At 47.5% G+C, this 243793-nt stretch overlaps 5 protein-coding genes across 6 annotated transcripts; 1 reads left to right on the top strand and 4 right to left on the bottom strand.

Moving 5' to 3' along the window:
* Nucleotides 1–4593: 4593 nt before the first annotated feature.
* Nucleotides 4594–8419, bottom strand: NAIF1 (nuclear apoptosis inducing factor 1). The gene is made up of 2 exons (XM_065648589.1): nucleotides 7635–8419; nucleotides 4594–6969 (listed from the first exon to the last, which is right to left on the bottom strand). Exons 1-2 carry the CDS (start codon nucleotides 8137–8139, stop codon nucleotides 6506–6508), a joined length of 969 nt encoding a protein of 322 aa, XP_065504661.1. The 5' UTR covers nucleotides 8140–8419; the 3' UTR covers nucleotides 4594–6505.
* A 679-nt stretch (nucleotides 8420–9098) lies between these two features.
* SLC25A25 (solute carrier family 25 member 25) lies at nucleotides 9099–35786 on the top strand. 2 transcript variants are annotated; one of them, XM_065648345.1, is made up of 10 exons: nucleotides 9099–9406; nucleotides 28650–28776; nucleotides 28865–28952; nucleotides 29740–29851; nucleotides 30540–30698; nucleotides 31439–31591; nucleotides 31699–31806; nucleotides 32054–32221; nucleotides 32632–32782; nucleotides 33228–35786. In XM_065648345.1, exons 1-10 carry the CDS (start codon nucleotides 9122–9124, stop codon nucleotides 33410–33412), a joined length of 1536 nt encoding a protein of 511 aa, XP_065504417.1. In that variant the 5' UTR covers nucleotides 9099–9121; the 3' UTR covers nucleotides 33413–35786. The 2 variants fall into 2 exon arrangements, with proteins under 2 accessions (XP_065504417.1, XP_065504415.1); XM_065648343.1 differs by lacking the exon at nucleotides 9099–9406 and adding an exon at nucleotides 25962–26140.
* A 1450-nt stretch (nucleotides 35787–37236) lies between these two features.
* LOC135996667 (alpha-1-acid glycoprotein 8-like) lies at nucleotides 37237–42201 on the bottom strand. The gene is made up of 6 exons (XM_065648837.1): nucleotides 42103–42201; nucleotides 41402–41544; nucleotides 40617–40690; nucleotides 39812–39922; nucleotides 38964–39067; nucleotides 37237–37507 (listed from the first exon to the last, which is right to left on the bottom strand). Exons 1-6 carry the CDS (start codon nucleotides 42199–42201, stop codon nucleotides 37391–37393), a joined length of 648 nt encoding a protein of 215 aa, XP_065504909.1. The 3' UTR covers nucleotides 37237–37390.
* A 1119-nt stretch (nucleotides 42202–43320) lies between these two features.
* Nucleotides 43321–45672, bottom strand: ORM2 (orosomucoid 2). The gene is made up of 6 exons (XM_065648738.1): nucleotides 45559–45672; nucleotides 44767–44909; nucleotides 44469–44539; nucleotides 44066–44167; nucleotides 43753–43853; nucleotides 43321–43569 (listed from the first exon to the last, which is right to left on the bottom strand). Exons 1-6 carry the CDS (start codon nucleotides 45667–45669, stop codon nucleotides 43507–43509), a joined length of 591 nt encoding a protein of 196 aa, XP_065504810.1. The 5' UTR covers nucleotides 45670–45672; the 3' UTR covers nucleotides 43321–43506.
* Nucleotides 45673–49363: 3691 nt separating this feature from the next.
* COL27A1 (collagen type XXVII alpha 1 chain) lies at nucleotides 49364–196666 on the bottom strand. Its single transcript, XM_065648239.1, has 62 exons — nucleotides 196523–196666; nucleotides 189555–189625; nucleotides 183358–184799; nucleotides 173707–173760; nucleotides 165418–165471; nucleotides 160709–160762; nucleotides 158650–158703; nucleotides 153479–153523; nucleotides 152578–152631; nucleotides 150265–150309; nucleotides 147837–147890; nucleotides 146574–146618; nucleotides 137146–137199; nucleotides 132776–132820; nucleotides 130332–130385; nucleotides 129887–129931; nucleotides 123875–123928; nucleotides 123090–123143; nucleotides 122881–122934; nucleotides 120858–120911; nucleotides 120489–120542; nucleotides 118497–118541; nucleotides 117177–117230; nucleotides 115725–115769; nucleotides 108355–108408; nucleotides 105432–105485; nucleotides 104561–104614; nucleotides 101038–101091; nucleotides 92544–92597; nucleotides 92047–92091; nucleotides 91833–91877; nucleotides 91556–91609; nucleotides 90722–90775; nucleotides 89037–89090; nucleotides 87380–87433; nucleotides 86321–86374; nucleotides 84719–84826; nucleotides 71112–71165; nucleotides 70883–70990; nucleotides 69361–69414; nucleotides 68996–69049; nucleotides 64344–64400; nucleotides 64132–64185; nucleotides 63400–63453; nucleotides 62211–62264; nucleotides 60609–60662; nucleotides 60426–60533; nucleotides 59929–60036; nucleotides 58369–58476; nucleotides 56316–56369; nucleotides 55667–55729; nucleotides 55136–55189; nucleotides 54380–54415; nucleotides 53410–53427; nucleotides 52982–53017; nucleotides 52625–52651; nucleotides 52317–52382; nucleotides 51787–51955; nucleotides 51521–51630; nucleotides 50525–50743; nucleotides 49752–49874; nucleotides 49364–49664 (listed from the first exon to the last, which is right to left on the bottom strand). Exons 1-62 carry the CDS (start codon nucleotides 196579–196581, stop codon nucleotides 49533–49535), a joined length of 5355 nt encoding a protein of 1784 aa, XP_065504311.1. The 5' UTR covers nucleotides 196582–196666; the 3' UTR covers nucleotides 49364–49532.
* Nucleotides 196667–243793: the final 47127 nt, after the last annotated feature.

Genomic DNA, 243793 nt, shown 5'->3' with positions numbered 1-243793 from the left:
AAAAGAAAAATCTGCCAGGAACATACATGGCAATACACTTGGATAAAAGTTAAAAAATGGATCAAGCCAATGCATTGTGGTTCTTGCTTACCAGATTAAACAGATACACAGACTTCGGCCTCGGAAAACATTTCATATTGGTGCAGGGGATACCAGTCTTCCCATACAGCAGGGTTTGTGGAGGCTGCTTGTAAAGGTAGACTTGAATCGTTCCATCAATGGATATCTGGTGTTTTCACGGCCTCAAGACATTGCTAGAGATGGGCTGGGCTTTTTGCTTTCTGTTTCTCAGTTTATTGGAAAAGAGCTCAGCCTGCTAAATGTTTAATATTTGCCAAACTGAGATGCTTGAATGCTGGAAGCATCTGAAGAATTCAGGCCAGTCCCTCACACTTCTCATTCCCTGAGTGTACTGCTGACAGACGTGTCGATCTGTCGCTTCCATCCCTAGGTGGGGGACACGCGATCTCTCTGTTTGTGGTGTGGGAGGAGGCCGTGTGTTATCTGGTATGATTCACTCTGATAAATAACCTCCTCGGAGGACTTCTCGTGTTTGTAGCAATAGCCCCAAATGCTAAGGTTGACAGAGATTGTAATCCTTGCTGTTCTCACGCATGTTTACTCTGCAGTTTTATCAGAAATATCTCTTGAAAACCTCAGTGTTTTTATAATTAATTCAGTAATGTGACTGATGTTAAAAATAAATGGATTTGGAAAAATGCCCAGTGAGCTGCTGAACAGTGTGTAATATAGCAACCGTAGCTGGATTCTCAGGGGTACGTGTATTTTCCTAACAAACGCAGTCTCATGACTTAGAGATTAAATCTTTATTAGTTCGAAATTCACTCTGTTGATTTTTCTGTGTTTATGCTGAATAATTGTTTCTGGCCAACTTCACATTTTTTAAAGGGACAGTGCTTCTCCAAACATGCACCTCTGCGCGTCTCAGAGGGGATGTGTTAGTCCAAGCCCCACGGAGGCACCACAGAGGGGCTGTGGCCGTAGGGCCTCTCTGTCCATCTACCTCCCCACTGACTTTATAGTATTTTCTGATCTAGATCCAATCCATTCACTAAGGGGCCATGTGTGTGTGATCAGGGCGCTCTGATAGATCTGAATTCTCCTTACCCCAGACTCAAATGCTGTTATTTCTCCTATAGGACCAAGTCCGCTCTGCTCCGTGAACCTCAGCCACGTCCCTGACCTGTGTTCTCCCTGACCGGAGCCTTTCCTGATGTGCCACCGCCACTTCCTCAACTTTTGCTGGCTCAGGGCATTGTATTATCAGTCCAGGATAATTTTATCAGTTTGGACTCTGCAGTTAAGTCTGGGCCTCACCTCTGCTGTCATCAGAGATGTGTCTCGCTGGCCGAGGCTGGGATCACTCTGCTCTGCTCACCTTGGGACTGTGGGGAAGCAGGAACAGAGGTGGCTTTTCTTGCCTCCTCCTTCCCCACTTCGAGGACTGAGATAAAGGGAAAAAACATGGCAAGAGAAATTCAGACAAAGCTCAGCGAGGTGAAGCGAAATGGATCCTGTAATGTGTTTGATGAGATATCAAATCCTATCTGTTATCCCAGGGGAATCCCAGATACATCAAGCCCTGTAAACTACATCATCAGCATCTTCCTCTGGAAAACATCATCACGCTAATGCATTTGTCCTAGCAGCCAAATGATTAAAGTTTGAAAACTGAATTATACACGTTGCTGCAACAGTGTAAACACAGTAATGGCTCTCCTCTGATACACCTGTAACTGCTGTTACAATCACTTTAATGAGCTTTCAGCCTCGTCATCCAGAGAGAAAAGATCATCACACGACGCTTTCTGCTGTAAAGGTGTTCGTGGTGCTGCTGCTGGCCCAGCACCTGCTCTGAGGAGCTGCATGGGAGGTACGGGCTGGGCACCCGCTGTGGGGGGACCTTCCCCAGAGCTGGGGGGGCAAACCCAGGCTGGGGAGTTCCCAAAATGGGGCAGAGAGTGCAGCCCCCCGGGGCAGGACACAGCAGCGGTGTGAGCCCCGCCTGTAGCGTGTAGGCTGCTGGAAACCCCCTGAGGTGAGCGGGGATCTATCCCCATTACACGGGACTATCCCATGGGGTGGAGTTAATTCCAAGCTTGTATCTTCTCAGCTTAATTTAATAACAGGCTGCGAGCTGTACTTTGATCTGCTTGTGTTTTTTGCTAGTTCTGTATTTAACTGATCATCATAAAGGCCAGAACTGTTTCACTTTCTGTGCCAGGCTGGGTCTCCTTTTGGAGATGCAAAGGACACACCTGCACGGTGGGTTTCTGGCCTGCCAGGATGGAGGATCCTGTTATCCAGGGATGAAGGGAGCACAGGAATCTGGAGTCGGTGGATTCCTTTCCCCAAATATTTGGTCAGACCTGAAAATCCAGCTGCCTGGCTTTTTTTGTTTACCGGTTTCTGTATCTGCTCTAGTGTGTCCTGGGAATGTGCGGCAGGACTCTCTGTTTCTTTCTGGGAGGTGTATCAGTGGAATGGGAGCTGGTTTGCCCCTTCCAAAATCTGCAGACTGGAATGCACTTTCCCTCAAGGCTCATTGTGTTTATTAAGCGTTATCCCTTGTCTGTATCCCAGGTGTTACCTCCAGCACTCTCCCACACAAGAGACTTGCTGGCCGTGGGCTCACCCACTGGTTCTGTGCTTCTGGCTGCTACCCCGAACGCAGCAGAAACAACTGTTATGTCTGTGGTTCCCACTTGACAACCTCTAATTTGGGATCCCAGGCAGCAGAGTTAACAGAAACTGTCCCTGCTGGGGCTGAGCTTCTGCCTTGGGTTAATCACCTTGTGGGGCTGGGACCCAGGGGCTGGTGAGCCCAGTTTGCAGGTGATGTGGGCAAAACACAGCCTGGAAGCTGTGCTGATCATTTGTGTGAGATTTCTTGTCAAGAAAGACAAAGAATCTTAAATGCTTCAATTTTCATACTTACCAGGCCGCAATTGTGCTGACAGTTCCTGCTGGCAATAACCTCTCAGATGGCAACAGGAAAAAACCCCACAAAAATCCCCAGAAGAATGTTTTGCAGAAACAGGCTTGACAGACTTTAAAAGGACGCTGGAGATTTGGGTGAGTATGCAGGTGATCTCATTCTGTCCCTCTGTGGGGATCCGCTCCCAGAACCGTGATGTAGCTATGGTAGCGCATTGTACTCGTGGGATACTGACTATTTATGTGTCTTCTACAAATCTTAAAACCTGTCCTTACAGAATTTGTGGGGTTTTTTATTTTATTTTATTTTTGTATTTTGTGCCTGTGTGTTCGGTTCTGCAGTGAACTCATCCCAAAGAGAGCTGTGAGCTCCCGGCATCTGTGTGTCCTCTGCCCGTGTTTATGGGAAGCAGAAGGACCCAGTTTGTGTTCCCAGGCATCCAGACTTTTCTAGGGCTGCAAGGCACTCCTCATCCCTGAGCTCTGCCTACTGATTTTCTTCCTCTCCAGGCTCTCAGTCCTGAAAAGATTCATCAGTGAGAGGAGCCAGCAGGATCACAAAAGGTCTGGACAACAAGGGCCATGTCTGGGACTTTGCTACAGCTCAGGATGCTGTGCCTTGCCCCGCTGTGCAGTGCCATCTCCTGGAAAGCTGTGCCAGAGCGGCACACATCACAACCAGAGTTCTGCTCCTGAGGCCACTGCCTCTCACTACTGCAAAGTTCATCTCCTGATCCACCAAGAGTCCCCCGCCAAACTGCTCTTCCTCCAGCAGGTATGAAGGACACTGCTTGCCCTCACTTCCGAGGTACCTTGCGGTAGAATGTTCCTGTACGGCTCTTTCCCTGGTCTGGATGCTGAATACACATCTCTAGGTACAAAAAGAACAGCAGAGAAGCACAAATGAACATCTGTAGATGTTATTCCTCAGCTTTTGTTCTGTTTGGGCACCAGTTCCCTGTTCAGCCGAATGTCTGCATATACATTCACCCTCTAAATGTCCTGTTAACCTGTTTTTCCTGATTTTGACTTTAAGGGGCACGTTTCTCTCTCCCTCTGCAAGTTTGATGATCTCGTCATGAGCAACAACCAAGCCCCTCGTCACAGTGCTCACCCTCTATTTAAAATATTGCTACATCTTTTTAATGAGACAAAAATGTGTACGCGGAACTTGCACCTGAATGCTGCTGGCTTGACTAAGCTCTATATTTATCCTGAAAAGACAAGAAAAATGGGTGGTTCCAAGGGCAACATGTTTACTCCTATGAAACAGTAACACAGCTTAAGTGCTTAGTCACTGAAAAAATGCACACTGCAATTTAAAGCCAAAGGCTAGTATTTCATCCATCATTTAGGCTATTGTGGCACCTTCTGAGCAGCTGAGAGATGATGATACTTTGGTAATCTGTCACACACGATGAAATAAGTAGTGCTCCAAGGTAAGGCTGTAAAAGCTGTGATTTGAAAAAGACCATAATTATGTAAATACAAGGCCACAATGTTCACAAACGAGAAAAAGCCACCCTGACACATGGCTCTTCACAGCTCCATTTGGCCATTTCTCAGTGAGGATTTTGTGTTGCAAACTTCTCATGAACTCACCCAGGAGCACACCAACAAACTGAAACAGCTTGGTTACCAAAAACGTATTTTTTATTAAAATTCATATTTGTAAAGGAGAAATCATTACACAAATGAGGTAAACCAACACATGTGACATAGTTTTCTCTTTAAAAATAAATTTCAGTTGAGCAATTGATTTGATTCTACGAAGTCTGCGAGGAAGAGTCAGGGGAGTGTTACTCACGTGGTGAGATTCCGGACACGGCAGGAAGATGCAGCTGATGCTGCCCTGACTCAGATGTCAGTGCCAAAGGCTCAGGAGGCTTCAGGTGCCAAACCTGTCTCACCCTGCTGTTCTTTTCCTCCTGAGAAGTCTTGCAGATGAGAGGAGATGAGTAAAGGCCAGAGATGGGCAGTGGTGGCCTCTTCACCTGCTGCTCTAACCACCACATCAGCATACCCCCTGCAAAAGGGCTATGTAAAGGTTTCATCTGATTGTGCAAATTCAGTCCCTCATCAGTTGTTGCTCACCATGTCTCAGCCCTAAAGGAGACTGACAACAAGCAAATACCACCTCTGAAAAAGTTCCATTTCAAAAGTAATATCTGGTAAGCAAAAAGCCTGTTAAATGTGACACACCGCACAAGGTACAGGGAGAAGAGTTACGCTTCCTTCTTTTGCCTTTTTTCTCCATGCATGTACAAGTGGAGCTTTTCATCGAAAAGCTTATGAAGCTACTGCACATCTGTTAAGAATCACATTCAGCATCGGTGAAATTAAGCTTTCTCATTGACAACCAAGCCTCACAGCCTGAACAACTCAAAGAAAAACGGCTGCAAATGTCGTTCTACCCTGTATAATGGTAACGAAATAGCGAGGTGAACCTCAGAGCTGTTTCTCAGAAAGCCACTGGAAGCCAGCTGGCAGACTGACAAAGAATGGCTGTACTCGCCTCCAGCCCCTAACAAGTACAGAACAAATACCACCAGCAGAACCAAATTGTGCTCCAAAATTCACTCTATTAAGCCCGTGGCTGACAAACTCCTAAAAGCAGACCGTTGGGAATTACTCTGCAGCTGAAGCTCCATAGTCCAGGTCCAATTTGACGGATGAAGGCGTTAGGAGGTGACAAACTACACAGATGAGACAGAGATGGAGTTTCACCTGTTACACCTGAGTGAAACTCATCCAGGCCTTCGTGTATTAACTACACTGAGACAGGTAATACGTCACTGCCGATATGTATCCCAGGACAGAATCTGGTCACCAAGGCATGAAATTTTAATCACATCTGCCAAGTTTCTAGTGAAATCTCATGACCGCACGCAGATAAGAGCATGAGGTGAATGCGCTATTTTAATCCCATTTATATCCTCAGGGGCCGCGGGTGGGATTTAAACTGCATGTAGGCTCGGTGCTGGTCTGGACGGGCAGGATGTCGCGCTGCAAAAGCAGAATCTGGAACTCTCAGTGCAGAGACGTTGTACCACGTCTGGTACCACGTTTCCAGTAGATGCTTTCGACAAGAGACAGAAATGCGTTCAACCGTGCGCTGCAGTTTCTGGTAACTGTGCCTTGGCAGCTGCAGTACTGTGATATCACAACAAGACTCTCCAGGTTAGAAGTCAGTTAAAGGCTATAAATCTTGAGAGAGAGAGAGGTGTCATACTTAGGAGAGGTTTTTTCCAAACAGAAATAAAAGAAACCCTGTCTTTTTCTTTTTTTTTTATAATAAATCTATTGTTTGAGGAACTAAAGCAACCAATGTTAAGTTCCTGGTTTATTACACATCCTGCTACGGCTCTGTATGAGGAGTCTGAAAAGGCAGATTAGCATAAGATTAGCAGAGAAAGAAAAGTGTTCAGGCTCAGCAAGTCTCCAAGGCGAGCCATTTCACATCGGCAAGAGCTGGCACCCCTCGCTCTGTGTCCACCGGCAGCGCGGGCAGGTTTTTTCCAAGAAAGACGTCCCACCACCGCTTCTTTCACTGGATCATGCCATCTTGCTGCCCCGTCTGGCTGGGGTCAGCAGTGACTGAGGGACTGGGCGTATTGCTCTGCAAAAATCGACGGAAATCCTTAATCATGGGGCGGAGGACCTGGATGAGGGCGCTCAGCGCCGCCTGCGTTCCTTCCATGGCTTGTGCCTGTCGCTCCTGGGCGCAGGCCTGCACCTCCTGAGAGCGACGGATCATCTGCAGCAAGTCGTTCTGCTGCTCCAGGTGCTGGGCGATCTCCTTCACGTGCAAGTTGGTCACTCGCTGCTCCTGCAAGAGCTTGGCTGAGTTGAGGGCAATTCGGCTTTTCAGCTCCTGGGGTTTTGCAGGCACTTCGTGCTGATGCGCCATCATCTCCAAGGGTGCTTCGGCGGTGACTGTGGTGGGGGCTTCTGTTGTGCAGTACTCCACGACTCCGTCCTCCAGACTGTGGTAGGTTGTCTCTGCAGGAACTGAGAACAAAGGACAGAAAGGGGGTAAGAAGTAGCTGCGATATGGGCATTTTTATCTACAGAGCTATTCAATGAATATCGCAGGAATAGTGCCTGTTCAGTGAGATAACATACAATGGACAGCAATGCACAAAATGACCTATTTAAGTCTACTCCACCCTCATTTGAGTTTCTGTCTGGGCTGTGCAGTCCAAAGGATAGGGCTGGCTTTATCTGTCTATAGACAAAATCATTTCTCAACCTCCAGTTCAGAACAATCTTTCCAAGCGACATTAATTCTCAGCAAAGACAAGGCCCAGGTTGGCACTTGTCAAAAAGACGGCTGCTCTTTGGGGCAGGCTGGGAAATCAGCCTGGGAGATGTTTCTCCCTCTGCTTTTGTCCCCAGAGAAGGGACTGAACAATCTGGAAGATGCAAAAGATATTTTCTTTCCTTGTTCTTAAGGCCAAGCTCAGCTACCAGAGCTGACTTTCGGTACGTGCGTATCTTGCAGCCACTCCCCTGCAGCACGAACACATACTGGGAATGGCATTTTTGTTACAGGGACATGGGGGTTTCTTTTTCCTGGGGCTTTCCCTGCGTGGAGCTCAGGGTTCATTGTGGGGCGGGTGTCTGGGCCCCCCGTGTGACCTTCCAATTCAGCACGGAGCATCCTCAGCACTCACTCTGGGTCAGGGTGACCGTGGTGGCTGACGCGGTGATGGGTATCTCGGTCCCGTCACCCGCGCCGCAGTCCCCGCTTGGCAAACTGATGATGGTGGCTTCTCCCAGCAGGTTGCAGATGCGCTGCTGCATGGGGGTGAGGATAACCGGGGCGGCAGCAGCGCCTGTCGGGTCTTCGCCCTCCGGCCCGTTGCCATTGCCGTTCTGGCTCTCGCCTCCCCCTTCCATGGCGGCCCGGACTTGGGCCACTTTGCGCCGCACCTCGGTCTTGAGGTCGGACCATTTCTTCTTGACCTCAGGCAGCTCGCGGTGGCAGGTGGCGACGGCATTGACGCGGCGCAGGATGTCGTGCCAGGCGGCGGCCTTGGCGGCCAGGGGCACGCCGGCGTTGAAGTGGTTGATGAGGAGGTGCTTGCCTCGCTCCAGCTCCTCCACGATGATCTCCACCTCCCGCTCCGAGAAATTCATCTTCCGCTTCTTTGCCGGAGGCGCTGGGGGTGATGCCATGGCCGGGAGGGGGGCACTGAGGAGGGGGCACTGGGGGACACCCGCGGGCCAGGGGGGTCTGACCGGGCCTAGGGGGCCCTCGGGGAGGCTGGGAAGGGCCGAGGGGTGGCAGGGCCCCCCCCCGGCCTGCTCACCCCCGGGGCCGGGGACAACAGGGGGGCCCCGAGGCCCCTCAGGGCCCGGAGGTGTCCGTCCCCCCCCCCCGCTCCCCCCTTGGCACCGCTAACGATACGCAAATTGCGTACCGCAGCCACCCCGTAAACCCCGCTCAACGGCCTCCACCCTGCGACACTGGCGTAATGGCTTCCAGAATCAGCCCCCCTTTCCTGCCTCGTCTGATTGGGCGGCTCGCGTGCCTGTCAGGCGGAGATCTCGCCTCCCGCCCGCAGCGCCGCGCTGTCATTGGCCAGCTGCGCTGCCCATCGGGGAGCTAAGAGACGGCCCCGCCTCGCCGCTGGTCTCAGGCCATTGGACCTGCGTGAGGCCTGTGAGGGGCTGGGCCCGCCCGTGAGTTTCCCCGCTCTAATTCCATTTGGTGCTTCTCCCGTCCATCAACACAGAGCGCCTCCTGCTTTGGAAGCTACCGGATACGTGCCACATCCGTCAAGCTCAAACTGACGCCCGGTTCCCGATCTGATTGGAGATGTTGTAGCTTTATTCCCGCCTCCCCCCAGAGGCTTAACCAATGCGAATTTGGCCCAGGCGTTTGTACCGCCCCCTTCCGCCGCGGGCGGTGTTTCCTTTCCATTGGTGCAGGGAAGGGCGTCCCTCTGACGTCAGCGCCCGCCCACCCCGCAGGAGCGCGCGGGGGTGTGGGCGGGGGCGTGTCACCCGACGCCGGCTCGCGGGCCGCTGCCATTGGCCGCCGCGGCGCGTCACGTGGCGGCCGCGGCGTGTGGCGCGAAGGCGGAAGCGCCCCGTGTCGGTGCCTCGCGGCGGAAGCGCCGCCATTTGCCGGCGTGTGTGAGGAGCGGGCGGGACGATGCCGGGGGCGCGGCGGTCACTGGCCTCCCCGGTGGTCAGCGGCGTCCTCTGCCCCTGCGGCTCCCTGCGGGCCGCCGGCGCGGCGCCCGGCCCGGGGACGGAGAGCGGCGGCGGGAGCGCGGGCCCCTGCGGGCGGGCTCTGTGCGAGGCCTCCGAACAGGACCGGCGGCTCCGCGCCCTCTTCCAGAAGCTCGACGTGAACCGCGACGGCGCGCTCTGCATCCACGACCTGGCCGTGGGCCTGGGCCGCCTCGGGCTGCACCGCACCGAGCTGGACCTGCTGGTGAGAGCGGGGGCGGCCCGGGGGGGTCGGGCCGGCGGGGCTGGGCCGGGCTGGGCTGGGCTCCGGCCGCGCGTTCCTGGGGGACGTGGGGCTGAAGAGCCTTAAACTGCCCGGGCCCGAGGAGGGGACCCGCCTCGGTGGCAGCGGGCGCCTGCTTGTTGCACCCCAGTGCTCGCATCCAGGTACTTTCCTGCTCTCCTGTTTAGCCAGGAGGACCACGAGTGAGAACAGGTGGGAGACAGCGCTGCTCTGCCTGTTCGGGCATTTCTAGGTACAACCCTGCTGATGAGAACACTAAACCCTGAGGAATCAAACTTGCCTATTGTACTGGAGAAACTTAAGGTTGAAAACTTGTTTCTCAGATGGAAAGAACCGTAAAAGAAAATCTGCTTTCTGAAGGCTAGGAAGCTTGCCTACTTACTTATATTTGTAAGATTTATTGGAAGGGATGAGGCAGTCAGGTTATTGTTCAGTTTTAATTGCGTCATTGCATTTCCTCACATTAGTCTCTTTGGCACCATGTTGCTACTTGAGTTTCTTGGCCAAGGTGGCTGATACACGACAAATTAACTTGTCTATTTTAAGGGGTTTGAAATATCTTAAAATGTAGGAAGGCTGCTGTATTTGCAGAATTTGCACATGGAGTTCACAAAATGTGCAGCGCAGTGACTTTCTGCTTCAGTCTTGGGCGCTGAGCCCCTTCGTGGTCACACAGCTCTTTGTGTGACGATGTGAGGCTCCAAAGTTCAACATGATGTTGCTCTATTTAACTGTAATTAGTGTAATTTACATCGGTATAAATCAGAGTAATGGACTTGTCCTCAGTGCACAGTTTGACCCTGCCTAGTCTCTTGTATTTTACATGCAGGACCATAAAAAAGGCAGAGTATCTCCGGAGGAGAGCAGATAAACACGTAGGCGCAGTCAGGATGTGCCATCTCAGAGTTCCTCAATCCCGCAGGAAGGAAGAGGAGTCGAAGGATAAAGTCTGAGTCACTGAAAAGACATCCAAGCCAAGTGACAGTTCTGCCTCTCTCCCTTTTCTGGGAGTGGTGCCCCCATTAGTTCGAGTGCTTTAATTGCCTGCGTCCATCCCTTCCAGAGTTGCTAATTCCTTTTTTAACTTTTTACGCCCCAGCACCTTAACTTCTAGCATTTATTTTTAGTTGGCATCTTGCTTGCTGCTGTAAAATATGAGAATTCTTTGGCAGTGTGAGGATCTTGTGAGGGGTTTGGTTGTGCTGTTTCTAAAAATAACGTTAGCGCCGTGGTGATTTTCTGCAGTGCGCGTTTCGGTAATGAAATGTGATTATACCACATAAATCACCTGTGCGTGCCCCGTGAAATGCTGACCTGCCGCCACCCGTGGGTGCCGGATCCTTTACCTCTGGCAAAAGTCTCTCAGCTACCAGAACGTTCTGTGCTTCGCCTGCACGCCTGCCTGGGTTTGCATTCCCTTTTTTTCCTGGGCGTGTTATTCGATCCAGCCTGACGCTCTCCAGGCTAAGAGGATGCACCATGAAACAAAATGCGTTTTTACTTCTCGGCAGATAGTTTCTTTGCTGTTCTGCTGGGACAGGAACCGTTCTGTCAGAGGGCAGTGCTGTCTGGATGCTGCTTAACAATCCTGTCCGTCTGCTGAAGCCCTTGTCCGTCACAATTGTTCCTTCTCTTCCTCTGCCTTCTCTTCGCCTGTGCAGGAAGCAGCTGGTTGGATGAACAGAGTTTACGAAGCATTGTTGCTATTGCAGAGCATCTCCTAAAAGTGTCTGTTAAGAATGAGGATGCAGAGTTCAAAACTCTGACGTTCCGTTTAAACACGTGGTAACAGTCCTCGGAGAGCTGGCTAGAAAACTTCCGCGTTGTGTCATTTTTAGGAAAATCAAATAAACTTCCTGTTTCCCAGGCCATTCTATTAATAAGTCATTCTTTTTTTTGCCCCATCCTTTGCTAATAATGGCTCCTTGATGCTTGAGATAACTAATGTGAAGTCAAACTCAAGAAAAGTGCTTAAGCGTCAAGATGAAAACCTTTTTGATGTATCGCACGTGGTGGTTGGAGACTGATTTAGGCATAAATCACATAGATTGCTTGTGATTAGTAAATTACTTTGTGGCTCTGGTGCATTATATTTTTCCTTCCATGCAATGGTACATTTGATACGGGTGTTACCTCCTAATGTTTGAGAGACAGATGGAAAAAATATTAGACCCGTAATGTGAGGTTATCAGCAATCTGAGCTGCGAGTTGCCAGTCTCTTTGCGTCAGTAGGCTAAAAGTCCTTGTGGTAACAAGAATAGTTTTGGGCTGCAACTTGAAATGAAAAAGAGCAATATTTTGACTGCTTCAAGGCTTGAGAGTTTTTACTGAGATAAAACCCTTTGTAGCATTCTTGGAAAATTGCTGCCTTCAGTTTTTGAGGTGGCCTTCTGTGGTGGGGGAGAGAAGGGATTGTACTCAGATATCTTTTGAGGTGGAATTTGCTTGTGGAAACAATGCATTTTTTTTTAACCCATGCTGTTATCTTTAAGCCATTTGACCAGTACAGTGTGCCAGATCAGGGAGGCTTTTAAAGAATTGCTTGTTCGTGCTGCTCAGCACGAAGCAGTTCACAAACTGCACTTTGCTGGAGTGCTAAAGTGATAGATACCTGTATGAAGGATTTTTTGGAAGGCTTTCATATTGTCCTGTGTAAAGGGATGGTCTTTTACTGCTAAATTACATCTACCTCTGGAATAGTCAATCTCTTTCTGACTTCTCTCATGAAAATATTTATATAGACTTATGGAACTGGAAATCTACACTCAATGGAAATATGGGTCGTTGAACCAGAACTATGTTTTCTACTTTGTATCTGGAGATGCTGGATTGTTGAAAGGATGTATAATGGTGGCATTTGTGTATTTGCTAATATAACTGTTTTCCTACTGATCCCGATTAACTGCAGGGCTGGAGGCTATTCTAAACCCTCACCTCTACTGCTGAAGTTCCAGACAGTTTGAACTGGTGGAATTCACCCCAACTGCCTAGAGAGAGACCGAAGTGGTGAACTTTGTCTGCAGCTGCCTCTTCTGGACTAGTTCTCTCAGCTTTAAGAAACAGAGCAAACATAACCCTTGTCTGTTTTCAGTTACAACTGTCCAGGTGCCTCAGCTGTAAGGACAGTGTCCTCCTTGGCATGGTGATGTTTTCTTCCGCCAAGTTTATATATGTGACCGCCTATTGCTGCCTCGCTATCAGCTTCCCCATGTGATACTACATCAGCTCCCATTCTGCTGGAATCTCCACCTTTGCTTCCGTCACCTCTTTCTTAAGTCTCTTTGGTCTCCACGTTCGGGCTCTCCAAACTCCCACACCAGTTCTGTTATTCACTTTTCACATGCACTGAAGCAGCGTGACTGCTCTGCTGCAGCCGAACGCTGCAGTGTTCTGTCTGCTTCAGAACTCTCCTCTGAATGCCTTTGCTTTTAAGGAGTCTCTCTGGACTCTTCCAGCTGTCAGAGAACGCTGTATCCGTGTTGTTCGGGGATAGCTCATCAATTAGCTCTTTCGCAAATGGCTCCATGGATGGACTGAGAAACTCTTTCTATTGTGGCAGTTGCAATCGTGAGACAGTTTGATCTTGTTTCTGATCAATACTTTATCTTCTGTCACAACATCATTTAATTCTTCCTTTCAGACTCTTTATTTCTGTAACTATTTTACTCTCCGAGACTTTTGAATACTCTGTATTATACTGTCCATAATGTACTGAAATTCTCAGCAACTGTTAAGGGGCAGAGGAAGCAGGGAATCTTTTCTCTGTGATGCTTTCACCTGTTTTCCATTCACAGTCATCTGGCAAAGGAGGACCTGAGTGTTTATTGCATTACAGAAGTCTGTTTACGATAAAAAGAGCAAAATCCAATATTGTTCTGTAATCTAGACTGAATTCTCTCTCCCAACCTGTACGCATTCGGATACATCTTTATGGTTTGTGTGTCTTGAATCCTGCCAGGGCAGTTGTGGAGCTTTTAGCCAGGCCTTTGTAATTCATCATGAAGGGCTGAGCAACACAAGGTCATATCAAACAAATGAAGCAGCGTTACAGTTGGAAATTCCAGTTGATGCTCTTCCTTCTGTTGAAAGGTATTTGCCAACAGCTTCCCAACCACCCGTCTCCTGACTAATCCCAAAGGACAAATGTGGATACTCTGAACGGTTCAACACAATTTGAAACTGCTTTCAGTAACATCTTAAATAACTCCACATGTTTATGTAAAATGTGCATTAGAACAGCAAGCAAAAAAGGTCATATTTGCTGGGTCTGTAGGGGTGAAGGCCTGTTCTTGAGCTCTGTAGATGATGAGCTGTGTGGTTTGCTAAAGACCTGTTCTCATGCACTCGGGAAACCTGATGCAAGAGCAGAACCGTAGGTCAGTGATGTAGTTGTAGATAAAGCCTCGGAATCTGCAGTAAGTGGAGGAGTTGGTGTGAATTCTGGGTTCTGTTCCCTTCTCTGACTTGGGCATGCTAAAAACTCAAATGAACTCTTTGTAATCAATCAAATGAGTTCTTGACAGCTGCCACAAAGACTTTGAGAAGAAATACAAGGATTGGCTTTGGCACAAGCAAACTTCTCAGCGCCGTGTCGGTTATTAATAGACTTGGCTGGTGGCCTCCTGAAGCGAGAGCTTTGCTGGGCTGTGACAAAGAACGTCAGGGCAGACGGGCTGGCACGCTGGTGATTGTCACCCCGCCTGCTCCCGGAGGTCCTGTGGGGAGGGATGCTGGAGACCAGCGGCTCTCGCACTGAAATGGTGAAAGTCTTTACTCAAACTTGGTCTCGGGTCACCAGCCACACCTCAGTGTGATTAATGTGTTAAACTGGCAGTGCGTGTCCACACCGTGTTCAAAGGGATGGATTGGAAGCAAGTTTTTAGGTGCAAATATATATGAGAAACTCACTCTTGTGTAAGTTGGCCTTGCATATAAACAAAGAACGGTGGATTAGGCAAGTGTTGCTCTATGTTTGTGTATATACAAGACCGGGTATATAATTTTTGAGAGATACAATCTTGGAATGTTCTTCCAGGATCATTTTTTTGTCCTACCTTGCAGCAAACTGGAGAAGCCTGGTGCTTCTCAGGTTTGTTTAGCTGAGACCTTTTTCCTACTTGCAGAGCGATCATGAGCGAAGGTAGCGGCTGACCTTTGGGAGACGGAGACGCAACATCGACTTGAGCATATTAGTTTTAAATGTTGACGTTTTGTGTGAGTCTCTCTTGCAGAAATGCGTCCTGTGTGTCGCTGGCGTGGCCTCGCAGCGTTGTGTTTCCTGATGGATGGTGTGTATTCTGAACGCTGTCATGAAGTGAATTCTGTAGGATCCCTGAGTCAAATGAAACAACAAAACTGATCCAAAGCAACTGATTGTGCCTGTGTAGAATATGGAGCAGGATTTTGGTCTCTCAACACATCTTCTGTGGGGTTTTATTTAGTGACAAGGGCTGGATGCCTCAGAAAGTAGTGGAAAATATCTCGTTCTTATCTGAGGCATTGGATTATTAGTCAGCTCAAGGAGGGGAAAAAATGAAATTACTGAGATAAGGGCAGATAAAAAAACCCCAGGACTTCAGTATACTTATTGTTTCTTTTTATTTGTTTATAAAGAAGCAAAACCAGCCATGGGTCTAGCTGACTAGAGAGCAGAATCCTTAAATGGTTGACCTGTTAACAAGATGGCATCAAACCCATAAAAAAGACATGGTTTCCTGTTTGAGAGCCCTACAAAATGGTGATGCTGCAGTTCTGTGCTCTCTGTTGCATATATTATAACACGAAATGGTGTTGGGAGGAGGGGAAGGGGGAGGGATTTTTTCTTTTTTTCTTTCAGACCTACTTGTAGCAAATGGTAAATGAGCCTTTGTTCTTGTTCATGTCCTATCGCTATATTTGTCCCTTTGAATGTGGGACATGAGCTCACTTCAGTGATGCCCCAGACTTTGTCTCGGGTGGAGAAGCAGAGCTGAGGTAACTAATGTCGATGTAGAAATGCAACGGAGATGTCTTAGTTTTTTCCAAGTTATGTGCAGCGAGCCGCAGGGAAGTTTCTGGCAGTTAAAAGTGGCTTATGGTGGAGAATTCCGCTGTAAGAGAAATTGTTGAAATTTTTCGATCATGAGTTCCTTGGAAAGGCAAAGCTGTTTGGTATGTGGATCCACCTCGTTTAGCTGAAGCAGAGCAGGGGCTGTGTGAGCATGAGCCTGGGCCGGGCTGCCTGAGGCCATCGTTTCTCACCAGCTATTTTCCTGGTTCACTTTCTAGTGCAGCGAGAAGCTGACTTTCTAATTTCCGAGTGCTAAGGATGCCCTTTCCCTTGGTCAATCCCCAGTTCTTCATGTGATACTGTATGACCTCGGTGGAACTCGCTGTTCTGGGCGATGGCTGCGTGTTTCCCCCTTCTGAGCCAGCTCTCTCTGTATCTGTATTTGGCCCTGGCCCCTGGTTGCCTTAATATGTCAACTAGAATAGCTAATCACTTGTGTCAGGGTTCCTATAGCGAGGTGACCTGGGTTTCTTTGTAGTGTTCGCTGAATTATGCTTTGTCACCTTTATATATTAATGTAGTTGAATGTTTAAACATCAGTGGCCAGGATGTTTAGATTTTTATGGCGTGGTGCAAGAAGCACTGTGCAGGGTTAACTTTGGCTTTTTGAAAAGTGGGAAGTACTAATGTTTTCCTCTTTCAGAAATTGCATTTGAAAGGATAAGGGGTGGTTGAAAGAGCGGCGGTGTCCTGTCTGGGCAGCACACACGTGGGCACCGCTCCTCTCCTGGGGTGCATCCAGGAGAGCTCCCAAAGGGAACGGGTGAGTCATGGCCAGCTCTCCCGGGGTCACCTAAGGGCCTAGAGACATCGACCGCAGTGGCAGCTCTGGAGGAGGAGGAGAAGGGTCATTGCTCCAAGCACAGCTCCCTTCCTTCTGCCCCCCTTTCTTTTCACCCTCCCTCCTGCATTTTTTACATGTTAGCTAGTTGTCTGGTGACGAGGCTCAGATTCTTGCTGGAAAACGCTGTGCGTTTACTCGAAAGTCTGCAAAAAGGCACCTGAAAGCAAATGGTCTGAGCCTGAATTTCCGCCCAGTACTGCCAGGCTGGAAAGGGCAAGTGCCTGTTCGAAAACTGGGATTTCAAACTGAGCAGGTACCAAGATGCAGCCTGCATGATACGGCTGAAGAGAACATGAGATGCCCTGGGTTTGTGGCTTAAAACAGAACCTCCCTCTGACAGCTTGCAGTACTGAGGAAAATATTGTTTTAATTAAGCAAAACACATCACTCTCTGGCTCTTTCTTTTCTTCTTTGTCTCCGTTTGGATAGATTACACGACTTTATTGTTGGCTTTTCCTCCGGCTATCTAATGACCACCCATTTTGGTGGTGTTGGACACTGGGGCTAGCTGCCACAGGCGCCCTCTGTCCCCAGTGACTGGTGTGGTGGCTGAGAGCCAGCGTCAGGTCAGTCCTGGGGCTTTTCTGCCTGGAAAAGTCTGGGCTTGTTTCGTGGAAACAGCTGGAACTGGAGGATTGACTGTCAGCTAATGAAGTCAAGGCTGAGAAAGCTCTTGCTGTCCAGCCTAGGTGTTTGTTCATGATTTCTAGAAAAAGTAAATTTTTGTTCCTCGCCTGTTCCTTTGTGTCACTGTTCAGGCTGGACTCACAGTGTTTATTGCATTTTTTTCTTATGTGTGAATGATTGGCTTTGTGGTGGTGTTGGTAGGGTAATACTTCCCCAGAAATTCCCTGTAGGAGAGCAGTTGTCTTGCCTCTAGCTATAATCATCTTGCTGTTACTAGGTTTATTATTCTGACCTAATAAAATTCCCCACTTGGTAAAAGAAATGCCTTTTTTTTTTTCTAAATATGATTAGAAAAGTCTGTCTGTTCTCAAGGAGCTGTGTGGATTAGTCCGGTGGCAGAATTCCTCTGAGGTTTCCTTCAGTGTGGACAAAGGCCAAGGAAGCATTGCTGAGTTTCTGCTTTAATTGCACCCAAGGCATGTAATTTCTTGCACAAATTATTATTTTACTATGCAATCTCTGCCTGAACAAAGGAAGATGGGGTCCCCGCTGCGCATACACCACTAAAGCTAAGACTATGCTGAGAAACTAAGAAATAGTGTCAAGTAACATCAGCTGTTTTAATGGGTCCTTGTGAGTGGCAGCCCAGCATTAAGTGACCACTGGGGACAAATCCAAAGTGCCACTCAGGTGCTTTGCCGTCTGTATCGTAGCCCGTAGCTCTGTGGGCAGCAGGGCCTGTCTGCCCACGCCACAGGCAGCTCTGCTGCCCTTTCCACAGGCACTCGGGCATTTTTGGACCTCGTCCATGAATATCCTCAACTGGTTAGCCCAGCAGAAAGCTCTGTAATTTTTGGCTGGGTTAACGAGGCTGTTGGAGGAGCATGGTAAGGATGGAGCTGATGTGTAGGACGACCTCTTAGCGGCAGTAATCTCCGGATCAGTGCACTGCTTCTTGTGAAACCACAGCCTCAGGCTAAGAGAAGCTGTTTTGGAAGAACGGTGCCCAGTTCAGAAAATCTGCTTTGTTACTTCTCTGGCTTGAGAGCGTTAGAACCTTTCAAATGTCAGCTTAAAGGATCTGAATCACTCTGTCTGAGAAAGTAGTTTAACTTTTGTGCTTGTCGTTGTGGTGATGACTGGCAACAGCTCAAGGTAATCGAGAGATGACAAATACTCCTCACTCTCTTCTGCCTGAGCTTCTACTCCATCCCAACGAGAACTGGACTGTGCCGTTCCGCAGAGAGGGCCAGGGCTTTCCCCGTGCCCTCGCCCCAGCGTCGCTGCCCCTGAATTTTATAGATTTCTCTGTTTTGTCATGGGTTTGTGTGTATCGACTTTTAAGGTAAAAAACTTTGTTGCATACTGTATGTAGACCTTATGATTAAACAGCATTTTTTTCCTCTTAAGTAAGTCTGAAGAGTATTTGCAGAAGAATTCTTTAATGTGATGTCTTCTATGTGCTTGTCTCTCACTTTTTCCATTACTCAGGTTGGTTAGAGGAATTCAACATTAACAAGTTCCCAAAAGTGTGATGTTTTGTGTTCTTCCTCTAAAATGTATTTGCAAATTGGCTACTGAAAGCTTGCGGTTCTTACAGGTTTTGGATTGTGTTATTCTATCTAATATCTGTGAAACAAAAGTTTCCTACAGTCTGTCGCTCTGAAGAGTTAAAAAGCAGAAAACTTAGGTCCTCTGCTCGCTGTGCACCTCGCTGTGCTACTGTGGGTAGGGAGCCTTGGGTGATGGAAGCTGTGACCTGTACTTATTTATTCTGTGTGTTAAAAAAACCAAACTCTTCTCTTACAGAAAAGTCATAATCCTTTGGAAAGTGAGGCACGCAGTGCCCTCTGTCTGTAGATGCAAAAGGCAAGAATCTAGGACTACAAAGTAAGTTGTTGATACTTGAAAGTGGAAAATGAGCCCTTTTTGTCTCCAGGCTGCTGGTGTGCTTGCCAGGTGTGGGCTGCTCCCTTCACCAAGGTGGGGTGACTTTTCGGGGGGCGCCCTGGCCAGGAGGCCGACAACCCCAGCTTTAGAGCCAGGGCTATGAGTAATTGCTGCTGTGGCAGCAGAGGCAAACATTGGCATTTCTTGTAAAAATTCAAGGAATGTCATGTGTTTTGTGTTTATATATGGATACATATGTGTAGTCCTGCTCTGGCTCAACCTGCAGCTTGGCTAATTCTGCACTTGCATGTGCACTTAAAGGCTCCTTCAGTACAAGGACTCACCCGCAATGGTGTAACTGTAGCGTATTAGGTCTTGCATAGCTGAACAGCCATAAATGCTGTGCAAGTGTGTCGCTGTGTTGTGCTGAAAGCCAAACGGCAGAAGCACAATGCAGCACCAAAGAGCTGTTTGTAATGACGGATGAGACTATAATAGACCAGGGAGAGAGGGTGCAGTGAGAGGTTAATTCAGCTGTGGCTGGGAAAAGCCGGAGAACCATCTGCCGCTCAAACAAAGAGCTGCGCCCGAAGCCGCCGAGCCTCAGAAGTGGGTCTGTACGCTCCTCGGACGATCCTGTGCTGCCGAATTGCTATGGTTCTGCTCTCCGGAGAGCTGCCCTCCCTGCCTGTACCTGCCCGCGGAGCCGGCAGCGCGCTCGTGTGCCGTGTCCCGCGCGCTCCCGCCGGCTGCGCGCGCTGCCGGCCCCGGAGCACCGCGGCGCTGGGAGCGAGGATTGGCTGGGCGCTGCTGCAGTGGGGATGCAGCCTGGGTGTGCAGCCTCGGCTGCTCCTGCGATGTGCTGGGAGGATGAGCTGGGACACGCGGGTTAATTGGCAGCTCTGAGAAGCTTCTCTCGGAGAAGGTTCATTTTTAGCTTTCCTCTTAAGCGTGGCGTCTCGGCTTCTCTGTCCAAGCAGTCTCCAAAGCTCAGCGTCTCGGCTTCGCCGTGCCAGGGGGCTTGTGCTTTTGTCTATTGCCATCAGATTTCTGAGGCTCTGGTACAATGAGCTGCTTGTCAGGCCAGGCACGACTGCAGTAGCAGCAATTTCAAAAGGCAGGAAGCATCCGCAGGAGCGGTCTGTAAAGAATCCGAGCCCGTGGAGTCGCTGGGTTGAACCTCTCGCTGCCTGCCGTGCCGATTCCCGTTTTTTGGGGGTGCTTGGTAGTGCAGTCACATCATCCTTGGCAGCGGGCAGCTCCGAGCGCGCAGGGTTTCCCTGCTTGGGACGCTCGCTGGAGCAGCGATGCTGCAGACCCTTTGGCATTTTCTGTCTAGCTTCCTTCCCAGGGCCATATGCCAAGGTCCTGCAGATGAAAAAGAGGATGAGCCCAGAAACACCAGCCCACTTCCAGGCCCTGGGGAGAAAGGGCCAAAGATGTTGGGGAAGCCACAGGACAGAGGGACTGATCCCACTGAAAGGAGACCAACTATCCTACTGGTGGTTGGACCCGCAGAGCATTTTCCAAAGGTAACGGGATATCCAGGGGCCTCAGGAGGGGTTGGCGCACATGGCAGCGGAGTGTGGGGTCTGTGGGAGTCAGTCGGAGTGTGTGAGTAGATGGAGGGGTGTGTGCGTGTATTTGGGGAGGGGGGAGAGGAGCAGGAGGAGGGAGCAGGGTCCAATGCGTGTTCTTGCTGAAGACACCCAGGGGATGAATGTGAAGAGCTGATCTAACCTTTCAGACATGATGTTCTAAGGGGGGAAAAGACGCTGTATAGGGGCAAAGGGGAGCACAGGGGTCTCGAAGGTTCCTGGGCAACTTGTGAGAAGCATGACTGAGGGGGCAGGGAATGATAATGCAGATTCATAGTGAGCCCTACCCCTGCACTTGAGACCGGCAAAGGGTCAAATAGATCCTAAAGCATTCCGGAGTAAGTCTCTGGTAATTTGGCAAGCCTCTGGAAATGCTAGCCTTTTTTGAGCAAATGAGTAACTGGCTGTATTATTTGAATGGCACAGCCCAGAGGAGAGGAAAGCCTGTCCCTGGGGAGCGGGTGGCACAAGGGAGAGACTAAAACCTGCGTGAGGGTGGGAACTTCCCTGGGGGTGGGAGAGCGGGGAGGTGGTGGGTATGCACAATTGGCGGAGAATAAATGGTGAAGCTTTGTCTGGGGGGAAGCGAACAAAAGCTGCTTAGTTTAGCGCCTGGGCTTCTAGCACAGTGCTGGCTGACTGCAATTCTGGTTCATTTTTGATGGGGAGGGAATGCTGTCTGTCTCTCCTGAGTTTGGTGCAGTTAAAACCAAGGGTGTGACCTGGGATTAGGGGAGAAGGAGTCGGGAACAAACCCTGCGAGTGGTGGGAGTTTGGGCTAATGCTGAAGGGCTGCAGCAGGGGCAGGGCTGCCTGACTTGCAGGGTATGGGGAATCAGGCATGGTTGTTGCTGTCAGCTTTCTCGCTAAAATGGGGAATGGACAGGTTCAATTTGTAAAGGGGATGAATATCTTTGCTGCTGCCGTTTTGAATGGAAACGAGCAAAGTGGCATTTTGCATCCTGGGGAGCAGAAGCCACTCCCTGCTTGAACCAGGCTGAAAAATCGGCAGGGACTTTTGCCTTCATCCATATTGTTAGCAGTTAGCACTGTGCATCCTCTTCAAAGAGAGGAGTGTGTGCATTTTGAGAAGAGGAGGACTTCTGTGCACAGAGGTTGAAGAAGGACAGAGGCTCAGAACTGAAGGAGGTTGTGATGAAAACCTTGAAAAGCGTAGGACTGAAAATCTCTGGTGTCTTCCAGGGAACAATGGTCCCTCAGTCAGGATGAGTCCATCTGTTCACACCTGCAAATGAAGCTTTCTCTGAGAGCTGATACCAATCTCCTCTTTCCTGTGTGACTCTGGGAAGTTTTGCTACGTGGAAACCCTAAAATTGGCTAATGGAGAAATACCTAGAGGATAAAGGTGTGGTAAAATTGAGTTACTGCAGCTTAGGATGTAACTGCCCATCTGCTAGGAGGTTGTGACTGTGTAATTTTAGCCTGCCCTGATTGTAAAGTAAAACGCAGCATAAAGCTCCTCAGTTGAGGATTATGCAGATATGTTTTACCTTGCAGTCCAGGCCAGCTAATACTGCATCCAGCTGCCGTGGCTTGGCTGGTGGACAGTAACTTGTTAAGCTGCAATGACTTGTTTGTGCTTGATCAGATATCTGTGTTCTAATTACCTGTCTGAAGGAGAAGTGTTGCAAAAAGTCTCCTACAGCCTTAGGGATAGGTTATAAACCCCTGTGAGCAACTGGTATTATTTGGTGTTCAAAGAAAACGTGGGGGGGACACGGCTTTTGTTCTCTGCCACCGAATGTCTGTGACCTTGGGAGAAGTCTCTTGACTGGTATGGCACTTTGTGTTGTAAAAAAGTGTGTAACTACATATCTGCTGAAAACACACACAATATCATGCGCAGTATTTAGGTTACTGTAAGGAATTTGCATGTGTCGATAAATTGGACGTGAGTTACTTCCTAGACCAGGCTCTTCAATCTTCACATTGCAGTTGGTGTGTTTCTGCTTAAACCCTGGCTTGAAGGTAATGATTTCAACCAGAAGCTTTCTGCAAATATGGGAGAAAATACTGCTTGCAAATGTGATGTGTTGGCCCCTGGGTGTGTTTACACAGGAAAGAGGTATGATCTGCCCCTGATGTCACCATCTGGACTTGTAACTTTGGATCTGTGTGTCGTCAGTGGGAAAGGTCACCTTTCCTGGTTACCTTTGTGACAAATATCATGTAGTGATGTCTCCCTTCCCTGGTCTCTGTCCTTCCCTTTGCACAGCCTTGGCTGGCTGCAGCTTTCCTCTGCTGGGGTCTCTTAAATGATTAACTCCCCTCCTTCATACAGTTTACACTCTGTGCTTTGTGAGGACTTTCTGTACTGTACAATTAATTATAAGCTCATTTCTAGAAATTAAAAAATACCAAGTCAGCAGGACCTAGTGAAAACTTTGAGCAATAGGGGTTCTTTCTCCAGCCCATGGGGTACTTGCCTAGAAAGCTGTTTTGCCTGTGAAGGAAGATGTTAGTTATGTGGCTGTGGCACTCACTGGCACTTGATATTTTTAGAGACTTTTTTTTTAGCAGAATAAATTCAAAATTAAACAGCATACTTTCCTGCTCCTTGTATGGCTGCATCCTCCCATCCTTTGGGAGGTACCTTCTGGAGCTGATGTAGTAAACCGGTGATGAAACAGATTCTTAGGGGAGTACAAATGACTTGGAAAGGTTAGCGTTGGAATAGCGGGGTGTTGAAACTGGTAACTCGTGCAGCATTTGAATAAGAACCAAATCCTATGAATAAAACGGACAATGAGTTTGCAGCTTTCTTGATGGCAAGAAAACCTTCTGTAGGAGGAAGATGGGCCCATCTGGTGCTTCTTTCAGCCGAGGAGGGTGTTAGCTGGGCTGGCTGCATGTCGACCCAAAATGCGTAGGTCCAGCTCTGGCTTTGTCGGCAGAATTGGTGGATGGAAGAACCATCAGGGAGGAGTGACTTGAACGGACTGACTTGATTTGGGGCTCCGTGCCCTGTCCTCGGTGTGATCATCAACAACCAGTGCTAATGAGGGCTGGAGTGTCCGAAGCCCTGGGGGGGTACAGCCCCCTGCTCCGGACCAGCTGCGTGTGCCCAGACTTGGCTGGTGACCCCATACTGGTTGTGTTCCAGCAGCTCTAGAGAGCTGTCTGGCTTTTGAGTACTTCCAGGATTACCCAGGGTTCTTTTAGGTGAAATCTAAATACTTGTTAATGCCCCTTTAAGTTCTCTTTGTTGTTATAACCAGAATTGCTGGTATAAACTTCATTCATAATCTGTCTCTCCTTCTTAGCTTGCTGTCCTGTAATTAACACCCTGCTTAAAATCAGCTTTCTTAACCTCATTACCTTTCTCCTTTCCTCTGACGTAGGTCGTAGGGCTTTTTTCCTAAAATGTGCTGATTTTGCCTTGTGTCTTTAGCTGCCAACTCTACAGAGTTTATTAGGAAAATCTGCATCATGTTGGCATAGCAACCGAGCTGCCAAGCGGCTAGAACAGTGATGCTTGGCAACTCGTGGGAAGGACTACGGGGGATCTTAAGGGCTCGGTGGGGCAAATCTGAGTTAAATTTGTTCCCTTGCTACCTGGAGCTGGGAGAGCTGCTTGCGGTGGCCGGGCTGCTGAAGGCGTTTGCTTTTGGCCAGTGGTGGGACGCCCTGGGCTGCTGTTTGCATCTCGGTGGGAAGGCTGGCCCATGCTGTTGGTGTGCATGTGGTGAGCTGCTGCAGCTGATCTTTAAGAGGATCTGGAGCCCCTGAGAAGATCCAGTTTTCATGCGGAGAGACGTCAGCGGGGAGTAGGTTAAGCCTGGTTAGGTAACATGGCAGCAGTGTCATGGTAGGTGATGTGATGGGGAGGGTGTAGGGAGCCACTGTAGGTCACGATTCTCAACGGTACCGAGTTGCTGCGAGTCGTGATCTATTAAGCTCTTTTTTTTTTAAAAAAAATCCTCAAAATAAAGCCTCAGATTAAATATTCCCAAGTTGTGTGAATGACGTGCAGCTCCACAAACAGCTTATTACAGACCTTGGCTTTTCTTTAAATCTAAAGAACGAAATACCACGGGAAGGATGTAAAGGCCCCTTGTGCATTAGGATGTGAGGAGAGGAGCGCTTATTGGACTTTGCACTGGCTGGGCAGTCTGTTTAAACAGAGCAAACACAAGAAAATGTTGCTGTGTCCAGCAGTGGGGAAAGCTGTTAGCTGGGCTGGCTTAAACCAGTTGAGCAAACACTCTGTGTTACTTCAAGTGCAGACAGGATTACAGTGTTTTGGTTATTGACTGTGGGTTTGTGCATCATCCTTATGCGATAGCTTCTCTCTGACAAACACCGAGACCATAACATTATTTTAAAATTTATGTTAGCAGTCAGTAATTCTGTGCCAAGCAGTGTTGTTACCTGCTACAGTTCTGTGGCACTCTCGCTGTAGATCTTGGTGTCATCCCATACATCAAACTGCACTAAATGCTCAGAAGCCTGTAATTATTTCTGCATTAAATGATGCATGTGCCACACTCCCTCTTCAGCTTGGCTTGCTCTTGATGAAAGCTCAGGAACTCGCTTACAAAGCGGTTAAATTGTAAATGGTAGAAACTGGAAAATGGTGTTCTGCCTTGGCCACTTCTCATTATAGCACATATCCGACTGCGATGTTTAGTTGTAGTTGGGAGAGGAGGAAGAACTAGTAAGTGGTTGTAATTGCTGTGTGGATGCTTAGCTAGGAGGCTTTGAAGCAGCTGGGTCTGTTTTGAAGCCTGCCCTTGATTTTTGTGGTTTTCTGGGTATCCAGCACAATGGCAAATATTCTCCACAGGCTTTATTGCTGCCTATATTGGTAACTCTGAGTGTTGCAGAGCTCTTGGTACGCAGGGGCTGCCTGCTCCGGCTGGCACAAGTGTTTTGGGGAGAACTTGCAACCAAAGCCAATCAACTCAACCTTGTAAAAGTGGAATTTTGAGGCTTTTGCTAAAGCTGGGTATCCCAAACATGTATAAAAGCAGTAAGTGGCAGGCATCTTGCTCTTACTGTGTTCTAGAGGAATAATTTTGGGAAGAGGAAGACATGGAAAGTCCTCCTGTGTTGTACAGTGGGAGAGGGTATGATCAAGAGTGGTCCTTCCTGTGCTGCCTGTGTTAATCCCTGGAGGGGCGAGCGCAGGACCAGAAAGGACCGATCGGATGTAAGGATCAGCAAGTGAGTGTCTCGGATGTTGGCCAAAACCTCTTGGGGTTAGCAGAGGCATCCGGTAAGAGTTAAATTGTGATGAGTGTGATGTAAGGTGGGAGAGCGCTGGCATTGAGCAATGGGAGGCAGCTCAGCCTCCTCCCCAGCATGGGAGGGACTGTTCAGCCACTGCTTGCCTTTTTAGCAGAAGGGCAGGGCTTGCACAGCCAATCCCACCCGAGCTGGCTGCGCTCATCCGCATGTGTCATGAGACTTGCTGGCATTTCCTTTCCACTACGCACTGAAATTAGCTGGCAGGAATCATTCAGTCTTGCTTCGCTTCCCGCTCTGAGCAGGGCAGGCTCAGAAAGATGCTCTGCCTCTGTCTGTATGTGCCAGTGCTCGGGGAGTCGCAGACCGAGTTTGAATACTTTGAGTCAAAGGGGCTGCCGGCTGAACTCAAATCTATCTTCCGACTCAGCCTCTTCATTCCTTCCCAGGAGTTTTCCACCTACCGCCAGTGGAAGCAGGTACGGTCCCGAGCGGGGGATGAAGGGAGTGAGGTGTTTGAGGGGGGGTCTCAACACCCTGAGGGGCTGGTTGGAGGGAGAGAAGTTCATGACGGTTCCGTTGTCGTAGCTGGGTACAGCATGGACATGTTTCTCTTGCCCCTTGGCAGGGATTGCTGAAGCAGTGTGGAGTGGAATTTTTCCTTTTTGATTCTTCTGGGTTGAATTGGACAAGATCTCGGTGCCTCTAAGATTGTTGATTTGATTCAAGTTAAATAGAAAAAGGGGTTTTCCCAACTGTAAATTCCTCCGCTTTAATTGGTCTGCTCAAATCCAGCGTTTCACATCCTCTTCCTTTTCCTCCTCCTTACACCTTTCTGCCTGCCCCGCTCCCGCCGGGAGGTGTGTAAGGTACCGCCAGCCCCAGCTGATGCTGCTCGGGCCCCGGTGAATGTGCCAGGGATGTGCCGTGAGCTGGGGAGCGGCTCAGCGGCCACGGAGCTTGTGCAAGAGCGTTTCCCTTCGCTGCAGCCAGGAGATGCACTGAATCCACGGAGCGCTCCGTTCGACCCGATCACAGACCTTGCTTTCGGCTCGCTGCTGCTGGAGTGGTTTCATGACCAGGCTGTGAAGAACCCAGACAGCTGATTATTAAACAGGAAAGCTGGAAGGGCTTTTTATACCTTTGTGCAGACACATGAACGAGGGATGTAGCAGGCTTTACGACGTGTAGGTCCCTAAACGTGCTGCAGGACAGCGAGTTATACAGGTGACCATAGAAACACCTGCAGCCAGCATAGCTGTTAATAAGCAGTTCTGTCTGCAGAGATTTCACATTTGCTGTTGAAGGCAGAGACCTGCAGGCAGATATTTGTTCGTATCTCTGGAGAAGCTGCTGGCAGCTTGGCTTTCTCAGCCTCCACACGTGCGTTGTGGGTGGTTGACAGGCTTGCAGCGTTTTTGCTGCGTGATGGTGGAGGCAGAAGGCTGGCAGAGCGAGGCGGCTTCCATAACCTGCTGTCTCTGATCACTCAGTGCAATTTCCGCGGTTGTTAGGGGTGAGAACAGGAGCAGTTGCCTCTGAATTCCTGGTGCCTGTCATCTGCCCGGGGGTTGCCAGCCCAGGGAAGCCCTGATTCAGCTGTTCAAGGCCAATCTGCTGACAGGCGGGGGGATGTTGGTCTATCTATAGCTTACAGGTTGAGTGCGGGGTCATATCTGAACTTTACAACAGTCATATGACAAATTGCAGGTTAAGAATACCGGGCACACCTCAAAGGTCAGGGGACCTGGGACAGCACTTTCTTATTTAAGGCTCATCAAACGATTAGGAATAATCCTTATGGCATTAGGGCTAAAGTGACAGGGCTTGAAGAAGTGAGAGCAAAAATTTTAATAGTGAAGTATTTAATATTGAAGTCACTTGGAATGGTTTTGAAACAAAGACTTGAGGCTTATGAAGGGGACTGGTGCTCATAGGCTGAGGAAATCTCACAATAAGCTTGGGGTTGCCTGTTACCTTTGAAACCTAAATATTGAGCAAAATATTGGTGAGGAGGGTTAGCCTGGTGTTTGATCTCAGCTCTGAGCTTCCTTAACAACCCACCTGCTGTTCACATAAATGTTACAAGGATCAAAACAAAAATATAGGTGATGCAGTAGAGTGAATCACACCTCATTTAGTGGCGCTCACTTATTCACGTTGAAAAAGACTTGTAGGCTGTCGAAGGCAAGTGACTGGGTGAGAAGGGGAATGGGAACTCCCTGAGCCACATTCTTGCAGTCTGGAGATCATCTCTCCTGTCAACAAGTAGCCACGTGCCCTTAGATAGGACAGTCCATCTGCTGTTGCCTCATGTTGGAGTGAGTTAATTAGTCATTCACCTTGTCCTAGATGTCTGGCACAGAGTCTGATCTTGATTTTTTAGCTTTGTCCTGCTAAGAACCTTTTCTTGTTCTATATGCATCTCATGGAAACTTGGGTAATTAAAGCACATAGCTCCAGGGTGCCTAAACCAGTTCATAGGGGTTTTTATTTTTGGCTGTGTCCATTAGAGCTGGACAGGCTTTTTCTGGTTGGAGTTGGTTATTGCCAGAGGGAGTTTACTTCTCTAAGGATCATAGTAAGCATGAAATTCCTTTTCCTGTTCAGGTTTTTTTATTACCTGAAGTTCTGTAATTCACTTTTTATGCAAATCTGTTGCCTCATACTTAGTTCAAGAACCTCAACAAGGGCTGTGTAAGGTGTTAATCAAGGTACAGGACTGAGATTAGACATGATACTAGCAGAATATCCCTGATAAAAGCATGAGGCATTTCATCTGCATAAGTAACTTCAGGACACAGTTGCCTGGAATCAAGTGACTCTACACTAGTGCTTTACTCAAATTTCTTTGAGGAATTATCATATTTCTGTTGGCTGCTTTCTGGAGGAAAAGTCATGTAGGAAATGATGTTTAAATATGGCAGAAGGGATGGATCTGTCTGAATGAACAAAAGAACTCACAGTTTTTCTTTGTTTTCTGAACAGAAAATTGTGAAGGCTGGAGATAAGGACCTGGATGGACAGCTGGATTTTGAGGAATTCGTTCACTATCTCCAAGATCATGAAAAGAAGCTGAGACTGGTCTTCAAGAGTTTGGATAAGAAGAATGATGGTAAACACCTTTCTTATGCTCATGAATAGACTACCGCACGCATCAGCTTGTAGTACGTGTACTTGAGCTCCCTGGCTTGTCTTTGCAGGCCGTATTGATGCCCAGGAGATTGTACAGTCTCTTCGGGACCTGGGAGTCAAGATCTCTGAAGAGCAGGCTGAGAAAATACTGAAGAGGTGAGGATTCAGCTGCTTCTTCCATTTTGCTGTTGAGGGCCTTAGAAGGAAGTGTAGGGACACAGAACCCATCTCCTTTCTACCCTGTTTACACTTTCCAGACATTTCAGCTCCTCCCTTTTTGCCTGTCACTCTTCATTTTGCTTTTGTTTTTTTCCCATGGACTGACACTTATGTCGTGATACATTATGGAGAGTTACTGTCAGAATCTGTTATCTTGCTGACCTGTTGTGGGGAATTGCTTGTCCCTGAGCTTGTTTGCATCCCTGTCTGATTGTCCTGCTTCCCTGAGCTTGCTGCTTTGGAGAGAGACTGTGCCATTGCTCTTGGGAAATGCAGAGTGCTTTATGCGTGTGGCACTAACATGTGAACAACCACTTATTTGTGCTGTTTTTTCCTCTTTCTTTCCTCTGCTACCTTCCCTCTGTCTGTTTGCCTGTGTGTCAGAATAAGGACGGGACACTTCTGGGGTCCTGTCACCTAGTAAGTATTATTTTCCCTTCAGTGTCAGTGATGTTGGCCAAAGTTTGGTAGGAGGGGGTGCAAGAACTCCTGTGTCTTAATTAAAGGGGAGAGAGAGTTGCGGGGGGAAAAAGGGAGCCCACTTCTACCTCTCTGCAGTCTTTGAATGGATTTCCTAGCTTTGTCTTGTGTCTCTTTAGAAGTCTTTTAGTAGTTGCTTTGCAAAGCTTTTTTTGGTGTAGGCCTTGAATAATCAAAAGGAAGGGGAGGAGGAATTTGTCATCCGGTGGGAGTCTGTACTCATCTAATGATAAATCTTTTTTAGCATGGATAAAAATGGGACGATGACAATTGATTGGAATGAGTGGCGAGACTATCACCTGCTGCACCCAGTGGAGAACATTCCTGAAATCATCCTGTACTGGAAGCACTCTACGGTAAGAAATGATTCCTCTGCAACAGGTCTTCATCTTTCTGCAGCTTCTCAGTCAGAGTCCTGACCCCCAGGAGCTGCTATCGGCAGTCACCATCTTTCTCTTCATGGTTCAATAGCTGCCTCGTAGCCCTAGAAGCCCAATCGCTTCCTGTCCTTTTATCTTTTATCACTGGCACAGCTTCTGAAGCCTCTGGCACAGGTGATAACAACTGCACATTCTGCAAGAAGATGAGGGCGTTTGCCTGGCTTACACCTCTGAGAGCTCATACCAGTGGCCAGTCCCTACTGGTTCAGAACCTGTTAAGACTAGAAACCGATTTGACAGGAAGACCTCCTTCCTGGAGATATTGCCGTGTGTGTAAATAGCATGTAACGAGATTAAACTGGCTGCCAGCTTGGAAGGTTCCAGAGAGGTCCAGCTTTTTCACCATACAGCTGCTTGCAGTTGGTCATTTTGTTCCTTACTACGATCCTCAGTATTTTAATGCAGAGAAATGTTCAGCAGTCGCCAGCTTCTTGGACAGAAATCTCTGAATGTGAAGGTCCCCCTGTGATGTGCTATAGCAGTTAAATGCTGACCTGGAATAAGCATATCCCGTACTTCAACACTTAGAACTGATAAAGAGCAATAAAACTTTGGCAAGATCACCAGCTGATGAAACATTTCCTGACACCTTATGCTTTTGCAGATCTTTGATGTAGGAGAGAATTTGACCGTCCCTGATGAGTTCACAGTGGAAGAGAGGCAGACAGGGATGTGGTGGAGACATCTGGTTGCAGGTGGAGGTGCAGGTGCTGTGTCCAGAACCTGTACAGCTCCTTTGGACCGCTTGAAAGTGCTTATGCAGGTATGATGGAGCAGTTCTCGTTTGTCTGAATTCCCGGGCAGATTCCTTTTGTACTCTTGGGTGCTTAGGAGGTAATAATGTTCATCAACACAGTACAGTACTCTGGCCAGGATTAATTTCCTTGCTCTTATATTGCTAATTTTGAAAGCTTTTTGGATTATTTGAATGATCAAAGTCATGTTAAAAAAGTTATTCTTCATTGACTAGAAAAAATACAGAGAATCTTTTGGGAGGTAGACACGTGAAAACTGTAAATAGAGAGCTTTGAGCACTGGAAAACTTGGGGTTTGGTGAAACAGGTTCAAGTCTTGTGTTCCCATGAGAGACCCTGAGGCCATGAGAGTTGAAGTGGTTGTGATGGTCAGCTGGCAGAGCTTGTTCTCCGTATAAGTACCTTCAGTGTTAGAAAAACTTGATTTTAGCCTGCTTTGTGACCGTACCTGCTTGAGCCAGCTGGAGAGGTTATCCTGGGTAGCCGATCCTACACTGGGTATGGGAGCTGCCTGTTTAACCTTTCCTCCCATTCCAGAGGGAGATATTGATTAGATTCATTAGTTAACACTAGACTGTGCAAAAAAAAAAAAAATTGCCTTCCTATTGTAGAAGTTATCTGCAAGGGATTAAAGCCTTGGCAAATCTCTGGGTAAACAGAAAAGTGCCCTTTTGTCCCTGGATTACAGAAAAACGTAGCACTGTCGTAATCAGGACTGGAACTAATCCAGGCTCGCTCGCTCTCCCAGGTTCATGCCTCCCGCAGTAACAACATGTGCATCATTGGCGGTTTTACTCAAATGATCCGAGAAGGTGGACCAAGGTCACTGTGGCGAGGGAATGGCATCAATGTGTTGAAGATTGCACCGGAATCTGCCATTAAGTTCATGGCCTATGAGCAGGTGGGTAGAAAGGCACAGACAAATCCAGCTGCAGAAGGACAAGCTGAAAAAAGGAAGGCGGCTGAGATAAGTCAGCGAACCTCAATGTCTTGTTTTGACTTTTACAGATCAAGCGGTTCATTGGTACTGACCAGGAAATGCTGAGGATCCACGAGCGGCTGGTGGCTGGTTCTCTGGCCGGGGCCATTGCACAGAGCAGCATCTACCCAATGGAGGTGAGGCGGGTGGCTGACACTGGGCCAAGAGGGGTCATGGCGAGGTGCTGAGTTGGGAAAACATGTGTGGAACACGAGATCTATGATAGCTTAATTAATGAGTTCTCAGAGATTATATCGGGTAATATAGCTTGCGTGACACTTGCCGTAGTCCTGACCATCATGCTGATAAGAGTGACGTTGTCTGTGTGTTTTTCTCATATTGATTCTTCTGGGGACCTTAATGGTATTTATTCTTGTTTTCTAGGTTCTGAAAACACGGATGGCTCTAAGGAAGACAGGGCAATATTCGGGCATGTTGGATTGTGCCAAAAACATCCTTTCGAAGGAAGGAATGGCTGCGTTCTACAAAGGCTACATCCCCAACATGCTGGGCATCATTCCGTATGCTGGTATTGACCTGGCAGTCTATGAGGTATGAAGCCTTTTAACCTTGTGTAGGGCTGTGCTGCTTGTGTAGCTTTGTCACTGCCAGGCATATCAGTTACTACAGGAGTTTGAACAACTTTTCAAAGCTGTCCCCGTCAGCCTTAAAGGCCACAGATAGACTTTTAGCCAAAGTGGCCTAAAAGATAGTCCAGTAGTGATTCTCCTTTCCTAGTCAACATCACGCATGGTCCTTTGTTTCTTTTTTTAATGAGAAAATTGCAGCAGAAAATTAAGGAAGGGTTTTCGCCCTGGCACTACAGTATCTCAAAAGATATGAGAGGCCTGGTGCTCCTGACTGAAATTGTACATAGCTTTCTGGGCCTCTAGGTCATTTTATGTAATGTGATATTATTTTGATTGCCTCTTCACTGCTGACATCTGCCTTGTTCCTTCCAGACACTAAAAAATACCTGGTTGCAACGCTATGCTGTCAACAGCGCTGACCCTGGAGTCTTTGTCCTGCTGGCTTGTGGCACCATCTCCAGTACCTGTGGACAACTCGCCAGTTACCCCCTGGCTCTTGTGAGGACACGCATGCAGGCGCAAGGTGAGAGCTGCTGGGGATGGTGGGAACTCCTGTCACGGTCTCTGAGTGGGGTGAAGGTCCTCTGGTGTAAACATTGCGACAACAGCCTCAACTGGCCCGTGCAGCTGGGCAGCAGGTGACTTGCCATGCTGGAAGCAGACAGTGGACTTTGTGCTGCCCTTTGCATCTGGGGCCAAACACCTCCAGGACATGGGTTCTGTTTTGCTCACATCAGGAGTTTTGGGCTAAGGGCGTCTGTCTGCAGAGCAGTTTGAAAAAATGGCTGCGATGTGCAGCACAGCTGTGGCTTACTGAGAAGTTAGATGGTGTCCCCTGTGAAGGACCTTTTGCTCTGTGAACATCCACGGGAAGCACATGAATCAGAACTGCTCTTTGAGACAGGTGTTACCCTGAAGTATTTTCACTACATAGGCTGTGTTATTTATTGTGGCTTTCTCTATCGCAGCTTCAGTGGAAGGTGCTCCCGAAGTGACGATGAGGGGACTGTTTAAACACATTCTGAAGACAGAGGGAGCGTTTGGTCTTTACCGAGGTCTGGCGCCGAACTTCATGAAGGTGATCCCAGCTGTGAGCATCAGCTACGTGGTTTATGAAAACCTGAAGATGACTCTGGGTGTGCAGTCACGGTGACCAGGAGATGCCGAGGACTTTGAACTCTAAAATCTTGGGGTGCGATCCCAAGACGTATAGCCATCTCTCATTCTGTGAATGTGTTGACACTAAGCTGACTAAGCAAAGCTGTGAAATCTCAGATAGTTTATGAGTCAGTAAGGGGGAGGGGAGGATCTGGCATCCTTTGCCATCTTGCTACTCAGAGGTCCACGTAAACCATCATGTGGTCCTTTTCATTGGGCCTTTTGGGCGACCAGGAGGTGAACTCCTGGGAGAATCTTAAGGTGCGAGTTGCTGAGGTCAGTTCCCAGCAGTACGACAGAGTAGCAAAGATTTGGGTAACAGGTCTGCTTTCAGCATATTGTGCGTACAGAGCTGTTTGCCCGCAGATGAGCACCTTCTGACTTGCTGAAAGAGCTTCTTTTCCATTCAGAGAGCTTCTTTTTCCATTCAGTTGTTCAACTTCCTACCTGTTGTTTAAATTTGTACAAACCTTGTGTAGGAGCTGCTGCCACACTGGGCTTGTCATGATGTTTACATATATTCCTTTGGGTAGGAGACATTCATGTTCTGCTTCCAAGACTTGACATGAAGTGTAACTTTGAACTATACTGGTTTTGAGGGCTGGTGGACAGTGGTTTATCCAGTCAGGCTGAAGGTTACTTAGGCCAGCCTGATGAAGAATTAGGATTATTTATTTTTTTTATAGGTTTAAGTGTGTCTCATAAATCCACTAACAAGATGCACTTACTAACAGAAGCAGCAGCCGCGAGCCTGCATGCCTGTATCCTTTGCATGCTGGGTTTGGCTTGTCTTACGCTCAGCAGGGGCTTGGAAAGGGGAAGGCAGGAGTGCCCTGGGTGGACCGGCACCTCGATGCATGGCTTTAGTGAACAAAAGACAATATTTCACAGCTCCTGTGCAGTTGTGCTCCCAGCACGACACGAGAGCCCCTGTGCAGCGTTGCATGGAACCTCTGAATTCCATTCTGCCTGGTGCCATGGACAGCTGGTGGCCCTTTTCCAAACCCCGTGCCTACGCTGCTATCTATCTCTTTAGACCTCTTTGTAGATTGACGTTCGGGTTTGCATTCGCGGGATGGAGTCCCCAAGCCAGGAGTACGTCTGCTGTGGGGAGGGGTGTTAGGGAGAGAAGCTGGTTGTCACTGGGAGAGATGAGCTTTCAATCCTGAAGACGTGCTTGCTTTTCTTTCCAAGGGTGCTTTCCATAAGGCTAAGGGAAAGAGATGGCTTTAAAATTTCTCTGACTGCGTTATGGGCTACTTTAGTTGATAGGATCTGGCTTCTGAGGCCTGGGAGATCCTCACCGAACTTTTCATTTTGGGCAAAATGGACCAGCGTTGCATTCCACTGTTTTACTGCTTAAAGCATATTTATTTTGTATTTATTTGAACAGAGTTATGTCAGACTATTTTTATAGACTTGTTTAAATATTGTTACTGTGCTTGTATTTCTCCTGTTCTAAAAAGTTCTCTATTTGTTCTCTTACATCACACAGCTGAGTCGTGGGGAGGGATGCTAAAGCCGCTTGCCTACCTTTCCTTTGGGGCTTGAGCTCCCTTTCCCACATCTGGGGTTGTTGCTGGAAAACCTCAGCCCGGAGAAATTCTGTAGCAGGAAGCCATAGGAGAGAAGGGAGCTGGTGAGGAAGCAGTACCTTGGGAGGAGGGGAGAGGGTGCGCTGTGAGGCTCGCCTTATTTTGGAATTGCCTCTGTGCGTGGTGAAAGGGTTTCAGGTGGATGGCTGAAGTTGGGAAGTAGAAGGTCTGTGTATGTTGGATGTCACAGCGGCTAACTGAGGGAGATCTTGGGGAATTTGTAAGGTAAGGGGGGAGGGGAGAAATCTCAGGGACTAAAGAAAACACAAGTTTCCAGAGAGATGGAAGGAAACTTGCACTCGGACACAAGCTGCTGCAGTTGCGCTTCGAGGCTGAAGCAGCAGCCGCTGCTGCTGAGCCAGTTGCTCTTCACAGGCAAGTGACACTGTGGAGAAGTGTGAGAAATCAGAAAAGGATTTGCCTGCTCTCAGCAGCTGCTTTTTTCTGACAGAATTTGGTGGTTCATGGAGAGTCTTCCAGGTGAGGCTCTGCCTTGACTACCCAGTGCTGTCAGTATTCACCCACGTGGAAGTCTCACCCATCTGGATTAGCGATATGATTTTTTCCACCCCCTCTTCTTGAGACCTGTTGTAAATTCTGCAGTGGCTCCTTCCTACCAGTGTGGCCTAGTGGGAATACGAATATCAGAATGCAAAAATCAATGCAAAATGACAACCATCTTTGTAGCTGTAACCACAAATTGTTATAATGGAAATCTAACTTGGATTCTTCATGTAGGGAACAGTCTGCTAATAAAGGTCTGTCAAAGAGAAACCACGTGTCCACATCTGCTTCTCGATAAGGTTTATTGATGCTGTTGGTGGCCAGGCTCTTCCTGGGATGATTCTCACCAAGGACGCTGACACTGGGAAGGATTCCCCCTATGAGGAGCTGGGAGAACAGAATTCTTCTTAAGGGCAAAACCAGCAAACTGGAGCTCAAGGCTGATGATGGTGGCAATGGGTTGGGGTGTCCAGGCACTGCTGACCCGTCTCTGAGTGCTACTGGACTTCGCTCGTCTCTGTAGTACCCGTAACTGTGCAGAGAAGTGAGTTTCCCAGAAGAGCTGGAAACTCTGCAGTCCAATTATGCCCTCGAAGCAACCTGGCTTATAGGGTTTTCCAAAGAAAGGCTTTTGTATGATTCTTTCTTAAATAAAACCCCAACCAGGAACTATCTTTGAAAGTCATTCAGGAACCATCGCTGGTAGGGCAAGAGGCCTCTGATTTGGGTAACAAAACCTGCTGCAGGGGCCAGCCTGGGTTTGTTGGTTCCTTATGTCTCTGACTGTAATTCAAGGCTTTTATTCAGCTATAAATCTACTCATAAAGTCTCGGTCCCTGTAATCTGAGCTGCTGCTTTCCAGCAGTGTCAGCTGAGACGCTTATTGAGGCTCAAGGCTGCTGGTGGTGTCCAGCAGCTGGTGGTGTCCTGCCCTTTAACCATCTCGCTCCTTGAGGTGGGGGTTATGTTTCCTCTCACAAGCTGATAAGAGATGTGTCTGAAGCAAGGGCTGGCCAGGTACCCTGAGACCAGGAGGGAATCGGCTTTCCTTGACCTTGTAAAATTCATGTTCGCTGCAGGAAAAATGCAACGCTGCCCAGTAAACGGTGCCGTACAGGGACAGAGCACCCAGGCGCTGAAGGGGAGGAGCAGGGCTCTTCCTCGCCCTGCTCCCTCCAGCTTTTTTCCTTTTCTTCCTCTTTAAGGAAGAGAGATATTTTCAGCACTTAATTACTAGGTTAGAGCTGAGACTGAATTACTCTCCAGACATGCAGCAAAAGCTGTCTTTCTTTAAACTCCCCCCACTTTCACAAAGCTGGAGCAACAGGTCTTCCCTCCCTTGGGGCTGGGGGTGCGATAAGGGGTGTGCAAGGTGCAAACCTGGCTGTGGGTGAACATTATTGCCTGGCCCCAAGGGTTTGGGCTGGAACATCTACCACTGCTGGCAGCCAAGCTGCTGTCACGATAACTGGGTGGTTGCTTCTATCTCAGAACCCTTGTCCTCTCAGACTGAACAGGTAAAAAAAGAAGTTTCTGGCCCTCCATATAATCCGGTTACTCATCAAACGTTTGGCACGCTCATTTAAAACAGTTAACGATTGCCCTCTTCTGGTTAGCCTCTATTACTGCTTTATTTAAGTCTTGCTTTTTCAGTCGAGCTCTCCTGCGAGCTCGGCGTGAAGCGGAGCGGACCGAGTCAGCGCTGAGAAACCTTCCACGTTGTCACCTCGTCCTGACAATTCCCAGCCCCCTGCTGAACCACACACAGGTGAACTGGGGGCTCTGCTGCTGGTCTCTTTGGAACCCCTGCTCTCCAGTGTCTCAGCAACAAAATGCATCGAGTTTGAGCAAAATGTTTATTGCCAAACGTGGCCTCAGTTGCCCGTGCTCCTGGGATGGAGGGTTCCCGGAGCAGGTGATGCTGTGACCGCAGCCACCGGCTCTATGTCTGGGCTGTTTCCTTGTTCCATTTCTTCCACTTGACACAGCTCCTTCCAAAACAACAAGAAGGGGTTAAGTGGAACTGCCAGTGCACCAGCAGGAGAGAATTTGCTGAACAAAGGAGTATTTTTCTTTTCCTTTTTATCTCATGATAAGCCTCAGAGGGTCTGGAGAAGCTCCGGGCTCCCCCTCTCTGCCCTGGTCGCAGATGCTGCTGGTGCCATTTTCCACACCTGAGCTGTGAAGGGGAAACCTGGAGCAAAGCTGTGCTATGCTGGGGGGTCAGGAGATGCGCTCTGAAGGAAAGGTGGATTAAACTTTTTGAGAAATAAGTAAAAAGCTCATGCTACCCAGGCACCCAGCCCTAGTGTGGTTTAGGTTCTCAGGCTGACGCAGGGTATGTGAGTCTCAGCTCTGGTGCTTTGTTCACATCCATCTCATTCAGCCTGATGACAAAGGTCACCAAAATCTATTCTGTTTGTTTAATCGGTTTCATTTTCTCCTCAGAGTCCTTGTCCTGCCTTTCGGCCGGGCACAAACCCCTCCTCTGCCAACAGCAACTGCACCAGAGCCTGTAAGAGCAAACAGGTCTGGCTCACTCCACTCACCTTTCTCTAAACTTCGTTCGTTTTACCCAAATTTAAACGTGATCCAGAGGCCTCTGCACCCGCCTCGGTCAGCACCTGCCTGCTGTGAATTTGGGGCAGCTGGGCTGTGCCTCCAGGTGCTGCCCATTGCCTAACGGGGAGAGGAGACCTGTCCCCGTCCCACTGCAAGGGGTTCAGTCCCTGCCCGTGTCCCTCTGGGGACACTTCTGAAAGCAGCATGTTGGGGCTGGGGGGTGTCAGGGATGTTATGGGTCCAGTCCAGCAGCTTGGAGTGGGGTTTTGGGCACCTCTGGAAGCTCAGAGCCTCCTGATGCGGATGAGCAGATGGACGGGACACCAAAAGGTAAGATATTTTTCACCTTCACTTTGCAAAAGGGAGCCCAGTCAAACTGGTGTGGGGACGGGGCCGTTTGCAGGATAAAATATCCTAAATCAGTTGGCAGAGGGCAGGGCTGGGTTTGGTTACTGTTTATATGGAAAACCTCAAAGAAGCAGTCTCTGTTTTCGTGGATGTGTCGCCTCTTTCCTGATGTTCCATGGAAGTGGGAGCTCAGGGCTGGACCCCAGCCCAGAAGGAGCCCCTGTGCTGGGCTGGGAGGGGAACTGGCTTGTGTGACCCTCCTGAACCCCACTGATGGCCGGAAAAGCAAATCCCAATCCCAAAACAGCCCGAGCTTTTTAGGGGTTTAAATGCTTGCACTGTCAACTGAAGTGGGGCTCTGCAGTGCCCTTGCTGCATCTCCTGGGGGCGGCTGGCCTCTGCTGGGGGGGCAAAACGAGGAATTGCAGTGCAAAATGAGGAAAATCTCTCTCTGAGCCCCCAGTTTGGTGGCAGGAGCTACAGCTCGGGGTCTCCGCGCCCCTGCCGACCCTCGCCCAGCCAGGAGCACCCACGTACCGTTTTCCATGGCGCGTACACGATCCGTTCCTCGCTCAGCCCCAGGCGCTCGGCCTGATGCTCGAACTGCTCCCGGAGCTCTGCGCTCACGTTCAGGTTTCGGGCTGCAAAAGGTGAAGCGTTCGCTGGGCGTTAAATATGAACCGGTGGCCTCGGCACGGACCTTCGTGTCACATCCCGGCCCTCGGTGCCTCCCTTCCCCGCGCTCCCACCAACGCTTGCTGGGGTTCTCACCCCTGTAGTGAATAAACCTGAATAAAACCAACTTTTTTTAACCCGCTCCCCAGTTAGCTCTGGTCCTGTCTGCTTTAAGGGGTTGCACAATAGTCTGATGCTCCTGGGGCATCAGGAGGGACTGAGTCTGCGTATGGAGACGGTTTTCTACATGTGTCTTTGAGCTCTCTTAAGCAACTGCTTTGCAGCTTGGCAGGGCAATGGCAAACCTTATCAAGTTCTAAAATGTTGCTTAATGGGGCTGTGGGCAGATCTGATCAGCTTTGCCTGTGCGGGTACTGCAAAGCAACGTGCTCTGCCCTGGCAACTGAGTACTGAAAAATCATGGTTGGCTTGAAAATATTGAGATTTTACGATGGTACTGGTGCTTCCTGTTCTTGGAATATTTATGGCGTAAGTGGGTTTTGTCTTTAGCTCAATCTTTCTGCTCTGCCAAGAGATTTGGGTTTTAATGTGATTTGTAAATAATCCTGTAACCCCTGCAGCAGTGGTCTCAGGAAAATCGCTGGCTGTTGGCAAAACCAAGTTGCTGTGTGGTTGTAGCTGGTAATTTTATGTGTGTGTTTTGGTGTCTCACGATAGCTTTAAGTTACTTTAGCATGGAGTTCGCATACCATAGAGATACAGTCCCAAATACGTCCTTTCCATCTGCAGTTGGTACTGGATGAGTAAAAGGTCTTCAGAGCTGAGGTTCATCAGTGACCCCACGGTTTGATGGGTCTTGGCTTTGAGAGAACAGAGATGGGGTTGAGAACAGCCACGATATTCAGGTTCTCAGCAATAAACCGCAGCCCTGGTACGAGCAATGCCCATAGCCCCTGGGATCTGAATTGGGGCGACTTCTTTGGCTTTGGGTGTATTTGAGTTGAGTTGGGTCTGGGGTGTGAAGGAGCTGACACCACCCATCTGTCCCACCGTTGTGATGTGCTGGATGTTGTGTCGCGCTGGTGCTTGGGGTACGAGCAGTTCTGCCCAACCTCACAGCTTGAGGGGCTGTGAAAATGGGGAGAAACTGTCCCCTGCTTGCAGCGATGCTGACTCGGCCGGGTCAGTGCAAATTGTGGCTCTGGGGTTTGCAATTCCCACCCCAGATGTCTCACCCCCATTCCTCAGCGAGGAGGAAACAATTTCAAAGCTGAAACCTTCCATAATGCTTCCCTCCTGTCCTTGAGGGACTGTGAAATGACTTTACAAACGAGGAGGTCTCGCAATGGGAGCAGGTTTGCTCCCGGCACAGTGTTGCATCTCGGGGTGTCTCCAGCCCTGGGGAGCTGTTGGGATCCACCGAGGCTTCAAACGGACAGAGCAACCCAGGAATAAGATGTGTCAGATGATGTAAAACGTTAACACGGGTGTTTTGCATGTCTCATCCAAAAACCAGCCTGGGTGGTAACCCCGAAGGCTGTGCCAGCTGCTCACCGTGCTTCACCAGCGTGGTGTCACCAGCAGTGACTTCGAAGTAGGTGGAGTTGTTGGTGAGACACTGGTCCCCCCTGGAGAGACAGAGGGAGAGGGGTGATGCGGAAAGCACAGTGGGGACCCCCCATCGCGGGAAAGGACCAGCAAAGCCCCAGACCCGGAGCTTCATGGGGCAGGAGCTCCTAGCGTGAGATGGGAACTGGCTGTGCCGGCTCCTCTGCAGGGCTAACTGCTCTCACTGGTCAAATCAGCCTTTTCTCCCCTGTATTTCTCTGACCTCCACCTGCAGCTCTTCCTCTCATCCCTCCTTGGCTGAGGGGCTCCTTGGTGCTAAGGTGTTTTCCACCCCAAAATAACTGAAATTGCAAAGAGCTCCCTGCGTTGGCCCAGAAAAATTCATCCCCTTAAAGTCTGACCCTTGGGAGAAGGAAACAGCTTTTGGTGCCTGGCAGGGTTAGCACAGGGACCTCTGGAAATGTCGTCTCCTCTGGAGAGGTCTTCTCCTTGCCCATGTCCTGCATCCTCTACATGTGCAGGAGTTGGTGTCTGCGAGACCCCTGCACCCTGCAAAATGTGCCTAAACCTGGGGGCTTGTTGGACTAAATGAATAAGAGAAGGGGGTGAAGAATAGAGGGGACAGGAAAACCTTTATGGAGAAACCAGGAGAGACTCTTCCCTTGAGAAAACCCGTCTCAAACGGCTCCTGTGTTGTGTTGAAATGGCTGGGGAGGTTCCAGCATGTGGGAGATGGATTGGGGCAGAGGGACCCAAGGGTCACGTCTTACACAGCGACGTGCTGGGTGACGAGCAGCTCCCGCTCGCCGGCGCGGAGCTCCACGCGGAGGTGGCCGTGGTCGATGAGCAGCATCTCCAGCAGGTGCTGGGGGAACTGGGCGGCCCCAGCCACGTACAGCCACGTCCCCAGGAGCTGCAGGGAGAGACGGGCAGGGGGTGAGAGCTCTGGGGTGTGCAAGAGGAGCTTTGGGGAAGACGTTTCCACCCTCCCAGGGGCAAAATTGCTTGTTTTGACCTTTGTTCTCTGCTGGTTCTCCCTCTCGCACTGCGCTGCCAGCAACGAAACACGACCTGTGCAAATGCACAGATGGGGAAAAAATTAAGAAATAGCTGAACGCGAGGATTGGGAAATGGTGCTGGTGGTGGCTGTGGTGCCTGTGTGGCAGGGTCGGGACAGCCCTGGCTGCTGTGGGGGATTTGCACCAAAAATTACCCAGCCAGCCCCCCTTGTTTTGATGCTGCGTTGGGGTCTTGTTGGAGGAAGCACGAGAAAACTTGGTAATTCGTGGTGTTTTGGAAAGCAAACGTTTCCTGTTTGTTGCAGATGTTTTGCTGAGGGTGCCTTGGCAGACGAGCGGGGGGGACAAGGGACGGGTTTTCCCCGTTCCCCAGGGGACAGGGAGGTTTAGCAGAGCACCCACAAAATTGTTGCAGGAGTGGGGCATCCCCCCCAGGGCTTGGGGTCTCCTACCTTCGATGCCGTGGTGTTGTTGGGGTGCGGGGCTCCGTGTGGGAAGGCGACCGTGGGCAGCAGGGCCGTGAGGATGAGGTTGGTGACAACCGCGGCCATGGTCACCTGAACGCGAGGAGCGGGTGAACCTCTGGACAGACGGACGCGCTCGCTCGGCCGTTTGCTTTTGCAGCCCTGTGGGTGGGGGACGGGACGTGCCCGGGGCTGCTGGGCGGTGACGCAACCAGCGCTTTTTGGGGCCGTTGCCCAGAGAGGAGCCACGTGTCCGGCGCTGAGCTTGGCGCTTGCTCCGGCTCTCAGTGACGAATGTTGGTGGCCATGGGCTGTCGGCATGGCTGGAGGAGATGGGGGTGATGTTTAAACACACTTGGTGTGTTTAAAACTAAAATCTGCCCTAAATTTGCCTGTTTTGTTCCCCATGAGCAGCCACCGTAGTTCCCTCTTGTTCTTCACCTTGGGTGAAGCCCATGGGGCTTCAAGTAGCCACATTCTTCCTGGGCAGGAAAGGATTTTTCCCCTTTCTAGCCAAAACAAGCTACAAAAATGGGGCTGAATGGCCCCCAGGAGGTCACCCCCCATTCTACTGGATGTGTCCCCTGCAGTGGTTCCCCTGACCCCGTCATCCTGCTCCTGTCCCCGTGCGGCTGGGCAGGACCTGTTTTGCTGGTTTATTTTGGTTTGCCTTTTCCTCTCTGGTGACAGAGCCTCCCTGAGTCCCTTGGTCCGGCCCTGCGTGATGGTTGTTCCCGTCCTCTCCCCTTTCCCCCGCTCAGAGACACCCAGGGAAGCCGCAATGTCACCCCGTGTCACCCACCCTGCTGTGGCCCTTGCACAAGCCCCCGGCACAGGCTCGTGGGATTTCCGTTGAAAACTTGAGGGCGGGATGTCTGGGTGCTAAAAGCACCTTGGCTGGTTTGGGTCGTGGTGGAGGAGACCCGAGGGGGCCGGCAGGTTTGTGCATCTCCCCGTGGGGTCGGGGCCGACGCGTGGTGCTCGTGTCCCAACACCCCGTGGCAGGAGGGGACCGGGTGGGGTGTCTGGCGTGTCCCGTGCCACCGTGGAGCTGGCAGGAGAGGTCAGCATCTCCATGCCCGCTGCCACGGGTTTTGTCCACGGCTTTTCATGCCTCTCAGCAGGTTCAGAGATGCGGCATCGCGGTCAGGGCAGGCGGGGGGGTCCTGCTCGCGTTCCCGGTGGAGATGCAGCAGGAGATGGTGACACAAGCTTTATTTTGTGTCCAGGCAACCACAGAGAGACTGTGTGTTTCGTCCAGGAGGAAAAAGTGAAACCTGGATAGAAAGTCCCGAGGCTGAGCCGAGCCCGGTCGGGGCCAGCACACGGGGATGTCCCTGTGCAGGGGCTGGAGGAGGATGAGGATGGAGCGGCTGATCCAGCCCACGGCGGTCACTCCAGGTGTGGCTCTGTGTCACCTTCACCCGTCTTCTCCCCCGGCAGGGGACAGGCGTCCTGCGGGAGCGGGGACAGCGGCCATCAGAGCCCCATTGCCCCCAAACCGCCCCAAGAACTGGGAACGACTGGGGAGGAGAGGGGCTGCAGGGGGGGAACTGCTCTGACATCCCCCCAGGACCCCTGTCCCCACCAAGAGCTGGCCTGGGCTGGGGCTCGCCCACCCTGGGGAGGAGTTCGGACCTTTTCGGACGTGAAGAACGTCTCGTCATCGGTGAAGCCCAGGCAGTGCAGCTGGGCTCTGAACTCCTCCAGGTGCTCCTTGCTCACGTTGGGCGTCCGCGCTGCCGGAGAACCGGGTGGTAAAAGGAGAAGGGGGGAAAAAAAGGGAGTTTCAGGGGGTGCTTTGCTCCTTGGTGGTGTGAATGGGGAGCTCGGTGCCTGCTCCCCTCTCTATGGCTTTTTGCCCCACCTCTGAGTGCTGGGGTTGCCCGTGCCCGTTGATGTGTCCCCGGGCCGGGACATGTCCCACAGACTGGGGACAGCATCCACTCACCAGAGAGGCTCAGACCCGGGAAGTCATTGTTGAGGTGGTTCAGGATCAGCAGGTCCTTGTCCGTTCGAATCAGTTGGGCCACAGAAATCACGTTGCCTTCGACTGAAAGCACAGGGTCCCCCGTTGGTGGCTGTCACCCCATGCTGGGGCTCAGCCCTGGCAGAGCCGGCAGCGCAGGGATCGCTCCCCACTTCATACTGGGGGACTCATCCCAGCGGGGACCAGCCTGGTCCCACAGCACTGCCGTACCCCTTGCATAGGCTGGGAGAAATTTGCCCCCCCGCCCATCTCCAGACATGTTTTTAGGTGTAAAATAGCCTTGTGGTGGGGGCTCTGGGTGCCAAATACCAGGGGGCAGAGGCAGGAAGGTGCCCCCCATCCCAGCCCTGTGCCGGCGCTTTACCGTGTGCCAGAGTGGAGTTTTCCCAGAAAACGTGGATCTTGCTGGTGTTCCTCACCACGCACGTCTCGTTCCTGCGGGGCAGGGAGGTCAGATGGGGCAAACACCACCCCCCCAAACTGCCCCAACCAGACCCAAGGGATTCAGAACTCGAGCTGGGCTGCAGAACTTCAATAAATTGGGCATAGATGCTCTCCAGCCCAAATTTGTGGAGGTGTCTCAGCCCAGAGAATGGTACCAGTGGGTGGAAATGCCCCCAGGGATGGGGGAGCTGGGCGAGGGGGTGACTCCCCATCCTTACATTCTCATGATTTCAGTGACATTGAGCTCGTCCTTGTGGCTGCCAGGAGAGAAGGAAAAAAATGCATGTTTCACCGCCTTCAGCTCTGCCAGGTGAGGCGGGTACTTGGAGGAACCCACGATGTAGACCCAATGTCCCAGGAGCTGCGGAGAGGAGGAGAGCAGGGAAGGGCTGGGGGGCTGTGCTGGCTTCACCTGCGGGGACCGCGCGAGGAAAACCAAAAACTTTGCCCTGCTGTCCCATGGCCACAAGCACCCCCGGGAGGTGACAGATCCGAGCTGGGTAGGGGGCTCTTGGTTTTGTTCCCTCCCCACTAAAGTGATGCTCCAGCTCCTGGGATGGGCAGCGTGTTTCTGCGGTCGCGTCCCTCCTGCCGTGTGCCCGGCTCTCATCGCTTTCCTCCCATTAAGCATCCCCAAGGGACTAAATCCTGTTTATGCAGTGAGGGGTTTTGTGGATGGAGACTTGTTACCCGAGTCCCCGTCACTTGAAGGACTTAAAACAGAGCAGCCAAGCGTCGGGAATGGTTCTTCTCAGCCTGTTTTGCATGGGGAGGTGGAAGCAGGAGCCCCCAAAAAGCACCTGCTCATGATTTTATGGGTGCAGAGCCGCAAAGCTTCACTCTGTCCCTATGCTCGTGTGCAACAGCCTTGATTTTTTTTAGGAAAACAAGCACGGGCAGGCAGTGAGATAAACGTTGAGCTGCTGTTTGGGTTCATAACCCCTTCCTGGACCCGTAACTGCCAGCGATGGCTGATAGGGAAGGAGAGGACGGGTGAGGACAGGGCTTACCCCAGGGATGGTGGTGTTGTCGAAGGTGACCGGGACGAGCGGGGCGCAGGTGGGGGGCTCGGCGGCGAGGGCGAGCGGCAGCGCCAGGAGGAGGGTGAGGGAGGGCAGCATCGCTCGGGCAGCACAGGGAAGGCTCCTGCTCCGGAGCTCATCTCAGTCCCTTATATACGGCCGCCTGCCGAGCCGGACGTCCCCAGCCCCCCATGTGCTCTTTTGGCCGTTGGGCTGTTTGCTCAGGCATGAGGCAATAGCAGGTGGAGGAAATTAAACTTGCAAAAGCTTGGATTTCTCCAGCAGAAAAGAGCAGGAAAAGAAAAAATAAAAAACCAAACCACCACCACCAAAAAAAAAACCAAACCAACAACCAAACCAGCCCCCCAAAACCCCCAAACAACCCCCATGTTTCACCACTGCAGGCTTTTGTTCTCGGAGACTGCAATTAATTCTGCGGGTGCCTGGCGAAGTGCTCAGCCGGCTCCAGGTGTGTTTGTGACCGGGGCCTCGCGGGCACCGAACGGCACCGAACGGCACCTGGCGGTGGCTCCGCTCCACAGGGCAAACCAACCCCGGGGTGACGGCTGGGTGGGGGCGGCTCACCTACGGGCCTTCGGGTCTGAGCCGGCGTCGCTCTTCGACAGGGCTTGGGGCTGACGTTGGGGTTTGCGTGTGGTTTTTGGGGGGCGATTTGGGGCCTGTTGCGATAGGACAAGGGGCGATGGTTTTAAATGCAAAGAGGGGAGGCTCGGACTAGATATAAGGAAGGAATTGTTGGCCCTGAGGGCGGTGAGAGCCTGGCCCGGGTTGGCCAGGGAGGTGGTGGCTGAACCATCCCTGGAGACATCCCAGGCCAGGCTGGACGGGGCTCTGAGCAACCTGAGCTGGTGCAGATGTCCCTGCTCATGGCAGGGGGGGCACTGGGGGAGCTGGGAAGGGCCCTTCAACCTGAACTATTCTATGTTTCCACGATAAGCCGCACCATTTAAAACCAAACCACCCAAATCTCCTTCCCCTTCCCAGCGGTGCCACTTTCCTGCGCCAGCCCTGTCCCAGCAGCTCGGTGGGATCCCTTAAGCCGTGAAATCTGATTTTATTTTTTGCTCTTTCCAGCTGAACTCCCTGTTGAGTGCTTGTGGCCTCATGGCACTTGCTGCTTGCGGTTTGTCTCGGCCCAGCCTTGCAGCCACAGAGCGGCATTTGGGCTGCGCACGCTGGTAACATAACCCATTACTTTCAGTAAGTAACCTAAAATAACCGGTAGAGACAGGGACTTGTTTCTGGCTGTGGGGGGACCAGGGTGGTACAAGGCAGGAGAACAACCTTAATGTAATAAATAAATTACAACGTCTTTACATGCAGAATCTCTCTGTTTAACAGTGTCTTGCAACTCCTCCAACTTTGGCCTTTTAATCAACCAATCAATGCACTTAATTACATATATTTGCTTTTCCCCTGGCCGCCAGCGGTGTGTTTCAGGAACGGCTGGCTCACGTGGGAGCTGGTCAGCCCCGGCCCACGGGTTTTTACCCACTGCCAAGGCTTTCCCGGGTCGCGGCCGCGCCGGCTGCCGGGAAGGGCAGAGCGTGGGGTGAGCAAACACCGCGTGGGGCAATAAGCCGGGTTTCAAAGTCAGCTTGGAGCTATCGAGATGTGACTTGGGCATCAGCAATGAAAGAGATCAACTCAGCTATGTTTTTATTGTTTCTTTCCTCTTTGTTTCCTCTTTGTTTCCTCTTTGTTTCCTCTTTGTTTCCTCTTTCTTTCTCTGTTTCTTTCTTTCTCTGTTTCTTTCCTTTTAAATTTTTTTTATTTTTCTTTTTATTTTCTTTATTTTTTCCTTTATTTTTTCTTTTTAAAATGTTTTAAATTTTATTTTTATTTTCTTTTCCTTCTTTTCCCTCTTAATTTTATTATTTTCTTTATTTTATCCTTTTCCTCTTGCTCCCTGACGCTGTGTCAGGATGGGGACATGGATGAGGAGCATGGGGTGACAGCGCTGGGGATCCCTCGGGCTCCCAGCCTTCCTGTGCATTTGCCAACCTGCTGCGGGCTGGGCAGGTGGTGACGCTGCGGCTGGGCCCAGAGGAAGAGTTTTGGGTGCGGGTTGTGCTCCCCTGGGGGCTCTCGCACCGGCGTTGGCACCTGTGGGCTATTTCTGCACCTCTCACCTACTTAGTTTTCCATGAAGAAGCAAAAAAAAAAAAAAAAAAAGCCATACCAGTCCCATTTCATTGCTTCAGTTTTAAATATTTATTTAAATTCCGGAAAAAAAAAAAAAGAAAATAAAAGGAAAAGAGCTTTAACGAGAACAAACTGTAACTCCAGCTTCAAGAAAACACACAAAACTGATGGTGAGAGGATGAGAGAGGGAGGAACCCGGAGTGTGTGTGCAGGGGAGGCAGCAAGCGGGTGATGAGCGATGGGGATTGATTTGGGGCCAGGGGGTGAGGTATTTCTGAGCAGAGCAGGGCTGCGTGGAGGGTGAGGTATTTGGGACAGACCTTGTTAACCTTTTCTGATGGTTGTTGGAAACCAACCAGCAGGCAGTAGTTAAAAAAAAAAAAAAAAGGAATACACAAAGAGAGACTCACATATATTTTTTTTTTCCTCAAAAAAATAAAATCCATAGTCCATATGAGACATGAAAACTCCAAACAGGCACTGAAGCGTTTCTGATACAGTACAGCTCCGATTACATCAATATTATTCCTTATATAGAATTAAAGATTATCATAATTATCCTCTTTAAAAAAAAAAAAAAATCCTCCAAATTTACATATAGAGACTAAATTTCTACAAAACTTAACAAAACAAAACCCCTCCAAGCCCGGCTGGGTTCTGAAACAAGGTACCATCATGTCAGTCTTGACAGAGGAGCCAGACAGAAGGGTTTGCAGAGCTGGGTTTAAATAGGAGCTTAGCCCGGGGAATCACTGCGCACAAGCCGTCATGGACGCGACTACAACAAAACGAGTTACGTGACAACCGACTTGAAATCAGCTCTGTCTGAGGCTCAGTGCTTCCAGACGAGCTGTATCCCTCACTCCCCTCCCAAAGCAGTGAAGTGCTGACTAAGAAAATAAAAGCAGATTTGCTTTTAAAAACATATCCTGTAAATTACTTCAGACGCGGTTTGAGCTGTCACGCGTGATTGACATCCGCGGCGATTAAAGGATCCCTTTCAAGGTGACTGTTTCTCTGATTTAGCTGTTGATTAAAACCGCCTCTCTTCCCAGAGAGATGGTCCGAGGGGCTTATTTTTTTTGTTTTTTGGGTCTGTGGCAAGACACTGTAGCACCTTCACAACCTTAAATAAAGTCAAATATATATAAAATAACACACTTTTTTTAAGAGCACCAGAGATTTCACAGTGAGAGGTAGAAACAAATCAGACAAGCCCATCCTCTCTCTCTAATTTAGCACCAATCTCTTCTCCTTCCATTCCCCCTCTTGGCTTCGGGACTCTCCCCAACCCCAACACCACGCAGGAGAAGGGACGTGGATCGAATTCACCCACGGAAGGAGGAACTTAGTTGTTTGGTCTTTTTTTTTTTTTTTTTTTTTTTTTAGCTTTTTGCTTTAAATAATATAATATATATATTTTGTTTCTTCTAGTATTGCACATCAAAATGCTTCCTGTACACAGAGCGGCCAGATTCAACTTGCGGCTCCGCCTGGGAGACCTGATGCAGCACGTGGCCATCCAGAAGGCGACAAGCTCTGCGAGGGAAGCTCTTTTAATTACTTTTCAATGGAAAGAACATTTGGTAACTCAGGAACCAGGTAAGACAAAATTGGGGGTGGGGGGGTTGGGAGGAGGGGAAAAACCCACATGCTGCAAGTTGCTTGAGGTTTCTCTCAATATTTTCTTTGGTCATGGGAAAAGCTTTGTGTGTGGAACCGCTTGCAACATCTAAGTCCCCGATCCCTTTTCACTCTTCACGTCCTGACCCATACCCACTTCCCCTACGTCCTCATTATTCCTCCTTCCAAGAATCTGCTGAGTTGAGTAGAACGTGGGTTCTTTGAGACCTTGAGCCAAAGGCCAGTGCAAGAGTTGACCCAAAAGCTACAGCCCAGCTGTCCTTGCTGCAGAGAGGTGGGAGAGCCTGTGTGAAGACAGAGGCCAAACGTGGGGTCACAGCCTTGGAGCCCGGTTTCGGTGGCTTCGTTCAAAGGAAGCAGACGGGGCCGACCTCGAGGTGATATTGCTTTCCTGGCTCGGACGGGGGAAGGTTGTAGATGTTGACAATCGGCAGCTGCTGAGGGTCCTGCGTCCGAAACGAAAATAGAGTCCGATGCCAGCGTCCATCCTTGATCTGCGCAGGGAGGAGGGAGAGAGAAAAAGCTGTTTAACTGGGGGATGAATCCTGCTGGATAGGAAGGCGTTTCACAAAAGGTGTAAGCTTGAGAAACTCCGAGTGAGACCAGGGGCTGCCCTGTGGGCTGAGCAGCTCTGGGCTGCGGCTTAGGAAGTGTTTTGGGGAACCCTTTATCCAGGCTGAGTTGATGGAAACCCAGCTTGAAAGGGCATCACCAAACACAAATCCTGATGCAGTGACCCCAAATTGCAAACAGGAGGCTCATGGTTCAGTGTGGCAAGAGCCGAGGCCACTGGCTTCAGGTGGCAATTCCCCCTTTGGCCATTAACCGCTGCTACACGTGACATAACACTAGAATTTTTTTTTTTTTTTGCCTCTGTTTGAAGGCTATCTACTTAACAGAAGCTGCTATAGCACCCTGGATTGGAAAATTAAAGTGGTGACCTGGTAAACTAGAATTCTGAGTTGTCCTATGCAGGGACAGGACTCGATGATCCTTGGGTGTCCCTTCCAACTCAGGACATTCTATGATTCTTCTCTCCTGTTTTTTTGTAGAATAAGGACAGGTATAACTTGAGCCTTGTGTGCTCTGAGTGAGTCCAGCCTGGCATTTCTCTCCACCTCTCCCATCTTTTGCAGCACCGTACCTTGCAATCATCAGCTGCCACTTCTGGCCTGAGCTGCCCGTCTGCCTCAAACATCTGCCCGTTCCAGGCCCTGAAGCGCACGGCGTTTTCCGAAGGTTTCTCGGAGGAGCCTTCCCGCCAGACGGAGGCGTTCAGGCAGTGGATGGTGATGTGCTGCACCACCTCCGAGCTCAGGAGGCGGAGGAAGTTCATCTGGACTCTACCGATGTCAAAATCCAGCTGTGGAGGTGACAGATGTTAGGATGTACCCCTGGAGCGGGGCTAGTGGGGGGGTGAGGGATGGGACAGCAAAGGTGGGCCCTGTGCTCTGCTTCGGTCTGGAGGTGGCCGTGCACAGATGTCCAGAGCTGGCCCTGGTGTGAGTGTGGCCGTAAGCTCCAGATGCCAAGTCAATTTAGGAAGTTTTCATGGGGACACAGCAGGTCCTTTATTTTTCAGAACAAACTGGCAGGTCCTTAAGTAGGGGGAAAAATAACATGCACTTTGAATTAAACACACGCTTCTGCAAAGTGGTAGGTTCTAGTTCATCCGCAGATGAACCCAGACATTGTTATTGATACTTTTGGTACAGTTGCTTCCTCATTAAAAATCTCGTAGCATTAACTTCACTGGAAATTGTATATTTAAGCTGACCTCACTTTTTCAGGTGGCAGAAAACAAAATGCGAGAGTGACCTGAACATAAGTTAATTCAACAAAGCAGTTGGGAGCAGCGTGTTTGCAAAATTACTGGCCTCTGTTAAGGTTATGGGTTAATTAAACAGTGCTGGAAAAGCACTGCTTTGTCTTGACGAGAGTCAACAACAGTCTTAGGTGTATATTTTAAATGCACGAGAGCAGTTCTGAATGTTACAGCTGCACTGACTCTGCCTCGAGGAGAAACCAGTGTGCTGTGTCACAGTGGTCACCAGCCGGTGTCCCGGAACAACACACCCCTGGGTAAATATTTCCTAATAGCCGTGTGGGAAATGCCGCGCTGGGGTTGCACAGTGTGTACCTTGGAGACGGTGATGGGGCTGAGACATGTCTGCCCACCGTTGGTGAAGTTACAGGTGACCTGGATGGTGTCTGAGGAGCAGCCAAGATTCGGGTCAATCCAGTAGGTACCTGAAGAAATGGAAGATTTGGGGATTAACAAGGACACTTTAAACTTTTATCTGAACTAGAAAAGTTTTGATTTCTGCGTTACTGGTCGCAGGGGAGAAGACCAGTTTGGGCCACATGAAACAGCCCTATGAAGGATGCACACTCAGGGCTTCCTACCATCATTCATCTTCTGTTCACAGTTCATGAGGTCTCGACAGATGCGTGCAGGGTTCTCCTTGGTTCCCAGGGGTCTTTTGATGCTCTGAATGAGGTTGCTGAGGTAGTGTAGAGTCTTAAAGATCTCCCCTCCATGGTCTAGCATGAGAAGGTCTGGATGTTGGTAACCCTGGAGAGGAAAGGAGGGAAAGTGAGGTGTGCTGTGGGGGGCACCGGGTGCTGCAGCCACAAGGGTTTTGGGTTTATCTGTGGGAAAAGTCTGGGGACCAAAGACAGGCTGTACTGGCTGGGACCCAGTGAGCACCAGCCCTGAAGCCCTGGCAAAGTCGTAGTGGCAAAGTCTGAAGCTTCACAAACAAGTAACACAACAGAACCACATCCTTTAACTGGATCTTTGCATGCATAAACCCCAGTGATTCCATGAGAACAGTTTTGTGTGTATGAACTTTAAGCACACAGAAAGAACAAGTGATGCTGTGACCATTCCCAGCCTCCAGCAAAGATCAGCGAGTTCAAAAGTATCCTCGTACCTCTGTCTTGAGTGCGATGTTTGAGTCAATTAGTGTCCGGAAAGCTGCCCCAAAGCCATCTTGTTGCTAGTGTGGGGTGAAAAAGATGGTAACTGAGATGGTTAGAAGCTGAACATGCCCTGATGCAAACAAATGCTTCTCAGTCGAGGGCTGCAATTCAAGCATTGCTTTGCTAACGCAGCATCTCTTGCTGGACCTGAGTGTGTGTCTCCAGGGTTCCAGCAGGTCTTTCTGGATGTCCCATCAGCACCTTGGCTCTGCAGCACTTATTAGCATCATTAACAAACGTACAGAAAACAGCAACTTACAAATGAGGCTGGAATTCCTGGCGGTCCCTAAAAAGCAAAGGAACAAAAAGGGGCATCAGGTAGAAAGATGGGCAGTCACTATTGCAAAGATATTAATTCATGTCCTTTTGAAATCCTCTTTCCCCTGGAGTCCCTCAATGCAGATGAGTGAGAGAGGCAACAATACTGTCTCTGTAAAATACTTGGTTTGGACTGAAGCACAAGAAACACTAGTCCATTCACACACACATTTTTGCATACGAGGGAATGGGGCTAAGCTATAAATTCCAGTGAGTGAACAGTCCCTCTGGAGGCTGTTACAGCAATAATTTTAGCTTGTTTCAATATCGTCTTTGAACTCTTTGCACATATACGTACCGGAGGGCCAGGGTGTCCTCGTGGGCCTGGAGGACCCTAAAGACAGAGTGGCACCAGTTAGTGAAACATCTCCTGTTTGTATTTCAATTTCTCATGGTTGCCATCAGCATTAATCTGTCCTGTGCTGAAATCCTCCAGATTTTTGACATTTAACGGCATCTTTTCCCTCAAACCCTTCTGGAGACAGGAGGTGGCCTCATTTTATCTATCTCATGACTTTGAGTGCATCTGTCTGCACCTGGTCCATTCCTGCTGCATCCCTTGTTTCCAGCCTTTAGCTCCTTAACTATCATTAGTGCCACATCCCCAGGTACTGATCACATTCCTTGTACTCACAATTACCCACCCCACAGCTTTACATTTGCTAAAAGCCACTGTTCTATTTAAATGTAAGATACTAGTCAGAAAAAGTGATGTCAAATACTTACCCTTGGACCTTGCAGACCCTGCAGGAAAGGGAAAAAAAAAAAGAAGCAGCTGTCAGAAGATGCTCATTAATGAACTAAAATCTCCCTGTACAGCCATGTGCTGTTCCCAAGGCACTTGCGGAAGGGCTGGGTGTTGCATGGGAAGGATGGTGACAACAGGGGCCCAACAGCATCTGGTAATGGCAGGGAGGTTATTGCAGCAGGGGGTGCTGATGGTCCCAACACCAGCAAATCCTCGCTCTGGGGCTGGGGTCCATGGCAGTGGAAAATGGTGAGCAAAAAAAAAAAAGAGAGGCAGCAGCCTGGCTTGTTAGAAATGTGCACTGGGTTTTTTTGGTACCTGTAGGGCATTTGCTTACAGGAGGTCTCATTAGAAGAAGGCATGAAGGAGCCTCTTCATGAGCCCCACAGCCGTGGGGCGTCTGGACCAAGCCCCTGCATGCAGGAACAACCACTGGGCACTAAGAGAAGCAACTGGGAGAGCAGTGGGACCTGTGTTCTGGGTAACGAAGAGGATTAACAACATCCAGTACCCCTCACACATCCCCTATGTGGTGAGAGCACCAAGGAGCTACGAGAAGATGTAAAAGTCCATCAGAGCCCCCACAAGAAGGGGACCAAAGGAAAAGCAGCAGGTGCCCCTGACAGGGACAGCCTGTGTCTTTCTGAGCTGCCAGTCACCGCCGTGTGTTCCCAGAGGTGTCTGTGAAGTGTTAGCTTTTGCCGTGCAATCGGGTTAAATAAACGGAAATTGTAACAGCAGTGGGAGTCTATGTGCACATGTGGATGTGTGTGCGCATACATGTGTGCCCACACGTATAGATGTGTATGTCTTGTCCTTGTGGGAGCCTGATGCCACCATACTGAGCCAGAGCCCAGGCGGGTGCAACAGAGCCCAGCACGACTCTCGGATTCCCAGAGGGACCCCCTGAGCAGCAGAATGCACCCGGGGCTGTGGACCAGCACTCACCATTTCTCCGCGGCTGCCTTTGTCTCCCTTGGGCCCCTGTTAAAGCACAGAAGCGGCCGTTAGTGTTAGCAACCTGCCCTGCAGCTACGTGCTGCCACCCACAAGCTTCTTGCAAGGACCTACGTGCATCTCTAAACAAATCAGCTCAGGTTGCCATGCTGGCCCAGCCATCCCCAAGGAAGAAAGTAGCCATTACTGGATGTTTTGGCAATGTCTGAGTTAATCTTGCTGGTTTTCATCTCTGCCAGTAGCAGCCTCTGTACCGAACTCTGAGTAGCTTCACGCTCATGTTTTTACTAAGCACTGACCTGAACTTTAGTCTGTGTTCAGCACCTTTGGCATTTTGGGGCAGGCGAGGATTTTCGACACTTCCCAGAATCAAGCTGTTCGCAGTTTAATATATTTATCAGTTGGTTCCGCTACTTCAACCCTTCTCAGGCCAAATTGTTTGGAAAATCTGGCAGCTTGCTTTCGAAAAACTGCAATAACTTTCTTGTCTTCTAGTCTGAGCCAATCTATCAAGAAACTTTCACTTAGGAAGAGTTGCTCCTCACTTCTTTGCTAATAATCTCCCTGTAACTATATATGCAGCCAGAGACTAAACCTGCACTTATCTCAAGCTGCTCATCTCAAAGACAATTGTTTTCCTCATTACAGCAGGACTTGGGATTTACTTATGCTCACCTCAAGCATCTTGGATCTCAAACATTCTGCTCTTCAAAAAAAATACAGGCAGAAAAAAGCACAGATACTTACTGGGCTTCCCATGGGACCCTGAATGCCAAGAGGACCAATAATTCCTTCTTTTCCCTAGAAAAGAAAAAAATGTGCATGAACCATCACATGGGAACTGAGGGTCACTTTTACCATGGCAGACTCAGTCAAGACACTTGAATCTCTTTGCTGCTTTTCAGCAACGTGATCGTGGTATTTGCTGTAGCTAAAATAAAACTCTTTCAAAATTCAGGTCCAAAGACACAAGCCCTCACAGTGTGGTTGTTATGACCCATGTAAAACCTCAGAAATTCCAGAAATAGAAAGATTTCAGTGTAGCTGGAGGGGTCTGTGCAGTGGTCACAGCAGCGTGAGTGTCTCCAAGGCAGAAGAGACCCGGACACACGTGGCTGCCCACAGGAGTGCTCGGGTGGCTCAGAGGTGGCACCACGGCCGTGGTTTGTGCCAGGCACACGGTGAAGGGCGCACTGTGCTCCTTATAGCACTGTACAGCCTCACAGAAAAGAAGAAAAACCCTCCCAAACCAAACAAACTCAAAAAAACCCCACTCACCATGAGACCAGGTGGCCCACGTGGTCCCTGAATGCCTTTGAAACCAAGGTCTCCTGGGGGGCCCTGCAAGGAAAAGCGAGATGCCAAGTCCCCTAAATAACCATATCCCACTTTTATGCTCTCGCTTACAGCTCTGTGGCAAGGACAGAGGTGCTGCCTCTTGTGAATGGGACTGGGAAGGTCCAATTGTTTAAAAATTCTTTTCCCACTCCTGTTTTACAAGCCCTTTGCTTTCTACAGAAAACAAACTGGTCTCCGTTCAACAGGAAGATTATACGCTGATAAAATAAGCATAGGAATAACAAGCATTAGGAATGCATATCGGTGTCTCAGGTACAGATGGCTGACGCTGGAAATATGAGTGTCTGAAAGATGTTTAGGTGGGGGAAACAGCTCCAGGGTGTACAGGACAGCGCTTTTCCCTCTATCTTCTACCCATTTTAACACGAATAAGTTCCAACAAAGCATACATATAATAAATGCACACTCACTTAACAAATGAAGATGCATAACTAAAGAAAGCCAGAATCACAGTGCGATTTCAATATTTTCTGCAGAGCTGCTAATAAAGTCCTTACAACAAGTATCGCATTGTCTGTGCCCAGTAAAGAGAGACGAGAAAGCAAACTGGTCACAGGGAACCTCTTACCTTCGGCCCAAACATGCCCGCAATCCCTGGAAATCCCGCCTCGCCAAAGTCTCCCTGCAAATAACAGCCAAGACAAACACAAGGACAAGGAACAACGGTAAGTTCACATCAAACAGTTGGTCACTCGAAGACACTCCAAGAGTTCAGCAGCTTCAGAGCAAGAGGAATCCATCAGGATTCTTCAGGCTGGACTGATGAGAAATAAGTATGAAGAAAACTGAAGGAAGAATTTCACAAATATTGGGCTAGAAGTAACACCAGAAGATCTCATAGATTACTTAGATCTCACAGACTAAGCCTTTTTGCCCCCTAAATGGGAGGCGTACCCACACCATATCTACCAGATGCTCGTCTAGCTTGGGCCACCATCAGCAGAAGCAGGATGGAGAACATCTAACTCTGAGAGTGATCCTGGAAGTTCACGCTGCAAAAACCAGTCTCAAAGCTCGTAAAAGCAAGCTCTTCTTTTATTTTTAATACCAACTGGACTGACCTGCTAAAGGATAATTTCAAACTACGCTCATTCAAGCTGTCGAAAAAGTGCATGTTCCTGCAACATAACCTCCCACTCAAACCCAGAAAAACTGCATGTCCCCTAATTCTTTTCCTTTTGAACCCTGCAGGGATTTTTTCTCAATTTCTCAAGAAAAATAATAATAAAATATTTGGAAGGCCATCAAACTTGGATTAGCACATAGCATGCACCCTGAGAATTAAAAAAAAAAAACCACCACCACATTGGGTAGTGTCCTTACATAAACGCCCTCATTTCACCACGTTTGAGATGTAGGTCCTTTGATACTTCTGGGCTTCTCAGATGTCAAAATGCAAAATGATTCAACATTAAAAAAAAAAAAGGGTCAGAAACATACACCAGATGATTCATCTACAGCCTTAGGAACATCAGAGATGGAAAAGGCTTGTTTGGACTCTCGGCAGGACTATGTGACCCATGCTGGATTGTACTTCACGGGATGTTTTACAATATCTTGTTCAGCCCAGTTGCACACGACTCAAGCGATGGGGTTTCCACCACCTCTATTCCAAGGCTATTCCAGAGTCAGTCTGGAAATCTCACTGTTGGGAAGTTTTTCCTGCCACAACAGTGAGAAATTTATTGGCAAGGAAGGGCTTGGTTGGACTCGATGGAGCGTAAGAAACTTTCCAAGGATAAAAATTAATTTAACTGCCCATTTATGGATCCTGGAAAGGAAAACTGCTACTAAGGGAGGACTAAGGTCTTCCCTGTGTTAGGAGAACCAATCAATCCCTCTTTCAAGGGGAATTTTGGGCAAAAGTGAATGTGAAGTCAGAAGGGTTTAAATGCCACGGAGTCACCTCAGGTCAGGGGACCTGATCACCAGTTACAGCAAAGTGGGCAATGGCAAAACTGGGCAAGTGAACCTGCCACATGTGGAAACATGAGGCAAAATGGTATTATTATTGTGTTGTTGGCTACTATCTTTCAGCTTGAATTCCACCATCAGAGGGTTTTTTAATAGAATTTACAAACAAGTGTATTTTAATCAAGGTAGTTGGGGTTTATCTTGTCCCTCATTTTGTATTAGTCCTAATCTCTCTTTTCCTTGTGTTAGTTTTACATCTGTGGCCTAAGCAGACCCTCTGATGCTAATCCCAATCTAAATATAATAGTTTAAGTATTGTTGGGTATTGGAACAAGCTGCCCAGGGCAGTGGTGGAGTCACCATCCCTGAAGGTGTTTAAAAGATGCACAGATGAGATTCTTAGGGACGTGAGTTAGTGGTGGACTTGGCAGTGCTGGGATAACGGTTGGACTCAGTGATCTTAAAGGTCTTTTCCAACCAAAGTTATTCTATGATTCTACTCTCAATACATCCTCAGGCTGATAAAGTGTAACACATGAGTGCTAAACTGGGTAATCCCAACAGTACAATAAATAAAAGCAGTAGGGATTAGGGGCCTGCCCTGGAGACAGGTGTGGGAATTTAACTTTTGCTTTGACCATGGGCTTTTGGTGTTTCTCCCACCGTGCGCTTGGGCTCAGGTCTGATCAGCTCTGTTCATCACTCACCGGCTGTCCCTTGGGTCCTGGATCGCCAGGGCTGCCGGGAAGGCCCGTTCCTCCTGGCGTTCCTCGCTTCCCTGTTTGGCCAGTCTGTCCAGGCAATCCTCTTTCACCCTAAAAATAACAGAATTCAAGCAATTCCGAAGGACAAGAGCTAAATATAACAACACTCAGCCGAAATAGCCATAGATGGAAAGCTGGAAAAGAGTGGCTCCTTGGGATAAGGACTGTGGTTTCATCAGGAGATGCCTCAGGTCTGCTGGGGCGGGTTGTCACAGCGTGACACCAGCAATAGGCACGGCTGGGTCCCATCCTGCAAAGCGGGAGCTTCAGCAGGGCTGTCCTGCCTGCATCAGGGGATAAGGACAGCAAGGGGGTAAAAGATCTTGTTTGCACTTCCACACGTTGTCTGTCCTGCCCTGCAGTTTCTCACAATCTCTTCCCCCCAGCAGGCTAGCAATTGATGATTAATCCACTTAAAATGTGGAAGATGTGCCAAGACTTCAGCTAGAGGACTTCAATCCCGAGGCTACAAAGCCAACATTTTCCTCAGCACCAACTCCACAACTCAAGGACAAGAAAGGGGCTTCTGAGACCCTGCACCACACTTTGCTCCTCACCTTCTCCCCTTGCCAGGAACAGCAAAAGCCCCAGTTACTTGAACTGGGATGAACTGGGAGAGAGGAGCAAAAGCAGCAAGAGCCTGGGATGGTCAAACGAATGGAAAAAGGGCAACAAATTTCCCCAGAGCCACGGTGTGAATCTGTCACAGCGACACAAGGGTCTTCCAGTCTCTTCTGGTAGCAGCCTGTCATTCTACCCAAGGCAGCTGGAGGGCAGCAAGTGACAGTTTAAGAGTGATGTGTTATGGGAGGCATAATTTAAATCAGACCTGATAACCTCTCCAAACCCAGCTGGAGTCTTCCCATTTACAGAGTCTCTCTACAAATGGCTGAATAGCTCTTGGTCCAGTTTAGATCCTGTAGCCGACCTGGACCAGGGCAAGGACAGCAAGAAACCTCAAGGTCACTAAAGCAGCCTGTTCCTGCTTCCACCCAGAGCAATGCCCAAGCCCATACCAGTTCCACTGTTCTAGTCCAGTAAATATATGCTAGAAAACAAGCAGCACAGATTTCCCTTCAGCAGTTCAGGCCTTGCAAGGCAGCAGCTGGAGGACACTCGAGTTTCCTATTGAGTTGTCCATCCTGGACATCCTACAGGTAGGCTGTAGTAGTTTCTTTGCAACTTCTCGAAAACCATGTTTTTTTTAGCCAGGTTTCTAAGGAAAGAAGGCTAAAGTGTTTGTGGTGTCGGTGTGTGTATCTGTAGGCTCCTGAGCTCAGTGAACTTTGACAAAGGAGGAAAGGTCTCTGGTACATTCAGTCACTGTGAACATCATGAATATGCATGGATGGATGAGGACAAATATCTACTGAGCCTCCAGCTAAGTCAAAGATGGCAGCAGGAGCTGAGACTTTATCAGACCTTGGAGAATCCAAGCTCTAGAGACAACAGGCTCACAGACTGGGTTGCTCATAGCAGTATCCTGGGGAGTCAGAAACTCACCTTGAATCCTGGTGGTCCCTGTGCCCCAGGGAGTCCCGGTATGCCAGGGTTCCCTCTTTTGCCCGACATCCCTGTCACACCTTCTTCCCCATCATCACCCTGCTCTCCCTAGAAAAGAAACACAGAAGAGGTTATGAAATAAGACGCTCTTTCAACTTCTGCACCACTTCTGGGCGGACAGGGTAGTGATGCGATCCTGCCCTCCACAAGCACCATGGTGCATGGGTGGATTTGCAGAGATGTATAGAGAAGTCTGTGCATGCAAGTATCTGTCAGGCTAGAAATGCTGGTTTATTTACAGGCTTGGCCATGCAAAGGCAGCTGCTGCCTCTACGTGCACGTGAGATATGAAGGGGAGCACACGATCCGCTCTGGGGACATGTAAACTAGAAGATCTATAGCTGGACTACATCCATTTCTCCTGTGCTACCTTTTAGTTTTCCAGCTCCTAAGTTGCATTTGCTATTGATGCTCTAAGGTTACAGCTGCAAACTCACCAGCATCCCGGGCACGCCGTCCTTCCCTGGCACTCCGTCCACTCCAGGGGCACCTTCTTGGCCCTGCCTTCCCACCACTCCTCGAGGACCTGGTAGCCCAAGGATGCCCTAAAATCACGAGAGTGTTAGTGATGGAGCTCCTGGACAGCATTTGCTGGAGCAGATAATTGAATTTTTACCTACCGGTGAGCCTCTGCTCCCTGCACTGCCCCGTGCTCCTTGCTTCCCTTTTTGACCCTGCAAGTAAAAAAACAAAGACGTCTAAAATTGCAGCAGTTCTAGCACAGCTCCACTCAGGAGCCTGACTTCAGGGTGTGCTTTTGGATAATGGTTGGAAAGAGTTTTATAAAAAGGAGATTTATAAAGTCAGTTGCTCCAACGATGGGGAATGAACTGCTATTTGGTTTTATGACCCATGATTCTTTGTGTGTCTTCCGCGTTCTAGGGCAGAAACGAATAGCTAGAAGGCAAGGACCTACATTTTTCCTAATACAGAGCAGATGAGGACAAATAAAACAGGATGAACTCGAGGGAGGACTCAGTGCACTGGCAAACATTAGAACAAGATGCTTGAAACCTGCGTCCTCTGTCAGTTCACTGACAGCACAGTGCTGAACCAAGGACCCAGCAAGTCTTCTGCAGGGTGTTCAGTAAGGGTTTTTCTCTGCGAAGTAGGTCCCTCTATTTTGGAAACTTAATGGAAATGAAAAGGGTATCTCGTGTCTAAAATTTTCAATACTGCTTTGTGAATAAAGACATAAATGAAATACTCCTGAGGTTTATTAGCTGTAAAAAGGATTAATTTCTGCAGAATGAATGGAAAACTCAGCCTCATCACCTTCACTAGGGCACTCTTAGTGAGGTCATGTACTAAAGCACTTTTAAATTGAAGCATTGCATTTTCTGTGCATTGTTTCTCCATCTGCAGAGGACCAGGCAAGCCAGCTACATGAAAGAAATACTTCTGGGAGTGCTTCCTCTGCTATTCATTAGACCCAAAGGCAGTTCCAGATTGTCCATCGATGGGTACAGTTTATTTATCTCATCGCCTGGTACGCTTTTTGCCAAGAACACCTACTGTAAGGTTAAACTATCTTCTGGCATTACCCCAGCAGGGTCAGATTAAAAATCCTGACATCTGCCAAAAGGGAGCAGGAATTTGCTGAGTACTGAGGTCACATACTTACATTTTAGTAAATAAAGTCCCCAATCTGTGAGAAGAATTAGCAAGCTGTCAAGATGTGGAGGTAGGAGTAGGTATGAGGTGCCTCAGTGAACCCTGAAGGACCCATGTGTACTGTATTTTCTTGCTCAATAAGGGCAAGAAGTTAGAGGGACTCTTCCAAGAAACATAAGAACTGCATGGATAAATGGACTCCAAATTTGGAAGGTTTCAAGCCAGAAAAGTTTACAGTTCAAGTGAAAGAGACACTGGCCTGCCTCAGACCTCCTCAGGGACAGAGGAACCAGCTGTAGCTGGAGGCATGACAGACGGATATGGGAAAGAGACACAACCCATGGCACTGACTGAGGACCTGCCCAAGATTCACCCATCACGCTGGAGCTGGGATGGTCTTGATCTTCTCCAGCTTCACAAAGCCAACAGGCTATTGAGCCTGGGCACTCAAATACATGTTTACAGCCCTCCCACTAGGTTCTCCACAGTCTTTCAAGCTGTAGACCATAGGCCAAATCACACATGCTGGGGAATAAACATGAGAGTCCTCTTAATTAGACGTTTTCTTTAAACTTGGGACACTCTAAATCCACCCTGCTGAAACCTACCACATCACCTTTGGATCCCTTTGCTCCTGGCTGGCCTGGTGGTCCAGGATTCCCCTACAAAACATAAGCAAGAAAAATCTGCTTGAAATTCTCTTCTGGCAGTATCTTGCACGCAGTACAAAGAACAGCTTTTTTTTTTGTGCCTTAACAACGCTGATCGTATGGAAACAATTCAGGGGAACAGCCTGCGCTCAGACAAACCTCCTGGGGAAAAAGGAGCAAGGAACTGTCTCCAGAGAGCCTTCGCCAGGGGGTGAACTGCAGCAGAAGCAATGCTACCCCCTCGCTTGGGTGGCGTTTGTATTCGTGGAAATCATTCACTAAATTCCAAATGGCGCCCGGAAAACTGTGCTGAGATGTGGGCAGGAAAGAACCTGTTTTGTGAAAGGTGCTGCAGAAACTCCGTGCAGAAAGAGCCATTTATACAGCAACTGCATCTTTAGTGCTGGTTCTACCTCCCTTTGGGACGCTGCAGCCCTTTCCTTGGTTTCACCTGGATGACAGGTATTAAAGAGCTGCCTATGGAAGAGTAAAGCACAGAGGATGTTTCACTGCTCTCTTACTGGTCTCTTCCCCATCACACACGTCTCCATCCTTTCTTCTGGCCATCCAGGTTTCTATTTTGTTTTTGTGTGTGTGTGTGTATTTGTGTCAAGGGCAATTTCTGGACGAAAAGAAAAGCTAAGGATGGACACACCTGCAGAGCTCTCCTTCACCTTGATCCTGAGCCATGTGTTTCTAATGGCTCTTTACTAAAGACAATCCAAAGCTCCTGCTATCATCTGAAACACATCTGAGGGGCTACCAGCCCTCCAAATACACTACACCCACTGGGGAATGCAGCAGCTCTACCCATTTCTAGGCCATGTAACAGAGCGCTAAGATTTTACCCCAAAATAGAATTTTTTGTTCTTCCCAGCAGCCCTACAAAGAATGGGAATTGATTCAGCTTCATTTCTCAATACAAACTACAATAATGTGCTGCTACCCTCACAGTTGCAATTGTCACATATACAAACTCATCTCAAAATGCCCATTCTATAGGCCCGGCTTATGGAAACGCACACTTTGCATTTCACAGCTCACCAAATATTCCTTCCTGCAGCCCTTCTTCCCCTTCTCCTCTTTTGCATCTGTTTTTCACATACATGTGACATTGGATAGCTTACAAAAAAGCAGTGTCTCTTACTGGTAAGCCTTGCTGTCCAGGTTTTCCTCTTTCTCCATCAAGCCCTTCTTGACCCTGAAATAAAAAGCAGAGAAGGAAACGCGTTTGTTCTTGGGTACTTTTGCGGCAATAGGAAACAAAAGTGGATGGAGCAGGAGAAGATACACATATGCATACCCACAGCATTCACCTAAGTGAACAGTTGGAGACTGCTGTCCTACAAAATAAGGCAGCAGCACTGCTACCCTGGTGAATTTAAACATTAATAATTCATAACCCTGGTCTTGCTTTTGAGAGAAATCCCAATAAGGTTTTGGAAGCTTCCAAACCTCCAAGTTAACAGAGATCTTCACATGAAAGAGTCTACAGCCATGGGCACATCAGTCTTGAATTTTGTCCAGCATTGACATGACTTCTTTAATACACATCTTCCCCAGGCTATTTCCCTGATAATCACAAATACCTCCCACAAAATGGTCGTGCTTATTCTTTCAGTCTAATGTGCACAGCGTTGTGAGATACTGACCTGCACGACCTACATTTGCCTTCAGCAAAATTTTTACCGCTTTAGGTAAAGATACCTGAATTGCTCCTTGTTTGAATCACAGCCGCGTGCAGCAGTTGACAAGGGACAACAGTAGATTACAAGTTGTGATTACTGGGCAAAGAGTAGATCTCCTGTGGGCTGATGCCAACTGGAAGCATTTCCCCAAGGCAAACATTTCTGAATCATGTATTTAAAATAAGACTTACAGGATAACCAGGGTCTCCAGGCTCCCCTCGATCACCTCTGTCACCAACAGGGCCCTACAACAACGCAATAAAGACTTAAGGTGGATGTGAACAATCTGTCATCTGCAATATCTCAATGGCTTGTGCATGTTTGACAAGTAAGGAAACAACCCAACTAATCCACCTGCAAAAATCAGGTCAGGATTGATTAGAGAACGGATTTAACATCTTACTCTGTCTCCAGGTGGTCCTTGTGGGCCTTCTACCTTCCCGTCATCACCTTGTTCTCCCTGCGAATAAAAACACTGGTATTAATATCGGTGGCAGCTTGTATGGCAGATACTTCTGTACAGACCTGATCCAGCCCTCTCACATCAAAGCTTCTGTTGAATTTACTAACTTCTAAACTGAAGAAAGTCTAAATGATGTTTGCCCCCCCACAACCTGCAGTACACTAGACTCTTCACATTGCTTTCCTGGTTACTTTGGTGGTTGTTTTTGCCTGGTCCAACTGTCCTCCCTAAGGACCCAGGTGCAAGGAGTTATTTTCAATAATTCCTAAAACTAAGCAAGAAGTGTGTAATTAGGACAATATGGGATACAGTTCTCTGCCTCTGAATTTTATTGCCTACAGTCAAGCTAAACTCTTTAATGAAGCATTTCTCCACCCTCATTGAGTGCTGCCTGGGCTGTCAGGGGACCAAGGGTGGTCTGGATGTGCTCCCTGGCTGGGTGCCACCACCATGGGCTTGTGTGACAATGGACCAGGTGAGAGGGTCGGACACACACCCGCTGCCTGAGCAGCTCCGCTCCTCCATGGGAGGCTCCACAGCAAGAGCTCAGGGCTCATGGTTCGGCTGGTAGATAACATCACCCAGGGTATTTATAACTGAGGTCACTCCAAAACATCCACAGAGAGATCCCTCAAAACTTAATGCAGACACAGTGTTTTTTAATTCTGTGGTATAAGTCACTTGGGGCCCTGGTGTCCTATTTTCTCTGGAGCCTTGCTCAGAGATGGCTGCTTCTTTGCTCCCCACAGAAGACAGCAACATTCCACCTCCTCTAGGTTTTGGCTACTTCATATCACTGAGATTCTGGCACTCTGGCTCCTTGGGATGAATATGTCTCAGAGCTTCTTTGATGTTGTAGCTACTGGAGAGAGGAGGTCTGGGGGCTTCTGGCACAGTGGAGTTGCTGCCTTTGGACTGCTTGGGGTGCTCCTAGAGCTCTGAACATCCAAATCTCCATACCTATGCAGTGTCAAGTTTTTCACAGGCTTCTGCAATTCTCAGTGGTTGCACCAGCCCTTTTTGGTGTATTTCTGATCATCTTGGACTTTTTGTCTGGGCTACTCTCGTCTTCTGTTTGAGTTGCAGCTGCTGATAGTAAAGGTGCTTGGGCAATTTCTCAGTGATCCTGCCCCTGGGAAAAGGCACTTGGGGTGCTTTGCTCATACATGACGTTTGGTCACAGCACATCTGGAGCAGTGAATAACTCAGAGAAAGAACTCGGATAGTGGAGCCAACAGCTTCTTTTCTGTAGGAACTGGGTCACGGCTTGGAATCAGGGCTGTGCCTTTGCTGAGAGACACGCAAACCCAGGCTGACTTCTCACGGGCTGTATTGACATTTACAGTTTGGCAGAACAAGGCTCAAGATTTGGCAAAATCTCTTGCAGTTAACCTCAGCAGGTATCAAAGAGCTTCGAGCAGATCTCCCCATTACATGCTTGATGACAGTGGCATTTTCTTTGTCTGCTGCTGCGACATTTGTTGGACTAACATTGCCGGGATTTCATATATGCACACAGATCGCAGTTAGATTGTCCTTAAGACGTTGTCTGCTGGGTGATGAACTCCAGCAATACTTGTCTGGGGTTTTGGGGAGGAACCCTAGTAGAAGAAATATAGAGGGAGAAACTGCCAGGATGGCTTGAGAATACAGTACTGAGCAATATGGGTGGAGAAGTTTGGGTGGCAGAGTAGAGAGAAAGTAATGCCTAACAGGCTCTGCCAACAGTTTCCAGCGCTACTGAACTTGCTGGTTGAAGTCAGCAGCAGAATACCTGGCAACTGCTTTGCTTTATAGCCACTATCAAAGGAATGTAGGATAGAAGGGAAACAAAGCCACCATTTTTAAGTCTCAGGGAAAAAAAAATAATCCCAGTGTACGTATTAATATGCAGAAGACTTGGCACTGGTTTCTTCTGCTCAAATAAGATGGAAAGACCTTGCCATTTGGGAGCTGAGATGAGCACGATGAACTCAAAGAAAGCTTCTAATTCTGAGGACCCTTGAAGAGCATCAAGACTCTCAGACTTCCTCCCCAAAGATGAGTTGTAGCTTTGTGTCCCCTTTGAGTCTAATTCCGACCTTGTCCTTTGTCTTCTGAGAAAATCCTGCAGGACCAGTCAGCTCTAGAACTGCAAGAATGAGCTTCTCCAGGACTTCCTGATGCCTCAGCTGCTCAAGGGGGAGATGAAAGGCCTGCGCTAATTCTTTGGAAAGTTGCAGTGAAAAAAAAAAGTTAGAGTAAAGGGCAGCAAAGTAAACATGTTGGGATACAAATGGAAAATGCACGGAGAAGAAGGGAAGGCTTGTTGTTGTTGGCTCCAGTCCCAAAGTGAGATACACCAGTTTGTAATTTTTAAAAGGATCCCATCTGGACTGCTTTAAGCAGCTGCCAAGTGCGGGCGTCTGCGCTGAGCAAGGCCTCTTTGAGGAACTGTAAATGTATTAAATGTGGCAGGGTAGCTGGTTGGTATGGCACAAGGAGCTGGATTCCACAAGAATGCCTCTCACCAAGCTGTCTTCTCTGGAAAAGGGAAGACCTTCCCCACCATTATATGTCCTCCCTCTTCAGCACAGAGCTAAATTTACCACTTTGTTTAAAGCTTACAGAACAATCATGGTCCCATTTTTGCTTCCTCTTCATTTCTCAGATTCAAGCTTCCATTTTCATGTTTGCACGCATGCACAAGGTTACAGATGTCCAGCGAGCAGGACTCTGTCTGTCTGTAGTCTGAGATGCTGGCAATTCTTGGGAAATAAGAAGGAAGGATATATAAGAACACTTAGATGCAAGAGGTTTTGTGGAGCACCTGGGTGTTGCAGAAGATGGTGCTGGAGGCTCAGCACACAATGTGATCTCCTTCAGCTGGAGCTGCTTTCCAGCAACGTGCCAGCAGACCTGCTGACTTTCCAAGGAAGACGTGAGATCCAGTGGTCAATGGTCATTAACAGATTCTCAGCAGGATGCATTGGATGCTTTGGTGTCTTTGTCAGGCTTTGCTTTGGATACTTGCATGTAGAATTCACTTCATCATCAGTGCCGCTGTGTTCTGATAACACAAGATCTTGTTACCTCTGAGGAAGAGCTCTTCTAGTGTCCATTTGCAGAATATTTTGCTGGTGAAGGGCAGAGTGCTTCATGGAACACTTCAGATTATTAATTTGGGGACTGGTTGTGCTTGGTTCACACTTGCCACTTCCCACATGGCACTCAGAATATACCTGCTGAAGTCTGGAAGAGCAAAAGGTGCAGCTTGGGAAGTGGATGGGGCAGTGTTGGAAACGCTGAGGGTAGAGAGGGAATTCAGCAAGGCAGTGACAGAGATGCAGAGCAGCAGGAACATCCTCATCTGTTCCTGTGCCATGGGTATATTTCAACAGCAGAAAATGAGAGAAAAAAAGCAGCATGACCATTGTTCATCCCTGAAGCAAAATTTCTGAGGCATGCGAATGTCTTGGTGGAACACAACCCTGCCCCACTGTGAATCTCCAGGCACAGATTACAACGTGGACAGGGCGTCCTGACACCCTGAGCCTGACCCAAAAGGACATATTCAAAGCCCCAGCACAGACTTGCCCTTGGGACCTCTGTCTCACAAACTTCTTTCATAAGCAACGAAGCTCCTGCTTGCACACGTACAGCTGCAATCACACCCTTGTGAGGAGGGAAAACCGAAAGCTCTCTTGGGGATGGGGAGGTAGAAAACAAGCAAAAAAAGAGCTCACGCATCATTCCTCTTCATGGGGACTGACCAGTCCCAGTTAATGACCAGTCCCAATTACTGACCAGTCCCAATTACAATCTCTTCCTTTCCCACACGGGGCAGGGAGCATTGCCGCCGCTACTGGAGGCACATGAGGGGCTCCGGCGCACGGCGAGCGCAGCCAACGCCAGCTGGGCCGGCCGCGGCGCGGAGCAGCCAGCTCCGCCGACAGGAAACCATTAAGGCGTGAGTCACTTCTCCAGCCTGAACTGGTTACGGCCGTGCTGACTCAGCAATAAGGGGAAAAAAAACACAAGGGAGAAGCCGCCGTGGAAAGAGGGCTCTGAGTCAGGCCAGCCACGGCAAGGGGGCTCGTCGAGGGATGGGGGGGTGAGCGAGGTGAGGGGGTGGCAGGCGGTGAGGAAAATGGAGCAAGGGCAATGGGGAGGAGAACAGTTCTGCCTCACAACGTGCTATTTAAGCACAGTCAGGCAGCTCGCTGAAGATCAGCTAGTTCGTGCAGGGTGTTATTCTGACTTCGGCCCAGAAAGCTACTGGTCTGATTTCTTTTGGCTTGGGGATTGAGCAGAATTTATGCAGATGCGGGAAAAACATGTCCCCAGAACGCATGCTGCTCAGCCACCGGTGCAAGGGCGCGTGGTGTGTGGAAAGCATCTGCTGGTGGCACAGCTGTCCCGGTGCTGATTTACTAAAGTAAAACTGCCACAGGAGTTATGTAGGTGTCTTTAGAGGAGGCACCTGTGCCCCTGCTGCAGGCAGAGGAGGAGAGCGCGGACGCACGGGTGTTATGGTAACAGGACAATCATCCACACGTCAGCTCAGCTTCCATGCTCATGGAAGACAAGACAGCTGAACTCTGCGAACTTACCTTTTCCCCCTTTGGTCCTGGTGGTCCAATTGGCCCTGGTGGTCCCGTGTGTCCCTGTGGAGAGCAGACAGCATGTGAGTTGACTGGGAAGAGCTGTTTGATGGAAGGTCCTTCCTGGTTTCCTGACAGATCTCATGTGCTCTGTGTTGTGCATCCCAGCTTTGGAAGGACACATGGATCATGGCAGAGATGAACCAAATGGATCTAAAGAAGTCATCATGGTGCAAACAGAGACTAGAGAAAGAACTAAACTGAACTCAAGGTCAGAAATAAGTCATAGTTTAACAACAATTTAGCATCCTGCAGTGGCAGTTTTGTTGTATTTGAGAACAGACAGAAGCTGGAGGATGAAAATAAAACCTTACCTGGTAACCCTTTAAGCCAGGCTCCCCTTGAGCACCCATCCTTCCTGGAGCACCCTGGAGAGGCAAGCACAGAAAGCACCATGAGAGCAGCCCGTGGGTATTACCCCACACCAAGAGGGTGCACTGGGCTGTGCAAAGCAACGCTCAGCCCCACATGAGAACACAGCCGCCTGTTCTCCTGTCCACCAGTGAGCTTTGCTGCAGCCACCTGAAATGCTCTTGCTTGGCTTTAATCTCTTACTCATGTGGAGTGATGCTGGGAGTTCAGTCTACGTCTTTGTGAGAATCGTAGCAGTTTCCCACGTCATTCAGATTTGTCACTAGAAATGGCTGCATAGTGCGTGTTCTACATCTGCCCTTCTGGACATCTTTATGTTCACGTTAGCGTTGTGCTAGGAAATCCAACAGCGAGACTGTTCTCACGCATGACCTAATCCTAAACTGTCAGGAGGAAACCTTTTGGCATGGCCAGGAAAGGAGTTTTCTGGGTTGTGATGAGGGGACTGCAAGAGCTATTTATTGCATCTTTAGCAGACTGAACAAAGCGGTTTAAATCAGATCATCAGATTAAAGGGAATTGCAAATTTTCCATATAATCCCATTTAGCGTGGAAGAAAGCCCTTTCCATGAATACAGGCGTGGAGATGTGTTCAGTCCAATACACTGCTGCTCAGATATTGCCTTGCTTCCTTGTGAAATAACCCATAGAGGTTTTGCCAAATAATATGAAGAGACGATATATGGGGAGGCCATAATTTTTAGTGTGGGAAAACACTATCAGCGGAACTGTTACTCCATCACCCATTTGCTACTGTTCTGAAACACCACAGTGATTTCTGGTTCATAAATAACTCCTACTTCTTCAGTTCTACCAAATATAGTGCAAAAAGTTTCCTTACCAGCCTGCAATGGTGAGGAGGCACTTATTACTTACTGCTGCTGTCCCAATGCATTTATCTCATGTGCCTAAAGCAAATTAACGTTCTTCCCTCTCCACCATACTATTGCTGCTCTCTCTGAAATCCTCACCTTCAGTCCCCAACTCAAACCCTTTCCCAGGCTATATTTCTTCTTGTTGCAAGTGTTTTAGATAACTAGATCAAGAGTGGGTGTAGAAACAGGGCAGAAGTCCAAGGCCGAGTTCCTTACAACAACACAGTTTGACTTGGAAGCAGCTCTTGCCATGAGTGTGCAGTCTCAAAGGGAAAGATCTCAGCAAAAAATAGCTTATCAGCTCACTCCCTTCTCAAGAAAAATCCCCAATATTTCAGCCCATCTGAGGACCTGTGAAGAACCACCACGATGCAACGTGAGCTGGATTCACAGGACACCAACACAACCACTGCTCTGCAGTCTCTCCTGTGCTGCTCAGAGCAAGTGATAAGGTGTTTTGGACAATTAAATCCATCTAACGTCACTTTCTGTGCCCTGAAGCCTCTGCTGAGCTCTCTGCTTCTTTCAGGCCTGTGCCCACCACATGTTTCTGCATGTTGTGTTCAACCATTTGCAGAGATCTTCTCACCATCGGTCCCAGGGTACCTCGGGATCCTTTAGGGCCTCGGTTCCCCTTCGGCCCCTCCTTCCCTGGAGATCCCGTCTCCCCGAGCTGCCCCTGGTAGCCCTTGCTGCCCTGCAGAACAAAAGCACCAACATTAATGCAGGATGAAGTTGCTTCTACAGATGAATATGAAAGATGAGCAAAGGAAGAGAGATCCAGAGGAGGAGACGTTATCAATGGGAGATGTTCCTACCTTCTGGCCAGGCTTGCCCTTTTCCCCTTGTTTTCCTGGTTTCCCTTCTGGTCCCTAGGAGAGCAAAAAAAGTTGTTGGAATGCAAAAGTAAAGAAGTCCCATCCCAACCAACCACCTCCAGGCCACTTCCCTGGTACACTCCACCCTGACGGTGTCCTCACCCATCCTATCCTATTCCCACGGGAGACGACAAGGAGGCTCAGAAGTGATGCAGGCAAAGATTGTGATCCACAGGTACCACAGCCAGAGCCTGGCTGAGTTTGTTCTTGAGCTGCTCCAACACACAGAGAAGGAAACCTCATTGCTTAGAGGTGGGAAGGTCTCTGTGCCCAGGTGACTACAGAGCAACGTGGCTGAAAGGTGAAGTTTTTCATCTTCAGGTCACGTCAAAGACAGGCGGGTGATGGCAAACCACCATCACATGTGTCCGTCTGTCCTCGAGGATGCAAAAGAGGAATCTCAGCAGTGCTGCTTGTAGACAGCACCCACCAAACAGAAAAACAGTACCTACCCAGCCACTGCTACAGAAAGGGCTGAAATGTGGAAAACACACATTTACCCTGGCCCACCCCAAAATGTTTCCTCTGGTCTGCAGGCAGAGCTGCCATCTGTGCACCGCTGCTCTGCAGACAGTTGCATCTTTCACCATCAGCTGAGGCACTGAACAGGATACCAATGCATTTCATATGGTGTTAAGATCATGGCAATGGAACCACTGCTTCAGTGGCAATTCTCTGTATTTTCACATCATAAAAACAGGCAGTGGTTTCATTTTCTACCTACCTGCCATGCACAGCATTCTGCTCATGGTGCAAAACCCCTCCCTCTCTTTGCATTATTATTACTGCAACACACAGCACATAGAAACCACAATATACTGATCAGGCACCTAGAAATGGAGTGGGATGCAAAACTTCAGGCGGGAGCCACAGCAACGGGGACAGAAACGCTGGTTTGCTTTGTGCACTGTGGGTGTCTCGGAGGCAGCAGAACCTGCCGCCCCTCCTTGCACGCACACCCCAGCAATTAGCCGTGATGAGCAACTAAGTATAGCAGATCCTCCTCGGGGAGCCCAGGGAGGTCATTTTGTTCAGTGTTTGACCCCGTTGGCTGCAAGGCAGGCAACATATTTTGGATTTGACAGAAAGAAGCAAAAGCATCACTGAAGAAAATAACTCATGCTTTTTGGCAATGGTGACAAACTTGTCAACAGCATCTACGCACCAGCACGGCATCTCTGCTCTCCTGCCTCCCGGTTAGGAAGGTGTGATTTTCACAGTCTGAACTGAACAAAAGCAACTTCTAAAAGCAGTTGTATCTGAGGGTTTTCACTCTGATCTGAAACACAGGCCTCGTAAGTGCCTGCTCTGAACACAAAGGAGCAATTCAGACTTCTTACAGCCCTAAAGAATTGTGCCAGCTTTTCACCTCCCCAAAGGGAATAGCTCCATTTTACTCGAGTCACACATTTCAAGAGCCCACCTTGCCAAGACTATTAGAGCTTCACAAAGGACAGGTCCCTGCCATGGAGCACGAGTCCTGCTCTGTTGTCTCTTCAACACTGCTCAGGGGGTTTTGTTTGCTATTTTTTGCTGCCACTTTCCAAGAGATCACTCTTGGAATTATTTTCCCACAGATGCTGAGCAGCCGCAATATGTGACGAACTGTGGGTGCCAAGCTTCCAGTGTCACCCACGTGATTTACACTTTTGAGAGGAGTACAGAGAAATCCTCGCCAAAGAAAGGATTGGGCTGGGCAATGTCCATCCCCATCCCTCTGCGGCTGGCTCACCCCTGGACCTGCTACCAGGCCCCTCAACTTCCCAGCGGATGGGTCACGATGAGAGTGGCAAAGCAGCAATGACGCTCGCAGACCCTGTTCTGCAGCAATACCGTGATGCTTAGTGGCTTGAAAATTTGGAGAGCGAAGAGTGGAAGCGCTCAGAAAAGTTTACTGTCAAAAGAAGACAAGAACAAATAAACATACAACTGGGATTTCTAATTAGTTGCACAGTGTTTTTCCATCATTCTCCCTGGACTATGCACTAAGGTCTTTTGGAATCATGGGCAATAGATATTTCTTGCAAATGGGAGAAAGCCCATTTTAAGCTAAATCTTTTCCTGGCCCTAGTGATGGCCAAGCCGTTGACCTTCTCCAGAAGAGTCACTTTGCACACTCAGATGTGCTCTCGAACTGCTGTGCTGTAACAGCTCTTGAAACAAGTAAATCCATGCTTCGGTTCTGTTCCCAGGATGAGGATGTGTTATGCTGCCTGTGAAAGATGCAGACGCCAGTGCATTGGTGAGATGTTCCCTTTATCACTGTGCAGGGCAGACGGACCCGTTCACATGGGAGGTCATGAGGACCTCACAGTTACTTCTGAAGAGTTTGAAGTACAGTCTGGTTTCCCTCACCTGGATACCTCTCCCACGGAAGCAACGACTGAAACTTGCTTCTACCCTGCACTGGGAAATTGATTTGCTTTTTGAGAAGATAGGTTCAGGCCTTAACTCTTCCCTTCTGAGAAGCAAAATTTCCACACTGCTCCTACAATCTGCCAGCATTCAGGTTGATGCTTGTACCCACAATCGCGAAGTACAGATATAGGGCTAGAGTCATCTGGGGGAGGGGGAAAATACAAAACAAACCCCCAACTTCGACAGTCCAAGCCCTGCTCACAAAAATAAACTCAATGCACAGAAAACTGTGCCATGTTCTAACAGGGTCTCCACTTTCTCTGGGCTCCTTCAGCTCATCTTTCCCTGTTGGTGGAGTCTGAATGCAGATATGGGCTTCGATAACCTGCCTGTATTGGCTTTTCCCCTTAAGACACATTGGCCTCATTGAACAGGGACGTTCATCTCCTCCAGAAGTCTCCTGGGTTCTCCTCCAGCTGGGGTGCGGCTGCTTCTCCATTGCTGGAGAAAAAGAATTTGGCAGCATCTCCAACTCTTGTCAGTGATAGTGAGACCAGCTGTCACTTGCAGTAAACCACGCAGATCTTCCTTGGAGCTTCCCTCGCTGTTGTTAGCTCTTGTCTGATGGTTGAAAGCTTTGCTGGTATAAACAAACGGGTCAAATCGTGCCGGCAACACCATCAGCAGAGACGTGGCTTGGATCTTGCACCTCCTTGAACAGAGCAAGCTCTATCAGCGAAGGATCTTTCTGTGCTCCACCACCAAGCTTTCTAGGACTTTGGCCAGCAGAGCTCGGCTGGTGAGCGGGAAGCCGACCATATGGCTGGTGTTCCTGGATGTGCTTTCTCCAACTGCGCAGGGATTTTGTCCAGATGCATTTAGAGGCAGCTCAACATTTGTCTGGGGTTTCCAGATATGCGATATCTCTACTGGTGATGTTCCAGATGCAGTTGCTGTTTGTTGCAACCTTGGATGTTCAGAGGGCACATATGCAGCGGTTCCCAGAAATCACCAGGCAGCCACATGTTATACAGGCAATACCAAGCCCAGCAACAACCTTGGTAGCCTTCAAAAAAGGTCAGATTCTTTTTCTCTCCATTCTTCTGACTCATCTGTCCAGGGATGGAAAAATCAGGGTCAGAAAAAAAAGAAAAAGGATAAAAATAAAATTGAGTGAGATTGTAACTTCATCCATGCTCTCCAAAGTACATCAGGAATCCAGCATCTTTTGGTATCCCTTTCATGATTCCTAGGGTTCCTGCTCTCTTTAGCAGGGACAGCAATGAGCGGCAGAAAATGTACAAAAGCCTATACACAAGAGTAATTAATTCCAAGTTCTTTTTGCTGGATTCAGATCAGTTGGGTTAGTGTGCCAAGGCACTAAACACTTGATGCTTTTATTCTTGGGGTTTGTACACATTTTGTTGTATGCTTTGGGTTACTGGTTTGTTGAGAAAACAAATCTTTTTTCCAAGTTTCTTCCATGTGCAGGATTGTTTTTAAATAGTGATTTCTCTTTATATACTTCACTCTTCACTAGAGAAGCGTATTCAGTGCCTCAGGAAGATGATGGTATTTGTGACCAGGGACAGCGGAAAGCAGTGGTTTTACAAAGTCACATGCCTTCAGGTATGGCAAAATATCCAAGGAAAGCAAAGAAAAGATAATCTTAGGTGTAGCGTGTTTAAAATTTCATTGCCAGCTTCAGCAAGGACCCAATTTTATAAGTTTTTTTAGTATGGCCTTAGATATTCCCCTAAGGGAAAAGCTGGATGGTTTATTTTCCAATGCAAAATTGATTAATTTGTAAGGAATAAAGAGGCTTTCAGCTGCTGATGGCCTTGGCAGCCAAGTCAGGTCTCTTGCACAGCACAGCAGTAACGTTATTGGGAGCAAATAGACTGAGCAGCACAGCTTTAAATTCTCGAGACATCAAGAGTTGAAATCTATATTTATGACAACAACATCCAGAAAAACAAAATAAGGAAGTTGAATGAACTGCAGAGAGATATGCCCCAAATGGAGCCAAACAACAACCAGTGTTACAATCCAGACCCCAGACTCCCCCGCACTCAGCGATGCTCTGCTCCATGCACTAGATCTGTGGAAGCGGTTACCGAGATGTGACTCACCGTCCTGGTTTGACTTGAGGGGAACTGTGGCTCTCGGCACTTCAGAGAATGTGTTTCTGCTTTGCTTGCAGACTTACGGCTCAGCACAGGAGGGAAGGTCTACAAGGGCACAGCACTAATGAGACGGCTTCCCAAAGCCTATCTCAGGCAGGCTCAGGACCACTCAGGACTGTTGTGGAGCAGGAACATATTTTCCGATTTTTTTTGGGTGCCATTGAGTGAAGGTCTGTTACTCCTCCCAACTGAAAATGAGGCAGGAAGGAATGGAAGAATCGGAATGCAGCTACTGTGTAACGAAAAGAAAGTGCCAATGGTGACGGAAGAAAATTGGTGATAATTTGAGGCACTGGACATAGAAAGGGCAGAAAAGATAAAGTGACAATAAAGGTAGGAAGCATGAAACGTAGGATGACCGTGCCCATATTGTTCAGCCAGCAAGCTCATTTAAAGGGAAATGAAAAAGCCCCATATCATTTCCTACTGCTCAGCAATGTCTCCATATGAGAACATCTACGTAATAAACTTTGATCGGGAGAAGCCTCCCCTCGTGGAGGACAGTTCACGAGCACTCAGGAAATTAGTGGGATTATTTGGGCTGGGCATTTGAAGACATAAATGTTTCAGATTTATAAGAAACACATTTCCTAATCACTCTGCCTAGCAGTAGTTTGGAAGAGGAGGAGACAGGGCAGCAGCTCCTGGATGAGTATGGAGAAAGAATAAAGACTCAACTATTCTCGAGAAGAAAGACCTGACGGTACTGGGAGGTTCAGAGGGCTTCACTGGGATCACTGGGATGTAATGGGCTCTTGGCTGGTGGAAACCCAAAGGGTAAGTGCAGGTAAAGCTGGCTGGCTGAATTCAAGGTAAAAGCAAGAAATCCCACAAAAAGATCTCAGATGGAAAGACTACAGTTAGAATCACTATGACTTGCCTTTAAGCCAAGTTCCTCAGCTTAAAATACGGAATCCAAACAAAAATCTTGTATCCCAGACTCTCTGCTCTAGTGCAAGTTCTTATCTGCATGCAGACATTGCTCTGAGATTTGCAGCTTTTGCTTTTGTGGTCTATTTAACTTGGTTTTCCAAGCAGTCACTGTGTAAGGCAGCAGAGAGAATTACGTGTGAAGCAGTGCTGTGTGCTCGAGCTGGTCTGGATTGATCTGACAGCCTGAACAGTTTGTTGGGAAAACCCCTTTTCCCCCTCCTCTTTGCCTGTATTTCTTCATCTATAAGGAAACGTGGGAGACAAAGGTGCCAGCAAAAGGCTTGATTGGTGGATGAGAAGCGCAAGCCCTCATGCCCATGGAGCTGTGAAGCTTTCATACATGACGACACCAATATGCTCCAAAGAATCAGCCAGTGTTAGGAACTGACAACCGGGAAGAGAGGAATAGACAGAACACTTGGGCAGGATAATTCCCATTTACACTAACAGGCACTACTTATGTTTTTGGGTTTTTTTTTCTCCCCCAAACACTAGGGGTTAATATCTTCCTTTTGAAGGACACAGATACCCTGGGGTTGTGGAAGAGGAGGGGAATGAATTCCTCTCTCCCAATAAGGAGGGGAATCTTGGAGTAACTGCACAAAAAGTGCGTCTCCTTCGTCTGAGTCAGGAAAGAAACCGTGCCAAGTCCATGGGATTTATTTCAAATTCTGGCTCGTTTTGACTCCTATTAACTCTAAACGAAGACCAGCTGGGATCAGCCGCAGAGACCAGGCAGAGCTGCCTGACTTGCTGCAAGGGCGAACGGCCCCTCGGCTGCAGGGGAACAACCTCGGTCCCTGCGAGAAGCAATTCCTTGGGGACTGGGAGAGCTCTGCAAAGGCGGGGAAAAACCTACACAATAGAATCTCCCAAACAGCAAAATCCAGCATGTACCTCTCCATAAACTGGGATGTTTAGAGGCTGAACCTGAGGCCATCAGTGATGCACTGATTATTAAGGCAAAAGAAGCTGATTGCAGTGAAGGGCAGAGTTGCCCAGGGATGAGAACATCACTTTGAGAAGGGGAAGGGGAGACCTGTGGGCTGCAGCTCGCCCTGACCCGTGCTCCGGCCTTGTTCAAAGCAAAGAGCTGAAGCACGTTTGACCGCATTCCCGAGCAACTTAATTACCCTTTGATTTGTGATGCAAGGCAAATACCTGCTTATGGCTTTGCTGGATATTTGTCCACATGAGTGATGATCTTCCAAGGCTGTTAGACAATGAACATCATGACCAGGTGCAGGCACCTCCAGCTATAGAAACTGGACTCCAGTACAGGGACTGGCGCTGCTGATGTAGCAGCTACTGGAAAGGACAGGCTGTAGGGAGGAAAAGCGTGTCCTGTTGTGTTCCCTCCTGCGCAGAAGCTGTGGCTGGGGATGCAGATCATGCACAAACCCAGGAGATGTTCAGCTCTGCAGCAAAGGGCCTGTGCCCTTGGACCAGCACAACTGGCTCACAGAAACATCTGTTGAGATGTGTCCGGCCCGTGGGCCAATACAGCCCATACGGAGCCACAGTGCACAGGAACGGGGCTGGGAACTCCCAGTTCTCTCCTGCCTCTGCCACCGACCCACCCCACGCGTTACACCGGGCAAGTCAGTTTACTACAGGGTGTTTCAAGAAGATGGACCCAATTTGTTATTATACTGCTTGGAAATTGTGTCCATCTTTTTGAAACACCCTGCACTTTGTGCCTCTGCTGCTAACACATTCTTCAAGCACAAGATTAGGAGCAACAATACTCATTTCCCAGATTAAGGGTGTGAGGAGCTCGCTGTTACCACCGTCACACTGCTGGGGCTGGCACACCGAGCCCAGTATTCTCCAGTCCCTCCATTGCTCGGTCGAGGGTAACCTGACGCCCTCCAGTTGAGGGAATTTAAGAAACTTCTTTCAAGTAAGAGCTCCACAGACAGCTCACAGACCAGTGTATGAAAAACAGCCTTTCCAGGAAAAACCAGCTCAGCACATTATCAAAAAAACCCATAGATTCCTGCATGGACAGCAGAGATTAAAACCAGAAGTGATTCCAGGATTGTCCGCAGTGTTTTTGGGGGGCTGGATGCCATGGAAGTGATGTGGCGTTGCCAGCTGCTGCCGAGCTCATGTGTTCAGAGTGAATGGCTGGATTCAGTGACAGCAGAGCGAGGCGCTTTGTAGCAGAAAAATCTTTGAATCTAGTTTTCAATGGTAGGAAATAGAAAAGAACAAAGAGTAAAAAAAAAAAAAACCACGCTGGGACAAATTCTGCTGTAAGTGATGTTTGGACAACTTTATAACAGAGCAGCGTGTCGGATGAGGATGAGCTCCTGCCCTGACATTACAGAGCCCAGAAACCAGCCCCACCTCAGCTGTGACCACAACGGGCCATTTCTGGAGAGACTCTGCTCGGAGCAGAAGGTCCATCCCGGCCAGCAAGTTCTCCTTCCACTTCAGGACTGTAGCCTGGAGACGATGGAGAAAGAAGAAGGGGAAGGACGCTGTCCTCAGGACACCATCCAACGCTGCGTGTGGAGTTGCTGCCACTCTGAGGAGCAACGTGGCTGAGACCACAGCACCGGAGCCAAAACCTGTGAGTTCACCCAGCGCTCTGTGCTGGGCTGGATCGTGGCTTTATCCTTGTCAAAGCACTGTGAGTTCCCTCAAAAAAACCTTCTCAGATATCCACCCCAGTCCATTTCTGTCACAACACACTCTTGGAGAGCAAACAAAGGGACTTTGGACCTTGTTGCATGAGAGCAAAAGGGTTTACCAGCCCTGAGAGCAATTTTGGTTTGCTGGCACACATCTGCACCCCACAGCAGGGCTGGCACATGCAGCCAGATCTTCTCTGATGTAATTTTTTATGGCCATTTATGCCATTGCAGCGTCTGGCTCAAAGCTTTCCGAGTCCTGACGTGGCTTGAATGACACTGCAGATAGGATTTCAGGTTAAAAAGGAAGTGGAAAAAAGAACTCGGCTCCCAGTTTTGCTGATCAATGAGGGATTTTCTTGTTTCAGAGCATGTTGTATTTCATTACCTACAGGCTCTCCAACTGCTTTCCTGGAACTGTAAAAACCTCGCTATCAGATGTCTGCCTGGTATGACAACCAGCACATTACGAAAACCACAGTGCAGAGCTACAGAGAGCAGCTGGAAACCCACCACCTCCTCCTGCCAACTGGCCTGGGCCTTTTGCACAGCCACGGCGGATCGGTTGTGCTCTGACGGAAGGGTTGAAATGCTGCATTTTCTGTAAGTGGAGACGAGAAGCAGCGGAGAGGAGCACTTTTGGGGGTTTTACTCTCAGGGATCACTTGCCCGTGTCCAGGTTGATGGTTGCATACCAGTGACTTCAACTCATCCTCTGCTGCGAAGAGCAGAATCAACTGGAAGCTGGATCCTTTATAAATGCACATTACTCTCCAACAACATTGTCTGGATATTTCAGGTTCCGTGGCACTATCCCCTTGTACAAGGACAGGCTGGCAAATAAATTAGCTTTTACTTTGGCAAACTACACTGTGACACTTGTATTGCTGATGGATGCCTTGCCAGGGTTTGACAGGCCATTGTATCTTCCAGTCTCCCCACAAACTGCCTTGCTGGTATGGGAAGCCTGGATCTCCAGTGGACAACTCCTGCTCCCATTCCCTGCACCGCTGACCCCAGGATCCGCGTCTCCAGCCAGTGTCTTGAATGGAGATGCCCAAACAGTCCCTGGTGCCCTGCCAGGGTGATTATCCACTGCTCAGCACTCAGGCGAGCCAATCAAGTCCAGTCAAGTCCAAAAGAGAGTCAAGATCAAGCGAAGGCAAGAAGTTTGTATTGGAGGAAGATGGACACCAGTAGGAGGAGGTAATATGGGAGATGGCATATGAGGAAATGTTCACATCTCTGATGCGATTTTTGAAATCTCCAGTGGATCTTGCACTCAGCTGTGTGCTCACGTTGCAGATGCTCTGATTTCTCTCTTAGGACCAGAGGGACAATTGGCCCATCCCTCTGCTGAGCAGGAACTGGAATTGAACGGAGCAGTGTGAACTTGGACAAAGTGACCAAAAGATAGAAGATACTCGTGTATCTCAGCTCCAGCTGCCTCGAGTCCTGCCAGCCACAGCTGTGAGACTCATGGACCATCTCAGCTGCCAGGTTTGTTTGCTGAAATCCACTGGCTTTGAAACATGTACAAACTACCCCTGGAGACTCGGCTGGGGCCTCCCTGCTGCTTTTGTTTCAGATTTAGAACCACAGTGGAAACCGGTTTGCAGATATGTTAATACTGGAAACGAACAATCTTTGAAAAGCATTTCTTGAGCACTGAGGGAAGTTTGGTTGTGTGCAGTCGGCAGTGTTGTATCAGCATTGGGGTGGCTTTCTGGGAAATAAAATCTTGATCAGTAAAGCCAGACATGTCCCTGCTGTAGGAATCGATCGCTGGGTGAACATCTCTCTCCTGCATGACCCAGAAGGGCAGCACAGACCCTTTACGCTTCCTCCAGCTCTAGTACCTGTGAAGCTGCTCCAGCACATCCCTTTACCTGCTGCCTCCCTGGGAGCCCTACGACTGCGCAAAGAGCTGCAAACCTCTTTCCATCCCTTGTGCTGGCCCATCGCCATGTGCTGTGCGAGCTTGTACGTGCCCTGCCAAGTTCTCCAGCTTCTACCTGCTCTGCGCTGCCAGCACCAGGCCCTTGCCCCAGGCCAGTGTGTGCAAAACGGGCTGAAAATGTACCAGCAACAAAGGCAGATCATTTCAGAGCAATCAGGCACCTCGTTTCCTACATTTGTCAAGAGGACACTTGATACTCAAGTGTCACATTCTTTTAGACATAAGCAAAATAAAGATTAAGACTAAACATGTCCTTGGTGTTAAGGAAAAATCTTCAAGAAGTCGTGTGGCTGCAGGGATTTGCGATGAAAAGGGTTTTTCCAGAGGCTGTCGCTGTTCATGGAGGGATGTCTCTGCGGGTCCCCTCTGGTGCCAAGGCAGAGGGCAACACAGGGCCAAGGTGTAGGAGAAACTTGTCTCTGTGTCCATGACTGCAGATGGGCATCATCTTCCTCAAGCTGATATGAATCTCTTCCAGAAGCAGAAGATGGAGGATATCCCAAATATATTAGAGTAGAAGCAAACATCTCTAGCCCAGGGAAAAGCCAGCGGATCTAGCCAGGAATGCAGCAAAGCACAGATGTAAGGTCAGGAGAGACCAAATGAAGATGGAATAGCTAAAGTTGAAGTTCTCTTTAAAATAACCTAAACTGAGTATTGTACAGCCTATCACATCAGATGTATTAAAACCGTATGCAACATGCATGATGTATAAACAATGTGCCTCCTCCCTGCCATGCTTGTGCCTCCACATCTTCCCCAGGCTATTTCCATGCTACCCTACAGATCCTGGACAGGAGTTTGCCACGGGGCAACCTTCGCATTTGACTTGATATTCCAGCTTCCAACCTTCTGTTGAAAAGGAGGGGGTTGCAGTTATCTCTAGCGTTTTGCATGTCTGAGCTGTAAACTTTATCTTGGCAGAAATCTAAGGGAGCTCCCACAAATATCTGTACATTTTCTCCATGGGAAGGTAGGAGAAAACTCTCAAAAAATGAGAAGAGAAAAATTACTTGTATTTCTGTAAGATGACTTATATATTTAAATTACCTCAATGAGTACAGGAACACCAGCCTATATATTAGGTAACAGCCAGGCATTTGGCAGGGGAGGCAGTGCTATCTGGACCTATGTGGGTCTCAGTCTGCTTGAGTTTAGACATAAGGATATACAAAGCAGTGTATTAAAATAGTAGATGGAAATATAGCGCACTGCAGTAAAAAAAAAAAAAAAACCAACAAAAGGGAGCGATTATGAGCAGGAATCTTGGCTCTATTGACTCTTTTTAAAAAAAATAAAACAGAAAACAGCATCATGTTCCCAGGGACATGCTGGCAAACAGCAGGGACAGAGTCTGAGAGAATCTATATTTTATACTCTATAACTTAATATGGCTTTTGCATGATTTTAGTATTTTTACTAGTTCTTAAAACACGCACAATATAAATACGTGAAGCCAGCCAGAAGTACAGCACATGGAGAGCCAGGGGCTGAGAGCGGCGTCCAGCCCTGCCAGCCTGCAACTGGGAGGGAGCTGGGATACTGGGGACCAGTCCTGGCCTGTGGTATAGTCCCAGGCCTGCAAAGAGCTCCCTGTGAGTACAGGAGCCTGTGGCCAAGGATGGCCTGATTTGGGGCAGGACCACAACCTTATTCTGCACATTAATGGTGCTGCACCACAGTATTAAGCCAATGTTTCCACTTTCTAGTCAGTTGGTGCTCAAATCCCAACCTCAGCCCAAAAATAACATATATCCAGCTCCTTTGCTGCTTCCATCCCCTCACACCCTTCTCCCTGCCCTCCTTTTAGCCAGCCACAACGTCACCAAAGGGAAAAACGAACATGATTCAACATCGAGCATCCTCCCAGTGCTCAGTGGTACCTGCCTGCCCTGCTGCCTCCCACCCGCCCTGGGCAGGGACTTCAGAGCTGCCACCAAACTTGGTCAAACTTGGGCTACTTGTTCCTCCTGACATGCCAGGGCTGCTTGTATCCCTGCTGGAGACACAGGGGGTGGGAAATGGCTTTTTCTCTGGTTGCTTGAGGAACAAGACTTGTGCCACAGGTGAGCACGGCCGCTCCGGTCGGGCTCCTGCGTCTGGCTCAGCCGGGCTATCGCTTTGCAGAAAGAGCCTCGTGACACCATGCTCCTAAAAACTTTGACCCACAGTAATAATTGCAATGAATAAATCATGTCATCAAGCTGATAAACGCCATGTTTCCAGCAGAAGGGCTTGACTTGGCTTGCAGAGCAGCCCACTGGGGCACTGGGCAGAGCTATTCTCCATCTGGCACCACCGAACGAGCCTCAGGCCAGACCCTGCCCCGCTCCTCTGGCCCTGTAGCTCTCATCTCAGAGCCAAAATTGCTTTTTTTTCCTTTCTGCAGAACTGAGATCAGACCTCCAAGCGAACCAGACATGCCAAAGATATTCACTGAGGGTTCACAAATAATTTCCTGCTAATTTCTTCTATTTGTTTCCTATATTCAAGAGGGAAACCTTAGCAGGGAAAACCAGAAGGAAATAACCATCAAACAGAGAAGGCAAAAGCTGGCCATTTGCAAACCCCAGGCCAAGGCCAGCTGTGGCAACCAGGGGAAACTCAGCTCCTCGCAGCCGTCTGTCCATCCCTCTCTCACACCCTGTGAGGTGGCCCATTCCAGCAGAGCGGCACCGCATCACAAAACCTACGTCAGACCAGAGAACTGATCCACATCTCAGGTGTGCAACCCGATTGAAAGATGAAACCATCTCCCAGATGCGTTTTTTTTTTCAAAAATAATGTACATTACGGCAACATTTGCAATAAGTCACATCTCAGGTGAGCTCCTGCTCTAAGCAGTGTCCTGGTGCACTACCTGCATTTCCCTCTCAATCCGCCCTGGGCTGTTTTGCTGCAACATGGCAGTTACAGGAGTATTAACTACTGTTACAGTAGTATTAATGTCTACAGTAATTACTGCCCCTGTCAAAAATAAAAAAAAAAGAAACTAAAAAAGAAAAATAAAAAGCCTATTTATTTATTACTGGGGTTTAAATGTAACCCATCCTCCCAGACACAAGACTTCAGATTTTCTTTTGTCCTCTTGTTGCAAAAGGATCTTGTCTCTTCATACGAGCTGGTTTGCCTCCTGCAATCCAGAGCTCGGTGTGTGCCAGCTCTGCCCTGATGCCTGAGCTGGGGAACACGTCCTGCACCTCCAGGCTCCTGCTGCAGCCATCGAGTCCTCCTGCATGCAGGGATGTAGACAAGAGCATGCAGCACTCTGCTGAGCCTTTTGGGGCTAGATGCAACCGCTAATTTGGAAACCAGAGTGCAGGTGGCTCTATGGTGAGTGCAGGAGCTGTGTTGGGCCGATACCTGCACCCTGGTGATCCGAGATACACCTGGGGCTGCCCGTGCAGCTTGGTGAGAACACGAGTCCCTACAGCAAACCCCCGGACCAGTGGGCTGGTTCTGCAGACTCACTCGGACACCTGTGATGCCGGGATATCCAGGAGGCCCTTCTTTTCCCTTCAGCCCTTCGTTGCCTTTTTCTCCTTTCTCTCCTTCCAGGCCTTGCTCTCCTTTATCTCCCTGTGGAAGAGAGAAGAGTGGGAGCATTTCAGACCCACACAACACACAGGTCACTGTACAGGGCTCTTGCAAGGAAAAAACCCACGACATAATTAATATTTCAGGAGTCTGAGAGGAAGAGAGCCTACAAGCAAAAGGATGAATGAGGATGAGTCATAATACACTTGACATTTAACAAAATGAGCAAAACCAGGTTTCTTTTTTTTAAAAGTCTCTTGGCTGGAGGAGAAGGAACTCCCCCATTACTCAGGGTAATCTGAACCCATTTGCTTCTCCTGCAAAAAGGTCTGAACCTCCCACGTGAATAAGACAGACAGACAAGATCTGAAAGTCTCCCTTGCCTCACCCAGAAGCCCTGAGCTTGGGATGCTGAAAGATTTTTAATAGGATGGGTTTGTCTGGAGTGGCCGCTTGGCTCTTGCTGCCAAATGGGAACCAGCCCAGGGCTCAAATAAACACTCTGCAAAACAGTGTCAGCTTGGCCCTGTGAAGGATTTGTGGTCCGAGCAGTAGGTATCATGTCAAATCACCATCGACGGCACAAAATCTTATGGAGACAATCAAAAAGGCCAAGTCGGTACGGACAGCAGCACCTACATTTGTGCAACCACCCAACCTCGACAGAGTCATTTTCCACTTGTGCCTGTGTTAGTGAGAGCACAGTGACATCTCTTCTGGTTAAACAAATGCCCCTGCAGTGAGCAGAGACTCTTCTACTGTCCAGAGACACACTCAGGTTGAAAAGAGCTGGTTTGGATCAAATGCTCTTGGGGACAGTTAGAGGTGGCAAGAGAATACAGAAGTCTTGACTGTCTTTAAGGAAGAGAATTCTGGTCCAACGTTTAGAGATAAGCAGAAGCAGAGACACATGGCAAATAGTTTAACTAGTACGAAGCAATAAACCACATTGTTGTGGGATCGGCTGCTTTTTCTTTCCATGGAACAAAACTGTTGGCCTGTTTGGAAAGGCTGGCTGTGCAAGGACAGAAATCAAGAGTCCTGTTCCAAAGGCAAGGTAGCAAACTGACAGCAGCTACAGAGCACAGTGCAAGCCCTGAGCAAGCACCTGGGGCTTTGCCAAGAGGAAGGGGATCTGGTTTCTTGACTTGCAAACAGTGTTCTGGTCAGTGGTGCATGGAAGAGTGATGGACAATTCTTGATTTCCCCTGCCAGGCCCAGAAATTCCTGATTAGCTGGAAATTTAATCTGTTAAGACCCAAATAAAACAGACAAATTTGTTGGAAACTAGATTTTTAAGAACTTGACCTTTCTTGAGATCTGATCAGATACCAAAAGTGTGGGTAGAGGACTAAAACAGGAGGAGTCCATTATCTGTGCTTGCAGAGAAAAAAATCCTTAGAGGGAGCCAGGCAGAGGCTTATTGCACAGAGGACCCAATAACCCCCTTGCTTTCTACTTGGCCCCAGGACACACGGGGGCCTGAGAGCACCAAGATGCGTGTGAGCTGAAAGATGCCACGAGAGTGAGGTTTACCTTGACCCCGTCCGGCCCGGGTGGCCCGCTGTCCCCTTCCAGCCCCGATTCTCCCTGCAAGACAGAAGAAACACCCTAAGGCTGAGCCTAAACACGCTTTTTACCCCACGCTTTCTGCTGCTGCCTCATAGCAGCAAGACAGGCTGCAGTGAAAGGAGCCCAGCCCTGTATTTTGACACATTTTCCGTCTCATACGCTAATGCTCAACAAGCTCTTCCTGAAGCAAGAGCAGGAGTTCAGCCTCTTGCTTTATTCTGAGCCATAGTGTCTTCTCCGTGGACTGCAGGAAGACCTCCTTCCCAAAGCTGAAAAGGGGGCTCAGTCTGTATTCATTTAACCTGGGCCTTCCCCATCCCGCTCCAACAACCGACCTTAGTCCTGAGAAGAGACAAGAGCCACCGCCAGCTTCAATCCATCAATTCACCGCGTCCCTGGCTCCCTCCCACTCCTGCACAGTGTAGCCACTGTTTCCCTGCTTAATGCCGCCTTCTGCTCCAGCGTCTCCCCGCCCCATGCAGAACAGGACGGGTCTGTTCCCACTTCGCCCTTTCGTAAGTGAGGTTGTCACAGCACTTTGCAAAGTGGCATTGGAGCGTTGAAGAAGCTCCTGTAGGCTGGTGAGATCACAGGCTCTGCGAGGAAGGTGGTTCCACCACCGCTCCCAAATAACAAGCGATTGGACAAGAGGAAATGGCCTCAGGTTGCACCAGGGGAGGTTTAGGTTGGATCTTGGGAACTTGGGATCTTCCTGGAAAGGGCTGTCGGGCATTGGAACAGGCTGCCCAGGGCAGTGGTGGAGTCACCATCCTTAGGGGTGTTTAAAAGATGTGGAGATGAGGTTCTTAGGGACACAGTTTAGTGCCAGTGTTGGGTTAATGGTTGGCCTCAATGACCTTGAGGGTTTCCTCCAACCAAAACTATTCTATTACTCTAAAGGCCATAAGGGTTACAGGATGCCCAAAGCAGGGTCTGTCTGCCCAGGCTGTGGGTGAACAGGGACCAAAGCCCCTGGGGAGCAGATAAGGCACAGAAGCCCTGTCCGAAGGTGACCATACTCACCCTTTGGCCAATGAGGCCTTGCTCTCCAGGGACTCCCAGCTGGCCAGGATCACCCTAAAAGAAGGAACCACAGACATGGAGACAGGCTGTTTACAGACGGTGGGTGAGCATGAAGCACTTCCAATCACACCCCTCATTTTGACATTTTTCCTTCCTTCTCCCACACAAACATGTTCAGTTTGCAAGGAGGTCCAAAGGAGAGGTTGGCATCACCAGCACCTCTGCTCACAGAGGGCTGGCACACACCTTGCAAGCTCTGTTGAAATCATGCTTAACAGGACAAGGATCAAGGGGTGTTTTGTGCTGCCTGCAGCTGCGGAGCCAGAAGATATGTCCTTAGCACAGCCCTGTGGCAGAAAATCAACAATGCTGGGACAAGAGGTAATGGTTTTAAACTAAAGGAGGAGAGATTCAGATCAGACATGACGAAGAAATTTTTGCCACTGAGGGTGGTGAGAGCCTGGCCCAGGTTGGCCAGAGAGGTGGTGGATGAACCATCCCTGGAGACATCCCAGGCCAGGCTGGACGGGGCTCTGAGCAACCTGAGCTGGTGCAGATGTCCCTGCTCATGGCAGGGGGGCACTGGGGGAGCTGGGAAGGGCCCTTCCAACCCAAACTATTCTGTGATTCTATGATCCTACATCTCCTCCTGCAGCAACCTGGTCTGCAAGTGATGACTGCCCAGAGCAACCCCAGTCTGTCCCAGCACCTCCCAGCTTTGGAGAAGGAGCAGCATGGGACTCTCACTGTCTGACTCCCCAGCAAGGACGTGTTGCACTGACAGTGCGTAAAGGGGTGTTTGTGCAAATCATCGTGTCCTGTTCCTGAGGAGGGCAGCCAGGAGCACGGGAGCTGGAACGCTCGTGCAGTATCAGGATGCCAAAGACACGGTAGCTCCAGTGAAGTGTCAGAAGATTTGCCAAGGAAAACATGGCAAAGGACGGGGCTGGGGGCGGGGAGTGAAGAACAGCAAAGAGGAAATTGCATTTAATCCCCACATAGAGTCTGTTCAAAAGCTCTGCACACAGGAGCGAACCTTCAAACCAAGTGGAAAGGGGGTTAGGATAAAATAAAAACCCCTCTGAGCTGCTCAGCACAGGGACCTTATTCAAACAAAGAGATGGTTTTTATAGGCCTGTCCACGTGGACAAGAAGGTGCATTCATGGCTTTGGAGCAGGGCACCCTCCCCCCATAACCATCCAAAGAGTTCATTCCCCACAGAGCTGAGGCTTGGAAACTGTGGCAGGACGTTGTCTGAGGGTATTTTTAAGTTTGGGACCTTCCTAAAGACTCTTGTTTCAAATTAGAAGCTGCCTGGATCCCTGGGTCTCAAGGACTCCCCTCTCCACTCAGATGTTGTATCTGCAGAAGAGTTGAGCTTCATTTTCAAGGCCTTTCATGGCTCGAGGCACAAGATCCCTGGGACGGTGCTTCTGCCCAGCACCGACAGCCTCTCCTTTGGGACAGGGCTCAGGAATCTGTAACCAAGGGTTTAAACTTAACCCAATTTTCCTTTTTAAACTTTATCTTTGTTGAATATGCTGTCTGCTTTGCCTGCTGAAGGGTGAACCTGCAATGTTATCCAGTCCTGCAGGAACAGAAGTTGCTATTATCTCCCTGGTCTGACAGAGAAATTGCGCTAAGTGTTTTTCTTACCTTCATGCCAGGTTCACCTGCAAGGCCAGGTTGTCCCATTGAGCCAGGCGGTCCCTGGAAAAAAAAAAAAAAAGATAATGAAAAAACCCCATTGTAACCAAGTAGAAAGCAAGATCAAAGACATAATTCCTTTAGCAGAGCCCTCCTGAGACGGTGGAGCCCTGGTTGCCATGTAATTACCTCCCTGGATCTGGCTCAGGGTACACAGCATCAAAGAGGCCCCGTACCCCTCGTGCCCCATTCCTGGGGGGGTTCTGCCCCTCTCTCACGCCCCTCCTCTCCCCAGCCTCCTCTGACAAGAACCTCTCTCTTTCTCCTTCCAACCCCTCCGCTTTGTCAGGTTAGTAACCATGCCAGGGAACAGCACTGGGACTGGCTGGGAAAGAAGGCAAAAGGTCCAGAATTACAGGGTGTTTCAAAAACCCAACTTGAAATCACTATATCTCTGCAGTTGGGTCCATCTTTTTGAAACACCCTGTAGACTTGAAAGCCCTTCACAAGGGTGCAGCGGGTTGGCTGATACAGTGGATAACAAGTGGATTTGAGTAGTTTATTTACTTATGATATTTGCATTCCGTACAACAATCTCCCCTCTCTTTGCAGTTAGGAATAAAGGAAAAAAGAGCACATAGTCTAGGGAGAACTCTGCTGCCCAGGGAATAAAGCCAGTTCCTGGCTTGCTGAAATGAATTCAAGCAGAGGAGGGAGCAGCGCACAAGCCGGGTTTACAAACAAATGGTCAAGTCACGCAACGAGAAAATTCAAGCTCCAATGAAAGCAGTTTCTCTAGAGGTGCCAGTGCAGAAAAAAGGCTCCTGGAAGCATCACAGATTTGAATAAAGCTCTGTACTTTTCTTGGTTGGCAACATCCAGAGTGGCTCGGTAGCAGCTTTCCAGCTCCCCGATGTGGTTTACCACGCTGAGAGCTCGCTCCATCCAGTTGAGCAGCCATGAGAATGGAAACTTTCATGACTCACGCACTGTGCAGCAGACTGCATTAAAAGGCACCTTCGCTGCTGTTTTCACAACTAAGTGAAACATCATCTCTATATTACAGCTCAGGACCTATGGAAAGGAGCTACCCAAGGGGAACTGGCACATCTGGTATAACCAGCCAAGGCTGTAATATTCAAGGGGAGGGAAACCAAGCCAGGACTGCAGATGAGTTGTGGGGAAACCATGGAGGCATCTACTGCGCTCCATCGGGGCACTGTCTGGCAGCTGCTGCTGCGTTGGTTATGGTGTGTTTGTGCCATCGCTTCACGGCAACGGCAACCCCAAAGCACAGTCAGCAGCAAAGGCGTTTCTCTGAGCTTCCTCCACTGGCAGCTTGTGATGGGGTTGCCACAGCAATTCAGGCTGGCGGACAAAACTGTGTCTTGTCAGCAACAGCACCAGGGAGGGGGAAAGAAAAGACCACTTTTCAGTTTGAGAAATGTTTCTCTTGTTGTGAAGATGGGTCTGCACATCTACCAACGGGGTGTCTATGGCCTGTGATGAAAGTGATGCTCCAATTTCTGATCTTTTCTCTGTTTGCCTCAGAAGCTGATTTTCAGACTTGAGGGAAATCCTTCCTGCTCGTGTCCCCAGGTCGGGGAGGATGCACCTCTGCATATTTACTCCTCTCTCAGTCCTGCCGCTCTTGATGCAAGGGGAAAACAAATAGGAGCAAAGATCAGACCTACCTTATGTCCAATTTCTCCCAAAGGCCCAGGTGGCCCCTGTGGTCCTTGTGGACCCTGAAAAACATAAGACACAAGGCTCTTTCCATGCAACTGTTTCCATTTCTGAAGGGTCATGACTTTCCTGGCCTGTAAGACAAAACACCAGCTCCCTCCCACATCACAGTGGAGCTACACAGTGTGCAAGAGATGGCCAGTGAGATGGAGAAGCCAGCAATGAGTGTGCTGAGGCACCTTACCAGGCAAACGGCCCAGAAAGCCCTACATCTTTCTGGCTCCTGCCTAAAACAACTGCAGCTGGCGACCTGAAAATGCCGCGTTCACCCTCTTTCTTCACAGTCCAGGTCAGTCCCCACGGACACAGAGAGCAGATGACCCCTGGTCCTGTTGGCCTCCTTGAGGTCTGTGTCTCTACCTGTCATCTCCCAGTGCCTCCCCCAAAGCTATGGGCTCAGTTCTGCCACCATCAGCCTCCCTTCTGATCCCTCTTCTGCTCTGCCTACAAGCCCAGCTCCTCCTGTTACATCTGACCCTGTCCCAGACCCAGGCTTGCTCTTCTTTTCTCCATTCCTTTCCAAAATCCATCCCAGGATGTATCCTACACTCTTCCTGGTGGATTCATTCACTTTTTGCTTTCCAGAGGTCTGACCTGGTCTTTCCTTGTGTCTCCCAGGACTCTAGCCAAGTCTTTCACATCTCTGAGCATGCTGGAGATGGCAAGGACAGAGAAGCTGAGAATGGGAATAAGTAGTGGGGAAGAGACAGACAGAGAAAGAAATGAAGTGTGTGTGTGTGTGCAATCAAAGACAGATGAAGAAACACCAATAAGACACTTGCCGGGTCGCCTGGAGCCCCTTTTGCTCCTGGAGGTCCAGAAGGTCCTTGGATACCCTAGAAAAATTAAAACCAACAAGGTCAGCTCCAGCCCACAGCAATCCTTCACGCCTCTCGGCAATAACATGCATCTTAGAAACGCTCCAGTGAAAGGAGTGGCGACATGGCCCTATAAGTGTGAGACACTGTCCAAATTCTTCCTCCTGGACCGGGACTCAAAACTTATGGACTTGAGTGAAAATAAGGTTATGAAAGGAAGGCACAAGGGATGGACGCTTACCGGGAAGCCACGTACTCCTGTCTCCCCAGTCTCACCCATCTTTCCCTGTGAACACACAGTTATAGCAATGAGCAGCTGGGAATGTGCTGAGACACCCGTGGTGCTTTGGCCAGGAGAAGACGCAGTTCCCTGGGCTCTGTGTAGGTGTGGAGACCCCCATGGGGACTGTTACCAGGCCAGGTTTGGCACACACTGGCTTTCACAGAGGACATACCTGCAGCCCATCTGGCCCCAGCTTGCCTGGCTCCCCTGGCCGGCCCTGCAAAGCAAAAAAGACAAAGAGTCATTAGCAGGAACACAAACTGTTGGCAATGCTCTCATGTCCGAGCCCATAAGCTCTTGCATTTTTGTGCACCAAATATCCCTTCCAGTTCTCTGCAGCTTTTGAGAGGCCAAAAGCTCAGCATCCCATCCTGAGGAACACCCCACCAGCAAGTGTGGGCTATGGGCTGCATGACCTGAGGATTTTTGAGCAAACACTGCACTGGAGGAAGCTGTGATTCCCTGGGATGCCCTGGCAGGGCATGAAATAAGGGAGATTCCCCATCCCAGTTGCATTCACAGGGCCATGTGCATGAAAGACTCATTCCTGCTGGTTGATGCTCATGCATGGATTGAACATCCCCCATTCCTGGAGGAGGATGTGACCTTGATCCTGCCCAGAGCAGTTAAGAGCAGCCTTGGCCAACCTGGCCACCCGCTGGCATTCACCTTGACACCTCGTGACCCCGGCTCGCCTACTGGTCCGTCAGGCCCTCTGGCACCCTGGAAAAAGGCAAAAGAGAGGCAAAAATAAGAACACAGAGTGTATGTCTCACTGGAAAATACAGCAGTCACCCCAGCTTTGGCCACCAGGAAAGTCCATGAGATCAGCCTTGGCTAAGTCAACCTATACCTGGTTGGACTGAGCACAGCAGCTTGGAGGCCAGGACTCAACAGATCCTTTCTGTGTTCTGTTGCTTCATTTCTCACCATTACCAGTATGCTGCATCAAAATATCTTTTATATCTGTTAAATCAACTACCAACCACAAACCAAAGCCAGAGGAGAAAGGCAGGCCAGGAACAGCCATATTTTCAGACAAGGGTTATATGACAACAGTTTTGCAATGCACAGACTTGCACTTCTACCCTTATGGATAGCAAACCTCTTCCTTCCTAGAAACCCTGCTTTTCCAGCCGCCCCTGTCCTTAACCCTCGGCACACCACATTGTCTTATGGGCACGGTCAGGGCAACAAAGCTACAAAATATAGAGAGAGGCACACAAGCCCCCACCATGCAGTACCTTCCCAGCTGTCCTGGGCCCCAACCTGCTCCCAAATCAGGGTATATTTGCTGGCAGCTGAACTCCAAGCCTTCAGCTGCAGTTACCTGCTATTTAAAGAATTGGCTGCTGTTAAGGATCAGGCAGGTGCTCATGCATATGCATGTGGGGAGGAGCACAGTGGCTGTGCTGGCTTTGGCACGTCTGGTCCTACACCCAGCATCTGCTCCTGGGTGTACGTGTGTGTGCACGGGGACCTCAGGAGGCGTGCGGGACACACACGCTCTTGCAAATGTTCATGGCACATAGAAGAGTCCAGACAGCAAGTGATCCTGGACGTGATCAGCTAAAATGGAGCAGCTCGGGCATCCTCAAGGAAGGGGTGTCCTTGTTCTTGCAGAGGGTTCTAAGCGAGGAGAGCCCCGGGAAGAGGGGGTAGCTGTGGTTCTAGCTTTCAAGCTGATTTCAGAAGAGCTGAAGACACAGCCCTCTGCACCATTTGAACCCCAGAAACCAGCGTGTCACACTGACAAGACAATAAACAGAGCCATAGTCAGGGAAAATAAAACAGTAAAAAAAGGGCATATCAAGAGACTCCATTAATGCACGTCATGTTCTTAATCAGGCCATGAGCTCAGTTGGGACTCTTAGGCACTACTGCAATATAAATAATAAATAAAAACACAGAGCGGTGCTAGAATGTAGTGGTAAGAGGAATCCTGAGAGCGGGCCAAGGCGGAAATAGAGAAAACGGGAGCCAATGTGCTTAATCGGGATGCAAACAGCGTGCCAAAAGTAATAATAGGGCTAGGGAGCCAATGCGTTAGAAAAGCAACTCCAGTGTGACAGGCAAAGAGGGAGAGACTCACAAAGAAAGGCAGTGTAACAGCAGAAGATGTATAGGAAATGCAGCCAAATTATTACAGCAGACAACATTGTCAATAGAAAATAATGCAAAAACTTCTACTGTGCTTAGCAAAACCCTGCGCTGCTGAGCGTACCAGACATGAAATAACAAAAACCTTGTATTGCACACCAATAAGACACAGCTCTAAAGAGTGCTCAGCTTGGTCTCCAGGACAGAAGGACAGCGAAGGACTGTGCCCCAGATGGGATGGGAACACCACAACCCAACAGCGTGTCGCGCAGGTCAGCGCTTTGCTGCACTAATGCAACGGCAGCTCCCGCCAGCCCCAGACCTCAAGCGGCCACAAGATCAGAGAGCAGTAGAGACCAAAAGTTGTATTAACCCATGTCCCTACAAACCTCAGAGCACAATGACATAAACCAGAAGGTCATTCAAAAGCAGAGCTACTGACAGCTCAACCCAGACGGCACTGCGAACTGGACCAGTGGGAGAATGGGGCTTGGAGGCATCTGGGGAGCTGCCTGGGGTGACAGGGACATCCAGCAAAATACACAGACCTGCCCTGGGCTGTCCAAAGAGAAGGCAGGTGTCAGCACGGGTATTGCACTGGCGCCCTGGGAAAGCACCCTGCCACCCAACTTCTCATCCTCCCCGGAAAACCAATTTTCCCCCTCCTCTTTGAGCAGCCATTCAGGTATTTTGTGCAATTACATCTTAGGTGATGAGGGGATCTGCTTCTGAGGAAGCGGAAGGATGTGCAGACAGGCAGGATTCTGTAGCTCAGCCCTGGTTTACAGAAGGAGAGAGCAGGGATCAGAGGTGAGTGGCACGTGGAAATGACAGTGAACACCCAGGTTAGAGGTTTACATTCCAGGATAGATGCTGCTGGGGAATGAAACTGGGATGCATCTGGCCCCTCCAGATCCATCTTCTGTAGCCTGTCCTGCCCTGTCCAGCTCCTTCACCAGTGCTGGGCTGCTCTGGGCTGGGTGCAGGCTGGTGGGTGCCCTCAGCCCTCACTCGGCACTGCAGACGGGCAGTGATGGTTCGCAGTGGTCCAGCTTGGTTGGGGAAGTGTTTACAGTATCCTGGTTTCTTCCAGCAGAGCCCTGTCACCAGCATTGCAGGATCTGCCAGGGCAATCTCACTTCACAGCAGTCACCTACCTAATCCCATCACAACACATCTCGTCAGCATCTGACCTAAAGAAGGAGAAAGTGACCCTGTATTCAAAAATGCATGTAGCAAGCTTCATCTTCTCCAGCCTCCTGGGCCGAAACCCAGGATAAAGGCTTTCCCTAATCTGATCTGACAGGAAAGGCTACATTTAGTCAATTAGTTAAATCTTTAAAACTCTCTTTCACTGACAACCTTGGTTAGAGATGAGTGAGTGAGGTCCTGGCAGCTCTCCAGGGAGCATCCCATGCCAAACGCCGCATGGCACATCACAGCGCCTTCCCCTGTAGAGCCGGTGCCTTGGCCTTGCAGGCAGGGCTGAGCTCCCCTTGGATCCTCGGAGCTCCAAAATTAACTGATCAGCCAGGCATCCCCCCGTACTGGGCACTGGTGAGGCCACATCTTGAATCCTGGGGTCAGTTTTGGGCCCCTCATGACAAGAAGGACCTTGAGGTGCTGGAGCGAGTTGAGAGAAGGGAACGGAGCTGGTGAGGGGCTGGAGCACAAGTGTGATGGGAGCGGCTGAGGGAGCTGGGGGTTCAGCTGGAGAACAGGAGCTGAGGGGAGACCTTCTGATCTCTGAACTGCCTGGAAGGAGCTTGGACCCGGCGGGGGTTGGTCTTTTCTCCCACGTAACAAGTGATAGGACAAGAGGAAACAGCCTCAAGTTGTGCCAGGGGAGGTTTAGATTGGATATTAGGAAAAAATTCTTCCCGGAGAGGGTTATCAGGCATTGGAACAGGCTGCCCAGGGCAGTGGTGGAGTCACCATCCCTGGAGGGGTTTAAAAGATGCATGGATGAGGGTCTCAGGGACATGGGTTAGTGCCAAGGGTAGGTTAACGGTTGGAGTCGATGATCTTGAGGGTCTTTTCCAACCAAAACAATTGTATGGTTCTATGCCTACCCTGAGCACAGCAGAGCAGAGGGGCCAGGACAAACATGTAGAGAGGAGTCTTGGGGAATGGCATCCCCAAGGCATGTGCAGCATGGACCCATCCAGAGAATGGGGTAAGGTGCAGTTAAAGGCATGGCTTTATCTCCGGTGTCGGCATCTCTGTGAGCCCACGAAACAGAGAAGAAAGCTTTTCTTTAGTCTGTGTCAGTATTTATATGGCAGTACACAGCTCAGGAGACATCCCACTCAGCCAGGGCTGTACAAACAGTGCAAGATCCAAGTAGCTTTACAATGTAAACAGGAAAAAAAGGAGAGTTAAATCAAGATCCATCTGCTCCTTTGCACGTGGGCAGCCAAGGCACAGAGAAATACAGGTTCATGGCTGATGGAGCTTTTGAGGACCTGCTCAACTGCTTCACCAAAGCCAGTTGGACATGAATATGCAGCTCAAAGGCATTGCCGTGTCCATCTCAAAGCAGCTTACCTGAGGTCACAGCGCAGGGATGTGCCTGGGGAACCCCCCTGCAGCACAAGAGCCACGAGACCGAGTGTTATCACTCATTGCTGCCTACTTTCCCCTTTTGGTTGTGTTGTAAGACAAGAGGAGCCAAACTGATATTGTGCAGGGAATCACAGCCCTGTGACCCCCACAGCCGAATGCTGAAGCTCCAGCTGTAGTAAGTGACCCTTGTGCTCGGGTCCTGGATCTCAGCAGGCAGTGAGATTTTTAAATTCTAGTTTCAATGTCCTATGCGGGCGCATTTCTCACTGTAATCCCTGTGCAGATCGCTACAGAGCTACGTTGTAGAAACATAGCGTTAACTCCTTGCAAACCCCACCTGCAGTCGCATTCTGCCTCCTGTAATCATGAGTTATTTTTAATTCAGGCTCCAGCAATGGTGGCAAAGCAGGTGGCAGTGCTACACCATCAGGTACATGAGCCAAGACAAAGATGTGCAATGCTCAGCAGCACTATCAGCAATCCCAGACTAAACAAAGTGTTAGGATGTTGGCTAGACACGAACAGCGGTGCCTCAGAAATACAGGGGAATTCAGCTCCAGGCCTTGCAAATCAGGTTTATCACTAGTCCACGTAAGGCAATAGAGGTACATCCTGCTGCTAGAGTACACAACACTCCCGCAGAACAGGGATAAATAGTCAACAAAGTGTTTCTACAAAGCAGAGATGCATTTCCTCCGGTTTAAACAGATACTCAGTGCTCAAAGAGAGACAGGAACAAGCCTCTGAATAGCAAAACTAACTGTCAGCAGCTCCTCTGCAAAAATCCAAAGCTCCTTCCTTACCCCTTTATCCAAATATTGATATTTCGCTATCAGCCTGGCCAAATGAAAAGCAAGCAGATGCCTTGACTGAAGATGATGGGAGATGTCATTGGCCATAGATCTGCAGCTAACTTTTCCTCAAACGCTTCTGATGCTTTTTCAGCCAACTAGAAAGATCCCTGGGAGCAAAACCATACACCTCTGCTTTTTCTCCATGACCAACTTCTCAGCTGGGCCTGGAAAAAGCAAGCATTTTCAAGTTTGGTTAGATAACACTGCTTCACAAATCCCTGGCATTTACCCATCCCAGCAGGCAGCGATGTGGCAAAGCATCGGGTCGGGGTGGCAGAGATATTGGTCCCCGAGGAGGGCAGGTCCGCACGCCTTATCTCAGCTTTGCAGGCTTCACCTGGGCAAGAGTCAATGCAGGAGCCTGGACAGATGAATGGCACGGTGGAAAAGAGAAATATACTTGGGGATTTGAAAAGCTCCTCTGAGTCGCCTGAGCCAGCACCTGGCATCCCCTCCAGTGAGAGGATAAAATGCCAGAAATACCAACAGACTCCTCAGCCAGAAGAATGGGGCAAGGTTAAGTCACTTCACAGCAGGATTTCAGGTGCAGCTTCGTGATCTGAGTTGCCAAGTCACGGCTCCAGTTGATATTTAACCTTTTGCAGAGATTCTCAGTCAATACCTGGGCTTTTGATATTGCTGTCCTCGACAGAGGATGCTGGGGACCACGTGTTTTCCTGCTGTGAGGAGCTGATTAACAGAAACGTGCTTTAGAATTTAAGTAGGATAGGGTAAGGGACTTGCTGAATCAGCCGACTCCAAATTTAAGCCTTGATTTGGTTGAATAATTAGGTTTAAACACATGCATAACTGTCACTAGCTGAATGTTAAGCACACATCTAAGCGCTGAAGGAAAATAAGCCTGGGCTTACATGTACAAGTTTCTTGTCCTCAGGGAAGAGGAGAGGGGAAATCATGTCCGTGGAAGATTGCTCAGTATCAGTTTGATGGGATAAACAAAGACTTAGTAAGGAACAATAGCCTTGTCATGACTAAAAAGAAGGTTACAATTTTTAAATAATTTTCTTAAAATTTGTACTTATATCTTGACAATACAAAAGCTATCACAACATAAATACAGACCCCAAAAAGCCTCCATTGTTCTTTCCAATGGAAACCATATTTGCTATTTACGTTTCCTTCAAAAGCAAAATTACTTTAATGAAGTATCCACAAACAGAGCTCATGGAATCCACAAACATCTGGCGGAGGCTGCATTCATGTTTCCACTCTGAATTGAATTACGTCCCTTTTGTAAGCTAGGACAGACAGAGGGTAATGTCTGAAATTACAATTGGGGGATCATTTCCCATCCTGAGAAAACCAAGAGCCAGAATAGCAGGACAAACTGAGCAAACAAAGAATACTATGTGCCTGGAATATCTTCTGAGAGTATGAAAAGAAGGAAAACGTGAGAGAGAGAGATACACAAACCAGAAGTCCTCCAGGCAGGAGATCTGCTGCTCCTTGCAATACTGGCTTTCCCACATCATACTCACTGAAATCTGTGGGATTTCAGAGCAAAGCCCAAATTCCTCCTCTCTGCTGGGGATCTTAGAAAGGATGTCTGTCTGTCTCGCAAATTCTGTACAGATTATATCACTGCGATATTCAGCTTTGTTCTTGGTTCTACCTTGTGTGATAATAAATATCCCCTTTGTCACTCCTGACAGTACGAGTGGAGCTGAAAACAGCCTGGTCAGCTGGGCTCTCCTTGTGGGTTGAGGTCCTGAGGCCATCGCAGATGGAAGAAGCTGAAGAAGGTTTATGTGCGTGAATCTCGCACAACCCAAGAGCCAAACGCCGTGGTTGCACGTGGCTGTTTGCCGTGAGGGGAGGCTCAGTGCAGGGGATGCTATTTCTCTGTCCCTGCATTCATTAAAGGCGCTGGCAGAATCATCTGATCCCCTTGGATGACCCACCTCGCCAAGGGCCCGCGCGGCTGGCAGCCTGGATTCATCCAGAAAGTGTTTCCCCTTCAGCTCTGCGCTGCGGTTTTACCTTGAGATATTTCCTACCATCCCTTCAAAGCCTCCTGTGAAAGCGCCTCCAGTTTCTCACCCATCGTGATCATGGAGCTCAGTTAATTGTTTGTACGTAGCACAGAGAAACCTCAGTCCCCAGGGGACCCTCTGAGAGCAAAGCTGGGGAACAACATCCGCGGGCCTTCCCACCACAGAGAACAGCAGCAAGGAAGCTGTTTTTCCCGTTTTTCCTGTTTTTTTCCCTGCCACAAGTTAAAAGCTGAACCCTGATAAGCATCTGCTGGGCTTAGGTGTTACTGGTGTCCTAGGTGTTCTTTTAAAACTTAAAGTAGTTCCAGGGTACATAACTCTGGGGTTATAAAGCTTTCTAGTTGGTTATTCCATTTCCTTTTGGCAGTCCCAGCTACTCAAGGAAAGTATCAGCTCTGGTATAGGGAAATATATGCAACCCTTGGCCGTTCTGAATTCCCCAAGCAGGAGTTGCAGTAGAAGCAGAGACTGGGGATGGGTAAAATGTGTAGTTTACTCCAGCCTATGTCTTTGTAAACGAAACATGGAAACAGATATCATAAGATCCTTGGAGGGAGAAATGCAAAATGTGTTGTTGTTGGGGCCTTCAGCAGAACCCATGTGCGCTCACTATTAATACATTGTAAAGCAGCTGGACAAGGAAAAACAACCCAAAGCAGGGATGTTCCTGTAACAAATGTCCCGCTGAAGAAGAAGAAAGATCGAGGAGCTCAGTGGGACATGGGTTGGATGTCACAGGCAGGAAAACAAGCAGCTTTGGTGGGTCTAGAGGTCACTCTGTTGTCGGCTGTCACCCAAACCGAGCAGGAAGAACCACACATGAGCTGACATGAGTCCCTGTGAAACATTTATCCCGTGTAACACGTACTTGTAGCACTGTCACAGATGCTATTACAGCATCACCCAGTACCGAGCTGGGGTCTGCTCTTTGCAGGCAGAGTGAGGATTCGCACACGCTTTACGGTGTGGTACTGTTTAGATACGAATGGAGAATATCAAGGCCTTGCATTATGGGCTGGAAAAATCCACAGAAAGACACAGGACATGCTTATAATTTGATCTACTGACAACACAAACCACACCTTTCTCACAGCCCCGCGGAACACTGCCAGAAGATATCAGTCCTGCGAGACTGAAAGGCGAGACACAGGAAGAGCAGGTTGTTCAGCTCCTTGTCAGCTCCATTTCTGCCTGCCTCGTCTCTTAATTCTGTTTCATGGCACGACGCTTCCTGCTGTCTCTGCCTCTGGCTACATCACGACACTTCACATCTCAGCTGCTTTCTGTCCCTTGGCAGCAAAGGCACCTGCATCCTTTTCCCAGATACACCATCCTCACCAGAAATGTCCATAAACCATGTTTTGACATTGCAGGTGGTTGGAAAACACAAGCCGGAACACTTCTACAGTAAACTCTACACTGGGACAGCCCTCTGCCCATACACATCACTTGCATTCACATCCCTGGTAAGACTGGGTTCACTGACTGGAGTCTTTGCACACAACAGACGCATGGTTGGGGAGATGCTGCCCCAGCTGCAGCTCATCTTCACACCCCAAGCTAACCCACCAGATCGCTTTTCCAACAGCTGAAAGAGGAGAGGGATAAAAGCTTGTGGAAAGTGCTTACCCTGCGGCCTTTCATCCCTCTTATCCCTGGTGCACCACGGACTCCTGCCGGACCCTAGACGGGGAAAAAGGAAACAAAATGAAGATATAGGATGGGGAAAGCAGCAGCTGTTGGTAAGACCCCACATCTGTACGTGATCTGCAGGACCCTCAGACACAGACCCTTGACCAGCAGGTTGGTTCATTAAACTCTTGCCAAAGACATGACCATATTTACTTGTCTATAAATGGTCTTTTTTTAAAAAACCTCCCTGATTGTCTTTGGATTATGAACATTTAGGCCAAGGATCCTGGCTGAGGTTTATATGCTTAAGTATCTGCAGCCTGTTGTCTGTGTAAGCGTTGTGATGTGAAGAGAAGCTGAATATCTAGAATTCCCTCCGAAGCTATTAAAAGCAGCTGTTGCACAGTATCTCTACAAAAATAATAATAACCAGGATCTGTTTTTCAGTTGTCCAAATATAAAATCAGACACCTCATCTTAGGTATCCAAGTCTGACCTTTTCAGCCAAATACTGATTTTATCTTCAAGTATCTGTTGCCCTGTTAGTGCAGTATAAATATTCATACTGGCAAATAGATGCTAATTTCATTTGGACCGTTGGTGTTGCAGATGATCCTGTTGTTCTTACACTTACAGAAAGGTTTCAGGTTTTCTTTTGACCTGGATTTGTACGCACTTGATTCATTAATGTGCACACACGAAATGCAGAAGAAAGAAACAACTTTTCTTCTCTTACAATGTTTATCAATTTCAAAAATTAAAGGATGTGTTCAATTAACAGGATTTATTTCTGCATTATAACTTTAAAACCCCATACTTGAAGTTAGTGCCTTTTTGCTGTCAGAAAACCTCAAAATGACACATTCCATTCCCGCTCTCTCAAACATTCCACGTCAAGTTTTGCCATTTATATATTAATAGCTTTTACCAACTGTCAACGCCACAAAGTCCACCAAAGATCAGAACAAAATTGGACTGTGCTCTTCCTACTGCTTGTACCACTGCCACTAAGAAAGATTTTGCTTCTGGAAAAGAGGTATCTTTCTGCATGGCATGTAAATCCAGAATACAAATGCTTAGCTGTTCTCCTTCAAGATGGAAAAGTTAGTTGACTGTAACTATATTTGTAAGAACAGTAAATCTCAGTTTTGCTAGTGAGGTCAGTAGCGACTGGCACAGACAAGCAGTAGATGTGTCAGATGCCTGTTTTATAGAGATATTTATGATAAACACACACTGAAATGACATTCTTTGTTGGTATTTGGAATATCCTCCTGGAAGTCTCAGCCTATCCCAAATAGCTTATGAAAATACAAGCACAGAAACGTTTGTCGTGATGGCAAAAAGTTCAGGGAGCAACTAGATACCATGCTGGCAATTTCAAGGAACTGTTCAAGAGAAGATGAGTGACCTTTAAAATACCTATTCGTACACATCATTTTCAAAAACAAACACAAAAGACATATCATGATAGTGAGCAGAAAGAAGGAAAAGGAATTCACAAGCCTCAGTGAGCTGAAATTAAGGGCAGAGTTTCCTACAACTGGCTATGCTGTTGCTCCCCGTTCCCAATCACCCTCTATCCAATTAATCAGCCATCAGAGCTGCTAAGGCTCACTGGACAGATTAATTGAAAAGATTTTAACAGTTTAGGACAAACAACAACAGCATGCCTCAGGTCTGGCTTGAAAAGCAGATAATGAATATTTGGTGGAGAAACAGGCAGAAACAGCTGGAGTTAATGAGTGGGGATTTGATATTAGAGGATTATTTGATTTACCGGCTTTGTGGCGAAGTTCGACTTATTGAATTATGACTTTTTAAAATGCAGTCTTGTAGGAAACATTTTGCTTGGATGAACTTGTTAGTTATTTGCCTGCAGGACAACAGGGAACTGAGGGAAACGGAGGGACCTGGGGACGGTCACGGCTCCCAGGGCTCTGCAGAGACATTTTGTCATCTCCAGTCAGAGCAGATGCCTTAACTCATACAGTTGTCATCATGCCCCAGCGACGTAAGACAAAACTCAGCCTTAACTAAAGGTATAATACTAGTTAGTGGTGCACTAGATAGTGCTGCTCTCCTCCCCAGAGCCCACAGCATGGGGTGAGCAGGGGGACTGCCTGGTGCTCCAGCCATCCCCAAGTCATGCAGCAGACAATGTCCTGCGAAAGTTGCTAGAAAAGGGACATCTAGAGACATCCAGCTGTCTCGTAGACTTGTGTTAACAGCAAGTGCGGCCCTGAGGGACCACAGAGCAGCTCACTGCTGGGGCTGCATCATGTTCCTTGTATTGTGAGGGCCTGGCCAGGGTCACGTTGCTGCTTTTCATAGAATGGTTTGGGCTGGAAGGGACCTTCAAAATTCATCTGTTCCAACCCCCTGCAATGAGCAGGGACATCTGCACCAGCTCAGGTTGCTCAGAGCCTCGTCAAGCCTGGCCTGGGATGTCTCCAGGGATGGTTCATCCACCACCTCCCTGGGCAACCTGGGCCAGGCTCTCACCACCCTCAGTGTCAAAAATTTCCTCCTCATGTCTAGCCTGAATCTCCCCTCCTTTAATTTAAAACCATCACCCCTTGTCCTATCATAGGGGCATCCTATCTTATTCAGGTAGGGACAGGTCACCCTGAGGTGCCACTTGATCTCAGACCTTTCCTTTCCCTCACCTCTACTGACTTGCAAATGTGAAATCTGTCCCCAGGCAGCAGCTGGGGGCTCAGAGCATCCCCAGGCTCCCTGCAAAGGGCAGAACTGCCACTGATCTGGAGGCCAAACCTTTGGCACTTCTTGGGCATTTCACTACTGTGATCTTTCTCCCAATTAGCAACGCTGTGGGAATTCACACACCGAGCAAAATCCATTCTCTGCACCCGCTCAGAGCTGCCTTTCTGTTGGTTCCAGCACACAACACGCAGCGGCATTCATGCTACTGGGAGAGCTGGAGCTCTGTCTAAACAACAGCTGTGGGAAACTGGAGCCACACTAAAATCTACCTCCACACCAATTGCACGCTCCAGCCACAGCTGCACATGTACCAGATGAGCACATCCAGATGGGGGGCACATCTGGGGCAGCTGCTCTGCTCACTCCAGCGAGGGGCTCTGGAAGTGCACCATGTAGTCACTAAGTGATGTAGTCAGCAGAAGATGCAGTCACTGTATTGCGTGATGCGATCACCATACTGCCAATAATTCCTAGCAGAAATAGAGGGCCTTGCAATAACACCTTGAGCTACTGAGCTTGGTCCTGCTAAAAGATTGAGGCTGGACTGTGAGTTTTGGATCCCCCCCCGGGGGAATGGGCTACAAAAGTTTGAATTAAGCACCTTTTTTTTTTTGGCATCTCTTTCCATGCTGTTCTCACCCATACCCCATCCCTTTCCCCATCTCTCTTGTTTGTATCAAACTTAAATTAACTGGGACACAGTTGCTTGACTCGGCCCATGAATGCCCAGGATACAGGATGATGATTTTTGGTGTGCAGTATTAATTACAAGGTGATGATAGCCTTTACTTACTGTTGGTCCAGGGATCCCAGGAAAACCCACTCCTCCTGGTGTCCCGGGGTGCCCCTAAAAGAAAAGGAAGAAGAACACAACTGGTGTGAATTCCCATAATCTGCTCTTACCTTCTTCCCCCATGTGGGAAGACAGGAAAAAAAGGCATCATTTGTTGCTGGTAAGGTCAGGCAGGTATTTTTTACGTGTTATTTGTCGGGGCAAAATTGCTCAGGGGCGGATGGAGAAGGCCAGGCTGCTAAAAGCCCAGCTCCAACCCTGCTAGCAATATAAGCAGTTGTATTTGCTGAACAGCCCAGAAGAAAATGAGCTGAATTACTTTAAAAATCTGTCTTTGGGTCTTGCGTCATGGTACACAGGACACGAGTGTCAGAGCAAGACAAGATCTTGCTGAGGTCCTCTCTGCTAAACGAGGATCCCCAAATGGCAGGGCGCATAGCACAGCAAAACACCATAAGCGTGCTGCCCAAGCAGCCCCACGTCTCCAGCTTGGTGGGACGTGAACACCAGCAGTTTAGAAATCCCTGCTCCCAGATCCCGTCCATTCAGTAGCCAGGATGTTGGGAGCCAGACAGTCCTGCCGGTGCTGTAGCTTGTAGCTCGTGGTTATCTCTGCTTGACACAACAGGTCCTCAGCTGATGCAGCTGCAGAACACGTGTCGAAACCCTCTGAATGGGCAATTGCTGAACATGAGTGCTGGGGAGAAGTTATACTTCAATATCTAGTCACTTAAACTCTCTTCCCCACAGAGCCAGGAAGAATTTGTAGCTATTCTCATATAATCAAAAGACCAGGAGAAGCTGCACCCTTTGCTGGGACACAGAGAGAGAGGCAGCAGCAAGAGCGAGAGAATGCAGACTTACTCCTTACCATCGACCCCTTGACTCCTGGAGGGCCTGGGGGTCCCACTGAGCCACGGTCACCCTAGGAGAGACACAGGTACATGGGGAAGAGTGAGGACTTTTGCTAACAAGCACTCTGAGCTGGCAGCAATGGGGATCTAGAGCAACAGAACAACTAAAGGATCCATGAATAGCAGTCTTCGCCATCAGATCTCTACCAGAAAGGCTTGAATACAGAATACTCATCACCCTCTTTCAAGTATCCATCTCATCAGAGGAGTTAAAGGACTACAGGAAGAATTAGCTACTCCTCCATATCCCAGAGAAGGGACTTTACTATTGACATCAAACCACTGAGGAACAAGAAACAAGCAATGCACTCCAGACCACCTCCAACTCCAGATCGTGCTAGAACTGAATCCCAGGAGATCTCTAACTCTTCTCACCCAGGGCATGACATCCCTCTCTGTCCTGCAGTACCACAATCCCTACATGTTCTGGTGTTTCTAGATGCATGGATTTGAAAGTTGGGGTGATGAGGCCCTGCTGAGAGCAGGGAACCAAGTTGGACGAAACCAGAGATGCTGCCTGGAACAGGCGGCTGGTGCTTTCAGGAGACGGTAGGTGTTTTGGGAGGACTCCCTATCCCATAGCTCATACTGAGACCACAGTGCAAGTGACAACAACCTGGAGACCTACATTTGTGAGGGGTTCAGAGCCAGATTCCTCCACAGCCCACCCTAAAGATATCAGCCCTTTCAAAACCGGCCACCATTTGTCATTAAAAAAATTAATGTACCGAAAAATCACTTACTAATTCCCAAAGTCTTACTTATCCCCATATGCAGAACATCTCAGTTCCCCTGAGTACACCTGTGGCCCTACAGCTCAGCCAAGAACGGGAGAGGAGGTGTGAACCTCCACGAGCATCACCACAACCCTTGACACAAGGATGAGTCCAAGACATGGCTCTAGTGATGGGATGCTGGCTGCTTCTTTTTGGAGATGATGGCAATTCCCACCCCGACCGCCTGTACTCTCCCTCGCAGCCCCTAGAATGCACCAGGAATTAGGTGTGTTGTGTTTGCGTGCTTGGGGGGATGAGGAAGGAGGAGGCAGCAAATGCTGCCAAGTAGTTTACGCCCAAAATCTGACCTACCTTCCAACAGCTAAAGTGTAAGGGGAAATATTTTTTTCAGCTCTAAGCAGCTTATTAAAAACAAACCCCAGAGTTTGTGTCGTCACCAGTTGGCCCTTGTAAACCAACGTAAGGATTTTTTTTCCCCCTGAACGCATGGATTTTATTAAGTACGTATTAACTGTATTGTTCTCTTTGATAATCTTTGGATTTACTGGCTTCAATCTTAAGTTTTGCAGCTCTCAGGATGGAGATTGCTGACTCAGCTATGTCTAATGAAAGCATGTTTCCCACTTCATTTAGCTCACAAGAGCACAGTAAGCTATAGGATGCTATGACAACTGGAGGCCTGGTTGAGGTTTTGATTTGATGGTAGTTACTTCTGTCATCTGTGAGTTTGTGCTGGTAGAGAAGAAGCCTGATAGAAACCACAGCTGTGCTGAGGATCTCCTAGGGCAGGTTTACAAAGGACAGCCCAGGTTTGCCTGGACACCAACGTAACGTCATCAAGTTACAGAACTGATCTGCAAGACAAGGACAGCTCATGGGGTCAAGGCACTGGCACAGAAGTTGTAGAGCCAGATGTGAATTTACTGGAGTGGGAAAATGATCTTCCCATATCTCCTGCATGGAAAACCCCTTATTGCTCATTTAATTCAGAGCTGCAGCTGCTGTTCAGGCAGCTCACTCAGGCACCAATTTTCTGTTTAACCACCTCGGACACATCACAGACTCCTTATTCCTCTGTTTTCCTTCTGTAAAACGCAGCCCACATCACATCCTTCCTTTTTACCTCTTTTTTGCCTTGACAGTTTGGACTGAGCGTGCTTCTGCTACCGCCCCACCAGAGACCATCTAATGCAATGGGCTTTCCAAAGGCGGCAGATAAGCAATAAAACGCATTTGCAGCGAACACAGTGTAACTGTCACAGAGTCTTGACATCATTACCCAGAGGACAGGGCTTGAAGTAATAAAAGTGAGAGAGAGCACTGATGTGCGGAACGCATCATTTTATGTTCTTTACTATCTTTATGGCTGTACTGTGAGTAATTAAACCATCAAAGAAAACCAGTAGTCTGTAACTGAGATACAGTGAATGACATATGTAGATGATTTGTCTTTGGAAGCTACCCCTGAATGAAATTTTACACTCTGATAGAAAACAAATTAATGTCCGTTTACATTTTTATGAAAAATAAAACCATTTTTCTTCCTGAAAGCAGCATGTATCTGTACTGTACACAAGAGGGCACCAGCCCTTAGTAGCGTGCCCAATGCAACCACAGGGGCAGTTGGACTAGATGGTCCTAATCAAATAAAAAGGGAGGTATTTGGACCAGCCTTTGCTGGGATAGGCGGCTGCGCTCTCACATACCTTCTCTTGCACCCGAGAATTTGCTGGGCCCCCCTGTTCAGTGCAGGATCAGCTCTGGTCAGCATGGGTTTGTGAGTGCATCTCTGCACAAATCTGTCTGTAACCTGAGCTCCTTGGACTCCTCCCTTGACCAGGAACACAGGACTGATGGGTCCCTCATTCCCAGAAAAAACAGAACTGACTGTTAAATACAAGCTTTCTGGCAGATTGCGAATGAATAAACCTTAAATTTTCAGAGGATATTTGACAGCATCTCCTTGGAGGGCAAGCGCGTGTTAACTCTTAAACGTGAAAAGGATGATTTTCGCCTGGCCCAAGACAAGCTCCGACACCCTGGATGTGCTGCATTCCCAGCTGGGTGTTGCACTGACACAACAACTTGAATCTCCACAATATACAAAAGTTAAAAACAACCAATTTGTTGCAAGCAACCTTACCTTTTCTCCCACTATTCCAGGCTCCCCCACTGGACCAATGAAACCCATCAGACCCTGAGGAAAGAAAAACGCACAATTAATTTTCAGTTTTATTTGCTGGGAAAGTAAATAATTTCTTTGGTCCACCTTACTGGTTGGAATAGTACAGCATCCTTCGTATCCCGCTCAGTAATTCCTACTGGCTACCAGAGCGGACAGAGTTACTCCCGGCCATGGGAATGTCTAACTCCACAGCTGGTTCTGCTTTAGGCGCCAGCTGGAACGGCAGCACGAGGATCCACAAGAGCCACAACATGCAGTATCGGAGATGAGTTAAGCATGTTTCGTAGCAAGGCCGAGTCCACAGTGTGGCTTTTGTTTTGCAAGCGTTTCCCAAAACGTCAGTGCGGCTTCACCAAGAGCATCGACAGTGGGAGCTCCTGGGTTGCACAGCCTGGGAGTTGCCATCGTTTTAACTGCTGCACTGGGTAGACTTCCCCTGGGCTAATCTCAGCTGCCTCAAATCCTTGTGCAAACTAATTTTGCCCTGGATTTATGCTGTTGGGATGTCGGTAGGAAAGACAGGTCTGAGGACAGAGGCAGAGGGGCCAGCAGGGCAGCAGATCTACCACACTACTCAGAAACTATCTATCTTAGGAAAAAAAAAAAAAAAGAACCGTCTAAGCTCAGGATTTGTCAAGATTTAACAACGTTTGGGATAACGAAGAAACAAATAGAACTGCTTTTAATTAAGAAGATGGAAACAAATGCAATCTCAAGCTAAGACTCCCAAGAATTAAAACACAGCAGCCTCCCTACCAACTTCAGATGCAAGGGACCGTCCCCTCTGCCGCGGCAGGCGCTCGCTCTCTCACTGCGCGGTTCTCATGGCCTTGTCCCTAGTCCCAGCAAGGGTCATCGGGAGACAGATATCTATATTTAGCTCCTCCAATGAGTCTGTAACTAAAGCGATTCATCTCCCGTCGAAACACTTCACAACCTGCCCGTGGTTGGCACGGATCGTGTCAAATGGAGCCATGCCCCAGCTTGTTTGATTTTCGGCAACTGTCTGACTGCCGAGCAAGTCAGAGACAGGAGGTGGATCCTCCAGTGATATTACCTTTCTCTTCCTCTTTTTTAGAATAATTTGAAATCCTCATAATAAATTGTGTAGTCCCTCTACGCAAATACATCTCACCTTTTCACTTCAACATCAAGGAGGTTTTCAAATTGCACACTCAAGAAAACATTGAGCATGAACAAACACAGTGGGGAAAAAAGCTACTCTAGAGCAAGGCAACTTCTGGAGTGTGGTCTCAGAAAAGGGTGAGCTTTTCAACCTGAAATCTCCTTTCTTGGGAAACAGTGGGAAAAGAAGCAAAAGTTTCCTCTCTGTACTCCTGCTTCTTTGCTTTCTTGGCTCTCAGCTGGCCTGACACATATGCAGTTCTTCGAGGTGCATTCTGCAGCGTGAGCATCGCTGTGGTTCTGTTCACGTCTGTGCACTGACAGTGGAAATGATACCAGATACAGAGGGGCATCCAGCACCCAGAGAGCAGCTGCTCACAGGTTGTACAATTTCTCCTGCCACCAAAAGCTTCCTTCCATGAAGTCACACTCACAATGTAAAGCTCTAGCACAAAATAACCAGTCGTACTGCTATTCCTGTGTGTGAGGCTCAACAGATCCATTCAGAGACATAAAACACAATGTGGGTCACTCTCCAATGACTTTTAGAGGGAATAGTTTCTGACAATTACTCCAAGCATGAAGAGACTTCAAGCATTAATGTTCTGACGTGGTGCAACCAAATGCCATCCTTTGAACATCACTGGAGACAGGAGCTCCTCACCGAGGAATGCTGAAGGGCTCAACAGAAGCACCTCTCACTCGGATGCTCAGCTGGATTCGCCTCTTGCATAGAGCAGCCACACTGTCTGTTCAGGAGTCATAGAGCCCTTGTCACACTCTGACACGGGAGCAGCATCCAGGTAAAAAGTGTTTGGGAAAAACTCAGGAGAGAAAGCTAAGAGCTCAGTGGGTATGTCGGAGCCTGGAGTTAGATGCTCACATTAGAAATTCCTCCAGAGATGAGGCCCCGGGAGACCAGCAGGTCACTGTGCCACAGTGGAAATACTGATTAACCACAAGACCACAGCTACTACCAGGAAAGCTCTACTATTCCACCAGGTGCTCACTGTCACCAGTCCTTCTGACATCAGCACTGAAACAGTCTTTGCTGTGCCCGAAGCTGATGCATTTCCAGTGCACAAACGTGCCCTTGGGGCTGGGCTGAGTGGACAAGACACACGGGAGCAAAGTGCTGGACTCGGAGCAGGTTGTCCAAAGCAGGAACCAAAGGGAGAGCAGGCAAATTTGCAGTATTTGCATATGCAAGGTTGCCACTGGGTGGCATCGCTGAAAACCACTGAATCAATTATCCTTTCAATCAGACACAAGTGCAGATGCATAGCTGATAACTGTATCCAGTTACTGAAGTTTTCCAGTAGCCCAAGGCCACGAAAAAGGCAAATCTTAAGGCAGAAGAGAGAATAGCAAAGCAATGAGATAAAACCAGGAAATGCTTTGCTAGGCAAAAATAAGATAATAAAGCAAGAAAGAATAAATCTGTTCTTTCGCTTCCAATTTCTCAGAAGAACCGCAGAACTCTCTCTCCCTGGGAAGATGCTCTCCTGAAGATGTTTCTGGGTTACTTAGGTCAGTCCCTGCAGAAGAAGAGAGATCCCTGCTCTTGCAGCAGATGTTGTTACCATTCAGAATAAGACTGTTTCAAAAAGACTTCTGAGGGGTATTGCATGTGCAAACCCAGGCTTGAATGTTAATCTTCTGATACAGTGTCCACAGCAGCATCCGGTCCCAATCAGGGGTTTAAAAGATACACAGATGAGGTTCTTAGGGACGCGGGTTAGAGGCAGACTTGACAGTGTTAGGTTAAGGGTTGGACTCGATGACCTTAAAGGTCTTTTCCAACCAGAATGATTCCATGATTCTAAAAAGTCTCTAAGGAATCTGGGTCATGAAGCAAGGTAGACAGGTTGTGCTTCCCAGCCAACCTGGTGTTGCTCTACGGATGGTTTGCAGAGCATGGATCGCAACTTGCCAAGCAGCCCCCAAAACCCAACGCCCCCCTGAGACCCCTTTTCGTTGTCACACGTGTCATTTGTTGTCACAGCTTGTGCAGAAACCTGCTGGCACTGCCAGTGCAAGCAGGGTAGAGGCAAACAACCCAAACCAGGGGAAATTCTGTCTGCCCTGGTACATCGTTTTACTGCTCAAGGGAAGATGTCACTGCTCCCCATGTCCTCAGCAAGAGGAGCATCTCGTGGTGTGACCATGGTAGAACAGAGACCAAAGCGAGATGCAGAGCAGGGACCCTGCCATGTGCCCGACTTCCAGCACAGGAGCTCTGGAGCATTTGCAGCCAACACCGTCTGCTCTGGGCTAAATGAACTAACGTTGCTGTGTCTGCAAACAGACACAAATGGAGATAACTATGTCTAGGCAAAATAAATCTCAGTAAATTATTGGGAGTATATGAAACAACTAGGGGAGATTGGGTAACAGTATTCTTCACCAGCCAAAATGGGACAGACGCTAAAGGGAACACAAGCAGCAAAAAATGTAGGTTTTAAGCAGCAGAAAAGCCACCAGTGGCAAATATTAAATCAAAGCGGAATGGATTGTGGCCATTACACTAAAATGGCTGCGGTGTAACATATTTTCCCATGTTCTCAGGGTTGACAAGAAGCCCCGCATCAAACATGACTCCAGGCAGTGTGTGTAATGATGCACGTGAAGTCCCAGCAGCGGTCGCTGCCTGGATAAAGGGCCACAGTATACAGGAAAGAATGTAAAACATTTATATTAGACAGGGAGTTCAGCATGTCGCTCATGATTCAGTCTGCTCTGCTCTCCAGCCAAGGGCATGGCGGAAAAAGGATGGAGATTGTTAAAAAGTTGCTGGGGGCTTGAGGGGAAGGAAAAGGGGGGGACTGGTGGGTTGTAATTCCTAACTCCTGTCTGGCTTTCCCCATTTATTGTCCGGCCCTGTCATAATTAAGCCCCCCCCTCTTGGCTGCATCAACAGAGAGCAAGTCAGCAATGAAGCCTTGCATAAATCATAGCCCATTTGAGAGAAACAACCGAAAGGCGAGCCCAGCATGAGCAGGGTCTCCCAGGGACGGGACCGCCAGTCGCTCCCAGCAGGAACCGATCATGGCCTTTCTGTGTTACTGGTTCGCTAGCACTCAAAACAAAACAAACCAGGGACAAAGGATGGGGAGGGAGTAAATGCACAATCCTCCCATTCAGATGAAAGAAAGGGAAAGTAAAACAGTAAATATCACAGTTTAAAGGGAGGACGCTCTGACCCGCAAAGAAAAACCATGGGGTTTAACCCCCTGTGCACCGGAGCCTGTGGCTGTGTTGGGTTCCCACTGCTCTTGGGGGAGCAAGGGATGGAAAGTAAAGCCCTGAACGAGAGATCTGGAGCTCAGAAAGATGCTCTGGAGGGGAAGGTAAATGCATTGGGAAAGGTGCTGCTGCTGTAAGACATGGGAAATGCCGGTGCAATTCCCTGCTCAGTTATTGGTGACACATCTGACCACAATTGAGTCAATCCGCGTCTCCAGGTTTCAGACTCCACCTGCAAAACTGACACCACAGCACATCCCTCCTTTGTGAGAACACCACAAGGAAAATATAGTAGGGAGATAACCGGTGGCATTGGTTTCCTTTGGCAAATTATTTTAGAATAGTGTCTGATATTGGGACAACATGCTTCTCCCTTGAGGGAAGAGATGCCCTCAAAGGGCTGTGGAGCGACTGCCCACCCCAGCACGGTGCGATGGGTGCGTGGCTGACCCCGTCATCACCCTGCGAGTGAACAGGCCTGTCACTTCTGGGACAGCAAGAGGGATTCAAAAAGCTGTTCCTGCCATGACAGGACCTCCTCATTCCTATTAAGGACGTAGATCAGCCTTAGCCTCTTCTAGCACTGATATTTTCAGTTTCTAGAACAGAGCCAGGGGGTCCATGGGCTTGCCATTCCACAGTTTGCTATCCTGTCTGCTGCAGGGTGCTACTGCTCCCGCAGAGCTGTCTGAACTTCAACATGGACATTTTGGTGACATCCTCCTGCTCTGCATTCCCAGCTCTGGAATAGGAAGACTGGTGGCCTGGGCCAGAGGCCCCATGTTCTTCTTCATATTCTTCTGCCTCCATCTACTGGCAAGGAAGGGTTAAATCACACATTTCCAGGGTACGGGGGAGCCCAGCAGCTGGAGTCCTTCCAGCACATGAAGACAACAAGCATCTTATGAATGAACTTCCCGAGTCAGTGTCCTTGCAATGGAAAAACAACACATCAGGGACTGCCTTGTGGCTTAAAACCTTATTTTTCCAATGAGAGCTCAAGTGTCACTGGAAGTCTTACAGAAACTCCCATGTTTGCCTAAACAGATGTCCCTAAGAAAGGGAAGAGGGCTCCAATGAGATGGATGGCTCATCTTTTCTCATGCTGTTATACTGAGGTTTCCACTCAGAGGGAACCCATATGGAGACAAGCTGGAGAAGTTTCACGACTCCTCTTGTGCCTATGTAACAGAAAACATCGAGGCCTCCACGATAGAACACAGGGGTGAGGTGAAGGTGTCTTTTAGTGCCTTGGTAGCCCAAACTCTCAGAGCTCTGCAAAAAAACCAACCCAGCCCCAACACCAAGTGCTGAAGCTGAGGTGGAGGGAGGAATGAAAAGCCAACACTCCAGCGTTGTTCAGCCAAGGTGTGATGGGAAAGGAGGTTATTTCTCACTAATCTGGTGCGACATTTTTGTTCTAATGACTTGACTGGTACGGAAATGGAAATTCTTTCTGGGTGATATTTCTGGACAGAGACTAATTGACTAAGAATAATACAGGCAGCTTTCATACCACTGCGCTGGGTTCCGTGTCAGCGGAGGCCAGCTGTGTTTTCTTTTTGGTGAACAGTGCCTACAGTTTTCATCCAAGGTCAGTCCTGAGGGACGTTAAAGAATAATAATCCTAATGATGTTTTGTCCTTCAAGGGCAACATCTTGTTACAGATCACAAAGCACTTCTAAATATTCATTTTAACTGTAATACAACAGTCTCCATAGGTGTCACCTGAGAACAGGAGGCATTGCGCTAAGCACTGTTCAGAGCTGTTTTACACCTTCCACAGAAGGGAAACTGAGGCATGGAGCACTGGAAAGCACTGCCTGAGATTGTGCAGAATCTGATAGAGCTGCAGTTAGAACTCAGATGTGTGGAACAAGTTTGCTTCTTCAGTTGTTGCCCTTCATGGAGTAAATTGTTAACCACAATATAGAAGTGGCTCTAATTTCCAAATACAAAATAAATATCCTTGATGAATACTGAGACTCATCAGATTGCTGGTGCTGAAGAGGATCCACCTTGTTTTTTTGGACCTGTTTGGTCAGAAAAATCACGGAAGAAGCGACATCCACCTGTTGCACACAGAGGAAAGAAGAGCCAGAGAGGCTGGTGAGCTAAACCAAACCAAACCAAACTAAACCAAACCAAACTTGCTGACCATTCAGCAAGGAAAGTGCTGGGGAGGAAAGCTATGCTGAGAAGCAACACCCTCTTTGCCAGGGCCAGCTGCTGCTGCCAGCTTGGTGTGGTCACATAGGAACACACAGAGCATGTTGGAGGCTCCGCGGCTGCAATTTCAGGGCTGGTGGTGGAGAAGTTGGTTGGTTTCAATCACAGAGACATGGGAACAATTGTTTCTTTTTTCTTGATGCCTGTGGTTCCCCTGAAGCCTTCAGGGATGATGCATGTCCCCTGTTACCTCAGCAGAACATTCTCTCTTGCAGTACGACACAATACAGCTCAGTGCCTCTCTTCCACAGGGTCCAGTTTCTTCAGTTCCTGTCTCCTTTGCTCCACACAAATCCAGTGGGAGTCAAAGCAGCATAGTGCCCAAAGCGGAGGATCCTACCCTTAAAACCTACGTAGGCAAAGCCTGAAAATTGCCCTTTTAGGGATGAGAGCAATACACAGAAATGTGTAATCTCTTTGCCAACCAAGCTGGCCATAAGTGCTGCACTGCTGCCAGCACTGCCAGCACATCACCTGAACTGTGACTGCCTCGGAGCACTCTGCCTATGGAAAAACCTCCAGTTTAAAACAGATACCATGGTCACTGCCTGTGATGGTCCCCAAGAGCTTCAGCCAGACTAAGAGCATCCCAGCTGGAGCACCAGGACAATGGACAGGCTTGAAGTGGCCACGAGCCCTGGCCACTATCCTCTGCCTGCCCTCTGGTCACCTAGGAGGCATTTTACAGAGGAGATCGTCAAACAGACACAGAAAACAAAGAGTTTACCTGCTCACCAACTTTCCCTGGTCGGCCGTGGTTTCCAGGCTCACCCTGCAGGACAGGAGACAAGGCACACAGGTTACTTGGTGCTCCCAGTCAGACCCTCAGCACAACACAATTCTTTGTACACCCATGATCTGGGCTGCTGTGTGTAAATTGTGGAAAAACTGTAAGAAACATCATCTTACAAAACACACTGTGACTTAAAAGGTAATCCAAAGCAAGCAACACAGCTGACATGAACATGGAGCAAACACTTGTTCTAGAGTGAAATGCCCCAAAAGCAGCTGGTCCTGCTGCAGCAAAATAACCTTCACAAAACCAAATTTGGACATTGAAACATAAGCTGTCAACTTTGTGGTGGCATTATCCCTTTGTTTAATAAGGCACGAGCTCTCATCAGGGATGCTCCTGAGGTTGGGGTGTTTCTAACCCACAATATTTTAATCTGAAAGACAGAGTAAGACAGACAGATGAAGACAGAAACACGTCATCAGCAGGGAAAGAGTAGGAATGGACATTGATTAACCAAAGGATTTGGAGAGCACCAAAGGAAAGCAAGAGTGCAGACACCAAGGGGAGGTGTAGTTCCTGAATGACAGAGGAGAAGGGACCCAAGACAATTCACCTGCTAGTGGAAGTGTCACAAGAATAAAAGACAACCCAAATATTCCCAGGCAATGATGCAGCCTGATTCTGCTCTCGCAAAATCTCAAACATCGGCATGTTACTGTCACACGTAACGTCCACATGAGAACCACAGAAAGAACCCACACGAGCTAAATCACAGTGCAGGGTGAGGGAAATTCAGAGAATGAGAAAAATGAGGGGTGAAGAGAAAAGCAGGAGGAAGGGGAGAATTTCAGGCTCACTGGGGATAAGGGCAGCTGTGGACAGGCCATCCCGAGGGCAGGCTCACCGCTAACTGGTATTGCCTCCGGGTGACGGCAGCTGTATTTGCTCAGTAGGCAGATACTCCAGATGTGCTGCCAGACCACATTTTTGCTATTTACTGTTTGAAGAGGTTGCTTTTATTGGGTTTTCTCTTTCCTTTTGAGGGTGGGTTTGTGGAGCGGACTGCCCTTGGATGGCTCCTGCTGCTAATTAGGCAGCAGAGATAGGAACGATGTGCATTGTTTTAGAACAAAATCGTGGAGAAGCAATGGAAAATAAGATGAGATGATGGGAGGGGGTTGGTTAATATGAAAGGAGGACCACACTTGTTTATAACAAAGCACATGGCTTAAAAAATGCACCATCGTTCTTTTTGCTGAAGAAACCAAGCAGAAGCAGAGACTCTACAATTCAGAGAAAATAAGAAATCCTCAGTTCCACTTGTCCTCTCTGGAACGAACACCCTAGGCTGGGAGCATGGTAAAGCTGAGAAAAGATACTTCCCTCTTCCTTTCCTCCCTTTCATCCACTGCTTCTCTGATCATGAACAAACTCTTTCCTCACCTTGGGACCATCAGGACCAGGTCTTCCTGGAAATCCCTTCCGGCCAGATCGACCCTGAAATACATGTAAGAATAATAAACAGCGTGTCTGTGAACCTGTGTGGTGCAGCTTACAAGCAACAGTCCCCACGAATTCCGGGTGCTAGAGGTGGCGCAGTCCTTACAGAGGCCCAGGCAGCACAAGAGGAAAGCTCCGTGCCTCGAGTGACACCACGTTTGATGTGCCCAGATAGCTACTCCAAGGTTCAGCCCATTTCTGACCCTCCAGCTCAATTCCATTGCTAAAACATCACATCAGAAACATTATGCATGGACTATAAGAGCTTTGTTGCTGCCCTTTAGTTGATCATGTGCTGCATTCAGCTGGATTTATTCTGCTTCCAGCAGTTTTCTTCTAGCAATGCCAGCAAGGACACCAGCAGCCTGAGCATTCAAAGATGGTGCTTCCCTAGTGTTGGCCATATAAGCTTCTTATGGGCTCCATCCCTGGCATCCAGAGAGAATTTGGGAGCAGGACTGGCCTTACAGGCTGACATTCACAGCTACAGCCCAGAAAAGCAGAAATAAACCTGCAGACCAAGATGGTTTTTGTTAAGCCTTCCCTTCAAATAGAAGAACACTTCTGGTGCTGTCTTTGGCACTGGAGTAGCTGGATTTATTATGTTGCTCCAGAAAGGAATAAAAGTGGCTACCAGAATAGTAGAGGAAATGCAAGATAAAACATTTATTTTCTGACCCACCTAGAAGCTCCAGCACAGTTACCAATTTTCAAGATATTTTACTATTCTGCAATGATAATTATATACAGAACCATTACAAAACCCTGAACTGGCAAGCTCACAGATATAATATTCTTTTTGCTTCTTCTAACCGTGTTTCAGTGATATATCACTGTGTTCAGGGTGATGTAGAGGTCAAAAAGGACTCTGACTGTCTGGTCTTTTATCTTGCTTTTGTCTCTACTCATTGAAAAATATTATAAATCATGGAAGAAACATCAGGACTGGTTACAGAGATGGTTTCCAGTCAATGTGGTTTATCTTGAGGATGAACTATTTAAATGTTAGAGGGTTTTTCAAGGTCTGAGACTTTAAGCAAGTTATAAAATTAGAGCCCCACTCAACACCCTGTGCAAGACACTTCCTTGACTTTCAGCCATCCTGGCTCAAGCAGTTGGACCAAGCCCTGGACAACACAATATTTCTTAGAAGGGCAGATGACTTTCAAAACCAGGAGGTTTGAAGCTTTATGTTAATTTAACTACAATTGCATTGCAAGGTCAACAGAGCTGACAGTAACTGAGTAAATGACTGACACCTACCTCTGGACCAGGGACTCCTGGTGGTCCTATGGGTCCTTCATCTCCCTGAGGTGAAAAGAAATTAAAATAAAGTGCAAAGTAGTGACAAACTTTGGACTCACCATGTAGCAAGAATGAAAGGCCTGCAGTATGAGCAGCAGTTAAACACAGGCTGTGTGCTCAACTGCCACATTTTAACAACCGAGTCCTTCTGAATCTTAGAGCAGGCAGCTCAGCATCTCTGAGGTTTCTCACCTCCCTTTCCCATCTCAGGAAAAAAAAAAAAATCTAAAGTCAAGTCCTGCCAGTAAAGGCCATCCAAACGTTGACCAAGGTCAACACCAGTTGAGTGTGCCTATCATGGGTTGGATTTGGCCCACGGGGTACCCTGGACATGCTCACAGGACTCTGCCTCATTCGATTTGGCAGAGATACAAATGCTGTAGAGCTCTCTACTCTCTTTCTTTTTTTCTTTCTTCTTTCTTTTTTTCCGCGCCCCCCCCCCCCAAAATGGATGTTGCAAAATTTCCCACAGAACCATTTGGCGACCGTATGAAGGTTTCCCTTTTGCTTTGCAATGGGACTACACGTGCTGCAGGATGGAGCTATCTCAAAACCTCACACAGCAATTGGACTCAGTCCTCTCCCTTGGCTCTACACCAATTTCTAATGTGATAGGATCAGATCTACGGTTTCTAGGAGACCTTCAATTAAGCCTCACAAAAATTATCTCAAGTGTCTAAAACCAACTGCCAAGAGAGAAATTAAAAGCTCCCTTGGCAGCCACAGCTCTGGTTGTTCTCATGTAGGTGGTCAGCCATGGTAATGAAGTGACACGAGCTGGAGATGGGGCTGGAAGTCAGGAACCCAGCAAAATGGGCTCAGACAAACCACCCACGATATGCCACGTTTCTAAAAAAGATGTAATTCACAGCCGTGACCTACCGCCTTGGGTAAAAGCAACGGTAAAGTCACCGTGGTGTGGGCTCGTGCACATTCAAAGTCCTTCAGCACAGCTGACGTCCAACTCCATGTCCGTGTCTTCAGTCTTACTTTTACACTCACTAACTAGAGTAAATTGAAGGCAGCTTGGTCATGCCTGCCTGAACCTGGAATGCAGGGCTTCAATTCCATTTGTAAATTGCCTAGAATACTTTTTTTTCCTATTTCAGTGCAAATAAATGAGTTAATTTGCATTAATCCCATTCAGAGAGCAAGCAAAAGAGTTCCCAGAAAAAGTTAAGAATTATTAGTGCTATTAGACCGATCTGCCCATGCGTGCGTGAGGTATTATTTGCACAATGTCTCATGACTCTGGGCAAACAGCTCACGCTGGCCTATATGAGAAGAAACTCCACTGAAGTCACTGGAGTTACAAGAGGATGAACAGGGCACTCAGGCCTTCTGCTGCTGCTCCTTTGCAGCTCCGGGACAAGTAAATCAATGACAATTGTCCCTTTTCAGTGACTCCGAGTGGGATGAAGCTTCAAGTTTTCCGTGACGTGATAAGTGAAAGCTGTGAGCTCTGGGATGCTGGGGCGAACGATTATTTGCAGGAGAGCAATTTAAATTTATCTGCTCTTTTTACAAAAGGGTACTGCTCTGTGTGAGAAAGTGGAGCCTGCAGGTCTCGCAGCTGAAAGAAAACACACTTAAAGGAGGCAAAAAGCAAAAGCCAGGTCAGGGCATGCCTGGGCAAGGGGGTGTGCGGGGAAAAGGGCACTAACACCTGTTCTAGATGCGTGTGGGGGAACAGACTTTAAAACAAAAGCCAATGCAGAGTTTAGGGTCAGCAGATGCCAGCAGCGACTGGAAGCAAAGACAACAGGACTGCAACTTTGTGGAAACTCCTCTTCTGCGGGTCTCTGATCACTGAATACAAATAAGCATCTGCTTCCAGATTCAGAGGGACAGGAGGACTTCAAGTTGCAGGCACCATTTCAGCATGCATTAATCTTCAAAATTCAATGTTATTCTTTAAACCTAATCTGCTTTTGGTTTGAGGACACTCACCTCTTGTCCAGGCAGTCCTCTTGGCCCAGGTATACCTCGTGCTCCTGGCTTTCCCTGAGAAAGTGCCAAAGGAAAAGATACTCAGAAAATAGAAACATAAGCTCAGAAGGGCAATTAAAATAAGAAAGTCTCTTTCACAGCCACGGGACATCATCCAATGTCAATTTTGTTACAGAAAAAAAAAAAAGAAAAAAGAAAAAAAGAAAACCCTGCACTTGGAGGGACCTCAAGCCAAACAGACCGAGCTGAAAGGCTGGCCAGGACAATCTTTAGGAATCTCCAGGCCTTTCTCTCTCCCCCCTTCCCACTACTTTGCTTTCCCTGGCTGCTTCCCACCCCACACAGAGCTTCGGTCTCTGCTCCACTCACCTTCAGGCCTTCAGGACCATTTTCTCCTGGAGGGCCAATGTCACCTGGGAAGCCCTAAAGAAAATGAGAAATAGTCAGGGGGGGACAGCTGGACTTTTGCACCCAGCTTCAGAGGAGATTTTTAATTAAAGGCAAAGGGCCGAGACATTTGTCAAGTCACCATCCCTGTAGGCATTTAAACAAAGCGTAGATGAGGTTTTTCGGGACATGCTTTAGAGGTGGACTTGGCAGTGTTGGGTTAACGGTTGGACTTGATAATCTTAAAAGGTCCTTTCCAAGCAAAACGATTCTGTGGTTCTATGGTGTGTGGGTGACCATGTGGCTTCTACGGGGAATGAAGCAAGACACCATGAGCAGCGCTATCAGTTCAATTCAAGAGCAGCCTTTCCCAGCAGTTCCCTTTAGGTCCATCTTCTTAAAAAACTTATTGCTGTGAGGGCCTCCCTGTCATCGCACAGCTAAAAATGGCAATTTGGGGTTTTAATTAATCTTTATGAGTCAAGGCGTAATCTCACTGCTCCGAGAAACGATCTGCACGGCTCAGCGACACAGGGAAGCAGGCGAGGAATTAAGAAAGGTGCTGACATGCTCATTAGCTGCTGCCTTCAGCCAGGCAGCGACTCCTTTCCACCCACCAGCCCTTCGCTGAGGAAACAAAGAAATCTGTGGTTATTTCCAACAGCAACAAAGAGGAAGGATTACTAAGTGGCAGCACTCGACCGAGAGCCCTTCCAGATCCAGCAAAATACCAGAACTCTGATGAAGGGAAAACAGAGCATCAGTTGTGCTGGAAGTGGCTCTCTAGCATCTTACAGATGTTGTCTGGTTGCTTATGAAGGAGAAAAATGACAATGAGCTGGGGGAAGCTGATCCTGCATTTAAGGTATCACTGTGAGAATTCTTTTGGTAAGGGCAGTAAGGGTCTTTTTCTACTTGAAATGGTGCTTTGTGGGGGAAAAACAGAAAAAACTCTCCATAATATCTATGACGAAAAGTGGAAGGAAAAACTAGGTAACCACGAGACGCAGAACAGATCAGGAACCCATCCTGGTCCTCCCTACCTCATCACCACTCATGTGCCGTCATACACAAGAAGAGAATGAAGCCCCACACTGAGAAGAGGAGGGTAGGCGGAAAGATGCAAGAATCAAGAAATGAGCGTTCCGCCCCACAAAAGCAGCTGGAGAACAACTTCAAGGGCCAGAGAACAACATGGCGAGTAGCAAGACCAGTGTCCACAGAGTATGGCTGGTGGCTGGGAGACAGTCTGGGGCTCTTGCCAGGTTAGAGACAATCTTTGGGGACTGACTTTTCTCAATGAGAACAGAACAAGATGTTACATTTAGGGCTTGCACGGGAAGAAAAAGGCTTGGAATGGTAGTTGGAGATCAGGAAATCTGAGTGCAGGGTGGTCAGAGGGTACAAGATGGACAGTTCGCCCCATCTCCCACTTTGAACAAAAGTGGATCTCAATTCATTAAATAACAGTAAATCCTACAACACAGCAAAGCTCTTTCTAGAGCCCTGATGCACTGCTGTCCTAAAGCTATTCATCTGCCCATCATTAGCGAAGGCTCTGACCACAGAACACACTGGTTTTGGGCTGGTACCTGTGTCAGAGCTCAGGTCTCATGGTGAGCGGTGGCAATGGCAGCTGTGCCCCCTCTCTGTGGGGCTGGGTGCCCACATGGGAGGCAGCGTTTGGCTCTTGCTTTGGCTATGAATTAGCAACAGCTATATGCATATATGCCTCCTAATCAAAACCCTGTGTGGGCCTGTCTGTACGTGGCTCGAGAGCTAAAAACCTCCAACGGAGAAATGCGATAGACATCTCTAAATGCCACAGGGGTGTTTATCAGAGAGCTGGTTCCCAGAGGGGCCGCAACCTGCAGACATCGAATAACTACTGCTGCAGAGGCACAACGAGATGGGAAAGATGTTATCGTGTGGGTTTGCTGAAGAAAGGATGCTGCAGACATTACTGAAGAAAGGAAAGACGCGAGAAGGAGGTGGTGGGACATACCTCAGGGCCGGGTGGTCCTGGAAACCCAACTGGACCTTTGTCACCGACTTTTCCCTGCAGAAAGCAGAAAAAAAATGCAGAAAAGTGAGTTGACTCCTGGCTATCAGCTTTCCTGTTTAGAATAGCACAGCTCCACTGAGTTGTCTTTCCAGCTGGGCACTGAACCTTCAGACAGGACATGAGGAAGCAGAGGACATTTGGTTACTTACCAGGGGACCTGCTTTTCCTCGTGACCCAGGGACCCCGGGCAAACCCTGGCTGCCCTGCGAGAGAGACACACACACTTTTATCAGAAAACACAATGAAGTATCAAAAAATACCAATTCCCCAGGCTCCAGATCCAGTTTCTGCAGCAGAGAAGCACTTTCTAAGGGTTAAACTCAGCCTGCAAGGAGCTGGGACAGTTGCACTAATGTCAGTGAGATGTTTCTGCTAAAGCCAGGCTGAATTTAGCCCTGAAGAACACACTGGCTGTTGCAGTTAGTCGTGGCTCAGAGCCACATATGCCCCAGCGCAGTCCTAAGAACGGAATTAGCCAGCTGAAGTGAGTATCATGTTGTAGTCACAGGGGAAAAGTCATTTGCTTAGAAGTTATTTACAGTGTTAAGTGCTTCACTGGGTCGGGGTTTGAGTTGCTGCACTGGGCAGGCAAAATCTCTGAGTCTGCAGCTGCCGGACCACACACATTCACACCCATCCCCACCAATGCCACCCATCGCTTCCAACTTCTGCATGAAGATACAGCTCCTTTTACAGAAAGACCCCAGTAGAACTGCTTTTATTATGAGTAACAACGAAATCCATATATTGACATGAACTTTAGAAAGGCACAGTGTGCCCCAATGAGAATTATCTGAGCAGGGGAACCTGACAGCGGGATGCAGCTACTTCCAGCTCACCATGGCTTAAGATGAGCTGAGAAAGCTGGTGGCCACACATACTGCTATGTAAGGGGAAAAAAAAAAAAAAAGATGGAGAAAAGAAAAACAATTACCTTGTCTCCTTGGAAGCCGATATCTCCTGGAACACCTGCTGCTCCCTGATCACCCTGGATACACATCACCAGAGAGTTAAAATAGGCACCAGCAACAGCCAAAACGACCAGGTAGACGCTACCAGCGCATCGTACAGCAAAAGCCTCATCACTAGCTCCATTCAAAACTGAACTGCTGGCAAAGCGCAGATCATATTAACTGTAACGACAATCCTGAAAAAGGTATGTATTTCCCAATGTTGATTCTAAAGGGAGAAATGAAACTGCAGGAGAGAGAAAAATATGAATTCCCAAGCATTGTGCTTCTATAGAAGCTGCAGGGAGAGAGACTTCATTCCTCTGGGTAACAGCAACCGTGAAGGTGGTGAAGTGTTAAAATTCAGCTGAACAGAAGAGCTAGTTCAGTTTTCAATGAATGGACCTTTTCTCTCAGAAGGCTCTATAGAAAAGAAAACAATACTCGGGGCTCCTGTGAGTGCATCCTAGTGCTGGCATCAAAGATCTATCTTCTTCTATAAGAAAACAAAAGTAACTTCTAGTTATTCTTCAGTATCATCTCATTGCCAACATCTAGGCTGAGATTCTCAGGGAGGGGTAGGTTGGTGTTCATTGCGATGGGGATCCCATCGTTGAGCACACCATCACTGACAATATTTCCTAGCCAAATTATTTTTCTCCCCCTTTTTGGATCATCCTAACAGATTCTGACACTCTGGTTAGAAATAAGCATCCCTGAAGGTTTTCTTAGGAGTACTGGGTTATCTTGTATTGCCTCTCAGCCCTGCTGTCAGGACCAGCTGACCTCCTGATGTCCCTTCCAACCTCATTTATTTAGTGATTTACTTAAACAAAGGATGAGTCAATGACGGGGCAGAGAAAGGAAAATTCTACTTGGAAGGCCAAAGGAGGAACGGCTATAAAAACTTGGTACACTGACGAGACCCAACAGAAATAACTGTGAGAGGAACTCTGTCCCGTGCACAGCACATCCCTCTAAACTTGGCTGCCTAGGAAGGAAACAAACCATTTGAGAGCAGAGAATTACATGTTTAAACATAGTCCACATGGAGCACATATGGACTCCTGCAACAGAGCCAAAGTCTACAAAGAGATGACAGAGGACATCTTCTACTCAAACAAAACCCACCCACTTGTTATCAGGGAGCTGAAATAATTCTAACTACTTCAGAAACGTGCAGGGGATAATGTAATTGTGAATGGTTAAGGCTTGAGTTGGGAAAGACTTTTTGGAGACAGCTTTTTCAGAAGACAGACAATGAAGAACTATGCAGATTCAATGATGGAAACATTTCATGGATTCATGCTAAATTTGCTTAAATATTTTGGTAAATGTTCCCAGAACATTTCGCTGAACCATCTTCAAAACAAGTCTTTTATATAGCGAAATTGGAATGTTGCTCTTAAAAAAAGCTAAATGAATTTTATTAATTTGGTTTTTAACCTAAAATATTTTAATTGGAGTCAAATAACCAACTTTAACTTTTTGCTGCATCTAAACTATTTTCCACCTTTTTTTTTTTCTTTTTTTCTTTTTTGGGCAATGCAAGCAAATGAAAAAAAAAATAGGGTATTTACACATTTTCAGTTCAGATGAACCCCAAGTATTAGATACAATAGAGACCCAGCTCATTTCCAGCCATTGTCAGATTTCTCTCATCTTCTCTGAATTTTCTACTTGTTTTATCTAGTCCAAGGCTTAAAACACTGAAATCGGCAGGCTTTAGCACCTTTGCTGAGGGTCAAAAAAAAAAAAAAATTAGCAGTTTTCTACCCAGACAATTTAAGTGGCCACTGAATTAGTGTTTTGGAAGAAATACTTGGACATTAAGAAACGCCTACTGAGAAACGGGGATTAGAGAGGGTAAGAAGGAAGCGGGAAAGACAAAACACATCTCTTATCTTTAGCTGGGGTCCATGCAACATGTTCACATGCTATGGCAATAGCACAGCAAAATGTCATGTCATGAATGATCCATCTGCAATGGTCATTAATTAATATCTTAACCCCAAAAATGAGGACCAGGGCATCCCCTTTCACCTGCCTTGAGCGCAGTCAATCTGGAACTGTGACTCAGGGTGAGTGTCCTTAACGTGAGGGAAAAAATGAGGAGGAAAGAGGCCAGGAATGTTTATTATTAAAAAAAAAGAAGTGATGCCAAGATGATGAAAAGGGGCTGTAAGGACTTTGCTCATGAGGAGGGGGAGGGAAGTAAAATCTGAAATTACAAACAGAATCTGCCCACGGGATATTGCCTACGTTTCGTGTTTCACCTATAAAAACAAATGCAGCTTCAGGGACCCGATACTGTATGGAAAGGGGATTACGAGGGAAGTGACAGCTTTGCAGGAGCAAGGCGGGTTTGCTGTCTGTAGGACGCAGAGGAGACCTCTGTGCAAAAAACCTAATTTTGCTCGAGTGGACATATCTTTTTGCAAGACTTTCTGCTTGGCAATATAAGGGGAGCTAGCGCTGCAAAACTCCTAGAGGTATTTAACTGAGCCGTGTCCTTCACAAGGTACAGATGTCCTGATTCACACAACTCCTTACGTGAACAACCAGCTGGGATTTCCACCTCCTCCAACTTTCCTCTGTACTCCTCACACCACGTGGTCTTCGAGACCACTCTTCATTTCGGGGTTATACAGTAATTCCACTTCTCTGTATAAAAGCAGGTACGACCCTCCCTGCCCCCACGCAAGCATACAAATGAATGCTTAGACAGTTGGCAGAGGGCAGCTCAATCCCTATGGAAAACCATGTGTTTTCAATAGATTTCTGAGCCCTGTTTGTGAGCTGGAGTGTAAACAGGACTCCCGGACTCCAACACAGTTTTCTGCTGTATGGGTTGAGCATTGGCTCTGCAGGAAAGCAGCACCAGCTTGGAAATCTGAAATAATTTGCTCTTCAGAGGAGCTCAGGGACCTTGTATGCTGACAAAGTGGTACAGTGGGATGGGGGTACCTGAGCCACAGCAACGTGCAGGCTGCTGCACAGTGGCTGGACTGGCATTTTCAACTAGTCAGCTACATTCTCCCTGTAACTGCATCTTCAACAGCCAGCAGAGATGGGAACTCTGTCACTTGGGAGGTGACCAAGCCATGAATAAGGATCTCTGGAGAGGCAGACTGCACACAACTGTGGTCTGGAAACGTTTCAAGAATGGCAAGAGGCAAACTTTCAGACCGACAGATATCGAGAATAAATACAAGATTCAGAAAGGTTGCTCATGTTTCTGGTCGTAGCAGTGAAACAGTTTTGTCTGAAGAAGACGATGAAGGGTTATAATGAAGTCAGAATCTAATGGACAGAAAGAATAGTAGGTAACCAGAGAAAGCCTTTAAATAAGATATCACAGCCTGAAAATAGCAATAGTAGCAGAAACTAACAGTGACACGACTGGTGGGAGATTACAGAAGGGATCCTGCGACACAAGTCAATCCCTCAGCTCCAGGCAGGGACCTACCCATGACCCAAGCCCAACCAGAGATCTTGCCTCTACATTTGTACATGTGGGATTTCCTTAAGTCAGATCTTCCTAAGATGAGCTTCTATTAAAAAGCATGTGACAAAACCAAGAGTGGCACAGAAAGATTTATGATGCAGCTTCTTAATAAAGGCTGCAATGGAAAACTTTTTCATTGAAACGAGGCAGGTGGCCAGAGAAAAGCTGATCCCAGCAAGGACAGGGTCCAAAAGGCCAGGGTGCAATTCCCACCTCCAGCAACCTCCTCCTCGGTCACTTCTGCCACTCAGAGCTCACACATAACGTGAACGGCATAAAAGTCCCCTCCTTCTACTCCATGTGTGTTTAGACCACGAGCTCTTTGAAGGTAGATTTTTTTTCCCTTGCTGCAAAATGAGCAAAACCAGCAAGACCAGATATAATTTATATTTCTCAGTCCTACCAGAGCATAAACAATTAAACCACAAATGTAAACAAGCTGTAAGAAGGGATGAGTGTTTTTGCTCATGTTGCCCGAATCAGAGTGAGAGAAAATAAGTAGGCTTAAAGGTGCCATTCACTAAAGAAACATGGGAGTCAATAAATGCAACAGCCTTTTGATCAGGTGGAGAAGGGATGTATTATAAACTGGGCCAACTAGCTGAACAGCGAGACCGACAAATCAGAAAACCAAATAACTGAAAAAACCACAAAGCTGTTTCAGGCCAAATCTTCTCCCAAGTGTAAGGAGAGCTTGATGAACTTCATCTCTACTCATGCAAACAGCTACAGCAAACTCGGATGCTTCGGCTAAAAACCACAATACCAGAGTTGCGTGACTTCACCTGGGTAGATGAGAATTGTGGTCATCAACGCTTAAGTAGGTTTGATTTTCCTTTTGCCTTGTATTTCCCAGCCATTTGGCTGTGGGATGGCTGGAAAGAACATGCACAATCTGTTTGGAAGCTCCCTCTGACTCTGAAATCATCGTTGGTCTGATCTGAGTGTTTGATAGCACCCATGATGTTCACACTAAAGCCAACTCATTAGGGACAGAGGAGGCTTGAGCAGGAGGGATGGTTTGTCAGTCTTAGGTTAGGAAAGGGCTGTAATGAAAGCCAGGAGGGAAATCTGTCCTGTCCAAGGAAAATGCAGTGGGAGAGGTAGTGAGGGAGGGAGACAAAAGGTTTCCTGCACGTCAGGAGAGAGGCTGCAAGGCTGAGCATGGGATTATTGGGGGAAGATGGATAATTCTGCACTTGGAAGTATTGTAAGGATAACTCTAGGGAGAGCTGCAAACCATTTGGTTACTGTGAAAGCAGTGGCTGGAGAAATACTGGGGATAAACAGAGCAGTCTGTGTAAAGTGACAGAGACTATTATAGAATGTCCAGGAAGGTTAATTTTGCTAAATAATGGTTTAAATGTTGGTGATTCTGAAGACACTCCACCATTTCTTCTAAGGAGCAGACAGAAGAGTCTGTGGGCTCTGGGAATTGGTGTTGAGTCAAGAAACCAGCTACAATTTCTTAAGCTTGTCCTAAAGAAAAAGTCCTCTTGCCCTGTCCTATCTCCTTGCAAAAGTGAAAAGGCAGTGCAAGACTGGAATGGAAACTGCAGACACAGGAGCCCTGGCAAAGAGCTGCTATAATATAAGGAGAGTGGAATCAACTGGCTTGACGCTACTTCCCCCAAGTGCAGTTTTGGGCTGCTAAATCATTCTCTAAAAGCAAACATCTAACAAGAGAATAAAACATCAGACAAGAGGAGGACAATACATTTAATGGTCATTTTCCATTGCCCTCCTGAGCAATCAGAGCCAACAGTAAATGACTGCACCTCCCACTCTTTCAGACTAAATAAGCCCTATAGTCCAATATCTGTAGGAGGATGGTTCTCACGACAGTGAGACATTTACACACACAGCTTCATGCTGATGTAGCTCAAGCTGCGTGTTTTTGTGCCAGCAGCACTAAATCATTGCAATCAATGCCCAGCTCCGTTTTCCTTTTTCTAAAGTGATTTATATCAGTTTGGCATATGGCAATTTCCCCTCTCTGAACAGGAGCAGAGGTACCGAACACAGAGCAGTTTTTCCTGGGAATCCAGCTGGTTTTCTTGATCCAGTGAGTTGTGCTGCTTTGTTATATCATGTGTTTCCCCCAAATGCATTAATGCAAACCCACTGTCAGTGTTGTTAGGTTTTCATCCCCCTCCTCAACCCATCATGTAATCAATACAAAACCATAAAAGCCCGGCGAAACACCAGATAATCTGACAGGTAACATCATCATCAGTGGGAAACAGAAGATCCAAAGAGGAGCTGAGCATAACTGATCTGCACTAGAGCTCTGTGGAAAAGGAGATGGGGCAGGTATCATAAAAGAAAGAAAAATCAAAACTGGAGTGTCAAGAAAGGAGGGAGGATGGGAGCAAAGAGACATCCAGAGTGGAACCAGTACCATGGTGCTGAGTAAGGAAGAGAAGCTGGAAAGGGGTTTTCACATGCAAAATTAAAACACAGTGCAATAAGGGAGTATTCAGATCACCTTATCACCTTTCAGTCCATGTTCTCCAGGGTTTCCCATCAGCCCCTGAAACAAAAGAAAGTCCAGAGTGAGACTGAGCCACCATGAAGACTTGCTCAGGTCTATGACATTGATGTCCCTGATGGGGCTGGTGGGTCCGACCCACAGCACCGGTCAGTCACAGCCCCGAGTTCAAATGACAACCTGCTCCCAAAGCGTGCTCCTTCACACATTCTTTAAATATCCTTTGTGGGCTGGAGGCACTCGGATTCCCTGGTGACTTATACCTACTGTAGACCACCGGTGAGATGTTGTGCTCGACAGTCCTGTGGCTGGCTCGATGGACAAGCATCCCACCACCCCTCCTTTCTCTCAGAACCATCACTGTCACCCACAGGAGGAACAGAATAATCCTCAGCCCTGCCATGGAAGCACAAGAGCTCATGCAGCTCAGTTGTTCTCTCACCTTTAAGCCTTTTGGTCCTGGATAGCCTATCGGTCCAACAGAGCCCATGTCACCCTAGTAAGAGAAAGAAAATTACTCAGGTCATGAGGTACAAAACCAACAGAGAGCTGTATGGGGTGTGAAATCCCTCTCCTATCTGGTCCCTCAGTATCCCTCAATTTATAGGAACTGCACCACTGATTTCAGCAGAAGCAGCATCCTGGCATGAGCCAAGAGACTTTTAATGTATAGACAGTCTGTACATAAAATCAGCGCAGGTGTTTGCCTCGCAGGCACGGGAGGGAAGAAGAGCAGCTCCTATTGGCATCCTGCTGTCTCCACAAAGAAAAGAGCCCAAAGCAGCTTGACAGTAACCACCAGAGATGTGATCTGTCCCCCACGATCAGCTCACCCGGCCCCACCGTGCTGCTGTCCCTGTGCATGGCCATGGGACAGAGCGTGCTGGATGTCGGGAGAACGTGGGAGCATCCTGTGCCACAGGAGGTATGGGGGTCAGGGAGTGTGGTCAGACTCCTGGATTCACTTAAAAATCAGATAAGGAACTCAGGCTAATAAATTAAGGGCGAAATAATGGAAAATTCGTTAAGAAACAACTGTGAAGTCTGCAACTGTGGAGCTGAGAACATTTTTTCGTACATTCCTCCTAACTTTTGAATGGATTCATCGCCGTTTTCTACTATTTATGACACTAAAATATCGAGCTGGTTTAAGACAATCCCGGAGCATGTTTATTCTTGGTGAAGTTACTAATGTTCTTGGAAAGAATCTACCACAGTATTCCTAAGTTCTCTGGAGGGAGTCTGAGCGTGCACTAAAAAGGACAGACAGCAAACAGCAAAAGAGGCAAGAGTCAAGAAATTTCGATTGTTACTGAGCTCTGACATCTAGAAGAGATATGGGGAGGAAAGAGGAGGAACAGGAAGGAGGTGAGGACAGAGGTGTCTTATCAGCGTGGCTATCCTGCTGCAGCAAGAAGTCAGCGCAGCATCATGGATTGGGGTTTGGAGGAGAAGCTGCAGCCTGGGAGGACACTGGAGCTCAGGGCCGCTGTGTGCGTACGTATAAAAGAGCCTTCAGAGCCCAGCATTCAACCAGGCTTTGGCTGCTTTCTGCCCATGAAGGGAGGCAGTGATACAGCGCACCGGCCTTGCCTGCCATGCGTAAATAAACAGGGACGGCTCTGCTGAAGGAGCGCGTCTCTGGTTGGCAGCCACGGGCCTGCAGCCACACTGGGAGCACTGGGAGCACTGGGCCGCAGCCGCCGAACAGATCCCCTTTTCATACTTCCCAGCATAAAGGCTTCTTGTAGAAACACGTTGACTTAAAGCTTTGCCCATATAGTTAATTAGGAGAGCAAGAGGCTTTAGTTACATCTAATTCTGCTCTTCAGCCTCTCTTAAACAGCAAACCCAAACACTTGCAGGGTACGGGGAGGCAGCGGAGCCCGGCCGGTCCCCAGGGGTGGCTGCACTGGGAAGGAAACGACTGAACAGGGACCAGCCCGGAGCAAACACCCAGCACCTGCTGCACCCGGAATTTGCCCCAGTCCCCCATCTGCAACATGGGTACGCTTGTTCCACCATATCCTCTGTTTTTCCCCACGGAGTCTGTGATTTCTGGGTTTGGTGCTCTCTGTTTGTGCAACACCTATATGGCAATCGAGGCCTTGATCTCAGCTGACATACTCGCTCCTTTAATTTAAGCTATGGAAGGGCAAAATAGGAAGGTTTTTAAGCGTTCATTGCAAGCGAAGTTTTCATGGATTATCATAGCCAAGGAGGAATCATTTTAAAAGAATGCGTACCACTTTTTGTGCATGGAGCAAAATAACTTAAAACAATTACTGAGACTGAAAAATAACCCATATTATGTTCAGCTGGGCATCCACTAACCCCCAGCACAGCCGCCAGGGGATGAGTTGCCAGCCATCCTTACAGCCATTTATGTCCTGCTGGGGAAAAGAGTTATAAACGGTGGAATTTGGCTGTGTACATAATTACCTGGATTAGCAATGGGACGGTGAGAGAGCACGTACAATTCCTGTATATTCAGAGGACAAGCAGATCCTGCCCACAACCTCTCCAGTGAACAAGAACTGTGTATCCTTAGGTTACGGCTTACAAGGACTTGCTTTTTAAAAGACAACAGATCCTGGTGTGAAGTGAATATTGCATCTTTAAAGAAATACCCTGATAAATGTTGTCAAAAGGGTGACTTATCTAGGAAACAAACCTTTAATCTGTTTCCTTTTGCTTAGAAAGGGTTTGCCGTCCTCCACCTCCCACTCTACCAGGCAACCTCCTCTCTCCTCAGACATCACGCCTCCCCCATGCAAACAGTCGTCCCGTTCACTGCCACAGGAAGACGAAAATCTGCGTGTAGTTATGCAGGCTGAAAGGGTTAAAGCCCCGAGAAGCCAGATCTCCATTTGTTTTTATACTTACAATGAGTCCAAGGACTCCAGGAGGACCTGGGGCTCCCAATTCTCCCTAAAAGGAAAGACAAACCGATGTGGTTACGGACACTTTGTAGACAAACAGAGGCTGAAAGGCAGCTCAGTGTTTCAGGAACTTGAGGGAAGGGAAAAGGCCGTCCCTCTCCCTTCCGTCCCCCCCACAGCCCCTTCCCCAGCCAAACTGATCGAGAGCTTCCATCTTCGCCAGCGCAGCCTCTCCAGACACAGGGCTGCTTGTTGTTCTGCAGTTGTTTGCTGACTTCCCCTCCCAGGAGCAGCCTGGAGAAAAGAAGCATTTAACTGTGCGGGCAGGGGGGCGGGTGGGAGCCTGCCCAGGTGAGATGGAGGCAGGGACAGCGACAGGGACAAGGGCAGGGACCAGGGACAGCAAAGCTAAGGTGGGAAGGAGAGGCAAGCTGTTGCTCTTCATCGGAAAACATGATTTTTTTTAATTTTTTTTTTTTTTTTTTTGAGTGGTTAAGAAATGATAAAACTCATGAGAAAAGGAGTATTTGGATGGAAATTAAACTAGGTAATTTAGGGAAAGGGTATGGCAGCTTCTGGTGCTGGCTGATGGGCCCTGGGAGCGTGTTTGGCAGCTCTGAGGCTGCTCCTCCTGTGTCTAAGAGCTGGTTTAAGGTGGAGAATCAGCAGCGTCCTCTGCACTCTGCCTCATCCATCCAGGCTCCAACCCAGACCATCAAATAGCCTTTAGTTTTTAGGAAAAGCTCCTAGACTTCAGGCTGCAGCTTGCGCGCAGGGAGGTGTCTCAGCACCGCTGCCTCCAGAGCAGGGAACCCAGCACTCGCTCGGAGGAAGAGCCACTTTGAATCACACCTATCTAGGTCCCTAAGTACAAGGTGTTTCAAAAAGGTGGACTCAACACGTTACAATTACACAAAAATTTGCAAACGAGTTATCAAGTTTTAGTAATACCTTTCTGTAGACGCTCTGTGTTCCCTCCACCTGCTGTACAGACTGTGAAGAGTTTTACTCATGGGCGGTTCGTGGTTGCAGAGATTTCAAATTTCATCCATCTTTTTGAAACACCCTGTACTTCACCAATCCCTCTGTGATGCTCAGCCCGTCCCATGTCTCCCTTGGTGGATCACATTGACAGCAGGTTGCCTGTCGGGACAAGGACTGGCTCTTACACAGCCCCGTCTCCAATGGGGCCTCTCAAAACAAGTGCATTGGAAATACTAAACTTCCCGTTGGCTCAAACAGCCCCCTCTGCTCCAGATCACACTGGCTACTTTCTTTGACAGCCCAGCTCAGTTTATGGTGCACATCTGGTGGAGTCCCCTTCAGTACAATAAAGCTCCCCTTTTATGGAAAGATTTGCCTGGTGAAAGAATGAAAGAGAAGGGGACGCAACGTGACTGAACGTGCTCGGCCTCCTTGGGTAAAGGGTTACGTGTGTTTATTTTATAGGAAGTGGAGTAAAGGACTATTGGGCAAGCACACACAAAAAAGCGTTTCATAATCTCAACCAGCCTAAAAATTGCTTTTTTATGGCCGGTTCCTTTCCTGCATACTTGGGACATCTGTGGAGCAATTGTTCCTCACGGGTGGGATTTCTGCATCCCCAGAGCTGCTGTAATAAGGTCGGCTTCAAGCTTTTAGCCGAGTCCTGGCGTTACCAGGCTCTGTAAGAAGAGGGAGTACAAGCAGGGATGCTGAGCACAGGAGCTGCATGGTGGCATCGCGGGGTTTCCCAGGGAGCTCTGCAGGCTCCGAGGGTGGCTGGGATGAAGATTGGGTGGATGGTTGGCTCTTGGTCCCACCAGCTGCAGGAGGAACTGCCTAGATCTGAGTTATGTCATGTGGGTATTCCTCAAGAGGAAGGGTAAACGTGGAAACCCATGGACTCATGTCTAACGCAAGAGGATTTCCTCTTGGAAGAGGAGGGGGTGGATTCCCCTGGGAGAGGTGGGCAGGACTAGTTGTTAATTTGAGCCATTCCCTGGCCTGGGAAATGGAGGATTTACAGGTGCTCTTTCCTGGCTATCAGTAATGACAGGCTGGTCCCTGACCTGCAAGGAAAATCAGGCTCTATTCTCCTTTTTTCAGTGCATGAACTGGGCACTGGGACAAGAGACACGGAGATGAATCAACAGCCCTCTCCTACACCTAATTCCTGTGATTAAGAGACTAATTGGAGTGGCTAAAGCACTCCGGGAGGAGGGGATCTGGAATGTGGTGGCTCAACAGTTCTCAGCAAGTTGGTAGGAGGGAAAAAAAACTCCTCTGTGGTTGGAAAAGCCCTTGCTCTGTCTGGAGGGGATGGAAAGAAGATCAGAGACTGTCGGTTTCAGCCATCCCCGAGCGACGGCAGCAGCGTAAGTGCTCGGTGGATCAAACGGGATGGGGCAGCTCGGGACCCGCAGCAGCTGCCCGCCTGCCTACGATTGAACTGCGTCCTCCACCTAGCGAACTCGGCATATTTGCGTGTTCCACAAACAGACTTTCCGGCATTTTTCTGCGTCTGTGACTCCACTCGTGACCCTGTGAACCTCCCTTTAAGTCAGCCGAAACAGTCTGTTTTCATTCTGCAATCTCCAAGGCACATTAATATTTAAAAGCCGTTGATAAGATGAAAGAAGAGCGATCGTTCTGGATGAATTAACGGAAGGGACCTTTGCTTGTCTGTGATGCTCTGGGAACTGGCATTCAGCTAACGTTGAGCACATCTTCTGAATGGGGCTTAGACAACTCACAAATTTAAAAGAAAACAAAACAAGTTATTTGGAAAAAAAAGTCTTTCTGACCTCCAGGATTCCTGTTCTTCCTGGTGGGCTGACTGGAAATAGCAATACAATCTAGAAGGTCTTCTACTTTGGGACTACTGATTCCACTGTGACCCACGGCTTAAGTTGACTGAAGGATGGGAAAAGTCCTGCAGAAGTATTCCTTGGGAATCTAATTCTTTCAGTTCACTGCATTTGTGACTCTTGTGTTGAATTCCCACAAAGGCTGGAGTGTGGCTGAGCTTGGCCTGCTCGTTAGAGTCGCTTGTGAAAATAACTTTTATGCTGCAAATATGACGAATGGGAACTTGAAGACTCATGCAGAGTGGGTTACTTCACACAAATCATTCCATCAAACGCCAAGAGCAGCACTGTGATTATGTGCGAATAACCAAGACAGCAAGAATTTCAGAGATGAATCAGTACTGCTCACATGCTAATTGAGGGAGAATCAACAAAGTCACACAGAAAATAATTTAGAATAATTAATACATCTGAGAACTTTTTCAATCCACGAGGGCATGTTTTACGAGTAGCGGAAAACACAGCACATACCCAACTGTTTGGTATTAAGTGCTACAAGAGCAGAGCAAAATAAACCTTATCAGCATCCAGCTGCTTAAATAGTCTCTGGAACCATCCTGACCCAATTCCCAGGAGACACATCCCATTCTTGGAAAGCCAGCAGGAGTCAGATGAAGACCGGAGAGAGGCCAAGAACTCGGGAGCCTCAGGACTTCTCTCCCTGCAGTGCTGGGGCCGGCTGGGGCAGCAGAAACCTGAGCTGTGGTGTCTGTCTGTCTGTCCCTCAGTGCGCCCAGACACCAGAGTGGAGAGTCTGGCACTTTTTGCAACAGTATTAATGTTCACTTCAGAAAAGGAAAGGTACTGAGCTTGGAGTACTTTAGAAGCTTACTTCTACAGGCTAGGGAGATGCAAACCAGGTGGTATCAGTTTGCTAACCTGCATCAGAGAATGAAATGTGGTGAAAAGGAGGGGACCAGCCTCTTTATGTATCTCAGAGCTCTATGCAACTGAGCACACGGCCTGCTCCTCTGAGGGTTTATGTGCACTCAAGTCTGCGGTGCCTCGTGGTGATACGTTCCTCTGTCTGTGGGCCCATGTCTCCCTGCTATGTTCATACAAAGCTCCATCCAGAGCACACTAGTCGCCAAGGTGATTCCTGCGGCTGCCACAGGCTTTACATCAGGCCCTGTGGTATGGACAACGTGCTCCAAACACCGCCTGCTCATCAGCAGCAACAGCCCTACCTTTTCTCTCTTGATTTTTCTTCTAGTCATATCCTAGAAAGCATTTATCAAGACCAAGGTGCAAGAAAAGCAACAGGTGGAGACAGAAAGCAAATGGCAACATGGTGACCTGGCAGTTACAGGGTGTTGAGTCAAGCACGGGAATTTGCAGCACGCTTGAGCAGGGCAGGGATGTACATTTGTTCTTCAGGAAGGACAAAACCAAAATGCTAGAAGCTGCCATCAAACTTAAAAGCTTCTTTCATCTCTAACTAGTATGATGCTCTAACTATTATGATGCAGTACAGGGTCCCGTCTACGGCAAGAGAAAGAGAGAAGGAGAGAAGCTCTCAACTTACTGGGTTCCCATCGATGCCTGGAGGTCCTCGTTCCCCAAAATCACCAGGAAAACCCTGAGGAGAGGAGGCAAACACAAGTATTCGTTATTGATGCACCCCGGTGTAAAGGTAACCAGCTTAAAAACCGCTTCCCCTGCACCCAGCGCAGCGTTTTGGTAGGCAGCAGCTCACAGAGAAACGCGGACCATCCATCTTCATCCAAACCATCCCTGCTCCACCAGCACAGCTGCCCAGCGAGCAGCTCCGCGAGGCCAAAAGCTGATTCACCGCTCTCTCCTGGGGCCAGTGAAGGGCAACCACAAGTACCGTTTAACTTATTAACTAACGGGAGCCTTGAGAGGAAGAATGAGTCAGGAGACAGGAAGGGCCACGCTGTGAAAAGCCCCATTGCTGAGGCTGCTGGACCTGGCATGTTCTTGTCTCACAGGCTACCTCCAGCCTTAATCAGCATTTTCTTAGCACCAGCTGTCAGCCCTGGGCATGCTTCATATGGCAGGTGAGGCTTCTGCAGCATCACGTAGAAAGACAACGTGAGTGAGCAGAGCAGAGAGAAGCGGTGGAAATAGGTGCTTCTGTCTTCGTTTTGGTTCACTCAAGTACTCCAATATGTCCAACAAGGAATACGCAGCCCTGAAGATTATGTCATGTAGTTTACACCTGAAATTATAATCCCGCATTTGGAAGATCAGATTCTGTATTGGAAGATAGAGTGCTTTCTATCCTCTTTCAGGAAGAAATATCCACCAGGCATGAGATACAACACAATCACGTTCTGGGCTAAGAGATCCCATCAGAAGGATGCTCCCGCTCCCTCCCTGCTCCCCTGTATACTACAAATACTGGTTACCTTGGAAAAGCAAACCTGAAGGAAGCAATACATGACAGCCAACAGCAACGCACCATCTGGAAACCCATCAGCACCACTGAAATTTGAAAGGATCCCAGCAGAGAGAACAGGAAAACTATACTGGGACTGCAGTCAAAGATGTCAACCAAGACCTCCCTTCACCTTTGAGGGTTTACAGCTCCTGGTCAACACAACCAGGTAAACAGATACTTAGTCAAACCTACAGTGAGAGATAGGAGACCTGTTTAAGACAACCAACATTTTGCCACCAAGGTCAGAGCCAGCATTTCACCTCTTTTGTACCAATTCCCTACAGCATTCAGTACACACTTCTGAATGGACAAAAGCTACCACTTGCTTGGACTCAATACTTCAATTTTATGGGCATCACTGTGCATGGGAAAGTTGTCTGACTCCTTCCAGCTGGGCACTACGTCCCTCAAGCCCGTGCACATGCCATGAAGCTGTGGTAAGCAACCACTGGAAACAGCCTCTTGCCCTCTAGAGACAAAGACGTCAAATATAAAAAGAAGGCGGGGATGAGTACGATTTTCTCTAATGAAAAAAAGGGGAAAAATAACTCTGCTACATGCTGAATCAATAAGATTGGAACAGGGATGTATAGGGAAAACTCATTGCTCAGGCAAGAAAAAAAAATAAAAGACTGTCTTGGAATATTCTGCTGTTTACAGTCGTACAACTTGCCAAGGAAAATATGAGTGTGCACAGACTGATACTGTACTTCTGCTGTTACAGATTTCAGTCACGGCCTTCAGCACCCCCACAGCTGCATCTTCCCTTTCTCAGAGGACAGAGCTGGGCACAGCGACCCATGGATGTCACTGAGCCGCCTGGCCCTGTGGCTGCTCGACTGCCTTCTGTCAAGCTAAGGTCTTGCCAATGTGGGAAGGTTTTACTACTCTGAATAGTACAATTAAATCGATATTGCTACGGCAGCATAATATCATCTAAAGGAATGCTTGCTCCAGATTAAGGGCATTTTCTGAATTCGGTTTAAATATCTTCCAACGTGATATAAACAATGCACTCCTCTGCCAAAGTGTCCAGATAAGGAACTACTCAAATTCATACTTCCCACTAATATCTTTTTGTGCCTCAGTTTCTAGTACTAACCTCACTGCTTGAAGATAAAGACATGGGAGATCTGAGGCACTTGGTAACAGAGTTAATAAAAATCTAGCTTTCACACAGCCTTTCCAACAGCAGATCTCCAAGTATTTAAAAAAGCAGATTATTCCCATTTTGAAGGCAGAGAGCCGAGTACCTGAGGTCACTTGGCCAATGCTGCCCAGTAAGAGATTTGACAATAAAAGCTGTTCACAGCACAACGTGGCTCCCCCCAGAGCAAGGATTTCTGTCCATCCTCAAGATGGGATGGAAAAGGGGCAAAGCGGCAGGAAACAGAGAAGAAAAAGCCCAGAATAGCGAGGGCTGGCATCAGCACTCAGCAGCAAAGCCTTGTCCTTGCCAACATCTGATTGTCCTTTAGATGCCACCTGCTCTGCTGGCACGAGCCCCCTCCCAGGTCCAGATCGCTGGGTGATGGGTGCTCCCCTGGTACTTTTTGGCCTGAGCTGCAAAACAAACCCAGAGGAGGAGACAAATGGAAAGAGCAGCTTCAATTCAACTAACCCCAGGCAGCCTAGCTCAATATTTGAGCTTGGCAACACAAGTTTGAACAGTCTTTCGCACATTACATGAGACCAAGGCTGGTGGCTGATGGCGTGAAGGAGGATATTTCAGCATCTGTACAGTCTCCAAAGACCCAAACCAGGTTGGGAAAGCTGTCCCACCAGCCCGGTGCACAGTAGGAAACAATCAATCTTTTAAGCCCCTAATGAAAAAGCAAGCGCTTTCTTTCCATGGGGTAAGCAAGAGCAATTTAAACCACAATAACAGTTCCAGTGACCACAGTGTCCTAATTCATGGGATCTCACATGTCTGTAAAAGCTACTTTTTTCAGTGCCCCCCCACCTCCTGCCTGAGCCTGAAGGACAGAGATGTTCCTCAGGAACAAAACCGGTGCTATTCAACAAAAACAAGCAGCCTAGGAATTACGAGCAGACTTTGTTACCCCGTTTGTTTCATCCCTGTAAGCAGCAGTTCCTCTCCTCTCCCGTGCGCTGCTCCAGCAGCCTGAGGAGCCCAAACCGAGGGAGAACACACGGGGCAGGAAGATCATTTTATGGCGCTGGCCGACAGGCAGGTTGCAACTGGCAGCCCATTGCAGGAGACTTGTGAAAAGGATTAACGAGCCCAGCACATTCAGAGTCTCTTGACCTTTCCAAAGTGAGTGCAGAGGGTGTTTTTGGTACAGAAAATTCACCATTTTTCAGAGTGCGGCTGTTTTTCCAGAAAGTCTAGTCCCTGGAAATTATGTTCAAGAATTGGGACAGTAAAGAAAACACTCCAGTGAAAAATATGGAGCCCATGCATCCTGCCTGCTCTGTGGGAGGGAGGGGACATGCAGAGAAGGACCAGGGACTGGGAAGGGATGGCAAACGGCAGCAGAGCTGGGAGGAAAATGCTCAAATAACAAGTTCTGTTGGCCGAGAGCCAGTGGGGTGCTCCTCCTCAGTGGCTGGAGTCAGGTATGACGAAACTTCTGGCTCTCTCTCACAGCTGGGAAATACAGAGACGAGGTGAAGAAAGAATGAAGAAAAAAAAAAAAAGTCCAGCTGAATGGATTTCACATTGTGTGAAGCAGAAGTTTAATGAAAGACGCAAGATGAAGCTTGAAGAGATGTTGGAGAAAAAGCATCCTAGCAGATAGTTTGCACTAAGCAGGATCCAGGTGCTTCTGTGCTCTCCTATCCTCACCCCAAGCAGAGCTTTATGGCGGTTGCAAAATTTGTCCTCACTGCACTTGGTGGAGCTGAGGAACCACTATTAGAGGGGAAACTGAGGCAGAGAGAGATGCGAACTGATTTATCCCAGGTAACACTGAGAAGTCTGAAGCTGACCCAGTGACCCAATCTCTAAGATCCTACAACAAAGCCTTAATTCCTGCTCATCCACCCTCCCTGCAAAGGGCGTCCTTTCATATGCCAAGAGACTCCTGCTGAGAACAACCAGTCCCAGACAGACACTGGAACCAGCTCCTCCTGCATCAGGGGTTTGCATCCCCCTCCACCTCCCCATCTTTTCTTCCTCTGCACAAACCAGAGCGGCCAAAGGGCTGCTCCCGGGCCGAGCAGATGCCACCTCTTCTTGTCCCCTGTCCCTGGAAGCAGCTGTCCCCAGGGATGCAGAGACGGGTGAGATGCGCCGGGTCCTTCGCTTCCCCAGGGCCTGTTCAGGTGTGCACATGTGGGTGGGTGTGTTGTATGTACACAACATCTGATTCCATTTAAAACGCTTTTCCTGACGGAGTAAGGGAGGCAAGTCTGGCAGCCGCTGCTCCGAGGAATCCTGGCAGGTCTTCACGCCAACAGAATCCTTCTCCAAAAATAGGATTTTGTTTTCCTGTTGGCTGGAGGTGAAACTGCTCAAAACCAACCAGCCCTCCTGTCTTGTCTGCGAAAGACTCTATTTGCCAGTTGGCTTCAACCAGGTGAATCTCTGCCCAGGAGCCTCCCCAGGGATGGAAATTGCAAGTAAAACAATTTAAATAAACAACAAAAAAAAGGTAGTGGTGGGGAAGCAGGGCTGAGAGAGAGAGAAGGCACTCACTGGAAAAAAAAAAAAGGAGAATAAAATAAACAAGTGTAGCTTATGTTGGCAGCTTACGGCTCTGAGAACGTTCTTGATGGGGAGAGCAGACGTGAGTCCCTCGCAGGTGGGTGTGGGGGGTGGCTGAGCCAGACCCAGCGTTGGTTCCCAGGGTGGCGAGAGGCACCCCAATCTATTCTAAAAATGTAGGTTAATAAAGAAAAATTATAGCAAAGAATTGACTTAGCTAACAGGAAAAACCCCTACTTCTTCAGCAATTTTTCAATTTGAATTCCAATATTTCTTTAAAATGTTTCTCGGTGTTTAGAGAGAAGTACAGCTCCATTCTTCCTCCTTTTTTTTGGTAGGTAGCAAGGCCTCAGTGACAAAAGAGACATGGCTGGAGCTTTAGCAGCCCATGTGAGCCATGATATTCAGGGCTGTAGGTGAGATGGGTGGATGCCTAAGTCATGTTTCTTATGAGAAAAGCCATATGGGCCACCTCTTTGCATCCACAGGGAGCCCATTCAATTTTTGCTCATTATTTGTTAAAGAAGAGGTACTTTGAAATGGTGTTACCAGTTTCCCAAATCTCAACTCGTGTGGTGCAGGAGACTCTTGCCTTGTTCACTCCAAGCGCAACGAAGGACCTCAGCTGCATCCAAAGCAGAGAAAGGACTGGAGCAATAAGAGAGGAGATGTTTATCATCTTAGTCCCTACAGAGAGGGGCAAAATTTATTTTTCTCAGTAATTTGCAGTTATGCCAGCCTTTCCAGACGCATGGCAAAACATGTTCCCTCATTGTTTGCACGGACAACAGCTGAGACTGTGTAACTTGGCAAAGCCCCACGCACTTACTTTCACCACTAAGTTATCTCGGCCATATATCAAAAGGTTGGGGGAAGCTGTAAAATGAAATCTCCCTAAGCCAAAGGTAGCCCTGCTTTTGCTATCTTGTGTCTCTCACAAGGTAATATCTTTTCATATGAGGCAACAGCCTTCCCAATCTGGAGGGGAGTGCAAAGTTATCACATGCATCTCTAACAACTTATCAGATGCAGCAAAAAATAATATATTGAGGCTTGGTGTTCACTGGAGGCAGGAGTTAAGACATTAACTTTATAAGTTAACATGGAAGAAGACAGCAGGCGTGAAAAATAGCCTGGCAAGAAGGCGCCGGTGCGTTACAAGCCGAGAGGTGGCAAGGGGGACCCCGACCGTGGTCATCTCGTAGAAAACGCATGCCAGATTCGGCAGCTTGCCACCGCGATGATGCTCACAACAAGTCCTGAGGCCACGTTCGGGCGGCTGCCAGATCACAGCTGGCTCTCACAACCTCCACGTTGTGGCTGATAGGCAAAGGGACGGGAGACTTCTGGACTATGCACTCATCCTTAATACTTAAAATCCACATACCACTTTATGGCAGCTCTTCCTTGACATCTAAGTGGTAATCTTTGGCTTTTACAGGCTAAGTTTCAGCTACTGAGCTCAAAAGAGAATCGAGTATATTACCCCTGTCTTGCACACAGCACAGAACAGCCACACGACCTGTCTGAAGCTGCAGACCATGGGGAGAAAGCAGGTCCCGAATCCTCCTCCTCCTCCTGTGCAGGCACCGAGCACCGCAGCATCTCCCCACCTTGCCTTGGCAAACTCCAACCGTTCTCACAGACAGAGGTGTCAGCATTCCTGGCCACACATCCTGGGTACAATCCAACCGATGGACCCTTGGGGCCAGGGCTTTTCTTTCACGAGGTGTTTGCATGGTACCTGACACAGTGATGCTCCAAGCGTTCAACTGAGGTCCGGGTATGGGACCAGCAGTCCTCAGACAAACCCAAGAATTAATAACTATGTCTTGGAACTAAGCCTTGCTCCTTCCTTTCTATCCCTTTTAAAATAATTCTACTAATAAAACGTTGTAAGCAAAAGCCAGGCATAAGATAGCACAGCTGGTGCAGTACTGATACTCTACATGAAAAAAGATATATAAGCACCTATCAGTAATGAAGACGAACAAAACAAAGAGCTCAAAGCTCTTTGGATACATCTCCTGAAAGTTTCCTTTTAAGTCTATTTCTCTAACAGTGCTTGAGAACTTCTGAAAATATGACACTCTATTTGAAGTTTAATATAACCTGCAGTGCAGGCATCTCTGATCGTAGCTACACATCTCCCACAGCGGAAGAAAAGCGCACATCCCTACTTGTACCTCCTCTTCCTGCAGGTCACCTCCTTCAGTGACAGCACATCTCCTTTCTAAAGATGAACTAGGGCTGATATATCACCTATCTGTGCCAAGACAGAAGGTAACAACAGCTTCTCTCATTCCTTCCCCCCGCACGGTGCGGACCACAGTCCTCACAGCAATGGGGCCTTTTTTATCCTCTTTTTTTTTTTTCTTTTGCCAGCTGCTCAACCGAATGCCATGAAAATTCACAACATCACAATAAAAAGCCATTCCTTTCAGCCACTGCATTGGCAAGACTGAAGTTTAAGCAACCAGCTGCTTCAGCTCCCGGCCTCCAGCATAACCCCTAAACCAGGCAGCAGATCCGAGACGCACAGACTCCTGTTATTTCAGCCTCCCTAGTGCATTGTACTTTAATCCCAATTCTCTCCCTAGCCCACTCCCACCTTTCTCCTTGCCCAAGAGCTCACCATGGCCCATACGTTACAAATGCATTCGCCTCCTATGTTGCGGATGCGCTGCAGGGAGAGCGGAGCGGGAGGTGGAGCCGGCTGTTTCCACGACAGATTCACCATGTCCCTCACAGCTCTGCAAAACTTAACTTCCCTGGAAGGGTTTCAAGATCTGACTCATATCCAGTTCTTCTATTTTAATCATTCCCTCTTACATCACCCTCAGAGGCCCACGGTGTCACATGCAAACTTCTCCTGCCCCCGGCTCAGCATTTAACCTGCAGCCGTCTCTCATCCCTAACAAAACTAGGTAGACAAATAGATTTGATACCAACTCCTTCCCTACTTCCCAGAGCATTTACCACCTTTGGAAACCCTATTAGCCACAATCCAAGAGCTCTCCATTGCAGTGACAACACTGAATGAGAACAGTAGCAGTAGCCACGCTAGCAAACCTAAAGCTGCGTGGGGATGTGAGCAACGAGAAAAATCCCTTGCAAACACTGCAAACCAGTTGGGAGACAGCCCAGGCCAGGAGATAAGTGTCAGTTGGTTCCTATTTTCCGTTCTCCCAGTCACTTCCCGAATAACGCTGGATGTCACTTAATCTTTTTGTTCACGCTCCGTATTACGAATCATCAGCATCAGTTCATTCAAGATTTCTTATTAAACTTGATATCATGTAATGGGAACGGAGCCAAAACTCTCTGAAAGAGCCGAGTAGAACAAAGGTGCTCAGGCACAGCTGTTTAATCCCTTCTCTAGACCCCAGCCTAAATGCCTCCACGGTTGAGAGATTCCCCGCTGATCTCTGGGGAGCCCCATGTTTGTAACAGTGACCGCCAGACACAAGCCCTTGCCTGGAAGATGCCAAACTCGAGCCAAACAAGAGCTGGAACGCCTGGAGCCTCCAGCGTGCTCCGTGCAGGGACAGAGAGCAGAATCTCTGCACCTAACGACTGTTGCTTTGTTTGTTTTGCTCTGGTCAATGAGTCACTGTTACATATACTGCTCTCTGCAATTATTCATCGCAGAGGTTTCTGGTGTAACCAGCAGTTTACAAAACTGAAAAATCTGGTACAGATTTCCACTGCCTCCAAGCCCAAAATTTGTTTGAGCTTCCCCCACCCCAGAGAGAGGGGAACAGCCAGCCAGGGTGAATGTGGCACTGTTGGGATGTTTGTGAGGCTTTCACTGGGAGAACAGCAGCAAGCTGGAGGCGTGGGACTCCTGGAAAGCACGCGTTTGCGTGCAAGGGTGACAAGGGGAAAACACTGGATTTTTCCGTGTGTGGGCGAGTGGACATTTATAAGGAGCCTGTGAGCACAATGATGTCAAGAGAGTGAGAGAAATTCAGGCTAACACGAAGAACAAGGTGTAAAGGCAATGAGACACACCAGAGCATGAACATGCCTGATCTCTCTGCTAACTCCCGGAGCAAAAAAACTTGACAGATTTTGGCAAAGGAAGCAGGCAGAATTGCTTGGAAGCAGGCTGATGTGGAAAAGGCTTTCCTTTCTGTCCTTTCCCTGTTTCTTCTGCGCATTTCGGTACTTTTCTCACCTGCTTTTATTTTGCTTTTTGCTACAGTCACCATAAATCCTTTCTTCTATGCAGCTCTCAGAGTTTCCACCTTGTATTCAGCCCTACCTGCAAACACCTCTTCCAAGCCTCAAATCTACCTGGTCTCCTCACTCCTCAAACGTCTCTTCATCTGATCTGCTTTAACTCTCTACCACCACCAAAGACAAAAATGTTTCTATACAAAAGTACACGTTTGTTAATGCAAATCAGGATGGTACAAGGGTTGGAGAGAATTGCAGTAAAAAGAGTCAAATGCAATGGGACTAGGGGGAGCACAGAGCAGTAAATGCAACAGAGTGCGCACAGACACCTGGGATGCTGCAATCACAGTGGGAATTACAAAAAGCATTCAGGGAAGAGGCTGGACAGAGGGCAAGATGTTGCAGAAGAGAATCTGAGAAGTGTAGGATCCAAGGGAGCATGGAGACAGTGCAAAAAAAAAAAAAAAAAAAAAAGAACAAAAATGCCTGTGAAGTGGGCAGGGCATGAAAGAAAGGAAAGGAACAATATTTTTATGTTCAGTTTTCTTCCTGCTTGAGAAAAGAGACATGGAAAGGTTTGTTTGATCTCCCCATTTAGTTCCCATCAGAAGATATGTAGGGACCCAGCCAAAAGCCAGATGTTTTGGTTCCAGTTTCATTCAACAAGGTCTGCATAATAGACGAGGAAAAACTTTACCGGCCTACCCATCTTGCCCCTCTTCCCGGGAACTCCAGGGATCCCCTGCAAGGAAAACACACAGAGAAAAAAAAAGAAAATAATAGGTCTGGTTGAGAAAGCAAACAGCCAACCAACAATACAAAACAACACTAGGAGAGAAAGGGGAACGCAAAACAGGCTAATGACTGCGGCATTGTTCAGGAATCAAAATGTCAGCTACTTGCGAGAGCAGAAGACAATTAATTAACCTTCACCCGCTAACTACGGCCCTCCCCGAGGACACACGCAGGCAGCATCCACACCCAGGGCAACTGGCTGGGGCTGTGCTTAGCAGGAGCAGTCATTAAGCTACTGGTCTGGAACCGAACGAAGGCCACCGCCAAGGCACTCGCTGGAGAACTTGTGTTTATGTTTCTTATTTAGTTATACGAGCATTAAATCAGCGACTCTAGAGCGCAGGGTTGTCCCCTCCCGGGCAGGCACACACACACACGCTCACTCCCACACGCTCCCGGGGCCTCTCTTGTTTCTGGAGTTTGGGTTTGAGGGAGGAAAAGTTGGAATAAAACAGTCTTCATCTTACAATGACCTTCCTTAGGAGCTCTTGCAGTAGGAAGAGGGGGTCCTTGAGTGGGTACAGATCAGGAAGGTGGGGGGACATGGGGGAGAAGAGCGAAAAAGCAAGGGAGGTCCTGCAAAGCTCTGAATGTGTGGGTTTGGAGAAGGCACGATGAAAAGGATGGGGGAAGGGGGGACACATGGGAACAGCAGCCACAGCTGCCCGTCCACAGGCCCCAGTCTTGACTGCCCAACTCGATGCAACTGGAAGGAAAGACATCATCGGAAAGTCCCCGGCACTGTCACTTCCAACAGCCAGGCTCCTTCCAGACACTTCCAGTTGGACACCCAAAATGCTGGGACACTGTTGATGGGATGTCACTCCTGTGGGAATGGGGAAATTCCATGTACGTTCTCCCCCCCGCCCCATCCCACTAAGACGAACTAGTGAGGTGGGGAGGAAGGCAGGTTTTTAAGTGAAGGAAAATATAGAAAAACTCCTCTCTATGCAACAGTGAGGTCTGATGACTCTGCCTGAAGCCTGGGCTTTCCTGAGCTGAATGACAACATCATACAGGGACACAGGTCTTCACGCAAGGGTAGAAACAGGCTAAAGAAAGCTTGGCTAAACATCAGGCATGCTTGCCTCTTGAGAAGGTTACAACAGGCTCTGAAGAACTGCATTCAAGTGACACACCGAGGTTTTTGTCACAAAATACTCACTCGTTCTCCATCAGCCCCCGGTAGCCCAAATAATCCTGGGAGACCAATATATCCCTGAAGAAAAGAGGAAACAAGTAGTAAAGATACATTTCTCCATTAGCAACCAGTCAGTCTGTGTTTCCTGAACAGCAGAGCATCCTCCAGCGTTGGTCAATGGCAGCCGTGAAGAAATAAACCTTGAGGCAAGTGTATATGCCCATGGACTGCATGGTGCTGGCTTCCACGATGTAGTCCAAGGGCACATACCCTCACACCAGGGATCATGAGGACTCCAGGCAGCAAGAAGCCAGCAAGAAGAAACCTTACCTGGGCTGGCTCTGAGTGTACCTGGGGGAAATGGAGCTTGGTTCAAGGTTAGCAAGAGTGATGGCAAAAGGAATCCACATGCCTGCACCTCCTTTCGTCTCTCCAAAGGCTCTTTCCCTGCCTCTGGCGCTCATTCCCAACCGTGTTGTGAAAACATCCTGTTGTACCAAGCCCTTTCTGCTTGTCTTATGTCACATGGGGGTCACACGCTGCAGCCCCTTCTCACGCAAACACCTTCTCCTGGCACGTGGGGCTGCCGACCACGCCGCTGCCGAGAGAGGAGCAGATCAGTCACGGTTCTGCCTAAACCCTTTCCCTGCAAACTCAGTTGTATCACCAAGAAGACCTTTTGCAAACACTTTGTCAGTCCAAGCAGCGGGGGTGGGCTGAGTGTGACATTTTCAGGCTCTTAGGGTTGGTGCACAAGGCTCAACTTTACATAGATACAGATCCTCTGACATCCAACTGTAAATAAACCTCCTTTGAACCAAGATGTTTCTCATAAAATCTGCTCCTTTCAAACAAAATCTGCTCCTTTCACACTCATCGGCAGGCGTCGCATTTTCAAGTAGGCGACGTTTCTCTGCAGCCTTGGGATCCTGCTAAGACAGGACACAAACGCCGCGTTTCCCTTCCCTTGCAACAATTGAAGCCTTGTGTTTAATCCTCTTTGCTCAGCAGTTAGCACAAAGTCACCTTGTGTGCTGGTCCTTTGCAAAGGACTAATTTGTGCCAAACATGCAGAATCAAGAGGAAGTGAATTTCAGCAGGGAGCCCCCTCAGTGGCACCTCGCTGTTACCAGAGCCAAGTGTTAACACTGATTTTCTATCATCTTTCTTTCTCCATCATCGCTAAGTCCCTTACTGTTGACCCCAACAAATATTTTCACCAGTCCACTGCTCCCTTTAGGTTGTCTTTCCGTTAGGGATGACACCTAGGCCGGGAAATACAGCCATGTTAAAATGATGATGTCTGTGCCTCCTGAACGCCAAGACAAACCATGTAACTCCTGAACCACTTCCTGCAGAAGGACAAAAAAACATAGAGGTGGGGGATGGAGAAGAGCCCACAGTTGGCTCCCTCAATCCACAAAATGCAGGTATCTCACCTTGAAATCCAATTCTGACTGAGAAATGGCTTTCTTGGGTAGCTACAAATATTTCAGTCCTGAGCGCTCAGGGGTGCAAAGTGAAAAATCATTTTCTAGTTTTACATTCTGCCCATCTCCTGCATGATAATTACATGAGGTCCTGGTTAGGCCAGTGAAACAGATGCACCAGAGGAAACTTTATCACTCGCAGAAGTGAGGTGAGCAAGCTGCACTATCTCAGATCTTCCTTCAGGACATGGAACATGCCATTTCCTTCCCAGCTCCGGAATACAGCTGGCTACAGGGTCAGCATTTGTTTATTCCTTGCAGTTTTCCTAGTGATGAAAGCCAGCTGGTTGAATTTACTGCATATAGAAAACGTATCACATGTCAGAGAAAGGGGGATTTTATTGGCTCAGAATCTCATTGTGAGTTTATAATTGCAGGAAAAGAACAAAATGTGATTAATGAGAGTCTTAATTGGTTAAAAAAAAATCCTTTGCAGGGAGAATGAATCCCCAGCAATTAAATTTGGTGAGCAAAACCAGGCAGAACAGAGATATTAATGTTTGTATTTGCACGTGGCTTCAAGATGCTGGCTTGCTATTCTGCATAGTGATATAAATCACTCCCAACCTCAGCACTATACCCAAAAGAGCCCATATTCAGCATGGTCAAAGACCACTGAACCACACTTATTGAAACTAAAGAGGCCTTTGGGAGATGAGGCTTGCAGAAACTTCAGAATTTGGTCTTTGGTAGGAATTTGTATGCCATTCTTTCCTGCAATGTGAGCTTTGAAGGAGTTGATGTATCACGAGCACTATTGGTGAACTTTGATCTTGGTACGTTATGTGTTTAATTTAAAAAAATTTAGCAGTGCTTCAATAAACAAGCGATGAGCAGTTTAAATCCCCTGAATCCAATGAATAAAAACAATCAGTCTCAGACTGGCAAAATTAAGCATAAAGTTTCTTGAGAAGCCTTTGGCAAAAACAAACAAGAGCAAAGACAAACGAGAGGCTGCTTACCCGACTGCCTTTTGGACCAGCTTCCCCTATGGGGCCAGGTAAACCCTAGAACAGAAGGGAAAAAACAAAGACAAATGTGGACAGGCTTTAATTTAACCTAACGAGCAGTGCCAAACCCCCAGCACCGTCCCCGCGTGGTTCTGCTTTCAGCACCGACTCCAAAGCGTATCTACAAAGGAGAAAAAAGGGCAAAATGATACAAATAACAAATCTCCCATTGTTGGGGAGCTGGGACTCTGCAGAACCTGAGACTGCTGCACACAGTGAGCTTTCCCCAGGGCTGAAGGAGAGATTTCTGATCATGAAGACCAAAAAGACGAAGGCAGCGGGGAGCACAGAGGGCACGTTACACTTGGGATGTGATGGACAGTGATGCTCTGTACCCGACAGCCCTTGATTTGTTTTCCTGTCTTGCTCAAGACATGCACCGCAAATAACAAATGTATTTCAATACCTGTTTAGGGAACACAGGCAGTGAGAAATCCTTTCTAATTTCTACAGCCTAGAAAGTCACTTAGTGCAGGTTCTGCAACATCTCTAACCCTTTGCAGCATCAACAGCTATAGAAAGAACTGAAAACGCATTCCCAATTCTACTTCTATGCTTATTGCTACTCACTTGAAGTACTGTGAAACAGAACCCTCTAAAAATGCGTAATGAATTCTTAAATTTATTGTCTTCTAGCAAGTTTCCAGGTCAATTGTTTTTCTGGTTCCAAGTGTTGTTAGGCTTTTTTGGAAGAGAGGGAGAAAAAACCCGAATGCTAAGTCCATATTTTCTTTAGCTGGCGGCGCACACTCAGCCTGGGATCTGAAAGTCAGGTTGTGCTCTTTCCTGCCTCACGCATCATTGCCAAAGGTTTCAGCCATGGGGTGAAGGTAACAATTCTGCCTGTGATGCGCAAATCAAACCAGAGCCACGCACTGTCTCCCACAGTACTGCGGAGCCAGCGCAGCTGACAGGAGTAACAAGCAGTAAAATCTCAGTAAAGCAAACAGTTCTGATGCTGGATACACACAGCGTTCAGATATGCTGAAAAAAGCTGCCTTTTAAAAAAAAAAAAAAAAAAAAAAATCACTTTCCTTACCCAAACTACATTTTAAGAAACCACTTTTGTTCTTCGTATGTCAAGCGCAAAGATTTCACTCTGCTTATCTGATGGGCAGTGCACTGCTGTGAATTGGGAACCAGCATTCATTAACCTTGTATGAGCAATACAGCTCGGACTGCTTGGTATTAATCACCTAACACACATTCCCACCTAGGAGATGCTTTGGCATGCAAGTCTCTAAGAGCCTTTCAGAGTATAAATGGGACATTTAGTCAGGTGCATAAAACTCTCAGCCAGTCCCACCACCTGCACTCTCCAGCCTGCATCTGTATATTCCACCCCAAATTTGCTAAGTGAGGTACCAATTTCATTTCAAATTTGAAAGAGTCAGAGGCAGGGGGAATGCAGAGTTGTTCTGTGTATCTAGCTCACATTTAGTCTAAAAACGTACATATCTTGGTAAAAACTCACATATGAACTCATGATAAGTCTGAAATGCTCATGGCAAATATTTGGGTGTTAGCTGTATACTAAAATATAAATGTGGGGGAATCCAACATTAATGTGTTCGTTTAAGAAAACCACGACAAAATCATTTCCCTGTAAAAGGTTACAGGGCCAGGACTTCTGCCCTCCACAGATTCCAATTGTTCAGCATCTTACATAAGTAAGACAATAAAGTGTCCAATTTTGATCCATTTTCCTTTGCACGCTACTCAATTCCTAAAGCTTTGTGCAATTTTTTCAGAATGAAAACAGACTATGGTCCATGTATAATTTTATATGTACGTACACAATTACACTAGTGAATAATACTAATGAGAGTTCATCTAAATATTTTATTTTGATAACATGCCTTCTTCTGCCTCCAATTTCTAACGTGTTCAACATTAAATGGAAAACGTGCCTAAAAGTGAAGGGTTAGCAGCTTGCAGGTATGTTCCTTTGCTATTTTGGGTGGTGTGTTTTTACTTCCCTCCCCCCCTTGTTATACTGAAGCAAAAATATGTCAGATTTTTCTATAGAAATTCAGGTTTTATCGATCATAGGCATAAAATACTTTCTGACAACCTTAGTGTCCTCCAGAGTTGAAAGGCTGTCTCATTAATACAATATCTTGGAGAGGGAAGAAGGAAAATATTCAGACGTATTCTAGAGGTCTACGCTGCCTTTACAGGGGCACATATTTAGCAGGGCACATATTCAGCTACCTGCACACCCAAATCCCTAGTCTGTGCACAGCACGATGAGATTTACTGCACCTGCCTGCCAGGATAACCTTTGGCACCTGGACTCCCGGCTGGTCCTCGTTCGCCCTTTGGAAAGAAAAAAGAAAAGCACAGAAGTTAAGGTCATCACACTTGGGAAGCATTTTTAGCTGCTTCATTCTTTGAGCTGGGGGCAAAATGAGGGTGGAACGGATTAACCTGATGCAAATTTAGAAAATATTGAGGGTAGACAGTGGAATAAGCTAATGAGAGGTGAAAACACACCAAGTCAATAGGATCCATGCATTAAGCAAGTGTTGCTATTTCCCCTTCCATCTGCAGCGAAAGAGCAGATAGTTTGAAACAAGAAGGCTAAGAGAAGGTGTAAGGCTGCATCTATATCTGGCATATGGAACCGTTTTACTGGTGCGGAAGCACTGCCAAAATTCTTCCAAACTAAATGGATTCATGTATAATATCCTTTAACATCATTGCTAACAGGGCCTGCTATTCATTGCCTTTTTTTTTTTCTGAATTGCAAACATCAGACTTAACCAAATAAAGAGAAGGGGAGAAAAGGGGAAGAGGAGGAATGGGCTTTGGGAGAGGAACTACATGTTAGTACTTAATATGATGTGGTTTGTAAACTCCAGGTGAAATTAATGTAAAGGAAAAAAATAAAAGGAGAGTAGGGTAAGCTGGTATTTCTCGAACCACATAAACTTAACATGGCTGAGCAATAAAAATTAAAAATTAAATTTAGAAAGTTCAGGGCAGTCTCCTTGCAGGAACGTGCTGGTGCTCGGTTGGTACGTGCAGAGCTGCCGGTGGGATGGGAGGTCACTGTGCATCCCCCGTGTGCACCGAGCAGCCTGTACAGCATCCAAACAGGCATCAGGGTCAGCAAATCCATCCTTCTTCTAAAGGTGAAGTGTTGGAAACTAGGAAAACTCACCTGGTCTCCGGGGTGACCTGGTGGTCCAGGGTAGCCTTTATATCCCTGTTGAAATAGGATGCAATAAATGAGTAAGAAGGAAAAAACAAACAAACAAACAAACAAATAATCTGGTTTTGGTTTGAATTGCTCTTTGTAGGTGGGAGTAAAGTTCTGAAGAGAAGCAGGTCTTTAGATATGGGATAGCACTACACAATCACGCAAACTTTTAACATGGTGCTTTGTGCTTGCATCACCCAAAGCTGCACATGCCGGGGTCTGGCCCGGTGGTTACTCAGGAAGGATTTGCTCCATGAACAGACTTAGAGTTGTACCTACACCTTTAGCAAAGCTGTCCCTAATCCTTAGGAAACCACAGGCTTGTAGGGTGAAATGTTGGCTTTGGGCAAGTTGGGGAACTATGCAATGTGAGTCACTCGCATTTCAGAGCACTCACTTTCGCTTTAGAACTTGAAATGCCGTAGGAAACACCAAAATAACAATTTACTGTCAAGGGAAACTTCAGTTTTGTTTCTATCTTGAATTTGTCTATCTTCCAGCTTTTCTAATCTAATTATTACCAGGTATGACAAGATCCAGAGTCCTTCATCATGAAGCTACCTAAAGCAGTGAGTGAGCTGTCTCTTAACCTGCTCTCTGCTGAATTAATTAGAATGAGTTTCTTAATCCAACTTGCTAGCTGGCAAGTGTTGAAGGCTTCAAATCATTCTCACAGGTCTTTCATAAACCTGTTTCAGTTTTTCAGTATTTATTTTGAGATGCAGACACTGGAGCAGGACAAAGCTAGCCTGTTCACCTGCAGACTGATCAGTATGTATTTTAAGAGAGTTTGCTTTCTCCAGGATTTACACAGAGCTCTCTTCAAACACTGAGTAAATTCTGCAAGTGACAGGCAGTTCGGATTTTTTTTTTCCCCTGTCTCCTTTATTATCTTGCTTCAGCTATTTAAAACAAACTCTTTTCCATCATGTGGAGTCAGAGCAGATTAGAATATTAAATTCAGTTACAGAGATGACTGTTTAGCTGTGCTACTAGAAAGATTAAAAAAAAAAGACAGAAAATTTAAGTTGAAACAAATGGAGAGAGAAAACAAACAAGAAACCATCCTTGCACAAATACTACAGAAGTTACAAAATTCTTTCAGGGTGGCTTACAACTGCCAAGTGTAGCTCAGTCCCTGTCCCCAGCCAGAGCTCCTGGCACATGTCACCCATCTGCAAACCCACTGGGGAGCATCCCCCCTGCTCTGGAAGCCACAGCCAGACCCCGGTTTGGCTGAGAACTTGGCCTTTTACTTCATTCACCAGATGAGCCCAGGCCTGTTTCTGGCTTTCAGGTCCACACCTCTGCTTAATGGATTTTTTATTCTTCCCACGGGCTATTCTAGACCTGCAGCCTAAGTCTTTGCTGGCGGAGGTATGCAATGCGCTCAGCCATGCTGGCTACTACCCGCTCCCCTTTGCATTCCTTCTTGCTTATTATTTCAGATATTTTGGCCTGGAAGAAAATGTTGATTCCCTCTTCGCAGATTCTCTTTTGCTTGACCTTGTTGATGTACCATGGCCCACGCTCGTTTGACTACGCTGCACCCCCTGAGAAGGTGATGCCTGACCTCAAAGACCATTTTGCTACCAGCTAACCCTTACTTGAACCATCTAGAAGGTCCTTTTCCAAAGTCTGTCCATGCATTTCAGCCAGCGGTTCCTCACTGGAAGTGCCTCAGCAGCTCTTGGAGAAGGACCGCAGACAGGGCTCCCTGCCCCTCTCCAGGAATCTGCCCCATGAGATCCTCTCTTCTTCTCTCCCTGGCTCCAAGACAGATGCTCAGCATCAGCAGAAAGGAGGGAGGATGCTCCACCCTGGTCAGGCGTCTGGCCTGAAGGTGAAGATGCTTTGCAAAGGTCCAGACCCACCCCGGTGTGGACGGCTCTGTATTGGTACCACCCGTCCCTGGAACATGGATGTGCAGGGCATTGTGCAGATGGAGAGCATCTGCTCCGAGAGCTGCCAACAGAAACAGCCCTGGGTTCAGCATCTCCAGATGTGCCCTGGGATTTAGCTTGGACTCCACAAGTTTCCCTCTGGGGCTTCTGCCCAGCTCCTCCAGCCACAGCCTGGAGCGGGAGATACCTTTGTCTCCAGACAGCTGGAGCACCTACTTCCATGGATACAAACACTTAGAGATGTTTTGCTCCCTTCAGTGATAAAAAAAGAGATGCCCAGCTTGGCTGCTCCAAACCATTCTGCTCAGACCGGGGTCCTGCAGGACACATGTCTCAAGCCTGTGCTGTCCATCCAGTGCAGGTGGTGAGACGACAATCCCTTGAGATGCTCAAAGCACATCCTGAGCTAACGTCTGCACCATGCATTGCATTGCGGTCTCTATAATGGTAAGTGAATGGCACGTAAGTTAAATATATAGACATTCTACTACTGTTGCATCCTGTTAAATATCCTCCTCACTATATATAATGAGCTCTGGGAAGCTTTGAACATGTGTTTCTTTATAGTATACTGCAGTTATTTCTGTCTCGGGTTAATTATAACGAGGCGAAAACAGAAAAGCTTGTGTACGCTAAAGCTGGCTGCAATGTAAAACTATTTACCTGCTAAAATCCTCTTCAAATAGCACTAAAATGACAGGGCAGAGGGTATGAAAACAACTGCATTTGCTCTTTTATCCAAACTCTTCCTGATGATTACAGGGTGCTCAACACAAAGGGCTGTGATTTAGAAAGGAAATTGCACTCCAGTGAAGGATTTACTCATCTGTGATGATATTTATAATCCACACTCTCTTCACTAAAAAGGATCATCCTGCACTTTGACAAGAAATGTGAAGAGCCCAGCAAATGGGATCTGTAGGACAGGGTGTGTTTTGAAGCTCTGACCAATTCCTAGCTCTGCCTTTGCTTGAGTAACTTCAGTGAAGCTTTTTCCTCTCTCACCGCTGTCTTCTACAATCTCGTACTTTGCTACAACCATTTTCTCCTCCACAGTGGGTGATGCTGGGAGCAATGGTGCAGAGCTCTGCTGAGACGTGTCTGCAGGGCAACTGTACCTGCAGTCCCCAACACAGAGCCAAAGCCACCTCGTAGGCACTCGAGGGAAGGGCAGAGGGGACAGCCAAGTCCTGCCACCATTCCCCAGAACTGCTGGTCAGCAAGAGCAACATTTGCTCTGCGTGGAGAGGATGAGATTATATCTGCCACTTGAAAGGCACTTTCATATACTCGTAGATGGGTGCAAGCAAAATCATAGAATCGCGGAATAGTTTGGGTTGGAAGGCACCCTCAAAGCTCCCCCAGTGCCCCCCCTGCCATGAGCAGGGACATCTGCACCAGCTCAGGTTGCTCAGAGCCCCGTCCAGCCTGGCCTGGGATGTCTCCAGGGATGGTTCAGCCACCACCTCTCTGGCCAACCTGGGCCAGGCTCTCACCAACTGTGGTGGGAGCCGCGCTACCCAAACCCACGTGCTGCTTGGTTGTAGCTTGAGCTCATGCTGCTGAGCCAGTTGTTTCATTTAGTGGGAAAAGTATTTTTGTTTCTCCTGGTGAAATATTTTGCCTATTTGAAAGTTTCTACATGGTGTTTTCAGATCAAAGCCCTCAGAACTCTTTTCACAGTCTCTCCATGGAGTGAGCAGGAGGAACATCCATTTCCAAGGCGTTGCTGTTTTCTGGTAGCCAGGATGTGTTGCCCACCTTCAGCCAAACACCAGCATATTTTCACTGGGAGAATGCCAGCAGGGAATCCAGATAAAAAAAGATTTTTTTTCCAAACATTTCTCCAGCAGCTGTAAATTTTTTCTTAATGCAGGATGCTAATAAAAGCCAGGTTACACCAAAACCACTGCCAGACTACTGCTACTGGGAGGTGGTTTTTTTAAGCTGCACCAAAGGAAAAAATGTCAGCATCCAAGTCGCTCCTTACTTGAAGAAACAGAAGCATATTCCTGCCATTGCCTTGTCCTGGGGGAGCTGAAATCAGATGTGAAGGCCAGGTACTGGACGCAGGAATGTTTGTTCAATCTCCTATTTCTTCTCCACTTTTTCCACTATGAGTCCTCGCACTCCCGACATTGCATTTTGCTGATCATAACCACAAGGTTTTGTTTTATGAGCTGTTATACCAAGAAAATGGTATTCTTTGCACCCTATTTGTTAGAGCTTGTTTGTGACAGCAGAAGATCAGTCACTAATCACTCTGCTGCTCCTACCTCCGCACAGCACCCCAAGCGTGACCAGCCTTGGAAGCAGAAAAACGAACCCAGCCCCTGCTCTTGGCAATTTGATTCTAATATAAAGCGTACAACAAACAGTCATGGAGATGGAGGGTTTCCTTCAGCCTCCTCCCCACCTTCTTTCTCTCCCTAGAGCCCTACAGCATACCTGAGTGGGTGTTTGTGTGCAGTTAATTGGCCTGAGGAACAGTAGATCTTCAATGGCCCATTGACTGGTGAAGTGATTGAAACATGGTGCTAATCTTAACTGTTCAGCTTTTATGTCGGTATTGGCTTGCTGGGAAGGGGAGTCATGTCCACTGAGCTCAGCTATCAAACAGCACTTGGCCTTGTTGAACACCATGAGGTTCGCACAGGCCCACCTCTCAAGCCTGTCAGGGTCTCTCTGGATGGATCCCTTTTCTCCAGTGTGTCGACCACACCACACAGCTTGGTGTCGTCAGCAAACTTGCTGAGGGTGCACTCGATCCCACTGTCCGTGTTGCCGACAAAGACGTTAAACAGCACCGGTCCCAACATCAACCCTTGAGGACACCACGCATCACTGGTCTCCGCCTGGACATTGAGCCATTGACCACAACACTTCAAGTGCGACAACCCAGCCAATTCTTTGTCCCCCAAGTGGTCCATCCATCAAATCCACGTCTCTCCAATTTCAAGACAAGGGTGCCATCCAGGACAGTGTCAAATGCTTTGCACAAGTCCAGGTAGATGACTTCAGTTGCCCTTCCCTTATCCACCAGTGCTGTAACTCCACTGTAGGAGGCCACCCAGTTTGTCAGGCATGACTTGCCTTTAGTGAAGCCATGTTGGCTGTCACCAATCACCTCCTTATGTTCCAGGAGGATCTGCTCCATGATCTTGCTGGGCACAGCCATTTAAAAATAAAACCAGCAATCTAGTCCACTAGAAAAGAACATACTCCTACCTTTCTCCCAGGTGGTCCAGGGAACCCAGTCAAACCAGGTAAGCCCACGTCTCCCTGTAGGAAGCAAACAAGTTGCATTAGTTTTCAGCAATGTTTTCCCTATACCTAGCATACTGTTACTGAAATTATTAGCACCCAGCTATCGATATTTCTGATTCTAATTGCAACTCTTCAAAAACTGACCAGATAATAAGTGTAGACTTAGACATCATCTCTGTTAACTAGCTAATATAAATAATAAACCCAGCTAATTAATGGCAGCTGCTGCTAGTCCAGCTTTTTGCCAGCAGAATGAATGCTTTATTTTTTTTCAATGATCTCATTCAGTCACATGCTTCCATCTCCTTTTGATAGGCATTTAAATCACCAAAGCAAGGAAATTTTAGCTTTTAAATGCAACACGAACAACAGGTACCTCCTGCCAAATCCTGTGATAGTGCTCAGACTCCGCTACTGCACTGGCTCAGCCCACGGCTGCAGTTCAGATGGTGCTGATGGTGTAATTATTTAACCCACCTGGGATAATTATTTAACCTGCCTATATGACATGGATTGAACCTTTGCAGGCAGTTGGTGGGAGGTTTTTTCCATGGCCTGTACTTCTGAAAAGTGACTGCATGACATCCCAGCTGGCAGACCCAAGCCATTATAGGAATGCAGAAGCGCTTTGCTGTGAGACCTCTCTAACACCCAATCCATCTGTACAAGCCCGTTTTGGCCTCTTCTGACCAGGTTCACAAAGCCCTTTAGAGCCTCTAACACTGCGCTGTGCCTGCTTACTGAAAATATGTTTGGACTATCTAGCTTGAAAATTAGGCATCGCTCCAAACTCCTGCTGGAAACTTCTTGTTTCTATTACTGCTAACAGGAATAAAGCCTTGTTAACATGAGCTAAAAGTGATCTGGATCTCTCCCTTTCTTGCACTGAGCATGCTTGCAAGAAAACAGTTCCAGACTCCGCGGGCGGATGATTTCCATGTAATGCCATTAGGATGCAGCGCACCAGAAATTTCAAAAGGCATCTCATGCTGTTAAGTTAAAAGCATCGTTTCAGACTCAGCCTTCTCAATGTTTTCTAGCGTCACCCTTCATCTTGCACTGGTGTGGCTCTCTGTGCTTCATGGAGGCATCTGGTTTCAAATGAAGGGCCTAAGTTCTCAATGGCTGATGCTTTCTATTAGCTGTGCAGTTATAGCAAGGCTTATGAAGAAAGGAAGAGAACCAGGCTTCTTGCCCTGGGCACGAGTTATGAAACATCGTGCAGGCACCACTGAAAGAACTAATTGAGGCAGATGTTGTGGAGCCCCGGTTGCTCTCCTACTCATTTCTAGACTTCTGTGAAGCCTCGTTGCCTCAGTAAAAATCGCTCAGCTGTGAAACAGCAAAAAAGGGAGTTGTAATTTATTGACAAGAATTAGCAGAACTCCGATCCTTAACAGTTGCTATATCCAGAAACCAGCCACACTTCCCAGCTGTGTTGATTTGAGCAGAGGGTGGTGGAAAGGCCTGTGGTTATCACACAGCAGGGTCCATGCCTTGCGCGGGCTGTGGTCTCAGAAGTGTCCCTTTCTCCATCAGCAGGACAGGGAGATCTGCTGCGGGAAGCCTATGTGACATGAGGCAAAGCACCGTTTCACCGCTCCTCGGCAAGAACATCCTTGCCTTTGCCTTCAAAAAGCTTATTCCATATCCTGGGACTGCCTCTTTCCACAGCTGCCTGCCCAGGGCTGGCGAGATGCGGCTCTATCTCGTATGCGCTGGTTTAAATACCCAGCTTAAGTAGCCACGTGCTTGCAGCAGCAGGGACATAAGTTTGGGCTGCATATTGTGCATAAAATGGATAAACATTTGGACAACAAAAAGCTGTGGCAGCAGGCACTTCAGTGCACTCTGGGCAATACCTGAGCTAACTCTTTTTAGTCCAGAATCTGGGGTCTAAGTCTTAATTTTTGGTCCTAAGTCTACTGGAGCAGCAGTGGTATGAACTCACTCCACATGTATGCACAAGGCTTTAATCGCGCTGCGGTTTGATGTCTGTGCACCCTGGGCAGCATCTCACCTTCTGTCCATTGCGAGCTTTTCCAGGTGACAACCCGGGGTCGCCTTTCTGACCCTGAAATGAAAAACTTCAGTGAATGACACAGTCCAAGAACCCAGGCTACAGATGTAGCTGTGCTTCCACCTGGCCTCCAAATTGAAAAAACCTTTTGTTTTATCTCTGTCTCGCCCTGACATCCCACATATATTAAAGTCCCTGGGTATGGCTGTTTTGCTGGAGCTGGTTTTGGTGAGTGATTGCTGCTGCTAAAGCATCGAGTTTTAAATAGTATTTGACAGTATTAAATTGACTAAAGAAAGGATGACTGGAAGAAGGCAATGTCAGGACTTTCGATACTTATTAGACTAGACAGCTGTGATTTCTTCCTTGTCTACAACTATCATCACAAAAATAATTACCAAGCCTATTACTGTGCCTAAACCATCCAACTTGGGAAATGCTGTTGCTTTTTTAACTGTGTGGAACAGATGAAACTGCAGAGAAAGTTAAGCTAATTAGACACTACCAACAGCCAGAGCAATTGTGAGGCTTTCAGGTGGTAGAAAAAATAGGCACACTTTCTCTTATGTGGCATCATTCCTTATTTTCCTTTTTAACAACCACGATGAGAGAAGTTACAATTTGAGACTGTGATCTTCCGATGAACACAGGCTGGAATTTCAGCAGCATTTGAACAACTAATTCTAGTATTCCTTTGAAAATCCCAGCTCAAATTCTGAAAAGGTGGAAAGGTGATGTGTGCACCTAATGGGGTGAGAGATAGAAGTAAGAAAAACTAGCAGGTTCTTGTGGCAGGGTAAGGCTTAGCACACAAAGCAGCTTAGGTCTGTTAGCGTCTCAGCTGGGACACAGGTGTCCCAGTGTCAGGCACTGGCCATGTAACACCCCTGCGATCATCAACAAGTCCAAACCTCTGTGTGCCACATCAGCAGCATGGGATTCAGAACCAACCAGCAAGCACACGACAGTTGTGAGGGTTAATTAATGCTCGTAAAGTGAAGGGCTTGGAAGGAAGGTGAGTCTCTACAAAGGAATAATAGCATTTATTAACTGGCTTCTCTCATTAGCAGCACAAAGGCCCAGCTATGGCTGAGCAGCTTTCCCATGCAGCGTCCCTCGGCTACGTTCCACACGTCCTTCCCACCTTGCACAGGGTGCAAATCTCCCCTTCTCCTCCTCCACCATCCACCACGAGCTGCGAGGTTCAGGGACTGAGACTACTTGGCTACGGACTGTAGGGAGCACTGCTGATTCAAGGCAGATGCATCTGTGCAAATTCTGAATGAGGGCTGCCCGCTTTCCAAGTAGTAAATGTGAGTCAATGAAGTCAGGCGGATCATCTCGCTGTGTGCGCAGCTGTTATCAGGGCAATTCTCCCACTCTTTGAGCTTCAGAGCGGTCAGTGGGTGCTACAACTGCTTGGAGTAGATTAGAGCAGTCTGCAGGATCACAGGGTATTCATTTCTACCCTGCAAAATTAATTTACTGCAGCAGGTAGACACCCACCACTCTCCCTAAATCTTGCCATGTGCTCAATGCAATGACTTTGAGCCACGTAAATGAATACAAGCCTCTCACATGTTTCCCTGGGGGGCTCCAGATCACATTAGCAAAGCCTGTGCTTTACATCACGGTTCTGTGTTCGACGCTGCTGAAACCATCACACAGGTGGAGAACTCGGCCGCAAGCAGGATCACGCTTCCTGAGATTAATCAGCACGGTGGCAGCAGGGCTGAAATTGGGGACGAATTGCCCAACTCTTCTCACGCAGCAACCACAACATCTGAATTAGCCTTGGCCTTGTCCATCGCTACCTGGGAGAAGTCTAGAGCTGTGCAATTTAAACACCTCAGCTCTGCAATCCTACTAATAGCATTTTAAACATCAGTGAGTCAAACTGATGAGCTATCTTGGAGCCAAACCATTCACTAAAAGGAAAATGCAATTTTTTGCTAGCACTATAACAAGAGACATTTATCCAGAAGATCTGTCTAAGCAAATCATACTAATGCCTGATGCCGAAAGCCTCCAGATGAGAGATGCAAACCCAAGCCTTGTAATGGCTTTCGAAAACACATCCTGTTTGACAGCTAATCCTCCTCCCAATCCTAAACTCTATTAGGGCATCCTCAGAGCTGCATCTAGTCGTTTGCAAAATGCCCCTCCTGGTCCCAGCGGCAGCTCACAGGTCACACAGCCAGCCACAACTTATGCCCTACAGCCATTTAAGAGGTTATCTACTATAATCAGCCTTTGCTAACTAGATGCAATTGCGATTTTGCAGCTGCCAAGGACAACAAACAGAATGCGAAAAGTGGCAAGAAGCCCCTTTAAGCAGTTGGACGTTATAAATTGCTGAGAAAAGCACAACGGGTGAAATTCTCAGGTGGCACGAGTGGGTGTAACGTCACTGAAGTCGATGGAACTGTGCCCAAGCAGATCAGCGGGAATTTGGCTCAACAGCTCCATGGAGCTCTGTGCAAAACATCAGCTTCCTAAATCCGAGGGATTACAAGAGCTCAGCTCCAGTGATGAGAACAAGGTGGACTCTGCACAGGACAGACCCCGAAGTGCAGCAGTCCCAGCACACGCGCTGGTGCTCACCAGTGCAATGCACAAACGCCACATCTCTGCCAGCTGCAAAGCCACATCACCGCCCTGGTATGCACCCGATTGCCCAGCCTTACAAGTGCTCTGTTAATCCAGCTGATAAAAATTATGCTCGTGGGTTACTTCTTAAGTGACAATGAGTTGGTGTTAGTCATGGCTGTCAAGCCTGGTGAAGGATAGACGCATTTAAAATGTAAGGGGGTGAAATATCTCTTTTTTTTTTTTTTTGCAAAATCCATCTTCTGGGACTGTCATAATGCCACAGAAATGAAAGGAAGGAGGGAAGTCAAAACTCTGGGATCTGATACACACCTTGCAAAAAGTGCTTCACATGCAAAGATCTGGCAATCATGGCTTAGCAGGGTCCCCCTGCGAGGGGTGAAATGATGCCCAGGCCTGGGCTGAGCTACAGATCTCACATCCCATTGCAAACTTAACACTTCTTTTGATGAAGCACCATGTAAAACAGCCTAATCCTGCAAATGGTGGCTGGACAAAACTAAAATACACTGCACAGACCAACATCAATGTATCTCTGCCGCAGACTACTACAGCTATCCATCCGCTGAGGGCTTCCTGCTGCCAGACTGTGCAGCAAAATATAGGAAAAATGCTTGCAGGAAGTTTTTGTTTCTAGTAGGACACCAACTGAATACAGCTTTACAGGCAAATTATGATTTCTGACAAGGTATCAGACTAAAAGTGTTTTGTTTTGGTTTTTCTTTTTTTTTTTTTAATCCGATAGCATAGAATCGTAGTTTGACTTTACAGATTGGACCAGGCTGAATTTGCAGGGCTGGAAATTAGATAAAAGAACTTTGATTTCACTTATAAAACTCAACAAGTATGATCTGGAAGTCATCGATGGACAATAAACGCAGAACACTAAGATGTAGAACTTTTACAGCCTCACTTTTCAGGCCATATAACTACACTTTAGAATTTAAACCAGCTGCTGTTCACCAGCAGGTCTCCAGTGCCTAATTTTTAATCACATAGAGGCAGCATGCCAAGTTTCCAGAATCTTTTTCCCAGAGCATCAATAGTGTTCATAACATCTCTGCCTACTGATGAGATCATGAAAAGAAAGGACTCTTGCTTGTACCTTTCTCTGCATTTGGCTGAGACACCCCACAGCTTCCTTGGTAGGGAAAACCTCTATTAAGCACTGCCTTTCAAAACTCAACTATTCTGCAGTCCCAGATAGGTGTTATAAATCTATTTCTTTGTAAACTATGACACCAAAACAATCCAAACTAATTTCCCAGGAACTTCGCAGTGTTAAGGTAGCACAAAGCCTTATCCACAGGAAGGAGCTGGCAATGAAAACGTCTCTCTGAAGGGTTTTGCGGGGCACTGGGTGAGCTGGAGCTGTGGCTGTGCTGAAATCCCATGCAAAGGGAGGGGGTCCGGCTGGGGGGGGTCACCCCCACCTTGCAGAGCTCCAGCTCCCACCCGGCTGCAGCACCCTGGGGAGAACGGGTGTGCAGGAGAAAAGGACAAAACATGGGGATCCGGGCACTGCAGGAGGTCTGGGAGACCGCAGGGGAGAGAGGAGGATGTCTGGAAGGAAGCAAGGGGATCGGTTTGGGAGCACTAATGGGGTTCAGGGTTCCCTGAAACTCTGGAGAGGAGCAGAAGAGACGAGGGAGTTTCAGGAGGAAGAGGATGGTGGAGGAAGATGCCGGGTGCTGCCGGTCCTCCCCACCCCATCCAGACCCAAAGGTGGAGGAACGGGCTGCGAAATCCAGAGAAGAGCAATGAGAAAGCAAAGGAATCCAGACCTGGCGAGGCTCTGGAGTGTGAGGATTCCACTACCCTCCTCTCAACACTGCGGTTTGCTCCCTGGCATGGGCACAGCTTAAGCAGGATCCTAATTAGGCAGCCTTTGAAAGGAGGGAGCACCAAGAACTGAGGCACACAGCAGGGTCTCTCAGTAGTACAGCAAAGGGCTGCGGCTGCGTGTGAGCAGAGGAGAGGGGAGAAACAGCTTCAGCCTCTCGTCATTTTGTGTGGAACAGGATAAAAAAGCTGAACACCCCTCCGGGACGTCCTCTGAAATGGGGACAGAAAAGCTCCTTGCGCCAAGTAATACTTACTTTTGGGCCTGGGGGGCCAGGTGAGCCAGGGTTTCCGTGGGGACCTGGGGGACCCTAAAAAACACAACGAACACAAAATAGAGTCAAAAAGAGTCAATAGGCACCTGCATCAGTCCTGGGAGCTGCGGAAGGTCACAGGTTGTGGACAGACCCAGGAGCACAGCAGCAACAGGACCCTCATCACCCCGTCACTGCTGCAACTTGGCTCCTGGTTCCCACCCACCTTTACAGGTGACGTGTCTGTCACAAGATGTGTCGTGACAACAGGGCGATTTGGGTACACTGAATATTCCACAACCAGGAACAGAAACTCCCTTGGGGTCAGGGGAGACAAAGCTCTTACAAGGAGCCCCAGCAGAAAGAGATGGATGTGATGCAGAGGGGAGTGGAACTATGTGGGGTGTTAACAGTTTATTTAGCAAAAATGGAAGAGGACAGAAGCAATTACTAAAGGGAAATTGTTCGGCTATTTGGAATGAACTCATTTACCCTAAAAGGCAGTCAGATTTTCAACTTTAGAGGTTAGAAAGAGACTGGATGCATAGACAGTAAAATGAGGGGAGCAGAGGTAAGTCCCTGTTTAAACCATTTAAATCTATATTTTTGCACAGGTCTCACAAGCCAGTGGCACTGTCAGAGTATCTACCTCAGATCACATACAGCTGAACCTCCTTTTACATCGTGTTTTAAAAGCACTCTGCATATTTTCCGAAGACTATTTAAGGAGTTATCTGGAATAAGCAGCTAGGAATAGTTTATCCCAGGATTGTATACAGCACAGAAGATCTGTTAACCTTTCAGGCAGAAGTAATAACAATTCTAAGTCCTCTTGAACACGTTCCTGGGAGATGAAACAACCTGAAGGTTCATTTCCAAGGGCTCCTGTTCTGCCAAGACCGTGTCTGAGATTTACACCACCACAAGGAGCACTTTAACATGCCCTCTAGTGAGAAGGAGCAGAGCCTGGGGGATAAAAAGCCACTCGCACACTTTCTGAGTGAGCTCTAGTATTTCTGATGAGCAATTCAGCAGATGTGGGGCCGCAATCTGCAGGGTCTGATTTCCAAGGAAAAATCACTGCAGTTCAACACGCGACTGCCATCCAAGTTCAGGGCCCTCGCCCTCTTCTGAGAGGACATCGGCGCGCTGATGTCTATTCAGTTTTATTTTTACTACACTGTAATAGAAAATAATGGGGTTTTTTATTTAGCTATTGTATCTTGTGGCATAGACAGTTGTTGAGTGCTCAGTGCCATTTCACAACACATGCTGCTCTGCTGTAAGAGGTTGTTCAATTAAAAGGCTGAAGACGAGCTTTTCAAATGGCTTTTTTTACCCAAATAGATTAAATGTCTCATTCTTAAACTCCTTCCAAATTTTCAGCCTGAAACCAAATCCATTTATTGTTCCATTCTTAATTTCCTTCCAAATTCTCAGCCTGAAATTCTCTGAGAGTTTAGCCTGGCTGTGACTTTCCAATGAAATTGAAAAAACTTTAATTACAATTAAGGTATTTGAGTATCGACTTGTCATTTGAAAACCCATATAACTGCTATAACCGGAGTAATTGAGCATTGCATTGTCTCAAATTAATCTTCCCAGCAAACTATGGCATCATCTGTTACCTCACTGGGCAGGACACTGAAACAGAGACTTAATGTGCTGCTAAAGGTAATTCAACAACCCTGTGGTAGCAAAAGCGCTTCAAGCCAAGTCTCAGATATGCATGAAAATTAATATTAAGTGACAGAAATCAGAACAGTAAAGTCTCTATAAAAGATGAGTTCCTAAAAAGCTCTTACGTGTAAGCAATAATCTAGGTAGCTCTGAAAAGGGCTCATAAATCCAGACTGCTGCTAGATTTGAGGAGGGAATTCAGCTGATATTCGACTTCGGAGTCAGGCAGCTTGGCCCAAAGCCCATTTCAGCGCAGTGAGTTGAGACCCGTGCTCCACCATAGCCTGGGGCAGACTGAAAACAGCGTCAGACCGGAGGGAACCGCATGGTTTGGTGTGACCTGCCTGAAAACGAGAATTTCCAGGAGGAAACCTGGACCACAAGAAGCTCAGCTGCTAATCAAGAGCTCCGGGGTAAGAGAGGAATCACATCTCCAGCAAAATTTGGTGCAGTGTCTTCCAGAGCCAAACCAAAGCACAGCAACACACAGTCATAAAAAGCCTTAACCAAAAGGAGGGAAGAAGGGAGAAAGAATCTAGTCCCAGGGTCGAAACATGTGATTATGAAAAACGCAGGCTCTTGACATAAAATGGAGCCTTTACCACTGAATTTGATGAGACTCATAGCGTGTAATCCAGGCAAAGGAGGGTCAGAGACTCATCTTCTTCCCAAAGACCAATGTGGTTTTATTCGAGTGAGAAGTGGCCGCATCCCGCTGATGAAGTGACGGTGGGAAGTCCAGGCTGGGACACAAGAAACTGCTGCAACCAAGTCTGGGGTTTGTGCTAGACATGCTAAACTGCTCTCATAACTGCGGAGCGAAAAGGGCCTAGTCTGGCAGCAGGCCTAAAAATGGTGAAAAATAAGGGATCTGGATGTGTTCCAACACGGTGAGTCCCGAATCTGTGATTACACCCATATTCTTGGCAGAGGAGGAAGATGCGCTGTGGGACAGTTAGATGGGCTGAGTAACAAAAGGTGCAGGACAGCATCCACCTCAGGAGCTGTCAGCAATGCCAAATCTGAACCCACAGGCCTTACAAATTAATCCACACGCCAATCTACAAGCTCCAATAATAGTCATCACGCCCCCAAGTACCCACCCTTGTTTTATCGAACCCTGTCCAACGTTCGTTCCTCTTCTCTTACTGTGCCCAGCGGAATTACTCATCTCCAACCAGCGCTCCCAGAAACAGCCCTCTTTTCATGGAGAAGCAATTCAAGAGTTAATTACTTGGTATTTCGATAGTTAATAGCTATATTTTACTCATGCTAAACTGGATTTAATTCAATTTCTCACTCCTTTCTAGAAATTGGGATTCTCCTAGATATATTTATCATCAATACATTAGTTTTGCTCCTCTTTTCTACACGCAGGATGGGACAATGCTGAGACCACTGAATTAAAAAATCCCACAGTGCGTATCACTATTTGCATGCCTGCCTGTTTATCTGCCCACTTTGGCTCCCTTAGAACTGCTGAAACAATCTGATCCAGCAGCAAGCTTGCATGTGAAATCTTCCAAGGCTTGCGCTAGAAAATTCCACGGAAAATTTTACCATGGGACAGCAGTTGCCCAAAGCTCAGTGGCATGGAGACCAGAACAATCCCCGAATGTGTTCTCCAAGTAAGGGGGGAATTACCAAAGGTGACGGGGGTTTGTAATCTCCCCGGAATGTCTTTTACGTGAATGATGCTACTGGAGAACTGCACTGTGCCATCCGGTTCATCTCGGTGACGTGCCTGGAGATGGGACCCTGCTCACAGAAGCGCTTTTATGCGTAATGGTTCACAGCTGGCAAAAATTAACAAAAGTGTAACTGTGCACCGCTCCCCCCATCCCTCCTGCATTCACAATGAGGGGAAAAATAATTCCTCCAAACTCCTGCTAAATGCTAGAAAGCTCCAACCAGAGAATGACCACTCATTCAAAACTCATTATGTCTTGGGGTTTCACTGTGTAAAGCAACTTTTTCTGCTCCCGACCTACCGAACCCACTTTGACCTCTGGCTTGCTGAAAAATGAGCTAAATATTTGAAGAGAAGCCAAACAAACTGTTTCTTTAAACACTTCTTTTCAGAAATTGGAAAATCTTCCTAACAGAATGAGGATACTGGGCAACCTCTATAGCTGACTAAGTTCTTGCTTGTTTTAGGAGGGAAGCCCTGCATTTTGAAGGAAAGGGAGATTTTTTGCGACCACAGACCAGATGTAACAGGGACATGTTACCCTGGGACCTTGCAATCTTTCAAGCTGCTAAGGTTCACAGGAGGATGGCAAGAGCATCCCAAAGCATCAGGGAGCACATACATATTCTCTTCACCCATTAATTTGGACTTCTCCTGTGTTGTGTCAGGGAGGTTAAATAAAACGGGAGCAATAACAGCATGCCAGGGTTTTTCTTCCCAATTTTGCCTTTGACCCATTGTGGGAACATGGGTACAACACATCCCTTGTACCTGAGTTTGCTCCCCTGCTAAAGATGGAGATCGACTTCCAGGGAATCTGGCTTCCTAAATTACGTAAGCGTTTTGGAAAGTTTAACCACATCTAAAGGCCTTGCTGTCCTGGAAGTGAAGCCAACAACCGGATTCCTGTCTATCACGTGTCAGCGAGCTGTCTCCTTCACGTAGGATGGGGACAGAGAACCAGGGTTTACATGGCACATGTCTGGACAGCAGCATTTTATAGAATCATAGAACGATTTGGGTTGGAAGGGACCTTAAAGATCATCTAGTTCCAACCTCCCTGCCGTGGGCATGGAGACCTTCCCCTAAACCAGGTTGCTCAAATGAAGAACTTGTGGAAATTTGACATGCTAGAAGTTCAAGTTTGCTCCTGAGCGATGCCCAATGCTTTCATCTCCTTGTCAGGCCAGGTTTTTGGACCAAGTATCACGGTTCACAGTACTTTTCTACATACCTGACTAAATCTTGTGTAGTTTGCTGGTCTAACTATACCAGTGAGGACTGCAACGAGTCGCAATTTGTGATCAACATAGATGTGCCAACAAAAGCCCCTGATGCAGACAGCGGGGGAAGGAAGCTCATTGAGTCCTGGGTGCGGCAGGACCGAGCTGCGATGCTGCAGGAGTTATTGCTCCGCTGGGAGCCCTGTGTTGACAGCTCCTTGTCGAGCTTGTTAGCACAGCCCTGCTAGCAAACCCAGCCCCACGCACGGCCTCCCCGCCAAAGCTCGATGTTTGGAGAAACGCAAAGGTCATCTGCAGAAACGAAGCGTAACACACAATCGCTTGCACAGAACCGCTCTGTGCGGGTGGGCTGGGCATGTACCCGAGTGGCACCGCTCACACACACACCATGGAGCAGCTGTCCCACCGTGAACCTGGCAAAGTGCTTTCACATCACAGAAACCTGGGGAAAACCTTCATTGCTAAAACCATCGTTCCCTTCAAGAGGCACCTCAGACCTCACACAGACACTTGTCGAGGCAGGTGGTACATTCATTTGATGAGAAGCGGAGTGGACAGATCTCTTGATTACGCCTCAAGTTCTTTCACGCAGGCATAGAAGCTGAAAACCAGCCCAGCTGGACACAGAGAGAAACCTTCCTGTAAAGGACACGTGACCGATACAGCAATATCTATACAGGTTCGCAGAGCTCCTCAGGAAGTGTTATTAGCCATCATTTCCAGACATCAGAACTGCAACGTTTTTACTTTTTTCCTTAGGGTCCCTAATACAATAATGAGAAGAAACACCTGGCTTTCATTTGTTATATATTGCTGCCTTCGCAGTTGCAGAGAGCAGAATGTCAGTAACGTCTGACTCTGTCTCAGCGGGTCCCTGATGCTGAGCAGAGTAAAATGAATTCCATGCTCCTAAAATGGAGATTGGCTTTTAAAAAAAATCGAGAAATTGTCATTTTCAGGAAGATTGCCACTATCCACCTTGGGTGGCACTGGAATGCCAAGATGTGTCCTGAACACAAACTCTTTCATGCTTTTATGAAGATTAGCATTTGTTATTGCAAACCAGGTGGTATCGCTTACATGGGAGAGCAACATTCAGACTGTACTGGCACGTCTAGCGATACTTATCTGCTGGAAACAAGGAGGCAGAATCACGGGATCAGCCAGATTTTCTTACAAACTGTCACTGACCACAATCTCACCCTCAAAGCAAAAGCTCATCAGAGCTTTAGTTTTACCCTGATCAACACGGAGAGGTGAAAGGGAAATAAATCAGAGACGATATGGAATTCAAAGGAAATACCGCGCTACATCAGCAAAAGAGCTACTCTATGGACTTCGCAGCTACAGAAGGTCATGAGTCAAATGCTGCAACTAGATCTTCAAATGAGCCAAGCCGTTATACAAGCATTAATAATGCAGAAATTATACGAGCTACCACAAGGGCAATTATGTCTCATGCTTTAGGCCATAAACGGCATTGGTGACAACGACAAAATCCTTCCTTTCCCCTGGCATCAGCACCGTGAAGTTGCGTGCAATGTTCACGTCCCCTCAGGAGCTCCAACATTGGGCTGGAGCCTCGTGGGAGACCTCATGGGTTACCCATGGCTGGTGTAAGAACTGTGTGGCTGCCGTGTTTGAGGACCAGGTTAAACAGAGGCAGAACATAATCCCTGCATTGTTGCACGTTTATTTTTAAATGGCTCATACAACAACAAAAGCAAAAGAAGCAAGAACTCCCCTAAGCCTGTCTTAGTTGCTGGCAGATCCTCTTCTTTGCAATGAAATCCTCAACCCCCCCAAAACCACAAGAAAATAAAATACGAGAAGAAACACATTGCAAAGTCAAAACAACTTATGCACAGAGCAGTTCTGCCTTCAGTGCTCCAGGCCAGACATTTACAGGGTGGCCCTTGTGCCCCCACCCAAAATTAGCACAGTCTCTTTGCAGAGGTCTGAGCCAAGCCAGGCTCAGCTGGGCTAGGCTCTTCCTAACTAGGAACTCTTTCCTGTGCTGTTTCTCAGCACCCCTGGCAGGAACTGAACTCAGAAATCTTTCGTTGCTTATTGTCTTTCAGGGGAACATCTTAAATATAGGATGAAACATGCCACGACTGGGAAATAACACAGAAAGTCATGACGTGGTTTCCACAAAGCTTTTTTTTTTCTTCAGAAAAACTCAAGTTTCGGTAAGTAGTGGAATTTGGTTGTAGAGCTAGACCTTGGTTATTCACACAGCAACAGGGGATGCAGCTGGGGTCTCCAGACGTGGAGAGTAGTTTGAACAACGCAGGACGGCAAGAAATAACACTAAACACCTCTCCCAAGTGATGAGCTGGGGTAAGAACAAACTTTGAGCCTTAATGGGGACTTGCCAAGAACTGCAAACTCCAGGCGGTTTACTGATGTGATGGCTGCACAGGTATTTGTGAACAGAAGACACAAGGGCTGTACGACCAGTCATGCCGATATTTCATTAAAGAACATATCTAACGTGGAATGGATTGTTCTGCCTATAAAAATTTCATCTAACGTGGAATAGATTGTCCTGTCTATAAAAATTTCCCAGGCTGCAGGGGATCCTCTGGTTTAGTTTTTAGTGTTGTAGAAAGGAGGTGCGTTTATCTTTACTGGTTACTGCAAGATCTCGCAGGACTGTAACAAACGTCCTCAGGGAACGCACGGCCTGCTAGCTCTTAGCCTCTTGGTTGTTCTTTAAAGACATTACACGAGGTTTTTTGGCCAAGTATGTGTGAGGAAATCTCCTGCTGCTGCCAGGCCAGGATGCTGCCTGGATCACAGATCCAAATATTCCCTTCTTCCAGCCTCAGACACTTGCATCTTTAGATTCCCAACCCACATCAGTTCAGAGCTCAGGAAATGGGCTCCATGACCGCTCCTTGCGGGACAGCACCTTGCAACCATGAAAATGGTGCCAGCAGGTAACTCTATCCAGGTCAGGCACATTGCCCAGCTTTGGGAGATGACTTCTGCAGCCAGGTCAATGCAGAAAGCTTTTCTCACAGCTAGCTCAGCACCAGATGTTTCCTCAGCATAGCACTCAGCGTTCAAAGATCTTCATCGGAATTTGATGTGAGGAAGAAGAAATTCAGGAATTTGCAATAGATCTAGTACAACAGCTCAGATATTTTGTTCTGGATCCTGGAAAAGAGTCAGAGTGCAGGAACACAAAAGCTCATCCTTGTGCAGGATTGTTGTTGCCAAGAAAGGTTGGACTAGATGATCCTTGTGGTCCCTTCCAGCCTGGTATTTTATGGTCCCACTAGTGAAGGACCTTAAAGGAAACAATTTGGGAAGCGGGGGAGAGTGAAGGACAGAACAAAAAGCAGCCAGAGCTAATATGCAGCACTGGGTTTGCAAGAAGGAATGGATACTGGAAACAAAGCGAGACAGACAGAGCTCGTTCTTCTGATAGCCTTTTGGAAACATTCATCCCCAGCCCTTGCTGATGCCAAACCTTGGCTCAGGGAGGCTGCAAATCACCAGTGTGGCCTCCTGAAAACCTTTAACAGGAATGAGAGAAAGGAGGAAGGCCAGAGCTCAACATGGGGCTTGAAGCAATCATTACTCAGCCATAGGAACATACATCAGCCCTTGGAACCGTAGGACAAGCAGATGCAAGTACAAATTAAGAGAAATTTTTAAACCACTTACTCGGGATCCTCTCTTGCCAGGTGGTCCTGGTAAGCCCGGCAGACCTGGTGGACCCTAGAAAAATAAAAATATGTATTAACAACGATTCCACAGCCGGATGGTACTCCTGACAGTGTTTTAAGGAGATCCATAATACAATCATTTGGGGAAGACCTGAGGAGAAAGGCCAGTTATAACAACACAGCCAGAATTACCCTTCAACTTATTCTACAAAAGCCACGCACAACAACATCTGCAGAAGCATACAATTCCAGAGCAGAGACAGAGCGTTCGCATCTCTGTGCTGTGGATCACATTCCCCTGATCACAGCTGCATTTAACGTGTTAGCACCCCGGTGAGGGGGGAACAGCGTGGGCTGTAATACATACCAGCTGAGGATGTACAGTTCTTGGTATTGTAGGTTCCTACAGGGGTTGCGACATAATCACATCCCAGCACCTCATATTTTAAAGCGGCGTGTTGGAAAACGTAATAAAATTGGTGTCAATGTTGGAAATTCTTAAATGTGGCTCTGTAATATAGGAGAGGTCAACTCATACATGTCAGAGTAGTGGGGTTTCTTGGAAAGGGGTGAGAACAAAGTGGAGATATCAGGCGCCCAGCTGTGCACTGATCTGAAACAGGTTAGGAAAAAATACTTAACCAATGAGGTTAGAGCTCCTTTGAATTTATTCATTTATTTATTCATTTTTTCAGTGGACTGGAGAATTCAGATTGCTGGAGAGCCATTTGCAGCTCCTAATAACTCCTCCAAACTTCTTTTCCCCCAAGCCAAACATGTCTAACAAGAATAACTGTTAATTAGATTGTCTCCCGGAGGATTTACATTCTAGTAGTTTGTTACGAAAGACGAGTTTCCACTGCACCCAGGGGAAGGAGAGACACAGAGCTGCTGACTGAAGGATGGTTGGAAGGCAGCCTGGGCTCTCCGAACGCAGGTTGGTCAGGAGAGCAGGTCCCGGAGCCAGGCTCTGTGGGGAAGGTGGGTGCATCGCACGGAGCGGGTGCAGCATGAGCCCCACGGCCACACTAAGTCCCCACAACAGCCTTGGTCCCTCCCCACTGGGACATCTCAGAGGGGAGAACTTCTCGCTGTCTACAACTACCTGAAAGGAGGTTGGAGCATGGAGGGGGTTGGTCTCTTCTCCCAAGGAGCAAGTGATAGGACGAGAAGAAATGGCCTCGAATTGCGCCAGGGGAGGTTTAGATGGGATATTAGGAAAAAATTCTTCCCGGAAAGGGTTGTCAGGCATTGGAACAGGCTGCCCAGGGCAGTGGTGGAGTCACCATCACTGGAGGGGTTGAACAGACGCGGAGATGAGGTTCTCAGAGACATGGGTTATTGCCAGGGTTGGGTTAATGGCTGGACTCGATGATCTTGAGGGGTTCTTCCAACCAAAATGACTCTGTGGCCCCATACATGGCACCACCTCAAGCAGACCCCGCTGCACGGCAGACCCTGCTGCTGCGGCAGCATCGCCAGGCAGAGCTGCTCCGGCTCTGCAGCGGGTTACTGGCCCCGAGGAAGAGCGAAAAGTTCATCATCATTTCCGGAGTCACCAAGTGCACGATTTAGTAACAAAAAAAATAAACCCTGGAGATCCTTACCCCAAATCTCATGCTCAGGATAAGACTTTGAACAGATAAAACCTGCCTGAGCCATACAGGCAACTGATGAATAAACGTTCCTCTAATATTACCAACCCTCCTATACATAGGCAGCAAATTAATTAGTATAAAAGAGGTCTTTTAAAAAAGGCATCCAGCCATGGTTGATACAGTAGGAAAAAGTCAGGAGGTGAGTAAGCAAGCCCAGTGAAGGTCTCTCCGTGCTCTTAATTTGTCAGGACATCAAATGAATCATGACACGCTAATGTTTTTTTGGAATTATGTCTATCTGTAGCAAAGATGACAAGAAAAGGATTGTTTTAAAAGCGTAAGAGCCTACACAGCATAGAACAGCTCATGCCCCACAGTGAGACACACAGGGATGGACTTCCAGCCCCGTATCACTCGCTGCCGCTGCCTGTCCTGGACATCTCCAGTTTCTATGGACTGGGACACTTCATCTGACCCCTCTGCAAGTTGCTTATTGCTGGTGAACACAGTGTTACTGGTCCTTGTATTAACAACCCTCATTGATACAGCTGACCTTCATTTTAGCAATACATGCAGCATTTTAACCTGCCATTGTGCCAGCTCAGGGCCCCATGCATAATGCAATTATACAGCTGTGCAAATAGACATATGATTGTAGAGTTTTTTTAAGCCTCGTGTATAATCGTGCTCCAGAATCCAAGCTTTTATTAAAAAAATCCCCTCGCCCTTTTAGTTGGGAAGATAACTATCAAAACATGAATCCAATGCAACTGATGCAGCGACAGTTAATAGATTTTACCAAAGATTAATTCCAGTCCTTAACCTCTTCTCCATCAAAACCCATCCCCACTTACCCCTAGAAGGAGAAGTAAAAGAGAAGATGCAACTGTCTGAGAATTGCGTTCCCTGCATACCAAAACCGAGGTGACCTTTTCCACCTTCCTGCTAACAGCAGCTGCAATTGTACTTGGCCACTTGAGCAAAAATCTTCTCCAAAAATGTTTAGAATAAACTGAAGCTAACATAAAAATAAGGAGAGAGTTAATACCTGCGCTGGAGTGGGAGTATAGAGTTCAGGGAAAGGCGTCTAGCTGGAACAGCACGGAAAGAGCAGTACATAATTCAGGAGACCCTGTCACTTTGCTTTGGTTTCATTTGCCTCTCAGCCTTTTTTTTTTCCCCCCCCTCTCCTGAAGAGTAAGAGGAAGAAAGTGACTGTGGGATGAGTAGCTAAGAGGTGCCAGCACTACGGTAACTGCATAAGACAAGAGTGTGACCACATGTAAGTTAGAGGCAAGGCAAGGTGGAAGAGGACTGGGGTAGCTGGATGAACACAGGTAGCTGGGAAACATGATGCACTGTGAGACCACCTTCTAGCTTCTCACAACTAGCAACTAGTTCCTAGCAACTCATTTCTCTTCTGCCCCATACATGTCCCTCTGTATCATCCAGCCCAAGTTCATGAACAGGAGGCCCGTGTCAGACAACTGGCTTTGCCTGGGGAGAGCAACACTGAAATACACACGAAGAAAAATGCACGTCCGGAGAGACAGCCAGAGAAGAATAACACTGGATCAGCGCCCAGCTACTTCCAGATGATGGACGCTGTCCCGTTTCAAACGTAAGGCTCCGAGACGTGGAGAGTAAGAGATGTCTATCAACGAGCCACCACGCAGCAAGCTGCTAGGAGAAGTAATGCCGTATAGTCCCTACACTCAGAAACATCCCCCGCACCCCAACGCAGGGGTGCAGGGAAGGGTTAAACTGATCACACGGAGCCTGCGCAGACCTTCGCGCTGTACCCTGCAGAGCATCCCCGGGGAAGCCCATGGGGAGCAGTGGGAAGCGTTCAGAGATGCGGGAAGGTTTCCTTTTCCTGGCAGCTGGAGGAAGATCTCGCTTCTCTGCTCCTGCCCTCCCGTCGCAGGGACACCCCACGAGATCAGCGAAGCCGACAGCCTCCCGCAGCGAGCTACCGTTCCTGGCACTTCAGCTCTTGTCTCTGGCTTCTCGCCTACTCCCTTCTGCAAACTGATGGCGGAGAACACACACCCTGTTATCATCACACAAAGTAAAATCAGAGATCAAGGAGAAAACATGGCAGAAGCAGATACTCTCTCTTCTCAAGCCAAACAGCTGAATTGTTAACCAGCCTGAACAGGTCTGTGAAGGAGCTAATGGCAGCCACATAGAAGTTTAACCCTTCTCAGTTTCCCATGGTACCATTACCAACGATGACTGATCCCACCAAATGATTATAGGATTTATTCTAAGCTGCTGCTGGGAAACTTTCTGGTGCAAAGGGGACTTTTTTCTTAGCTTTTTGAGCTTCAAATTGCAGATGGAATATTAAGCTAAGTTGTCTGAAAGGGAAATATATCAGACCCTGAGGACGGGAGAAATCTCAGCATTTCCTCTTGCTCCAAGATCGGCCAGTCCATACCTCTGCCTCCCCACGCTGTTCCTCTGCCCGCAGCAATGCCACGGGGAGCTGATCTCCTTCAGATCTCAAAACCTGAGTGAGGCTGAACCTGTCAGGACAGGGGCTTCAAGGAAAGCAACAATCGGTACAGGAACTGGTGCTGGTGATTTGGGGAATGACTCGCTTCCTTTTGAGTGACTACCGAATCAGACAGCAAAGTATTCCCGTGGTCATTCCCCAGGGGCAAGTCCTCAGCCTTGTAGCAAATAGCTGAGAACAGGCAGAACACAGCGCATATTCCAGTGCACACCGATAGACTGACACATGTACATTTTAGGGTCTCCCCTGTTCTGTACCCTGCACAGAATCAGTGGCACGGGTCTCCTTCATCCCAGAAATGGCTGTTTCAGAGGTGAGCGTCCTGCACCGGGCAAAACCCTGCAAGGGCTGAAGAGAGGAGAGAACATTCTTCTTTCCCAGATGCTAATGCATGTGGTAAAAGCCAACTTAAAAGGAAGTTCAGAAAATGCATCAAAAGCTCCTCCCTCACTTTGGCATCAGATTCTGAGCAGTGACGTTACCACCGCAGACAGAGGACCTGTCTTGTTTTCTTCCTGGAAGAAGACAAGGCATATTTCACATGCAAGGCCACTGCCACAAATTTACCGTTTAGCCTTGTATGTCTGGAAAGCACAAGTACGGAGGGACTGAGCAGCTACAGGGGCAGCACTAGAATGAAAAATTCCCTGCCCAGGAGAGAGCAGAACAGAAGATCTCATCTTCGAAAGACATGCCAGCCTGCTTCATCTCACCATTCTCACCAGGCACTGTGCAGAGAGGGAGAGAAGACCCAAACTAAAACCCAGCTTGCAGTACTGCCTAAAACAAACCTGGGATTTTTTGGGGAAAAAAAAGCCAGCACTTTGGTTATTTTCTTCTCCAAGGCAGAATTATCAGATTACATTTGGACACATCTGAGTTTCAACTAGTCTAAAAACAAAAGGCTCTCATAATTCTGGCAGGAACCGAGATGCTGGTGGAAAGCCAGTCTTGTAGTATGATTTCCACAATAGACACAGATGTTTATTCTGGGTCTGTACAACACCTATCACAGAAATGTCCTTGTCCACAACCGGATTCATAATAGAGTGGCAGCACAATAACATAATGAAGTATTAGTATTCTAGTTTGATGAGTGCAGGTTTTTTTATAGAGACATTTCAGGAACAATCTCTGCATGAGGCACTTCAGACTCTTGAGTAATCTCAGACCTTGGTAGAAAGTCTGGAGGGGTGTGAAGAAATAAAGGGATCCCATACTCTAACACTCACTTTCTGGTTTTGAAGATTTATAAAAATACCTGTATATATTTATATAATACATCCAATACATCCCTACATCCTTTGCAGCACATTTATCTCAATCATACTTTCAACTACTGCTTTTCAGAATGAACTTTTTTATGCAAATAGAGCTCTCTGAGGCTTAGTCATTTTCCTGCAAGATTTCCCTTTGGGGATAGTTCTGGTTAAACTGTGATCCAACTGTGTGAGTGAGACTAAAACTTTTCCCATGTATTATACAAAGCGTGTGATCTCCCCCCCCCTTTTTTTTATTAATATGACTCATTCATTAAGAGACATTGAAACAGATTGTATGTTTCTTAATTTATCATAGCCTGTCAGCTTGAGTAGCCTTTTCTGGTACAAAGATGACTGGAAATAGGCACTTCATATTTTATCAGCATTTGCAATCACCTCGCTCTCCCCTACCCACGGATCGAACTGGCAAATATCACTCCTTTATGAAAGGAGCTGGGCTCCAAGACAAACCGCCCGTGCAGAACATGGCAGCTGGAGCAGTCTAGACAGGGATGTGCTCAGAAATACAGCTACCTTTGGAAAAAAAAAAGGCAAAAAAAAAAAAAAAAGGCAGTTTGCCAGAAAAACTCGACATCTCCGGCTGGGCTGCCAGCACTGGGGTTGGAACCGGGGGCTCCTGGGCACGCCGATGGGAACTGGAGGTTCTGGGACACCCCCACCAGGATAATTCCTGCTTAGATACTTGGGGAGTTGTTTGAAACATCCTCCCTCCCTGCTCCTCTTGCATTACTCAGAGCCTCCACAGCCTCTTAGCAAACTCAACCCACTCCTCTGCATGTTCAGCATCAGGTAGGGTTTTCCTGCTCCAAAAATAACCCTCAGACACTTAGCAATAATCATTATGGGGCTTTTTGCTTGCAGGGGCCAAAAAGCTATGGAATTATAGCCTTATTATACAGGAGGGGAAAGGTCCAACTTGGGGAACACTGCATACAACCCAGCGAGAACCCAGGGCTGTGCCGGGGCGAGGGGTTTGCTGCAGCTTTCCACCGTCGCACGGGGCAGGCACATGGCAGCAGGCGCTGGGGATGGGCAGCGGAGAGGGATCCAGCCCCTGCATCGCCCCATCGAACCCGCCGCTGGTACAGACCAGCCAGCCATACCCCCCGTCCTCCAAAGGATTCAGCACACCTACAGCATCACAGCTTTGCAAGGGCTTGACTTGCCAGCAACAAAATACTATTTTTCCTGTATTATTTTTCTTCTGTGGGTGTCCAGGCTCCTTGCAGGGATGTGCCGGGGTCGGGCCGCTCCGCCAGCCGGGCGCAGGCTCGCTTGGCCCTGCGCAGGGATGGGAGATCTCGGTGGAGATGCTGCGGGCGGCCACGGGAATGATTCAGAGGGACCTTTGCCAGCTGCTGAGTCAGTGCTGAGTTCCTGACTTAGCATCATGTTTGGGTGTTCTTTTTGCTATTTCCCCCCTCCAGAAAGAAATTTAGAGCAGAGATCCCAAATGCTTGTGGTTATTAATGGTTCCCAAGAAATGTTTCCTTTTTAAGAGCACATTATCCTCCCTCCTCTAGCCACCCAGCAAACCCAACATTCCTGAAGAATTAATGCTCTGCCATGAGTTGCATGTGGGACGCAGCATCTCCGGTTCCTGTTGCGCAGCACCACGGTGGTCTTTTATGGCAGATTAATCAATGGAGGGTTCTGCCTTTCATTGCCAGGTGAAGAGATCCTTTTAGCCCCTTCCTTGCACTCCTCTAACCATGCAGACACTTCCCTCAATTGTGGGGTTAGGGCCTTTCTGCACAGTTAAGATTATACCACAGTTATTTTGGTAGCATTCACGAAACCAGAATTGCACAGAGACCACAGTGCCTGAGTCATCACTGCCTTGCACCCCAGCTGTCAATCATGTCCCGATTTTGGGATGATGAGGGTAAGAGATGGTCCTTCCTCTTAAAATGTGGAGCTGGACTGCTGCGTGCCCAGAAATCATCACCAAGGTGGCCCCAACCCTTGCTGAAAAAGTAGAAGCAATTTCCTATAGACACTTCTCTGGTGTAAGAGCCTTCTTGAAGAGACCTTGCATCAGGCAACACAACTGGGAAAACTAATTAATCATCTTATCCTTCCACCCATGTGCCAGACTGTGTGAATGACGCTCCCAGCCCACAGCGTGCCCGTCCAGGGCACGCGCTGGGCCGCAATATCGCCCGGCGGAGAGGGAAGGTCTGTACTGACCTCACCAGAAACGTCTGCCCAACAACACGAGGACGGCGCCAGGTAATTACTCAAGCGCGGAGCATTTATCAGCACTTGGTTCTGAAACACGCTCGTCTGGCCATAGAAGTGCTACATTAATTTCTCAACATGTCATCATCCCCATTCTGGTTTTTTCCTCCTTTTTCTCTTCCCACGTCAGAGACGTCCGACGAAGCGTGGTACAGAGATCACCGAGTGAGTCACAGGAGCTATCGAGCAGCCAGCTCCAGCCCAGCCATAACCTTTCCCTCCCAAAGTGCCGACTTTGTTTCCAGCAGACAAAGAGGATAAGGCCAGACAGAGCCTCAAAATGTTCTCCTTTCCCTCGATTCAGGACTCCAGTTGTTCTCAGACGGGATGGAAAAACCCTGCCATCTCTTCCCTCAGCCCTCCACAGCCTGAATCTGTTTCTTCGCTGTGATTCACAAGCTCAGAGGGATTTTCCACTCCAGCTCGATAATGAGCCCTTTACATCGCAGGGGAAAACAGGGGCTTGGAGCTTGGTCACCCTCATGGCACTTGCAGGGCAAGAAAGTGGAAAAGGATTTCACCGGGCTCAGAGCAGGTCACCCAGATTCACTCCGTACAGGTAAGTTGTGTTTTAGGAGAAGTTCACGATCGCTGAATTTCTGCGCTTGGAAACATGCCTGAAATGACTCTCCACAAAACACAGACGACTGCCCAAAGATAAAACTGCTGAAGCTCATTCTGTCTACTCAGGGATTTAGCAAAACTTTTTCAAGTACAAAGATGACAACAGGGATGAGCATCTGTAAAACCAGACAGGGGTGCAGGGCTGCACCCCCCTGCCTGGCGCAGCATCCTCACCTCTCCCAGAGGTGGGAACCTTTGAATAAAACACCCTACTCAGTGGCTTCCCACCCAAATTACATCACCAGACTGCTTTGCAATGGGACAGGCAGGAAATGCAAACCTGGAAGGTGAGCATCCATTGAGGGCTCATGGAAACACGACATTTCACTTCAGGTGTTACTTGCAACAACCAGCAGCACATCTGCAGGCATAAGTGCTGTTGATTGTGTTCCTTAAGCCAGTCTCAATATTTCCACTGTAAACCCTTCTTTCACTATTTCAAGAAATCAGCTGTAAAAATTTGCTCTAGGCTGGAACTTGGCAACCAAAGACTCCGTCTGAAATAAACTTATTTTACATGTACAACCCCTCTCATATACACAATATAGCAAACAGCTTGGGTTGGAACACCAAATCCTCCTAAAAGCTGGCCAGTTTAAAGATCCTGTTTGCATTCTTGCATTTGAAAAAAGCAAGCTAGCAGATAATTATTGCAGTCTGACTGCTTTTAGCATTACAAAATGTGTGTATGCTTTTATGATGGCCAAGTTATACACCCTGAGAGTGGTTATTGTGTGTGGAATGCGGTAGTTAAATTTATAAAGGAAACTCTCTGTACATTTTAAGATGTGGGCTATGAGAAATAAAAAACCCAAGAAACTTGTACCATAAAAATAAGAGAGTTTGTTTAAAAAAATAAATCCTGAAGCAATCTCTGTACTTGTATTTGCTGAAACAGGGCACTTCTCTGCAAATGTGGATTTCAGGTACAAAACAAATTCATAACCAGGGTTAAGAAGTAGTTAATTTGTGGCATGTTTTTGAGGTACCTGGGTTCTCTTTGGAAGGTGACAGGCAGTTCCGTCCTCTTGGCCCTGAGAAAAATCAGGGGTGTGGAATACAGTCCCAAACTGGCCATCAAAACTTTAACCAGCTACTTGTAGGAAGAAAGGTAGGATTTTTTTTCCCCTCTTTTCTTAAATCTACCATTAAGCAGCAACTCTAATCACAAACTTTTAAGGGGCATCCACCATCACAGAGCACTCAAGTTTACACTGAGATAGATGCTAAAATTGTGATCATAAGAAATGTAATAGTGCTTGGCTGCTGTTTTGAGCTGTCACACTCCACTGAGCTTTATGGAAACCCTTGTAGGTCACGGTCTGCCAACCACTGAGCTGATCCGTGACTGGGAATAATCAGCATTAAGAGCCTGAGCTTACCTGAGGTCCTCTCTCTCCTTTCACTCCCGGATATCCCAGTAAAAATGGAAACGGAGTGGGTCCGAGGGGGTCAAAGATTTGATAGCCATCGGTGGCAGCTGGGGTTGTGAGGTTGAAGGCCGGTGCCCTGGCTCTGGAGATGGGACGGGCAGACCCCAGGACCGGTTTGGTGAACACCGGAGGGATGTCACCGGGGTCCACCTTCCTGGTGGGGGACGGCACGTGCTTCTTTGGAACGGGCCCATTGCTTGGGTTCAGCGGGGTTTGCTTTAAGGTGACCAAGTGGACGCTGCTGGTTGTGTTATCAGTCATTCTCCTCACTGGCTTTACAGTACTGGGTGCTTCAGAGGGCTCAATGGTGGGTTTTTGGTTGATCTTCTTTTTGGTCTCTTGCTTGGGCTCCTTCCTGCTGGCCGTGGCAGGGCTCTGGCTTGTTGGCGGGGGCTTTTTGGCAGTGGGGAGAGGAGTTTTCTCCATCGGTGTGCTGGGAGTGGGCCGAGACACCCTGAGGGTCGTCACCGTCCCCTGAGGGAGCGGACGGGTGGGCGGCTGCGTTTCAGTACTCGACGGAACAGGAGATGGGGCCACTGTGACCTTTGTGGGTTTGGTTGTCAGTCTCGGAAGTGATGGTGGGGATGATACCAGTGCAATGGTCGATGTACCCGAACCCCGAGTCTTGAGGGGTGCAGTGACCCTGCCAAACTCCAAGGATGAGGCTGCAGCCGTCAGGTTTTTCAGACCCTGCAATGAGAGTTCCATATGCTGGGGAGTACTGGGGGAGGCACTGGGATCCCTGGGCAGGATGGGGATGAGGGGAGGAAGGTTTGGCCGGTAGGTATCTGCTTGCCTGCACTGTTTTTTTAGGTATTTACAGTAATGATGAGCTGCCTTGGCGGAAGGATAAATATCAAACTGGCAGATGGCTCCTTCGAACTGCACGGAGTGCTGGTTCATCTTCCCAAAGAGGAAAGATCCATGTGGATCCAACGCCTCGGCCTTTTTAAAATGCAAATCCGCATGTACTCTGCGCTTCCCACAAGAAGTAAATAAAGTGACTGTCTGGCCACGGATATCAATAGCCACGTTGTGCCACTGGCCATCATGGACATTGTAATCAAAATATACAGAGCGCTTGTGGCCCACGTACACTATGATCTTCCCCGGCACAAACTGGACCCCCAGCTGCAGTTTTTTCTTTTTGCTCTTGACGGCAAAGAGAAAAGCGTTGTTGATGCGGTGGGAGCAGAAGCTCAGCACCAGGAGCAGGTCGGTGCTGGAGCCCGCGGGGAGGATGGTGCTGAGCGGTGCTTCGACACGAGCTCGCTGAGTGACGATGACACCTGATTTGAAAGGAATGATTCCTTGAGGAACTGTCCGTGATGAGGACCGCCCGCCCGACGGCCTTTTCCCTGACAGGCCCAGTCTTTGAAGAACATCCACATCTGAAAGGGAAACACAAAGAAAATGTGAGATGTTGGGCAACCCAAAGGCTGGATGGGCTATGGGAGGGTCAAACCAGTCCATGCAAAAGTGCATCAGGTTACAGGAAACCCCAACCATCCTTTCACACATATATGTTCAAATAAACAGAACGATGAGCACATGCAGCTCTTCCGCACGTAGCACGAGCAGCAAGTACATGCTCAGCTTGGTCATCAACAATCGTCAAAATGCATCAGCTCCGTGGTGCATGTGGATAAGTGTCCTGTCCCACCAGGAACCAGCTCCAGATGTTCTCAAGGGAGCTGACCTCACTACAAGGAAATTTCCCACTGAGTACCAACAGTCCACTTCTCTGGGATTTAATTTGGAGTACTGACCACACAGCTGGAAAGGAATCTGAACAACAGACTGAGCTGGGATTGCCAAATTTTATATCCCCAGAAGGCAAGGATCTGAACTTTCAAAGGGAGGAAAAGCCTTGTATCTGTCTCTCTCCAAATTAGTAAGAAGCAGCTTTTGATCTTTGAGACTTTGGAGAGTTTAGGGAAGTGAAGGTGCCTCCCAGCATTAAAAAAAATTGCACCCAGATTTCACTGAACCACTTTAGGTTCTCAGCAGCAGTGGTTTTTTTCCTCAGTGGATCATCTTACAGCCTCAAATTATTTTAATAAGTTGGAGGAACCAGACTTTGTTTGTGAAGAGCTGAGAAGTTAATTATGGCTGCCACTGAGCAACAGGGGTAGGACTCTCCTCCAGTGTTTGTCACTTAGGAGCCTTGTGACAGGACAAGGAGGACTGATGTCCGGAGGCACCTATCTTGCTCCACCAGCTCCGGGAGAAGTCTGCAATGGACAGACACACAGAATCCTTTGGTTTCTGCCCCCAAGGTCTAACAGGAGTCACACAGCTTGGAGTCCAAGGCAGATTATCGGGCAAGAGTAAGAAGAGCTGGAGCCAGCTGGCAGCAATCTCAGCTCAACTGCTTAGCTGGCGAAGATGCTGAGGTCTATGAGAGAAGAGCTGCAAAGGTGAATGTGCCCAGACCTAAAAAAGGGGCTCATATGCCCAAAAGCTTCTTCTCTTTTTCCAGCTCAAAGTTTGGTCTAATAAAAGGTGTTAGCTACCTGGTATAGACAGATAAAGGTAAGGCTATAATGATCACCATGACATTACCGCTGTCAAAAATAAGCCAGAATAACTGTATTTCCTTCCCTCTTCCCTGCCCAAATTCAATCCCCGTAATTCGATGACCAGCTAATTCTCATATTTAAGTGCTTTTTGGGCAAACTAGTCTGGCCTGTATAATCCAAATGCTGATCTCGCAAGGTAAGAATTTAACAATCAGAAACGTGACAGCACCAGTCATGGCTGCACGTCAGCTCACATCGCGGGAGTGCAGCTTTCCTAGACTATAAGGAAGAGTAAATCAAAGGTTGTCCCAATTAAAAATGAGCTGCTTCTCTGAAGGGGCCTTGGAATTAGTCTTCTTTCACTCTTAACTATTAAATATTGTGCACAATACCCAATATTTGGAGAGCTGGCACTTAAATGAGGTCCTCAGTGTTGGCCAGAAGGGTTGTAGACTCAGGCCAGTCTGAGCCTTGTAATGGTGCTGGCCAGGAAGGGAGGAGGATAACGAGAAAACCTCTGTTCCTTGACTTTGGCAAGTCAATCAATATTTACTTTGTCTGAGCTCCGCTTTATTCCCACCTCCCTTTTTTAAGGCTGCTTGCCTCATTTTCTAGCAGAGACTACCCTGGAGAAGATATGAAAGGGGGTGGAAATTTTCCACTCTATGCAGAGAGGATAATTTACTGCATGGCACATGCAAACATAAATAATGTTTTTTCTCCCATACTAAGAAATCCTTGGTCCCCCACCATTTTTTTCTGCCATATAGCCCGATGGGGCTGTCCCTCAGCATAGCAAGGGTAGAATCTTCCCCTCTCTGCACTGAAGAGAGGACCCACAGCAGCACCTTCACACTGGATAATCTCCAGAGCCCAAAGCCTGGCTCTAATGAAGTCAAGTAGGACCCTTGCCACAGACTTCAAAGGAATTAACCCGAAGGAAATAAATTTACCACTTAAACTAGGAGCTAGACTCCAGCATCCAATTTCTACATGTATTTTAAGTTCTCCTAGAGACAGACAGTGGTGTTTCTCTACCAGGCAGTGATACTTTAAACTCCAGGAGCTATTCATTCGGTAGCTGCTCTGCAAAGACGTAATGATGTTTCCCTGCTCAGAGGATGCTGCTGCTGTTTGCAAGACCAATCCAAGTGCCTTGTTAGCAACTGCATCCAACAGTCCTCAAGAAAAAGGGAAAAAAAAGCACAACCCAACCACTCCTTTCCCTCTAAACCCACTAAGGTAGAGCCAAGTTCTAGATGCCTATGCAAAACCTGATTAAAACAGACCTCATGCAGGACGTGTAGGTGGATTTTCCAGCAGCAGGTCCAGGCACAGAGCTCAGGACTCCAGTGCACCCAGCCTGTCTGCTGCTCCATCCCATGCCGACTGCCCTGGGCTGGTGGGGCACATCCCCTGGGATGACAGGGTGTCATCAACTCACATAAAACACAAGGTAGTTTTGGCTTCCCTAAGTAGCTCCAAGTTTAGCGAAGCATTCTTTTTCCCCTTCAAATTTTTTCCTCTGTAGATCTTTTTCCGTCAAAACACATTATTTTAAAAGCCATTTGCTCAGAGCTGCCTGGTCCCAGGTGCCTTGAAGCTGGTTGCAACTTTCCTGTAGCAACATTTAAGCAACTGGGAAAAAACTTTTCTAGCAGACTCTGTGCATGAAGTGAGATGCACAGATATTCTTGAACAATTATGTGATCATCTCTGAAAGAGAGGATTAAGTGTTTTATTGCTCTCCTTCCCATCTCTTTCTTTCTCTCCGCCTTCCCCCATGAAAAAGCTTTGTAAGAAAAAGAAGCCAAAAGGCAGGACAGAAATAATTTGCAACTTCCTAGATTCCAGCAGCTGAGATGTGATGCCCACAGCTAAAGTTGGGTTGAATAAACGCTACATTTCCAAAAGTTACTGCCCAGACCTTTAGTCAGCCCACATCAGATGAACTCACCAACCTCATGATCTTTTGGATTTGTAACACTTAAGGAAAAAAACATCCCTGATTTTCCAGTGTGCAGGAAGACCCCTAAGCCTTACAGTAATAACCACAGGGTTTTCAAAAGCCCACAGCACTGGCTTGATTTCATACTCACACAGCTCCAAGAACAAGCTCTTATTGCTTTTGTAAATCTCATGTTTGAAAATCCTGAGTGATAATACAGTCTCAAGTCACCAATGTCTCCTTACAGCCTTTGCTTCCCTGGAAGTTTTTACTTTCTGGTACCCAGAAGAGCCTGTCTCTGACTGTGGGGAAATCAAGCAAAAGGGTTTTTTTTAAACTCTTTTATCACAGAGAAAGTATCTCAGAAGGGTGTTACCTATCACACTAAGTTAATGCACTAAGAACAAAGTGAAAGAGTTTCTTTTAGACTGATGGCAACAAAAGACATGGCATCATCCCATAAGTGTCATGGGAGTAAAATGATGGATAGAGATGAATCTAAACAGCATATTAAAATCTACTTGAAAAAAAAAGAGACGCCAAGACACGGTATTTGTTCTGCCTCTTTATGAGCTGACATAAAACTTGCTCTGAAAACTGCTTGACTAAGTGATTCAGCCAGATGTTCACCTCTTTTGCATTGAAGCAGAATTTGGAAAATATTACATTTTTCAAAATTGCTGATGGCAGGGATGTATTTATTTTTTTTTCCCCCCTGTAAAAAGTGCTCCACGGGCTGGCTTACAGCTGAGCATTGACCAACTTTCTATTTTTCCTTCATGTTTTGGAGACTAAGAGGAGAGCCCTGGAGCCTGCTAGTCCACTTATTGTCGTCTACAGATTGCGAAGGAAGCCGTTGAGTTCCAGCGTACACCCGTGTAAAGCATCCATGTGAAGAGGTGTTGCTATTTTAAGAGGAGATGGCTCCTTTACAAACAGATGTTGCAGAGACGCTCAGCTCCCACTATCAAAGACAAATTTGTTTTTATTTTTGTTGACTCTGAAGCTGTCTATCTCTCCTATCGTGGGGTCATTGATTATTTTGTCCTGACCCCAGCAGCACTAGGGAGAGGATGCAAAGACCAGGCAAAGGTGTATGATCACTCCCCTATAGAATACCTACCCTATAGCACAGGGACTGAACCAGACATACTCACTCTACTATCAGCCACCCCCTGTGGTATTTTTCTTCCTTAAATTTGCTTTCATTTTAGAACACACATCACTTCTGTATGCACAACACCCTACATGCCTGCACAGGCATGATCAGGTTGCATTTGAGTCAAGGAAAAACCCGTCTGCCAGAGACACTTAATTCCTTAATGCCCCAACCTCAAGGGGCACTTTCTAAAAGCAGCTGAGTACCAGGCAAGTGCAGGTAGATGCCAGTGACATTTTAGACACAGAGTGCTTCATTGCCACCAGCTCCACCAGACAGACAGGCACTTCTGAAAAGCCTGTGGGGCAAGAAATCACCTGTAAAAAACTGGTTCTTTTGCCAGCTGTTAACCACATCATCTGTATCAGGAATACTGCAACGACCAGCAATAAATGCATTTAATTGTGCGCACTAGGCTCAGGTGTTGTTAAGTCGAGGCCCTAAAGTGATAGCAAAGCACTCAGCTTTTACTTTGGTTGAAAGAGGGAGTGGGGGGGGATAAAGAAGTGTAATTTACCTTCAGAATTTCCCTGTGTGAATCCCAGGAACCAGGTAAAACATAATACAGTCCAGAGAAAGCAGAGTCCCCTAAAATTGGAAAAGAAGAAATAATAATGAGTTTCTATAACATTAGTAACAAAAACTAGTCCCCCTGTTGAGGGTCTTCTTGAGTACAAGTGTCCACATATCTCTGGGAAATGGAGAACGGGCACTCAGCAGAACAGCACTTGATCCGACTGAAATTTAATTTTGTTACTTTAAAGTCAACTAAAACCCACAGAATCCAGTGGAAGGTTTTCCCACTGGTATTAGGGGCTGTTGATCAAGCCTTGAGCAAGGAGCAGAGCGGTGTTTTGAGACGGAGGGTCATCCCTGCCAGGTCAGCCGTCCCTTCGCTCCTGCTGCTCTTTGGCGCTCGTCCAGGACAGAACATCAGAAATGCAAGCGGATGGAGAAATAATTCAAAATCTGAAGGTCAAAAGACACAGCAGGAGTGCATGTCTGCACGGACACAGCTAGAAAATGGGTTGACATACAGCGACGGGTCACCTGCACCTCAGCAAAAATATTGAGTCCTATTGCTTTACTACATGGTTAAAAACGTTCTAAACGTACAAAATCCTACATGGATCTATTCCTCTTTTTACACCTAGATGCAAAGATGAGGGGCAGCTTCTAACCACTCAGCACCCTACGCTCTTGCCACTAATGACTTTCTCATTAGCTTGGTATGGCAGGAAATTTTAGAAAGTGTGAGAGCTGCAGCCTCCCAAGCGCAGGCGCTCGCGGATCCTTTCACACCTGAGAGGGAACTGGGCAAACCTTTCAGTTTTAGCTAAACTTTAAGCCTTGAAGTGCCATTGAAAACAGCAGCAGAGAGGAAAACTTTGACCAGAAAGGTAGTTGAAGCCCCCGCTTCCCCCACCAGCTTCCTCGACTTATAGCCAAAGAACGAACATAGGAAACTCCTTGGTTAAGCTCACTTAAAACTGTCAGTGGAAAGTCTGAAGATTGAGTTCCCCCATCTTCTGAAGTTTATATTTAACGGCTTGATCAGCAAGGGCTGCTGGAGGAACAGAGGCAAAAAATTTAAACTCCAGAAGTCCTTGGGCAGAAGAAAGCAGTGTGGGACATCCCGGGGTTGTTCTGCGTTGCAGCCGAGGCAGCACAAACGCCGCAGAGCACTGCCAAAGCGCAGCCTGCTCCTCCCTTCCATCTGGCAAGGACAAAGCGTTCATCAAATGGGATTAGAGACCACTCTTCCCCTGCCATCAAGTCTCAGCTTTAGTGCAAGAAAACATCCTCCGAGACAATGGATTAATTACTCTGGGCCAGGTCCTCATCTAGCGCAAGAGACCTTTTCCCACAGCTAAAATGAAACCACAGTGATTTACACATCAGTGGGGAAACCTGGCCCTGAATGTAAAACTCCATGCAGGAATCCAGCCACTAACTAATATTTTAAGTCTTGAAGGGACAAAATACCGGAGCGGCCCCTCATCGGCTGGGAAACAAATGAGATAGACCACATCGTTCTGTGCTGTTTCCATTACCCTGACACTGGGCTGCACATTTCAGGAGCTCTGGGGCTGCTTTAGTTTATGCATGAAGGAACAACAGTTTGGAAGAGCCAAATCACGCTATTCTTTCGCCATGTCCTATAGCCAGACATATGCTAACCAGGAAACCCTCACTACGCTCAAGAGATCTCCAAGCTGGAGAGACCTGGTTGTCTTCTGCCCACTTCATCCATGGGACACAGCTCTTGGGCTGAGGACATGGCTGAGTTCAAGGAGAGCTGGTGTCCCAGCTCGTTCAGGGGAGGCAGGAAAGGAAGGAGAATAGGATGATTCTTCATGGCTACCTCTAGCATAAGTCTTTTTATGACAATAGAAAGCAAGAGAACAATGGGTAACAATTTAAAACTAAAGGAGGGGAGATTCAGGCCGGACATGAGGAAGAAATTTTTGTGCCTGATGGTGGTGAGTGCCTGGGCCAAGTTGGCCAGAGAGGTGGTGGACGAACCATCCCTGGAGACATCCCAGGCCAGGCTGGACGGGGCTCTGAGCAACCTGAGCTGGTGCAGACGTCCCTGCAGGGATGGACTGGATGAGCTTCGAAGGTCCCTTCCAACCCAAACCAGTCTATGATTCTATGACTTGCAAGGCCAAAATGCCTTACAATGCCCTTTACAGAAAGACCTGCATTTCTGTGCTCACCTCCAAAGGAACAATGAAGTTTTAAGTCGCGGACACGATTCCACATGTGCATGGAGCAAAGACCTTGCTGGGTATCAGCAGCTGGGCTTGACTGCCCGATGAGAGCATGGGAAGACGAGGAGAAGGGGGTGACCCCAAGCGTTCAGAACACGTTTTCTCTGGTGAGGATCAAACACCGGTGCACACAACACACCTCACTGAAGTCCCGCTCTTTCTTTGCAGGGGTGCAGCAATACCTTCACAACCCAAAACTGCTTCCAAAAACCCCGTTGACCGACAGAGTTTGAGGAACAAGCCTTAGGGGAAAATCCAGCACGTAATTTCATTCCAGTGACACCGACGGGGCTATAAAGGAGACGAATGCGCATCGTGGGATCCAGCTGGCCTCAGCCCGGCTCCTGGACCCCTCACACAGCCAATACTGTAAGAGTTGAGAGCAGGGACAAGTGCCAAAACACTGAAGAAAAACACTTTGGCAAAATTTACCAACTTAATGGAAAAAGCAAAAGCAGCTTCCAAATGGCAGACCTGTGACTGATGAGGTTGTTAATTATTGCAGGATTTTATAATGCAGGCTCTTTTTCCGTTACAACTCTGCAGCAACAGGATTGCATAAGCAGCTTGAGTAGCAATAGTAAAGGAAGATTTTTCTCCTTATATAGAGCTATCAAGCCCACCTTGCCTTTATCTCGGCTTCTTCCCACAACCAGTGATTTCCACAGAGACTCTGTCAAGAGTTACCCACTAAAGTCATTTATTTATTTTATTGCATAGAGCCTGTGAACACCAGAATGAGGATCCCACTGCTGTAGTCACTAGGCAGAGAAATGCCCCTAAATACCTATGATGTAGGCTCACGTGAACCCTAAAAGCTTCCCAGTGCAGACAAACTCCCTTTACAGCAAGCTGAAGCTACTGACTACAACTTAGATTTTGCTTTGCTACTTTTTGCAAACTCCTGTGATTGCTCCATGGGAACTAACCAGTGTCAAAAAGCGCAAGGCAAAAGACAACAGGGAAGGACAGATCAGCAGCAACACTTCTCAGCCTTCATGGTGATCTTAGCATCTTCCCGGTGAGGACCACACGCATGCAAGTAGCAGCCAAGAATAACCATCCTGAGGAGCTGCTACAAAAAGGAACAAGAAGGTTGAGGCACCACTTCTGCTGAGGCTTCAGGACAGGCGGGAGGTCCTCGTGTGGTCGTGGTAGCATGTACCAGTCTGGAGACCTGATGAAATCACGACTGCTAATTAGCACACAATTACAGAGCTGTGCCCTGGGTTTCCAGCTCGCTGCCATCCCCTTGCTGAGCCCTGAATGATCTGAATGCTGAAAGCTGCAGCTTGTGACTTGGAGGCTAAAGACAAGTTATCACCTCCCCAGGTGGCTTGTGCACAGTGTGTCTTGCTGCTGGCCCTGGTAAAGTCACATCCAGGGTGGCAACCTCAAGAGCAACATGAGGGAAATATCCTGTTGAATATCTCAGTTCTCACCTGACAGCCACTGGAATAAAGCACTACACTGACCCAAGGACACTAGTAAGACAATAGCTTCTTGGGCAGAATTGGTCAGGAATTATCCTCAAAAAAGTGCAAGTTTGAGAAAGCTGAAGCACTCTGTAAAATAGCAGTGATCAGTTAATTCACCACTCCACAATTTCTGGAATTGTTGGAACAGTTTAAGCTTTTTTTAAATTAAAGGATTTGCCCCTGCCCTAAATAAAAAAAAAAAAAAAGTAGCCCAAATGATTTTAACATCTTGTTTGCTTAGATGATGGGTCGAGACTGGAGAAAATGTTACTAGGGCCCAAAGCAGCATTCACCTTTTTATTTTGTTTTCTCCCTCATTTACAGTTGGGAAATTGCAAACATTCTTGCAGGGTGGAAAAATTATTCCTCCCCCTACTCCATTCAGGTACATTTTTTTCTATCCAAAAGACCAGAAAGCCAGCTGGATGCTGAAAATTGCTTTTCAAGAAAGGCAAATCTACATTTCTAGCCATAGATCAGACAATGTATCTTAACAGGAGAAAACGCCTATGTTGCTAAAGATCCTTTGCACATGACTGGAGGTGACACTTTATAAGAGTCCCAAGCAGTTTTGATAGTCAACAGGAAACAAAAAATCACAACCTACATATTGAGGCTTTAAATTGCACCACAGCATCAATTCCACTCCCAGCTTTTTGGGGTACAAATCTTATTTTGTACCAGTATCATCCTTTGCAGAGCCAACTTCTGCTTTCTTTCCAGAGCTTCTGGAACTATGTTATTTCTCCTCTCACCCCCAGTTTCCAGGGAGAGCAAAGGGAACACATGGTTATGTACACATCCCTGTATCGACCCTGGACCTTTTTTGCTTTATAAACCAGCTATCAATTTACACCTCCAGCCAGAGATTTTTGTCTGGTGTACGCAGGCACTAACCCAGCATGCTAAGGGGAGAGTTTCCCATGGAAATCCATCCCTGGGTCCCCCACACCTCTGGCAGCTCCTCAGCCACCAGCCCCGCTCCAGAGGATGCTGCAGGAGTGCTGGGACACGTGGGACCCCCAGCGCCACATGGGAACACCCCAGAAGGTTCCCATTACGAGCTGCCTTCAGGCAGCATCACCCTCAGCCACCCCGAGGAAGAGCTGGCAGCACAAGGGTGAGCTGGTGAGCCCAGGCACAAGCCAGCTCCGGGCTCACAGGACCCTCTCCAAGACTAACGGCCTCGACGGGAACATCCAGCGGTGGGGATGGTGGGATGCACAGCACTCAACTCTGCCGAGCAATTCAAACCCCAGCACCAAAAAGCCCATATGGAGATAATGCGAAGGGCAGCAAGCGACCTCTGCTGAGGAGGGACCGGAGCAGCAGCACGCTGGCGAGGTATGCAAGGGAGAGGAGATCCTGGGAACAAAAGGCGCACATATTCCGAGTCACCAGGAAAGACCAAAGCACACATTTCCCATGGCACTGCAGCACTCAACCCCCATGCAGCTGTGCACAGTGCTCACCCCGGACCCTGAGATGCAAGGAAAGCTAGAGACTCCAGCGAGCGGGCAGCCACGCTGCCTTCTCCTGAGTCCCTGTGTCCTAAGCCCGGTCTCAGCAGGGTCCGGCTTGCCCTGGGACTCGAGCAGGATCACCTTGTCCTCATCTGCAGCACGATTGTGGTCAGCTTCTCCATCCTGCTCACAAGTCGGTGCTCTGTGCAACGACCGTGTCTCGTGCCAAGTATGTCCCGAGCATCGGGGCCCTTCCCCTCGCCTCCCTGTGACACGGAGCTGCTCTCGGTCTTTCAAAGGAATCTTTATCTGCCTGCTCCCCTTTTGACTTCTCCATTTTTTTGACAGACAGCCACCCTCGCACAGTCCCAGGCAGGCATTTCACTCCAGACCGTACCCAACGTTAAAAAGGTTCCAACCGGGAGACGCTGCAGTTACCAGCATCTCCAGACATGCCACAGCCACGTCTGGGCAGAAAAAAAACCAGCATCAAACCCTAAAGCACTAAAATTCAGTCCTCACGAGTATATAAACACACAGAGAACTTCTCAAGGAGAGCTGGTTGCAGCCCCTGGGAGCGGTTCTGATCCCTCCACGTAACTTTACACACAGACACATGCAGGGCGAGCGTGTGCTCAGCCTACAAAGGCAACTGCACATTCATCCACGTCCAGACTCCAGCGCTGCGCTAACGGGGGGGCTGCCAGGAGCGGGGTGACCCTGGGGGTGAGGAAAGGGGATGCCCCGAAATCCCCTCGCCCCGTTCCCACCCTTTCACCCCATCTCACAGCCCATCCGAGCCCGGCAGAAGCGGAGGGGGATCCTGTAACACAAACTTTTTTTTTTTTTTTTTTTTTTTTCCCCTCTTCTCCAAACTGCCAGGCAGAAGAATCCCAGTCTTTCCAAGGGAGTGTCGGTAAATCATCATTACATCCGACAACGCAACCAGAGGGATTAACCCTTTGCTGGTCCCCCCGGAAAAATAATAACAACAACAAATTTAACAATGAAAATAGTAAACTCTGGCCCCGGCCGTGTGAGAGAGAAGACCAGCAGGGTGTGTGCTGTGATTGTTTTTTTTCATATGTGCATATGAAGACAGAAAGAAGTGTCTATGGAGCACACGCGGAACATGCCACCAGGCACCGCCGGTCCCCCTGGCCGTGCCGCAGCCCAGCCCGGGGCTCCCCCGCTCCCCGCGGGACCGCGGCGGCCACCTCCAGGTACCGCTGTCCCCACGGACAGGGACCAGCGTTTCCCCCCGCGGCTCCCGGGGGCTGGGGAACCTGCCCACCCCGCCCTGGGTGGGGTGTAGGTGTGTGAAGGGGAGCTGGAATTGCCCGTTTCGTGGGTGCAACATCAGCGCCCACCCCCCGCAGCAGTTCCCGGGCTGGGAGCTCCTTTCCCCGGTGTGGGGGAATCTGGGGGGGCTGGGGGGGGGTCCTCCTGCCCTTCCCGCCGCCGAGCCCCCTGCTTTCACCTCCTTTTTTTCTGCACACCCCAAGCCCCATTCCCACCCTCCCGCTCCAGCGTGGCCTCCCTTCCCTCCCAGCCCCATTCTCTCCTCTTCCAGCCCAGGAGTTTTCACATCATCCCCTGGCAGAAGGAATGTCTTCCCCCCACCCCATCCCCAGCCGCCCGGGAACGGAGCTCCCCTCTCCCGGGCCGGCTCTCCAGCCCCTCCCGGGATCCCCCGGCTCCCCGGGCACCCCCATCCCCGCCCGGGATGCCCTTTCCCCGGCGCGGGGAAAAATCGGAGTTTGTACTCACCCCCTGCCTGCTGCTGCTGTAGCTCTGAGTCTGGAGACCGGCTCTGATTCCGGCTCCATCACGTTTAGTGCATTGTCTCTTTCGGGCAATTTTCGCAGCAATCCATCAGAAAAAGGGGGACAGGCCGGTTTGTGGGTGCATCCTTCCCAGGAGCTCTGCTCTCGGCCTCTCTAAGGGGCTCAGCTGTGTCAAAGACACCCCCTGGCCCGGACGGCTCACTCCTTCCTCCTTCTCTTCTGGGTCCTTTTGCTTACACAGATCTTTTAATCCCATTTAACTCCCTCTCGGCAGACTGCAATTACCTTGGGAAAAAGGAGAGAGAACAGAAAGTACACGCTAGGAAGCCAGGCTGGCCCATGGTCGCTGGATTTCGTGCCTTTTTTTTTTCCTCCTTATTAATAGGATAGTTTCTGTGAGCTCTGATTTCCAAAGTCCTTCATTGAAAGTGCTTTTTTTTCTTAGCTGTTACTTTTTTTTGGTTGGTTGGTGATTGTAATTATTATTTTTATTTGCAGTGCAGATGTGCCTCCCACCCCCCCCCACCAGGATCTCTCCTCTGGACTTAGAGAGAAGAGGAAAAGGCAGATTTTGAGAAATGAAAATTATTTAAGGATGTCCCTGCTGCCTCTCTCTGCTGCCCTCCTCTGTAATACTGAAGCACTTGCAAAAAATAATACAAAGTAAATAAATGATGAAAAAAACCCAAAACAAAACACGAAACTCTTTTGGGCAGAAGAGCTGCCGAGAAGCAATCGAAGACCCTTCCAGGCTCTGTGGAGGAAACACACAGGCCCCCGGTTTGGAGGAGGCTACTAATGGATATTGTTCCTAATCTGCACTCCCCAGCCAGGGGCAGGAGCCCCCTGCCCAAACTGGCCCCGACCCGCTTCACCACGGGCTGGCAAAGGACCCGCGTTACAAGGTACCCGACATGGCTTTTCCTTGGGCTCAGTGCTCAGCAGAGGCAGCTGGGGAATGAGTTTTCTCATGCCAGGTCCATCGTTGTAAATCAGATCCCGAGTCCGCTCAGCCAGCTCCATCAGGGGAGGGGACTTTTGCATGTGGATAAAACCTGCATCCCGGTGCCCCCACCGAGCTGGGACCCAGCCACAGAGCACACCGCAAGGTGACCAGCAGGTCCCTCTTGTCCGCACCAGGACACAGCAAACCCCTCAGCTCTACGGGATTTCACGGGCAGGTGGGGGCAGCCCAGCACACCGACCCCTTCCCCGCACCCCAGGGTGCCCCCTCAGCCCTGCTCCCTCCCCCCTTGCACAGCATCTCTGCCTTGAGCACTTACTTTGCAGCGGGGTAAGAGGCTGTGCACCGTCCCCCCGCAGCCCTGCGTTCGCTGGCATTCATTTGTCCCAGCAGCTTACAGCAATTTCTGCTTCTTATAAAAATTTTTTTAAAAAATAAAAGGGAGGGGGGCAGAAAAAACCACACAAGCAAACAAGCCTCTTTCTCCCTCCTTCCCTTTCAGTCTCAAGGTGTCTCCTGTGCTGGGAGCCAGTGAGTGCCTGCCAGGCTTACAGGCCCTGGCCGAGCCAAGGCTTTCTGGCAAGCCTGAGGTTCCCCCAAATTCAACAGATAATCCTTCCCCAGGGCTGGTGCGGGCAGCAGGTCCCCCTCGGGCTGTCGCTCCACTCGCGGGTCATGGATGCTGCAAGGATCCAGGAGAGAAGAGAGGTTGGGAGGAGGCGCTGGGAGGGACATGGATGTGAAAGAGGTGGAAATTCTAAGGCTGCCCTTGTCCTTTTAAATAGCTGCAGCCAGGGGACTCCGCTCCTGGCTGGGGTGCCCCAGGTATCCGGTTTCAGCAAACAGCAGCTAATGAGCAGAGATCCAGCCTCCAAGGGGCAGGTTCAGGGCTGCACTGCAGGCTTGGGGAGGCACAGGGGGGCACCTCGGGCACCTCTCCAGCAAAGGATGGAGCTGGAGAAGGGAAGGGAGGGCTGCGGGTGAAGAGCTACATGGTCACTGCTGCTGCAGGGGCTCCTTGGGCTGCAAGGTTTCCCAGGCAAAGGACAGGTCTTGTGGGTGCTGAGCATCCAGCATGGGGCTGGGCATCAAAGCTGAGCCACCCCAGGGTCTTGCTGCACAAAGGCAGGGGCTGCATCATCTCCCGAGACAGAGGAAAGGACCAGGCAGAACTAAAGCAGCTCAAGCCTCGGTATGGGCACTAAAGATACCATGGAACAAATGCAGCCATGAATGGGATCAACATCATCCCACCAAGTACCTGAACTTGAGGTTAGAGGGCACCCAGAGCAGAAAATTCAAGGACCCACTGGCCTGACTTAGCAATACAGATTTCACTCAAAAACCTGACCTCAGAACATGGCCAAAAATTAAGGTTTCCACCATAAATCAGATCTCCCCTATACATGATGTCTTCTGTTACCATGCATGCTGGGGACTTTTCTTCTTTAATACATATATTTGACTTAGTTGTGGCTGCTTGCTAGGACTGTGGTTTTGCATCTCCCAGTCTCTATGGGCATAAGATTTTATTCACATCTTTGCTCTGAAGCGTCTTCATTTTGCTTCCTTGCTTTCTATAATAGATCAAGTTCTAAGTAACAATAACAAAAATTTGAAGCGGTGTTAAGACTGGTGTAGCACAGCCTCACAGTCCTCAAGAAAACCTTTTTGGGAGAATGCAGCTGAGTTGCACATCCAGATACCTGCAGGAAACTCCAATGCAGACACAAACCTGTCTCACCCCTCTGGAGGCCCAGGAGCTCAGACAACCCATCAAGACCAGCTTTGAGGACTGGGACTTCAGGGACAAAAGGCAGTCGCATAGCTTGTCAGAAATCACATGAAATCTCTTTTTTTCTTAGCTACTTTTTTTCCCCAGCTGTTTTTTCCATGTTTCTCATCATGCATTCCTCACCGAAAAACATATTCTAGCCAAGCCTAAGTGTTTAAGATAAAGGTTTAATCTATTGAAAAAATGCTTGGCGAAGAAGCCTGTGGAAATTCCTACAGTGTTGAGTACACCTTGTATTATATCCCCCTGCTCTTTTCTACCTTTTCTCTCTTCTAAAAGCAGCAAGTATTTAGTAAACTTCTTTCCCCTGAAAAAAAAAACCACGCTAGAACAAGGCCCTGGCTTCTCAGAGCAAAGGACAGAGCAGAACGCAAAAGGATGTGCTGCATCTTTTTGCAAAGACATACATGAATGGGAAGCATATGGGTGGCTGGGAAGGACTGGCAACGCTTCAGGTCCACAGCATTGCACCAAGGACCACCATAAAATACATTCAAAGCCCCATCCTCAAATATTCTGCACATACTTAACTTTGTTCAGATGAACATTTTCAAACCAAACACACGCATAAAAGCTTTGTGAGCATGGAGACATAAATGTAGCTCAGCAGCAGGAAAAAGGGAATTAGTTTTAAAACAAAAGGAAACCCAACATCGCTGAAGCCAAGACTAGTGCCAAGTGGATTCAGGTTCAAAAATTAGACCTCATTCTTCAAAAAGAGAAAAGCCACAACATATGATCTGAATAGAAATATATTTAGCAGATTTATTTTTCTTCCCTTCCAAATTTAAATAGAAGCCATTTTAAAACACTAAATAAACTGAAGTAAATTAGCACAGTAGTAAAATGGAAAAAAAAAAAGAAAAAGAAAAAGAAAAAGGATTTGGAATTGACTGTTTTAGTTTAATTAGCCAAAATAAGAAAAGTACAGGGGAGGAGGAAATGCCACCACACAACATCTTGAACAGGGAACAGAACGCTTGCTTTTGGCAAAATACACCTCTCCAAAAAAGTAGCATGTCATTACTGCCTGAATAAATACAGTGTTTAAAATATTAATCTGTATTTAGCCAGTTTCCAGAAGAATCAGTACCCACCTCTCCTCAGGAGCCGTACCTTGGTTAAGCGCATAATTTGCTCCTCTTGGAAAACCAAGCGGGAAGGCGTCTCGGAGCCATGGCAAGGATGTGCTACAGCTGCGCTACATGACTCACCGTGCCCGGCTTCGAGGACCAGAGAAATCCCAGACACTAACCCAGCTTTGCCCTCCCAGTTTGGCTTGGCCTGAAGGATAACACTGAATTACAGTCCCATCGTTTTGACTTTCGCACAAGTCAGAAAACTATCCTGAATCACTCACTGCCCCCAGAACAAACAAGGAATTACAGGGATAGATTTGGTTATATTTAGATAAATACCCTATTCAGGTTTAAAACTGTGGCATGACCAGGCAGAAGGCATAGGCAGCGTGAAATCCAAGGCACTGGAAAAAAAAAACCAAACCCTTGTGGCAGGGATTAAACAAACATGTGAAGGAGAGACGGGATAAAGAGCTTTTCAGTCCCCTCCGGGCTCAGGATCTAAACCCAGCCCAGATCAGGGGTATCTAAACCTGGTACCTGGCTCAGAGCTGCCGGAGCCATGGGGATGGAACCCACCCGGGGAAAGGGAACCCACCCCGGGGAAAGTGTCACTGCCATGAAAGGGTGACCGTCCCCACGATGATATCAGGACCATGTGCGGCCATGTGGCATAGCCCAGGGACACGGCTAACACGGAGCAGGGCTGCTGGGGAGGGCTGGGCTCCCGCCTGTAAACCCAGCAGGAACAGAGATTGACCATCCAGAGAAACAGGGCTGATCCCCCAGCCCATGCACAGCCATAGAATCCTTTTGGTTGGAAAAGACCCTCAAGGTCATTAAGACCAACCATTACCCCAACACCACAAGAATAGGAGATTTCAGCTCAGGATCAGAACGTGCAGTACTTCTGATTTTAGGAACCGCTGTTTGGCAGTTCTTTGTGATGCAAAAGCTGCTGTGGGTTATGTTTCTTGTTCCCAGTGCGCTATGGAGAGTATTAATTACACAGGAGGCAATATACAGAAAGCTCAGAAATCACCTGAGTAACCAAGTTACTGTCCAGTGCTATTTTCCCTGTCTCCACAGCCTTTCTGACAGCCCCTGTCCCTTCTCGTGCCACAGGCTAGCGGTGACATGTTTGAACTTCTGCAGCCGTTTGATGTAAAATGTTTTAAATTCTTTTGGCGAACACTAAAGGCTTTTGTCTCTTGACTGGTGCTGTGGGGATGCCATGTCTGGCAAAGAGTGATCTTTCTGTGCTTTCCAGCTATACCATATCACATCGGCTGCCCAGCCAGCCGAGAGGTAGGAAAGGCTGTTAATCATTAAATGGAGCCTTTTGCCGTCAGAATTAAAGGAAACACAATGCAGCAATGCAAGTCCAAGCCCACCCTTCCCAAGGAAATGCTGCCTGCTGATTACAACTCTGCCATACACTTCCATTTAGATATTTAGAGAACTGCCGTTTTACGGGATGGCTGTAAAGCAAATTGTTCAGCAGATGTTACAAGCAAGCAGCGTTGAACTGCCAGGTAAGCCACAACAGATTAACGTGTCAGGATGCTTTGACAGGAAAGTATTACAGCTCCTAGATCTCGATCATCTTTAAGACATCAGGCAAAGCCTGCCTAGCTTTGGTCACACCCGTTTGACTTGTTTGCCCATGTGTTCCTAAGCTGGATTTAGTGTGTCCATGGTTTAGGACCTATTCAGTCACTGGTGCTGCCAGTGAATACAAGACTCAGCAATGCTTGGCAGCTTTGAGCAGTGTCCTCCAACCTAAACACCAGACCAGGCTGGTCTTTGGCATAGCGTGGTGATCCTGTGCTACATTTTGAACAGCCTGGCAGAAAACCGAGGCCAGTTTCCCCCTACTACCATGTGCGAAACAATAATCCACCATCAAAATCCACGCTGAGCTGCTCTACATGGAGCAGTAATTCTCGCAGCCTGAAGGTTTGCTGGTTAAGTGCAGTGAGTGATGCAGCAGCAAGAACAAGTGTTTTTCCCACTGGCATGCCAAAGGACCCCGTTCGGCTGCTGGAGATGGACGTGCTGTCCTGAGTGAGTGCAGGTAACGTGAACTTTCTCTAAAGACACAACACAGCTTTTCTTCATGAAACAACCACCATAAGAGCAAAAATGGGCATTACACCGGTACAGAAAAGTGCCTGGCGATCTAAATAATTTCTGGCATACTAAAGACAACTGTCACTGTGTTTGCTACTACGACAGCATATTACTACGTCAGGAAGCACAAACCAGGGTGTAAAATTTAAGTCTGAATTCTGCAAGTCACACACACACAATGCTTATTAATTTTAGTCAGGCATAAACTGAAGTGGAAATGAGAAGTCCAGGGCACAATGAAAGGTGAGACTAGACTGAGTTGAGATGAGCAGCTCTTGGGATGAGGTCCCTGCACTGGCCTCACTACTGACACCAAAAAAAGCTTCTTTAGCAGTGACAAAGAGGAGACACCCCTTGCATGTACACACACACGTACATTAAGCAAAAGCTGGTACTCCACTGTTCTGTAGCAACACCAAAACAACTGCAATTTGATTTCTGTAGTCTGAGAGTAACTTTACAGCCATAACAGGGGATTGCTTAACTTAATCTAAGCTACAATATTCTGCTGCGACACCGTTTCCTTCAGCCATTTCTGCACCCAGTTGCTCGTCACCGTTTTGATGAGTGGCGATGGGGCTGGTTAGTTGGCAAGAGGTGTCGCCTCACTTCTTACCAGCTGTTTGGTCCAGGGGGGCTCAGACTGACCCTGTCGGCTCTTCTCTTCGGAGACAACCGTGTCCCAAGGATCACACGCTAACGCAGATCTCAGCAGAGCTGGGTTTTGGTTTTCACTATTCCAGTGACCTGCAGGGTGACCTGGAGCAACTTAAACCACTGCTTTTGTGCCATTATTTTCTTGTCCCTGGAGTGAAGCTTGTGATATAGATCATCTTATGTGTAAAGAGGTTTAAGACTTGCAGACATAAAGCGCTGCCAGTGAACTGTTATTACTTTCCTGTGCAGTTGGCAGCAGCCTTTCCTGCAGCAGAAAGTGTAAATCTATTTCCCAACCAGCTTTTTATATTCACGACAACCTGCCATCGTCCAGATGCACAGTTCATTAGAGATCGTTCGGTTTTATCTGGCTGTAAAGTCCCATGTAAAAAAACCCTGCTGATTAAACGTGCAATTCAAATACATCTTCTGGAGTACAGTAGACAATTCCTAGCACTTTATCTGCACCGACTGAAACGCAATCTGTGCCACTTAGAGCAGAACAATGCTCGATTTCTTCATACTTCTCTTGAATTGTTAACACATAAAGCAGAAACAACCCATTTGCACAGAGAAGTTCTCTTCTGACATACTCAGTATGTTATCCGAGAGTATACAAATCTGCTTCAAAGCTAATAGGCTTTTTTTTTTTTTTTTCCTTCCAGCAAACACACTTCACATCTGCACACTCTCGCTCTCTCTCCACTTCAATAGCAATAGTATTTGGTAAAGCCCTCCAAACCGGAGCCACTGCAGAAAGACTGTATTTACTGGTGTTTGGGTAAGAACTAATAAGAGACCTGGTTGTGTCCGTGTTCCTTCAATTCCAAAAAAAAAAAAAAAGATCAAGTCAATATTTATATACCCACTGGTGAAGTAAATCCCCTTCTCCCCAGAGAAGCAGGAATTAAAATGAAGTGATTGAAATGGGATTTCATGGAAGGGGACGTTGACTGTATTTGTTTCCTTATTTGTTTTCAGAGCTAAGGAGGCTTTTTTATTATTATTGTTGTAATTTAAATGCAATGGACCAAAAGCTCAGGAGCCCGCGCACGCTGCCGGGCTCCCGCTGGCCCTGCTGGACACCAGGCTCGGGCCTGTTGGGCTGGACCAGCTCCATCCCCACCAAACACCCTCTGGGGATACAGCCCCTCAGCCCTGACGGGGCCAAACTCACCGAGCGAGAAGTGGTTAACGTTCCAGCAAGTTAGATACAGTATAAACAATTTAATCAGCATTTTCCTAGCCCTCCCAGCACGGAGATCCAGTCCAAAGCCCGTCAGGGCCGATGGAACGACTGACATTGACTCCTCAGGCCTCCAGAACACGCTCCGGTTTCACCAGCACTTTGCGCTTGTACAGACCCACGCCAAACCCAGCCTTTCCAGCCCACGGTTGCTTTGAAAAGGAAAGATCCACCAGTAATGTATTTGCTTTTTGCCTCTGTGACAAACTGTTTTGCTGATCTCCTGCGCGATTCATAAATTCCTTTACTAAAGCAGCGGTCAGAGCATCGGGGACTCCAGTCCCATCAGCATGTCTGTTGAAGGTGGTTTCTCTCTGCCAAAGGCAAATCCCCCCAAATTACACACCTGGACCAAATCCCACACAGCTCTGCACTGCTTGAGCTTTTGGTATTTCAGGGTATTATTTCAGAGTATTATGTCTGCAGTGTGATTGGCATCTCCACATAGTTAATCAGGAAAGCCTTTATTTTAGTTAGGATTTTCCTATCAAAAGTATCTATTGTTAAATCCTATATAATGAAGTCACTATTCCTATTATTAGTGTTTCAAAAAAAGAATTCTGAATCCTTTTGCTCAAGATACCTGAAGATTTTACAGAAGAGAGTCACCAGGATGAATTTCACTAAGCTGCCAGAAAACCGTTCCCTGGACTCGATATCAGCCCTTCCTAACATGGTTTAGGAGGATTTAAACTGCCAAACTTCTTGATGTAAACTGTTGGAGTGCCATTGACTGCAGCTGCGCATCCCCCATTCACCAAAAAGAGACCTGGGAGCAGATTTGTGTATACTTGCAAACAGAAATAAATACATAAATACTGCCAACACTCCATAGCAGCCCCTCCGTGCTTTCAGAAAAAAAAAAAAGTGTTAGTAAAGTTAGTAAACATCCTGTATTTTCACTTACAGCAACACAACAGCAATAAGTTCTGTATGTTCAGCTGAAATTTATATTTGTGGAGCAGCACCGAGAATTTGGCCCTTATATATTTCAGAAATGTAGCCAAGGGTGTGAGTCCTTGTTTGCAGCATCCAGAGGCATCACTATAGAGGAGCCATTGTACAGACCAAATCAAGACATTTTTCAGCCCACTTCCCATTTCCCATTCCCCCAAAGTCTATGGGACTGCAGAAGAACCTTTTCACGGGGGAGGGTTAGTTCAAGGTCAAGTTCTGCACTCCAAAATCCGAGGAAGAAACGCCGTTTACTCTCCAGTTTCTCTTCAAGCAGTCAAATCCCTCTTCATATGGAAGATCTCAGTTCTGTGTCATCAGCAAACTTTTCCACTGGCAAACTCGCCACACTTCAACATTTGCTTCATAGTTAAATTTATGCTTTATCAGTGTCATCTCGCTTTGTAGCCAGCCTGAACACCTGCCATTCTTCCGTTATATTGTTTTTCTCTGGCTTTTCTTTATTATGAGCTAACATGAAACTATTTCTTGTTTAGATTCAAAAGGGCAACTTTTAATCTCATTCCATTGCTCAGTGAATCTTGAGATGCTCTTCTCCGAATGGCTCTTATTCTGTCTTTTTTTCCATCAAATCCCACACATTTAGCACATAAACCAGACAAACACTCATTGCAAAACTTGCATTAATCAGCAGCATGGAATAAATGAGACTATTTAATATTTTACATCTTCAAAAGTCTTGGATAAGCAACAATACTTTGTTAAAATTCTTGTCAGTGGATATGCCCTGGGCAGGGAGCAGGTACAGAATTTTCTCTGTAGTGCTGATGTAGTGCACCTGACAGCCTCATTGTCTAATGGCTAACACAGCCTTGGTCATTAATTCATGTGGGTAATGAGGCTTTCACCTTTGCTTTCCTTGAAATAACACACACAAAACACCTCAAACCATCAAATGCACGATGAACAGGTTGTTAGTACAAAACCCACTTTGATGCTCCTAACGTGCCTTTCATCGTAGCACGCTAAAAGCACTTTGCAATTATTAATGCGATCCCTAATTCATCACCCACCCACACAGTTTTCCTTATTTCACCAGCTGGGTGAAGCCCCAGATACACAAAGGTGCAATTCTGAACGAGATGCCTGAGCACTCGCACATTCTCAGCGATCTCTGGGAGCTGTGCTTGTCACCCCAACTTCAGAAAATAAAATCAGACTATTAGTGACTTGTCCCACCCCAGTCACAGTGATGAGCCAAGCCCAGGAATCCAGCCCCACCATGTCCCAAATCCGCAGAGCCGCCCCCCAGCACCCTGGCACTGGCTGAATATCACAGAACACGCCTGTCCTATGCACATGGTCAGCACAGGGACCTTGTGGAGAAAAATAAAGTTTCTCTGTACTCCTCACCCCTTCATCCTGAGCTTCCCCGCCCCCCCGCCCCCCATGCCATTCTTAAACAACAGGAACAAACCTGTTTCTGAGTAAAACTTTCCCCAAAGGAGTTGGAAGATAGCAAGAAATGCAAAGCTTTCTATTTTCCTCCTCCTTTAAAGGGGAAATAACATTGAATTAAAGTATTTGTAAAAGGCACTGATCAGCATTTTATTTTCTAACTCTGATTTTTATATTTTATTTTATTTTTTTAGTCCAACAAAGACCACCCTCTCCCCCTAGCAATACTAGGAGGGGACTATGCTGAAAATTACAGATTCCAGAGTTTGCAAGAGAACCGCAAAAACTTAATTATAGTTATTGACATACCAAACACCCACTGAAGGCTTAATCTTCCCTTGGCCAGAAATAACCACACAAAGTGAAGGTAGCGAACTGCTGCCATCAGCCAACCTCAACTGGGGACAGCTTATTAATGCACCGGGGCACAAGGACGTGCCTTGATCACCTCCTGTCCCAACCCAGAGGAGACAGGGGTGGGGACAGTTGTTGCTGTCACCCCATCAGCAGTATTGACACCCGGTTTGTTCAGGGTGGGTTGTATCCCCCACGGAGTTGCATGATTTATCTCTTTCCTGCTGTTTTTCTCCCAAAACATCCCTGTCTCTGCTATAAGATTCAATACCTGTGTTCTGCACCATTAATGCCCAGGGCATCCGTGCTGCTCCCCATCCTCCCTGGTACCCATGGCAGCGGTGTTGGAGGGAAGAAGCCTTCAAAAGCTTCACAGATAGAGCTACGATACTCCTGGGAATTAGCAAATGTCTGGACTGGTCTGCCCCAGCCTGTTTGCACTGGGGCTGGGCTGGCAGATCCTGAAGGAATGGTGCTTGTGGGCAGCTCGCTGCCCTCCGGGTAGACTCCACGCCGCCAACAGCTGCAGTCACATCAAAGACTGTATGTCTAAAGCGATGCTAAAAGGGTTAGAGAAGGTGGAGTGTTCCCAGGGAGCCCAAGGAGGCTGCTGAGCATCAGTCCCTCCAGAGAGCATCGCCACGTGGCGCTGGCCGAGCAGGCTGCAGCCCCACAGCTACCGCTGATTTACAGCCTGTCCTGCCGTACTGCTCACGCAGAGCCCCACGAACTGTGACCGTGACCTTGTGACAGCCTTGGAAGGGCAGGGAAGAGCCCGATTAACCAGGAAGACAGGCAGCAGCAAGGGTTTGGTCATTGTCACAGGCAAAGACTGATACCGACCTGTGGAGGCAAAGCATAGAGCTGCCAGAAACAACTCAGCCATTCTGATTCATTTTGATTTCATCAGCGTGGGAAGTCCACAGCTTTGTCCCCGCAAATCGCAAGGTGTTTTTTGAAGGGATGGGGAAGGCTATTCAACCTGGGCTGCGTTTGCCCTGTGTCCCTTCGCGCCTGTCACCTTCCACCACGGTCACATAGCCGTGTTTGTGCTGCAGCTCCTAGTGCTCTTCACAAATAACAACAGACCTCATTTTAGACTGGAGTGAGTATATTCATGCAAAAACCCACAATGGGGCTTTTAGAACCTGTAGGAGTAAACAGCTGACTGCAGGAACACATTTCGCACTCACACCCCGCACCTTGCACCTCTCCTGCGTGGCCACTAAAGACCACGGGCTGGGTGTGCTCCACTGCAGGCTTGGGCTCTGGAGTGCTCGAGGGATGCAGATATGGGGAAAAGCAAGTTTGGGTATGTTTAACATCAGCTTGATTGCCTCCAGCACCCAGAAAGTCCTCACACTTGCATTTTTTTTTTTCTCCCCGAGGGACATTGCCTTTGCCTAGTGCACTGGACAGCATGGATGTCACCTGCACAGCCTCAGCACCGGTCCCCTCCCAGCACACTCTGTTTTATGCGGTGGTGTTCGCCTGACAAGCTTTCCTGGGGAGCTGTTCCCCAGTTAATGCACAGGGCAGACAAAAAGCTTTTGTAGGAAGAGAGAGTTCAGAATTACCAGAATTAACCCTTTTGTGTGGTACACTTCAAGGCACGTACATCCAGGAAATTTGTCGCTTAACAGCATGGCCCGGTGCCCAGCGCAGGCCCTCGCTGATGCGGTATTTGATTCATAGGTGACACATCTGCAACCCCAGACACAGTCAAGAGGCTGCAGCAAAAATTTTAAAGAAAGGAGCCGGCTGGTGTTGGGCAAAGCAGAGACCTTCTCAGGAGAAGTGTGGTACCAACACCTAGATACGTGGTTACAACAATGCTTGGTACTCTCATTTACAAGAATGATCAAAGAAATCTCCTTAAATCTGGAACAAAGTAAATGGAATAAAGGCTAAAACTGAATGGGCTGGTTATTGAAAACAGCAGTATTATACTTATTTGTTTCTCATCTCCTATGCACCAGCTTTAGTCCACTGAATAGCTATGGAATTCACTGGCATTATTCCTAATTTGACAATGATTTGAGAGAAGAGAGGACAAAGGCAAGCAAACAAAGCTAATTGCCTTCAATGTTTTGTTTATCTGGTTTTTGTTCAGCCAAACAAAGAGGACGCTCAGGTTCAAGCTGACTGTGGAGCCACAGAACTCTTTCCCGGCTGTTGGAAAACAGTTTGCAATTCTGGCATCCAGCATCTTCAGCAACTACCACTAGCAAGTACTTTCTTATCTCCATCTGGTCACTATAGAAACTCTGGTGACTTCAGCCACTATTAGTACAGATTAATCGACCTTGCAAAGCCTCTCCGAAGGAGCAGGGAAGTCCCCCAAGAGCCAATGCCTTGGTCATAAAAAGAACAAAGCCAGGAGATTAATCACTGGATGCTATTTCCAATGCAAAAGTCCAAGCAGGAAAAGTCTCAATTTTAATAACAAAGCTATGCACTCTTGCCCATCCATACCAACATGCTTTTGTTCTTTGTGCCAGAAAAGAACACACTGAGCAGAAATGTAAATAATATGGCATGCTATGCAGAGAGAGCATGCTGCTGGCAACGGGCAGTGGAACATGGACTACATGAACCACAACCAACCAGTCTGGCCGGCTTTGGTTGCTGTGTTTGTGCCAGCCAAGCATCTAGAATTTCCCAGCACAGTCTGAGCAAAGCAGCAGGACTCCCAGGCATCAAGCAGAGGAGCAACACAAGGAAAAGAGAGTCTGGGAATCACAGAACATTTTGGGCTGGAAGGGCCCTTCCCAGCTCCCCCAGTGCCCCCCCTGCCACGAGCAGGGACATCTGCACCAGCTCAGGTTGCTCAGAGCCCCGTCCAGCCTGGCCTGGGATGTCTCCAGGGATGGTTCATCCACCACCTCTCTGGCCAACCTGGGCCAGGCTCTCACCAGCCTCAGGGCCAAAAATTTCTTCCTCACATCCAGCCTGAATCTCCCCTCCTTTAGTTTAAAACCATCACCCCTTGTCCTATCAAAGCCAACCTGCTGCAATTTCTAGTCAGGAGCAAAACACCTGGTTGAACACGCACATGCCAAAGGTGTCAAGAACTGTGGTCACCTATTCCTGTAAGTCCCCAAGAAAAACTCCAATGAAACAAGGTCAGCAGATGTTAAGTAATCTGGTGAGAAACAGGCATAAGCTATCCCCACACGTCTGTGAGAAGGTGCAAGTCTGTCTCAGCATTGCAAGGTGGGATTGGAGACTTTGAAGAGCCACTCAAGTGAGAAAGGGGAATCCTACCACTGTTACGTGTCCTAAAGTGCCGAAGTCAGCAGAGCAGCTGCGTGCAGTGCCTACGGGTGATGCTGATGCAAAGCGTCACAGTCTGGATTAGCCTTTGCATCTTCTCAAACAGGGAGCGGTGGTTGCAGGACAGGGGTTAAGGATCAAAAGCGCTCTGCTACTGACTCTTAGAAGTGTGCAATAGTAGAGGTTTCTTAAGGGATTGTGAGTATACTTTTTGCATTCCAAGAAAACAAACAAATTACATTGGCAGTAATTCATATTTCTAGAAGGAAAAATGAAAAAGTCAGATTTGAAAATACAACTACTGAAAGAAGCTACAAGCCACAAGGCAAGCATTCCCAAATCTATGGTCCCTGTTATGACATTGTGAGCGTGACCTCAGATCATCTGGAAATCAGCATTGCCAAGTATGTCCCCACTAAACACCAGCTCAAAGCTTCCTGACTCCCAGCAGAAAGAGCAGTTGGGAGGTTTGGGGAAGCCCCACCCCGTACCTGCATGGAGCAGCCAGGACATCCCGGTGCATACATCGTATGTCCTCATACATCAATCACCCATATGTCACCCATACGTCACCCACGCCCCGCTGGTGGCAGAAGCTCACGAAGCGCCTGCTCAGCCATAACCCGTACGCTGACACCACCGGCTCCCGTTCTGGGACATGAACCCAGCCCTAAAAACTGGCCTTTGATTTGGGGACTGGCTTGGAGCTTTAGTACATGTTCCCAACCCGTGCTGTGCCCACTGGCTTGAACACCTTTCTCAAACGAGATTTTACAATAAAGTTTTAATGCTTCAAGCATTGCAAGTTTGGGAAGAGTTCTTAAAGTTAGGTTCCTGAATGCTTTTATGTTTCTCAAGCACAACGGGCTGCCCTGTGGCACTAAGTGGAGGCTGGATTTGCATGAACCTTGTCCAGTGTCCAGGACAGACATGCACAGGGTGTCTGACCAGCTCAGGGCTTGTTGCTCAGTAACCACAGCTGTCACAGTGCCCACTCTACAAGAATTTGCCATTAATCCTTCCAGCTCAACTGTAAGAAAAATACTTCCTTTTTTATTGACAGTTTTATTTTCTATTTACACGGTCCTTTTTCAGAGTAGGCCCACACGGAGCAAGGGAAGGCGAGAAACAAGGAGAAGCCAATGCAAACAGTTTGGGAGGGACCCTTCGAAAACTGGGCAGGTTTCAAAGATTTCTCTTTTGAGCGTCCTTCACTCTCCTCACATTAGGGAGGGAGCACAGAGGAACCAGGTCACTGAATCCGAGGAGAAGTTCCAACAAGCCAATCTCAGCTGAAGCCCCTGATGTAAATGTGTCATGAACCTGTTCCAAAGGGGAGAGTTGCTGGTAAGCTTGACTGAAATGTTAGCAAGATGGGCTTTAAATAAACAAAGGGGATTGAACATATTCATGTCCTGCCCATCTTGCTTTTAAAATATCAAGGAAAATGAGAAAAAAAAAAAATCACTGCAGTGGGCTGGATACCTAAACCACCAATTTACACTGGGCTGAAAGCCAGGAAGGGAAAGGAGAACAGCTCAGGTTGGGCACAGACCTGCATTTTGACAAGGGGCTTTTGGGTCTTCTGTTATTTGTAAGGCTCTTAAAAACTGCCTTTCACTAACACAACAGAAACAAAACCCTTAGTCGCAGTTTGTAAACACAGACGGAGGCTGACAGACTAACACCAAACATTTTGAAAATGACTGGTTCAAGGTGCTTCCACTTTTGTAGCCCTACTTGTGATCCCAGAACAAAACCCATTGTTTCAAGAGCTTGGTTTTCCAAAAGCACTCTACATCTGCACCCAGAACTTCTCCTGCACATAGGTAAGGGCTTCCTACATGTAAAAATATTCATTTCGTATCTTAATGCTTCCCTCACCTTTTCCCATTCATTACCTATTTTTTCTTCAAACACTGAGCATCATTTTAACAACCTTATGATTTGAGATTCCTCGTTTTTCTCCTACACGCAATCGGCACAAAAACTCCATGTCTAACAACATAAAATGATCTGGCTCATTCCTGTGGTTTTCCAAAAGGAAGAGATAATCAAAGATGACTGTAATTTCCAAGACCGTTGCCAAGGTGCTGCTCTCTCCCCTCCTTACAAATTACCCCCAAAACAACTGGATGTTCCTGGGCTGATCCCCACCAAACACAGCATGAAGGTAAAACCAACAGCATTGCACACTGGCGCTGGGACTGTCCTGGGACCCCAGAGCACACTCTGGAGCAGCTATCTATTAATATCCATCTATCAGCTCAAACCAGCTCCAGGGTTTCACCTCAGAATATCAGCTGCATTCATATTCTGCATTTCAGCCTGATACAACCCAGGTGTTTCCTCAGTTACAAGGCTTGGCATTTGTAGGATCTGCAAGTTTCTTCTTGGTTAGAGCATCCCAGAACAAGCACTGACAAGGATTTGCTGGAGTTCGGAGATCGTACTGGATGGCAAGAGAGGTTCACAATGGATTTGGGAGGCTCAAAGTAGAACTTATATCTTTTTCCTGGGCTTACAATAACCACGGTTACTTTAACACCTGCCTCTTCATCACTTCTGCATCCATGTATTAACCCTTTTTCTATTATACACATCATTTCCTCACATGCTTTGAAATGCGATAAGTTTTTTTTTAAACATACTATTATGCCATACACATGAACAGCAGTTAGTAGTTACCATAGGACACATGTGCATATTGTAAAGTATATGCCCTCTATATTGTACCAAAAGAAGCTTGGTCATGTCCAACCTCCTATTATTCAACATGTTATAGAAACTACAGGCAATGACCTGAGCCCTGTTTGTGCTCAGGCTGGACAAGTGCAAAGCAAATGTTCCCAGCACTGAAGGCTCCACAGTTGAAATTTTTAAGAAAAAGATGAAAAAGAGCCCCGAGGGGACACCAACCCCAAATCACATAAGCCAAATTTCACATCCTACCTCACCTCCTGTTTCACATCCTAACTCACCTCTTTTACTTATGGATGAAGCAAGCTTAGAAACAACCCAAGATTTGGACAAGCTGAGTAAGCCCTGACCAGCACATTTTCTTTTTAGTGCACTGAGCTGAAAGAAACACACATTATAACTTTCTCAGGCCACTCAGGAGTATCATATCGCAGTGACTGTTCCCTGTTTTAACATCATTAGGCTGTATACATGCAAGTCTGGCAGGCTTTACACGCATCAGCCATGTGCTGCAGATAATGAGTTACCAACAAATTTGCCAATTTATTTTTGGAAAGTGTCTGATAGAAGCTGATAGTTCTAGTTTTGACCCAGTCACCCAGAGAAAACCTTATTCACAGTAGCCAGAATATTGAAAGAACACCAACAAAAAAAAGGGCACCAAAAGATAAACCTAGAATTCATTCCACCACCACAAAAATCAAGGCTGCTGTGGACACAAGATGGAGAAGCTCTGTTGCTGTGAACAGCAAACATACCATGAAGCTGCAGATATTAACTGCACCTTCCTCCAGAACTTTTGGCTTCACCACAGGTTCATTTACTGTGGAGACAAGCGTGGAGTTCATCCATTCTTCCTTGCCCATTACACATTCTTCTCTCCCTGTTCCAAATTAATGAGAATTTCTGCTTACTCAGCAGAAATTAGACTGGTCTGCTCTTTAAAAAAAAAAAAAAAAGGCAATTAGGAACCTCTGCTTCTGCTGGGCTTGTGTAGCAGGTGAGAACAATCACGAGAAAGCAGAGAGGTGGGGTGGTGGGGTCACGGCAGTCCCCAGGCATCCAGCTGCTCCAGCGAGCAAAGTTCTCACTGGCAAGCACCAGGATTTCTTCCCCACGTAATATTTTCTCCAGGCTCATTCACCTTGTGGTGCAGAGAGCAGGAATCTGTCTGTGCCTGGGAGAAAGAGCTGAGGGTGTCCCTGCATGCAAACTCCCACCGCGAAGCTCCTGGCCCTGCCTCCTGCTCCGTGACACGCTGCAGAATTTATCTGTTTGCTCAGGCTTTTCCTGATCAAAGAGGGAAAAGCTCTTTCCACTCTTGGAGCAAGGGAGGAAAGAACTATTAGTATCAGTGCTGTCGGCATTGCAGGCCAATGCAATTCATCTTTTGTGTACGGAGTTCCTAAAGCTGCAGTTGTAAGGACGTAACAGGGGTAACATCGCTGGAAGGACACGATAATGCAGGTGTGGAAGCAGCACGGTCCAGGGAGGAGAAAGGGGAGAAGACAGCCAGGATCTCCATTCAACTTTCCATTTTTGAAATGCAGAAAACCATATTTCTTATTGGGGGACACAGTGCAATAAAGGTGTTCGGCCGTGTTGAGAGTTAATTGGCAATTTTGAAAATAAGTAGAGAAATTAAGACAATAGCTCAATCCACTTCTTATTCATGGGTATTTTTGAGGTCTTATGCAACTGTAAAAATTATATAAAATTCCAGGTTGCTATATAAGAATAATAAGAAGAAAATCACTAGAAAGCTTCCTTCTTATCCCAGAAATCTAGTTCCAACCTGTCTTTAATTATAAAGGACTGTCTTCTGTTAGTGTAACAGTTGGTGCTGAACTTGTCATGAACTAAAAAGGAATCAAACATTGTCTGGAGAAAGAAAACAGTAAAACAAAATGCCTGAAAGAATTGGTTTAATGCATTTTATGACTTTAGCAGACTTTAGTTAAGCCTCCAGACAAAGGAAAGTGGCTTGGGATTCCTCCTCTATTCCCTACAAAAAGGAACTGGAAATTTTCTCACCTCGCCAAGACCCAATTTCTGAGTCTCCTGCCTCCTCTCACAACTGCTGCCACCCCAAACCCCGAAAGATGCAGACCCGGCCCTGGCTGAGGGTGAGAGGAAACCTTATGAGATATAAAGGCTCTCAGGTCTTAATGAATAATTAAAGCTTTAGCCATGGGTGCCCCCTTGTGACATGGTGAGTAATTAAACACAACCCATGGAGTCTAACATGGCACATCACAAAACAATGGGGCTTGAGACCCCCAGCCCACAACGCTGGTGCTTCCCAGCGAGCAAATCCCGAGTACCTGTTGCTTTGCTGCCAGATTTGTAGGAATGGGTGCCTGTGACATCCCTCGGCACACGTACAAGACGACAGAGATTCCCTTTTCACAAGGAGTCACATGGAGAAGGTACAACTTACTCCTGAAGACACTCCAGTTGGACACAAGGGGGAAATTTTCCACGATGAGAACAATCAGCCACTGGAATAATCTCCCCAGGGGAGTGGTGGATTCTCCAACATTGGACACTTTTAAGATCCAGCTGGACAGGGTGCTGGGCCATCTTGTCTAGACTGTGCATTTGCCAAGAAAGGTTGGACCAGATGATCCTTCAGGTGGTTTCCAACCCTGTATTCTATGATTGATTCTTTGTCAGGGCCAGGTAGCGAAGGAAGCTGCTGCATCTAAGAAGGACCCTGCTTGGCTGCGTGCTGCACAACAACATGATGCAAGTCCCACTGTCTCACAGCATTAAGTATATGTGTGTGTATATATATATTTTATTTTTTATTTTTTTTTTTTTTTTTGGTGAAGTTTTTTTCTTCAAAGCATGGTGCCCTCATTCTCAAGCTGAAACAAAAGAAGTTTTGGAAAGTGCCCACATGTCCAGCTTGCCATGAGTTTAAGTGGAGATGGGCACCTCCGGAGACCTCATCCCAAAGGTCTTGGGAAAGTCTCTGAGCTGCCCTCATCCAGGCTCCTGATGCTGCTTCACATATTTTCATCTGCAGATGTGCCATCCTGGTCCCCCCCTTCTTTCCACACCTGTTTCAACACCCCCAGCCCCTGGGCAGGGGGCTGCAGCGAGGGGAGCGGGGGCACAGCCCAGGGATGCTCCTCAGCCTCACAGGGTAACATTGCCCATCTCAGCTGCCATTACCTGCGGTTGTCTCTATTCCGGTATTTTTGCTGCAGAAAGGCCAGCACTAGCACCTCTAATTTGCTCCGCTTTGAAAATCATGGCAGAAAGGGGCAGAGTCACACTATGCTCTAAAATCCAACAACAGGCACTTGAGTACTGGGCCTCAACCAGTGCCTTAATAGGCCTAATTTTCTAGCTTTTGATCAAAACGTCTTTAGAGCAGTATGTCTTCGGATATTACTGCTGGCCTTTGAAAAATAAGCAGAAAGAACAAGACAACCTTTGTGAGATTTGCTCCCTACAATCTATAGCCAAATCCACACAATCTCATTGTAGTACCTCCTTAACCCAGCCTGGTACATGAGAGCTGAGCAAAGCTGAATGTGAAATGGCTCCCTAACAATGTAAAACCAACCTCTCAATCTGCTTATTACCATTTCAAGAAGAAATGGCAGTTCCTTCGTCTCAGAAAATATGAATGGATATTTTGTCCCCAAAAACTCTGCACAGCCTGCAAATTCAACATTTGAGAATTGAAGTCCAAGCTGAATTTAGCTGTGACTAATTACATGAGTCAAGTGGTTTAGCTTTGGTACTTCAATGAAGGCAACTCTTTTCAGGGTGGCATCAAAAACATAAAACCACCCTAAAATCCCTAAAATATTCTCCTGCTGTTTGAATCCCTCCGTACAGAAAAATCACAGAAAGTGCTAGAGAATTTTAGATGGTTGTTTTTCAGTATAAACCAAACAGGTTTCCTGTAAGTCATTGCTAAAAAAATTAGAGTTGAAGAGTAAATTACAAAGATTAATCCTATTGAATGCAGAGTTTAAAATGCAGTTAGTTCTGTCTCTCATTGCCAAAGTTATTGCATGTGTATGTGGTTTCAGCTGCTATAGGACATGGCAGAACCTCACCAGGTTTCATCGCTTTGATGCCAAAGGTGCAATGAGTTTTTGCCATTATATGGGATGTCTGCTTTCCGTAAGCATTTATTCAAGTAAAACCATCTTAGTGACACCAAATTAATGCTGAAAAACTGCTTCCCCTTCAGAAATGTGGAAATGCCAATGGAAAAGATTTCCAGTGGTTTGCACCAGGTCTACAGCAGTTGGGCTGCTCTTGTAGCCAACACTGGTGCTGGGAGCGGACAATACTCTGGGTATCGTGAAGCCTCAATTATTTCATGATGAACCAAAGCTTTCTAATCACTTTTCAAAGTTTGTTTCAGAAAAACTCTGAAACGAAAACAGCTAACATTTCAGTGTTCTTGGGTTTGCTTCAACTTTTCCTTCTGCAGTAGAAAAGCACTTAGAATCAGGCAAGACTCACAAATACTTTTGGTGAAAAAAGCAAAAGCAAAAAAAAAGTGAAAAAATTTTAGCATGTCAATGATTCATCTGGAACTCTTTGCCCAGTTTTGAAGTTACACATCTTCAGAGTTATTTCGCACAGGTGCCTGCAGTTGGGAATATATGTCCGTGACGGGGATATTTACTACTCGTACAAGGCTCTAGACCTGCATTAGCAGTGAGATGGTTTCCCTGCTGCTTTGGCTTCAGCTTAGACTCAATTCCTGAGGCAAATGTGATGCCTGAAGCACAAGAAATGCTGTTGGGCTGAAGCGCCCAGAAATTATATTTGTTTGCATCCCTCTCCTGTTTGGTGGCGACATCAAAGCCACTTTAAGTCCACATTGCAGGTTCTTCTTCCACAAAAGGGGGCAAACCTTGTTCCAGCATTTGCCATTACTCTCCAGAAGAGCAGCACCAGCTCAGAAGACTGCAATATCAAAGGGGCAACAAGATTGTTCACACATTAACAGTTAAGGATTTTGAAGCAATTTTGGAAATGTACACACAGATTTCTGGTCCTCATTAAAATTAATGAACGGTTTGTATGCGAATGCCTGTGCTGCCTCAGAAACCTCAGTCATTATGGTTCAGAAGTCGTCTCTGTCACACGAAACCTCCCAGGATGATTTACGAAGGTGTACACGAGTTGCTTATTATATTTAGAGTCACAATTATTATTTAAGGTTAAATGTGTATTGGGGGGAATAGAAAAAAAGTCTTCAGGACATACCAATGGAACCATCAATAAAAGAGATCTCAGTATTTTAAGGGCTGAAGCGTCAATAGCACATGGACATAAAAAGCAAAGAGAGCAAAAGCAGCTGGGCTGAGCATGGAAGCAGACAGAGACAGCAGGGGGTCCTCAGACCCAAGTGTTCAGATTTTGGTTTAACATTCACAAAGCCAAGAAAGAAATGAAAGAATAACAGCAGGAATAGCCCAACACGTCCCTTGTACACTCAGAAACAGAAAGCGCATCTCCATAGGTTTCTTTAGCCTTGTATTTTAACACATACAAACCCATTCCTCTCCCTCGAATGATGATATTTTCATAGTAATCATTTCACTGGCTCGGTTGCCAAAAGCTTCTGCTTCTCACCAAGCTGCTGCTCTCAGAGGCACTGCAGAGTGGAATATGAGTGAAATGAATATTCAGCAGAGTCAGGCTCCAAAGATTGCCATTACCTAATCCTGTACCATTACACAAATGTATTTGTTCGGAATATTCCAGGGGTTTGGGGAAAGGCTTACAACAGCTCACAGTGTTCCCGCTGCCCACCACGAACACTGCCTTTATCCATCGTGGAACCGCACTTGCACTCCTCCGTGGAAAAGACAGGGAATTACAGCGAACCTCAGAAATGTTGAGGAGAGATTCCTTCAATCTCTGAAAAGACTGGCTTCTTATGTTATTACAATTCCCTGGAAATTGCTACGTAGTGATCACTAGAGCATAAAATTTCATCAGAAGCCTCTGAAGTGCTCCTGCATGTGCATTCCAGGAGAAGTTTAAAAAAGCCTCATGTGCACAGAGGATCACAGAAAACCTATTATCCATCTACAGCTCCAGAGCATTGATCTGTCAACACAGAACTTTTTGGAGAGTATCGCAGCCACTGGATTTTTGATTAGCCACGTTGTTTAAAATGACCACAAACTTTTATAGCAAACATTGGGCTGCCAGGCAGAGGGTCAGTCCCAAGGCTCAGCCCCAGCTTCATAAAATTCTTCCACTGGTTCTGGGCTGAAGTTCAAGTGAACCTCCAAGATGGGGAGATGGGTTTAAGTTCAAAATTGGCAACTCTGCCTGATTTTATCAAAAGTCTCATGATGCTTGGCATGTTGCTTAAAACTCTAGTTCTTGGAATCTTGTGCAAGAAATTGATATTCTGCTTAAAAAAACCCAAAACCTCTATTCCATGTAAGCATTCTGCAAACCTGAGACATGAGTTCTACAGACCTTCAGAAGTCAGAAGGAAAGAACTGTACATGGTGTATCATTTAATTCTCCTTAGTTTTGGGAAATGTATTTATGACTTATTAAACATCTGGAATTAATACTGTGTTTCTGGAATTGTAACATGAAGATTTTATTTCAAAACTGTGACTTTAACTTGTTTGCTTTGAAATTTTGGATATATTAAATCAAAGAAAAAAGCAAAAGTGGAGAAAGGGAAATGAAACAGCAGCAAACATTCAAATATCTTTTAGAGAGTAAATAGTTCATTTTGGTTTAAAACAAACTACTGCACTTATTCTGCTGTGTTTTTTGCCCTACAAAAGACTATTGGTTTGTCAGGATATTCCTGACCTACGGCCTCTAGAACGCAGTAGATTGTGTAGGGCACAGAGCAGGACCTTAAACCCATCTCAAAGGCCCAGTCAATTATCTGCTTTAAAACCCCAGATTGACTCCAAATAATCCCACAAAATCTGAACTAGTGACCATACCCAAAGCCAATTTATGAACAGTGGCTACAATTTCGGGTCCAGCAGAGCTGTACCTGGGATCTCTTTCTGGCTTCTCTAATACGATCTACTTTCCAGCACGGGTATTATCCTTCTCTTTTCATCCTTCACATCTCCCCCTCCCTTCTTCCTCTCGCACAGTGGCTCTTTTCATCTGCTCTCAATAGGTGCTGCTCTACCTAATTAATTGAGGACTCAACAAGTGCACTTTCTAATTAAAGTAAATAAGCCCATGCTTGGAACAGTGGCTCACAGTGTTACCCAGCACTCCTTCCCCAGGAACAGGATATTATGGGCTCCACCTCCTCTGTGCTAAATCAATGCATTAAACTAATAGAGCAGAAGCAAATAAAGTCCCTTAAAGCATCGTTTAGAAAAATGATTCCAAAACATAAAGCAAATCCCAGCCTTGAATCTCCAAAACCAATTAGATCTGTAATATTTGACAGATCAGGCTTTATGAAGATAGGGGAAAACAAAAAAACCCCACAAATACACACACACACACAAAACCCAAAAAACCCCCAAAACCGAACAAATGAACAAAACCAAACCAACCAACCAACCAAAACACCAAAAACCAACCAACCAAAAAAACCACCCCAAACCGAAACAAAACACCAAAACCCACCAGAAATAGATTTCAAACCCAAACTCCCTTTTGGTGCTTCCAGTGCTCTTATTGGAGATGCCTTAGGAAAAGGCAAGGGAACAGAATCACAGGGACATTTCTGTTACCTCCTACAGTACCTAAATGACTGAGTCTGTCCCATAATAACACCCCCATATTAAGACTGCTCTCCTTCTTCAGAGTCGCTTCTGTGCCATGAACCCAAGATGACGATTTAGAGAGGCTGTTTGGAAAATTCTCCTCGCCCTTCTACTATATCTGAAGTTATATGGGGGTCTCCACCCCTGTTATTAAACTGATGATGATATCCTTCAGGAACACACACGACTTGCAACAGACGCATTTAAAAGAGAACTGATTATTAAATTACAGCACTTCCACTAAGTTAAGCAGGGGCATTCACCGTCTCTCTTATGAGAGAGGTCAGACTGTGGAAGCATTTGCAAAAGCTGTCCTTGGCTGAAGGAGAAATTCTGCATTTGTAACTGATTTGGGGAGACACAGTAGGACTGGCTTGATACACTGGCACAAGACAGAATACAGGGGCTGAATACATCAGACAATGTTTTGACAGGGAGGAAAAACCACCTTTTTTTTCTTTTTTTTTTTCTTTTTTTTTTTTTTTTTTTAATTTCCTGCTGTACAACCAGTTAAAAGAAGCAGCAGGGGCTCTGGGGAGGTGGTTGGCATCCAACTCAAAAGCCTCTCGGCACAGCAGGAACGGCTGCATTGGCTGCATCGGCAGCATCGGCTGCATCATCTGCAAGCCCAGCCTGTGGAAACCCAGGCAAAAGGTGGATCCCCAAAACAAATCAAATCAACCACCATCTTCCTCTATTACCGAAGGATTTCCATAGCGGCAAGGACAAAAAAAAAAAAATTAAGGATTTCAGAGTATTTTATAAACAGTCAAAAGTGCTTCCCAACCAGCATTCAGATTTGTGTCTGAATTTGTTTCAATAGATGGGTTGGGAGCAAGACTGTGTTAGTTTAGGCTTTATGCACCTAAAGTTCATTAAGTCAAAAGAAAGCTTTGTGTCTTTCAGTGGTTTTTGGATGAGCTTACAGGTTTCAATAGCCTGGACAGGGCTACGGGAAGAGCTAATGGGAAAGAGGCAGAGGTGTACGGAGCAATGAGGAGTGTGAAAACAGGGTGACAGAACTGCATTTTGCATCAAATCCTTCTCGGCTTGTTGTATACTTCTGGCTTCGAGCAATTAGTCCAGAAATAAAGATTTGTTTGTATTTTCACAGTCACTCCCTGTTGTGGAGACCAGACAGAAAGCCAAAAAATATTGTGCTCTTCCCACTGCATTTCCTTCAGCAATAAACACCTTCATTTTTATATATTTAAGAAAAAAAATCACACAAAAAAGCCAGGAAACTTGAGCTTAAATCTTATTTAGATATATGCAAAATCAGTCTATGTCCAGCCAGAAGAGCTGGGCAGGTGTGGGTTCAATCTCTAATCCTTAATATTAATGTTACCTCAAAATTCTTGTGTGCTTTTTTCTCATAAAGAGTATGAAAAAGAGATCCCTTAAAAATTGTTTGCAGTTTGGATCGGCATAGCTGTCAGGGCTCATCTGTATGCCAGCCACACAGCTGTGGTACAACCGCTTCTCCTCTACACCGTACATCCTGGGCTTAACAACCGAAACACAGATGTGTCCACTGAAGTAAATATGTATATTTTTAACATTATTTTCAATAAATCAGAAATTATTTTCTATGCACGAGGCTCTCACAGTGATGCTGTTTTCCAGAGGAAAGCTGCTGTTTCTCAGCAGGTCCAAAGCCTCAAGTTACCCCTTTGAATATGTATCCACTTGGGTTTCTGTTGCCTAGAATTAAAGGCAATGGAGAAACAATAATTCTGCTCCATCCTGAGCCGCCAGAGGAAGAGAAAGGAGCAGCAGCTGAGCAGGGAATGTGGTTACGCTCAGACCCGTGACCAGCAGCTCCATAAAGTCACTGCGCTTTGTTATTGTGTTAGCACTGGAAGCGTTAAAGCAAAAAGCAACATTTCATTTGCGTTATGTTATTAATTTGGCTAAAAGCCATTGCCTTTTCTAGATTGTCTTAAAATAACTGTTTCCTACTGAAATAGCTTCCTTTCTCCCCAGCCAAATTATAAAAGTAGTTGGGTTTGGGGATAGGGGCAGGGAGAGAAAAAGGCCCCAGGTTGTTTCCAGTTTTTAGGCCTATGGAAACTTAACAGAACATACACGAAAGCGCTGAAAGTCCGAAGGGCCGGAGTGTTGAGTGCTTGTTTTTGTTTCCTCCCTGCCAAAGCAGCAGCAGTTGCCCATTTTTTCCTTTGAGCCTGGCAACCCGACTGCTGGTAGGACAAACCTCCAGTCTTGGTACCCACGGCGGGGCCTTGGCACCGCTCGCGGCTCCGCTGTCCTGAGCTGATCCTTTTATTCCATGGCATTCACCTCAGCCGTATTTCAGCTGGCTTGGTGGCCTTGCTTTCAAAATAAAAACCTGCATGAATCACCTCCAACTTATATACAGAGGGAGTCACAAGTTTGCCGCTCCTGTTTGCCTCTGTTTGTCCCACATGCCAAAATATCCACCCTCTTTTGGGTGTTTTCAGCCACTAGAGTCACAAAAAAAACCCCCACCCTTCTTCAACAGAGCGGGCATTTTCACAAAGTTTACTTTAGCCTTTAAAAAACCCCCAAAAAACAACAAAAAGCAAACCACCAAACTGACTTCTCCCTGTAGATTTGCTCCTGAGAGCAGCCTCCTCGCTGATCTTATTATCTATTCCCAAGTTATGGTTTTTTATAAATCCTTTCTGTTCATTTGATGCTGAAGCAAAAATCCTTGGATTATTTTTGTTCTGTAAACACTGATATTTGGTTTGCATTGACCTAAAGCATAGGGATCAGTGAAAAGAGGGTCAGAAAAGGATGGGAACTCAAGATATTCTTTGGACTGTGCTGTTTGAGGCCTCCTCACCAAACCCGGGAGAACAAGAGTCCCATTTTGTTGTTACTGTTTAAAGCCCGACAAATTCTTTGAGTAAGTCTGATCTTGTTCTCCAGGTAGTTATTCCTGCTGCCATGAAAATAGATTCTTGTGATCATATGGAAATATGGCATAGAGGTAACTCTGAAACCCCCAAGAGCTTTGTCATCAGCTTAAACAGAGCCAGAATTTCCCTGCAAAACCCTCTGTAGTGGAAATACAGATTTGTTCTGCTAACAGCGAGGTCTGAGGTTGGTAGAAGAAAAGAGGATTATCAGTAACATGTCAACAAAGCCACTGCATTAAACAGTGACACCTGGCCAGGACCCAGCAAAGGTGAAAATGTGGCAGAATAGGTAGAATAGAGATACTACGTGAAAGAAACGCTGTGAGCTCAATGCAGCCAACATTCACAGGATCCTTCCCGCCACATTAAACTGCTACTGATGTACCTAAATTGTCACATCCAGGGTACAGACTAACGAGCTTGGTGACATCAATACAGTCTGCAAGTCAGGCACAGTTCGGGAAAACGAATGCGGTCAGACGGAGTGTGAAGCAGCCCCACGGTGAAGCACAGCACGTAATTAAACTGTGAAACCCGTTGTTAGAGGACATTGCAGAAAGCAATTGGAAAAAATCTTTCAATGGGTGCTAAATCAAAAAAAAAAAAAAAAGGCGCTAACACCAGCTGAGAAAACCCCTAGACTGAAGTCACTGGAAGAACATACGTGGAGGAAGATTTATCCCGATATACTGGTTGTTACCTTCTTCCCCAGCTGCTCTTGCTGGTGCTGGGGACAGGAGCGTGAGGCTGGACACATCTACACTGCGAGTCCTCCTGTGTTCTCAGGGTCTTTGACCCAGGGACAGAGACTGCCTTCACTCCAAATTAGCATTGCTGATTTTTCTAAACAAGATTAAGGTCAATGCGCAGCTTTGTGCTCTTACCATTTGGCTTTGAAACTACTTCGCCTGCACTAAAAGTCCAAAGCACAGGGGCAAAACACAAAGGGGATAAACACCAGGTAAGAGTAGAATTGTCACAAACAGAGTATTTGCCCATCATCTGTTAAGGCTTTCTGGGCATGGACCATCCTGCTGGCACAGACACCTCTGACATCTCACGTGCATTGCCCCGACATCCAGAATATGTGCCATATTCCTTTTATTGTGAGCAGACAAGTTTGAAAGTGATCTTTCACAGGCTTTCACTTGTTTGCTTCATCTCCACGCTAACAAGGTATGTCCCAAAATAGTGAACAAACACATTGCCTTTCTAGAGAGACTCTGAGAAAGCCCCAGGTACACATTTCAAAGGGGACATGAGTTTTACATCTATATAGCATCTGAGCAAAGTGGACCACGGCTCTGGCTGAGCACCAGGGACAGATGAGCAGGTCTTGATGTCTGATCAGATTAGGAAGCAGATTTCTGTCCCCAGAAAAAACCACAAGGCTGGGAGGGAACAAACCCTCTTGAGCTGTAATCCTCCCAGGTCATTAAAACATGCCACTTAATCCTGGGCAAAATGATCAGACACCTCTGTGCTCCTATCGGCGATCCCGTTTTCCCCCCCAAAATGAGCAAAAGGCTTCTCAAATTGATTGTCCTCTCCCCAGAGTAAGGTTTTAGACAGATTGGGGACTATAGGGATGGAAAAGGCTTGTTACAAATGCCGAGCTGCTGCCTCTGGCTGCCTCCTGCCTGGACATCCCTTCCTCCATCAGTGGGCTCTTTCCAATCAGTTTACCCAACCGATGCACGCTCTTTCCTCCCAGTCCCACAACAAGCAACCTTGGGACCCACGAGGAAATAAAGGACATGAACCAAAACTATTTAACAGCATTTTTACGGCAGCAAATGAGCCATCACAGCCATCTGCCACACGGGAGAAAGAATGAAAGGGCCTGAACTCAAGGTTTTGCAAAAACATGCATATCTGTCAACTGAAGGAGGACTTTTGTCCGTACTTCACCACTTTAACACGGCGCAAGAGTTTAAGGTGGTGGTTGGATTTGTGTTACTCGCCCCCTCTTCCTATTACTCTACAGCCAAGGAAGGATTGATTCTGATGCTCGTGCACCCCCCTGCAGGGCTCACCCCCCACGGACCAGCCTCCTCTTCCAGCAGCAATTCCCCACGTGCCCTCCCCAGGCTGCTCTGTCTTCTAACCTTCTACTTCTCAGAGACCTCTAAATATATATTTTAAATTCCAACCAGATTCTTGGACTTGGCAGATAAACTGTGGGTCCCATAAGAGTCATATTTTCTTTGAAAGCCTTGAATGAAGTCTTTATAAAAAACTTCATTAATATTGCTACCTATATGCCTGCTCCCCGCTTCCTGCGCAAATCCAAACAGATTCTCCACACAGAAAGGCTTTTGAAATTCGCATATTTACTTCCCCCAAACAGTGAGAGTGTTACTGAGGAGTTTGTGGTAGAGTCAGTCCACATGTGTGTTGTCCTTCTGGAGTTTAAGAAGATGAAGCCTTCTATTCATGGGAGATGAATAAAGTAGATGCAAGAGGGGAGGATATAAAACTGGGGAGATTAGAGCTCTGGAGTTCTGTGCTCTGGTTTCATGCCATTGGCAGAATACGGTCCATTTTAGCCATTGGGTTATATGAGAGTAAAGAGTCATTACAGCTAATGCAGTACAGTGTGTACAAGGGTGTTAAAGTTGTTTCTGCCAGAATAGTCAAAATTAGTAAAGGAGTTGTTTCAAAAGTATCATAAGCTTTTTTTATTTTATTTTTTTTTTCATACAAGCAAAACTATTCTGCTGAATTCTACAAGCTGCAGATGCACAGCTCTGGCATTCAACTCTAGTCATCCACTGAAATCCAACCCGTACCTCAAGAAACTACACCCACAAAACAAGTCCTGCTCCCGTTGCAGCCAAAGGGTGAGCTCCCCGTGCTGAGAGAGGGGCTGGAACACACCGGGGTGCAGAGGAAGGAGTAAAACGGTCTACCAGAGGGCATGAGAAATCCAACATCTCATAATATTCCTATTTTTCAAAGTCAGCTTCTCCCAGGTTCACTACTCTGTTGAAGTTTGTGTAGCAGCAGCAATTAGCTACAGGCAGAAAAGGGCAACATGCAGGCACCAGGCTGGATGAGAGACAGATGGACAGACAGCAAGTGAAACAGAGTCATCTGGGACATAGTCCCAGCTCTGTCATATACCACATTTCCAATTTCCCTTTTCCAGTGCAAGGCCAAAAGATACGTAACTCTGCATGAAGAGTTCTGCAAGCTACAGCCTACATGCCATGACATGCAAGTAATCCCTCTGAAGACTACTTAAATGTTTAAAATTATTTGTGCTTTTAAATGTATCTCAGGGAAAAATGTACGGTACAAGCAGCAGCCAGTTAAATCTTACAGACCTTTACAGACACTCTATATAGTCTACAGGGCTAACCAGGCGTGCATGCTCGTCAGACATACAGCAGTTTAAGAGCTTTTATATATTGCTAGAGCCAGCACAATTCAAGGAGGAGATCCCCAAGCAGGCACCAAGCCCCCTACACCTCTAAACAACTTAGTGTTCTCATTTCCATTGACCAGGAACAGTTGACTGATGGATTTAAAAATTCTCCTTTGACCAAAACTGTCCCAACGATTGAACCCTTGAGTATATGGCAAGGCTCATATATTTGGGCAGGTGTCCGGAAAGGGCCAGAGACTTAATCTTTATTTAAAAAGGATTAAAGATGGTGGATGTTTTGGGTACGTCAACAGGACTTCTTTAAAGAGTAGTTTGTTTTAAACTGGGCTGTTTTAATTAAAAGGTAGCAAGCAAAGGAAAACAAAATAGAAACGAAAATCCGTTTGAACTTCTTCAGTGGAAAATTAGATTTCTGATTAAGAGTCGTGTGACCTCTCTTTCCAAAGGAACATCAAAAATTTCTGAACAAAACCCAAAACATGACATATCTCATGGGAAGTTGTAATCAGCTATTCAAAATCCCTCTGCTCCTCAACAGGCAGCATTCCCAGGCACAAAGCATCCCGCACAACATGACTGCTCGGGGCTCCCAGGACACACAAACCAAGATACGAGTCCATCAGGGAATGCTCGGTGTGAGCAAGGAGGTCTGTTGAAGAACAGCAAGAGCACAAAGTAACACAGAAAAATTGGAATATCCTGGGTTTAAGTTTTTCTCTAAAAAAAAAAATTCCTATCGAAAGGAGAACATTTTCTAACCAGCTCATTCTTAGATTATTTGTCAAGGATAGTTACAGCCCACTCCAGTTTGTTTGGTGTAAATAATCAAAATTAGAATTGCATCAGACTTTGGCTGCAGGAGGGAGATACAGAGTCGTGATTTCAACACCGTGCTGGGAGAGCCATCCCCACCCTCTTGTTCCAGGGCTTCAACCAACTTGCCATTCAGCCCGAACACAATTTGCTTTTGCACCATGGGGCTGCAGAAGAGTCATGGATGACATAGTTTGGAATTTGCCCTTAAAAACCACTTTCTTCCATAAAGTCCTCTGCATTAGGGACTACCTTGGAGTGAATAAATCAGAAAACCTTCCTGGGGCAGAGGTTCCATCATGAGGAACCCTTGTATCAGAGCACCATGATACCCAGCTGTGCTCCAGTGCTTGCAGTTGGAAATAACACATTAAATTCAAACTACTGCAACTGCAGATAAGTATTGAGTTTTTAATGGGAACCCACTGCAGTTGGAGAGAAAACTCCAGCACCGGCTAATTCTTTGGGAGGAACAAAGGCCAGTAATATCTCAGCAGAGAGTACGGAAGGGTAAATATCCATGTGTGGTGTAGCCAAGGATCATTGTTTAAAAATCCTTTACAGAACAAATGGAAGACTGGAATCTTAAGAAGTGTTATTATTTCCCCCCCCCACTTTTTAAGGAAGGAAGAAACATCTGTGGGAAGTATTTATGAGACATATAATGCACCTCACATCATACCCTAAGGGCCATCTTTAGAGTGGAAATAAAGCTTCCATACTAGGAGTTTGTTAACATTGTGACAGGAATCAGAGGCAAACACAAAAGCTCGCTTGTTCTGTAATGACTTGCCGAGATAAGTGTCCCTTATCAGCAATACTGTTTTCTTTTGGAAAGGAAGGGACTCTGTGTGTACAAGCAGGGGATGGAAGTCAATGAAAACAGAAGGCTGGAGAGGTCTGAATGGGTATTTTGTACTGTAATTCTAGCTTGGGGCTGCTTTTTTGGGTGTGGAAATATCAAACACTGACCTCCTACTGATGGTCCTTGGCAGTGGGATAAGTCACTCATTTATTTTTGCTTGGCCACAAAGCTGCTGTGTAACAGCAAGGTCCTTGCAAAGTTACACAGGTCCGATACATCTCCCAGGGCAAGAGCCTGCACCCCAACACCACTGCACCCAGCTCTCCCATGGCCCTTCCCAAAATATCACCCAGCTCATGCCCACAAACAGGTAATCCCCACAGCCCTCGTCAGGCAGCTCTTTCCATTTGGGAAGAAAAAAGGATTCATGCAGAAGGTTGGGGTGGGAGGGGTGGAGGACACTTAGGGCATCCTTCTATTATAGCCAACAAAATCCTTGTAAAAGGGGCCTTTGGTGGTGATGCCCTGCTGCTTTTGACCTGGAAGTCCAAAATAAGGCCATGCTGAAATGAACAGCCTGAAAAGATCACGCACACCAGAGCAATGAGGTGTGCAACAACTTCTCTCTATCCAAAGTAGTCACAGGATTATTTTTAACAGGGGGGAAAAGGCAGGGAAAAGAGTTTGCAGAAAGGTGACTATCTCTGATCTGAGACTCAACAGACGGCAGAATGAACGGCTGGGCTGTCAGGTCCCACATCCAAGACAACATGGATAATTGGCCAAGATACCATAACTAAAATTTTACTTTTCATATTTAAGGCTAGCCATCTCAGCTCCACTCTGCCTCCAGAGCAATCCAGGCTGGAACATCCCTGAGCAATCAGGAGGACATGACTTCTTTGACCTACGTCAAGTATTGCTGAAAATCCAGTCTGACACCGTGATACATTTCTGCTCTTCCATTGCTAATTCAGTCACTGAATACCTACACAGACTCTGTTCCATAAACAAGTCTGAAACTAGACAGGGGGGATCAAGGGATTTTGTGAGATTCACATGCTACAGCCAAGGAATGCTCCAACACCATCCACCAGAAGCAAAAAATTAAAAGGCAGGTTCAAGAAAAGGCATCCACCAGGAAAGCACTCGTGTGCAAAGGAGTGGCTTGAACTTGAAGCAATTGTCACTTTAAAACACATTGTCTTCTTCTGCCATAGATTGGGCACTTCTTCTCACCACGAGCCAGTCATTGAAAGGTAATAGGGCATCATGAAAGAATCGGGCTTTAATAAGCAAAGTCCAGCTCCCTGAGACAGAGATCCTCCTCCTCAAGCATAGAAGGTTTCTGTCAAAAGTCTGGCAAGCAGGGAAAGAATTAGAACAAACTAGAGCCCCAGTGATCCCACCTGTAACAGCCAGCTGGATGCTGCCGGGAGCAGACATCTGCTCAGAGACAGGAGATGGGGAGAAGCTTTCAGACAAACCAACGAGATCTGCTCTGCAGCCAGCATCCACTGGTGCACGGTACAGCGCAAAACTCTAGAAATCCATACGCTTCTGGGCACCTTAATTGCTCTTTACAGGCAACTTTATGGAGTTTGCTGGATAAACCCTCTCTGTGGAGACAAGCGGGCTGACAGGAGGTTTGCTGTTGGCAGCCTGGCATGCAGCGAGATGGGTTTTTGAGGCTGCCTGGCTGCAAACCAGGAGCAACAAGGAAGCTGGATATTTTGGTGCAAACTCACTCCCTTCAGTGTCAATTTGTTCATGAAAAATAAGGCTCTAGAATGCAGAAGTGACAGGGTCTATGTGCACTTTGGGACAGGTGGCAAAGGAGCTGGTGGAAGATGTGCAGGTAATGTTAAATATGTAGGCAGAAAATATATTGCTATCTTTGCTAGAAACCAGCCAGGGCAATTCTGGCCGAGCCATCACTGCACTGGAATTTGAGGCACAGGACACAAGAGGAACGCGGGAATAAGCAAACTTCTCTGTTTCCAAGTAGCTGGCATCTCCTTGGAGAAATACCAAAGGCTGCAATACTTCATCTGTGCTAAAATATAAACTCCCTACACTTACTTGGTCTGTCCTGGCTCTGTAAAGCAAGGCTTCATGGGGGCTTCGAGCAGTTTGACACTGTGCAAAGAGACATTTCAGCAGATACACATGGCACTAGCTTTCCCACACGATATTTTCCTACATAAGGCACAGCATTTGTGTTTTGCAGCCAGCCTGCACCCCAGACAAGCTAACATTGCAATCACAGCTAAAAGGCATGAGACTCCAAGTGCTCCAGTGTCACCAACACTTGCAGGAGCATCATGAGAACCTGCATCATCACCAAGATGGCATGAAAACCCTGACGCTCTGCAGTGCTGGGATGGCATCTCTACTCACGTTGTTAAACAGACATGAAAATAAACTCTAATATCTTCTCCTGTGAGAAGATATGTACAACATCAGCGTGCCCCTATCCTGGGCTCTACCAGAACAGTTAGTTCTAGAGGAGACCATAATTTGATTCTCCTCTTAGCAGAGGACTGCTTTTTCTTCCTGGCAGAATTGAAAATTAACATTTCCCTGGAAAACCCATGGAGCTGCCTCAGTAGCTTTCTGAGGTCAAATTTTTATCTTGCTCTGCTCCAAAAATGCTCAGAACAGATCTCATTAAAGGGCAACAGACACTGCACAAATCTGTGCGTGAGGGAGTGATCTTATTTGACTTATATTTAAGAATACAGCATGGGCTGCTTGAATCAGACCTCATTTAGGTAAGAGCTCAAAATAAAAAAGAAATAAGAAATCCAATCTAATCCATTTCAAGTTTCACAAGACAATAAACTGCTACTGCACAAGGAAAACACTCATCTAGGGAAAGAATTGTTACTGTTCTTAAATCCATCACTTCGCATTTACCCTTGCCTGTCTCTATGACTAGAAAGGTAGATTTGAAAAGTCTTACAGGTACAACTGAAACAGGGATTTTTACTTGTGATGCTTACCTGAAAACTATCTCATGTTTTCCCTAACTCAGAACAAATATTTCAAGCCATGGCCATTTACTGGATTTAAGCAAAGATCAGGTCTAATTGATAAACATTGCACGGAAATTCAACTTCACAAAAAAACAAAGTGGGATCTGGATTTACATTTGAAAGAAGCTATACACTGTGGGATGGCTAGTTTGCTTCCCTGAATTGCATTTGCATTGGAATCTGGTTTTGTACTGTTAACACTGCATGACAAGCACTGACATTACACAGATTAACTTGTCTCTCAGTCGATGTATATCTATCACAAGTTACTCCATCTCTTGGAAAAGAGCAAGACACAGACACTTCATCACAACCTGGAAGAGTCTGGAGAAGGTCCCAAGCAACAGGTGCAGGGAATTATGTCCTGGGCATTGCCAGCAGTGTGCTGGAGAAAAAGCAGGTGGCAGACACCACTGTCACCTCCCTGGCCAAGCACCATAGTGAGCAGAAGCAGAGCAAGCCCTGGCTGCCAGATCACAGCTTCCTCCTGTCCCAACATCCCCACCAAGCAACAGCATGAGAGCTGGAAAAGCATACCCAGCTTAGATCTCCCAGAAACTCTGCCCAGTTTTGAACATGGTACCTCCCCTTTATCTCCTTTCCCATCTTCTGGCAGCTTCTGGGGACCTTCTGGCAAAGCCAACACTGCTGGTCGTTCTCCTTGTTTGCCCCAGGACTGACTTTGTCCTGTTTTCCTTCAGGACAAGTTCAAAGTCAGGTCGGGCTTTGCCCAAGCACGTGAATGGGATTGGGCTTCACAGAAACCACGCTCTGGTGCGTACTTCCCACCGTGGTGCTTAATATACTCCTTCCCCCTTTTTACAATACTTTTGACGTCTGCTCAGTTTGTGACTCATAGAAATGTTAGATTATATTCTGCAGGATTGCAGAGGCAAGTTCTTCCACCCTGCAGTCATGTGGTGGACTGTTCTCATATATATTTTCACTCTTGCTTAGAGAAATACGAAGGGTTTCTTTCTCCTCTAAAAGGGGTTCTCTCAAGATCACACTGAATCCTGTCTTTCAGCATGGTAGAAACCTTTCCACTTTGCTGTTACCTGCAACTTTTAAAAGATGATGTTCTATCCTATCATGCAGTTCATTAATGTACATATACAGTGGTCCTAAAACCTGAGAAAAAGCACGACTGCACTGTTCTTGACCTTTTGGGGACCTGGGAGGTTGATATTCCCTGACAGTAATTAGTAACTTGGAAAAACGAATTATTGATATATACCTTACCACATTACAATCAACACCATGTTTTCCTGGCCTCTATACAAGAACATCAAGAGCTAAAACATCAAAACCTTACCTACATCATCACCTACTGTTCCTCCCCATCCATAAGCCCTCTTGCTATATCACTGATGCAAACTCACTTGATCTAATAGTTGTATTTTTGACAAGGCTTTGATATCCCCCAGGCCATCACAAGCCACTGCCTTATTCCAAAACCAGAGGTAAGTTATTCTGCTCTGTAGTTTCTGGTTTCTTTCCCCTCACCCTGCATGTTTTAAAGCCAAGTGCTAGGTTTGCTCTTCGATTCTGTGTAACCTCACTCATCCCCAGGAGTCCTTGAAGGGAGCCAAGAACAAACTGGTGCTCAAAAACCTCTTTGGCACTATTCTGGGTACTTCAGGGTGAATTTTATGCCAGCCAATTATCTAAGTACATCCAGCATAAGCCCATACCATCATCAGTCTCTGTAGAGCATTAACTGAAATAACAAACTGCAATTGCACGAGTTAAGATGGACTTGCTGGAGTCATGAAGTGTTCTGTCATCTTTTAACATCAGCTTCCCTCTGCAGTAGGCAGAGGACAGCTGCGTGTCTGGTCTCATTCACAATGATTTTGTCCTTGTACTATTTTTTGGACTTGTGCCTATTTGTTTGATCTTAGTTTCTGCCTTTGTGGGTTAGAGGGGTTTTTTTTGGTCTTTCCTTTTTGAGTCTCGAGGCACTGAATAGCTCCCAACTCATCTGAGCTGATCTCTTGTTCTACTCCCTCCGTTTCCTTTGATCAGGATAATTTGCAATTGCATCCTTCATAAGTCAGTCTTCAACGCATTACAGCATTCAACAAGACAAAAACTCCTGTGTTCTGGGAGGTATGTGAAGACACTGGAGGCCATATGTTCCCATCCCCAAATGGTATGTAACTTACGCTTTCCATCACAAAGTTGCTGCTATAGAAGCCTCTTTTATCCAGTTCAAACTTAAGTAGTTCAAGTCTCTCTTCTCCCGACTAGAACGAGGCCGGCATCCCTTAGCTGGAAAAAGGGTGTGATCTGTGGTCAGGGAGGAGCCGCCAGGACATGCCATACATACGGCCCACGTATCCCCTTCAAACCACAACCATTCATGTAGAAGCAGCCTTGCAGAGCAAGAGCACAGCCTCCTCCCGGGCTACAAAGGTGCTTTGGAGCACCAGACAAACACCGTGGAGCCGTGCTGTGCACATGACACCACGTGTGCATCTGCATCATATGGCCACCCACCCCTGCGTTTGTGCTTTTTTTCCCCCCGTTGTGTTTTGATAAACCACTACAGTGGGTTTCTGGAGCATCACCGTTGTGCACCACAGCCCCTGCTGATGGATGGGGAGAACACACTGAGGTTGGGTGTTTCCAGCCCCGTCTGTGTGTGTCTGGGTGAAGGCCAGCACTACCCCCACACTTTCCCCTAGTTCATCATCTCACTCCTGTATTAAGGCTCAGTCTAAACCCACTGATGAGTGGAAGAGCAGTTTATAATCAACTTCAACATTTAATCCCTAGTATCTCCTTGCTTCGTGGAACACGTGAAGCAAATTTGAGCTACTTTGCTTGCCACAGATTTCCCACCTGTGTCCTCTGATATATACATAGTCTTCAACTCAGCCTTATTTCAGTTAAAATTCTTCATCTCTGTCCCTGCCATCCCCAGATAACCCCCGCACTATGTCTTTGATTGCTGTGAACCACCACTTTCCCAGCCAGCAACCTGGCCATTGCTTCGACTCAGCTCGCTCCCTGCTCCAGACTAGACCCAGCACAAGAACTACATGGTGTTTACCACTCTGAGAACACAGCCTCCCGTATTCCCCCTCCCTGCCGAAATCCCCGTCTCCACCCTGCCAAAATCCCCATTCAGATCCATGCGTTAGCTCATAGATTTCTGCAACTGCCTTTCCTTTGGCCTTGGCAGACAGTCTCGCCTCGGCACATATCTGCCTGGAACAGCACCACAAAGATTTCTCTTAATCTATTTGCCTTTCCCCTGTGTAATTCCTCCTTTTGCATTTATCTTTCCATTTTCTCTACTGCATCCAACCAAGGCAACTTCCCTGCACTCCCAAGGACCCATCAGAGCCCCACCATAAACAGCAGAGCTTTTTGCCCTCTCCTTGCTCAAGCCTTTTGGAGCTCCTTCCTCTGATACCTCAAAAAAACCTCGAAAACAGCCAAGCTCCTGGTATACCAAGGCCATGGCTTTTCTGAAAACCAGTTAGCTCCATTCTTATTGGTGTTCCCATGCTCTTATTGTTTTATGCTTTGACTGCAGGTACCATCGCTTTGTTCACGCCGCCCCTGTCTGTGGGAGCCCTCCTTACTGCACTAACATAGCTGATAAACTAGAGTTTAGGAAAACTGGTACATCCAAACAAACTCAAATTTCTTCCATTTTCCTTGTAAAGGAAAAACTCATCCGATGCAATTTCTTTTTATGAGGCCAGCTTTTACAGACCCTCCAGCTCTCGTCACGGAAAAATAAGTGAAAACTCCTGGCAGGGGCTTATATTTTTTGTTGTTTTTATATATATGAGCAAAAGCATATATTATACTCTGCCTACATAGACTTTGCCAACAAAATTTGCTGATGCTTGCAGAACTATGGGACAGTTGTCCAAATGCCTGCCACTTGCTACTCATAGACAGTCATGAATTGTCCTCCTTGCTGACAAGTTAATGTTGCATCATAAACTGCCCATATGAAGTTTTGTTGCTATAACACATGACTGAATTCAATCTGTCAGAGAAATGATTAATTGCCCTAGAGATTTTGGATCCTTAAAAATAGCAGAAATTCAAAAGCCCGACGTTCTTTATTCTGATGCTGGTAGAATTTACATCATGGTTAATAAATAACAGGCCTCCTTCAGAAATTAGGTCATTAGATTATTCTATTTGCAAACATAAAAATGCAATCAGATGGAACTAGTAATGTCTAGGATATACAGACTAGACAACAGTGACATCTCAAACGCTTTTGGGGACTGTTTTAAGGAAATCTTGGTCTGACTTTCAAATGTTTGCAACTTTAGGTGCTCTGGTATTAGGGGTAAGATTAAAAGAAGTAAAAAGGTTCTTTACAGTGACTCAGAACTTGTAGAAGATTTGTACCTTAAGATATCCCAAAACTTAGTGTATCTCCTCAAAACAGAGATTGCATAGCTGGCCCATAACTCTCAAGCACTGTGCAAACCAGTGACATCCACCTGGCCAAACACGCTCTACGAGGCAAATTTACCCCCAAGTCAAAGGGATCTACACTTTTAGCAAGAGGTTCTTCTAACACCTCTGCCCGTGTTGTGCATTATCTTTACTACAAACATGCTCTGAACCCATCTATTCTCCAGGCATTTTGCTACTTTTCATGTAGCCGTGATGCATAAGCAGACCATTATGAAAAAGCTAATTCCAGGCCCAAATATGTTACATGGAACGCTCTTCTCTGGTGAGCACAGCCACGCAGCACCACAACAAAACCCAGCCTTCCTCCATCCTCCCCAAAATAACCGATTGTTTGCACAATAACGTGGTTATTGCACCATAACCACGTGGCTGCAAATGTGCCCACCCCAAATGTGATGCACTTTCCCCAGCACATCAAAAGCTGCCTGGCCATAGCAGAAATAACCAGTGCTTGACAGTGAGTCTGTGGGGAGAAATGCTGCTGGTGGGATGCTCGGGCAAACCTAGAGATAGGCGGGAAGTGGCCACGTTATCCCTCCTGAGCCAATTCTGACCATTTCCACATACCTCTCATGCACGGAGCAGCCTTCGCAGAGCCAGCACCCCACCAGCAGCCTGGGAAGAGCTGCTGTTGCCAGGAGGCGCATGGAAAAATAAAACCCAGTCATAAATGATGGCTAAGCTGACAGCACGTAGTTGTAATACAACCACCACGCACGAATGCCAATACACCGGATTGAATCTCTTTCTCATCAGCCCTTTGTGCGCTGCAGACTGTTGAGGGGAGCGCGGCCCCCAGCACGACAGAGCCTGACCTTGCTTGGAGTGGGAAGAAAAAAAAGAAAAAAAAACAAATAAATTTGGGCTCTGGGGCTGCAGGAACCAGATGCAAAGAAAATCAACTGGGACATTACCAGTTTATTAAGCCAATACATTCTGTCTCAGTTTCATTTCTCAGAAGTCCTGGCAATTGAGGAAGAATCAATAGTTCCCCAGTGTTAGAGGATGCTTTGGCCACTCAGAAGAGAACAGGCTGCTCTTACCAATAGCAAACCTATTCCCAAGAGCTACATGGAAATTTAGTGTGTAAATACAATTGACTGAATGGCTTTACCATTATACAGACCCAGGCCCACACTGGGGGAGGAGAGGGAAGGTCTCTGGGGCCCAGGCAAGACCTCATCTCCTGCAAGCAGCTGTGGAGCATCCCATGGGGACAGTGGGGAGATGCACCGAGGGTTCTCCATCACCGCCAGCGCTGGCTGCAACAGCGGCTGTCACACAGGCACTGTGCCCATGCTATAACTGGGCTTTACAGCCCAAGACACCTGAAAACAGGACATACCAGCTCTTGGGACAGAGGGCTCTTTCCTATTTTCTCTTTAAAATGCCTCTGGCCTGAGGAAGGTTGGTAAATAGACTCTGAACTAGCACAGAAACACAAGCCTGGCCTGTACCTGGGTTGTTTTTTTAGAAAATGCTCTCCACTGAGGCTTTTCTGTTCCCTCCTGTCTACACACCAGGACCCCAACTTTGGCCAAGCCTCTGCTCCTAACACTTTTTTGTTTTCTTAAATGGACTGAGAAGTCCTTTCATAAAGTTCACGTGGGGAAAACATGTTCATCCCAGGGTCCAGGTGGGTTTTCAGCTCAGCCCCTCCCTCACATCAGCAGCAAGCCCATCTCATGACAATGCTCAGGCCCTGAAGAATCACATACATGTAAAAACCTCACATTCTATGAAGACTTTTTTCGCATGTATAGGACTGCTAGGAACTAAAGCTCCCCGAGTGCCTGGACACAAACATGAAGCGTTCCCTCTGCTGACTGCAGAAAGCCTCTGCCAGCCCACTGCTGATGTGGTCTTGGGAAAACATAGTATTTAAGGCATTTTTCCCCCACTATTTTTGAGTCTGGGCACTTAAGTGTGAATATAAGTATCTGTTTTGTTTTTACAAGTGCCCTGTATTTTTTCTAGCCTTGGAAAAGTGTTGAAAGCAATGTTTTAAAAAAAAAAATCAATAGAAACGCTTCTGCATCAGATTAGTGTTTCAGACCTGGGCTATTCCACATTATAATGACTATTCTGCCATAAGATTATTTCCTTTCAACACTTCTGAAAGTCATTCTGCCAAGGACCTCAAAGCATTGTGTAGTTTTAGGCACATCCTAGCACCGTCAGATGAACATCAACTATACACATCAATGACTGGGAGGGGAAAAACAGGCAGAAGTGACAGCAAGAACTGGAATGACAACTCAAACCCACCAGCACCTCCTCTACAGGTCTCCTCCAGGACTTGGTGCGTCTCCTTTTTACAGAGTTTGGTCTTTTGCCCAGTTGGGAAAATCATGGCAGAACCACAAACCAACCCTATCCTGCCCAAACCTTACACCAACACTCCTCTGACACCCAGACTGTCTTCTGGGCCTCTGACACCTTTAAAACCGCTTCCTCTTCTTGGACCCAGTTGAATACAGAAGCAGACCTGCCACTAAAAACAAAACACCCCATGCCTTATGTTTTCTCCAGCTCAACATACCAGTAGAAGATAGCTTGGGAAACTGGGGACATGCCAAACACAGCTCAACACCTGCCACCAGCAGCGGCCTCAGCTTGCGTGGTGGGGCAGCACGGCCTGCTGTGGAGGACGGCCACACAATCAACAGTTTTTAGACCACTTATGTGCTTTAAGCTGTTTATTTCCATCTCTTGACATATGCACGCTGATCTCCTTCCCTTTCATCATGTTTATCCGAGGCACTATAACCGAAGGGTTATTACTCGTGGTGCGGAAGCCTCTTCCGAGCCCGCCTCAACACCCAAAATCAGGTCTCACTGTGGTCCCTTAACCTGTAATGCTGCTGCTCCCTCCCACACCTTCCCGTTTTCTTGGGTATTTTTTGAAGAGTAAGTTCTCGCTGCTGCTGAAGGAAGGCACAATAAAACCCAGCAATGGGTTTACAGGGCACCACATCCCAAGTCAACAAACAGGTCCTAGGACTAACTCTGACTCTGTTGCATGGACCTGGGTAGGCAACTTCTCCATCTGACACATTAGATTTCCATCAGGAGTTGGGTGCTCAGGTATAGGAACAGAAATGAAGGAGGAGGAAGCAAGGGAATACAGAAACACCTGGAAAACAAACCATTTGCTGCATAATAATTCAGTAAAGTCACAAAAAAGGTCAGCAGAATGAGTTGTCTTTCCTGGCTGTCCGGTCACAGCCACTTCCCAGGATGCACAAAACATCAGCATGGAATGGAGATGGGTTTCCCAGAAGGGACAGGGTGTGGAGGTGATGGAGAGCATCGGGTGTCCCAGGGCAGCTGCCACATGTCCTGCTCCAGAAGCTGCCCATACAGTCCTCCCCACCGAGGGAGAGGCTTAAACAGTGGGCATTGCATTGCCAAGAAAAGCGAGGAGGTGGGAAGGGGTAGATTTAATAATTAGAGGGGGTTGCCATCCTGTAAAGGCGAGTGAGGGACCACAGGAATGAGAAGCGAAGCTCAACACAGAGGTGGAGCCTGCCTGAAAACTGGCACGACGCATCGCTGGGCTGAAAGATTTCAGTTTTCACATGCTCCATTTTTCCAACGCGAAAAGATGAAATTTTCCACAGAGGCAGATGCTTTTCTTGAAAGATTTCTTTGAGTAGAAATGCCAAATTCTCCATCAGGAAACTGTTCTGATGGAAGCATTTTCAACAAGCCCTGTTCAAGGTCTATTTCAGGATTGGCCTTTGCTGGCCTGAGTCAGTTCTTTAACTCATCACAGGTTGTTTTTCCTGCTGTTACGTACTTTTAAATTAAGACTGTCTCCGTTTTAATTGAGCTCCTGCTACTGTTTAAACGAGCCCTTGTTCGGAGTCAGGTCATGAACACGGCAGCCCTGGCATGGTCCCCCAGCACGGCTCAGCCCGGCGAGACCGGGGCTGCCGGGCAGCGATCGCCTCCCGATAGGGAATCCCCTTCCCAGCAGGAACGTGGCTGTTGCACAGGGATTGCTCATCCCTCCACAAACAGACACATTTTTAATTTTCTTTTTTTTTTTTTCCCCCCAAACCCTTCTCTGAAAAATCCGACTATTTTAAACCAGTTTTAAGGCATTTTCAGCTTACTCCACCCATTTCCAGCATGATGTTTCCCCATGTCAGAAGAGTTTAAAACCACTGTCTGGTTCCACAGGGTCATTTCCACCTGCATTGCCCGCGTGGAGCTGGGAATTATTTCTTTCCTCTCAATTTCAGCTTGATATTCTGCTGCATTCATGTTGCATCCCTGCCCTCCAAGCGCAGGAGGAGGAGGAAGGTGCCATGAAGCAGCAGATGCCACCAGGACAGCAGGCTACGACATCTGGTTCTGCACAGCATCAAACAGCCCAAGATGCTCCGCCACGTCCCTGGGCCCCGCTTCAGTGTTTGGCCACTCTTGTCAGGGATGGCTTTTACCCAATATCTAATCGCATTTCCCATTTTCATGCTGCGATGGGGTTTGGGCAGGGTGGACTGGAGCCTTCATAGCTTTTCTGCAGGGAACAGGGTAAAATGTCTTCAGTGCAGAGAAACCTCGATCTTCCTCTAAGACATGCAGCAATAGAACCTGAGTAAGTTTTACTATGAAATGCACTTCACACCTTTAATTTCAGCCGCTTTACTGCTTTGGATGTTGGCAGACATTAATTAACAGGGCTGAGTCCCATAGCACTGGAGAGCAGCAACCTCTGCCTTGACCCGCAAGACAAGAAGCATCCGAGAGGAATTTAACAAATGCCGATAAATTGCTGCCCGTTGAGAAAACCCCCTGCAATTAGCTGTGCTGCGTGTTGTGTGGACACCCACAAATCACTCTCACACAGCCACCTCCAATCTGGCAGGTCCTGCTCTGCATTTCCCAGCACGTCACCCTCTCCTGATGCGCCCACCAGCTTCTCCCGGACACAAGCAGAGATTTGTGGCCTGGGGTTGCCCTCTTGTGGTGCAGCTCCAGTGAGACATGGCAGCAAATTGCAATATTTCTCCCTCACCTTGGACACACAGGTCTCCCCATCATGCATTCAGACCTACTGACATCAACTCATTTTCCTCAGTTACCTCAGGCTGCTCGGAAGCGGCGCACGGAGCGGCGGCTGTGCTGAGCTGTGCGCGTTCTGCAGCTTACAACAACATTCTTCCACTCATTGCTGTTTTTCATAGAAACAATTAAAAATTTTGTGTGTAAGGGGATTGGATTTCCAATAAAAACTCAAGCCAAAAACTATTTAAAAGCTTGGTTTTTTAAAAAACACAAATCAAAACAGACTCTGCCTTAGCCAAGAACTGAACCAAAAAGCTATTCTTGTCCCTCCACGAATAAGTCCTGTGAAACACTAGATCCTTTTAAACAAAAAAATGAAAGCTGTACCACAAAGATAGATGACTTGCTTTGACTTTTATCATTTCGAGTTACAAAGACACTTCATCTTTTATGGGACTGGCTCTTGGTTTACACTAAAATTTGTTTTAAAATAGAAATATTGTTCTCTTCACAGTATAAGTGTATCATGCCAGCAGCTGTTAGACTCCCCCAGATCTATCATTTAAGTAAGTCGTTTAATTCACAGCACTACCTAGAAGTGAGTTAAACACACCTCTATAGGAGATGATAGATGCCAGGTCCACTGAGCCTTGGGATACCTGAAGTAGGACCACCGCAATCAGTGCATTGTATCGAATGTCACGTCAAATTTATAGGTGCTTCCAAGGGATATTTTCGCCAGCACTGGGCCAGACAGACTGCCCAGCTTGCAACTGCAATTGTTCACAGCAGCATAATCTCAAAAACAACCATGTGTGCTTGGATCAAAAAGGTCTTTAATTCAAGTGTCCCATCTCCAGCAGTGGCCAACAGTAGATGTTTAGAGAAACCACGTGAGAACAGGCGCACTTGCAGCCATCCTTCCTTGGCACAACCTCATAATGCTTTGCTACTTAAATGCATGTATTTATACCTCGGAACACCCATTGAGGGAGGGCAAATCACACGGAGACCACCTCTTTGGAGTTTCACGTCCTGCAACGCTTGTTTGCAAGGCCTTGAAGCAAGTCTGTGCATCTCTCTGCAGTTCCTGCACCACTTCAGAAACCTAGAACCACTCTTGGGGAACTAACGACCCAAACAGATGAAGGAGGACGCGGTTTGGATTTGCGCAGTCACGCCATCGAGCTGGACAGCCTTCAGGGAGGTCCTGCACATCCCCAAGGATGTCCCACACCTGATCCCTTCATTCCTGCCCTTCGCTGGTGCTACTCAGGGCCAGAAGATTTTCACTCAAACACCTGCTGTGAGCTCCCAACAACCCAACCAAGAAACACAGGAATATAGACAAACACAATTTCGTGTGAGACACTTAAACACAAAAACCCTATGTGGGAAGTCACCAGCCAGCTTTCCGTTCCCCAAAATAACACAGCCCCCAGACACAGAGCAACCTGCTTTAATCAAACACCAGCCCAGTGCAGAGCCCAAAGGACAGAACTGCATGGCCTGTGTTGTGTGGTAGGTAAGACCAGATGATTTAATAGCTGCACTCGGCTTTAAGATCTGCCATTAGACTTGGAATTTCAGAAAAAAAAAAATCCCAGGAAAAATCAATGGAAACACAATTTAATGAATGGTTAAGACATAAAAGCCACTCTGTATTTTGACCAGCACATCACAAGCACAGCAAGCATTTTAAAAAGCCATCAATACTCTAACTTTCTGGCATCCTCAGACACAAAGTAAGAAGCAGCACGTTTAAATGGCTGAGATCGTGGGAGCCAGGAGTGCTCTGCTGCCATCTCCAGTGCACAGGGCAAAAGCACACAGAGAAAAACTGCGTGTGCCTCATCTGCCGGTGGATGCCACGGGCATTTTGCAAGCTACGGATACCCACTGGCAGTTTGCTAAGGGAAAAGTTCAGTTCACGTGATTTCCTTAAAATGACCTCCATAGACAGCATCTCCTGCTGTTACTGCTGGAAACCCTGGTCTGACCCCCTGGGACATTTCTTGCTCCGTAGATTTGGGCACTGTTCTTTTTGAGGAGAGGTAATGGGTCTGGAAAGATGCTGTTATGCGCCGTAAGAAAGTAAATAGCGGCAGGAGAAATAGAGATCTCCACCCAGCTGCTCCTCTCTTGCTTGTGCAGCAGTGGGTTCCCAGGACGAGGACACAGGTGGCTCTTTTCTGAGCTTCACCCCATGGATCAACCAAACAAGACACCACCATCAATCATGCACATGTTTAGACTGGAGTTTCCTTCTCCAAACCTCACTGAGCACATTAATGGGGCCTCAGCATGCCCAAAGCATCACCCAGGCTCTGCACTCTTTTACCCACACAGGCAGAAGGCAACGGGCAGGACCTCTTTACACCCTTAGTTATTATCCACTAGGATGTCAGCCAGAGCCGGGAACAAATAAAAAAACAACCAACAAAGCCCAACAGAGCCCGACAGAGCTTGACAAAGCCCGACAGAGCCTGACAG

Source organism: Caloenas nicobarica, chromosome 19, assembly GCF_036013445.1.
Source record: "Caloenas nicobarica isolate bCalNic1 chromosome 19, bCalNic1.hap1, whole genome shotgun sequence".
NCBI lineage: Eukaryota > Metazoa > Chordata > Aves > Columbiformes > Columbidae > Caloenas > Caloenas nicobarica.
This window is presented reverse-complemented; position numbering and strand designations above follow the sequence as displayed.

Bases quoted from the DNA above. Each gene is read 5' to 3' on its own strand.
- NAIF1 (XM_065648589.1), bottom strand. From the start codon at position 8,139: ATGGCATCACCCCCAGCGCCTCCGGCAAAGAAGCGGAAGATGAATTTC. The intron at 6,970-7,634 runs GTGAGTGCTGAG...CTTTGTTCTCAG, and splicing joins CACGGTCACCCTGACCCAGA to TTCCTGCAGAGACAACCTAC.
- SLC25A25 (XM_065648345.1), top strand. From the start codon at position 9,122: ATGCCGGGGGCGCGGCGGTCACTGGCCTCCCCGGTGGTCAGCGGCGTC. The intron at 29,852-30,539 runs GTAAGAAATGAT...ATGCTTTTGCAG, and splicing joins TGTACTGGAAGCACTCTACG to ATCTTTGATGTAGGAGAGAA. The intron at 32,783-33,227 runs GTGAGAGCTGCT...TCTCTATCGCAG, and splicing joins GACACGCATGCAGGCGCAAG to CTTCAGTGGAAGGTGCTCCC.
- LOC135996667 (XM_065648837.1), bottom strand. From the start codon at position 42,201: ATGGCCGCGGTTGTCACCAACCTCATCCTCACGGCCCTGCTGCCCACG. The intron at 41,545-42,102 runs GTAGGAGACCCC...CTCTCCCTGCAG, and splicing joins ACAACACCACGGCATCGAAG to CTCCTGGGGACGTGGCTGTA. The intron at 37,508-38,963 runs GTACGTGGGTGC...TTGTTTTGGAAG, and splicing joins TGTACGCGCCATGGAAAACG to GAGCTGTGTCAAGTGGAAGA.
- ORM2 (XM_065648738.1), bottom strand. From the start codon at position 45,669: ATGCTGCCCTCCCTCACCCTCCTCCTGGCGCTGCCGCTCGCCCTCGCC. The intron at 44,168-44,468 runs GTAAAGCGCCGG...CTGTGCTTTCAG, and splicing joins AAACTCCACTCTGGCACACG to TCGAAGGCAACGTGATTTCT. The intron at 43,570-43,752 runs GTCCGAACTCCT...CCGCTCCCGCAG, and splicing joins CGTTCTTCACGTCCGAAAAG to GACGCCTGTCCCCTGCCGGG.
- COL27A1 (XM_065648239.1), bottom strand. From the start codon at position 196,581: ATGGAGCCGGAATCAGAGCCGGTCTCCAGACTCAGAGCTACAGCAGCA. The intron at 56,370-58,368 runs GTGAGTGATGAA...TGTTATTTGCAG, and splicing joins CAGGACCCAAGGGACAGCCG to GGAGACTTTGGCGAGGCGGG. The intron at 50,744-51,520 runs GTACACACTGTG...TCACCTCCACAG, and splicing joins GCCCCATCACCGTCTCCAAG to CTGGATTTTGACATCGGTAG.